The sequence below is a fragment of the Natrix helvetica genome (assembly GCF_964273705.1).
Source record: "Natrix helvetica genome assembly, chromosome: 1".
Taxonomy (NCBI): domain Eukaryota; kingdom Metazoa; phylum Chordata; class Lepidosauria; order Squamata; family Natricidae; genus Natrix; species Natrix helvetica.
Window position 1 is genome coordinate 73,383,331 of NC_138548.1, and position 232,218 is coordinate 73,615,548.

Consider the following 232,218-nt stretch of genomic DNA (forward strand, 5'->3'; position numbering starts at 1 on the left):
GTGCATGCCTCATCTTGTCTGACTTTAGGCGTTTTATGATCACTCGAGCAGAGTTAAGCAAGGGTTAAAAGCCTAAAAATTCCTGATGTAGGTGAGGCACGCAGTTCTCCTGCCTCATAGTAGAGGGCGCTCGTTTGGGTGGGGCTTCTTCAGAGGACCCGAGGCAACAGCAGAGTTGAAATCCTCTCTGAAACAGCTGGAAAAGGTACGTGTGGGTCAGAGGGAGGGGGAGGAATTCAAACTTCATCCTCCTGGTGCGGGGCTTTGGGCAAAGGCTGGAGGGAAGGACTCTGTCTCGCTTGTGCTCTCCCTGGGGTGCAGTTTGATTGCAGGCAGAGCCACGTTGCCTTTTCAAACCTGTAATCAGTGAAGCTGGGCTGGATCCTTCCGGCGCTGGGGGAAAGTGTGTGTGCTCCAATATGGCTCTTTGACTAGCTTGCTGCCTCCTCCTGTGGTCTCCTTGCTGGTGCTCTTCCCTCCAATCCAACTTTATGTGTGTGTGTGTGTGTTTGAGAGAGTGAGAGAGAGAGAGAGAGGGAAGGGGGTAGGAGAGATAGTCCAATCCAACTTGTGTGTGTGTGTGTGTGTGTTTGAGAGAGGGGAGAGGGAGGGAGAGAGGGAGGAAGGAGGGGAAGGAAGGAAGAAAAAGAAAAAGAAAGAAGGAAACTTCTTTCGCAAAGGAGAAAAACAAATGCTGTCGCTTTAAATCAGAACTGAGCATGCCTGGCTGTGGAATTCTGGGAGTTGAAGTCCACAAATCTAAAAATTTTTGAAACCCACCACTGTGTCAGTGCCACACCAGCCATAAACCTCACTGCACGTCACTGCTACAACTACAGTGTTATTCGATTTTCTACATATTAATAAAGGCAGAAGAAAACCAAATTAGAAATTGGTCAAATAAAACATAATTTGCTTGCAAACATTTGTTCAAGCAGCTAAAACTAATCTTGGTTTTATATTATATGCACATAATTTATATTTCTGTAGTAGTGGTAGAGTAATAATATTTTATCATTTGTTACTAAAGGCAAGGAAACACATTTTGACTGAATTTTTTCCCCAAAGAGATGGAAGAAAACCCCCAAAAGAACTTAGAAAAAAATTAGAGAGTCAAAAGATTTTACTAATCCTCAAAATGGGATACAGATACAAAGGATAAGTTCATTCCAGGCTTATGCAAATATTTCTTTTCTTAGTGGACACAAAATAGATCAGAAATGATTTTTATTTGGAAACAAGCACTATCTGTTTTCCAACGTTGCCCCCACTCATCATTGACACGAAAGCAGCTGTAAGAGGGGAAAAAATTGAAATAGTTCAAAAGCTGAAATACTTTACATTGGTGTTTTAATTTTAAATACAAACACTTTCTGAATTTACTTAAATGTACAAAATAACATTATTTTTCCTTCAATAATCAGCCCATGGTTTTAAAGACAGCCAGCTTAGGCTAGATGCCAGGAGACTCGGAGATCTATTCTTACCTTAGCCAGGAAAGCCAGCTGGATGACTTTGGACAAGTTGCTCATTCTCAACCCAACTCATCTCAAAAGTTGGCTATTGGAATATCACTGCCTTGAGTTGTTATAAAAATAATAAAGGCAGGCAATCTGTATTCAAACTGACAAGTTTGTTCATGGTGATAGAGGCAATTTGTTTTCAAAGCAACAAAACACTCGATTTAGCTAGGTAGGTAGTGTATGATATACCACAAATTCATTTCTATATACTGAATACTTCTAATGCACTAATGTACAAGTACTAGCACTAGCCTATTTTCACTGGACTTGAACAAACTGAGGAGGCTTGGATCTGGTTAATAAATAGATGGAAACCTATTTGGAAAGTGTAGGCTAGACTGGATAGTTTAAACCAGTGGTGAAATTCAATTTTTTTTACTACCGGTTCTGTGGCTTGGTGGGCGTGGCAAGGAAAGGATAATACAAAATCTCTATTCCCATCCCACTCCAGGGGAAGGATACGGCAAAATCTCTATTTCCACCCCACTCTGGGGCCAACCAGAGATGACATTTGCCAGTTCTCCGAACTACTCAAAATTTCTGCTACCGGTTCTCTGAACTATTCAAAATTTCCACTACCGGTTCTCCAGAACCTGCCGAATTTCACCCCTGGTTTAAACACATCCAATACGTAGACAATGAGAAATAAGTTCCATATTGTCCAGCTAACATGTATTTGTTATAATCAGAACTATACCATTAGCTTGATCTACAAATATCCATCTATGTAGGACCACACAAATAAGCATTCCTCTCCTTTGCAACCTAATAGTACTTCAGTATAATGAAAAAAAAAACCTTTAAATAAATGTTTCCATCAAAACTTGGTGTCAGTACAAGTTTTAAATCTTTGTGTTTTCTTTCATGTGGCTGCATGAGCAATTTCATCTCAAAGGCTAGCCCCAGGCAGATCCCCACTGATCCAGGCTGAAGCAAAGCAATAGCAATTGTGCCAGCTGATTCTGCATTCTCAACTCTTGTGCAATGGTTATATCATAATGATGCAAGCACTTGATTGCTCAGAATTATTTAGTAACTTCTAGCCAATATGTGGATTTTCAATTTTGGAATACGGGCAGTCCTCTACTTATGAACATATTGCATTCCAAGAAGCTATTTGTGAGTCCAAGTATAAAAAATATGGAATTTTTATTTTGCCCATTAAATAAATTGAAGAACACTGCAAACTAAACCACGAAATCAGTGAACAGACAGGACAGGGTAGGGTCCAAAATGGGTAAGTTTAGCCTCCCAATGTGTGATGGTGCTGCCAAGCGTGTATGTATGTATGTATGTATGTATGTATGTATACACGGGAAAAGACCCGAATACAACAAAACCAGCATACCTACACCCGTGAAAATCTACGAAAACATTATATATATATATATATATATATATATATGTGTGTGTGTGTGTGTGTGTGTGTGTGTGTGTGTGTGTTGTATTTGTGCTGATAAATAAATAAAGGGAGACTAGTATAGATCTATTTCAAGCTATTTAGCTCTCATCAGCTAGCCATACCCTTACTGGGATTCGAACCAGTACCTTACTGGGATTTGAATTTGGGCATACCAGGGGTTGTAACACAATACATACATACATACATACATACATACATAGCATGCAGTAAACTAGCCTTTCCCCACATCCTCCTGCTTTACTGGACCTTCTGGCTTGGAATTGCAGAAGCTTTGTTCGTATGGGCGAAAATTTGTAACTCAAATTTTTGTAAGCACTCTTTATACTCCCTCCTTCCATGAACATTTTTGGTTTTCCTCCTCTTGACATTCCTCAGGTTGTAGACTATATTGTAGACTATATCCTCTCCTCTCCACGTCGGGCTTTGCCTTTGGAAGAACTACAAATGTGCTATTTTTTTTGTCCAATAAAATTTTTCATTCTTCAATTAGCATTCTTTTTTCTTTGGAGGTATCTTCTTATATATATATTTTCTCAGTTTCTTGGCCTCTTTTCTCTCTCACATTTACATAGTTCCTCTAGTTTCTTCTCCCCTTTTCTTTCAGGCTTTCCAAATAGCCCCAAAACTGTGATAACTACAACAGTTCTCTCCGTTCCTTCAGGCCAAATGAAAGATAATTCTTTATCTTTAAAGGCCTTCAGAGCTGCGGCCTTGCATTCAGTATTCTTGTATCTCACCTCTGACCTCTCATGGTATTTAAGATCCTCTGATCAGCTCCAACTATTGTTTTTAATCTCATGACATGAGGTAAAACCAGTAGCTGTTGCAATTGCCCTGAGGCTCTCAAGTGATGGAAGCCAAGATTTTCTCCTTTCTGAAACTCCGTAATAATATATTTTATGTGGTCTTTAAATGCAGACTTGGTAGAATGTATTAAATCATTACAGGCAATCCTGGAATTGAGCTCAACATTTCTGTTGTTACGTCAAAAGTTACAACTTTTCTTGCCAGAGTTGAATCACTGAAATTGTTAATAATATTTTTGTTAAGTGAATCTGGCTTCCCCATTGACAGAAGGTGATCACATGACTCCAGGAAACTGTAACCGTCATAAATATGAACCAGTGGCCAAGCACCCAGATTTGATCACATGGCCACAGGGATGCTGTAATGATCTTAAGTGTAAAAAACAGTAGTCACATTTTTCAATCCCGTTGTAACTTTGAACAGTCAGTAAATGAACTGTTCTAAGTCAAGGACTACCTGTACTTTGTCTATTGGCTTACTTCTATTATATATTCTTTTGTATGTAAATTACGTTGATTAAGGGGAAAGGGTATTTTAAATATTTTAAAAGTATAAGTCTCACAAAAGAGAAATTCACAAATTGATAAAGAACCGAAAACCTTTGTCTACCAAATGTTTGATATAAAATCAGGAAATGAAATCCCTTACGTTAATTAATTTTTAGTTTGATTCTCAATTCTACCTATTGTTGTAAGAATTAGATTGCTCAGCCTTCCCCAACCTGGTGCGTTGCACATTGGATTTCAGCTTCCATTCCCCAATCAGCATGGCTGTTAAAATACTGTTTTCATCACAATGTATGCTAAAACAAATGATTGTTGCAGAAATTATGGATATAATTTTCCGGTTCACTTATATACAGACTACTGATATATAATAATAAAACATAATATCCTCCCTAGAAATTCTGTGATAAAGAGTTGGTTATTGATTCCTAGGTAGGCTGAATTTGCTGTGGAAAAATAAAATTAAGCCAGATGATTACTTGTAAATTCATAGTGCAAGAAGCATACAACAATTGCTTCTTTAAATTTTCAAAAATGCTCCAAGATAGTAAGACAATAGTTTTAAGAACTATTAGTTTTGTTGAATTTAGATTCAGCAAGATTTAACATTTAAACACATTCAGTTTAAATGTAAACACATTAATTAAGAAGTATATTTAGCATTCCTTAACTGTGAATGGCAATGGCATTCAGATTCGGGTCAATTTTGCTGTTTGAACCATAAATAAACCAGGGGACCTTCCTGTATCCATATATTTTAATTAAGGACATACAGTCAGAAGAAAGAAACCATCTCTTACCTCCAATGTTTTCTAAGCCTTCCACGACTGTCTCCTTGACCTGTTTTTTTTAAAAAAACAAAGTAGCATTAAAGGTTATTTTTCCTCCTTTTGATGCAATCTAGTATTTTTTTTCCCTTTCATTAAACACTGTTGAAAATTATCAAAACAAAACTTTTGTAATCTCAGTTCTTTGGATATTTAAAGTTTCTATACCTCCTTTCTTAATCACTGTTTACAATTTATATCCAATTTCCTTTTATCAAACCAGTACATATATATGCATTATTTTTAACTAAATTTGACTTAATTTTTTATTATAAGCTTTCATACATAACAGGATTTCTAAACTTCCTTTCGTAGTCAACATTTGCAATTTATATGAAAATTTCCTCATCAAACCAATACATATGTATACATTGTTATCATTATCAATTATTTATCTAACTATATCCATTATCACTTCATTTTTTTACATAATGCTCTAAATTTAACTATTTTTTTATTATAAGCTTTCATATATCAACCTGTGTCTTTCCAGTAATAGTGCAGTCTTATGTCTTTTGCCATTTGTGGGAATAATCTTCTGGTTGTTTCCTTAATAAGATTTGTATGGACTTCTCTTCGCAACTTGTTGCTTGTTGCATACCTTATATAAACTCGAAACCCTCCATCTGCTTCTAACTTTTGTAATCTCAGTTCTTCGGATATTTACACCTAATCAGATGATTTCTAAAAAGTGTCTCTATTCATTGTAGATACGGAGAAATGAGTTATTCATTCAGCTTCAGCAACCACAACAAATAAGAAAAGAAAATGTCAATGAAAGAAAATGATTGCTTGCGGCCCTGACCAATGTACCTATTGATTTTTATAATACCTTCAATTTTCCTTCTTTGATCCACTGACAAAGCTGCAGAGTACTAGCTGAATATTTCTCCATGTAGTTCAAAACCAGGAATCTTTCTCTGTGAAGAATGAAATTGACATCTCACAGCAGTTGAATATAAATGTTAAATATTAAATGTTTAATATTAAATGTTAAAAACATTCTGAAATGCCTTTCTGATTTCATTTTATGCGTAAAGGGGAACAGCTACCATTCTCATAGAAAACATTTAGGGCAATAATTAAATTTCCAATCTAATTGTAACCATCATTTACAGAAAAATATTTACAGTTGCATACATAATCATTCAATAGGTTATAGTCCAAAATAAACTCGAGGGGGATAGTTTTGTCAGCAGATCAAAAAACTCCCAATTTTAAGAATCATTACAGGAAAGAGTAGCTACAAAAGTCATCAAATATGTCATGGATGGAAACAAGCAGTATGTTCTGTCTTACTTGCAGCAGGTAGAAATGGCAACACAGTTCAGCAAACATAATTTAAAGGGTCAGGAAATGATCCAATTGGTCCAATATTTTAACAGTGTAAATGGCTCATCTGAAATTATATTTTAGCCTATTGGGAACCTTTACATCTGTGCCATTCCAAAGATGACACAATGTGAATTTAGTGCCCATCCTTTGCCTACTCCAAAAGACACATTTCCAAACAGAGGATAATTAACTTTCCGATGCAATAGAATAATTGAATAATCCCTGTTCTAATCTCACTGGGAACAATGGAGTATTCTAATACAATTCATATTAAAAACATCATTCTGGGAAAGGATAGACCAGCATACTGCTGCATCATTTTAAATTTCTGATCAAATAACTCTTAAATGTTCTCAGGTAACACGTGAAGCTTTGGAATGGTGCAAATAAAGCACAAAATTGTTTCATTCTCCAGTCAGTAAGACTTAAAAGGCATGATTTAAGAGACTGAGAGCAACTGGAAGCATGTCACATTTATCCACTGATGAAGTTTTATATTAGCTGTCTATTTGTTTAATTGTAGTTCCAACTCCAATTTCCCTCGGCATATATGAAAATCAGCCTGCCCATTTTCTTTTTCTATTAAAGAGCTTTCTCACTGATCATCCACTGACAGAGTTTTCTGTAAAGCTGCAAGTTCAACTCCAGTAATTATTTGAGTGATCTTGTTTCACAGATAGTTCATCAATCTAGAAAGGCAATTTTTAGAACTTAAAAAAAAAGAATTCACACATTTTGGCAGATTTTATTCAGTTTTTCATTTGGAGGAAGAAACCAATGAGGAATACCTAGTAATGTTCCGTGATTTCCTTATTTCTTCTACCTCTGGAGGTAAAGGAGGTGGGTACTGCATGTCCTTGTTATATTGGGAGATCTGACCACATAAAATAATATGGCTATTTGAATTCATCTGTTGGGAACAAAAAGACAATACAGTATTGCAGTTTGCATTTCTTAAGAGTATTTTTTAGAACTGTTATGGAAAGTTAGACATTCAGTCTATAACTAACAGATAAATGGTTCACAACAATAGAATTCTTTCATATTTATGATTCTTAAGACCTTATACACCAAAATCCAGCTTTTCTGTGTGTTACAGAAGATCCTGGAAAGCGTTCCAGGACTCACTTATAGAAAACAAAGCTGTGAGATTACATTCTTTTTTCACTTATTCTTTTAGATAACAATCCAAACTGCGCATTTGCCATCTCAATATATTCATTACTGTGTTTGTAAGGATTTAATTCACAAATATAAAATGTCAAAAAATAATAATAATCCAAGCATGGAATTGTCAAATAATAATCCAAGCATGGAATTGTCATATCCAAGCATGGAATTGTCAAAAATGTGAATGATCACTAGATAGCAGCAAAGAAACATAAATCTCTTAAGTCTTTGCACCACCTAGGTATCATTCAAATATATTAGTCCTGTTTATGTATCTCTTAGAAGATGTATCCTTTAGGTCAGTGGTCTAGACTGCAGCCTGTTGGAAACCCAAGTGGTGGGGAGCATGTGAAGCTGCATTTGCACAAGCAGTGTGTGCACAGGCAAAACTATGCCCTTTCGCCCTGCTGCTTCCACCGCTGGTCCACAGAGCCTAAAAGGCTTAGGACCGCTGCTTTAGGGAGAGAGGAATATGTCTAACTATCTAATGCTTGCACTAGTAACAAAGCCCTTACTGCCCACACTTCATTTCCAGTGACAGTGACAAGTAACACTACATCCTGCAGCTAGGAACTAGTAGAAAGTATGCTGGAACCACAGCTGCTGTAAGAAAATAGAGAAAAATGCATGGGATTATCAAAAGCCTTGGAGCAAGGAGGCAAAAAAGGCTATGATGGATGGAGTAGATTAGCTTTCTGCCAATTTTCAGTCAAAGTATATGTAAGAACTAAAGTCATAATGTGGCAAAGACATTGCTAAATCTTCCTGAGTGATCTTCCACTCTTCTCTGCAAGTTAGAGCATGAGTACTGTTCTGAGAATCGACAGCTAGGCTTTCCCAAAAGAGCGGACAGGCTATTATTTATACTGGCCTTTTCCTACAGTTCATCTTAGCAAAGTTCTGCTGGCCAAAGCACAATGGCTCTCCTGGAAGCACAGTCTGAAAACTGTGCGATAGAATTGCAATAGAACATTAAACAGCAAAGGGTTGACTAAGAGAGCCGTTAAAAGAACAGTGTGTTTTTATTACATTTTATTGTACTGAAAAAGAGCAGAAGAACATCCCATTTGTCTGGCCTACATTCTGTTGCAACAATCAGCAATATGTTTCATTTATTCGTCTACAGGAAAAATAAGAGTAAAGAAAAAAAGAGTCAAAATGCTATTCATCTCAGTTATTGTATACTGCATGCAGTGACGTGCAGTCAGGTGAGGCAAGTGAGGCAGAGCCTCACCGCTCTCATCATGAAAAGAAAAAAAAATTAAAAGGAAAAAGCTGAGCTAGTTGCTGCCTCACCGTGGATGACTCTGCTTAACTGTTAAAAAAAAGCCTCAAAAAAGCGCCCTCTACTATGAGGCAGGAGAACTGCATGCCTCCTCTAGTCTGACTTTAGACGTTTTATGATCACTCGAGCAGAGTTAAGCAAGGGTTCAAAGCCTAAAAATTCCTGACATAGGTGAGGCACGCAGTTCTCCTGACTCATAGTAGAAAGCACTTTTTTAGAGGCCTTTTTTAACAGTTAAGCAGAGTCATCCATGGAAGCCAGGCAAACAGCCATTGCTGTAGCACACACACTTTCCCCCAGCCTCTTTCTTTTGGAAGTCTCGGATTGGCTCCCCTCCGGCTTCTCTGCCTCTCCTCTCACCCCAGCCTGCCAGCAGGAAATGAGTGGGTGGGCTTTATTGCATTCCAGGCATTTCCCACCAGACAGCAGGCTGCATTTGCAATGGTGGAGAAGTTTGGGGAAGGCAGCAGGGGAATGGGGGGGATGGCAGAGGAGCTGCTTTCAAGCCACTGGAAAAGATAGCCAATCCAACTTTTGTGTGTGTGTTTGTTTGTTTGAGAGTGAGTGAGTGAGAGAAGGGGGTAGGAGAGATAGTCCAATCCAACTTGGGTGTGTGTGTGTGTGTGTGTGCGCGCGTGTTTGAGACAGGGGAGGAAGGGAGAGAGGGAGGAAGGAGGGAAGGGAGAAGAAAAAGAAAATGAAAAAAGGAAACTTATTTCGCAAAGGAGAAAAACAACGCTGTCATTTTAAATCGGAACTGAGCATGTCTGGCCGTGGAATTCTGGGAGTTGAAGTCCACCAGTCTAAAAATATTTGAAACCCACCACTGTGTCAGTGCCTCACCAGCCATAAACCTCACTGCACGTCACTGCTGCATGGGTATCCATGATATGGGGAAAAGGGACAAGTGATGACCCTTACATCATGATGGTTATTTTTGCATTGGATATCATCATGCAAATGTGTAATTGCAACATCTATACTATGTAATGATATAATCAGATGTGTCACTTTTATGTTATCATGGTTTGTTATGGATGGGACTATCGTTTCTTATGGATGTGACTATACAGTGTAAGTGTTGTGCAACAGCATATTTACTATGATTAACTTAAATACAGTTTATTAAATGAATCCAATTGTTCTGGTATCACTAGATTGGCTTCATGCTACACATTAGTCTGTGTATAATGTGTCATGCAAACATAGTCATGAATGTCACATTATCACTTTGGCCAGAATTTTAAGCATGCTTCAGATACCAAATACGATGTGATGAAAATAAGATCACTTGCACAACTTAATTTGGATGAGAATAGAAGTGAATTTTATAAAAGAAAGAAAAAAGAAAAAGGGTTTCAGTCAAACAAAAGTTAAACAAAATGCAGAGAAGACACATACTGCAATTTTATAAAAAAGATCTTTGCATTCATTGGTTGACGCTACATCAGTGGAAATCAGTGTGGACAAGAACCATAAAATTAAAAATATGTAGGTAATAAGCATCTTGTCTCAAGTTTATTGATTAACAGAACCCCGGAAAAGTGTAAGAACAATATAAAAGACACAGCTCAGTTTTTAGGAACATATATTCCAACAAATATTAGATCCTGTACTACTTCACAATTTAGAAAAAGAAATGGTGTTATCTCAGATTATCTGCACATATTTACCTGCCAAATTTTAGGTAAACAATTATATTAGAAAGTGTCTTAAGAGTAAAAACCATTTCGGCTTTCCTGAATTGAAAATTGATTCTATCTTACGCAAGTGTGGTTCAGATAGATTTAGTGAGAAGTTATATCCTGGTGTAGAAAAGTTGGTGATTTGATTATCTGAATGCTTTGCCAACCTAATTTTGGTTTATGCATCCATGACTTCTCACATTATTGCATCCTGGACCAGCACAAGGACTCATGGGGAGCTCAAAATGAGGAAAGAAAAGAAAAACATATATTCCTGTCCTTTTCCCAATTTCCAGCTATTTGGGTCCCTGCAATATTTGGGGCCTAGATCCTGTGGATCACCTTAAAGCCAAAACAAATTTAATGTAGGGGAGCAGGAGTGGGACTGAACATGGTATTTGTTTTGTCCGCATCTTGCTTCTCCCTGCATTCACATAAATGCCTAAACAAAGTCAAAAGTAGATGCGGCACACTCACTTGTCTTATTACTGTATCACTGATGTCGCCACCAACATTGTCAAAATAGATATCCACTCCATCTGGGCAAAATTTGTGCAGCTGCTGTGTCACATTCTCTTTCTTATAGTTGATTGCAGCATCAAAACCCATTTCAGAGACCAAAACTTTGCATTTTTCATCTGTGCCACAAATGCCGACTACTTTAGAACAGCCCTCCAGGAGACCTATCTTTGAAAGCAGAAAACCATTACAAAAAGTCAGCTTTTTGCAATCACTGGTCTTGCACCACAAGGATTTTTTTTTTAAAAAAAGATGAATCTATATTTTCTGTCAGTTACAAAATAATCATTGTATGCATCTTTTCTCTCAAGGAACCAGCAGAGAGAGAGAGAAAACCAAACTGGACAGTAATCATGGAATGATTAAAAATATATTTTAACCCATTGCCCTTCTTCAGATCCCTCACATTCTGGACATAAATTGTTTCAACTTCTACTCTCAAAAGGGCATTACACACCAGAACAACTAGACACAAGGACAGTTTTCCCCTGAATGCCATCACTCTGCTAAACAACTAATTCCCACAACACTGTCAAATTACCAACTAAGACTGTATTACTATTATTCTCCTCTTCCTTCCTAGTATCTGTCTCTTTCCACTTATGACTATGACCATGTTGCTTGTATCTTTAAAATTTATATTGTTTTATTTATTTCCTAGTATGATTTGATTGCTTATTAGTAACCTATGACTCTCAGTAAGTGTTGTATCTTGATTCTTGATGAATGTATTCTATTTTATTTTTCTTTATGTACACTGAGAGCATATGTACCAAAGACAAATTTCTTGTGTGTCCAATCACACTTGGCCAACAAAGAATTCTGTTCTGATCTGTTCTGTTCTATTCTATTCTTTGTCATAGTCTCAAATGAAAGCAGCGATCCTCACATCTATCAGCAAAAAAAAAAGAGACTGTTGGCTCTAATAGAAGATGTCTTCCTATTCCACATAGCATGTGAGGTGAACTTAAAAAAGGATAAAATAAAGGCTCCTAAGGACCACAGGGGAGGTGACTAGTGAGTCATGAACTTATAGAAAGGATGGGCCAAAATCTTTAGACCTTTTTCTTTGGTTTGGAGAGTTTTGAAACAGTGTTTAAGACTTGCACCCATGCTCCCAAGTCTTCTAAAAATTGGGAATATTGGCTTGATTGGAGCTGGAGATGATTTCAAGTTAAAATAGGCACCTTTACCTCTGCAAAGCTTAGAATACTCTTGTAGCTTTGAACTATGTCTCCGGGCTTTCCCCCAAATACGTCAAACCCATTTCAGGGGCAGGGGGTACTAGATGCAGCATATATATATATCCCGTGATAAAGTCTGCCTATTTCTGAGGTATAGGAAAAAAGTATAATGGCCTCCGTAGGGCCAAATAAAAAGAATTTTGAGATTCGTAGGCAGAATAATCTAATTCCTAACAACAACCCTTAAGACTGAGTTAATAGTATCTTACCTGCCCAGCCACAGAGCCACAAGCACCAGCAGCTCCACTGACAACCATGGTTTGATTAGAGCCTGGAGATACATGTCCTTTCTCTCTGATTCCCAGCAAAGATGTCAGCCCAGTCAAGCCAGCTGCACCCAGGAAATAGGAAAGGTGTCCATCTACCAGGTGTGGATCGATCTGAAGGAAAAAAGGGTTTCAAAGATGGAATTAATTAAGCATTATCATTCTAGTCAAGATTCATTCTGTTTTTTTGGCTGGATTCTTTTGGAAATGTTCAAAGTTAGTTGATATTTTTTTGGGGGGGGGAGGATGTTTTGGGGTCCTATCTGAAGTCAGTTTAGTGCAGTGGTTAAGGCATCAGGCTAGAAACCAAGAGACTATGAGTTCTAACCTTGCCTTAGATATGAAGCTTCATATCTAAGGCAAGGTTAGAACTCATAGTCTCTTGGTAGTTGGACCAGTCATTATTTACTTGCTCCTCTGAGTCATTACATGTCTCCATTCAACTCCCTCCCCATGGATATCCATAGTCTTTAACCTCATATTGCTAGAGATCAGGACACATTTGTCTATATTTTTTTTCTCCAAAGGAAATGGAAAGAAGTGACAAAATGTTACCTTGTTCAGTTGCTTTCCTTCTAAAATGGCTTTGGTCTGCCAGGGCCAGTTAAAAGATGTCACAAAGTCTCCTGGAGTGAAACACACATCTTTGCTTTCTTCCACACAACCAATCCCACCTCCATCAATAACTTCAGACAATTTCCAAGCCTGGAGGTAGTCAGACCCAGCATCTTCATTCATACGACACCGCTAAAAGACAATTATTTGTAGCAAGAGAATCTTTTAAAACTCAATCTTTTTGTTCTCTCTTTCCCAAGAGATACATAGCTGGCCAACACATACAATACAATAAACCCTTTAAAAGCCTAAGAAGGAAGAATAAAGGTCATATTTTTATTAATGATAGACTAAGAAGTTGGTTGATGTCCAAAGTATCTTTTTTTCCTTATTCTGGTTTATATGGTACATCTTAGAAAAAAATCATAATTCAAATTATGCAACACACCCTTCTGATGTAATCCTCTGGAAAATGAATGTAATTAGGTTATTATACAAAGAACTCTAAGTTTACTTCACAGTAATTGAAGTAAATTCCAGTGCTGATTTTTAAAATTACCATATAGCAAAAACAATAGCCCTTAGACTTATATACTGCTTTACAGTGCTTTACAGTCCTCTATAAGCAGTTTACAGAGTCAGCCTATTGTTCCCAACAATCTGGGTCCTCATTTTATCAACCTTGGAAGGATGGAAGACTGAGTCAACCTTGAGGCTGGTGAGATTTAAACTGCCAAATTGTAGGCAGCTAGTAGTCAGCAGAAATAGCCTGCAGTACTGCATTCTAACCACTCCGCCACCGCGGCTCATGTTTGTACACTTTTTCGGGACAAAATTAATGTATGGCATAGGATTACATATATTCAGAGATCATCTTATGATTCTTTCTCCCAGTTACATTGGCTTCAATTGTAGAAGCTACAATACTTTCCATATTGAGATTAGCAATCTTCTTGGAAGGAGGAAACCAAAAGCTCAGGTATTTGCCAAACACCTTGCACAGTATGTGTGTTACGTGTGCTATAATTGTGGTCATGGGCATTTATGCAAAGCAAAATATTCCCCTCTACTAAAGTCATACATCACTATTTAAAGTGATTCATGACTGGTAGATCACATGAAGAATCAACTGGCCAAATATTCTTCATATATTCGGATATTTTTATTAAACCCACTTACCATGTAGGGATCCACAGACAAATAAAGTGTACGGACTTTAACTTGACCTTCATCAATTTTGTCTGACAGGGTGGCTTCTTCCATACAGAAGTTTTCTGCAACTGGCACTCCATTGATGCCTAGAACGAGTCAGATCACAAGTTTAACAGCTTGGTTTCTTCTTCCTCTTGAGATTATGGGAGTTAAATTAGCATTTCTGAACAATCACATCTGACTTTAGAGAACTCACGTTCCTTACAAAAGCATGTGTTTCTTCATTGAAGTTGGGTCAGTCACCATTTTGATATTTACAAAATTCTATTTGTATTTCTCCTCCCTAGACTTTCTTCCTTTGGGCCATGCTGATTTTCAACATGATGCATGCATCTAAAAATCCTCATTCCTAACCAAGTAGTTTGTGACACACAGCAATTTTAAAGTAAAGAAAACTGGAAAGATACACCACCAGTTTTAGTGCAAGAATGGCCAGCTGCTTTATAAATCTCGTGAAATATAAATTAACAAGGGGCCAGAAGGAAAAGCACAAATACAATAACCTTCAAAGTTAAGAATACACTATTCACAGTAAATATTGCTTATAGCTATTGTTAGAAATCATGAATACACAAAACATACAAAATTGTTTACAGGACTCTCCACACTTTATACTTCAAAAACAGCAGTAATCTTACTTAGGCTATTTCTTTATACATTTTTGCTCTTACATAAACTCATCTGTAATTAGAAAATGTCTGCTAAGAATGTCTTGTTGAAGACTTGCATAACAAGCTTTGGATGTGTATATCAGAAATTGCCCTCTTGGATTTTTTTTCTCTTCCCATTTACAATGTTCTACAAAGACACAAAACTCAAATATGTTCTCCAACAAGTAGAAACATACCAGGGCGTGAATGCAATACCACTCTTTGAATGATCATCACCCCTCCAGCAAATATCTGGCACAGTTGAAAATCAGATTCTCTGTAAAAAAAAATGGACCATGTTTAACACTACCTAGAAGGCAATTGCCACTAAGCAGTTTAAAAATCTAACAAATGATTAAACAAAAGGATATGGTTTTGGTTTTACGCTAGACCTGTACAACTAAGAGCCCTGTGCATTTTCTGAAGTCTTTGGATATGGCACCAGAGCCATTCCAAAACTGCTCAACCAATTCTATACATACCTGGAAGGAAAATCAATAAATTTGGGGAATGGAAACAATAATATCAATTTAAATATAAATCAAATCCAATGTAAATTTTGCCACATATTTATTCTCCTTGTTCTCCTTGCATTCTACTTTGGGGAGGGATGTTTCCAGCAAATGTATTCCTTGGCTTATGAAAAGCTATGTTTAGGGTAATAATGAGGTGAAATTAAGAGGAATGTGTGTATGAGGAAGGCAGATTGAGTTATTAGTTATACACCACCCATCTATAAAAATACAAACAATAAAGCATGGCTTGGAGCATTTGTCAGGAAATAGCGCCGAAGAGTGTGTTTCTTCACAGTCTTTGTTGAAAGGAAACAAGTTCACAGATACAGAAGGTAGAGAACAGATTGGTAAAGCACAGAATATAGAAGGGAGAAATAGCTAGAAGTGCTAAAATGGCTCACCAAGAACTAGACAAGCAAAAGTTCATGCTAAAAACACAGTCTATATTACCGGTAGTTTTCTGCCAAATTGTCCCGGAGATTGTTTTTGCAATGGAAGCAAAAACTGCCTCAGTTTTTAAAAGCATTTTAACCTGGATAACTCGGTATGGAAATAAATTTAGCTGACATTGTCATTATCAGACTTCCATAAGCTGATCATTTCATCAAGCAGAAATGAAAACTCCCACATACGGGTAAGAAGAATAAAAGGTACAGGATGTGGGGAACATATTGGATAACAGCATGCAGGCAATTTCTAATGGTGTTTTCTTTTTAATAAATAAGATAGTAAGTCTTATTATGCAGTAAGTTCTATCATACTGAGAACTTCATGACAATCCTGGATAACAATCTGAGTTTTTGATATGATAAGGAGCAAGCAGTTTCAGCAAATAATGTTTACATCATTTATCATACAAAATGAATTCTTAAGTATCCACAGTTCTTTTTAGTTCATTTTTGAGAATTGAACTTCAGTTTTCAATTCAGATAGATTGGTCAGTTTCAGAGTGTGATTGAAAACATATAATGCATGGTGGGTTTTCTCATTGATTACCAAGTGAGATGATAAATTTTGCTGATTTTTTTCCCTCTGCAGCCTGACCTAATCTGGTCTAGCTTTAAAACTGAGATATCTTCCACCAGCTTACACCAACTATTGTCCCATTCTGTTCAATTTTCTATCCTACTAATCGACAATGGAGTTCTGAGTTCCTTTACACAATTTATTTTCAACATTCCTTTGTTGATCAAGAAAGGGTTTAAGCAGTGACGTGCGGTGAGGGTTATGGCTGGTGAGGCTGGTGACGTCATCAGGAAGGCGGGGAATGGGACCACGTGTGCAGGAGGCTGAGGCAGCCTCAGCCTCCAGCACACGTGGTCCCATTCCCCGCCTTCCTGAGTGAACATTAAGGGGACCGTGGAGTGCACTGATCCGCGTAGCGTTGCTTCCTCCACCGGCGCCAGTCCCTTTCCCCCCCCACTCCTTCAAGGTCTCCCACCAACCCAAAGCCCGATCCCCAGCTCCCTCGGGCCTTCTGCATCTCCCTAATTCCTCCTGCACGGCTTTTCTTCAGCGTCGTCACCTCAGCGAAGCCCTGCCTTGGCAGCCAGCAAAAGACCCGCCGGCTCCCGGGAATGGCCCCACATCAAACGAGAGACTCACCTACAGGGCGGGCCTTTCCTGAGCCACCGACTCCAAGAAAAAAATCGGGGTGAGGGAGGGAGATGCACAAAATGGGGGAAGGAGCTTCCCAGGGGTGTGGGAGAGGAGGAAGAAGAAGAAGAGCCCATCCAAGGCTTGCAGCCGCTGGCACCCACAAACACGGGCCCGTGGTGGTGGGTTGCTTTGCGTTTGCTTCCTAAAGACCCGAGAGGCAGCGGGCCGGCTGTGTGGTTGTCAAGCGGCTTCACCAATCGCTGCCCAGGAAAAGCGGCTTCACGGGGCCCGGCGGCAAGGCTTGAGGGGGGTGAATGGGAAAGCAACAAAAGGGGATGCGCTTTCACTACGCTCAAGCCTTGCCGCCTGCAGCCACCGCCCGCCCTCGCTGCCCCTTTCGTTGCTTTCCCATTCAGGCGGCTGCGCTTCCCATTCCCATTTCCCATTCAGGCGGCTTCCCATGCAGGCGGCAAGGCTTGAGCGGGGTGACAGCACAGCTACCTGAATGGGAAAGCAACGAAAGGGGCAGCAAGGGCGGGCGGTGGCTGCATAGAGGAGCTCCGAGGAGCTGTGTTTCCCAGGCGTTGGTTGGTGGTAGCTGGACCGGAGCCCAAGTCAACATGAAGGGGACCTTTTCCCCCCATTTTTTTTCTTTTTATGATGAGAGTGGTGAGGCTCTGCCTCCCCTGACCGCACGTCACTGGTTTTAACAACAAAAATTATATCACTCAACATAAACCTAAAATCTGATGCATTTTATGTTAAAAGCCAATGGTGGGTACTATCATAAATATGCATATGATTGCAATTTCCCTAATATTTTGTGGTAGAGATCAGGTAAAAGGCTGATTAGTGTCTTCAGAAAACACACCACACAATATCAAACCCACCAAAAACATCCATACTTTTTTTTTGAATAGAACACATTCCCGTTTGGAGCAGTTATTTTTAGAATGGTTAGCAGTTCGAATGGACTATGTACTTTTTTTTTAAGGAGAAAAGGACATCAAAATGTTAAATCTGCTTAGGTTTGTTTATAGTAGAAAATCAGGAGCTTTTTATGCATTTTAAATAGGTTTTTGCCTATAGGTAAATGTTGAGAGGCGGAAAGTCTAGTTTTTATATTTAATGTTAATATTTTAGGGCTCTGTTTGGACTTTTGCTGACAATTGGATAAAGAGAATATGTTACTTATTTGATTTGTTAATTACTAAGAGATGGGTTATGGGATGAAAAGTTTTATATTTGTTAACTAAGAGGAGTGAAGAGATTAGGAAATTGTCCGAAAGGTGCTTTTTTTCAAAAGGCAACTGGACTTTCTTCTTTCTCTGTCCATATGTGTCAAAATTGAACATCCCTCTCTCAACAGAGGGGGAGGGATACGACATCATCTATCTCCAGTCTACAAGAAGTCCCTTCAGCAGTTCCAAGAAGACTCCACAATCATTTGCACTACTCAGGTGACTGAGGACACCTCCAAGTGGCCTCAACGACTCTCTAACAGAACACAAATGACCAGCTGTCTGCAAGGAATATAAATCCTTCCATTCCCCACCAGCCAGTTGGAGCTGAAGAAGCTTCTTGGATGAAAAGCAAAATGTCTTCAAAGATAAACAAGAAAGTCCCGTTGCCTGTTGAAAAAAGAACCTTTGGGATAACCACGACCTGGATGACTGAGAATCTCCATAGATAGATTGTAAAATTGTTGATCCTTGTGACGAGGGTGGGAAGTTACTGTGTTTCCCCGAAAATAAGACAGGGTCTTATTTTCTTTTGACCCCCCCCCCAAATAAGCACTTGGCCTTATTTTCGAGGAGGTCTTATTATTTTTGAGGGGCAGGAGGCGACGACATGGTCACCTCATGGCTGCTGCTGTGTTGCAATATTTTCAGGGGAGGCCTTATTTTAGGAAATGCGCTCAAAAGCCGGATTGGCCTTATTATCTGGGGAGGTGTTTTTGTTTTTTCCCAAGGAAACAGGGTACTTTCTTAAAGGGGAATTTTATTTGCTTTTTATTTTATTTTATTTCATTTTTCTGTCTTGTACTCTCTTTTATTATTGTTTTTAAAAATCTTAATTAAAAACAAAAACATCCATGTTTGTGGATGTCATTGTCTCTTTATTCTAAATCAACATGAAAAACTACATCATCAAACACCTTTCTATACAGACTTAAGATAACACAGTTACAAATATTTTACAGATCACAACTCTTTAATACTGAAAGCAAGCAAGGGAAAAAAAAGTGCCCTCGAGTTTAAAAAATCCCAGAAAAACAAATGGTCTTTATTTTCTGGTGAAAACTTTCCACTTAAGTTCTGGAGAGTTGGAGGATAGTGCTGGGATGAGATGGGTATGTTACTGAATCCTGGGAAGGACAGATGCTATTCAGAAACTTTATACATAGTTTCGGCATATAATTCCTATACACAATTTTCTGAATTCAGTATTTCAATACAGGAGCCGCATCCTATCTCCAACATTACAAAGTTTCCTCTTTTTTAAAAAGCTCAATAGGTAACTCCCTACCCATTCCTACAAATTTTTGTTTTATGCAGGCTTTCTCCTTACGGGGCTGCAAGTTCCTGAAAGATGGAAGTCTTCACAAGACAATTCTTTGCCTCGTTTCAATTTAAGTCTAGTAGTTTCTCTTCTTTTGAGAACTTCATGATAGGAGAAAACATGGGCATTTTTCTCGTCATTATACAGCAAGTGATTGGGCAGAGTGGGCATACTATTCATACCTATTAGACAGTTATGGGATTCTGGGGTGAATGGGGAGTATCATTATCCAGTTCACATTAGCGCAAAGTAAATTTTATTTAAGTGCATAATCCATTAGCAATCAATGCACTGTGAAATATAAAAGTTCACTGAACTATTAAGAAGTCTGTGCTCTGAAGCAGATTCGAAGGGTTTCTCTCCATACCTCACTTTTTCATCTGAACGAAACCTAGATTTACTCACCTGAGATCTGAGTCTCCAACCACCTTTGATTCTGGATCAGATAAAAAGTCACAAGAGCAAAAAAAAAAAAAAAAAAAAGCTCAAAGTGCCTCTGTTTGGCCGAGCCTCCTCTTAAAAGGGCAATGGAAGATTACTCAAAGCCACTTAAAAGGGCAATGGAAAAGGGGCATTTTTAACTTAGTTTTACAGTTAGTAGTTCCTTTAGTGACTGTTCCAAGTTACAACGGCATTGAAAAAAGGGAGTTATGGCTGTTTTTCACACTTATGGCTGTTTTTCACATTGCAGCATCTCCACAGTAATGTGATGAAACTTTGGATTCTTGGCAACTGACTCATATTTATGACGGTTGCAATGTTCCGGGGTCACGTGATCACCTTTTGCAATCTTCTGACAGGTAAGGAATCCAAATTGTGTTATAACAACTGCATGATTCACTTAACAATTGTGGCAAGAAGGGTTGTAAAATGGGGCAAAGTTTACTTAACATCTCTCTTGCTTAGCAGCAGAAATGTTGGGTTCCATTGTGGTCGTAAATCTAGGACTACCTGTATGCATATTTATTAGAAAGAAAGGGTCCTGGATATATAACTCCAAAACTTTAGTCTCCTGCTGTAGTTCAGGGTTACTTTTTATTACTGAAGCTTTTTAGAAATGAAATCTTATGACATGCAAATGCAATTAAGCCCCACTAAATTAGATCAGATCTAGATTCCCCTGCTGGTTGGGAAATTCTGGAAGCTTAAAGCCATGCATGTTTAAGTTGCCAAGGATGAAGAACACTGATTTACTGGGATTCAGCATCCAAAAGAATTGGCCACTGCTGTGTGGGGAAAAAAATAGGGGCACATCCAACTATGTGCTCTTTAACTTGAAATTCTTGCTGATTTTAAAATGTTCTGTGGGGTAGAAAAGTATAATGATATATTATTATGCATCAAGTTAAACGAGCATTTGAATATGGTCAAATTCTTTATTATTCAGACATGCTATGTAAGTTGTGCTGGCCAGAAGGGGGAAAAATCCAGTGTTCAGTTTACAGAAGTGCCATAATTATTAGGCAGACTCAAAAATAAAATAATAAAATAAAATGCAAGCTTTCAAAATCTGTCATTTGGTGCCACAAAATCAACCTTTTTAAATGAGTCAGTATGCTTATTTGACTGTAGTATGACTGTGTGTATTTAAGCTGTCTTGCATGTTAATGTTGACCTGAAATACAGGATTTAAATGAAAACTATTCCATGTAAATATACTAGCTCTAAACAAATATTCACTTTCTTCACTGGTTAACACTTCAGTCAGATTTAATGTAACCTATAAAGCAGTCAATCACATTTTATTCTATGTGTTTTAGGCCAACCAAATCTGTGCAATTAATTTACAGGTGAATGTCTCACATGAATTTAGGAACAGAAAAAAGCATAGTTCAGTTAATCACTGTAAGTGGGCCTGTGAACAAGGCAGTGTAATGGGTAGTAGGGATGACTTTGAGGAAGAAAACAGCTGCATCCAAGGTACTGATTTGATAAAAGAAATTTGAGCCTGAGGCAGAAATGTAATTCGAGAAGAGTGTCTCAAACCTGACCCCTTTCTAGTTCTCATAAAAATAAAGAGAAAGGAGAAAGCATCTTTAGATTTTCAAATTTCTCTTATTGTAACTTTACAATAAAACTGATATTAGCATTCATAACTTTGGTTTCCTAGTCTGGTTTACTTTGAAGGTCTGACAAGCAGCAATATGGCACATTGGCAATATGGCACATTGTAGATAAGAGTGCTGCTGACTTACTTTGCCCATATCCAGCTAAGTTAAGTCTGATTGTACAGACATAATTTGTGCAATTTTCTTGAAAACAGTGTTGCTTGCCATTGCCTTTTTCAGGGATCTTTGGATCTGTTTTCAGCAGTCTTACTTTCCTTGTGATCTCCCATAAAATATTAATTACTGTATTTTTTCAGAGTATAAGATGCACCCAGATTTTCACCCTCTTTTGGGGGGTAAAAAGGTGCGTCTTATACTCTGAAAATTACGTTAAATCCAACAGGTCTTAGCTTACAGGTATTTTAATTTTCATTCCAAATTATCACAAAAGCATGTAGATTCTTCTTTAATGGTCATACTTTGGATGTGAAGACCTAATTCTCTGGAGAATTTCGTAACGCTGGAAAAGAGAACAGGATAACCAACCTCAAGGCAGACTGACTCAATTACAACACTGCTGGAAACTCTGAAGGGCCAAGTTGGGGAATGATGCTCCTGGAGAAAATCTATCTACATATTGGGTAAGAACCGACACTAACTTGATGGTACCTATCAATCAATCAATCAATCAATCAATATTTTCTTTTTAGATATGAGTAGCTATAATTTAGGATAATTTCCCCCTATTATAGACATTGTAGGAGAACAACTGTGTTAGTCGAGTAGCCTTAAATCAGAAGGAGTCTGGTAATACAATTTCCAACACATTAAGGTATAAAATGTTGTGAGGATAACTTTCATTTTTTAATACAATGCATTGGCTGGAAAGGTGCCACCAAACTCATCCTGATTCCTGCCCCTCATAAAAAGGGTAAACTCCTACAGCCAAATATTAGGTCCCGGAAACTATTCCTTATTATTAAACTGTTCTATTTAGAAACTGGAGAGAGGAGACTGCAAGGGGAATGAATGGTATTACTGTTCATCAGAGACAACTATGATCCAGCAAATGCAGAAGTCTTGCAAATCATAGCAACAGTATAGACAGCATAGCAACAACAGCTGCAGCAATGAAGGAAGAAAGCCCCCAATATGGGTTGTGAGAAGAACAAACGGAAGGAATGAAAAACCAACAGCTAAAGAGCTTTGCAAGAGTCCATGTCGCTAACATAATTGATAGTAAGTAACCAAACCTTCTCTTGTCTGTTCTTATACTTAAATAAATATCAACATTTTAGTGTGTATATGTGTCTGCTTATTAATCTATGTGTGGTGTGTTTTCCTCATGGCCAAGCAGTAATTATTTTCACAAAGTTCTTCATATAGATGCTGATGCTATTTTTAAGGAACTAGGATTTTCAGAGTTTGTTCAAGCTAGATTTTTATTAGCGTTTGTTACACTTTCAAACTTCTGATCCAAACACGTCATAAATAACTCCTAATGTCTTGCCCAGTGAAGCCTACACGGATATCAGTATTGCTTGTGACTTAAGAACTTGACAGAGCTGCTCTTCACACGCTGTTCATGATAGAGGCAAAGAGGCATTACGCTAGAGACAGTATGATTCCCATTACAGAAGGCTTACCCCAAAATAAGTATGATTAGGGTCAACATTTTAAAAAGGTATGCATGCATTTTAAACCTTGCCTGCTGAAATTGTATTAGTCTGACATACACTGTTCCACCATCAATGGAATGGAAGTTATCACAGCTGAATACTACTGATCTATTTATCCTGCCAAACACAAAAACAATTCCCAGGAATTTGTATCTTGAAAACGTGAAATGTTTTCAAACTAAGACAAACATTGACACAATATATTAGGCACAATTCATTCCCTTCTAGAACAGCTAAAGAAGGTTTCAGAAAACCAACCATGAAAAATACAACACAAACACAATAAGTTTTTCTTTAAGGCAATGATCCTTCATATTAATTTAGGGATAAAATCTAGTGAGGATAGCCTCTAATTCAACATGGAGAGAATTTCATTGCAGACTCATGAATTCTGTTCAGAATACTTGATTACTATGATGAACATAAAGGCAATAATTCCACTTGTAGTCTTTTGCTATGCAGTTTTGGCTGCAGGCAAGCTATTTTGTTATTTGTGACAATTTATCTTCATTGTCTGACACTAAGATCAAGTAATATAGAGCAATTTTTCTCAACCCTGGAGACTTTATGGACTTCAACTTCCAGGATTCCCAAGCCAGTCCACATATCTTAAAGTTGCCACAGTTGAGAAACACCAATCAGATTACCATGTTGGAAAAAAAAGTTTTACAATGTATTTTTATAAGTTTCTGTTCTTCCAAGCTAGCGTGATATCCAACTATTTGTTACTCTATCTTCCTTTTTAATTGACTTTTTCCATGTGTAAAATATACCAGAACAATGCATTTTAGCAAAGTAAAGCATCTAGTCATTTTTGTAGCTGCTTTTGCAGAAGAATATATTCCTATTTTTGATTAGAAAGGGACTCTATACTCCAATGACATCTCTGGGGGCTGGGAAAAAGTTTTGCTCTTGCTATGTAGATGGAACAGCTGTCACCTGTTATATCCACTGAGACTAACCCAGTCCAGAAAATGGCACTAAACAGAGACAAAGAAGCCAACTATGCCAACACATAAGCTCTATTGGGAAACAGCTAATGGACACAGTTCAATTACGACATGTTCCAGCATTCTCCTACACACAAAATGATAGCACGCTGCACAAAGTAATAGCATAAACTCTCAATATGCTATTATTGTATCCTAATCCTTTGGGCTTAGTACTATAGACAGCAATTGCCCTATTCCTGACCCTTCCTATGGATAAGGAGTTATTTCCTCCTCTGCTATTCACATCCATTACTTTGGAAAGAGAGGTTGGTTCACACAAGGCAGCAGGCAAATAGATGCCCAAGCAGGAAGACAATATTCTAGATCTGCTCAGTGAAGGGAAAACTCAACTGTCAAGGTGCTAAAGAAATTGCCCAGGACACACATTAACCACAACTATGTGTGTCATATTAGTTATGGCAAAAGGATTGGTTGCATCTGAAGATTTAATGAACCTAATCAATTGTTAATAATTAAACCAGTTATACAACTATACGATGTGGTACGTGAAGCCATTGTTAATTCTAGAAGCAATTTTTCAATAAGTAAGGGTTGTTGTAAGAACATAGCCAGAGAAAGGAGAAAAGTACAGGTCAGGTTACCCATAGTCATTCTGGCTCCCTCATTTTGAAAATTGGGAGGAAAGATACAGAAGAGCAGGCAGTATTCTGTAGTAGTGGATATATTCACACCACACACTTATGATCAACTCATCCAAATGTTCTTGGATCACACAACAAACCAACCAACCATAAATTAACCTTATATGGCTGATATGCACAGTACATTAGGCTAATATGTGCACTTTATCTATAGTTTATCTCTTTGCCTGCAAGAATACAGGATCCTATCAAAAACACACAGCACAAAAACAAATTAAAATATAGGAAATCTCATTTACAGAAGTAACATCAAGTGGGGTGTAATATTAGGCCAAACTTCCCCAACCTGGGACCTTCCAGATGTTGGATCCAGAACTCCCCTAAATGTCTGGCTATGATACCTCCAACACTCCTAGAAAGCTATCAGGTTGCGGAAGAACGCATTAGGCAGCAGGCAGCCTGATTTGAATTGCAGAAAGGCAGCAATCTTTTTAAATTAATTATCTTGATCAAAACTGAAAGGAAGGAGGGCAGCGCTTGTAGGACTGTCTGTCTCAAGAGCCAAGGAACCCGGCTCGTCTGGGGCGCTTGCCAGCATCAAGTTATAACAGGACTGGCGCAAAGCTGGACTCGTTGTTCAAGACTAAAAAGCGCTTCAGGTATGCCGAGCTATCAATACGAAGACGTCCTTCCTTTTCCCCGATAATCACCGCCCACCATCCTAATAAGTCCTGCACCTTCTCACGCGACCGGTCGGGACAGAGGAACCGGGCACCGCGAGGAGGTGGCACCGACTTACAAAAAGCTGCTTTCGGAATCTACCACTTCTAGGAAGTGACGCCTTCCCAGAATCCTACCGCAAGAGGCGAAGTTGGCGCTGGCTCGGTTTGGCTGGTTGACGACAACGGCGGCGTCTTTGCCACCCGTCTGGGCTGCTGTGGTGAGCTCGTCCTTCCGCGCTTGGATTTGGGTTGTGCGTGCCCGCTCTTCGGTGCCGTGGACTCCTGCAGCAGGTAGCTTACTCCGGACTTCTCCTTTTGCTCCTTTCTGGTTGCTCCTGCTCCCCTCCAAGCAGAGCAAGTTGCAGGAGAAAGTTTACGAGGAGAGAGAGAGAGAGAGGGTTGGTTTGCGTTGACTATGCAAATATAGAACAGGCGCCGACTGAGTGACAGCAGAGCGGCTCGGAGTTGTTTTGCAAAAGCGGACCGGCCGCTGCGGCCGAATGAACCCTCGGCGTGGGGAGGGGTGTGTGTGAGTGTGTGTGTGCAAAGTTAAGAAAGCTCTTGTCACGAGTTGGCGGTGTTGGTTGTCCTTTTTTTAAAACTAGCTCAGGTTTCGGGCCACTCCTCTTTGGAGCTCCCCAAGAGCTGCTTCGCCCTAGAAAAGAGGCCGCGCGATTAATTTTGCCTCGGATTCCACGCGCCACAAATGAAACAAACACTGGAGCCACACGGGTGGCGATGAGTTGTTGTGATCTTCGGCATGGAAGGGGATCTTCGGGCCTTTATTCGCTGAACAAAGCTTTCCTGCGAGTGACCTCCGTGTTGCTGCCGTTAATGGAGGTGGGGGTGGGAGAGCGGGAAGCTTAGGTAGCGAAGCGGCCCTTCCAGATATGGGACGCAGCTGCAAGCGCCAACCAGAAACAGCCCTTCCTGCTTTGCAGCGTAGTACGAAAATGTCCTCCCCCCACCCTTCTCCCAGGGCGAGGATCAGGCGTCATCCTTGGAATACGGGCAGGTTTTCCCCGGGTCTCGCCGCGGACGGAGAGCGAGAAGCCCTCTGGGGGCTCAGGCTTGCAACATACCGGTAGTATCGGATAAATTTGAGACTGTCCTGTTCCGTGTTTTATTCGTACTAGAGAGGAGGGGATTATTTGGCAGGGAGCTCTCCCAACACCCACTGACATGTGGCAGTGCCTTACATAATACTGGCAAGCCTTCTGGTAAGGCTGATGAAGGCTTATTTTGGAGAGATTGCAACCTTTGCAGGGTGTACGGAGCAGAGCGCTTGTACTGAAATGTTGCAGTGAGTCCTTGCCCTTCTTCCTTCTTTGTAAAATCTGTAACTGGTTTAAAGAAAACCTGCCGTTTGACATGCAAAACAAAATGTGGTAAAGATGGGCATTTTCCCCACATGCACCTTATGTAGCATGAATAATATTATGGAAGCCTCTTTTCTTTGGGCAACTCGGCATGTCGTTCTCTTAATCTCAACCCCAAACTTTACTTAAAGGAGTTTAAAGTCACTCTTAGTTTTTAGAGTGATGCTTTCACTTTTAAAGAGGCAACAAGTAGCGTTGGTTGCATCATGAGTATAATCTCACATGCTTCACTAGACATCTTGTCAGGGTCATAGGTGACATCTAAGGTGGTCATTTACATAAGTATGGATATTTGACATTTGCTAAGAGGGGAAGACAACAAAGCCGGGCAAACCTCCCATCTGTGTCCTTAATGCATCCTGTGCGCTGTCAGTATGGACAGCACCATTTGCTGGCATCATATCGGTGACAGGACAAGGACAGATTTATTATGTGAAACAGTATTACAAGCAAAACCCACACTGTACATACTTGAAGCTTTAATTAGTTCCATGTGGCAGCTGCCTCACTGTGCCAAGCTTTTAATATAAGGAACTGCTCAATATGCAGAGAAGCCTGCTTTTATCATGCTACTACTAAACCACAAGACAGAGTATTTGTAATAGTAGATAATATCCTTGGCTTCTGTTTAGTCCAGCATATTTCACTAGGCAAGGCAAGGGTTGTATTTGCACAAACTGCTAGTCCACATTTAACTGAAAAATCTTTTTTCTTCCTAACATTATTCCAGTGCCATGGTAGGGTCCGCTTGTCGGCAAAACCATCTCCATTTGGCTCAACCCAGGGTGTCTAATTAACTGAACAATATGTTAACCATATTGACTGGGTTTATATGACATACTGAGCTACCAATTGGCCAGCTGCATTTTTAACATAGTACTTCTGTTAGCCAATTAACATTGGCCTGTGCAATGGATCTATTAAATTATTGAAATGTTCCAACCCAACAACTTTGCAACCCCCTGAAATCATAAATGAATTTTCTGTAACCCAAATGAAAAAAAAATCCATTGGGCTTCAGTTCAGACAAGAAAGAAGCATAACACTTCTAAGAATTAAATATTAATCTATATCAAAAGACTTCTCAGGCTTTGCAGTGTCATTAGTGGCCACTGGGGCTTATGCAGGCAAAGTAAGGAGCAAAGAGGAACCAGTTTGAAATAATGCCCCATTCTGCCTGGGGAAAGCTGATCATTTTTTTTAAAGGAAGAGACACACACACAATGCAGTTGCTAATAACCACACTGGGAAGTCTCAACCCACAGTTTGAGAGCTTCTGTCCTAGCCCAATTTTCTGCTTCTTTAATAGAAAGAAATAAGCAAAGGTTTTAAGGACGGGGGTTAAAAGCAGTCTCCCATCATTCTCAGCCTGGCACATGCATAATTCATTTTAATGGCTCTTTCTAGCCACCTCATATAAGATTGTGAGGTTGCCTAAACATAAGCCTTTTTAAAAATAAAATACAGGCGGTACTCTACTTACAACAGTTCCTTTAGTGACATATAAAGTCACAATGGCATTGAAAAAAAGTGACTTATGACCGTTTTTCACACTTACAACTGTCGCAGCATCCCCATGATCATGTGATCGAATTTCAGACTCATGGCAACTGACCCATATTTATGACAGTTGCAGTGTCCCAGGGTCATGTGATTTCCCTTTATGCGACTTCCTCCCAAACAGAGTCAATGGGAAATGCAGAGTCACTTAACAACCGTGCTACGTACCTAACAACTGTACTGATTCACTTAACATCTGTGACAAAAAAGGTCATAAAATGGGGCACTTAACAAATGTTTCACTTAGCAACAGAAATTTTAGGCTCAATTGTGGTCGTAAGTCGAGGACTATTTGTTTGTTACAGCCACATTTCTGTGCTCAGCCTTTGCACTGAACTCTAAAATATGAGATTTTCTTTGCTGGTTAAAGTATCAATTACTGTATAACAGAGAGTTCCTATACTATGTCTTAAGAAGCAAATAACAGCTACAGTTCTTGTATGCTTCGTATATTTGTGAATTTATATGCATTCTGCATGTTTTCAGTATTTTATCTGATTTGCATGAAGACTTTTTAAAAAAAGAATAGGAGTTTTTGACTCATTAGTAAACTGAACCAACAAATGTTTGGCTATTTATGTGTTTACTTTAGATTTCCAGTTGAAAATAAATAAAACTTAACTGTCATCGAATTAAAGGAAAATTGGAAGTAATATAGCTTTATATACACATATGTGATATCAACCTTATGAACAACTTCGAGTGCCTTTTAGTGCAATAATTATATACACAAGGTTTGATTGTAACAGATACAAACCAAAGGATTCTAGGGTAAAATGTTGTTTTGACTTTAACTCTAGCAATAATTTACTCAATACAATATTGCATTCTTACAAAGTATAAGAGTGCAAAAATCAGATTTTTGGTAGTAACTTTTGGGAGTATTTTGCCCTTAGATCCTGTCTTATAAAAGAACAAATGCATCACGGCCAAAAGAAAATAATATATTCTGAAATGCATTTTAGAGTTTAGTAATCTGTAACAGAAAACTTCAGCCACACCTTTTTGCAGAATGTGTGTTTTGGGTCATTGGCAGGACTTTCTTTTTTGCAAGGCATTGATCAAGAAAAATTCTGGCATGTTGCTCTGAGGCAGAGCACAGGCAATGGGTGTGGTTTTTCCTCACCATTTGCTCCTATCAGCTTGTTCTAAGTTACAAACAGATGGGCTGCCTTGCCTTTGGGAAAGAAAACATTTCAATGCATTATAGAAAATCAGATGGTTTGCATGAAAGAAGAGGTACTTGAGTTCAAAGGATGCCTTGACCCTCAGGATAAGGTTTAGTGGCCATGTTTCCCTTTGCCAGGTTATCCAAAGTTTTTAAAAATATATATTGATTTTTTATATCAAAAATTATGAGTTGCAAACAAAAGAGCTAAACTGCACTTCATTTAAACTATAACAAAATGTAAATAAACTGAAAGCATAAAAAGGGAGAGAAAATTACGTTTCTATGATTTCCCAAAAAGTAATACACTACAGTGTTCCATTTTTGAATAATACTGTAAATTAAACCTAAACCCAAATTTTGATTTCTTTCCCAGTAAGATCTATTATGTTGTGCTGGAAAGGTTTGGTGTAGTGGTTAAGGCAGCATGCTAGAAAGCAGGAGACTGTGAGTTCGAGTCCTGCTTTAACCATAAAAGCCAGCAGCCGGGTGGCTGGACCAGTCATTCTTCAGACCAACCCGCCTTACAGGGTTGTTGTTATAGGGAAAATATGAAGGTGTGGTGGATATGTTCGTTGCCATGAGTTGTTTGTAAAAACAATAAAGGTGGGATAATAGATAGATAGATTCTTATTATAGTTAGAATCAAGTCCTTATCAGAATTTTAAAGGTATTACATAATAACACTCAAATTGAGCTCACAAAGAAATATATTCAGTGTTATCTTCAGGTTACTTTCTTCCATTCCGTGCACAGCCAGTTATATCCCGATTAGTCATCCAATGGCATGTTTACAGTCCTCCCAGCTATTTCAAAACGGGCTGGGAGGCCTGCACTTCGCTTCCTACTCTTGAGAGGATTTACCTACCTATCTAGCTATCTTTGAGAAAAAGAGAAAAAAAAAGCGCACAAACTGGTTGGCACTTCCAGAATTGGAAGGCATTGCCATTTCTTAGCCACTTTTGCCACTTTTCACTCCTTTTGTGGCTCCAAAGTGGGCACAGAGACAGAATGACTAGAAACTTTCAGTTTTTCTTTCTAGATTTTTGTCAATATAGCAGAGGAGTCAAATAAGCTCCTACCCAATTCAGCTGTTTGGCGAATGATTGACTTCTGCTAAAGGAGGGTCAAAGTAACCTTCTTATGGTTTCTTGACAGATTTTGCATATTCACAAAATGGCTGCCCTAAGGGGCATTGGAGAGTTGCCATTTTTTTAGATGGCACACTGGCATGGCTGCTATCCCCAACCTCTCAGAAAACTATTCCATACAGCTTTGACTTCCTTTCCTAGTTATGTGGGCATCCTTGTAAATGAGCCATTCAGTTACAATTTCTCAACATATTTATTTTCTAAAGATACCTAAAGTATTCTAAGCAGCTGAAAGCATTATGGTAAATAAAGATAATACTCAAAGGTAACACAAGTTGTGAATTCTTTCAACTTTAGAAAACAGCATTTGGCAAAAGGAACTCGGTAGGGGGCATCGTTGAAAATGGCCTGTTTTGCTTAGAGATGTCAGTAGGATATCAAAAGATTTTATTTTTCTACTTATTTATTTTTGCCCTTAGACCAAAGAAAAACACCTTTCCTTGGACATTAATAGTTGTAGGCTAGCTAAGTGATTGTATCCAGCAAGACAAGTTTGGTCCCATGAGCTGCTGAACTGAAAGTGCTTTATAGGTATAAAAATACAACTTTATATGTCATCGTATGTCCCAAGGCAAGAAAGAACCTCATCAGAAATGGTTTCTGTTGGAAAAGAATAGTTAATCAAGGGAAGTTTTGGGTCAGGACATTATTTCCATTCAGTCTGTAAATTATGAAGTGATAGGTTTTGTTGTTCAGAGGAAGTTTTGGGATTGCTGTGCTGTACATTGATGCCTGTGTGTGAACAACGTCACCAAGCAGGTGTGGTTGTAACTGAGGGCAAAGATCCAACTGTCTAGTAACATGGGTACATAGTGACCCAATTACACTTGCCGATAAAGGGCAACTGTGTTGTGATGTCGTTTAAAATATCAATTCTAAGGTAAGAAGAGGCTGTGCTTCCTGAGAATGCTAAGGAAGATAAATCTATCTCAGCATCTACTTCGGTCCTATTATCGCAGCACCATTGAGAGAGTCCTGACATACGGCATTCTTGCATGGTATGGGAACAGCTCTGCAGCAGACAAAAAAGCTCTACAGAAAATTATTAAAACTGCCCAGAACATCATCGGATTCCAGCTACCAGTCCTGGATGACATCTTCACATCTCGCTGTTTGAGGAAGTTGCATAACATCCTCAAAGACTCTTCCCATCCTGCTCACAATCTTTTTAGACTGTTCCCTTTTGGCAGAAGATACAGAACAATTCAAACTAGGACCACACATCTTCTGAATAGTTTTTATCCCAGAGCTGTAATTGCACTTAACAATGAACTAAAGGGTCACTATCAGTGAGCTATTGGACAGCACTACTTGGTCTGTTATGTGGATGTTTGGGTGGTTCAGGGGTTGAGTTTTTTGGGTGGGTGGATGGGTGGGTGGGTGTTTTGGGGATTGTTATGGGTATTGCGACTGGTCTCTAGGTGTTACGTGAATTTAGTTGTATGTGTAAATGTACAATGACAAATAAAGTACGTACACGTACGTACGTACACACACACACACACGCACACACACACAATATTTAGCCCTATGCTGAAATGCAGAGTTGGAGTTCTAAAAAATGACAAAGGTGAACTTATACAGGTTTTATTTGCTTTATGCTAAGTTTAGGTTTAAGCCTGGCATAAAACAAATTTGCATGAATTGAGATGAATGGAAAAAAGGGTATGGCATCAAATTTTTATAGCCCAAATTCATATGACAAATGTTCTTATACATTTTCAGAGCTTTATTTTTAAGCAATCCATTACTCGAACAGATATTCTCCCTTGTCTTATGTTCAATGTATTGTGAAAGTCTTTCTTGCATTTTGTCTGCAGCTGGATTTCTAATGTATGTCATTACCATGGCAGATAAAGAGGTAGAAGGCATCACATGTATTTTATGTTACATTTAGCATAGTAAATTCACTCAGTTTTAAAGCTTGTTCTAGGGCTGAGGAACCTTCACCAGCTTCAGCAGACCATATTATGTCCAACTTTGTTTCTAGTGTTAGAGAATCCTTTTCATTTGAGGTAAGGAGATTGCATAAGTTAAGGATGGCCGCTTTGATGCCATAGTAACAGTAATAGCTATTGTAGGTACGGAAGTATGTGGGAGACAGGATGCATAACTAGAACAACTGTACAGTATGATGCTAACTGTGTGAGTGAAGCAGAAAGGGATTTTGTTGGAAAATATTTAATCAGTTTTGATGGGAAGAAGTCCAGACCTTTGGTGTAAATAATGTTTCCAGACCTTTGGTGTAAATTGAATATGCTGTCTTGGCACAACAGTGATTTCTTTCTCCTGTATGAAGCAAAGGCTTGGATCTGAATTTGGAATCTAAAATATAGGGATCGGCACTAAAATCATCCTTCTGTCTGCTGTACTAAGGGAATCAGAAGGTTACTATAGCTTCAGAATTTTGGAGATTATTGGACACATCACTCCAAATGTCAGAAGAAATAGACTATGAATTCTGTTAGTTTGCATCTTAATCTTGGAATTTTTTTGCATAATAGAGATAATAGAACTGTTAGAATGAATGGAGGCGTTTTGTAATCAGCTTTGTCACAATCACACATACAGAAAAACATTTTTTACATTTAAGGATGTAACATTACCAGGTGTGACTATATAAATTTAGATCTTAGATTTCATTACAGTTTCTTACACTTCACCCACTGCTGTTATATGGCCATATGTCTTGTTTGGGGATCAGTACTACTGTGTTGCATTACAGAATAATACATTTTAAAATTAAAGTAATAAAATAAGCATCAGTAATTATGCGTATGGCAAGCTTATTGTTGGTTACAGAATTTGGCTTTAAATAAATTGAAGACAACAACATGGATACCAGTAGATCACAATTGGACCTGTTCACTGTCAACATACTTTGCCTTTCTTGAAACATTCCTTTAAAGATCCCATGGTTTAGTAGTTTATAAGAATATGTTTGGAAAATATGAGGCACAATTATTTTCTTTCCAATTAACATTGGAAGAGTAAGATTCTACATTTAGGCAACAAAAATGAAATGCACAGGTACAGTATAGGTGGTACTTTGCTCAACAGTAGAAACTGTGAGAGGGATCTTGGAGTCCTAGTGTGCAACCATTTAAATATGAGCCAGCAGTGTGCAGCAGCTGCCAAAAAAGCCAACACAGTTCTAGGCTGCATCAACAGAGGGATAGAATCAGGATCACGTGAAGTGTTAATACCACTTTATAATGCCTTGGTAAGGCCACACTTGGAATACTGCATTCAGTTTTGGTCGCCACAATGTAGAAAAGATGTGGAGACTCTAGAAAGAGTGCAGAGAAGAGCAACAAAGAGGATTAGTGGACTGGAGACTAAAACCTATGAAGAACAGTTGCAGGAAGTGGGTATGTCTAATTTAATGAAAAGAAGGACTAGGGGAGACATGATATCAGTGTTCCAATATCTCAGGGGTTGCCACAAAGAAGAGGGAGTCAAACTATTTTCCAAGGCACCTGAGGGTAGAACAAGAAGCAATGGGTGGAAACTAATCAAGGAGAGAAGCAACTTAGAACTGAGGAGAAATTTCCTGACAGTTAGAACAATTAATCAGTGGAACAGCTTGCCTCCAGAAGTTGTGAATGCCCCAACACTGGAAGTCTTTAAGAAGATGTTGGATAGCCATTTGTCTGAAACGCTATAGGGTTTCCTGCCTAGGCAGGGGGTTGGACTAGAAGACCTCCAAGGTCCCTTCCAACTCTGCTATTGTATTATTGTATTGTATTGTAAACATGCTGCTAGAAAGAAGAAAGGTGCGGTAGAATTTAGATATGATAAAACCAGCATATCGTTTAACTTATTTTGGTGGCAGGACAAGGTGCCAGACACAGAAGTCCTCTCCAGAGCAGGCCTGCCATAGGGTTCACACCCTGTTGATGAAAGCCCAGACACGCTGGAATGCCATGTTGCAGGATGCCAGACCATCGCATCCCCAAACAGCTCCTCTATGGTGAGTTGTCTCAAAGAAAGCAATCACACAGGGGACAAAGGAAGCAATACAAAGACACGTTCTCCTTCAAGTCCTTGGAAATTGATGCCATCTCTTGGGAAACCCTGGCACAAGGTCGATCAACATGGTGCACACTGATCCACCAAGGCTGCCAGACATCTGAGGACAGAAGAACAACCATAACACAAAAGAAGGAAGGAAGCCAGAGCTGCAAATGCTACACATTTAATGCCCGTATAGGCCTTACCAGCCAACTGCGGACACATCGTGGACAGCCCCACAACCTGTTAGATGTCAAGGTCCTCTTCGAATACGATGGACAAACATCAGCATCATTTTTAATGTTTAGCATTTTAGGCTGAACGTAATGGCATAGAAACCATGAATGTAATGGCATAGAAGGCACCAGTAGTTTACTATTATCCTTTTAGGATAATTAAAAGGATGTAACATTTGAAGTATTTATTCTTGTCTCCAAGATAGAAACCACCAGTTGGGTGGGAGAAAAAATACAAGTATCAAGGCCTGGTAGTTGTTTCTTAATTGAAAAGCAGCCTTGGTAGATGTGCGAGTAGACCTTTTGTATAATGGAACAAAAGTGGGAGTTGAGATCATGCGGATTTTACTGCACTAATTGTTGCCAATTATAAGGGGAGCTGCTAATCTATGTTTCAAGACCATTGAGCCAGCATTATCCAAAGACATTTCCATGGTCATATGGGCAGCATGGCATCACGGAGCGCTGTTACCTTCCCACCAAAGTGGTACCTATTTATCTACTTGCAATTTGTATGTTTTTGAACTGGTTGGCTGGCAGGAGCTGGGGCAAGGATGGCAGCTCACCCCATAATGTGGAGTTTAGGTCTCGAACCTGGGCTGCTGGCTTTCCAGCTGACAAGCCCAGAATCTTAAACGCTCAGCCAACAGTGGACATTTATGCATATGTAATTTAAAACATCTTGCATCTTTCCATGTCATGGAATCAATAATCTGGCATTATACCCAGTAATGAAGTCAGACTTTATAGCACCACAGCATGGACTGATGGATAAGATGCTAAAAATGTGAAAAGAGCCATGGTGATGCAGTGGTTAGAATGCAGTATTGCAGGCTAATTCTGCTGACTGCTGATTGACAACAGTTCAGTAGTTCGATTCTCACAGGCTCAAGGTTGTCTCAGCTGTCCAAGGTTGGTAAAATGAGGATCCAAATTTTTTTTGGGGGGGTAATATGCTGACTCTGTACACCATTTAGACAAGGCTGTAAAGCACTGTGAAGCAGTATATAAGCCTAAGTGGTATTGGTATTGTTAAAATGAAAAGAAAGCAGATAATACGGTTATGTAAGCCATCTCTGAAGGATGCAGTGTATATATTTAAAGATTGCTTTTTTGAAATGTGATGTGCCTCATCAGTATTTTTCTGGATCATTTCTGCATTGTTTGTCCTGGATTCCCATGTAATTTTAAAAACCAACATGCAATTTACCCACTGTTTGACTCAAGCTATGTAACAGATTGTTTAGCATTTACAGTGCAACAATGTGTAAGTGAAGTTCAGGGATTAAGCAGTAGAAGAACAGCTAGATTGATCAATTGTTTTGATTCCTGAATTTTAAATTAAGAAATTAAATGCCTTTTGCTACATCAATTTCTCAAACACAGTATCTCTATCCTCATTTCTGTTGGAGATGTGGTTCAGTAGCATTGACACGTAAGAATCTCATGAGCTGTTGACCACAGAGGGACAGCAGGGCAACAGGGGATATATAAAGAATTTGGGATTTTACTTTATATCCCATCTTCATCTATCATTCTGATAATCTAAGAGATTGTTAAGTGGAATTCAATTCTGCCTTTCTTCCCAGTCAGTTTCATGGTCCAACTTAAGTAGTGAGGACAAGTACTGAGTGTTTGGCAACCAGGGTGCAGCAACTGTGTGTCTGTCTGTCTGTCTGTCTGCAGGTCTTTCTGAGGAGCTGAAGTCAAGCACAAGCTGGGTCTGAGGTTATCTGTAATAACGTCCATGGAAAGGCTCTTCCAGTGAAATTTGGGTGCTGGTAGAAGTTGCAGGAGGCTGGCAGTTTACTCATAACATCTTTAACTTGGTGACAGACAGCATGGCTAGTTACAATGTACCAGCACATCTCAACCTTAATTTGTGGCCATCAGAAATCTCACTTGATCAGATCCAAGCTAAAATGTCCAGCCATGTGCAGCACCTCTTTTTGCAACTCCTCCAGGGGCACATTAAAGTAGCTATGATGACATAAAACTGCATTGTGCACTTCAAATGGAAATGTTTTAGACATCTGGGTTGGATTGGAGTTTACCTGGGCAAACTACCCTGCCATTGTGGTTGGCCCCAAGATGGCTGCAAAGTTTTCAGATCACTACCCTGCCCTGCTGTGTGGTGGGTGTATTAGTTAGAGAGGCTCTATGTAGAGGAGGGGCCTTACAGCATCACATTGGATAAGCAGAGAACACTTCAGCTCCTGACTGGCATATCTCCAAGCTTGCTGATTGAGTTGGGAAAACACACAGACAAAACACATTTTCTTTGACATCAGCCATAGACAAGTTGGAAGGATCAGAATTCTCCTTCTAACCATTCAAGAGGGGGGGGATACTGTTGAAGTCTAAAAGAATCATCTTTGAATTGACAAAGCAAAAATTTCAGAAGCAGGGAAAAGTCGAGAAACCTGGGATGTTGAAAGTGAGAAAGCAGTTGGGTGAATGCTGGATGAGAAATAGCCATCTACTGTGCTTTTAGCAGATATAGATTAAGTCCAAGATGTTTGGGGGATGTTTTAGACAGACATTAAGAAAAATGATTGACAGTATGCAAAGTGCATGTTTCAGTTAATTAAGCAGGCAAGTTTTTCTGAAGGAGGGGGGAATCTAAATTAAAAAAGATATAGCAATTCAGAATGAAAGGGAAAAAAAGATGCTTACAAAGTAAAAACTGTTTTCATTTTAAATTCATTGCCTGGAATAGATAGAAGTTATTAGGCTGAGGTAACATACAATAAGAATGGAAGAAGAAATGAATACTAATTTCATAATAAAACATCTGCATGACTGTAATCTGCATAACTCAAGGGAGAATGTCATCGGTTTACTTACAAAGCTTGGGAAAAAAAGAAAGAAAATGCTTTATTTGCAGTGGCTGGGGTCATAGCAAACCAGTTTACTCTAGGAAAGGGAGAACAAGAAATACCTGTTAGACTATATTCCAAGGTAAAGACTCACCTCACCCCAATGGGGGAAAAAGGCCAAAAAGGAGAGAGGACAATGATATAACAATATACATGGGCCGGCAGATAACATCTGTTTTCATTCTACTGGCATTTCTAACTTCATATTTAAAAATAGGGCTAATTAGATTGTATGAACATCAATTTACTATTTACTTGGTCAATGAACAAATGATCACCTTGGCTAGGAGAGGTGCTTTAAAATTTTGTTGTATATGAAGCAAAAGGAGAGGCGCTCAATTTATCAACTAAAATGTCTTACTTGTCGAACTGTTATGTACCATATTTTTAGAGTATGACGCACCTTTTTTTCCTCAAAAAAGAGGCTGAAAATCTGGGTGTGTCTCATACATCAAATACAGCATTTTTGCCTCCTGAAGCCCTGCCCCTTCACCAAAATGGCCGTGCATACCCTTATGAAGGCTTTCAGAGAATTCCTGGGGGCTGAGGAGGGCAGAAACAAGCAAAAAATGGGCCGCTTTTTGCCCCCCCCCCAGCCCCCAGCAGCACTCTATAAGCCTCCATAAGGCTATGCATGCAATTTCTTTTGACAAAAGAAATTTGTCAGGAGCACTCTGCAAGCCCCCCAAAGGCTATTCATGCCTTTTATTTGAAAAAAACGGGCCCACTTTCACGGAAAACGAACCGTTTTTGGGAGGTTTGCAGAGTGCAAAAACTTGTTTTTTCCCTTTTGGGAAGCTCTTTAACTGATGAGAATTACATTGATCAAGTGCTGTGCCAGCAGAAACAAAGTCTTAAGGTTTATCAGCGATTTCCTTCTCCAGCACATGGATAAATACACCTGGAAACATCTACCTACCTACTGTATTTCTCTCTCTCTCTATCCCTCTACCTACCTACCTACCTCCCTCCCTCCCTACCTCCCTACCTTCTCTCTCTCTTTCCCTACCTATCTAGTTTATTTCTCTCTTTCTATTTCTCTCTCTCTCTATCCCTCTCCCTACCTACCTGCACACTCTCTCCCAACCTACCTACCTACTGTATTTCTCTCCCTCTACCTACCAACCTAGCTACTCTCTCTCCCTACCTATCTGCTGTATTTTTCTCTCTCTCTTTCTATTTCTCTCTATCCCTCTACCTACCTACATGCACACTCTTTCTCCCTATCTACCTACTGTATTTCTCTCTCTCTCTCTATCCCTTTATCTACCTACCTACCTAACTACTCTCTCTCTCTCTCTCTCTCTACCTACCTATCTACTGTATTTCTCTTTCCTTCTCTCCCCCTCTATCCCTCTATCTACCTCCCATGAGAGGTCCTCCTTCAGGGACTAAGTGACCGGCAACGGTCCCCTCTCATTGGGGGCCGTCTACAGTTGTATGTCAACCAATGGGAGGAGACAACGACGGATGCTTGGGTGCTGAACACGGTCCGTTATGGGCTAACCTTAGAGTTTCTTTTGATACCTTCACGAGGGTCCCTCCATTGTCCCCTTCCCAAATCGCCCCACAAACGTCAGATGATGCAGGCAGAGATCAGGCATTTGCTAGACATAGCAGCCATAGAGCAGGACAGGAAGGAAGAGGGTTTTACTCAATCCTCTTCCTGGTTCCCAAGGCATGGGGGGGGGGGCAATATTGGACCTCAAAAAGCTCAACATCTATGTAGCGTACAAGCACTTCAAGATGCAATTGCTACAGACCATCTTGGGTTGCATCAGGCAGGGCGATCTCATGACATCAATCAACCTGAAGGAGGTATACCTGCACGTCCCCATTCACCCAGCGCACCGCCAGTTCTTGAGGTTCCAGTATGCAGACCATCATTACCAGTACAAGGCCCTTCCCTTTGGCCTCTCATCAGTACCAAGGACATTCACAAAGCTCCTGGCCGCGGTCGCAGCGCATCTCCGGTCTCGTCCTGTTTGTCTCATTTGTTACCTGGACGACATCCTCCTATTGTCATCATCTGTTCCACAGGCACGTCGGGACCTCAGCCTCACCATACGCACCCTTGAGCAGCAAGGCTTCTCCTTGAATCTGGAGAAAAGTCACCTGACTCCGACCTCCAGAATTCAGCAACTGGGCACAGTGATCAACTCCATCATTTGCAAGGTTTTCCTCACACAACAGCGAGCGGACAGCATAACCTCCCTTGGGCGACGCATCAAGACGTCCAGGTCAGTTTCCATCGTGACCCTATCCCAGTTGCTAGGGAAATTAGTCTCGTGCATAGGGGTAGTTCCCTGGGCTCGAATGCACGCATGACAGCTCCAGTGGTTCTTACTCCCGGTTCAGCGGCACAAGGCCAGCAACTCCAAGAGGATGGTCAATGTTCCTCCAAGAGTCATCCGATCGCTCAGATGGTGGCAGTCGCTGGCTCTGCCTCAAGGTCTTCTTTTCAAGGATCCAGAGCACCTGGTTGTGACAACGGATGCCAGCCTGTACGACTGGGGCGCCCACTTTCAGACTCAGGTGACGCAGGGCAGATGGTCGCCAGCAGAGCTCGCCCACAATATAAATTGGCTGGAGCTCAGAGCGGCCAGGCTGGCACTTCGACATTTCCGCCAGTAGTTAGCTGGCGCACATGTCCTAATAATGACGGACAACATTGCCACCAAGGCATACATAAACCATCAGGGCGGCACTCGATCGAAGACCATGATGCTGGAGGCAGAGGCTATCAGGCGTTGGGCTGAACACTACCTGGGGTCATTGAGGGCGGATCACATCTCGGGGGAGGAGAACACAACGGCAGACTGGCTGAGCAGAACGACGATCAGCAACTTGGAATGGCGACTCCATCTTTCTTTCACCAACTGTCTTGAGAGATTCAGTCTTCCGATGATAGACCTGTTCGCCAGTCCATTGAACACACAACTCCCTTGGTTCCTCTCGCGCTACCAGTGCCCCAGAGTGGAGGGGACGGACGCCCTGCGATGTCGCTGGCCTCCAGGTCTCCTTTATGCTTTCCCCCCTCTCAAACTCATTCTTCAGGTGATCAAGAAGATCCTGTGAGAGGGGGGCGAGGTGCTGCTGGTCGCGCCCCATTGGCCGAGAAGATCCTGGTTCGCCGACCTCGTCAAGCTGTCGGTGACCAAGTGCTGGCGCATTCCTCAGGAGCAGATCTCCCTCCGCCAGGGGGTCACCCAACACCCGGATCCTCAATGGCTCCAGTTGGCCGTCTGGCACTTGAGGGGGAACTCCTGAGGTGTGACAGTTTCTCAGACAAGGTCATCCACACCATTCAGGCGTCCAGACGTCCCTCCATGGTGCGCATCTATGACGCTACTTGGGCTGCCTTTTCAGCCTGGTGTCTACCGCGTCAAATTGTCGCCAGGACAGCAACTATACCACAAATCCTTGAATTCCTTCTCGACGGATTGGACAAAGATCTGACTCCTAACACCCTTCGGAGGCAGACTGCCACCTTGGCAACCATCTTATCCAGAGATGACTCTACACTGCTTAGCAGACACCCCATGGTTCGCAGCTTCCTGAAGAGAGCTGCCAACTTACGTCCCCCGACAGTCCACCGATAGCCGACTTGGGACCTGGCAGTTGTTCTGCAGACATTGACTTCTGCTCCATTCGAACCACTTCGTTCTGTCTCTTTATGCCACTTATCATTTAAGACTGCATTTCTCATTGCGATCACTTCGGCTCGCAGAATCTCTGAATTGGCGGCCCTGTTGATCAGGGAGGACCTCTGTGTTGTGCATATGGACAGGGTCATTCTTCGGCTTGACCCCTCCTTCATTCCAAAAGTCAACACCTTGTTCCACCGGTCACAGGAGGTGATTCTCCCTGATTTCTGTCCGCATCCCAGACATCCCAGAGAGCGAGTCTGGCACAAACTTGACGTACGACGAGCAATACGCATATACAAGAAGAAGACAGCCTCCTTTCGCAAGTCCGAATCCTTTATTTCCTTCCAGCCCACCTCAATGGGCAGGAAGGTTTCTTCTTCGACTATTGGGTGTTTGCTGCGTGCCTGCATCAAGCTGGCCTACAAACATCAGGCCCAGCCAGTTTCCCCTCGCATCATTGCTCATTCCATGAGGAGCGCCGCGGCCTCGGCCGCATGGGCAACCCAGGTGCCCATCGAAGAGATATGCAGGGCAGCAACTTGGACCTCGCCATCTCCATTTGTTCGTAACTATAAATTGAACTCCTTTGCAGCAGTGGAGGCCTCTTTTGGAAGGAGGGTCCTGCAGCGAGTCTTAGTGGCTCCGGAACAACGGAATGTTTCTGTTTCCCACCCTGGGACTATATAGCTTGGGTATGTCCCATGCTTGGACACTCCAAGCAGTACCTAGGAGAATGACCATTGGCTTACCTGAATGGTCGTTCTCTAGGCGCCGTGGGAGTGTCCAACCCCGCCCTGGGGTAATCTGGAGCAGCCGAATCACTTCTCCTGAAGAAATAGTTCGCCTTCTTTGACATCCTTCTGGACTTCACCTCCTTGTTTTTCAAACTGACCTCCAAAGGGAGCAGGAGGCGTGGCTACACTAAAGATTTAAACTCAGTCCTTAGGCAGCAAGCTGAAGTAATACATGCTTGGACACTCCCACAGTGCCTAGAGAACGACCATTCAGGTAAGCCAACAGTCATTTCAGATAATTCTAGGATTAAATAGTTTTAACCCAGCCATTTTTAGGTAGTCCTTTCTTAGCGACTCCCAGTTGGGGCTGGCAACTCAGCTACTAAGCAATGCTGACACTAAGGGGGAAATCATGTGATTTTAACTAGGCTTACAACCTTACTTCCCCTTTGGTCAGTAATCACTAAGCAAAAAATGGACATGATACATAATTTTACCTCCACCTTCTGTCATTGTTGCAAGCGAAAATGTGTGCTGGTTGCAAATTACAGAAATTGTGAGCATGTGACTGAGGGATGTTGTCATGGTCATAACTGCATGCTGGTTGCAAAGTCTGCAAACGGCGATCACGTGACTGGGACATTGTTGCAGTTGTAGAAGTGAGGGTTGGTCACAAAGTTACTTTTATAACACTATATTGACTTAAAAGCAGTTGGTAGGCAAGGGCTATCTGTACTTAACCAAAGAAGCTCCCAGTGAAACCCATAAATGGAATGTATACAAGCCATGGCACAGAGGAAAGCCAAGCCCAGGGCATATGAAATTGTTTTATTGTAATGTATATATGTATATGGGCCAAAAGAACAGAGAACCTAGTTGAACTGCATATGTGATGGTTGGATAATTAAAGTATGCATTATTGCCTGTCTTGATGAATAGGAAAAGAAAGTAATCATGAGAAGTCACGTTTTGTTCACCACATTCAGGCTAAAGAGAGACCACAAACTTTGAAGGGCAACCTCATCACGTGTCCAGAAGTTAACTCTATAGCAAAGCCAAAGGAGGATATTGAAACACCACATCTAGAAGCTCTGAGAGGCCCAACATAAGAGTTCTACTACAAAGGCTACCCTGCAATGCCAAGAGGAAGCAAGTGGGGGGGGGGAAACCCACATAAAAGGGGATAAAAAGGATGTTAGTCAGTCAAGAGAAAAAATGGAGAAAGACTGTAGAAGAGAAGGTTAAAGCACTGCATAAGAATGACAAAGTGAGATGCAGATGAGTTTTCAGGATCACGTAGGATGCAGAATAGGGTGTCTAGCCTAATAAAATAAGCCTGATAGACCAAGAAATGTGATGAAGATTGCACTAGTTTTAGCATGAGAAATATTGTGAGAGTACAGCGCAACATAACAGCAAGACATATGTACAAGTAGATTACTTTGATACGAAGACTGATTTGCATGAATAAATAAAAAGGACACCTATAGGCCACTTGAATTTGAGGAAACAGGAAATCTAGTGTGCAAATTTCAAGAGAACATATGACTGAAACAAGCAGCTAGAGAATGATAGCCAAGAAAATAGAAGAGAAAGCAATCAAAGCTTATAGACACCAAATACCTCTGTGGGCAGAGCACAATGTTCAAGAAGAGACTTACCAAACTGAAATATTGCCCACCAGAAGAAATGCTGACAGATGCAATCACTAAGTCTAAGCGCTTCCCCAGAGATCAACACACAAACTTCAAGAGTTGTGGATTGCTGCAAGACTCATAAGAAAGGATGTTATCCGTGTGGATCCAATGGCACTGATTCTCAAGATCCTTGCAACCTACTGAATATAACGGAGCAATAGATACTATAGAGAGTTAAGCATTTACTCTATGCCCCCTGTTTGTTTATGACTCTGCCTGCTTTTTGTTTAAGAGATGGCTAATCTGAGGTCACCTCCTTTTGCCTTTCTTCCCAGACACACATAAATAAAGCAAGTGCTCTTTGACTCTTTGACTCTTTGATTCATTCATTCATTCATTTCAGAAAATGTATACGACCACCCAACTCACTCATGATGGCTCTGAGCGGCATACACAAGTAAAACCCCTAATACAAAACCAATACTCCTGAAGACCACAATCAAACAAATCACTTGAAAGGCTCTGTATCATTCTGGGATCCGTAAGACTGCTCACAAAACCATGTATCTGGGGCCTTTCAAAAGACTATCAAGATAGGGGTCAATCTCCTTGGAGATGATGTTGTACAGCACAGGTGTCAAAGTCGTGGTGTCATGTTGCTGTGATATGATGTTCCACAATGTTTTCCCCCTTTGCGGAGCTGGTGTGGGCGTGGCCCGTGTATGATGCATCTCGCCCATGGGCTGCCAGTTTGGCATCCCTGTTCTACAGGGAAGGAGCCACTATGGACAAGGCCCTTCTATTACCGTAGATGGAATCTCTTAATAGAGGGGACAACTACCCCTCTTGGTAGATTGTATTAAGTATGTGTTAGGTCAGCGATAGCGAACCTTTTTTGGCTCGCGTGCCATAAGTGGAGGAGCGCAGGAGGTTCCCTGAAGCCTTCGGAACGCTTAAAATGACCCTCCGAGCAAACTGGAAGTGACTCTTTTCGCCCTCCCCAGGCTCCTATAAAGCCACTCGAGCCTGGGGAGGGCGAAAAAATGGCTTTTAAAAACGGTGAACTCAGTTGGCGAGCGTGTGCATGCGCTGGCCAGCTGACAGGGCAGCGCCTCGCGTGCCCTGACAAATGGCTCCATATGCCACCTGTGGCACGCGTGCCATAGGTTCGCCATCACTGTGTTAGGCTTTGTCTCTCTTTGTAAAAAATATCATTTCTGTTACTATTATTTAACCCATTTCACTAATCTTAATCTGATTCTTAGTTTTAGGAATACTTTCATATGCACGTGAAACATGTAATGGTTTAACCTCCAACCATTTCTACTGCTTGGCTTCTTACATTTGCAGAATGAAATCGTGTAGATAGCCTAAAGCTTTTTTGTCGATGAATTCTACTTGTGCAACAAGTTGGACTTCTGATACTGTGGCCTCAGATTGTATGAATGTTAGTAACCTAAATCAGGGAGGAAATGAGCTGAACAATTGCTTATAAAGAGGGTGCAGATCTTATACATAATGAATTGTTACCTTTGTTTTGATTATCTTTGCTTTGATAAAATAACACATTTAAATATTAAAGTTCAAAGATAACGACAGAATGATGATAGAATTGATTTTTCTTTCCTAATATTTGTCATCCTCTTTTTGATCCTGTGTTTTATTTTGTTTATATGCAGTACATTCTGCTTCCCTGGCTCTCAAAATGGTTTATATAAATTACTTTAAATATAACTATATAGAGGCTGTTGTTCATCTAAGAAGAAAACTTGCAGACTGGTTTGGAATTCTGGGAGATGAAGAGTTAATGGCAAAGTTGCAATGTGGTGAGGGTTTTATTCATAACCAGGTAATTACTGGGGGCTTTAGCTCAGTATTTTCCTTCAAAGATGCCCCTATGTTACCTAAGGGAAAAAGTATATTGGAAAATAATGGTATAATAGCATTATAATTAATACCAGCAAAAACTGAATTTTCGTATTTAGGAACAAGTGGTTTCAGAAAAGTTGCATATAGCAGAGTCTCCATATTGTAATTAAATAAATCATGGTATATAAAGTTAAAACTCTGCATGATAATTGTGTATTTCCTAAGAGTTTTGCAAGCATATTACCTGTATATTAGGATTCAAACTACACACATACCCTCTTGTTATTTTATACAAGTGCCTTGGTGGCAGCAGTCCCAAATTGGATTTTAAACTCACAAGCAAGCAATTACAAATTACTCCTAAAATATGCAAAAATTACCCCTTGGAGGTAATTACCCCAGTTTAAGAACTATTGGCTTTTATTATCTCTTTCTCTGCTGCCTAATCTTAATTAACAATATTGTTGGAAAAAATCTCTGATAGGCAGGTTGAAAAGGGTTTTTTATACAGATTTTTATGAGCAGCAGCCTTTTAAGATATTGCCCCTGTAAAAAAATGGCAAAAGGACCTAAGCAATATAGAGAAATATATGTAAGGAAGTCCGAGTGTTATTAGAAGAAAAAAAAATCAGCTAAGGCCGTGATGGTGAACCTATGGCACGCATGCCACAGGTGGCACATGGAGCCCTCTGCGGGCACGCGAGCCGTTGCCCCAGTTCAGCTCCACTGCGCATGAACGCATGCCTCCCGCCAGTCAGATGATTTTCAGGTCTCTGCTACGTATGCGTGGGGGGGGCACATGTGGGAGACACACATGCATACACGGGGGGAGCGCAGAGGAGGTACGGTGCGCCCACATGCATTCCATTTTTGGCCCCAGGAAGCTTCAGGAGGCCTGCTAGGCCCAAAACAGGGGGCGTGGGGGTTACACCTGCATGTGCGGAAGTGGGGGTTGCATATGCATACGCAGGACAGGGCACACATGCATTGCATTATGAGTGTGGGCATGCGACGACAAAAAGGTTAGCCATTACTGAGCTAAGGGATTTCAGACTGAAGAAACAGCTGAAACCGAATCCATAACATGGAATTGAAAACTTTGCATGTTAAAATAGTGTATCCACAGCCTCAGAGATTTTTGTGGAAGCCTTTGGATGTAGGATAATATAAGTTTCTTAGTAATGCAACATCTCTTGGGAGTAGAACACTTTGCAGGTAGTCCTCAACTTACAACTGATCATTTAGAGACCATTTGTAATTACAATGGCACTGAAAAAAGTAATTTATGACCATTTTCCAGACTTTTTTCTAGTAATCAGGTGCTCGAAATTCAGATACTTGGTAATTGTCTTATTTGTGATGGTTGAGGAGACTTGAGGGGTTATGTGATCATTTTTTGTAACCTTTTGACAAGCAAAGTCAATGGGGAAGCCAGCTTCACTTAACAAGCCTATTGCTAACAACTGCAATGATTCACTTAACAACTATGGCAAGAAAGGTTGTAAAATGGGGCAGAATTCACTCAACAAATGTCTCATTTAGCACAACCTTTTTTGTGGCAGTTATTAAGGAAATGTGATGGTTGTAAGGTGAACATTGAGATCATTAAGTGAACCCATTATTTTTTTTGCTATGGGGCCTTTTTTTTTGCCAGAAAACATACCATAAGTAAATGCCGGTTTCTGGAGGAAAAAAAACATCATAAATTGTAGTCATGTGACTTCACGAAGCTTCAAATGGTGTAAATGCAGGTCTGCTGCAGTGTCCAAAATGCAGTCACGTGACTATGGTGGGGCCCTAGATGTCAGAACTTCAAATCCAGGTCATAACTCCCCTTTTTAGTGTGTGTTGTAACTTTGAACAACAATCGCTAAATGACTAGTCATGAGGACTACTTGTACCAATGTAGTAGTTGCAACACATTCCAAAAAGTATGTTAAACAATATAAAATTCTTGCATCAGAAGGCTGGATAATATGTATGTCATTAAACTTTGAAAACATCTTTAGAAAGTGTATTTTTTGAAAACCTTGTTGTCACATTAAATATATATATATATTTGTTTTCGCAGATTTTCACGGGTATAGCTATGCAGGTCTTGGCGTATTCGGGTCTTTTCCCGTGTAAGATTGACAGTATCTTGGTGACGTTTCGACGAGGTCACACTTGTCATCTTCAGGCTGGTGCCTTTGGCTTCGTGCTTGTGCGAGCAAAGCGTGATCGGAGCTGCCAAGTATGACCTCAGCGAAACGTCGCCAAGATACTGTCAATCTTACATGGGAAAAGACCCGAATACACCAAGACCTGCAATATATATATAATTTGTTTTCGTAGATTTTCACGGGTATAGGTATGCTGGTTTAGTTGTATTCGGGTCTTTTCCCGTGTAAGGTTGAGATTGTATTTGCAACGTTTCGGCAGGATCTCACCTGCCATCTTCAAGCTGTGGGCTTAAAATGTGATCAGAGCTGCCGTCTTTCTGGTTTTCGTAGATTTTCACGGGTGTAGGTATGCTGGTTTTGTTGTATTCGGGTCTTTTCCCGTGTAAGGTTGAGATTGTCTTTGCAACGTTTCGGCAGGATCTCACCTGCCATCTTCAAGCTGTGGGCTTAAAATGTGATCGGAGCTGCCGTCTTTCTGTCACAAATATTTATATTTATATTTGTGTGTGTGTGTGTGTGTGTGTGTGTTTTGTGTTACAACCCCTGGTATGCCCAAATATGGGAGGAAGCTCACTACTCCCTCCTTCTGTCCTTCGGCTCATCACAGAAAACCATCCAGGCAGAAAACCATATTTTTATTTTTAATGTTGCCTTTTTTGTATTTTTGTTGTATTTGTGCTGATAAATAAATAAAGGGAGACTAGTATAGATCCATTTCGAGCTATTTAGCTCTCATCAGCTAGCCATACCCTTACTGGGATTTGAACCTGGGCTGTATTACATATTAGGTATTTGTATTTGGGCATATTAGGTATTTGTATTTGGGCATACCAGGGGTTGTAACACAAAACACATACTTATTTCCCTGGCTCAGCTGATAAAGGAGGAGAGCCTGTGGCATAGTGGCTAAGACTCCTGCCTAATATGTAATACAGCCCAGGTTCAAATCCCAGTAAGGGTATGGCTAGCTGATGAGAGCTAAATAGCTCGAAATGGATCTATACTAGTCTCCCTTTATTTATTTATCAGCACAAATACAACACACACACACACACACACAATGTATGTATGTATGTATGTATGTATGTATGTATGTATGTATGCATAAATAAATAAATAAATAAATTTAAAAAATTTATTTACATTTTCTTTTAAGAGCTACATTCAAGTAGTGAATAAGGCTTGAGCCAAAGAGAATAGGCCTGGATTTCTCTGTCATTTTTACTGTTTCATCTCCTTCATTTCTTTACACCACAAGGAATCCAGCCTTAGTTTTCCCAGGAATCTTAACTGATCATTTGCAGAGAACGCTTAAATTTAGGCTGAAGGACACACAAAAGTAAGTCAATGACAAAAGGTTGCCTGCTTCTGTTTTAGCAGAGGACTTAAGTACTCTTCTGCAGATTTGAAAATAACAGTTGCAAAACCTTGCAAAATTGCTTCCTGTCTTTGCTCTTCCCCTTCTAGTGACCTCTACAGTCGTAGGATTGCTTTAGAGAATTATTGTTACTTTAATGGAAAGTGTTGAAAAAAAGAGGGGGGGGGGAATAGAATAAAAATGATTTACATTTTTAATTTGTCATTTCTTTAAAAATTAAGTCAACTGTCTTTCGTCTAAAATGAGTTACTCTTACTGCAAGTAGTCCTTGACTTAAAATCACAATTGAGTCCAAAATTTCCATTGTTAAGTGAATTTTGCCCCATTTTACAATGTTTCTTTCCACAGTTGTTAAGTGAATCACCACAGATGTTTAGTTAGTAACATGGCTGTTAAGTGAATCTGGCTTCACCATTGATTTTGCTTGTCAGGTTGCAAAAGGTGATCACATAACTTTGGGACTAATGCTTACCTGGATTTTCTAACTAATCTTTTAAAAATTCCAAAGTGGATTTTGTGTTTAGGATAGTAACTGCTACATTTCACTCTCAAATATTGTTCAATTATAAAACACTCAGATTCCTTTCCTTAAGAGAAGTAATAAAACTTCATGAGGGAGAGTGGTAAAGCCTTACTGTAGTACATTAATTTTTACTTGTTTAAAACCTCCTTATGGCTTCAGTTAATCCTTCTAACTAAGCCTTTCTTGAGGGTTTTGAGTGCATGGGCTACCTTCTCACAACTCCCTGGAGCAATGAAGAATGCATTTCTTTAGGGAATACAGTAAATGCCAAGGATTGGTGATATCATTCAAAAGGTAGATCATACATCTAACCACTCATTACACTACAAGTAGTAAGGGAGGGAGATGAGGCCAAAGCTTTTAGGATAACAATAATATTTGAGTAAGTTCATCAAAAAAGCCTAGATTGCCCTTTGCTGTATAGAATGTGGAATATTAAGGTGCATTTATATGGAACAAATAATATAACAAAATATCCCATACATTTAGAGAAAAAAATGTCAACTCATGCTTTATAAAAAGCTGTTGTTCCTTTTTATTTTTGCACTGAAAAAACTAACCAAGAGTCCTACTTCTTTAAAAAAAATCTGCAGTTCTTGTTTCCGTAAAGTTCCAACTTGATTGCTTTGTAAGAATGAAAGGAAGGAAATATTTTTTTTCTGATGCCAACAGCTGATATTGTAAATTATAATGGATCTGGAAATATACAGATGCTTGTGGTTGCCTGTAAGTAAATAATTCTTAAATGATTGCTATTTTCACTAAACGTAAACCAGTTTTCACACTACTTTTCACATTTTTCTACCGTCAGTGGACAAAGTATTATTTCAGTGGGCTTGGGTTGCCTCATTCATTTCACTTACTAGGATGGTGTTAGCAGTGGCTTTGATCCAACAAAAGCTTGTTTTCAAATACTAATTCTAGTGTCTAAAAGATTTTCCATGTTCATTTCACTCATACTGTGAACATGTAAGTTTTTGTATACTTTAATAGTATGGAAATCTTTTATACAGTTGTTCATATTTCTTGAATTGTGGATTTTTTCATGCCTAAAAACAGCAATACTTGGTTAGGCAGGCTTCAGGAGGATTGCTTACTATCAGTTGCTTTTTTAATGTGCAGTCTTCTGAAGTTTGAATAACTCAGAACTTCTACATAACTACCGTATGTCATAATTAATTTGGGTTAATTAATGATTCTACTCTATCGCTTAATAACTTCTGGAATGATAGTCATATAAGAACAAAAGGAAGACTTTATAAAGATGAACTTTTTTGCTTATTAAGCTTTTAGGTATTTTCTGTACTCTCAATTGATTTCCAAGTGGGCCATTCCATATCAGCTACTTCTAATTCCCTCAAACTGACCTCAACTGTTTGCATGGCAAGGTACCCCTTCTTTTGGCATAGAGGTAGTCCTCGATTTATGATTTTGGTCATTAAGTCTTGCAATCATAACTCAACGGACTATGTCTGTTTTTATGACTATTGTAAAGTGAGTCACTGAGGTTTAAGTGAACCATGTAGCTGTTTAACAAATACATTCTTCCAAATGAGCATTTTTTAAAACAAATTTGCAATCATGACCACAGAACACTGCAACTGGTTGTAAATGCAAGCCAGTTGCCAAGCACCCAAAAAGCAATCATGTGACTGCAGTGAGACAGTTGTAACTTTTGAGGATGGATCGTAAGTAGTTTTTTTGAGGGCTATTGTAATTTTGAATGGTTGTTAAATGACCAGTCATAAATCGAGGACTACCTGTGATCCACAGATCCCTAACCTCTAAGCTTCGCAGAATGCCTTGAGAACCTGGTTTTTCTAACAAGTGTTGGGAGAGTAAGGTTGGAACCCATTAATGTTTGTTGATATGTGAGATATGTATTGGTTTGGGGGATGTCAGGAATTTTTGTGAAGGTTTTAATTTTTGGTAATTTTTAATGTTTGTAAGCCACTCAAAATTATGTTCCATTATTTGCTATAATAGCAAAACTATACAAATATTTTGTTATTGAGAGAATCTGTAGTCACTAGGAATCAAAAACAGTTGATGACACATATCGAATTAGTCCAGGTATTAGCCAATGTACCAGAAACTGATCAATGATTCACTGGTAATAAAAATTATCTAGTGCCCTTCAGATTTGTGGAACTACACTCCTTGTTTTTCAACAGATATGTCCAGTATTAGATAGTGGCTGCCAGGTTGTTTAGTGTTCCCCAATCTGGTGCCTTTCAGATGGGTTGGAATTGCAATTTGGCTTAATGCTTAAGGCACCAGGCTAGAAACTGGGAGTTCTAGTTCTGCCTTGGGCATGAAAACCAGCTGGGTAATTTTGAGCCAGTTATTCTCTCAGCCCAACTCACGTCACAAGATTGTTGTGGGGGAAAATAAAAGGAGCAAGAAGCAATATACAATACAATACAATAGTAGAGTTGGAAGGGACCTTGGAGGTCTTCTAGTCCAACCCCCTGCCTAGGCAGGAAACCCTATACCGTTTCAGACAAATAGCTATACAAATAGCTATCAGACAAATAGCTTCAGACAAATAGCTATCAGACAAATAGCTATACAAATAGCTTCAGACAAATAGCTATAATATGCATGTTTACTGCTTCAGGTTACTTCTAAAATAATAAAGGTGGGATAAAAATCAAGTTCAACCAACCTCACAGAGTTGTTGTGGGGAAAAGAGGTGGAAGGTATTTGGAGTTATTTGTAAAAAAAAATAAAGGTGGGATGTAAATAAATGAAAATATCCAGATTTTTCCATTCAAAATACTATAAATTGTGGTCTCAAGGCATTGGGAGGGTATCTGGCTCAGAGATGATGGTCTCAAAATGGTAAATTCAAATTCAGCGTGGCTCTGATTTCTTCTAAATCGCAGTTTATTGGAGTTGCATAATTTGAATCTCCAATGCTTAATTTATTTGAAAGAGATTTCTTTAGTGCAGGAAGCCATGTGCTTGGCACACATATTTGGTTGTTGTTTTTCCAAGCAGAGGAATGTGAGAAACGCAAATGTAAGATAGTATACGATAGTACTTTCTCCCCATCTTTTGAGCTGCGTTGTTTTTCTAGCCAAAACCAGCACTGTTTTGTTCTGAAAGTTCCACTTGCTGCAGCGCCGATCTTCTGCTTCTTCCCTTACACAGTGTTTGTTCTTTCCTTGCACTGGGCTGCTGCAGCAGCAATCTCGCCGCGACCTGTGCACGATGCAAACAGAAGTTTCAGGGTGGGGGAAGAGAGAGAAAATGCAAGATTGGAGGTACCGGGCCAAAGGTATTAACCACTTAAGACATGGCAGATATGAATAGCTTTCTTTTACACGTCTCCTAAAAACACTGAAGCTGTTGCACAAGAATAGTCAATGACTCACAGCCTGATGCTCGAATTTAACACTCAAAAATTTCACTCAAAATTACGGCCCGTTCCATTCCTTGCATATTTTTTGTCTCCACTCCTCCCTCCGTTTGCATTTTCCTAGGTCGGTATGTCTTTACAAATTGTTTTCCCGGAGAAGCCAGTTGATAGAAAAGGTGGCATTTCCGAGAAGCAGCTGGTTCCCTATAAGCTGGGTGCGAAATCTCTACCGTTTCTTTTGAGATCGATCAACCGAGCTCTCCCGTTGCATCTGCCTCTGCAACTAAGTCACGCTGCGCGACAAGACGGCCCTGCGCCTCCGCCTCCCACTTTTGGGCGGGGGGGGGGAACTGGAGCTCCGTCGCACGTGTTTCCTGGGGGGGGGAATGAAACTGCGCCTTGCCAGAATGCAATCCACACTTTTTCACGCGGCTAACCCGAAAGGAGTTTGCTGGCTTCCTGTTCTTTCTGCACTCTCGCTCTCTGACCCCCCCCTCCTCCACCACCCCCGCCCGAGTTTTCAACTTTTGATAGTTGCTCTGATTTGTTTCCTTGCCTACGGCGCCCTTCCGAGTGCGCACGATTTCCCGGCAAAGCGTTTATGGGTGGCCCGAGAAGAAATCGGGAGTAAAAGTATCTTCCAGCAGAGAGAAAGTCAGCGCTCTTCCTGGCAAGGCAGCGTTTCCAGTAACGTGATCAAGCTCTTCCCGCTGACCTTGTTACTCGGTTGGAGATGCGAATGCGCGCCAGAGCCACTGGATCCTCCTGCCAGCCAAAGGAATGGGGCAAGCGCGCTCTCGCAGCTGCACGCGAACTCTAGAGTTACTGGGTGCCTATTAAAACGGGGGGGAAAAAACAACTTTCTTCGCCTAATATGGTAACAGGAAATGGGCGTGATTTCGGCCTGCTATAGGGTGGGGAAGCCTGAACAGCAGGCAGTTGTGCTGATGAAGTAGAAGAGCTGGTTTTACTTCGATTGCAGAGCCGAAGTGCGTTTCTCTCTCTCTCTCTCCCCTCCTTCGGCAGGCGGCTGCTCCAGTTTCCTGACTTGAGAATTGTGCAACCTCTTGCTATCAGAAGAGAAGGGGAGGGAGGGGAGAGGGAAAAAAAAAGACCCAGCTTCCTCTGCTGTTGCTGCAGTTGTTTGCCGCCTTCGTCGCTACAGTTCTCCACCTCGCTCAATTCCCCCCCCCCCCTTCTGGCTCCCCAAGCTGTGATCTCAAATCTGTGACTCAGAGACTTGCAATCCTGACACCGCAAAGTGCGGTTGGCGGAGAAGGCGACTAACACCGGGTTTTTCCCCCCCCCGCTTGGAGCAGGTACACTGCAGGACTCTGCGCAGGAAGCAAATTGAGCGCGCGGGAGAGAGAGGCGAGCCACTGCAAGCGATACTCGCCGACGCCAGTCTCCCCCCCCCCTTCCCCAAAACTTTCTGGTTTCTTTTCAAGTAGCCTCTTGGCGTTTGGTTGATTGCCTGGCATTTTTTCTTCTTCTTCTTTTTGGCCGGGGGTATTAGGACCTGCGAGAGGATTAAAGGAAAGAAGACATGGGGGAACTAACCTTTTAATCTGCTTCAGGAAAACACAAGGTAAGTGGAGCTTTTTGCTTCTCTATTCCTATTCCCCCACCCACAGGGAAATCGCATCTCGCGTGGGGTCGGTGCCTTTGCAGCCCTGATCGATTTTACAAAGGGGCAGTTGTGGTGGCGGCGGCATTGGGAAGGGGTCGAGAGCTTGGGAGAACTTTATGTTGGCTTTCCGGCGTCTCTTCAATCGCCTGCACGAATGCGTGGCGTGGCTGTTGTTTGTGCAGCGAAGCGTTTCGGCCGGGCGAGCAGGCAATCGCGGAACGGAGGGCTCTTCCTTTCCGAACCAGGAAATGAGAGACATGCCTGCGGGGTTCTACTTAAAAAGGCGCCTGGCGAGGAGTTGCGGGGGAGAAAAGACCCTTTGCATTGCCTCGGGTTCCGATCGCCGCATACTTCCTGTTGAAGGGCGTTCGCAATTCCAATCGCTGCTACTTTGCGTGCGCCCCTCACATTTCATTTTAATTCTGTGGGTTTTTAAAAAATCTGATTAAGGCGGATAACAGGGGAAGGAATAGTTAAGATACGTTTCGTGTCTGTAGTAAACCGGGTATAACATTTCCACCTTCAAATCCTCCTTCAAATCCCCTCGGGTTTTGTCGGGTATTCCGCCCCCCCCCCCTTACCGATTGACACTTTTGCAGAGAATGAGATCCAGTACGCTTCTCCTCAGCCCATCCCTGTGGGACTCTTACTTGTCGATCTGATTTGTGATGCGATCAATTAGAAGACTCCTTATGGTTCCTTGTGGGTCTGCCTCGGGATGGTAGATGCTTGCCACATGCGAGAAAGAGCTCGTGGAAAGAGGCGCCCCCCCCCTTTATGTCTTGAGTGCATAAACTATATAGTACATGAATGCTTAGGCCAGAGATAAATGTGAGCGCAGATCACGTTGTTATCTATCCACCCCTTTCAGTGTGCATAAATTTGTGCCCAGAAATGTGAAGGGGTGAAAAAGGAATGTGTGTGCAAAGCCCAGGAGGGATGTGTGTAAGAAGCTCAATTGATTTCTGGAACCCTGATCTCATCTTGCTTTAGAGGCTGAGGGGTTGTAGCACTGGCAGTAATGTTGAAAGGTATGTGTAATCAAAGTCACAGTGACTTCCCAGGGCGTGTGGTTGGAGTTGTAACTGATGACATCATCCAAGCTGTTCTAGTTCCTGTGGAAATCAATGAGAGCTTTGCTATTAAGTAGAGGAGAGTAATTGGCCCCTGCACTTGGAGCATGACATCCTAGAAGTACACCTACCTTTTAGCTTGGAGCAGGGCATCATCAATCTCTTTCCTGGTGACCTGAGAGTCAAGGTGAATTCATAGGCTATTATTGTACAGACATTAACTTCTTCACCTAAAGAGGGATGTGTTGTGTCACAGGATGTTCCAAGTTTGTTCATGTGGGACTGTCACTCTCACAGCACCTGAACTGACTGCAGTTCTCTATATGCATAGCTTATGAGGGTTTATGTTTCTGCTTGTTACTAGTTTCATTTTAATCACTTTGGTAATAAAGCCATGAGAGGCAGAGAGATACAAAAGCTTCTTGTAAGGTTCCCCCCCCCCTTCCATTACTTTGTGGAATTGGTAAATGTGGATGTAATTACTTTAATTCAGTTCAGTTTGGTTGTTGACCAAAAGCTGGAATTTTTAAACATGATGTCACACTTACATGGCTTTTTAAGGTTTCGTGAAGCTATGAATGTGAATGCCTGAATGTGATGGCAGAGAGGCTAGCTGGCTGGCTCACTACCTCCTGTCTTAGAAATTAGGTTTTTAAGACATGTTTATTATGCTAAGTTGAATCAGTTGTCAACTGTCTGAGGGCCTGCTTATATTACTTTAACACTTATCAAAGTGTGTGACTCTGTTTGGTTTTGTTTGCTTGTTTGTTTATCACATGTACAGAGAGTGCTTCTGTATCAGAAACAAATCCCTCCTGTGTTTAAGTGTCCTCCACTGTCCCAAAAGAAAGAGAGACCATCTTGTAACCCAAATAGAACACTGGAGAAATATTGTAGGTTCTTCTTATGGTGCATCTAGTTTTTTTAAACTGCAGAATAGTGTTTCCTGTGATCTAATGGTTTAGATTTGACCAGTCATATCTCAGCACCATACAGTAATGTAGTATAATATCTGCAAGTTGCAGTAGAAATAGAGCTCCATTTCATCCCTTTAACATTTGAGTGCCATATATATTGCTTTAGTGCCATGAAATAAAACATTCTCAATTTGTCTGTTTCCAATTCATTATTTTCAGATCTGTTAGACTTCAACTCTGAGCAAGATCTATTTAAAGGATTCTAAACCAGCACATTGAGAGTCTGCTGTAACAATTTTTAGGAAGTTTTCAAATTGGTTACAAAATGAATCCTAATGACATTTTGCACAGTTCTTCTAAACAGGTATAAATATGAAGAAAAACTAGTATTATTTTAAGAAATTTTGATGAGTCTAGCACTTTACAGAAATGAGGGTAGAATTGAGTCTTGAAGCCACTAACTGTAAAGCCATATTTATTTTAAGCACAACAGTGCTGAAGTACCATGGCTAATTCATCTGGCATATGGCATTGTGAAAAAAAGATAATAGGAAAGTTTTATTTTAATTTCATAGTGTATATTGGTTTTAATAGGGAAAACATTTTAAAACACTGAACATTTAAAAACAGAAAGGCAGCTACTGTTTTCCTCTGAAATAATCAGAAATGCAAGGTTCAATAACCTATGCATGCAAATCTCTTCCTGGATAAAGTATTATTTTAGCATGCCAAATAAGAGTACGACAGTTGAAGTGTGTGCAGGCACAGACTTGGCAGTAGCTTGCATCACTAATGAGACTTACCTGGAGAATTACGTCTGATTTGTACTAAATAGCTTTATTCAGGGTGAGTCTTGACTTACAAAGTTGTAAGGATGCTGTTGCCTAAGACATGGAGAGAGCAATTAATGCTATTAGGTAAAAATAACAGATTTGAATTTTAATGAATCAGCTTCCAACAAAGGAATTCATATCAGAGTGTACTCATAGAACCTTAAATACAGAAATGTAATATTTTGATGTTTATGGTGTTGGAAGACTGGATTTCAGGGGGAAATTGTTTCTTGATTGATGGCTTGTTGAGTCAATCTGATAGAATGTGCAGTTCTTGTCAGATGATGGTACTTGGTTGTTGGCACCACACTTAATTGGAATACAGAAGGACAGATTTATACTACTGTGTAGGATAAAATGTTAATTTTGTGTTTAATTTCACAGCTTGTTAGCAGTTTATAAAATCTTAATGTGAAAAAGATGAAAAATATAACTAGCTAGACAGAATTCGATGCATGACTTGTTTTTACCCTTATTGTTCATGTGAGTAATGTACATCCAGAACTATGTAACCTATTTCTAATGTTGCTACTACATTGTGTAATTTTGGTTCCATCCCCCCACTTTTATTTAATAAAAAAAGTAATTTGCATTTTTGAAGCATATAGAGCCTGAGATAACTACAGGTAGTTCTTGACTTGCAACCAGAATTGAGGCCAAAATTTCTGTTGTTAAGTGAGACATTTGTTAAGTGAGTTTTGTCCCATTTTACAACATTTGCCAAAGTAAAGTGAATCACTGCAGTTGATAAGTTAGTAACCTGGTTGTTAAGTGAATCTGGCTTCCTCATCGACTAGACTTGTCAAAAGGTTGCAAAACGGGATCATATGGCCTTGGGACACTGCAAGGGTCATAAGTATGAACCAGTTGGTAAGCATCTGAATTTTGATTACATGATCATGGGGATGCTGCAAAGGAGGTAACTGAAAAATGGTCATGTCACTTTTTTCAGTGCCGTTGTAACTTTGGTCACTAAATGAACTGTTGTAAGTCGAGGACTACCTGTAATGATCTTTTGCTTGTATGATGCAAACTTTGGCTATTCATGTACATGTAATTCTCACTTTAATTCCATCAATTCTATCGGTAAAGGACACAGTTGTTAAGTGAAAAATCAAGTGACTACACCCTAGTTATGAAGGCAGTTTGTAAATTTTGACTGCAGTGTAGTCATTAAGTAAATCACCTGTGATTGTTACACACAATGCCACATGACTGTGACTTGCAACCTCCTACCAGTTTCCCCATTACCTTTACTTGTCAGAAGCCAGCTATGACTGTAACCATCACAAGTGCACATTGGTTGCCAAGTGCTCAAATTGCAATCGCATGACTGCAGGGATGTTGTGATGGCAGCAACTTCGAGAATCATCTTATCCAGCGCCATTGCAATGGCAAATGGTTGCTGAATGAATGTCTGGTAAGGGAGAACTGCCTGTAATAATTGTCCTAATAATAGCTCTGTTACTCTTTGCAGTAAATTCATATGTTGGCTTTAAAAGCAACAACTTTAAAAGGCATAATTTTTAAGAACAATGGCTTAATTTGATTTGATTTACAACAAATTGTCCTATGCTATCAATAATGTCTTCTAAAGGATTTAAGGAAACATATTAACGGGTGTGAAATGGAAACAAAACTTCAAAAATGCGGAATGAGGAAATTCTGGAAACTTTTATGTTGAAAAAGTGTATCACAGAGTTGGTCCATAAATTAAGATGCCTATTTTGTTTAGCATATCAGAACAAAATAAAAGAAGAGTGTTGTGGTATCTTAAAGATTAACATTTATTGTCACTTCAGTGTTTATTTACTACAGTCCAATTGGTAATGGAAGAATTTTTTTATTAAGATATCAAAATACCTTTCTGTTTCTGCAGTAGCAAAGTAAAACAACATATTAACTCTTGGTGGTATATATGCCAATAATAATTGAGGTGGAAACCTATTGTACTATATTGTCTTTGTCTCAGCTGACTAATTTTTTAAAATGCCATAAATGTAGAGTTGTATATTCCCCTAAATCAATTGCTGTTAACTGCTTGCATACAAATGAACTAATTAGCCTTAACTAAAAGACAGGAGCATTTCACTATCCCAGCTGGCAATTCTGGGTGTTGTAACTTATCATATCTGAAAGACACCAGATTAGGAAAGAGTAGACTATAGAAGTATATGAAAAGTTTTCTACAAAGACTGAACATGCGTCTGGAGGTTTGATGATTAATAATGCAGTGTGTCATATCTACTTTGCACTCTTTAAATCTAATGCTATTACATTAATGTACAGTCTTTCAGAATTCAAAATAGGTCAGAAAGTTTCAACTTAATTTCTGAAACTCCAATATCATTGTGCCGTACCAAAATTTAAAAGCAAAATGCCAATATTCATCAGTTCAATGTTTGCTTAACTCCCATCATGTTGAAACCACTACAGACCTCTCCACTTCACGGTGTGACAGTTGGGCTCAAAATTTCAGCTCTGTGCATTCCAGTGACACTTGTCATTACAGTAGCCCACTCAACTTAGGCTCGTCAAAAGTGCAAAAACAAATTTATGGATATGTTTTTTAAAAGCCCCTTTAACATTTTGATGCTAGGAGAGGGATGCTGGTGCTGAATCAGCTTTGCCTTCAAATTCAAATCTAATTTACAGTGCACAAGCTTGAACTTGCCTTGTTTGTTTCTCACCTTTGGCCGAGATAAAAGATTTGCATGGCAGTGGAAAGTCCAAGAGGAGCAGAGTACCTTTTAAGTGCAAATATTCCACTGCATTTTTGTACAGACTGATTTCATCATGCAAAACCCCAACACACTTTCAGGCCTCTCCGGCTTTCAGAGTTTGGCTTGTTATGCCAGTTCTTTCATTTTTGCAAGCAGCAGCAGCAGCAAAAGGGCTGTGGGAATATGAATCTGAGGAGAACTTTTGGCTAGCTTCATGTTATTCCAACCGCAGTTCCTGCATGGCTGGCATATAAACAAAGCTTTCTGTTGCTAGCAACTCCCTTCTTGTCAGCTGCAAAAGAGGAGCTGAAAATAACCTAGTTAACAACTCTGTTAATTGTTAGCAACTAACTTCCTTTCAAAAGAAAATAATGTGTACATTTGTGTCAGAATGTGTGTAGGTTACTTCTTCTGGGCCTACTTGCCATATACTGGACAGCTCAAATTACAGACTTTCTCTTAATGCTCAATCAAACATTAGTATATCATTTGTGAGTTCTAAAGCAGTAGGCAGCTAGAACAAATGCATGCTATAAACCTATTTCTGCCCAAATTTGTTGCAGTGCTTCCCTTTATTTACAATGCTCCTGACTAAGTGTCTGCAATATATTACTCATATGTAACAGAACGCCAGATTTATTACCACCAAGCAAGTGTGCTGTTAGGCGCTACTCTGTTACTCCAATTTAGCTTTGCTCTTCACAACAACTGCACAAATCTAGAACTCTGCAGTGGTTTGTTTGCTTTTTGCATGTTAGTCAGGACCCTGTTTACTTTCCTGAGAAGACAACATTAAAAGTCAGGATTTGTTCTTAGCCTCTGACTGGCTGTTTATCTCCTGGTTGTTAGACTTCCTGATTTTAGTTTGATGTTTCTGAAGGTAAGTTAAGCAACTGAGCTGCGTGTCTTCAAATGTCTGCTTCGTAGCCTCAAGCTAGGCCAGTATTTTAAACCAAATACTTTATATAGAAAACTGTTTGCAGCACAGTTCTCATTTTCTTTATTTACATGCCTCATTAAAATTTTAAGTTATTGAGAATAATGGTACAGTGTAGTGCAGGGGTGTCAAGCTAAATTTCATTGAGGGCCACATCAGAGTTGTGTTTAATTGGGGGGGGGGGGCATGGCCAGCTTGATGTCACTCGTGTCAGGTGGGGGCTGTGGTGGCCCGAGTGTTCTGCCAGTGAAAACCGGCTGCCAAGTTCTGTTTTCGGTTGTGACCGCCTCCTGCAACCTTCTGCCAGTGAAAATGGAGCTCAGTGGCCCTCCCGAACTCCATTTTCGCTAGCAGAGGCACCGCGGGCCAGTCCTTTGCTGTTTCCAGGGCGGCCCCACAGGCTGGATCTAAGCACCCCAAGGGCCGGACCCTAACCCTTGAGTTTGACACCCCTGGTATGGTGTATTCAGTCTTTTTTATTCATGATTATGTGCCTTAACTTCCCCCAAATGTCATTTTATCAGTTGTTTGTGTTAAGCACTTTGAGAGTTCTGCTCACTTTTAAGACTGCTGTGGATTTTTCTTCCTGCAAGAATGCCTTTTAAGCATCCTGCTGTGTTTTTTTCTTCTCGGCTATTGCTTTTAAGATTATCTTCAGCCTCCCTTACTCTTTTTGAATACTTAAAGCAGAACAGTATCCACCTCATGGATGAATACTTCTTTCAACAGACAGTAGCAGGGAGCTAAAATCCATTTAAAAATCCTAAGTGACAATTACTGTACGTTATGAATAAACAGTGATTATAAGAAGAGACTAGAGGAAAAGGAGACAATAGGTTTCACTGACCTATCATTTTACAAATACAGAGTCCTTTTGGGTGTGTAGCTTTCCCCAACTTCCTGTCTTCCAACTCCCATAATTCTCCACCAGTATGGGAATTTGAGTCCCACATTTTGAGAAGAAATGAGGCTGACAAAGGCTGGGATTTCTTACTATGCTGAATTACATTTACTGTTATTTGCACCTCTAGTTCTGCCCTTATGGTGGCACAGTGGTTAGGGTGCAGTACTGCAGTCTATTTCTGCTGCCTGCTTGCAATTTGGCATTTCAAATCTCACCAGGCTCAAGTTTGACTCAGCCTTCCATCCTTCCGAGGTGGGTAAAATGAGGACCCAAATTATTGGGGGCAATAGGCTGACGCTGTAAACTGCTTAGAGAGGGCTGTGAAGCACTGTAGAGAGGTATATAAATCTAAGTGCTATTGCTATTATATCTTCCCGGTATTGTATGCCAGTTGCCAGAACATTTTGAAGGGTAGAAAAGGGTGACGGCATTGGTCAGAGTAACTGCAGATTATGGGGCTCTTTCTCTTCTTTTAAAAATAGGCTGTGGGGTTGAGCTGTCTTTTATAATAGTAAAATACTATTCTCCCATTTGTCCAGAAATGGATATTGTAATGGCAGGTCGCCTTCCTCCAAGATGTTTATTTATTTTTTCCTTTTGTAGACTAAATTACACTCTTGTCATTTTGTGGTGTTCTTCTAACCAAGTACTAATGAGGATCCAACTCTGCTTTGTTTTCTATGATTAGCCAAGATCTATTGGGTGTGTCCTATGCTGTGGTAAGTCTGCACTGATTCTTCATCCAGATGCTTAATAAATCTTTAAGGAGTAACTTACATTGTGTTAGTCACTAAGTATTTAACTTGAGTTTCAAGTTATCTGTGTTTATATTACTGTTAAGGTTTAGCATCCCTCAAAAGAGCAGTAAATCAGCTGGCTTATCTATAGTAAAGTCTGTTTCTTTCTCCTGTCATGGAGAACGGAAAAACCAAACTCAACAAAGGCTGCCAGGCATTGTAGATATGCATTGGCCATGCCAGTCTTCCCAACAAGTGCCTTATAGATAGATGTTTTGGATTTAAATTCTAATTGCCCCTATTATAAGTGTTAGATACTTGTTCTAACTACAGTGGTTTCCACCAAGGTCCTCTGTTCCGGCGGGAACAGAGGTTTAATCCTATTGGTCGAAGGGTCTGACAGCTCCCTATAAAAGGGCTGCTGTCAGACTCAACCTTCGCTGGATTGTTCTCACTTGTTGTATTGAATAAAGAGCCTGTCCATTACCCAATCTAACAATAAGGAATTATAAAACTTAAACAATACATCTGAAGGAGGTAGCTCCAAGAAGGGTTGTCTTCATTGTATTAGTGCAATCTTTTTTAAAAATCTAAATTTAAACTAATGGCATTTCTGTTGTTTGCAATATTTCTCAGTTGTCCTTGAATCAAGGGAATTCTAGTTCAGTGCACAACAGATACTTTAAAAAACCTATTCACACTATACATCCATTCTTTTTCAAAACTATAAGCTGAGCGCTCTCAAAGAGTAATACACATTATGGAAACTACTCTCTAAAATACCAATGCCAGTAAAAAATGTGTTAACCTCTTCTGTAAAAATGCTTAATGCAGGTTTTGTTCCACTTTTGAGAGAACATTTCTGAGCCAGGGTACCCTTCAAGAAAAGACCCAGTCCTTCAGGCAATATGTTCAAGGCTCAAATTTACTCTGCCATTAATAGAAAAATTCAATTTCTATGAAGCCACCTTGAGCGACAAAAATGGATCAAGGAATAATCACAATAAGCATCTGTTCTTTTAAAAGGGGCTGCATAAATTAGACAATACCCTTCTGAGCCCCCAAATCACAAGGTCTTTTTCCAATCAGGATTTAGTTTTTTGGCCATAATTTATTCTTCTACTGAATCTGAAACCTGGCATTGCTTTAGCAAACCCTACCATGAGAGGACACTGCTCAAGATCCAGCTTAATTGTGATTTAATTGACAAGACGCACACATTTTTTTCCTCTTCTTTTTCATGGGCTGGGCATTATGCCCCCCCCCCAGCCAGCCAGTTGTTTCTTTTGTTATAAAATGCAGCAACAAAGGCTGAATGGTGGAGATACCTCTATGTGCAGAGAGGTTTCATTTCCTCAGTCAAACCTCCAGGGTATAGGAATGCTGCTGTCACTCCACTTCAGGCAGCAGTAGGTGGTGAGTGGGAGGAGAAAGGCTGGTTGCCATCTGCAAGAATTTTAATCATGCTTAGTATTCACATAGCTTGAATTGGTTGAATTTCATTAATTGGATTGATAGGAATTTGCATGTGGAAGCATACTTTCAAACCACAGGAGATGTGGGGACTTCTGGCAAATTTTGACCCATATATTCAAGCACACACTTGCCTGTCACTTATTCCCTTCATTTGGAGCAGTGTCTGTCAGTTTTGATGGCTCCATATGACAAGAAAAAGACATTTTGCTAAGGCTACTTTGTCAATGTCATAGATCAGATCTAGACGTCCTATAGAATATTCTCTGCTAGAAACCTAATAATGTTTGGGGCACTGATGAAATTGATTTTTATCTTTAATTGATTTGTATCCCATCTTACTTCCCTGAAAGAGAATATAAGGCAGAAAACAAGTATGAAAAAAGAGCAATAAAAACTGAAAGCATCCAATATTTAACCATAAAAGCTACATTGCATTCAAAGTGTGCTTTTAACCTAATCTCTGATTTACAACTCTTGAATATAGTAGCTTGAATACATTAATAAATTCATATAACAATGTTGGAGTATGCTTCCTTTCTTCAACATGCATAAACATTAGTTGCTGAAGTTTACAGAATATGGCTAAAACAAAGCAAAAATGCAACCTTTCTGTTACTTATTTTTAAGTCGATATATATTTTACTGATAACGAAAATGAAAATGGATTTAGGGTCTAGTTTCCCTGTTGTATAATGAAGAACAGTTCATTAAAAAAAACACAGTAATGTGAAAAATTGCTTACTCTCAGTTACAGTGGAACATAATGAGGGAATGCTATTGTATTTATGTCTTGTTTATGGATATTCTTTCTAAAAGAATCTGGGTTATGGTGGCAGCAAAATCCTAATTAAATGGGTCCTGTGGTATAATCCAACAGTTCTCAATTGCAGATTCTCTGTGGCAGCAATTCTCAAATTTTCTGCACTTCTGATCATTAAATATTTGGAAAATGCAATGGAAAATGCCCAATAAACAAATATCTCCTTTATTTTCAGCCATGAAAATGCATGTTTTTAAATTAATAATATAATTGTTGTGGGAAAAATAATGAAGATATTAGGTTAGGTAGGTAGGTAGAATTCTTTATTGGCCAAATGTGATTGGACACACAAGGAATTTGTCTTTGGTGCATTGCATATTTGGTGCAAATAGCTATAAAGGTGCATATGCATATTTGGTGCAAATAGCTGTGTTTTCCCAGTCTGTCCAGTTTTAAAAGTTTTTTATTTCTGTGTTGTATCTCCAAATTTAATGCAGAATTAAATATTACTCTAGGATTAATTTATGTACCCCGTATCATAATTGTCATCTAGTAGTAACATCTGTTAGCATAAACTTGCTGGACAGGAATGTTCTTTAGTAGAACTTTCCTAAGTAATAAGTCTTTTCTATCAGGGAAAGAGATCTTCACAGAGAAGGAACACTTGATTATATGATGACATCATGGAAGAACTGTGTAACATCAGAGGAGTGACAGGTAGGGAATTTGGGGAGGTAGGAACCAGTGGTGAGCTAGTTGACTGGAGGAGATCATCTGGAAGATCTCTTGGATCATTAATATCCAAGGCCCAGTTATTTAAGAATTTCTGTTGATTTGGGACAAATTTATATAGTAGAGTTTCTCAGTATATGATAGGAAAGGAGAAAGCATATAAGCCTGGGTATCCCTGTAGCATTTTTTTTATTGTATTAAAAGGGATAATGCTTCAAGCAAAAGTCTTAATTCGTGGAGTTATTTGATCTAGCAAATAGCAGAGTTTGAATCTTGGATCTTTTTACATGTGGACTATGTGTTTTAGTACTGACCTCTTCCATATTAATCTATTATGTGATCTTTTTATATCACTTGACCATGATAGTCCATACATATGTTTATATTCTAACCCATCTAACCTTGAAGTTAAAAAGGAATATAAACTAAGACTAAGCGACTTCAACTAGAATAAGTTTTAGTTCCATCAAATTATTTGGAATTTAATATTATAGTAGAACCAAGTGAAATAATATAGTGTTGTCAGTAAGTCATAAAAGTGCTTAGCTTAGGGACATTGTTTTATCAATCTGCTTTAACCGCACAATCTTTATATAAGCTTTTTGGAGCTTATTGTTTACTTGTGAATGTTTCAGTGCCTGGGGTGTGACTCTTACTTTGACACAAGTGATCACTTAAGTAGTAATTAACAAGGTTCTTTGGTTATCTAACATATTAGTTTCTTTGCTAAGGTGAAGGAGGAAGTCAAATGGTACAAAAAAACCTATGTGCTTATTTGTCCCAATCCTTGAAGACTAGATTGATACATTCTGCCTTGCCCTAGATTGGTTTGATTTTTCTTATTTAGTCAAACCTAAATTATTATGACATAGAAAACCATGGATTAGTACGATGTGTGAACTAGAACAATATTTTATTTATGTTAGACATGTTAAAACATCATAAGGTAGTTTTATTACTTACGTTTCTGTACAGTTAGCCCTTGACTTATGACCACAACTGAGCCTAAAATTTCTGTTCCTAAGCAAGACAGTTGTTAAAGTGAGTTTTGCCCCATCTTACAACCTTTCTTGCCACAGTTGTTAAATGAATCACTGCAGTTGATAAGTTATTAACACGCTTGTTAAGTGAATCTGGCTTCCCCATTTACTTTGCTTGTCAGAAGGTCGCAAAAGATGATCACATGACCCTGGAACACTGCAACCGTCATAAATAGGAACCCAGTTGCCAAGCATCTGAATTTTATTCACGTGATCATGGGGATTCTTTGAGAGTCGTAAGCGTGAAAAATGATCATAACTCATTTTTTCCAGTGTTGTTGTAACTTCAAACGCTCACTAAATAAATTGTTATAAGTCAGGGATTACCTGTATACATACAATACAGCTTTTGAAGGAAGAAATCTTGGTTTTTAAAGGGCTTGTACAAAAAGGGACGTGGTGGCTCAGTGGCTAAGATGCTGAGCTTGTCGATCAGAAAGGTCGGCAATTTGGCGGTTCGAATCCCTAGTGCCACGTAACGTAGTGAGTTTCCATTACTTGTCCCAACTTCTGTCAACCTAGCAGTTCGAAAGTATGTAAAAATTCAAGTAGAAATATAGGAACCACCTTTGGTGGGAAGATAACAGCATTCCGTGCATCTTCAGTGTTTAATTATATGAGCCACATGGCCAGGGATACGTCTTCGGACAGCGCTGGCTCTTCGGCTTTGAAACTGAGATGAGCACCGCCCCCTAGAGTCGCAAACGACTAGCACATATGTGCGAGGGGAAGCTTTACCATTACAGAAATCAACTTGAGATTCAGTTCTCTCCATACTTATTTGGGATTTCACTTCAAGGCATGGGGTGGGGTTATATGAGAGACTGTTTTTTCTTGATTTCTTTTTCTGCTTCCCCCCATCAGCTCTGGCAGAGAAGACATGCTGCGGGTCCCATCTGCCAGGGCATTACATCTGACAGGTCCCAGGAGGGAAGGTCTTCTCTGCCACAATGACGGCCACGTAGAATCTCCCCCCCCCCCAGTACAATTAACTCTGTCCCTCTCCATATTCCGTAGTCCCTCAAGACATGGTTCTGGTATCAGACCTGAGGAGTCCCAGGAATGAGGAGATTTTACAGTGACTCTTACTGTGGTTAATACCACCCTTTCCTTTTTTGGGGCCTTTTTAATAGTTCTTTTTAAAGTGCAGTTATTTTTATGCATTTTTTATTCTTTTAATTAAGTGCTGTGCGCATAGCTGGAGCTACTCCTGAGTAAACATATATAGGATTGCATTGCAAGGGTATATATAAGGCTGCTTATGACTATCAACATAACTAGCAATAACTGGAATAGCAGTTGAAACTGAGAAGGAAGATTGTGGGAGGCTCTTTGGCAGATGGGCAGCAAATGAAGCATAATGTTGTTAGAGGTGGGGTCATGTACCTCACAATTGAAATAAAAGCTCTGTGGAGATTAAACAGAATATAATATTTAAGAGCAGGATTCATTTTTCAGAATTGTTTTTCAAAACTGAGGGAATAACTTGTAGAACTCTAGGAGAGTGAATGTGAAGGGATGCTGCTTAAATTGTGTAATTTTGGCAAATATTTTAACTCCCAACATGACCTACTTCTCGTTTATATGCCAGGTTTTTATACCATGGTAGTTTACACATCAAGCTAAAGCATCTGCAATCAAAACAATGCTGAATAAAATCAATATCTAGCTGCAGAAGGGAAGCATACCCAATAATATTGCAACACAGCAGGAAAAGTAAACAGGATATCTGGAGGTCTTTGCTAAATAAGAACAAACAAAAAATGAAAGTTTTTGGGTCCATATTTGGGGATACATCACTGCAACAGTTCATTTTATATGATAGGAACATTCTGGAACAATTCTCTCTTCAGAGATCATGATAATCCTTACCCTAAGGTCATGAAGACCTGGTTGGTTATGGGCCTGGTGCCCTGACTATGTTAAGGCCCTCATTTCTTGACTGTATTAACATCTATGGCAATGGTTTGCTTGGTGACCATATATATTTATTCTGTATTGTTTTATATTTTTATGATGTATGCAACCTAGAGTCATTTGTTGAGGTCTGCAGAAATCAGATAAATAAAAACAAATTTAAATATTCACAATGAATTCTGCAGATCCATAGAAAAGAAAAGTCTATATTTAGGCAACACTTTTTTAAAAAAAGAATTTTATTGATTTTTAAAAATATGGGAAAGGGTAAGTGGATATCCAAATTTTTTTGGCAACTCCATTGTGCTAGAGGTAGAAATCTCTCCAATTCTCACAACTTTTACAGAAAAGAAAAAGCAAAAGATAAAAGATAAGCAGAAACAGCATCTTATTATACATTGTATCAACCATGTGTTCAATCATCTCTTGCCACTTTCTAATGTATCAACAATTACAATAATATTTCAAATACATTTATTTTTGTGACCTGAGTCTTTCCAATATGGTTCCCTCCCCCCTGTCCCCAGGCGGAGCAGCGGCCCCTCCCTCCTTCATGTCTTGTATATTGTCACCTTTTTCACTACCTCTTATATTTTCGTTCTCTAGGAGGGCACTATACTTTTTAATGAAGGCCTCTGCCTCCACAACTGTATTAATTCTAATTTTGTTTCCCTCCCAGAAGAGCAACATTCCTTCTGGCAATAACCATCTAAACCAAACTCCATTATTATATAATTTCTTTGATAAGGAGGAATACTTCCTCTTATCTCTTATTTTTTTCAGATTTTGCTTAGGAATGGTAATTTCTTTGTCTTTATATTTTAGTGGTCCTCCCCTTTGGGCCCCTAGCACCTCATCCCTCGTGGTCTTCCTAAGAAATTTAACATGTACTTCCCTTGAAACGTGTTCTGGCATATGCTGAGATAATCCTGTAAACCATATCCATATCCCACCACAACTGTTCTTTATCTCTCTTAATATATTCTGCTAAGATTGTACTCATGATATCCTTAAGATCTTCATCTTCTGTCTGGTAGGTTCTGGAATATGAGAAAGATGGACATTCTTTCAAGTTCTATCTTTGCCATAAATTTTTCCAATTCTATATTCTTCTTCTGGACTGCCTTAACCTCCTCCCCCAGCCCGGCCGCACCCTCCTCCAGCACACCAATTCTTTGTTTATTTTCTATTGTTTGCTGCAGTACAGCTTTGAGCTGTTCTCTAAAATCTGCCACCTCTCTTTTCCTGTACACTGCTTGGAGAGTCCAAGCAATGGGTTAATTCAGTCTGCTTGCCCTTAGGACTGAGGAACTATTTTTCCTTTAGCCACACCTCCTCCTGGTGTGATCAATCCCCCAGAATTCTTCCTCAGTCAGCCCGTTTGGACGTAATTAGCTAGAGCTCTGAGCTGAATTAATCCTTTTTTGGCTTGGACTCTCTATTTGCGTTTTATTTCTATTTCCTAACATTTCCCCAACTTTGTGAGACGTTTCTATCCTCATCGCTGCGTTTTTCTCCAGCAGAATTTGCATTTGAAGGCCAGGAGGTAAGCTGGAAGGTGGTGGGGGGTGCCCCTCAGCCGATCCTTATGGGACGGCTTCGGAGGCCTGCCGCTTGTCGTTTAAAACGGCGCGGCTGCAGCGGCGAGGTCCCTACGTTCCCAGGCCCCTCGTTTGTTATTTTAGACGAAGTTTTTTTCGTTCCCCGGCCTGCTAGAGGACCTCTGCCGCAGGGAGGAGTGAGCAATCGTCGCCATTCGAGGCGCGTTCGCTCCTCGCTCTCCCTTAGCCCCACGCTGTTGCGGCGGCCATTTTAGGCGTGAAAAAAAGCGCGCCCTGTCATGGCAGCCATTTTGCATCAGCCTCGTTATCAGGAGACCGCTGGAGGTGGCAGGGCCTAGCAAGGGTTTCTCAGGCTGGGATCGCCACCTTCGTCTTTTTGCCTATTTTTGCGAGCGGTGCTGGTTCCTGGGCCATACCAACGGTCATTATACCAGCTCAGGGAGGAGGCCTAAGTAAGCGCAGGCCAAAGCATTTTTCTAGTCATTCTCCTCCCTGCTTCTCCTGCGGAGCCTTGCGCCTCGGTGCAGGCCCCAATCCTACCCCTGGGCCTCTGACTGGTATTAAGCATGGGATACTTTCATATGTATTGACTCAATTACTGTGCATATGGCAATTTTGACAAATCTTTTTGTTTTGTTCCCCTTGCAGCAACCAGTCTCTCTCTCTAACTTCTGCCTTGTCATAGCCTTGCTCCATCTTGTGTGGTCATTGACTATGGACCTGCCCAGTCCCCCTGATTCCCAAGATACTAGGCTGAGCCTCTCTCAGGCCCCTAGCAAGGGTTCCTCCTCATCGGGGAGTGGGGGTGCGGGCAAGAGTGGTGGGGGTAGCTCTGGGAAACAGCATTCCAGAACCCCTTCTGTGGCTGAGGCCAAGGATGCTGAAAGGCGCCAGCGGGCCCTTGACAAGCAGTTTGAGAAGGCCAGACGCCAGGCAGACAGGGAGCAGTCCCTCTCAGGAATCCCTCCCTCCCGGGAAGATCTCCAAATGGTCCTTGCCGAGGAGGTGGAGTCCCAGGACCTATCCCCAAACAGGTCATTTGCAGAGCCGGCTTCCCCGGCACCCTCTTGGGCCTGTGAGCAGGCCCCTCCCCCTGGGGATGCTAGTATAGATGATATGCAGGGTGAGGCTTCACCCCCCCTAGAGGAGGGCTTGGATCCTGATTCTGACTCAGAGGAGTTATCTCCCCGCATGCAGGAACTAATGGCCCGTGCCATTGCCAAGGGCATCACGGAGGCCATGAAATTTAAGAATCCCACTGCAGTGGCCCCTAGGGGTCCCAAACCCGATCAGGCAGCTCCCCCTCCAAGCAAGCATGCTCGCCATCCTTCCCTGGAATCCTCGGTGGTCAGCGAGGCCTCTGCCATTGAGGACCCTGACCCGGAGGTGCTAGGTCTCTCGGACGACGAGGACCTCCCCCCTGAAGCGCCCGCCTTTGCGGGTCTGTTCAAGCCCAGCCTTTTCAAATCTGTCCTTCACAAGGTCAAGGCTGCCACCAGGGTGGGGATCAAGCCCAAACCGGCCATGCCGGCGGCGGATGCCACTCCGGCTAATCCCAATGCGGTCATGTTTGATGTCCCAGCACCCCAACAAGAGCTGGTTCCGGTCCCGGGGCTGTTTCTCGACCTAATCCAGCGCCAGTGGGCTCAACCAGCCACGCGGTCCTCTCCCAGTGGGGTAGATAGGAAGCTTTATACTATGGAGCCAGTGCTGGAGGACCTTCTGGCCCTTCCCACTGTCGACCCGCCCATCGCTGCACTCACTTCTAACTCCTCCCTACCGGCCGACCTTCTGGAAGGCCTTAAGGCGGAGGATAAGAAGGTGGAAAAGGCGTGCCACAAGACCCACCTGGCGGCTGCCTGGGCCATTAGGGCCTCTTCATCCGCCTCCTTTTTCAATAGGGCTTCTGTGATCTGGCTGCGCGAGCTCCTGACCAAGCTCCCGGCGGGAGACGTCCGCCTCCACCAGGACATGTCTAAAATAATCGCGGCTTCCCAATACGCCGCTGACGCTTCCCTTAACGCTACTAAATTCGCCTCCAGGGCACTCGGCTCTAATATCACTTCTCGCCGGCTGATCTGGCTCCGCCATTGGCAAGCGGACCAGAAAAACAAGTGGAAACTGGCTTCCGCCCCCTTTAAGGGGTCCAAATTATTTGGCGAGTCCCTGGATCCTCTCCTCATCGAGTCCAAGGACAAGAGGAAGATCCTCCCTTCTCTAAACAAGAAGCAGGAACGTAAGACCGCTCCCTATTCTAGGAGGCAGTCCTTTCGTGCCTCCGAGCCTTCCACCTCTGCCTCTTCCTTCTCTCCCTCCAATAGGTCCTTCGGTCAGCAGGGCGACAGGTCCCAGGACAGAGCGCCCTTTCGGGACAGAGGCAGGCAGCAGTTCGGCTTCCGCAAGTATAACCGCGGTGGGGCCTCCAACAGGCCGTTCCGTAAGTCAAAGTGACTGCCCGGGCTCGGCGCCCATCGGGGGTCGCTTCCAGCTGTTTGCCTCCCATTGGGCCCAGACAACCAAGGACGCTTGGGTTCTACAGATAGTCAGGGAAGGCCTCTCCCTGGAGTTCCTGTCCCTCCCGCACCGGATGAATATTGTCCTGATTACACATCAAGTGACTAGCCTGAAGTTGAAAGCATTGAGCCAATAGCAAGCTTTGGTTTTACATTCAAATTGAGCCTTATAGCTCTAAAGCAAGGCAGGGTTTATGCATTGATCCTGTTTATTCAGTTGGGCTCATCTGAAATAAAGCATGTTATAGCTCGGTGATGTTTATTCATCTGTATAATAAGTAACCGTTTCTTTTTTACTGTATACTCTAAAAGTTTTTTGCAGCAAGATTTTGTTGTTATGACTTGCCTGCTAGGTTCTTTTCTTCCTTGGCACAGCATTGCAGATACAACGTAATCCCAGCCCCCAAGGAGAAAGAAATATTTTTCCTTCCAAAATATTACATTTCTCTTTCATATACAATGATTTTATTAGCCTAAAGGGGAGCCAAATCTAGGTTGTTTTTTTGTGTGTCATAGTTACTTAACCATAGTTTGTATTGAAAGAAAATATTCACCTATGTATTTTTATTTTAAACATTTTAAACATTAGGTTTTCATTCAGTATAATATAATCAAGCCTGAACTGATGAATTGGGTAAGGTTTAGAAAAGAGCATCAAAAATTATATTAGCTTATAAATTAAAGAAAGCCATATGCAATCTTTTGAGAAGAAATCATTTATTTCTAAGCCTAGATTACTATGAAAATCACTTTATGATTTTTTTCCTTCCTTGGAAATGAATTTATAAATTGGAAAGCACTAGCTTTAGAACAAAAATTGGAGGGGAGCAGAATCCAGTGCTGAAGGGATATTTATAACTATCTGTAATTTATTTAAACGTTCATATTTCTCCATAAATACATAAGTATGTTAGTATAAAAGTATGTTAGTACAGGGACGTGGTGGCTCTGTGGCTAAGACACTGAGCTTGTTGATCAGAAAGGTGGCAGTTCAGGGGTTCGAATCCCTAGCACCACGTAATGGAGTGAGCTCCCATTACTTGTTCCAGCTTCTGCCAATCTAGCAATTTGAAAGCTTGTAAAAATGCAAGTAGAAAAATGACCATTGGCTTACCTGAAGGGTCCTTTACTGTGCGCTGCGGGAGAGTCCAAGCATGGGTTAAATTCTGTCCTGCCCAATGGACTGGATTGAAATTTCTGGCCATGCCTCCTGGTCTCCTCTAATATTCAGTTTTCAGTGAAGGCATAGTCCCGTGTAAGACAAGTCTATGGTAACGTCTATCAAGGTCAAAGTAGGAGAAATCCGTTCCGATGGAAAAGGTACCCCAGGGTGGGGTTGGACTGACCCGCAGCACACAGAAAAGGACCCTTCAGGTAAGCCAATGGTCATTTTCCTGTGTGCTGCTTGGAGAATCCAAGCATGGGACACACCCAAGCAAAATATGTCCAAGGGCGGGAAATATAAACAACCCAACCCTATTGAGGTGTAGAAACAATGGTCTACAACACTCTTCTGCCGAAGGCAGCGTCTGTGGATGCAAATTTGTCCAATTTGTAGTGTCTGACAAACAATGATGGGGACACCCAAGTCGCCACTGCGCAGATCTCCTCAACCGACGCTTGAGTGGCCCATGCCACCATGGTGACTGCACTGCATGTTGAGTGCGCCATCACATGAGAAGTCTGCCCTGCTGTTCATAGGTGAGGAAGATGTACGCTTTGATCCATCTCACGATGGTAGACGAGGTGACCCTGCGGCCCATGGATGCCAGTTGAAATGTGACAAACAGGGCCTCAGAATGACAAAAAGAGGGTGTACATTTGATGTACCCCTTGATTGCTCTGTGAACATCGAGGGAGTGCCAAAGACGCTCCCTGCGATGACTCGGGTGTGGACAAAAGTCCGGAAGAACAACTTCCTGAGCTCGGTGAAATTGATCTTTGGTAAAAAGAATGGGTTGAGAGAGAGAATGACCCTGTCTGAATGTATGGTGCACAAATCGTCCCGGACCAACAGGGCCGCAATCTCTGAGATTTTGCCGGCTGACGTAATAGCTACAAGGAAGGCAGTTTTAAGAGTCAGATGTCGCAAGGAAGAATGGTGGATCGGTTCAAAGGGAGCATTGATAAGCACCCTAAGTACTGTGGCCAGATCCCAGGACAGATATCGAAGCACAATCTGAGGACTGAGATTAGAAGCCCCGGAGAGGAAGCTATGTACCTCCGGGTGTCTGCTAAGCGGCTAGCCAGTGCTGGTTGAGAGCACGGTGGATAGAGCAGCTACTTGGCGCTGTAAGGTGTTAGGGGCCAGACCTTATCAAGGCCCTCTTGGAGGAATTCCAAGGTTTGACGAAGTGAAGAGATGGCCAGCTGAATATGACGTTCCACGCACCAGCGAGCAAAGGTGGGCCAGGTGGCGTCATAGATCCTTGTGATAGAGGGACTTCTGGAGCCCTGAATGGTGCTGATGACTTTGTTGGAATACTTAGCTCTCATCAGGAGGTCCCTCTCAAGTGCCAGACGGCTAGCTTGAGCCACTGGGGTTCCAGATGGGCAACCACCCCCTGCCTGAGAGAGGCCGACTCCTGAGGAATCCTCGAGGGGCATGTGATGGAGAGGCAAACCATGTCTGTCTGGGCCAATATGGTGCTACCACAGGGACCTCCACCCATGCCTCCAGTATCTTCCTGGTCACCCTGGGCATGAGTGCCAATGGGGGGAACACATAAAGCAGGGGCCAGGGGCAGCAGAGAGGGTGCCCCGGGGCACTGGTACCTGGTGAAGAAACGAGGGAGCTGTGCATTCTTCGGAGTGGCAAATAGGTCTACCAGGGAACGACCAAACTTCTGTGATAGTTGTTGGAAAAGTCGCGGGTGTAGATGCCACTTTGAATGGTCCAGGGTAGTCCGGCTCAGCTAATCCGCCTGGACATTGTTCACTCCAGAGATGTGCTCCGCTCGTATGGACTGCAGGTGTCGTTCTGCCCATCGTCTGATCGCCTCCGCCTCCGTCATGAGGGATCTTGATCTGCTGCCTCCTTGTCGGTTTATGTGTGCCTTTGTCGCTATGTTGTCGGTAAGTATGAGCACATGACGACCCTGGATGTGCTGTTGGAACTTCCGAAGCGCAAGCCTGATTGCCTTCAGCTCTAACCAATTGATGTTGTGCGAGAGAACGTGAGCTGACCACTGTCCCTGAGCCACTGGTTGTGAAGGTGGGCACCCCAGCCAAAGAGACTGGCATCTGTTGTGATGGTCAGCCTGGAGGTTCTTTGAAGCAAGTCCCCTGTGTCAGAGACGGGGACCGCCGCCACCGGAAGGATCGAAGGACTTTGGGAGGAAGTCGTACCTTGACTGGCGAATTGCTGGCCCTCTGCATTGGGAGTAGAAACCACTGCAGGTCTCTCGTGTGAAGTCACGCCCAAGGAACTATGGAGAGACATGAGATCATCTTCCCCAGCAACTGCGACAAGGTGATGATGCGAGTGCTGGGGGAGAGACGAACCCGCTGGACCAACTCTTGGAGGCTTGTGATGCGGTCTGGTGAGAGGAAGACTTGGCAAGATGAAGTGTCTATCATGGTCCCCAGGTGTAAGACGCTGGTGACCGGGGTCAGGTGGCTCTTCTCGAGGTTGTTGGTAAATCTGTAACTGCAGTCTCCGCATGGTGATGCAAAGGTCGCTCACCGACTGAGCTGGCGACAACGACTGGATCAATGTGTCATCGAGGTAGCATTGTAGGCAGATTGGCAGTGCCACGACTGCTGATAGAATCTTTGTAAATGTCCTTGGGGCCGACGACAGGCCAAACGGGAGGGCCCTGTACTGAAAATGGGACCCGGTGAAGAAGAACCTCAGGTAGCATCTGTGCGCACGTCTGATGGGGACATGAAGATACGCCTCTTTCAGGTCGATCGATGTTAGGAAGTCCCCTTCTCGAATGCAGCCCAGGATGGATTGGAGGGACTTCATTTTGAACTAGTATCACTCTCCATCCAAGCTTTTGGGAACCAGAAATAAAATGTAATAGAACCCCCTGCCCTCTTGCCCAGAGGGAACTAGTTCGATGGCCATGATCTCCCTGAGGTGCCGAATCTCAGCTTCCATGAGGCCCCTCTTGATGGGACACTTGGGGATTGAGCAACAAATAAAGTGGCGGGGAGGGTGGGAGAGAAATTCCAAGGTGAGGCCCAAATGGACTGTTTGGATCACCCACGCATCCGAGATGATCTCCAATTGGGCGGCAAAGAGTTGTGTCCTATGGGAGGGTTGGGATGGTGGTCACTTGTTTCGACAGAAAGGTCTGTTTCCAGACCCTCCTCGAAAGGGCCGATGGGAAAAGGATGGTGATGGGCCCTGTCCCAAAATAGCTGCCTGTCCTGGGTGTGATCCGTCCACTGAGCGTAAGAACGTTGAAAGGAGAACGTGCTAGGCTGAGGATTGGACTGGCGGGGAGTCTGCCTGCGGAAGTATGAAGAGGACCTGTGGTCCTGCTTTCGGGAAACAGAAGGCATCATCTTCCGCTTGTCTTTATTCTCAATTAACACTGAGTCTAGAGCATCCCCAAAGAGATTCCATTTGGATCTCATGTCCGCATTCCAATGGCGGAGCCGTAGGAGCTGACGAGAAGTGACGTTGGATGCCATGGCACGCGAAGCAAACGTTGCCGCATTGAGGCATCCGCCGAATATTTCACTGTGGCCACAATCTTATTTACATCATGGCGCAGCCTGGAATCCCCTGAAGGCAATCTAGTGAGCAACTGGCGAAGCCAGGCAATCGTGGCCCTGTTAAAGAATGAGGTGGAGGTGGCTGCCTTAATGATCCATGCTGCGGCTTGATGAGTCTTATGGCAAGCCCGTTCAGCCCTCTTGTCCTCCGCCTTAAGCCCCTCCAGCGAGTCTGGTGGGAGCACTGAGGATGAAGTAAGAGCCGCCACTGGAGGATCAACAGAAGGGTGTTTTAAGAATTTTCTCCATGGTGGGATCAACAGAGTAAAGTTTGTCATTACCCCCAGGGTTGGCCAGGGTTCCTGGTTGCACCCACTGGCACTGGACCATGTCTTTAAAAAGTTTGGGTGAAGGAACAATCTCCTGTGCTGGAATCCTCTCATCAAACAACCCTTTACTAGTATACACTATACTTCAGGTGAGAATCTCAAACTTAAAAGTATGTCCGAATGGTCTGGACTGAGTTGAAAACTGGATATTAGAGGAGACCAGGTGGCGTGGCCGGAAATTTCAATCCAGTCCATTGGGCAGAAGGACAGAATTTAACCCATGCTTGGATTCTCCAAACAGCGCACAGGAAAATAGGGACCATCTTTGGTGGAAAGATAACAGCATTCTGTGTGCCTTCAGCATTTAGTCATGTCTGCCACATAACTACGGAGACGTCTTCACACAGCGCTGGCTCTTTGGCTTTGAAACGGAGATGAGCACTGCCCCCTAGAGTCGGGAAGAACTAGCACATGTGCAAGGGAAAAGATGTTTACCTTTGTGATAGTATTTGAGATGGTATGCATGCAAAAATAGGAGAATGTGCAGTCAGCTGTTATTCTGGCTTGTGTATGATTAATTCCTGAATGTAACCACACACAGAATTGAGCTGTCAACTCTGTTTTCTCCCCACATGGTGCAAACAAAATGACTCTGACTGATATCAACATTTCTTGGGGAAAGGTAGGTTTTGCAGGCCCTGATGATATTTGTATATTTTTAAAAAAATTGTGAGATTGGTTGTCCCATTGGTTGTCAATTACTGGCTCAAAGTCATACCATGAACCTTTGTGCCTGTTTTGACCTGGGCTTCCCAAGAGCATGAAGCAGACTCTTTCTCCCGACAAAAATCCCTTTTATTAATTTACTGTGAATTCTGCTCATTCACATCCAGCAAAGTCTTTCAAGGGATGATTTACAGTCACAGACCTTATCTGGTTTGGAGAGCTGACAGGCTGATATCTGCAAAACTTGCCAAGGAGTCTCGGAGAGTCAGGAACCAATTAAGCGAACTAATTGTCTCCTGCAAACTCCACTCCCCTTTCGCTCCTCTTTTATTTCCTCTGGGAGGGGCCATTCATCGTCCACCTGTGGCCTTACCCCCAAGTCGACCCCTGTTCTTTAGCTGTTCCCTTCATCTGGCAACTCTGCGCATGCGCACACTGGGAACAGGCTCCAGCTGTTTGTCTGCCTCACTGATGTCTGACTCTGAGGGCAGCTGATAGCTGGCATACGGCTCTGACCCCCTCTCTGCCTCCAACACAAAGCTCTCAGCCGAGCCTTTCCCAGACTCCAGGACTGGCCCATGTTCCTCCCCAACCTCCTCGCTGTCTGAATCTGCTGCCAGCTCTACTGGCTGCTGGGGGGCCACAACAGTGCCTAAGGGAGGACTTGAACCTGGATCTCCCTTTCCTAGGCTAACATCTTCAACAGTTCACCAACTAAAACCAGTAATGAAGGACAGTGTGGCTGGGATGATGATTTCAAGAGAAGTTCCAACTTCGGGGAAAATATCCCACAAAACTCAGGAACAGAAACTAGGAAACATTAATTCCCAGGAGTATTTGATTAACTGTTATAGAGATGTTCTGACAAAATGAAGGCCTTCCTTGGCTCCCAAGTGCTGCTAATCCTTCAGGAACTGCGGGACGGTTGTTCATTTTAATTGCAAATGTGCTGGTTTGGGCAAAGCTGTCAGCCTTTAGAAACCACATTTTGTCGTTGTAAAACGAAAAGAAAATGAAAGTGTTCCATGTGAGTTAGAAAGGGTTAGCAGCATTGAAGACGTTTGTGCTGCTTGGTAGAGAAATCAAACCAAAGCAGAGGAAGGAGGTATTTTGGTATTCATCTCCCAAGTGACAGGGTGACCCAAGGGCAGAATTAGCATGCTATCCTGGGGTGGGGGATGGGGAGGAGAAATGGTTTAAGGGAAAGTCTTGGTTTATGCCTTTTACGGTTACTGTTTAGGGGCATTGTTTTTCTATCATCTGACACAACTTACTTTCTGAGAAAAAGTTGTAGCCTCACATCCTGTCAAAACTTATGTGGGGCTTGGTAAAATTTCTGAACAGGCAATATACAAAGATAACTTTTTACTTTTGCCTAATTGAGGTCCTTTTATAGTCTAGAGCAGTGTTTCTCAAACTTGGTGACTTTAAGTCCTGTGGACTTCAACTCCCAGAATTCCCCAGCCAGCATAGCTGGCTGGAGAATTCTGGGAGTTGAAGTCCACAGGACTTAAAGTCACCAAGTTTGAGAAACACTGGTCTAGAGTGCCTGCTGTGACATTTTCTTGAGCTAGTAGACCAAATGCAAGTACACTTATCAGTTTCATTTGAAGCAGATTTTTTCCACCTCAAGAGGGTGTGTGGGCTTGTGTGTGTTTGCACATACATGTGTGTCAGAGATATTTTTGAACTCCCAAGCAGAGAGCTTTTCAGCCTTGCTGAAGGAACGCCCTTGCTTGCTAATGCTGGGTTGCAGGGCTCCACTGCTTGCAACCACTGTGGAGGAGGGAGGGTTCACCAAGGGTAAGCGGAGGAGGAAGTGAGTCAATGACACGGTAAGCCTGTTGTCTATGTGCAAGGAAGTAGAGACGGCCTGGCCCTGGGAAGTAGACGTTGCAGAAGGCTTCCTGCACTGGTTTCATTCTCCTTTTGCTTCAGGTGCATGCTTTGGCTGCCAAAATTTTGAGAAGAACTGCTAAGAGCAGTCGAAGGAGATAAATTGTTATTCTTAGGAGTTGATGTGAAAGTGAAATGACATGTGTGTGTGTGTGTGTGTGTGTGTGTATATATATATATATGTTGTATTTGTACTGATAAATAAATAAAGGGAGACTAGTATAGATCCATTTCGAGCTATTTAGCTCTCATCAGCTAGCCATACCCTTACTGGGATTCGAACCTGGGCTGTATTATACACTAGGCAAGAGTTTTAGCCACTATGCCACAGGCTTCTCCTCCTTTATCAGCTGAGCCAGGGAAATAAGTATGTGTTTGTGTTTGTGTAGGTCATACCAGGGGTTGTAACACAAACACACATATATGTATGTATGTATGTATGTATGTATGTATGTATGTATGTATGTATATATATATACATACATACATACATACATATATATATGTATATATATATATATATATATATATATATATATATATATATATATATATATATATATATATATATATATATATATATATACATACATACATACATACATACATACATACATACATACATACATATATGTGTGTTTGTGTTACAACCCCTGGTATGACCTACACAAACACAAACACATACTTATTTCCCTGGCTCAGCTGATAAAGGAGGAGAAGCCTGTGGCATAGTGGCTAAAACTCTTGCCTAGTATATATATATATCAGGGGTTCCCAACCCCCGGTCTGCAGCCCACTATTGGTCTGTGGCCAGTTCGAAACCAGGCTGTGGGACAAATGGACAAGCCATGCGCATGTGAAGCTCCACTCATGTGAGTGGAGGGCGCTTGCACTGGCATACGAAACTCCACTTGCACTAGCGGAGGGTGCTTGTGCCCATGTGCAAAGCTCCACTTGTCTGAGTAAAGCTTTACGCCTGAGAGGCTTTGCGCACAAGTGCAAGCATCTACCACTCATACAAATGGAGATGTGTGCCCTCGCATGCGTCTGCCACTAACATGCCCCACCCCTGTCCTGGCCCTCGTCACCAAGCTGGAAAGGTTGGGGACCACTGATAAAGGTAAATCCATCAGATGCCTGTTTGAATGCGGAATCTACTATGCAAGCCCAATATTCTGTATAGACAACAGCATATACTTCAATATCATGCATTGTACAAGTATTCCTCGAATTCCTCTACAATTGAGCCCAAAACTTATGTTGCGAAATGAGATGTTGCTAAGTAAATTTTGCTCCATTGTACGATTTCTCTTGCTACAGTTGTTAAGTGAATCACTGCAGTTGTTAAGTTAGTAACACAAGTGTTAAGTGAATCTGGCTTCCTCATATATTTTGCTTGTCAGTAGGTCACAAAAGGGAAATCACATGAACCCGGGACACAGCAACTTTCATAACTTACGAGTCAGTTGCCAAACAGTTGAATTTTGATCACATGACCAGGGGGATGCTGCAACAGTTGTAAGTGTGAAAAATGGTCATAAGTCACTTTTTTCAGTGCCGCTGTAACTTTGAACAGTCACTAAATGAATTATTGTATGTCAAGGACTACCTGTAGTTGCATTTTTTCAGTTGTGTTCTCTAATTTTTCTTCATCTCTAATTCTTCCAGATGTATTAGATTATTTATTTTAGAAACATTGATTTATGTGTTTATCAATGCTGGAGGTAAGCTGAATCAGCATTGCGGTCCAAGATGACCCCAAAGATTATGTTAAAGTAGGCTTTTCAAATTCCTTCTGTTTCTCTTCACACAATTCATCCATTCTTTCTTTTGTTGTGGTTATTTGCCTTTGTAAAGGGAAAGCTTGTAGACAGCCTTAGTTTGTATAGAAGCTGAGAGACAGTTGCATTACAATCAGTTTCCTTGTGTGGTCTTGTGCACCTTGAAAAGAGGCCAGATCCAAGTTGTCTTATCAAGTCATTCTTATGGTTGGTATTATGTTTAATTAGCCTTAATATATGTGTGCAGCATTTAGCTAAGTGTTGGTGATTATCTGGGAGTGGCAACAATTTAGAAGGAAGAAAGAACCCATTGGCACTCTTTACATTATGAAGTTGGGGAAAATTAAATGGACTTCCCGTAATGCCTTCAGCTCAATAGTTGAGTTGAAGATCAACTTATCCAGTGTTTATCTTTCCTGCTTTTTACACATGGGGACCCTCTATGAAGGTGTCTAGACCGGGGCTTCATTGTTAGTTGTATTATTCTTGCTTGGTATTGATAAACTCTACACTTGAAAAGTATTCTACTTCTGAGAAAATGGAAACTGCTTACACTGGAAAGACACTAGAGCAGTGGTTCTCAATTAATACAGTTCCTCATGTTGTGGTGACCCCCAACCATAAAATTGGAGTTTTGGTTCCTAAGACCATTGAAAATATGTGTTTTCCGATGGTCTTAGGTGACCCCTGTGAAAGGGTCGTTCGACCCCCCTAAAGGGATCCCGACCCACAGGTTGAGAACCACTGCACTAGAGAATATGTAGAGCTAGAAACCTCTATTGAAGGGGTGTCAAACCCCGTCATATCGCTGGCCCTGTGGGTATGTTTTTCGTCCTTGCAGAGCATCCGGCCCACTTGCTGTCATTTCACAGGCTTGCTCTATTGTATTGATCATCCTCAGAACAGAAGTTCCAGAAAACAGGATCTGAGCTACTCTCTTTTCACACTGGTTTTCCTAATATATATAATACACAACTTTGTGAATCTGTCTAATGAATACTTAGCCTTCGCAGCTCAAAGTGTATCATCTAAGTCCATGATGGCGAACCTATGGCCTCTGTGGGCACGCAAGCCATCGCCCCAGCTCAGCTCCACTATGCATGTGCACGCACCTCGTACCAGCCAGCTGATTTTTGAGTCTCTGCCGCAAATGCACGAGAGGCGGGGCGCAAGCGGGAGACATGCGCACATGGGGTGGGTCGCGCACACATGGGCAGGGGACCGTGTGTGTGTGTGCAGTTTGTGGTCCCAGGAGGCTGCAGGGAGGCCTGCTAGGCCCAAAACAGGGCGTGGGGGGAGGGGGACCTTGGAGGGGTCATGCGTGCATGTGCAGGGGGGTGGGGCACGTGGGTGTGTGCTGTTGTGTGTGCACATTTTTGGCCCACAAGGATAAAAAAGGTTAGCCACCACTGATCTAAGTTGTCTTTTAGCATTGTGTATCATGCAACAGATTAAATTTTTTTTTGAAGAATCTTAATATTTGGGTGTGTAGAACTAATATTGCTTCCTTATGCTAAGTCTCGCCTGTGGATTTTAAGATGCCTAATTTTGTTGCTTTTCTGTTAAAAAGAGATCTAGTGAAAAATGCTATCTGTTATCTGTGATTTGTCACTGAACTGTGCAATCTTAAGGATTCTAAAGTTGTAGAAATGAATCTGGGAATTGCATGAAGCTTGTGATTTGACTCCCTTGGGTTAGTGCTTTATGTTCAGGTGTGTGTGTGTGTATGTGTATGTATATGTATGTATATGTATGTATGTATGTGTATGTATGTATGTGTATGTATGTATGTGTATGTATATATGTGTGTGTGTGTGTGTGTTGTATTTGTACTGATACAATAAAGGGAGACTAGTATAGATCTATTTCGAGCTAATTAGCTCTCATCAGCTAGCCATACCCTTACTGGGATTTGAACCTGGGCTGTATTATATATTAGGCAGGAGTCTTAGCCACTATGCCACAGGCTCGCCTCCTTATCAGTTGAGCCAGGAAAATATTTAGGCATACCAGGGGTTGTAACACAAAAGACCCGTGTAAGGTCTTTATATATATGTACACACACACACACATATACACAGACATATGCATACACACACACACACACACACACACACACACACACACACACACACACACACATACACAGTCGAATTCTGTCCAAGTGCTCTAAACTTTAAGAAGCCATGATTTAAAACATCTCATGCCTTAGTGTAGTAAACAAATCCATTTTTACCCTCTTTGAAGGCAGTACAGGTGGTCCTCATTTAGCAACTGCCTTGTTACAGTGACTGTTTGCAGTTACAGTGATGAAAAAGTAATGCTTCAACTAGTCCTGGCATATATGGCATCTGCAGGTTTGTAAAGCAAAAGAAATCTGAAGTAAAACCTTAAAGACAGTCACAATTTTACTTAGGGACATCTACAGTTAATGACCACGTGGAGTTGCTAAACCAGGACTACCTGTATTTTGGTCTGCTTTAAATAGAAGGATCCAGAAAATTTAAGGATTTTGGTTAGACAGCTAGTCCTTGACTTATGACCATAATTGCGCCTAAAATTTATGTTGATAAGTGAGACACTTGGTATATGAGTTGTGCCCCATTTTATGATTTTTCTTGCCACAGTTGTTAAGTGAATCACTGCAGTTGTTAAGTTAGTAACATGGTTGTTAAGTGAATCTGGCTTCTCCACTGACTTTGCTTTGTCAGAAAATTGCAATTGCATGATCCCAGGGCGTTGCAACCGTCATAAACATGAGTCAGTTGCCACCAAGCATCTGAATTTTGATTGCATGGGTATCATGGGGATGCTGCAACAGTCATGAGTGTGAAAAAGGTCATAAGTCCCTTTTTCCAGTGCCGTTGTAATTTTGAACAGTCATTAAACGAACTGTTGTAAGTCAAGGACTATGTGTATCTTACTCTTAAAGCAGTTGCCTAAGTTAAGAAAGCTGAATACATCAGATCTCCCTTGCTGTTTTGGCTATTAACCGTGCTTATTTCTGTTTCAGGGAGTGAAACGGTTGGACCTTGGCATCCTTTTAAACTTATAAATTGGGACCCACCACCCCTTCCAACTCCGCATGGATTAGCTGATGCAAGAGGAGAGCCTTCTGCTGGCTTCCTACGTTCTACCTCCCATTCTGCTCTTGCGTTTGCGATGGGTTGGTTGCTGATCTGACTTTAAGAGGCGCCGAATCATGAGTCTTCAGGCTCAGCCAAAGTCTTCAAACAAAAGAACTGGAAAGCGGGTTGCATTTTTTAATGAGCAAGATGCTCTCCTGAAAGAAGCTCACCAGCAGCAGCAGCAGCAGCAGCAGCAGCAGCAGCAGCTAAAAGAAGGACAGTATTACGGCCACGGAGGGAATGTGCCTCCCACCCAGCCCATGGAGCTGACCAAGGCTGGGGTTTTCAGCAGTATTCCCAGCAATGCTGCATTGCTAAATTCAATGTATCAGGACAGAGGGGAGGGACAACTGGCTGCTGTCAAGTGGCAGAGTTCCCTAATGGGAAACCGGCTGCCTGAGCGAAGTGAGGCAAATTGGCAGCCTCAGCCCGGAGGGTGGAACCATGGCATAGTTTATGGTGGCAACCAGAAAGGAGGACATCCTAATGCCAGCATTACAGATTACTATGGCCACCCAGATGCCCTGAAAAGAAACAGGGAGAAAGGAGGAGTGGTATCACAGCTGAACCTGTATGGGGATGCTGTCCAGCAGATGCTATCCCAAAAGGCCCAGTTGCAACAGCAAGCGTTGGCAAGGCAGCAAGCCCAGATGAACTCTTTCCAGCAAATGCAGCAGCAGCAACAGCAGCAGCAGCAGCAGCAGCAACAAAATCAAAGCCTCTCTCTGCAACCTTTTCAGCTGGCTTTTGGACAGCAGGGCCAGAAGCAGGGTCTTCCTGAGTTATTGCATGTTCTTCAACAGGCTCCCACATCTTCCAGCCAGGCTTTTACTGCCCAGCAGAAACAGCAAGCTCTTCCACAGTTGCAGCTGTTTGAAAACTATTATTCCCAACAGCAGCAGCACCATCACCACCACCAACAACAGGCAGGAGTGCAGACTTTTGGCCTTCAGCCATCGGCTTCTGTGCCACAGCCACATCTGGGAGCACCTCCTCAGTCTGTTCAGCATCATATGGTTTCCCATCAGTTCCACCCAGTTTCTGAGAGGAATCAGGAGTTGCTGAAGGCTCTGACAGAGCAGAACCCCCAGGCGGTTCTACCACAGGCACAAATCAATCTCCCAAGGAGATCACGCAGGCTCTCCAAGGAAGGTGTCCCACCAGTACCTTCTGGAGAAGGAACGCTGGTCTCCAAGGCAGTTGAGGACTACCCTGGGAACATCGTGCCAACCCACCCCTGGCCATCACAGCAACACCCGGAAGTCCAGTTCCAACCTCAGTCTGAAATGTTCAGTCACAAAGAAAGTTATTCGCAACTAACTAGGGCAGAACTAGAGCGTGGGGATATGCCATCGGGGAGTCAACCGAGCCAGCCTGACATGGAGATGATGGGCATGTATGAGAATGCCCAAGAAGCAGGAAAGCAGGTAGCTGCCACTGATGGCATTGGTCCGAGAACAAACGACTTTGGTGCAGTTAGAGGAGGAGTCATCCAGAGTACCCGGAGGAGACGGCGTATTTCTCAAGAGGCCAACCTCTTAACCCTGGCTCAGAAAGCTGTCGAGTTGGCTTCTCTTCAGAATATCAGGGTAAGTGATATATCTTGACTTGTTCTGTGACTGTTACTCTTCTTCATTTCCTGAAGTGTTGGAAGTATTTGTTTTCTTCAGAGATGTGTCTTCACAAACTTTTATCTCATTTTCAGAGGTTTGTTTTTTGTTTTCCTCACATACCATATTTCTAGCAATTGATGGAGAAGAGAAATACATGCATGCAATACTCAAATTGACAGGGATAGTTGGTGAATCCCAGTGGTTTTCATGCTTGATATCGTTAAGATGTGTAGACTTTTCAACTCTCAGAATTCTGAGAGGTTGAAGGCCACGCATCTTCAAAGTACCAAGTTTGAAAAACACTGGTCTATCCCTTTCTGCGAATTTGTATTCTGCGGAATACAAATGGACAGTCAACTCAAAAATTGCTGCCTGAGAAAAGCATCTTTGTGTTCTCTTTCTCAAATCAGTTACACCATTTATATATATAAATAGAAGGAAAGCACATTTGAAAAGTAGAAATGAAAATCTACAATCCAGCTAATGGATTTAGACTGAGCACTTATCAGTCAGATGGCAGCAAATGGACTTCAGTGGTCCATAATTTCTGCCGTGCTAAGAATCTTTGCATATTAGTCCACAGACAAATAAGGGACTTGGAGGCCCAGAATCATTAAGTAAGGAAGGGCCACTTAAGCCAAGAAGTCCAGTTGCCTGCTTGTTCCCAACAATAAGTTGGCCAACAATAAAAAGAGAACGTTGGTCCTTACCTGAACATTTGTTTTAAGTAGAATTGAGGGAAGGGTCACTGCTGGGATATCACCAAAGCCTGATTGGTCCAGAGACTGAGGGAAATTTCTTTTATGCTTCGTCATTCCTTGTTGGTTCCCAGTTTCCTCGAAGTCACAGTACGAATCTGCAAAAAAACAAACAGACCACAGACCACACGACCCTCCACCTGACTAGCTGACTAAGTCTTACTCGGGAGGGATGTGACCCCTCCCTCAATTCTACTTAAAACGAACGTTCAGGTAAGGACCAACGTTCTTTTACCAGTAAAAGTGAGGGAGGGGTCACTGCTGGGATGTACTCAAGCTCAGTCCTAGGGAGGGACTAAGACCCAGGGGGAGGGGCGGTTATTACCTGCTGAAGAGCTCTGCCCCCAAAGGATGCGTCAGCAGATGCGAAGGAATGTCGTATAAAGGGAGTCGGGTACGACTAGGCGGCCGCCCGACAAATGTCCTTGAAGGGGCACTAGTGGCCCACTCCGCAGTAGTAGTGGCACTCGGCATGGAGTGGGCCGTGATCCCCGCAGGAGGAGACTGGCCTGATGACTGATAGGCAGTGGAGATTGCTTGGCGTAACCACCTGCCAATAGTGGCAGACGAAAACCTAGCTCTCAGAGAATCGGGCTGAAAAGAAATGAAGAGGGCCTCAGACCTGTGAAAGGTCGCTGTACGCCGGAGATAAATGCGCAGAGCCTGGCGGACATCCAAACGATGCCAAAGGTGTTCTCTCTCGTGGGAAGGAGCAGGACAGAAGTTGGGAAGGATGACCTCTTGGGCCCGATGGAAAGGGGAATTGACCTTTGGGAGGAAAGTAGAGTCCAGGCACAGGACCACTCTATTGTGGTGAAACTGACATAGATTGTCTTTGGACGAGAGGGCCCCCAACTCAGAAATGCGACGAGCAGAAGTCACCACAACTTGGAAAGCTACCTTGAGAGATAAGAAACGGAGGTGGATCGTCAGTAACGGTTCAAAGGGATCCCCAGTTAGAGCCCGCAAAACCAGGGGCAGGTCCCGCGTGGGGAACCTATGGATCGGAGGGGGCCTAAGGTTGGCTGCACCCTTTAGAACTTCTTTATCAAAGGAAGATGGGAAAGGGGGGGAAGTTCATCTCTGGCGAGGACCAGTGACAGAGCAGCCACCTGACGTCTCAGGGTATTATGGGAGAGACCCCCATCTAGACCTTTCTGCAAGAAGTCTAGGACCTGCGCAACCGAAGCCTCAGTCGGGCAGATACCCAGAGGGAACACCATTTGGTGAACGTTGACCATGTCGAATTGTAGATTCGCGTGGTGGACAGTCACCTGGAGGCCTCAATGGTTGCTATGATTCGGGAGGAAAGGTTAGTGTTCCTCAAGAGGCACCGCTCAAGTGCCAGGCGGTCAAGTGGAGCTACTGGGAGTCCGGGTGGATCAGGAACCCCTGGCACAGGGCAACTTCCTCTTGAGGAATCCTCCAAGGAGGTGAGACGGAGAGCTGGAATAGGTCCGCAAACTAAGGCCGTCTGGGCCAATCTGATGCAACGAGGATGATGGTTGCCCTCTCTACCACTACCTTCCTCAGGGTCTCCGGGATGAGAGGGAAGGAGGAAAGGCATATAGCAGGCCGGCCGGCCATCTGCTCCTGAGAGCGTCTGTCCCTTCCGCATTCCGAGCGGAAAACGTGTGAAGAATCTCGGCAGTTGGGTGTTCATCGATGTTGTGAACAAGTCCATCAGTGGTGTGCCGAACTGCCGAGAGATCTTGAGAAAGTTTGCACTGGAGTTGCCACTCGCCATGGTCGATGGTCTTGCGGCTCATCCAGTCAGCCTGATGATTGGCAATGCCCGAGATGTGCTCTGACACAACCGACTTCAAGTGTCTCTCCGCCCAGGAACTGAGTCTCAATGCCTCCTGCCACAGGCTCCTGGAGTGCGTGCCTCCCTGACAGTTCACGTGAGCTTTCATTGCCACACTGACCGTTAAAAGGAAACACCATTCCTACAAGGGGAATTCCAATTGCGACGGTCGTAGGGAGGGGCGGGCGCGAGGACACTAGAAGAACATACAGTCGGTTGGGAGACCGGGGCCGCTGGATACGCTCGGTCGCTTGTACCAACCCCCGCAGGCTAGGTGGACAGGATCGGCAGAGCCTGGGCCTTAGGCTGATGTTATGTAATGCGAGGTCCGTGATTAATAAGGCCCCCCTCATCAGTGACTTGATCACAGAGGGGGAGCCGGACCTCGCAGGAATAACGGAAACCTGGCTGAGCCCGGAGGGGGGGTTGCCCCTCAGGGAAATGTGCCCTCCAGGTTACCGTGTATTCCACCAGCCACGGGCCCAAGGTAGGGGTGGTGGGGTAGCGATAATCATCCGGGAAGATTTGGCACCGAGAGAATTCACTGTGTTGCAGATATCTGGTTGTGAGTCTCTGGGCGTGAAATGGGGCCCAGGGAGTCAGCTGGGCCTGTTGATAGTATACCTGGCTCCCCGCCATACATCAACAGCCCTGCCCGGGCTCCTCGAGCGGATCGCGGAGATGGCGGTTGAAACCCCCAAGCTATTAGTGATGGGGGATTTCAACCTGCCATCGACGGGAGAGGCATCCGGGGCAGCCTGGGAATTCATGGCTTCCATGACAGCCATGGATCTGACTCAAGTAGTTCAGGACCCCACGCACGAGGGAGGCCACATACTGGATCTTGTGTTTGTCTCCGACCAGTGGACGAGTGATCTGGGAAGAGGGAATTTAGTCATCACGCCCCTGTCATGGTCAGATCACTCACTTCTCCAGCTGGACTTCCCTGGCGCTGCTCCCCACCGCGGGGAGGCGGAACCAGACTATCCCAGATGGTTCCGCCCCAGGCGTCTGATGGAACCAGATAGGTTCCAGGCGGAGCTTGGGCCACCTCCTGCAGACCTGCCCCGCCCCCGGGCAGAGGACCTGGTAGCCGCGTGGAATAATGCGGCCGCCGGTGCCTTGGACCGGGTGGCGCCTTTGCGGCCTCTCCGACGGCCACGATCGACCCGGGCCCCCTGGTTTAACGGGGAGCTAAGGGCGATGAAACGCCTTAGGAGACGCCTAGAGAGCAAGTGGAGGTCCTCCCGCTCCGAATCCGACCGAGCACAGGTAAGAGCCTACGTAAGGACTTACCTTGTGGCAATAAGAGTGGCCAAACGTCAGTATTGTGCCACCCTTATAGCGTCCGCAGAGAACCGCCCTGCCGCCCTGTTTCGGGTGACCCGCTCCCTTTTGTCACAGGGGCAGCGGGACCCCCCATTGCTGGGCCGGGCAGAGGAATTTGGAGAGTTCCTGCAGGATAAAATCGATCAGATCCGAAGGGGATGGACCCACCTCAGTGCTCCAGTGGGGACGTCCGAGGCTAGTCTTGAGAGACCATGCTGGGAGGAGTTTGACCCTGTTGTCACCGAAGATTTGGACAGGTTGCGCGGGCGACTGCGAGCCACCACATGTTTATTGGACCCATGTCCCTCCTGGTTGGTACTGGCCTCCTGGGAGGGCTCACGAGGCTGGCTACTGGGGCTGGTGAACGCTTCACTGGGTGAGGGCCTTTTACCAACCGCCTTGAAAGAGGCGGTGGTGAGGCCCGTGCTCAAGAAGCTTCTCTGGACCCAACGGAGCTAGCAAATTACCGTCCTGTCTCCAACCTTCCTTTCTTAGCGAAGGTTGTTGAGAGTGTGGTGGCTCAGCAGTTTCCGCGCCACCTGGAGGAAGCTGATTATCTAGACCCGCGCCAGTCCGGCTTCCGACCCGGTCACAGCACGGAGACAGCCTTGGTCGCGTTGGTGGATGATCTCTGGAGGGCAAAGGATGGGGGTTGTTCCTCCATCCTTGTCCTATTAGACCTCTCGGCGGCCTTCGATACCATCGACCATGGTATCCTATTGCGCCGTCTGGAGGGGTTGGGGGTCGGGGGCACCGTATTACGGTGGTTCCGCTCCTACCTCTCTGGCCGGATGCAATGTGTGTTGGCAGGAGAGGAGAGGTCGACCGCGAGGCCCCTTATCTGTGGGGTCCCACAGGGGTCGATCCTCTCGCCTCTCCTGTTCAACATATATATGAAGCCGCTGGGCGAGATCATCCGTGGTTTTGGGGTGAGATACCATCTGTACGCTGATGACACTCAGCTGTACATTTCCACCCCAAACCACCCCAATGAGGCTGTTGAAGTGATGTCCCGGTGTCTGGAAGCCGTACGGGTCTGGATGGATGACAACAGGCTCAGGCTCAACCCCTCCAAGACAGAGTGGCTGTGGCTTCCGGCTTCCCGGTTCAACCAGCATATGCCATCGCTGGCCATCGGGGACGACCAATTAGCCCCGGTGGAAGGGGTGCGCAATTTGGGCGTCCTCCTTGATGCCCGGCTGTCTATGGAAGATCACGTGGCAGCCGTGGCAAGGGGGGCGTTCCACCAGGTTCGCCTGGTGCGCCAATTGCGGCCCCTTTTGGACCGGGAGGCCTTGCGCACAGTCACTCACGCGCTGGTGACGTCTCTCCTGGACTACTGTAACGCTCTCTACATGGGGCTCCCCTTGAGGTGCACCCGGAGACTGCAGTTGGTCCAGAATGCAGCCGCGCGGGTAATTATGGGGAGATCGAGGTTCTCCCATATAACACCCATCCTGCGCGAGCTGCACTGGCTTCCTGTGGCCTACCGGGTGCGCTTCAAGGTGCTGGTTACCACCTTCAAAGCGCTCCATGGCACAGGGCCTAGTTACCTGCGGGATCGCGTCCTGCCCCATACATCCCTGCGACCCGTCCGCTCACACAGAGAGGGACTACTCCGGGTGCCGTCCTCCAGAGAGTGCCAGAGGGCGGCGCCCAGGAGTAGGCCCTTCTCTGTAGTGGGCCCCACCCTTTGGAATGACCTCCCCCCAGACATCAGGGCAACAACCGACCTTCGCTCCTTCCGTATGAAGCTGAAAACCTACCTGTTTCGACTAGCTGACCTGGCATAATACTACAACCTCTCCAGCCCAGGGCATTTTTAATTGGTAATTTTAGTTTTAAGGGTTAATTTCACTGGGGTTTTAACTTTTTTAGGTATTGTAACTTATTTATTTATTTTTACCTCCTCTGTTCGCTATATAATACTTTTGTACGTTGCCCCGAGTCCCTGTGGGGAGAGGGGGCGACTAATAAGTTCAAGTAATAAATAAATAAAAAATAATAAATAAATAAAAAATAAATAAATAAATAAATAAATAAATAAATAAATTAATAAATTAATAAATTAATAAATTAATAAATTAATAAATAATAAATAAATAAAATGAGCATGTGGCGGCCCGCTATCAAGTCTTTGAAGTGCTGGAGGGCCAGGCAGGCTGCCTTCAGTTCTAACCAATTTATATTGTGGTGCAGAAGTTGTCCATCGACCCTGCACCACTCGGGAGTCCATCAGAGCCCCCCAGCCAAAGAAGCTTGCGTCTGTCATGATTGTCACTCTGTTCGGTTCCCAGAACTCGGATCCGCGTCGCAAAGCCAGAGACAGCGACCATCTCAAGGACAGACGGACCTCTGGGTTGAGATGAATTGTCATTAAGGAGTTGCTCATTCGCTTGCATTGGTACGGAATGAGAGTCCACTGGAGCGGCCTGGAATGAAGACGGGAACGATCCCTATACAGGATACCATCTTGCCTAGAAGGCGTGCTAAGGTCAGGATGGAAACGGACCGACTCCCGTGTACTTGACACACTAGGGACTGAAAGCTAGAGAGGCGCTCTGGACAGAGCCAAACAAGACCCGTCAGGGAATCTATCACCGCCCCCAGATGAAGGATTCTGGTTGTGGGAGATAGATGACTTTTGGGGAAGTTAATGGAAAATCCCAGGGATTGTAGAGTCTGAATGGTAAATTGCAGGTCGAGGATCGCCTGTGAGCATGTCTGGGCCTGAAGGAGCACGTCATCCAGGTAGCATTGGAGTCTCACCGGGTTGGAGTGTAGGTGAGCCGCCAACGCCGCCAGGACCTCCGTGAAGGTGTGAGGGGCCGAGGTGAGGCCGAAGGGAAGGGTGCGTTATTGATAATGTAGCCCTTTGTGAGAGAATCTCCGGTACCTGCGATGGAAGGGCAGGATTGAGATGTGGAGATAGGCCTCTGTTAAGTCCACTGATGTTAGGTAATCTCCTTGCCTGATCCCTTGGAGAATGGACCTGAGAGACGACATTTTGAACTGCCTGTTGACCAGGTGACGGTTGAATCGCTTGAGGTCCAGGATCGCCCTCCATCCCCCCGAGGCCTTCGGAAACCCAAACAGGTTGGAGTAATGATCCAACCTGCGCTTGGCCTCCGGAACCTCCTCCACCACCCGAATGTCCAGCACATGTTGAATGGCTAGGGACATGAGGCGGCAGTGGACCAGGTCCCAAGACGGGGAAAAGGTCCTGAAGAACGTTGGGGGCAGGGAGAGAAACTCTAGGCATAGGCTGAACCTGATGGTCGACCTAACCCAGGTGTCCAATGTTATCTGATCCCATCTGTCCGCGAAGTGTTCCAGGCAGCCGCCTATGGGAAGACTCGGGTTAGAGTCATTTCCCTTTGCAGAAGGGGCATGCCCCCCCCCTGAAAGGGCCGCCTGGACTGGGCCTGGAACCTATTCCTGTCCTGGTAATAAGGTCGCTGGGTTTGTCTATCAGATCTGTAGGGGGAGAACCTACGTTGATGGAAATCAGACTCAGGAGCTTTATAAGAAGCCTTATGGTAGTGGGAAGAGCGAGAGTCTTCTTTGATTTGGTAGGCAGGACCTTTTTCTTGTCTTTATTCTCTATGAGAATTGGGTTCAGACACTCGCCAAAAAGGTTAGTGCCAGTATATGAGGTCGCTGCCATGTTCTATTTGGACCTATTGTCCATTTGCCAACTGCGGAGCCAGAGGAGCCATCTGGAAGTCAACGAGGTAGCTAACGCTCGGGATGCATATTTGATGGAATTCAGTCCGCTGAGAACTGCGTGGCAGCTATGATCTTCGTGAGATCTTGTATCAGACGCTCATCCTGAGACGAGATGCAGTCCTGCAGTTGACATAGCTATATGACAGTGGTGCGGTTTAAATGGGAGGCCACTGTGGCAGATCTAATTGCCCAAGCCGAAGCAGTGAAATTCTTATGCAAGGTAAGTTCCGCACGTTTGTCCTCTGGTTTTAACTTGTCAGCTACGTCACCTGACATTACTGTGGGGGCCATGGCTAAGGCAGCCACTGGGGTGTCTACAGTTGGCAACTGCAGGGCCTGGGAGAAGGCCTGCTCCATGTTGTAGAAGTGGCGGTCATTACTCCCAGTGTTGGGAAGAGTAGAGGGACGCGCCCATTGGTTTTTGACTACCTCCAAGAATAGAGGAGGGGCTGGGACCTCCTCCTTGTTGGTGGCAGTGAGAGAAAACATGGCCAGGTTGGGATCTCTTGGTTGGGGAACGACAGGGTCCCTGTGCCTATTTTAGTGGTCCTTCTTGCCTTATGTAATAAGGTTTTAAACATAGAAGGAGAGAAGAGACCAGGAATGCCTTGAGGGTCATGGGGAACGGTGTCCTCTTCCTCTGAAAATCCCATATCTTGATGGGCCTCCTCCCCCAAGATAGACCCTTCACTCACTACAGAAGGAGAAAGGGGCCTAGGATTCTCCCGCCTGCGGGTAGAAGAGGGATGTCTAACATCAGAACAAGGCCTGACCTCAGTTTGAGAAGAGGTGGCTCTTTGAGCTAGGCCAGTGGCAATGCCTTTAGTGATGGCAGAAGATATAAGGCATTTAATACTCTTGGGAAGGAGTTCCAAATCATCAAGATCATCCTCTGAGGGCCTTGGAAGGGGGTGTCTGGGGACCAAGGATGGCAGCTGGAAGGAAGTCACGAGACAAACCCTCTAATGGATCCCTTTGGTCTTCCTCAATCACCCTCGGAGATGCAGGTGGGGAAGGGGAAATCTCCTGTCCGATTTGCCTACATAGCGTAGGAGGAGAGATAGAAGGGGAGAATGGACTGAAACCCCTGGAGGGGAGGCCGATTGATGGGAGCCTGGTCTAATTGGTGACATGGATCTGGCAGGAGAGGAGGGCCTCGCTGCCTGAGCCTGCTTCTCTGCCCTTGCTACTCTCTTTTTGAGGGCACGTTGGTGCCTGAGTTCATCCCAGACTGTCGCTCAGGAAGGGCTCTGGGTGGCAGGTTTAGAGGCCGCCGCCCGTGTCCTGGGCCTATCTAAATCCCCTGCTCAGGCGTGATCCAGGGGCTCCCTTGGGGCTAGGGCTCTGTCGGGCCTGGGATCACCCATATCACTCACATGGCCTTGTTGATGAGAAGGTTATGGCCGACTAAGATGCCTGGCGGAATTGTGGCCTCGCGGGAGCTGCAGGGGCTGCAAGATGATCGATGCTGCCTGCCGGCCTCGATTTATGGCTACGATGCAGGCCCGGGCCTCAAAATGGCTGCCTCCACGTGCGTGCCTTAAAATGGTCACCGGAGGTCTCGAGCATCTTGCTGAAGCTTCGTTTAATGGCGCCACGATTTGCCTAGCCTCCCTGGTGTGCCTTGCAACAGCTTGGCTCCTTTCTTCAAGCAACGGCTTAGCTGAGAAGCCGCGGCTTGCCTTTGAAGCTGCGGCGCCGAGGGAAGCTTGCGCGCCAATTTCCAAGCCGTTAGAGCTGTTGTGGCTTATTTCTTCAGGCGTGGCTTGCCGAATGGAAGGGCGGCCGCGCCACGCTGGATCACTCTTTGCAGCCCTCCCGCGGAGCTTCAAGGACAGAGCCTGTCATCCCCACTGTCCCAGGGACCGGACAGTGCTCCCAAGCCCTGGGCAGGATAGAGAAATCCAGACAGATCTTCTCTAGCATGCAGGCAAGCCGGAAACCCGGTCTCGTAGGGCAGCAGCTCAATTTGTAATTTAGTTGAATTTAATAAGTCAATTAGCCAAATTAATCCAGAACTGAGAAATCTTGAATAAATATCTCCTCAAGGGAACCAAAACCCGTGTTTGGACCAAAGACTGAGGGGAAATTGGAACCAACAGGGAATGACGAAGCATAAAAGAAATTTCCCTCAGTCTCTGGACCAATCAGGCTTTGGTGATATCCCATCAGTCACCCCTCCCTCATTTCTACTGGTAAACAAGACATTTCTACAGATCATTGGTTCCACCACTGAACTTTTTTATCGTAAGGACTTTTCTTAATACTCAGATAGAATCTACTTTCCTATAACTAAGGGCTCTTTCTCTGTCCTCCAAATTCCTTTTGAATAACTCCTGCAAAATATGAAAAATATCTACCTCACATCCTGGATGTAAATTGTTTCATCTTCTACCCTCAAAATAATGCTATAGGGCACTGCACACCAGAACCACAAGACACAAGGACAGTTTTTCCCTGAATGCCATCACTCTACTAAACAATTAATTTCCACAACGCTGTCAAATTATTTTGACTAAGCCTGTATTACTATTCTTCTCATCCTTCCCAGTACCTATCTCTTCCCACTTATGACAATAACTATGTTGTTTGTATCTTTATAATTTATATTGCATTATTTGTTTCCTAGTATGATTTGATTGCTTATTAGTAACCTATGACTATCACTAAATGTTGTATTTTATGATTCTTGATGAATGTATTCTATTCTATTTTTCTTTATGTAGATTAAGAGCATATGCACCAAAGACAGATTCCTTGTGTGTCCAATTACACTTGGCCAATAGAGAATTCTGTTCTGTTCTAAAAATCCAAAATCCTGCAATTCCCTTCAAATTACAGATTGATGTGATGGTTGCACAAATCACATGTTCTAGTGCCTAAATAGCATTTAAGAACAAGTTAAAGTCTTTCTTCTCACCCTCTCTAAACCTGCATTGATACTGCTGAAGCCTAGCATCACTTTTGCCTCTGTATCTTTTGAACCTTAGCTCTTTTTTTTTAATATAGACCAATACCTACCTACAATAGCACCTACAAAAGTACAATACCTATCTACACAGCCACCTACAATAGTGCCATATCTGCAAATAACTTTATTTCCAGATATGGCCTTGTTGTAGATGGCTTTGTTATTGCATTTTCTCTTTGTCATGAGGCAAAATATTTGTGTTTTTCATCTAAAAATGGAAAAATATTTGATTTAACCAGTGCACCGAATTAACCAGTGCACAGCGTATTTAAAAAAAAAGAATACCACATTTTTCGGAGTATAGGATGCACCTTTTTCCCTCAAAAAAGAGAGTGAAAATCTGGGTGCGTCTTATACACTGAATACAGCATGTTTGGCCTCCTGAAACCCCACTCCCTTTGCAAAAATGGCAGTGCATACCCTTTAGGAGGCTTCCAGAGTGCTCCTGGGGGCTGGCGAGGGCAAAAATGAGTGACACTGGGCCATTTTTGCTCATTTTTGCCCTAGCCCCCAGGAGCACTCTATAAGCCTCCTACAGGCTATGCATACCCTTTTTCTGACAAAAAACGATCCCGTTTTTGCTTGTTTTTGCCTCCCCCCAGCCTCCAGGAGCACTCTACATGTCTCCTAAAGGTTATGCATGCTCTTTTTTTGACAAAAAACAGGCCCATTTTCACGCAAAATGTGCCCTTTTTGGGAGGTCTGCAGAGTGCAAAACCTTTTTTTTCTTAATTTGCCTCTTCAAAATCTTGGCACGTCTTATACTCCAAAACATGGTAACTATTAACTTTTTCTATTTCTTTAATATCTAGAAAGCAAAGAAAGAGGGTAGAAAAAAAATCTCAGGAAGTGCGTATGAACTTGTATATTAATTAAAGAAATGTTTTTTGATGGATGGATAGATTGATTGATGAGAGTAGAGTAGAATAGAATAGAATAGAATAGAATAGGGATGAATAAGGAGAGGAGAGGATAGGATAGGATGCCCCTGTGTATAAATATTAGCATGTAAATAAGTTTTCTTAGCAGTAGGAATAATGAGAATTTAGGCGGTTGCATGTTCTCCAAATTTCTAACTAGTCCTCCAGTGATGACTTCCATTAATAAAATGTAGAAGTAAATTGCCATTATATAATCAACAATGTCCCAACTTTGTGGGTCTTAAAATTTTATGATAATAAAAACACATGACACCTATTTATATTTTCCCCTTTGAGAGCCAGTTTGGCACAGTGGTTAAGTACCAGGCTAGAAACGAGACAGTAAATTCTACTTCTACCTTAGGCACAAAGCCACTGTTTCTCCGTCCCAGGAACTGGGCAGTGGCAAACTATTTCTGAAAAATCTTGCCAAGAGAACTGCAGGGACCAGTCCAGCTTCCTCGAAGCCTCCCCTCCCCTAAAAAAAATCTCATACTTTGAAATCTTGGGTTCTCTGTTTAGTTGTAGCCAGAGTACTAATTGCATTCCCTATTCCATTTATTTTTGGGTATTTTAAACAAACTGTTTGATGAAAGATTGAAACTTTACACAATCTTTTGCCATATTGAGGTAGTCACAAAACATCTTTTTAAAAACAATTATTTTCTTTCTAACCTTTTCTTCGTTTTTGTTTTTTTAGTGTCTATCTTGCTCCCATTTTTTAAAATTAAAATTAAAATTGGGGAACAAGTCCCAAACAGTTTGGAGAAAAATTTTAGTTGGATTTCTCAGGAATACGAGCTAACTTTTTTTTTCATTTTAGTTGAAATTAGAAAGGCTTCTAAATCTCCATTTTTGTGCACTCATTTTTTAAAGTTTAAATAGTTTTGCTAAGGATAGCGAACTGCCAAAACAGAGTACCACATGCCAATATTCCATTGATTTCAGAAGTACGCAGTTTCCCTGAAAATAAGACCTCCCCTAATAATAAACTCAAGGGGGCTTTTAAGCGCATGCACTAAAATAAGCCCTCCCCTGAAAATAAGCCCTCCCCGAAAGTATTGCAGAACAGCCGCAGCCATGAGGTGACCACACTCACCACCACCTGCACCTCACAAATAATAAATCTCCCCGAAAATAAGGCCAAGTGCTTATTTCGGGGTTCAAAAGAAAATACGATCCTGTCTCATTTTCGGGGAAACATGGGTAAGGCCCCTTTTCTTTAACAATACACTAGTAACTTGAATGGTTTCAATACTTTGGTTTAAAGAGCAGGTCTTTGGAATCATGATAATTGAATTTCTCTTCCCTACTGCTCAAAGATTTGTTAGCATTTTCTTTAATAGAACACAAACTTTCAGATAGCTGCCATATTTATGGTTATGTTTCATCTTGTCTCTAGCATGATCTCCAAGCACATAGGATGATATATGCCTAATAAAAAAAGAAAAAAAAACACGCAACTCAGGCTGTGCATAATATATAACTTATCTGTGATGCTGTTTTGGGGGTTGATTGCTTATACTATACTTGTCATTCCCCAAAAATCTTGGCTGTGCTAGTAGGAAATTGTGAGAGTCTTATTTCAGAAATGCTGCAATACAACAAATTGGGAAAGATGTCATAGACAAGTGTAGAAGATTTCATGGGATGTTTGGATGCAATAAGAGGAATACCTAGATATTCCAATGTGTGTAACACAAGTGCATTACATAATAGTATATCCTATTCTTTGGTCTGCATTGCATTGCATTGCATATAAATAATTCCAATATAGTGTTCCAAACCTTGCTACATGTTCACCCACTTACGCATAAAATGCTATGATTTTTGTTTCCATGGTGAAATTATTTCTTTCCTAGAAGAGTAATTTCAGAGTAGTAGCGCTCTCCTGCATACCAGCATTGGCCAGATTCACTCAACAAATGTTGTTGGAAGTTTCTGGCCATCTCCTTTTGTTGCTGCATAAGCTTGAGGCTTGCAGTTGCTTGGGTGCATACTCGTAAAATGGATTACTTTGCTTGACAAATTAAGCCCAGCTTTAAGATAATTTCAAACTAGATGCTAAAGGAGAAAGCATTTTTATTTTAGGCATGTTGTGTGGAAGGGTGCAAAATTTTGGAAGCTGCATTGAAAGTTATTTATAATGTGGTTCAAGCCAGATCAAAGCTTGGGTCATCCTGATGTTGGATGTTTTTCATTACACACAAAGGGGTGCTTATGCATTAATTTTCATATGAAAAGCACCAGATATTACTCATTATGTACTATTGACATTTGCCTGTGCCACTCTCCACTAAAATGATACAATCTAAAAGAGTATTCCCAAAATACTCAATGAGTCTGATAAAGACATCTGGAGAACATCTAGGGAAGGAGAATCTAAATGTACACCCAAGCTTTTTTATGCCTTCCAGAATGCCATCTACTGCCAGCAGCCCTAGGAGAAATATTTCACAAGGGGAAAATAGGAATGTAGATCATTTTGGAAAGTCCATCCAGGTTTCCCCTCTTCATGAAAAATCTGTCTCTCACCAATGAATTTTAATTTTTTATTTACAGGATTCAAACAGCCTCCTTTCTATTTAGGTAAAAGTAAAGTTCCCCTTGCACATATGTGCTAGTCATTCCCGACTCTAGGGGTCGGTGCTCATCTCTGTTTCAAAGCCAAAGAGCCAGCGCTGTCTGAAGACGTCTCCGTGGTCAAGTGGCCGGCATGACTAAACTACTTGCATTTTTACATGCTTTCGAACTGCTAGATTGGCAGAAGCTGGGACAAGTTACGGGGCCCTAGGGATCCGAACCGCCAAACTGCTGACCTTTCTGATCAACAAGCATAGCGTCTTAGCCCCTGAGCCTATACTCCTTTCTATTACAGAAGTGCAAAACAAAACAAAATATGAATTAATTGGAAATTGATTTGGTTCTTCTGCAGTTAGATACTGTATGCCAGTATTGTTTGTTTGTGATTTTAGTTGGTAAATTTTTGTAAGCTGTTTAAAAATGTTATCAAGCCATGGTATATAAACAAGAAATAGTATAAGTGGTAAGACCTCTTGGCCTGAAAGAAAAGGATTGAGGATTGAGTGTGTGTATTTTACATTATGAATGGTTGTATTCAACATTTTATCTTTGCAATGTTTAACTCTGTATGGTTCTGAACAGTCATTTCTTTTTCACTTAGTTCTGTTGTTTGAAGGCCAGTGTCCCCATCGCTTAACTCCTGTCTGCATTGACACAATGTAATTTGTTTTTGGCTTAGCTTGATATGTTTATAGCACACAGTTTATTACTTAACTATAAGTGAAGAACAATTGTTCTTTCAGCAAATCGTGCTTAAAATAAACGATGGCTTGGTACAGTGTGAGATGTTATCTGTTGAAAGGAAGGCCAATTTACTTCCCTCGCTCACTGGAAGGAGACAATATCAGTTTTCAATGTGTCACTTTCAAAGACCAAATACCTTAACGTGCACATGCTTTTTTTAAAAATTTCAGGAACCTGAAATGTCAGAAGAAAAAAACAAAAGTGAGGCAACAGCTGCTGCACCAAGGAGTGTTGTAGAATTTGCCAGCTCTTCCCCAGCCCCAAAGAGAATCCGGGAGGATAACAGCCATGTGCCTCTCATCATTCCTGTGTCTGTGCCAGTGAAGAAGCTGGATGCTCAGGATATCACCAGGGAAAAGGGCGAGGATGGGAAGCAGCAGCAGTTCCTGGTTAATGATCATGGGATTGCAGACAGCAAGCCTTCTGTGATTGTCACTCGGAGGAGGTCCAATCGTAATTTGAATATGGACTCATCAGCTCAGGTAGATTTGGGGGCTAGAGATGTTAATCTTCCTGCATACATTTCCCTTTATGTCCAACAGTCAGCCTTCCCAAGGCAATTCTCTCTTAGTCTGAGAAAACAGGATGGGTGCTTTAACAGCAGAGCCATTGACTAACGAGGTTGGTGGGCTGCTCTTCGCTGAATGTGTACAGGTGGCAACTGAACATCTGGCTGCCATAGACAGTTTGCTTTGGTTTCATATGGGACTCGAAGAGGTTGGGCTCACTAGCCTAAATTCTTCTTTTTAGCTCTATATTTCCATGAACATGGAGCCTACTAGCAACTTACTCAGAGAGTCTCAGGCTGTAGACAATTATTTTGACCTGGTTCAGAAATTGCAATAGATTTTTATTGCTGTGCAATATTTAATATCCAAAGATGGTTGACTCAGTGACCGATTTGTTCCTCCAGTTCTTTCCTTAAGGGGGAAAAGGGGAAACAAGGAAGGACTAAAGGGTGTTCTCTTTGAGGACCAAAGCTGTATGTATTGGATAGTTTGCATTGAAATAATAAGTGGTAAAAGGTTTCCCTGTCCAGTCATGCCTGACTCTAGGGGGCAGTGTTTCTCTCTGATTCTTAGCTGAGGCAGCCAGCATTGTCCAAATACGCTTCCGTGATCTTGTGGCTAGCATGACTATAAGCCGAAGCACACAGAATGCTGTTACTTTCTCACCAAAGTACCTATTTATCTACTCGCATTTGCATGTTTTTGGACTGCTTAAGTGGGCAGGAGCTGGGGCAAGAATGGAAGGTTACCTTATTGCACAGAGCTCGGGTCTCAAACCCAGGCTGTCAGCTTTCCAGTCAACAAGCCCAGCATCTTTAACCGCTGAGCCCTCATCCCCCCCAGTTCGGATAGGAACAACAAACAAAATGCCAGCATATTTTGGCTACTTGGTTTTACATCCCCCTGTGCTTGAAATATGGTCTTTCATACACAGCCCTCATAGTCCATGTCCAATAATGGCTTATTTTTATTATTTTATTTTTATTTAATTTATTTTTATGCCACCTTAACTAAGCAGGGCAGAGGAAAGAGAGAATCCTCTCCCTTTCCCTTTGCCGTCCATAATCAATTGCACAGAGGAACATGAGGACAGTTCATTGTTTCAGAGATGCAGGGAAGGTTTTGAGACATAAAATATTTTCCTTTATAAGAAACGAAGTGTATTTCTTTTTTTATATATATCTTCACATAGCACGAAGGCGCTCCAAAAGAAGTGGATGGTTTTGCACGGAAGCCAAAGCAACGACCAAGACCAGAGCCTCTTTTCATACCCCCCAAAGCCGGCACTTTCATTGCTCCACCAGTCTATTCCAATATCACACCATACCAGAGCCACTTGCGTTCACCTGTCCGTCTAGCTGATCATCCTTCTGATAGGAACTTTGAGCTACCTCCTTATACTCCCCCGCCCATTCTCAGCCCAGTGCGAGAGGGCTCAGGACTATACTTCCATGCTTTCCTTTCTGCTACTGGCAGTGCAGTTCCACCTCCAATGACTCCAAAAGCTGCACACAGGACCCTACTGAGATCTAGTAAGTTTCTGGACAACGTTCTTGGTGGGTTGGGATGGGAGGATTTCCAGGAATTGATAACAGCTGACAGTTATAGATAATACTCATAAATTGGGAAGTTTGTTTGGCCGAAGTATCTTGGGTTCTGCTGAGGTAGGGTCTCATAACGACATTCTCCAGTTACAATAACAATTCCCAGGATGATTGCCTGGGAATTGTGGGCATTGCCCATGAATCTGGAGGGTGCCAGGTTGGAGAAGATTTGTTTATGCCATGGTAATTATGTGCAGTCTATAATCAAAGCTTGACCTCAATAAATAATGTCTTTAAGTTGCTATCTTGTCTTATGTATTGAGATCACAATTTTATATATAACTTAGTACATCATCATCATCAGTCTTTTAGATAGATTGGAATATATATTTAATTAAATGATATATATTTTTTGTAGACAGTACAGAAGCCACCCCTCCTGTCCTCTCAGTAATGGGAGAGTGCACTCCTGTCAGCATTGAACCGTAAGTATTCAATTGAAAAAATATAGAGCACCATTATTCAGTGACAGAGTTGTCTTCTTGGTCATATGAGAAGTCTTTCCCCTAACTTAATCCCTGAAAACTTTAGCTTCTGTTAGCCCAGGAAGGAAGGAATATGTTCTATTCAGATAGTCTTACCAGCTCAGGTGAAGAGTGAAGAGGGAAGGAAGGATGAACACTGCTTAATTGCAACTTTCAATAGTTTCAGGCAATGTAGCCCATGTTGAGGATGCTGAAAGTTCCAGTATATCAGGTGGAAAATCACTTACTCCCTACTCATAATGTAAATTTATGTATACATGTGCGCATGAAGGGACCAGGATTGTATGGCAAGAATGACTCTTCCTGGTGTACTGCTTCCCAGACTGTACCTTCCTACCCAAGGCAATTTGATCCTTAGGCCAAAATTGGTTCTTTTTTTTTTAAAGAATTTTATTGGTTTTTAAACATTTATAGGGAAAGGTAAAAAGGGTACAAAGAAAATTTTGGCAGTTCCCATGCTAGTGGTAGAAATCCCCCCAAATCTCACAATTTTTACAATGTTAAAAACAACGTATAAAAGATAAGCATAAACAGAATCTTGTTTTACATTATATCAACCATGTGTTCAATCATCTCTTTCTTTGTCACTTTCTAGTATATCAACAATTATCGTAGTATTTCAAATACATTTATTTTTGTGACCTGAGCCTGTTTTTTAATGAAGGCTTCAGCCTCCTCCACTGTATTAATTCTAATTCCCTCCCCAAAAATCAACATTCCCTCTGGCAATAACCATCTAAACCAAACTCCTTTATTGTATAATTTCTTTGATAAGGAGGAATACTTCCTCCTTTTTTCCCTTATTTTTTTCGGAATTTGCTTAAGAATGGTAATTTCTTTGTCTTTATATTTTAGTGGTCCTCCCCTTTGGGCCCCTAGTACCTAATCCCTCATGGTCTTCCTAAGAAATTTAACATGTACTTCCCTTGAAACATTATGTGTTCTGGCATATGCTGAGTTAATCCTGTAAACCATATCCATATCCCACCACAACTGTTCTTTATTTCTCTTAATATATTCTGCTAAAATTGTACTCATAATATCCTTAAGATCTTCATTTTCTGTCTCTGGTAGGTTCTGGAATCTGAGAAAAAAGGACATTCTTTCAAGTTCTATTTTTGCCATAAGGTTATCCAGGTCTAAATTTCCCTTCCGGACTGCCTTAACCTCCTCCCCCAATCCAGCTGCCCCCTCCTCCAACACCCCAATTCTTTGTTTGTTTTCTGATATATGTTGTTGTACAGCTCTGAGTTCACCTTTAAGATCTGTCACCTCTTTTTTCAACTCATTTTGACCCCTCATAATTTTCTGAAACATTTGGTTAACAGATAGTTCTTTTGAGCTCTCTCCAGTCCCTTCTTGTTGTAACAATGAAGTAATCTTCGCCTGCTGCATGTTTGGACTGGAGGTGGCAGAAGCAGGAGCCGAGAATGACTTGCCCGTTGTAGGTTTTTTGGGCCCCATTTATCTGTGTTCAGGGATGATAAGTCTTTTACAAAGAGAATGGCGTCAGTGGAGCGCGCAGCTGTGCCGGTCCAAGGCGACAGGCAAATCCAAAAATAAAAAGTTAGTTCTCCTTCACAGTTCCAAGGCACGGAGGTACACCAGAAAGAGGAAAAGTCAAATAGTCAAAATTAATCAGGAAGACCACGTAACACGAGATGTCCAGAGCACCTTCAGAGGGGGTATTAAGACAATTACCAGAGATTTATTTTTTCCAAAGGTAGTTTCAAAAGGCAGGCTTCATTTATAAGTACAAAAACAAAGACGGAGGAGCGCCATCTTGGCTCCTCCTTTCGCAGGGAGAAGAACAAGGAGTTCCATGAAGTTTTTTTTCCTTTTAAGAAAACAGCTCAGCAGTCACCTCTTGCAGATGTGATATCAATCTTTCTCAGATAGTTAGTACAAGTGGCAAGTCAGCCTTTATTCTCTCTCCATTCCGATATAGAGAGAGATAGTTCAAATGCCTCTTTGTCCGAGTGGGGGGGTAAAGAGAAAGAAACACCCCCCTCTAATCCTCCAGTTTCAAATGGATTGAACAAAAATTTACAATAGTCTGCTGCTTATCTGTTAATGATGATTAAGGAGATTAGGGCGGATCTCTCCCCACTGGCATTTCAGCCACTCTTCTTTCGCTTAACTCTTTCCTCCTGGAGCCCATTCGGCAAAAGGGCAGACAGTCCGCAGCTGTTTCATGCCCCCCCTCCGCTCCCGGGCTCCTGGGGCGAGGCTGGAAACACTCCTGCCGGCTGCCGGCGAGTCTGGGGGATTCCAGCAAGCCGCCCTGCGGCAGGAGACCCCTTCAGGGCCCCCTGTGCTCCTGAACAGAGCCCACCGCGGAGACGAGCAGCGGACAACACGTCCGTCACCTACAGGAACCGGAAGTGATCCCAGGCCAAAAATGGTTCTTCCTTCACTATTGTATCTTGAGACAGGTTTTATTAAAGACCTTCATTTGTGGAACTATTAATATTCATCAGAAAAGAGAAGCAGGCAAAATAAAAATCACTGTTTCCTGCTAGTTCATAACACCATTTCAATGTAGAGACACTTCCAAATATATGTGGCATAAGTCCCAAAGGTGCTTTTTTGAAAAGCAAGTGGACTTTGTTTTTCCTTGAAGACATTTTGCTTCTCATTCAAGAATCTTTTTCGGTTCTGAAGCCATAACTGAAGAAGCTTCTTTAATGAGAAGGGAAACATCTTCAACGGAAAAACAAAGTCCACTTGCTTTTTGAAAAGTAGCTTTGGGACAACCATGACCTGGGTGACTGAGAATCTCCATAGACATATGTGGATAAGAATTGCTACCTTGAAGATTTTCTTTTTAAAAAGACATTATATTTGGTGTTCTTAATTAAGCATATAATTATATATCTGTTAAAATGTCTTACCTTTGACCTGATGCAAAGGGCTTTGAGTAGAGGGAATGACTGAGCCCAATATTTTTTCTCTTCTGATTTCCTACAGAAATGGATAAGTGATTGAGCAACAATGTAGAATGAATGAAGACTTTATTAGGAACATAGGCATCTATGACAGGGTGAGAATAGGGAGTGACACAAGATGTCATGATACAAACCCCACAACATGCATTATTTCTATCTGAAGTTGGGATGTGTGTTCATGTTGTCATCTTGACATAATTGCAGTTTGTTGCAGGAGCCTATGATTAGGAGCCTTACTTCTGGTCCAACAACAGTAACTGTAGATAGAAACTGTACTTAAACACCACAGCTGATCTTCCTTAGAGTCTTGGAAAAGAAATCCAAACCCTTTCAAGGCTTAAAAGAATCACTTACATAAGTGAAACACACCCTGAATAATTCCAGGGTAATGTTAATATTTGTAACTAAGCCAGTTTCCAGACTAATAGATTTATACACTACTTCTTCAAAATAACCCAGGGATGCATTATGTTCAGTTGTGATATCATTTAGCCACAATTGTTTGTAGATGGCAGATTGCAATCCTGCTACAAATGAATTTTGAATATACATCTATAGCATAAGCAAACACACTCATACATTCATTTTTATATCTGTTGAGGAAATTGTTTAAATGTGCATGTGTTGCTTATTCCTCTTGTTCTAGCAAGGGGTTGCTCTCTTGACTTTTACTCTGAAATAGGTTATGGTGATATCAGGTCCACGAAATAAATGGAACAGTTTAGCAATGATTTAAACTTCAGGCACTATAGTTGAATTTAAGTCTGATATGAAGATTTAACAAGCAGCCCTGTCTTGGACTGGTCCCTTGATTTTTCCATAATTATCACTTAGCATTTTAATAACATATTTAGCAATTATCACATAGTTGTATAGAATTATAAAAGCATATGTGAGGGAAATTAGCCATATTTGGGTGTTCTTATATGTAAGTAAACAGATTACAGCTGTTTTCTTTATTGAAAGCTTCTGATTTTTTTCCCTATTTTTAAACCCTTTCTCCTAATTAGCATATGTTGGCTTGCTAAGAGCATAAAAGAAGAATCTTTTATTTTGAGGCAGTAGAAACGGTTGAAGTAGATCTGGGAACAGATTATTATTATCTATTTCACATCACGGTCACCCATGAAACTGTCCTTTGTTTGAGATAAGCAGGCTGTGCTCTGGTGTATCACTTTGTTGATGTTCTTTTATTGTTCAAGGCGGATCAATGTGGGGTCTCGATTTCAAGCAGAAATCCCACTGCTTCGAGATCGATCTCTGGCAGCATCCGATGTGGCCAAGGAGCAGTTGGTGTGGCAGCCATGGGAGGAACTGGAAAATAATCCAGGAATCCAGGAGAATGGTAAAAAAAGTATATCTGAATGGCCATGAAAACAAGGAGGGAGGTGATAGAATTTCTAAAAGTCACTGGACAGTCAACCAGATTGATGGCCTTTGATTCACTGCAGAGGTAGTCCTCAATTTAGGACCACAATTGAGCCCAAAATTTGTGCTGTTAAGTAAGAAATTTGTTAACTGAGTTTTGCCCCATTTTATGACTTTTCTTGCCATGCTTGTTAAGTGAATCACGGCAGTTATTAAATTAACAACATGGTGGTTAAGTGAATCTGGTTTCCCCATTAATTTTGCTTGTCAGAAGGTCACAAAAGGCAATTTAATGACTCCTGGACACTGCAACCATCATAAATGTGAGTCAGTTGTCAAGCATCTGAATGACCATGGGGATCCTACAACAGTTGTAAGTGTGAAAAATGGTCATAAATCACTTTTTTTCAGTGATGATGTAATTTTGAACAGTCACTAAATAAACTGTTGCAAGTTGAGGGCTACCTGTATTCAGTAAAGCTTGCACAGAGCAAGGAACTCTAAATGGAAAATCGTTAAAATCGGAAACTTGAGAGTAATTGTAATAATTGAAAATTATTATTCTTTGACATTTTGTCCCACATTTTAAAAAACATTTAAATTTATCAGAAACACACAAAATCATCAATCTGACTAGATTCTTTTTAAAAAATTGAGGTCTTCCACTGACAGCTTCTCTTCCTATAGTTCACCTCTCTCCTCAAAATCTTCTCCAATGTTGAAAGATTTTAATCTAGATGTCTTTTGTATAAAAATGGTGAACTTGTGATTATGGTTTTGATGATTAGATGGTATGGATTTTAGAAATAAAGAATATTATAACATAACTTTAAACAGATGTTAAAATATACCTGCTGTGAAGAATATTAGAAGCCACTTTCTTTTCTATTTTTCTTTAACTTCTTTCTTTTCTTGCACTTTTGAACTTGCACTTGCTTTCTTTTTTCTCTTTTTTTCCTATGTTACATTTGTGTTTGTTTTTATCCTCTCTTTAAAGATCTTTGGTAAAAATTAGACAGAGACGGGCAGAATGTTAAATGAGAAAAAAATCATGCAGTGTCAGATGCTGTCCAAAATGCTAGTAGACAAGTAAAATATTAGCTAAGTTAAACCACAGAAAAGCCATTGGATCATAAAGATAACATTAAGTACTAAATTCAACATAATGTGATTGGTTTACTTAAAGAGGGGCTGTCTAAAAAAAGGCCATGCTTTGTTGTTTTTTTGCACCCTCTTCTCTTTGGTTGTCCCATTTCTGTCGCACATCTTCGCAAATCTTAGAAGTAGTACTTATCTCCTGCATCCCAACATTCTAAAGCAAAATAGAAGCTAATTGGATATTTTCTTCTTTATTTCCACTGCTTATCCAGTAAGGGATGAAAATGAGCTGCAGGCATACTTTTTTCATAAAGTGGAAGTATTCTTCTTCCCCTGAATGGAATGGAATGGGATGGATATGACGATATTATAGTAAAAAGCAGAGGACATCAAGATTAATCCCTGTTACTGGAAAACATGAGGGTGGCTATTAACTATTTTGGTCCTCTATGGAACATTGGTATCCATCAACCTAAGCCAGCCTGGCCAGTGGTCAGAAGTGATGTAGAAACTAGGATGCAACCACACTGTGAAGACAGTAGGTTCCCAGTTAATAGTTGGTGAGAACCATTAATCACAAAATGATGGGAAGCTTGTTTGTGTACATCAGCCAAATTGTACATATATTTGCTGGTGTTCTTTTTAAATGGATGTTGTTTATTTCATCTATCTATTTCATAACACTGTGGAACTTTCTTTTAAATATGACAGTGGACAACCTGGTAACAGCTGCATGTTCAAGCATATTTCCTGGAGGTGGTACCAATCAAGAGCTGGCATTTCACTGTTTACATGAAGCAAAAGGAAACATTGTGGTAAGACTCCAGCAACTTCTGATTGGAGTGCAAGGTTTGCTGATAAATATAAAATTCTGATGTCTAGCAAGGACTTAACATTATTATATAGCCCAGCTAATTACTTTGCAAACTTTCGTAAGCAGTTTTACTACTCTGTTGTTAATACATTGATGATAATGCATTCTATCTTTTATCTGTATCTGGGTCAAATCAAGAGCTGTTGGCTGCTCTTCTTGGTAGCCTCTTCCATTTTCCTTCTGTTGTTTATGATGCATTTGCCTGTAGCCGATCATAGACTTGCTATTGGTGATCCCAAAGGTGCTTTTTCAAAAGGCAACTGGACTTTGTTTTTCCCTGAAGATATTTCGCTTCTCATCCAAGAAGCTTCTTCAGTTTGAAGACTTTCAGCTCTATAAACATTTGCTCTTGGTAGGTCAGCTTTCCCAACTTGGCACTCTCTAGTATTCCTAGCCAGCACATGTAACATGTTGGGGAAAGTTGTTTTAAGCTAACATTGCAGGGGATATTACCAAAGCTACACTTTGCTTGACACTTTTTTAAAAAAATAAATGATAATTGGTTGGGTTTATTTAACATGCGAAGCCAAAAAGAGCTGTGATGATTCAGTGGTTACAGTGCAGTACTGCAGGCTGCTTCTGCTGATTGCTGACTGCCTGCAATTTGGCAGTTCGAATCTCACCAGGCTCAAGGTTGACCTATCCTTCCGAGGTTGGTAAAATAAGGACCTAGATTGTTGGGGGCAATATGCTGACTTGTAAACAGCTTAGAGAGGGCTGTAAAACACTATGAAGTGGTATATAAGTCTAAGTGCTATTGCTATTAGCTATGTTTTATTAACTGCAGTGACTGGATTCATAGTATAAGCAGAACTGGATAAATGACATTATGGCTTAGCTGTCTTACCCATCCCCTGCTAGAGCAGATACTTATGTTCAGAATGTCTCCCGTTCACTACTACTACCTCCATTATAGGACTGGAAAGCCTTGCATCTGAAACCCTGAGGAGCTGCAATCGGTCAGCATAGACAAAATTCAGGTTATCTGTTAGCTTCTAAGGTCTGACTGTCTAATACTGGCGTGGGATTGGTGTCATCTTGGAGAAACTGAACTATACATTCCGTCTGTGTAATACAACTGTTTAACTCGAAATAATTATGGTGGCATACACAGCTTTTGATAATGTTCTCAGAGAGAAAAACAGATGTTGGAAATCTGTGGCTACATTGTGCTTGACTCTGTTGATTTCCTGGAAGGCCTAGAATAATTTTGGCATTTATTTATGTTCCTGCTGTGAAATACTATTTACTTGGGCATGATTAAACATGGGCGTTAACTGACTGCAAAGAACGAGGATTTAAGGACTCTTCAGAATTCTTGGTTTGTTTGTTTATTAATTGTTATTGTTAGGCACAAGTTAGCAGGCATCATTATCAAATGAGGTACATAGTTTAGCAATAGACATTTAATTCTTTTTTACATGCAGGATTAAACCAAACCTCAAGAGGAATAAAAGGGAGTAAATGAAATCCTATACATAAGACTTATTATATGAATGCATTTGGATGACACTAAGGCATAGTTTTCTTGGAACATCATTATATTTAGCAATCATTACTTCAACCCAAAAGTTACCAAGGAGATTACAAGTGGTAATGACCAATTATTCAGTAGCCGTTCAGTCTTGTAATGGTGCTGAATGAGGGGCACAAACCCTCGTACTTGTGGTTATCGCAACACACCCGTGGTTGTTTCATTGCAACCGAGCTGTTCGATGTCTGGTTCACAATTATAACATTGTGATTATGACATCACACGATCCCAATTTCTAACAGCTTCTCACATGCAGAATCAATGAAATTGGAAGTGGCAGTCACATGGAATCATCACGTAATGAATGTATGATCCTCATGGAACATGAGCAACCGGGACCACCAGAACTGCTATCACTAAGCAATGAATTGTTGTGATGTTGCGCTTTTTGACTCCGTCAATTAGCAATGGCAATTATGGTTTCATTTGCCATTGTAACCCAAAAACTATCAGTAAAATCGTTCAATTCTTGAGTTTAACCACAATTGAGCCCATTATTCCAACTGGCTAGAGCAGGGGTCGGCAACCTTAAATACTCAAAGAGCCACAAAAGTTGTAACCGGAAGCCCCCTGTTCAATTCTGGAGCTGACCGGAAGTCCTGTCTCCCCCCCTCCCCCCCCCCGAGTCTCCTAGTGCAGCGTCCGTTTTCCTCTACCTGTTCTAACCAAAAGCCCTATCATTTGAGCCAACTGGCGACAAGGAGCCGCAGCAGAGGGATGAAAGAGCCACATGTGGCTCCAGAACCGCAGATTGCAGACCCCTGGGCTACAGCATTTTTATTGTGGGCATTTTTTGTTTTGGATGGATTAAATGGATTAGTTTTTTTTTAAAAAAAACATGCTTTAAATCTGTTTCAAAAAAAGCATAATGTTAAATTTAGTACGGATGGTCCTTGACTTATGACCACAATTGAGGCCAGAATTTCTATTGCTAACAAGATGATTGTTAAGTGAGCCGTACTCAATTTTGCTACCTTTTTTTGCCACAGTTGTTAAGCAAATCCCTTCAGTTGCAAGTGACTCACATATGTAGCTGTTGATTGAATCTGGATTCTTCTGCTGATTTTGCTTGTCGGAATATGACTGGGAAGGTCGCAAATTATAATCACATGACACTAGGATGCTACAACCATTATAAATATGAGCTGCTTGCCAAGCACCCACATTTTGATTGAGTGATCATCGGGTTGCTGCGATGGTCCTAAGTGTGATGACTGATCAAAAGACATTTTTTTCACCATTCAAGTTTGAATGGTGGCTGAATGAGTGATTGTAAATTGAGGGCTATCTGTAAATCAACAGTGGATTGCAATAGCAGTAGAAGAGAGGAAGGGAAACAGGTAAGCCCTGGAGGCTTAGTCTGTTCCTCTCCCAATAAACCAAGATGTATTGCCCAAATGTCTTGATAGTTTATATCTGGGAGGATTATGAATAAAAATTTGAATGGGAACCATTCATGGCCCAAAAGCTTTTCAGTGGCTTATGCAAGTTTGGCCCAATAAAGCCATGATGGGTTTGTTAGCCTTTAAGGTGCTGTGATTCCTTGTTCCTGTTAGACAGGCTGGGGCTGTGTGTCACTTAACTTATTTCAAAGGCTAGTTGCAAGGATAAATTAGCCAACGGTATTCACTCTGAATCTTACTAATCAGGTGGGCCCTAAACCCTAAATATACACAGCAATTAAGCAGCAATGATCAAAGATGTTTAGCAAATAGTGGCCTTGTTCAGGTTTTATTATTTGGGCTGAAACTGGTTTTGTTTTCCCTTCAGGCTGCTTTGACCAAAATGCTGCTGAAGAAATCGGTGCATTCTCCGAGCCACCCGCTGGTAGATTACCACTACACTGGTATGTTGCAATAAATAATAGCTGTAGTTCCTTTTTTCCTTCCCAATTTTAAGCATAAGGAACTTTTAGAATTGCCACTCTGATAAATTGGAGGAACATTTTTACATGCAGGAGATAATTTCTTCATCTAAGGATACTGTTATTCTCCAATTTAAGCTATGGCTGGCTTTAACACAGTTTACTTTTAGAAATAAAAGTAAAGTTGGAAAAACCTTGTGTGGTCTAGTATGCATGTGTGCAGGCATAGGGAATGTGGAAAAGATGAATCAGGCTATTAATAAATGGCAATTTTATGTTGAAAGACTCTTAAGTATAATTGAAATAAATTTGTGCATAAAACTCCCCAACCTGTTGCCTCTTAAGTAGCTTGGACTGCAACTCCCAGAATTAGTAGTCACATGATTAGGGATTCTAGAACTTTTAGGCCAACATTTCTAGAGGATAGCAAGATTTAGAACATTAAACATTAGTGGCATTGGCTATTTCCCTAATCTCAGCCTGTTTTACCACATAGGGGGGTGGGGGAACCCATTCCTACTGATGGTTTTATTCCTGCTAAAGAAAAAAATGGACACAAACTTTGTGATTTTGAACAGTTCTCTGTTCAAATAAGCAAATAAATTTCGAGGTCACCCTGTGATACTCCGTGGGTATCTTTGAGAACTTTTGAGGATAAGCAAAACCTTTGTCAGCAATCCTTCTGATATCTGTAAAATCTTAATTCATTTAAACAAGGGCAAAGGCTGTGTTTACTTTTTCCGTGACAGAAGAAGAGCAAGGGAAGAAAATATATTATGGACAGTTGCTGCAGATTGCTCCTAGAACAACTAACCTGAATGTACATCATGTACCTTATGTGTCTATCAGTTCACAGGCTGTAATATTTGACAGAAACAAATCTAAACCTCTCTTTACTTTATAGAAATAATATTTCAAACACTTCTGGTTTTGCTTACTGCGCAATATTTTATTATTTATTTATGTGAATTACATACTGGACAGAACCCATGAGATGTGACTTTCTATCTGCAGTTAATTTAAATGCCAAGGAATTAGAGGTGATGATTGGCACAGACTTGGATTGTGACAAATATAGGAGCATGCCATTATACAGTGTTGGAATTTACTCCAAATACTAACCTCCTTGTCTCACCTCTCATGATAGCGCTGGCTAATCTGCTCTGATGTTACATAAGAAGATAGTTGGGAGATGTGCACAATCTTTGTGAACTCTTTACTTAGCACTGATCTGAGGTCACTAAATTTTTGGCAGGGCAGGAAAATGCTCAATGGCATGTGTGACCCTATAGAACAGTGATGGCTAACCTTTTTCTAAAGGTGTGCCAAAATTGTGTTTGTGTGAGCGTGTTAATCACCTGCACACCCACCTGCGCATGCACACATGACACCCACCCTGTGTATGCACGCTTCCCTGCCCCATGTGTGGAAGGGGGAGTTTTCACCCTTCAGGCTCTGGAGGCTTTCCTAAAGCCTGGGGTGGGCGAAAAAAAGGCCCAACAGGCCAACCGGAGGTTCGTTCCCAAACTTCTGGTTGGGCCATTGGGCTGTTTTTCACCCTTCCCAGGCTCCAGAGGCTTTCCTGAAGCTTGGGGAGGGCAAATGCGGCCTCCACCTCACCTCCGGAAGGTCAAAAATCAGCTGACCGATGCACTGGATATGAGGGCTGCCGTGCCGCAAATATGGCTGTGTGTGCCACAGGTTCGCCATCGTGGCTATAGAACGTAGAACAATGCTGCCCAACCACATGACTTCAAGAGCCTTTTGTTCGCGTAGGGGTAAAACTAGCTGACCTCAGAATCCATTGCCCTAAACAGATACTTGTCTTGATTCACGTTGAAAAGCAAAACTAAACTTTCCCTTGAACTGAGCTCATCATTTGGACAAATCTATGTAACATGGCAGTGTTGCTAACAGAATGCCAAAGTAGTTTGCTATGACTTCTTTCTGGGGTGTTTTTTTCTTTCTTTCTTATTTGTAAAACTCGACCCATCAAAGTGTTTTGGATTAGGTGTATAAGATAACCTTGTTTCTATATGTTGTCAGTTTGTGAGACTTCAGTATTTTGGGTATTCAGGGATATTTAAATTTCATTTAAAATTAATTATCAGATTCCAGTGAAAAGGCTTAATTTAAAAAACCATCTGGCAAGGCTTCTGATTTAATCCAAGAATAATATCTTTAAATTAATTGAAGCAGGATAGCTGAAATGTTCATATAAGATATGCCTTGACAAGAAAAAAACTTGTGTTGGAAAATAAGTAATGGAATGGAATTTATATGCCACTTTTTTTCTTTTTCCAGGGTCAGACAGGTGGAGTGTGGCTGAGAAGAAACACTTCAATAAGGGAATTGCTATCTATAAGAAAGACTTCTTCCTTGTCCAGAAACTTGTGAGTCTTTTTTCAGGTCCCTAACTCATGGCAAAAAAAAAAAAAATGACCGCACCTCTAGGATACATAAATATGTCTCTGGCTGATTAATTTTGCAGACCTTCCAGTGCAATTTTGGGAAGTGAATGGGACCAAACTCTGGAGCCTTCTGCTGTGTGTATGGAAATCCAATGGTGTGGCGATAGAATAGAATAGAATAGAATAGAATAGAATAATCTTTAATATTACCTTTATTCTGGAGCCCAGTGTTGAATTGCTGGACTCCAGAATAAAGGTAATATTAAAGATTAGGTATTAAAATACTTCTTGGGGCAGTGATACTGAAGTGCTGATAATTTCAATGATTGGAGCCCCGACATAATCTCTTTGTCTTTTCATAAGAGGAGTGAACAAACCAGCAGACTTATTCTAAAACAGTTAAGCATTGTTTCTTCCTCAGAATGAAGCTGCTAGAGTCAGTTGAAGAATATGCTACTTCATGTGAAAGAAGGAGTGAAGGAACTCTTTAAGCATAGCCAAAAAAATCAGTTCCTTTTTTGCTTTTTGAGCCAAACTGTGAAAAGCCATATGTAAAATCTATGTGCCACCACAAGCATTTCACGGATGCCCTCAGATTATCTAGCCTAATATATTGCAAAACAGAGATGAACAACTACCATTGCTTCAGTGGTTGCATCAGATTTCTTTTTTTAGCATTTAGGTTTTCATAATCAAAGCCCTTTTGATCCAGCAAAGCATTCAGCTGCCACCACAGTCTGAAAACCCCCACTGCAGTTTGCACAAAATTGAATCTCTTATTTCATATGTAGCAACTCCACGATTCCTCAGTTTTCATCTGACAAGTGGCCTTTGAAACCCAGAGATCAATTTCCACAGTATTTAGTCTCAGAAATTTGTCGCACATATGCCAATCTTCAGGACAATGGGTCTGGATAGCAGCCAGGGGCTTTGAAGCTCATGGATTTGCCCAGGGAATTTGTAGGCAATATAATTGCTTTTTGTGTTGAAATTCGACCCGTTTGATTGGTAAACAACTTAGTAATACCCTAATAGAGTAGATTATTATTCCAATTCCTGTAATTACGTTGGCTGGTTTTCTCCTATAGGATTCCAGCCTACTCAAGGACCTGTGAGTCATAAGATTGGCATCTAATTTATACACGAGATACCCAGTTGCAACAGAGAAATTCAGACAGGAATATATATGAAGTAATATAGAATAATAGGTTTATTATTAAGAAAATGGATTATTTGAAATTTAAGGTATAAAAGAAAGAAGGTATTTCTCGATTGGCTAATAACTTCCACTTGGTCCCGTGATGGTTTTAAGTTACGCTCAGGATTCTATCCCCAGACTGATCAACTGAAAATTTTTCAACCATCACAATAGAGTGTGTAGTCCATGGGTGTTTGTGATCTCAGACCATGCATCCCATTGTGGAATCAAATGAATGGTCTCCTGTTTTATCTCGGAACAATCCAAACTGGTCTTTTCTGTTTTTATTTTGATGATGTTTGTGTATAATGCTGGGTTTTAGACCGTAAAATGCATTTCTTGTATTTCCTTTTTAATGTACCATAGGTAGTTCTTGATTTACGACCACAATTGAGCCCAACATTTCTGTTACTAAGTGAGACATTTGTTAAGGGAGTTTTGCCCCATTTTACGACCTTTCTTGCTACAGTTGTTGAGTGAATCACTGTACTTGTTAAATTAGCAATACCATTGTTAAGTGCATTTGCTTTCCCATTGACTTTGCTTGTCAGAAGGTCGTAAAAGGGGATCATGTGACAACGACATGGCAACTGTCATAAGTATGAGTTGGTTGCCAAGCATCTGAATTTTGGTCACATGTCCATGGGGATGATGTTACGGTTGTAAGTGTGAAAAATGATCATAAGCCACTTTTTTGAGTGCTGTTGTAACTTCTAATGGCCACTAAATGAGCTGTTGTAAGTAGACGACTAACTCTATTCTTAAACTGCTGCCGTATCGTGCTGTGGTCTGATTTTCCAACAGTTTGTTTTCAAAAATTTTGATGGAATACTTTAGATCAGTGTTTTTCAACCTTGGCAACTTGAAGATGTCCGGACTTCAACTCCCAGAATTCCCCAGCCAGCGAATGCTGGCTGGGGAATTCTGGGAGTTGAAGTCCGGACATCTTCAAGTTGCCAAGGTTGAAAAACACTGCTTTAGATTTCCAGTTTTCTAGTCTCGTGTCAAGCTATTGTTTTTTTATAGTCAAGTTTAGATTCTATTCCTGCCAGTGCTCCCTTTTTTTCTGAGATACTTTCAGTAAAAAAGAATAATTATTAGCATCAAGCCTTGTGATCGTTTGGAATTCTCTGATTCCTTTCCTTGTATCTTCCTTTCTTTCTCCATCCCACAATACTGCAGATAAAAACCAAGACTGTGGCTCAGTGTGTGGAATTCTACTATACTTACAAAAAACAGGTTAAAATAGGCCGGAATGGGACTCTCATCTTTGGGGATGTTGACACTACCCTCGAAAGAGCTGTTAAAGATGAAGCTGAAGTAGATATAAAGGTAACAGATCCCAAGCAGGAGCTTCGATGCTAAAAATTATCCTAGACCTCATAGTTTGCAGGCCAATGGAACTTGAAACGGGCGTTTTCTGTCGCTGTGAATTACTGCGCATGTATAGAAAGAAATTCCCAGAGAAAATGGGAAAATTGCAAGAGTTCTACTATAATCTCATTGGCAGGAGCTATTACAGTGGTTCCCAACATGGGGCCCAGGCCCCACAAGAGGGACGGGGCAATTTGATTTTTAATGGGGGCAATTTGAACCTGGTTTAAACCAAGTTAATGGCCTTTTAGGCTTCCTCCACGTGAGTAGAGTTCACTTTTTGAGTAAAGTAAGAATATGTCACAGGGGGGGCATCAGGATTTTAGAGGTGCTTATGTGGGGCATGGCCAAAAAATGGTTGGGAAACACTGAGCTATTAGAATGGTAATGAATGTGTGTCAGTCTTACTGGGTAGACCAGACAGGAAACGTGATCAAATAAGCTTATTTTATTGTCAAGCTACATTAACAGAATTTTAAAGTCTGAAACTACAATTCTTCAACTCTTACAGCTGAAGAACATGAAGAGGGACCCTTCTGGTTTTCTTGCTTACTTGTTATGCAGTTGCAGGCTTTGCTCTCGGCTCTCTTTTTAGCTGACCAAGCCAGGGGTCCCTAACCCTCGGTCCGTGGACTAGCACGAGGCCGTGGCATCAGTGGTGGGATTCAAATTTTTTTACTACCGGTTCTATAGGCGTGGCTTGGTGGGTGTGGTATGGCTTGGTGAGTGTGGTAGTGGAAGGATACTGCAAAATCTCCATTTCCTGTCACTCAGCTGGGACTCGGGAGGCAGAGAATAGATGGGGACCAGTCAAAGGTGGTATTTACCAGTTCTCCAAACTACTCAAAATTTCCGCTACCAGTTCTCCATAACTGGTCAGAACCTGCTGATTACCACCTCTGTGCGGCATGCCAGAAACTGATCTGCGCAAACAAGCAAAGGCCCATTCGTGAGATACAGGCAGCACACAAAACCACGTCCTCTCTGGTCCACGGAAAGACCTCTCTCCATGGAACCAGTCCCTGGTGCCCAAAAGATTGGGGGGCTACTTCCTTAGCCATGCCCTGCCTTCCAAGCTCATTTCTACATACCATTGCAGAATGAGCCCTATTGGATTCATATATATTCCTAATCTGTGCTGAAGTGATTGTTTTTAACCTGTATTTCTTTTTGTACTCTTTTGAAGAGTTCCCACAGGCTTACCCGTACTCTTCCTCCCAGAACATACAATGAAGACTATGAAAACACAGAAGATGAAGATCTTGAAGAAGTTGAGGAAGTCATGCCAATTAAAGAGGAAGCTGTGGAAGGGGATGAGTTGTATGGCAAAAGCAACAATTTCACACCTTCCAGATCGACTCCTCTTCGAGATGTTGAGGAACAAGTAAGTGTTGAATGAACCACAGTCAACAATTTCTGCCTGGAGCATTTCTTATAAAACATCTGACCGGTTGTAGCGGAATCAATGTAATTTCTGTCCTTAGTTAACAACACTAGTGACATAAATTATTCATGGTATGAATAATTGTCTGGCAGCTGCCTGAAGCTTTCAGTCAAGAAAGATGACATTAGAAGTGTAGATACAGGTAGTAGTCCTCTGATTACAACCCTTTGTTCAAAGTTATGATGGTGCTGAACAAGGGAAATTTAGGACAACTCCCCTTAGTCATGGGACCATGGGATTTGGATGCTCTGCTTCTGGCTTGTGATTACAATGTCGTAGCAAGCTGTGGTCACTTAATCACAATTTTCAATGTTCCTTAGCTGCCTTCCCACAAGCAAAGTCAATGGGGAAGCTGGCAGGAAGTTGGAAATTGTGATCACATGCACAATTGCATGGTCCTTGCTAACAATGGCTACCTGAAAGCTACTGAAAGTGCTGCTGCTACATAATACATTCACATGACATTGTAAGTTTATGATGGTGTCACTTAATGATAAAAGAGTTTCCAGCCTCACTTGCCATTGGAAGGAGAAGATTACCTGTGCAATACTTTTAATCAGCAAAGTAGTTGCAACACCTCCCCACCCCACCTCCGCAATAATCTTAAAACACAGTTTGGATCTTTTTATGGATTTTTCAAAGTGTACTGAACTTGAATTTGCAGTCGTGTACTTGAAAACTTTCAAAACATTTATTTTGCCTTCTGGTGGTCTTAATAATACTTGTGTAATATTCATTTTACTTTTGCATACCTTTTCTCAAGGGAGCTTGTAAGCAGAAAACTTTTGGCTTTGAAATGTTTCTTTTAATATAATGTGATGTGTATACAAGAGACGGTAGACTCCTTGTTACTTCATAGGTCAACAGTGCTTTCATAATTTGTACTTAAAATAGACTGGGGAATCAGTATGCTGCTATAGTATGTTTCCTCACACGATTGGCAAAAACAAAACTTAACTTAACTTTATTCAATTTCTAGACCGCCCCTCTCTCAGAAGAGACTCGGGACGGTGTACAGTCATATTAAAACAATTGAACAATAAATATACATAGTATAAATATAGGATAAATAAAATAAATATAGGACTGGAGGAGGTAGCAATGGTTCACTGTACAGATTTAGTTTAAGTTAGATTAAAATTTTAATTTTAAAAATTTAAAAACATTAACCCTAAAAACTATCCCAAATAAAATATCCGCCAGGAGGTAAGAGTGGAACTATAGATGGGCCAGGCCGGCTAATTGAAACAGGTGAGTCTTAAGTTTTTGTCGGAAGGAGCGGAAGTCGGTAGTAGTTCTAATATCGGGGGGGAGGTCATTCCAGAGGGTTGGGCCCATCACAGAGAAGGCTCTACTCCTAGGCGCCGACCCAAAACCATTGTTTAATGTTTTAACAGCCCTCAAGAAAAACTCCAAGAGGAACTCAAAATATTCATAGCTTATTTAAGACATGATTAAGAAAGAAGCACCCGCTTTGTAATGTGTTGAATGCATGACGTCTGAGTTTTAGCCTCATAAAAGTAACATCATCATATCAATACTTTAATCACACCAAACTGTTTTCTGACCATTGTCAAGTTTGTTAAACTTTGTTAAACCAGTTGGGTGACTTTGGGCTAGTTACTCTCTCAACCCAATTCACCTCACAGAGTTGTTGTGGGGAAAATAGGAGGAAAGACAAGCTCATGAGAATAGAATAGAGCTGGAAGGGACCTTGGAGGTCTTTTAGTCCAGCCCCCTGCTCAAGAGTTGTTAGGTATGTTTGGCACCTTGATTTATTTTCAAAAAAATAATAAAGGTGGGATATAAATGAAATAAAGGAATAAATCGATTCCATAGGAATACTTATAGCTACATCTTGTAATAATGGTGTCTTATTCTGAAGGCTGGTAATCTCCATATGGAAAAACACCTGGAATCTGGTACCCCAGGAAGAGCAGAGGTCAGAGGCAGAACTTCAAGAAGGACGAAGGAGACACCCATTAAATATCGGAAGACTTCGCCACCAGTGCAAAAGAGAAGGAGAAAACCGAAACCCAAACAAGAAATGGTCAACAAACCCCAGAATCAAGAGGAGGAATTTCCATGTAAAAAATGTGGCAGGTAAACTTGGGAAAGATTTGGAGATGAAGAGCATTTCTGACATACTTTCTTCTGTCCAACAGGAAAAATGAATATGGAATTGAAGAACATTTGCTAATCTAAATCTAAGATAGTATTCCTCAATATTTGCAACTTTAAGATCTGTGGACTTCAGCTCCAGCATGGTGGCTGGGGATTTCTGTAATTGAAATCCACACATTTTAAAGTTGCTAAAGTTGAGAACCATTGGTCTTAAGGTAACTGCTGTGCTGCAGGCATTTTGGAATAAAAAATTCTACGTTTCCTTGCTGACTGGGACTGATGAGAATTAAAGTCCACAGTATTTAGAAGCCATCAAGTTGCCTAACTTGGATGTGTGTGAGGTAAAAGGGTTTTGCTTTTTTTAAAATTGCTCACACAATTACATTTTTCCTCTTATAAATTGTTAGGATATTATTTAATTTCTGTGCAATCCCCCTGCAAAAATGCTATCTCCTACTTCGGATGGCTTTCACATCTGAACAGAATGATGTAGAGATGGGAAAATGCTCTAGGGATGTCTTGAGGGAATATTTTAACAGCCTCCTAGATAATTATTATCCTTTTTTACTGTACAATGGCAGGCACCAATTCAAGACTGAGCAAGATTAAACATCAGCTGGCCTTGAGCTTGCACATATCTGTTTCAATTTGTATGTCTCTCTGTTAACTGGAGCTAGACTAAAGAAGAACATGTTTGATGACTGGAAGCATCATTTGACTGGAAAGTTAACTTCTTGTCTAGACTGCATAGACCCAGTGAATTATGAACTGTATCAAGCATTTAATGGTGAAATGAATGAAACATATCCAATTTCTAATTTGTGCTAGGGAAAAATATTTGATCCTCATGGACTATAGATTTGCACGCAAAAAATATGGGCTTTGTAGGGTTTTTCCTTTCAGAAGAAATGTAGGTAGAAAGATCAACCACTTGTTCCAATTTGCATGTAGGTAGATCTGGTAATCTCTTGGATATTCAAAAGTCTTGTACAAAATACTTCACAAAAGGTTTCTGTGGCAATCATAATAATCACGTGAAACGTAAAACACACAAAGCCCACGAAATGCTTGGGTACCAAATAACCAGATGCAAATGATGTCAATTTATGTTGAATTTGATCTATAAAGAACTTCGAAGATTTTCAAAAGTTGTGATTGCAAGAAGATTTTTCACATAGAAAAATGATCAATTGCAATTTGTATCTTCACACATATAGGACTTGTGTGCACTTCAAGTGTGTCAATTTGTTAGCAGATATTTTTTTTATCAGTTGCTGCTCTCAGCATGAAAAATACTGGGTGATGCCTCAGAATTAATACAAAACGTGAATTTAAGGCTTCTGCCTGTCCAAATCAGATGTTGGGTTCATGTTCTATACATGGAATTATGTTGCAGAAAAATGACAATAGAGGATTTTGGGTAGTCTCCTCAATAGAATCTAAGGTCCAGCCAGTACTGCTTAATAGAAAACTTAAATCAGTGGTTCTCAACCTTCCCAATGCCGTGACCCTTTAATACAGTTCCTCATGTTGTGGTGACCCCCAACCATAAAATTGGTGTCTCAGTTCCTAAGACCATCGAAAATATGTGTCCCGACCCACAGGTTGAGAACCACTGACTTAAATCATATTTTATTATTTCAGAGTCCATTCTAGTCAGTGTTAGCCACTTTTCACATTTTCCTTTATTTGGATCTCTCTTGTGTTTTTTATTATTTTTATTTCCATTTTTAAATGCAGGAAATGATCTTTCAAAGTTCTTCATATCATATAGAGTCATTTTGAATTGGTGTGGGAAATAAATAAATAGAAAGTAGGTACAGGTAGCATCCCAACATGAATTGCACTTGGGTGGATTCCACTCTGCACTGCTTAAAAGAATCAACCTTAGAAATTCCAGGTCTTGACTTTGGTCCAGGAATAATCCCTGCAAACTTTCTTAATTTGGCACCTTCCAGATCTATGGCAACTAAATGACCCAAATTCCTAGCTGTTCTGGTCAAACTAGTTGAGAATTTTGAGAGTTGTAATGCCAATATATCTAAAGAGTGCTAGGATGGGAGGGAAAAACTGCCAGTCCCTATGCATCCATTTTAGGTAGAATTTGCTTCCAAATGTAAAACATTTTTTCTTCTAATATAATCATTCCTCCACACTTTAAAAGTCAAAAGTTGGCTAGTCATGGATGATATCATACACCGGAACCAGGTGTCCAAAATTATTTGCATCTTAGTTGAAAAAACAGGAAGATAAATACATGTTGGTTGAGATCAGGAATGACTTAAGGTGGTGTGTTCATGTATCTTGGCCAAGCCTAGTATGATAATTTATACCCAGACAATTCGTGACCTGTTGGGAAATTTCAGAGATATTTCCTTACAAGATTCCTTAATGCCTTCAACAGTGGCAGAGCTGCTAATGTACTGCCTTCACTGGGAAAGTTGAAGTATGATCAGAGATGTCTCTGCTTTGAAAGTAGCCCATGCAGAGAACTGTATAGCAGAGTCAAACATCAGCCCAGGAAATGTTTTAGGACATTTTGTATCATAGACTGCTTTGTGATAGTGCTTGTGTCATCACATGCTTTTTTAAAAATTTCAATTCCATTGGAAGTGATGGGTCCCGGATTTTAGGTGTACTCTGTAAGTTAGCCCATTTGAGGTATCTTCCTTGAAAAATGATTGCCCTATGATAAACTGTTTCACCCAATTAAAGTTTATAAACTTTAAAACTTGGAATCAAAGTTTTAGTAGTAGGTAGATAATAGCTGTCCAGGACTATGATATAAAGTTGGGTCGGCCATCATATTAAAACTAGAGTGCTGTTTCTTTGCTTTTGGGCTAGTGTGTGTGTGTGTGTGTGTGTGTGTGCACATGCGCAATGTGATTTCCTGGTTGATTTTTGTGCACTAGCCAAGTTTTGAATCTTGATCAAAGCAACCTGTAGCATTACAAGCATTTCTCAGCTGCAGCTTCCAGCCTCCACTAACATGACCAAGCTTCCTAAAGATGCTGGGAATTGCAGTTCAGCAACATCGAGAGGGCTTACTGGTCGTCTCCTCTTGTTCAGGCTGCTTTAAAAGCATGCAAGGCAAAAGCAGATAACAGGAATTTCCTGTTTAGCTTAACAATCTTCAAGATTGACTTTGCGTGATTAGTAAGTCGGTGTTTAAACAAAGGAGGGTGGAAGGTGATATAAAAACCCAGGATTTTAACTACTGTGCTGTGGATATGTGTGCCCTGCAGAATCTTCTACAAGGTGAAAAGTCGGAGCGCTCACATGAAAAGCCATGCTGAGCAGGAGAAAAAGGCTGCGGCTCTGAAATTGCGGGAGGCGGAGGCGGAGGCGGCAGCAGCGGCGGCGGCAGCAGCAGAAGCAGCAGCAGCACAAGCACACAGTAGGACTCAGCAGGAAGAAAGCAGTAACAGTGGGAGCAGTCCTGGGAGCAACAGCAGCAGTTCAGATGAAGACGGCGATGTTTAGCCCAGGACCCCCAGAGGTTGAGAGCCTGGTTCGGACTGCTCCAGCCTTGCTTCTCCTTCCTTTCCTTCTTGCTTGAACAGTACCGGTAGATTTTTTTTAAAGGAAAAAATATATATAGTGACCACAAAAATCTCTATTTTTAAAAGAAAAACATTTTATGGATTATTTTATTTATAAATAACTTTCTGTATCAACTTAATGAATGGAAGTCTGTTTTCCTTCAGCTCCTGAACTTGCCAGGAATCGTGGCATAAGCCTTAAATATCATACCTTCTGCTAGGAGAGAAATTTGTCAAATCATCTGGATAATAACTGTATTACTTTGGGTGTAAATTCAAGGAGCTACATAGTGTTCTTCAAATACTTCTTTCTTTCATCTCCAAGTTTGCTTTCTGGCTTGGAGCTATTCACATTTCCTTTTGTCTCCTTCATACAAGAGTTTTTTTGCTTCTCCAGCTGGTAGATAAACCAGAATCTGTGAGTAACCTCTCTAGGGTGAGTGAAGAGACTATTGGTTTTAACATATAGCTCTTTAAGAGTGGAAATATTATACTACATATTTGTTTGGAACTACCCCTATTACGTTGAGTCATATAAAGTTGATCACATATGTCTCCAGAGTTGTCCAAAAGAATTAGTGATGAGTTCTGGGATAATTGCGCCTCTGTAGTTCTGTGGTGGGACAAACAACTTTGCTTGCACAAGAACCCGTGTATGATTTTGGGTTAATGAGATTGAGGTAGATTTCTGCCCAAATTATTAAAGAGCCACATTTATGAGAAGATGACCTTTTATCCATGGCGTTATTCTGCTGGGAGATAGCATTCCTTCATCAGAGTCCATTTGCAATAACCATTCTTATTCCAAATCTGAGCATGTAGATCAGGGGTGTCAAACTCGCGTCGTAACGTGACATATCATGACTTTCTACCCCTTCGCTAAACCGGGTGTGGGCGTGGCTAGTGGGTGATGCCTGTGGCCGTGAGTTTGACAGCTACTGGAAATCTAGTATGAGCGAAAACAGCTGTTGTGATACTGTAGCCTGATGGATTAGATAACTAATGGTCCACCATGAAAGTGCATTGTTTTTACCTGACTAGACTTGAGTGCAATTTTGTTTAATTGAACATTTGAATACTTCAACTAGCTTAACAAAAAATAGCTGCTATTTTTTTAAAAAAGTTACGATATTTATTCCCCCCCCCTTTTTTTAAAAAAAGCATGGTTTGCAAAGGTAGACTGAGTATACTCAAGATAATAGAAATAAAGGATCATGTTGCATTGATTCATATATATTTGTACCCTCAGGACAACTCTTCGGTTGAGGTCTTTGCCATCTAAATGACAGTGTCATTTAGATCAATGATGGCGAAACTTTTCGGCACCAAGTGCTGAAAAGGGAGCCCGTGCGCACTCGTCTGGGCCATGACCTGGAAGAGGACATGCGTGCACGACAATTAGCTGGCCAGCATGCATGCTCGTGCCGGAAAACAGAAGACCAGCTCTTCATTCCGGCACTGTCATTTGCACGAAGGCCAAATATCCAGAAGAGGAACAGGCAACGCTGTGCTTGCCAGGCAACATGTACCACGTTGGGCACGTGTGCCATAGGTTCACCATCACAGATTTAGATGTTCTGCACTGTACCTAGATCCAAATATCTGGGGTCAAGAATACCAAATGTGTGGGGGAAAAAGAAAAGTATTTAGAAATGGTGCACTGAGCCAAATTTATCTAAGAACTTTGTCCTTCTGCACCAAGCAGCAAGTATTTGGAATTATCTTAACACATATGGACAGTTATCTTCACATTGCTACAGTAAAGAGCAACTTTCTGTCTGGCAGTACAAAGAAAAAGAGAGTGCAGCAGGAGAGAGAAAAAGAATGCTTAGCAGATAAAGATGGGGTACCTAAACTGCTTGCTTATAACTTTCACATTCTCATGTCCGCAGAAAACACAGTGTTTATTCAGCTGTAAATGGAAAAGTCCTGAAAAATAAGTCTTCTACAGCCACAGGGGCCTTGAAAGCAAAGAATTGCATTAATAATCTGCAGAAGAACCTTTGTTGAATAAACCATGCTGGGATTTGTCTCCAGAAGGTGTTTTTTTCCTATAACCGGTTCAAGAGTCACATTTCTAGACATTTACTTAGAAATGTATTGAAAAGCTAGAACTTTTAAATTTGATTCCCAGCCACAGAAGAAAATTGAAAGTCTCTTGGAGAAAGGGCAACTCAGAGTGATTGCAGCAAGCCATAGTTGGATTGCCCCAACAACTAGATAGCAATTAATCCTACCAGCTGCTTGATATATTCTGACTGCTGAGCTACATGATCAGCAGAATATTTTATGGAGCAACTTTTACTATATAAGATTACTAGTACCAGCTACAAGATATTACATATTTCAAATTCTTTTATTTCACAGCACATAAAACAAAGCCACTATTAGAACATGCAAAGAATTTGCATTTTGAATGTTGAAAATAGGTTTCAGCCTTCTTTCTTAACATGCTAAGCTAGTTGCGTTTCATGTGGAGGAATGCTGAAATTGACTATCCTTTACTTGCAGTCTGAGGCAGAAACAATCCCAGGAACCGATCAGGTGAACCTGTTCTTTGAAGAACAGAGCAGGTACTTTGCATGCAGGAAGTCTCTGTTTGAGTTCAAGATTAGCCAAGAATAGAGCTAGGAAGGCAGTCTGCTGAGCGTTAGAGGGGATGCTCTCAAGCCATTGTTAAACTGAGCTAAGTAGGCAGTGTAATGCAGGGGTGTCAAACTCGATCTCATTGAGGGCCACATCAGGGTTGTGTTTGACCTTGGGTGGGCGTGGCCGGGGTAGGTGTGGCCAGCTTGATGTCACTTGTGTCAGGGACGACTATGGTGGCCCGATTGCTCTGCTAGCGAAAACAGGCTCCCGAGCTGTTTTCAGCTGTGATGGTCCTCTGCCAGTAAAAACGGAGCTCGGGGGACCGAGCTCCGTTTTGCTGGCAGAGATACATGGGGCTGGTCCTTCGCTGTTTCTAGGATGGCACGGCAGGCCCCCCGGGCCTTGAATTTGTACCCCTGGTGTAATGGATTGTACGGGAATTTTTTTTGAAAGGTTCAGAGTCTCATTATGCAGAATATTTGCCTTTAAACCTTTTTCTCCCCGCAACATAGGGACAATGCCAATCTGCCTCTAAAGTGAGTTCTTCCAGTGTGTTTTAAAAACAGCCTTCAATTAAAGGGAATTGCTTTCTTTTTAACCTGCTTCAGAACTACAATTAGAGCTTCAAAAACGTCTCTATTTACACTATTTTTGCATTGGGTCAATGATTCTCCTTCCAGATCACAATTTTGCACAAATTGTAGCTTTTTATACACAATATAATGAAGTGAAAGCAATGCAACCAGGATTTTGACCACATTTTCAAAAACGCCTGGTCTCAATCATGTTTTCCTTTGCACTTAGACTCTGTGAATTCCAGCCCAAACAGGAAAATGATCTTGTTCAAATAATTCACCCGAGATGGTGAGAAAGGCAACATTTGCTTTCCCAACCGTTGAGGAAAGAGAAGAGCATTGCTGCCTTGAATGTCAGCATTCAATTTAATCAGTGTCATATGTTAGGAGAGAATATGTATTTTGGGGGGAATGAACAAAGTATCCAAATGGTATTTTTTAGAAAGAAAAAAGGGATGTATATGGAACAAATTACAAAAGTATTTTGTTCCTGGGTGGAACATGTTCTTCCCAAATATAATTGCTACAATCCAGCACAGATGCACTTTGCAATTCATTGCGTGGCATTTTGCAGCTATTAAAGACTTATAAATAGGATTCCTTAAAATTGTATTTATATCTTATCAGTAATAATGCATCAGTAAACTACCCATCAACTAATTTTTGCAATGGATAATATTCATGGCAAATACATATGGGAATAACTTTGGATGCACTTTGAAAAGCACAATCCAGTAGTTTGTCACAACTATCCAGTTCACATAAATGGGAATTAATTAATTCTTCTTAACTATCTCATAAGATGAAAAAACTGATTAATTTGTTTCTTTAGGCCACAGTGAACCTGACCTGCCTATACTGCTGTCCCCCCCCCCCCCCCCCCCCCGCATCCCCATATAGAGCATATACCTGGACAGGGAAAGAATGCAGTCTTTGCATATGAAGAACGGTTGCAGGAACTGGGTATGTTTAGCTTAAGAGAAAGAAGGACTAGGAGAGACATGATAGCAGTGTTCCAATATCTCAGGGGTTGCCACAAAGAAGAGGGAGTCAAATTATTCTCCAAGGCACCTGAGGGTAGAACAAGAAGCAATGGGTGGAAACTAACCAAGAAGAGAAGCAACTTAAAACTGAGGAGAAATTTCCTGACAGTTAGAACAATTAATCAGTGGAACAGCTTGCCTCCAGAAGTTGTGAATGCCCCAACACTGGAAGTCTTTAAGAAGAGGTTGGATAGCCATCTGTCTGAAACAGTATAGGGTTTCCTGCCTAGGCAGGGGGTTGGACTAGAAGACCTCCAAGGTCCCTTCCAACTCTACTATTGTATTGTATTGTATCTATGCAAATATAAGCAAGCAGTCTGGTGGGGAGTTAAGTGATAAAAGCCAGGAAATGCTGCTTGTTTCTCCTTGTTTCTGAAGCTGGGCAGCAGCAGCAATGGTAGTCTAGATATAATATGTTCTAGAATCAGTCTACAGCTGATGGGCTGGAAGGTCATGTCTGACCTGAGATTTATTTCAGTGGTCATGTCCCTATGCTGAAGATTTGTATATATGTATGTTAAACACATCTGTGATTTTGAGGTGCGTGCTTACACTAAAGGTATGTCTGAATTGAAGTCTCGTTATAGAACCAGCTTGTTTCAACAGTGGACAGAGAGTCACCAGTGACACTCTAATTGATCTCCTAATAATCAGTCCAGATATTGGAGCTTCTTCCTGATTACCTTTGTAGCCCAAATGTATTTTCCACTTTCTACTAAAGTACACTCTTACTAATCTGGAATATCTAATTTCTGATTATTAACCAGTACATAAAGCTCTTTAGTTTTCTTATACCAAGGTAACTTTAAGTGAGAGAGCCTTTATAAATCCACAGATTTTTATTTTGCACAACTGTCCATTCTTCCTCAGATATTTTCATAATAATAAACTTCCCTGTTATGCAAAGTTCTTTTTCTCACTAAAGATGGTAGATAGATTCACACACTGAATTAAATTCACAGTTGCTTTGGTTAGGGAGTTGAGTGGCATATATAATTAATAAAATGAATGTTTATTTTGTTTAAACACAAGTTAAAATTAGTCTTGTAAATGAGCAAAGTTATGGCTTAATCATCTAATCCTTGATTTTTTTCTTCTTCATTTTATTGTTTTCTTGCCCTATAACTTCATGAAATGCTTAAAAGTATACACAAATTAATCAAGGGCGTGTCAGGAAATCACACATAAACCATGCATGATTATTTATGCATCACAGTTCCTAGGTTGCTACTTGTAAGTAAACAATTATATCATAGTTTTAGTGCGACGTGTGAGGTCAGCAGCTATATGCAAACCTATATTAGATTCTTACGATAAATGTACATGAATAAACATGGCTTGATTTTTTCCCCTTCCTGTTCATAATGTAAAATGTATGGCACGTAAGATGCTGAATACTCTACTACTCAGCTGCAGCTGATAGACCCATTATAAAATAACTTTATATTGCAGGTGTAATCAACATAATGGAAGAATACTTCATTTTGAAACACTTTAATACTATGGTTGATGCTGTAGTTTCTCAATACATTGCAATTACTTTACATCAGGCACAACTATATTAAAGGTTCTGATAGCGTGATTGGTAATGCTGCAAAAACGGAGTTGGAAGCCCTTAATATGTACATTTATTTTCTATGATTGCTACATTTGCAAATGAGTATTTGTTAGTAATACACAGCTGGATCATCTCATTTAGAAGCTGTGGGCTTAAATTCAGTGGACTTCTAGTGATCTAATCCATGCAGTTTTCTTGGCAGAAATACCAAAGTGATTTTCCATTCCCGTCTTCTGGAATGCTAGTTCCACATTCCAATCTAGTCTACAACTCCAGTATTAACTACCATCGACCTTACTTAGATTTGGAGATAACAAAGATTAGCTAGGGGTGAGGTTCTTCTGCTGTCATTGAGACTTCTGAGTGGACATGCATTGCCCATCCATTGAGCATAAGATAGTTGAAGATGCCAATTAAAGTTCCTTTCATCATCAGTCATCTTTAAACTAGTTTTAATTAGGCTGTCCCTCCCTTTGCATAATCACTATATCTCTGATGTAGTTGGAGAACTGCAATTCAACATTTTGCTTGCTTTACTCATATTCTGACCCGTTTTCCCATTTTTTGATTGCTTTATGCTCACAAGAAAAGTGTGGAATACTGTACCACTCTAGTATGTCTGGAAAATGTTGCTGTTTCCTCCCTCTGCCCAATTTATAAATGTTTTCATCCCAATACTTCCCAGTGTGGCTCTACTCTCTTTTCAGATATATGGTCTCCTGCTGAGACTCACTGGCTCAATTTTTTTCAGAAGAAATGGAAGCTGCACAGATGCTTCTCACCCCTTCTTCTCCCCAATCAATTATCATTTTAATGCCACATGTGTTACCGTGCTGAATTCTTTCGGAGGCAAGTTTGGTGTTCATTTCAGGGAACTATTCAGAATTTCCTGCCCAAATTGTATAGAAATGAGTGAAGTTTGAGACAGGTTGTGGCCCTAATCTCCAGCTGCTTACACTTCTTTTTTTGTGTCTCTCCTTTTTGGAACGTGAGATTTTATATCAACAGCTGAAGCTATAAAAATCCCCCACCTGCTTGTATTCAGATAAATTTGTGCAAGACTGTATATATGTATGTATGTATGTATGTAAAATAACAATGTGCTTTCAATATGCTTTGTTGAAAGAAAATCTAGTTGCATATTTACGTTTCATGTTCTTCTGCTGTTCAAATTTAGTATGTTTTTAGTCTGTGTTTAATGCTGAAGTTTTCTTGATGTATAGTACAGAAACTATCCTGTAATTATTGTATAAATGCTTTTAACATAGAGCTTTTATTTTAACAAATGAGCAGAAATTGCCTTTTGTGTATTTGCTGCACCTTTTAAAAAGACTGTTACATATTAAAATATTGTACATATGAAAGTGTTATATACCTCTTGTGTATAAATGTGATAGATCAGACAATTTATTTTTGTGTTTTTTTTACAAACTATTAATACACTAAAAGTCTTGCTGATGTGATTTAATGTACTTGTAACTTATTTACTTCTGGAGGTTCCATTATATCTTTTTAAACCTTTTTTAATTAAATAAGGCTTAAAAGCAGCTTTTGTAATAAGTTTTTTTTTAATTTAATTTTTTTGAAATAAGGTTTTTTTTTTCTTTCTTGACTACCATGGTGCGTTTCTGCCTGGTGTAATTAAACAAGATATGTGTGCTGCAAAAGTTGTGTGCTGTTTTTCTGCTAGCTGATCTTTGTATATGAGCCTGTGCATCTATTCTACAGTGAACTAGCAAAGAATGGAAACGTTCCTGCATCGGACACAGTAAAACCTTTGAGTTTAGGCTGTTAGGCCAATGCAGGATTTATTTTTTGCAGAGGCAGCTGTAAATGCCCTTTGTGACATCACATGCTTCATGATATCAGGCAAATTTTTCATTAATAATTGTCACTTGTGACTGGTGCAATTTATGTAATTTGTGTTATTCGAATGATGACACATCTGACATCATTTGGAAACCACCCCCATTCCTGCCTGCAGTTATTTGAATACGTGTGTGATTCCTGGGGCCTTGAACAGGAGTTTGAAGCACTGTCACAGAGAGGCACACTCAGTGTAGTTCAGGAAAAATAAGGCAGTGGATTTAAATTGCAAAAAAGCATATTTCAAATAGACATCAGGATAATTCCCAACAGTTGAAACATGCTCATATTGTAACAGACAGCCTAGACTTTGTTGGCAGCTTTAAGATATGTGAATTTCTCTGGAATTCTCACTGGCTAGGGAATTCTGGGAATTGAAGTTCACACATCTTAAAGTTGCTGAGGCTGAGAAACAGGGATCTAGACAGTTGGTAGATTTTTCTTCACTGGATGTATTTAAAGAGAAGATGGCTAGCCACCAGCTGTGGATGCTGTAGTATCATCCTGCACAGAATTTTGCTTTATCATTCTTCCGATCTAACTCAGAATCATATTTTCATTGTGTCACATTAAGGTGGCTTTCCTAGTTGAACCTCACTAAAACCATTACTTTTAAGCAAAGCAAAGGTTTGTTTATAGATTAGCTTAGTATGTACAGTAAATCCTTTCCCTTAAGTCATGTATGGCTCTAATAATGCTTTAAGGGTCCCCCTATAGCAGGGGTGTCAAAGTCACATCACATGATGTATTGGGACACTCCCCCCTTCGCTAAATTGGGTATGGGTGTGGCCTGCGTGAGACGCATCCTGCCCGCGGGCCGGGGGTTTGACAGCCCTACCTAAGCAAAAACTTATATTGCCATCTTGACTTGTAATTGGGCTGTAATTGAATAATTCACATACGACAGCAATGTCCTTTGTATAAAACATTTATTACTACTATGAGCAAGTTTCACAAAATGACTTAAAACAGATCTAAATAACTTCATAATAATGTCAGACAATATGATGGTGCTACAAAATTATATTCTACTTTTAAAAAGGAGTTATAATGCTACAGTAATTGCTTGAAAATTGCTCTCCAACTTGGAGTTTGTTTTAGAAGCCTAAATTTCTACCAAAACCTAAGAGATCCACAAATGAGAGCTGCCTGCTTTAAATGTCCTTCGACATCATTGCATAAATAATGTAGTGTCTGTTTGCAGCAGAGAGACTGAAATACAAGTTGACACCTCTCAATTTATTAGTATGCATTAAATTTATTAAAATGCCATTAAATAAGGTTAACATAAGCCACCCTATTTCCAGTGTGGAGAGCAGGATTCAACACTGCTGTCACGTTTTTACATGGATATTTATTTCACTCACAATCCATATATTAGACTAAATAATTTCCAGGGAGGTGGCAAACCATAACAGCTCCTCAGAGCAATTACAAGGAAGTCCTTTTTATTTGTTGCTCTGCCAAGAAGCTTTCTCTGCATAACCCACATATCACAACACAGCTATTTGCATTACTTTCCATCAGCATCCAGTGCATAATTTTAAAGTGCATTTTTGTAAAAAAAAAGAAACACTCCTTATTTTAGCAATTGGATTTCTGTTTTGCACTACAAACTCTAATCCATTTCAACAAAAGTCAGGACTACATTATTTGGAACAATTTTACTGTAATGCCATATCAACCCAATGCTCGCCTCATGTCCATTCCATCTTCTAACATTACTTGGTAGATAAAAATTTCATTATCCCAATTGCTTTTTGCAAGAAAAAATGTTGCTTTGTTATTAAAAAAGAAAGTCATCTATATGCAATTTGGAAAGGACACTCCAGGTCAGGGTGAGCCATCTATCCATCATTTAGCGAAATAAAGATAATGTGCTATAGAAGCATCTTTCCCTGCAAGATGAAAGTGTTCAAGAAGACTAAAATGGAAAGATGTGTGGCAAAGACTGCAGTTACTAACCCTATTTTTACATAGGCTCTTAGGAGCTCCTTTGGGTAACCTGTGCCACCTAGGTTGTGGAAGAAATGGTACTGAAATGGTTTGGTAGTAGATTTCATTGTAATTTATATCTTTAAAGATAAATCACTCCATTTCAAATTCCAACTCTTAAGCCTCACTTTCCTTCTGATAATATAGCTTCTGAAAGAAGCTATATTATCATTGATTAAAACTTGTATTATTCTTGTACATATTATCATGGTGAAAGCCTTCTAGTTATACAGTTCCTTGGAAATTTAGGTACTGTTAAAAGGTTTTTCCACAAGCATCACTACTTTTTATTTATTTATCCAGTGCAGCACTGTACAATCTGTTGTACATTGAATATATATAAATGGAATATACATCTATTTCATCAAGCTCTTGCCAGCCGTACAATTTTGAAAATCCAAAAAATATTCCCTTTGCTTCTCCTTTTCCCTACCGCAGCAAACCCATGAGTTTGTTTATGGGTCTGAAGACACCAGTGCAATTCAATGTTCTTAAAAAATATAAAATTGAGCTAACTTCTATACAAGCAAGCATTACAATTAGTACTGGCTGAATGAAACAGGAAATTGAGCTAATCACTAAAGCAACACTTGTCACAGAATCACATTTTTCTATAAGCATACCAAAAATAAACTTATAAATATATCTGAATTCTTTATTTAATATGAAAAGGCCTGTTAATTCTTTTAAAAAATTATGCATGCTGATCATCCATGATCATTCTGCAAGAGACAGAACAGTTCAATTGTCAAACACCTCATTTTCCTCCATTTAAATTTTTATTTTGCGTTTTCTCTAAATGTTATAGTAAATGATATTAGGATTATGTCAGCAATCCAACTGACACAAAGGGCACAAGAAGTATAGTTGGAAGCCAAGCAACAACAACAACAATAATAATAATGCTGGATATAGTAAAGGATTTCCATCTAACTCCTAAAAAAGACACCAGTGCCAATAATAGCTTATCAATAGGTTTAAGAAAGGCACTAATTATTTACTAAGATACTATTTGCTAAAGAAAGATGTGCTGTCATATTACTATTACCCACTTTATCCCATCACACTTTAAAAAGTATTATAAAGTGGTTGTAAAAAAAAAACCTATAACAATTTTGTTTCTCATAACATAAACAGAGAAAATTATAGATTAATTCCTAGTTACTGGCCTTGTTCATTTTAGATATTTCCTTGCCAGGAAATGTGTTTTATCTTACTTCCCGGATACAATTACACACAACTGACAGTATACGTGAGGGATCCCAAATGGCAAGAAGTAAGTGAAATGACAGAACTCTCTGAAAAACTGTTTTCAAGAGGGAAAAAATTAACATAAAAGTATCAAGATTTCTATTATTAAGATTATGACATTACTTGCATGGTCAATATACTAGCTATACCATCAGCATCAGAGAACGCTAAGCTGAATTCAAACCAAATTCCACAAAAATTGCTAGTCAAAACGTTTTGCTGACTTTCCCCTTCAAACGCATTGACTATTTGAGGGACACCAAGAACCAATTCAACATCTAGAGCTGCCTGCCTACCAGATCCCCTGCAGGTGACTGGACATTTGACTCATTAGCAAGAACCCTGACTTTATCTTAATTCCAAGCACTAAATGCTTCAAGAGCAAGTCCTTGCAGAGAACCAGCCTCTTAAACCCATACCATAATAACCAATCCATAGGCAACCCATGGCCTGTGGTTGTCATCCTTTCAGAGAAATTTCCTTACCAGATTTCTCAATGTCTTCAACAGTGACAGAGCTTCTAATGCACTGCCTTCACTGGAAAAGCTGGGATACATTCAGAGATGTTTCTGCCTTAAAAACAGCCCATGTTGAACTGTATAGCACAGTCAAACATCAGGACCAGAAATGTTTTATGACATTTTGCATTACGCCATAAGGTGCTTTAGGATAATGTTTGGGTCATAAAACGTTTTATAAAACTTGTCAAATGTCCATTCCACAAGAGTTATGGGTCCCAGATTTGGGATGAATTTCTTAAATTATCCCACTTGAAGTACTTTTGAGTTTTGCTTTATGGCACTGTTTTTGCCCAGTTAAAGGTTACCCAGGCTGCAAAACTCTGGACGTCCAGTAGATGGCAGGAAAGAAATACACAATAAGCCGTGACTGCTTATTGTCATCCAGCAACTGTCCCAATGTTTGCAGCTCCATTTTTTGTACCCCAGATATGATAACTCTTCATTAATTTACCAGTTTCTCCTGCCTCACAGGTACCAAGAGAAAAATCAATTGCTAAGATGCAAAGATGATGATTAACATAAATGACAATCATGACTGGTCTGGGAACATAATGCCTTATACAGACAGTGCCTTAATTTAAACTGTTAAAAAGAAAAAGTTCTACATCAAGAACCACCATCTTGTATCTGTTCATAAGCTTCCTCAGCTGCGAGCAGTGTAATTCTATGCATGTTTACTCAGAAGTAACTTCTACTGCATCCAAACAGACTTACTGCCTTATTGCAATCTCTAAGGACATTGTGAAATCTGGCCCTTTTTTATAGCTCTAAAGTTTCTTAAAGCTTTTCATGATTGCTGAAAACTGATAGCACCATTTCCCATTTGTTGAAATAAGAAAAGATGACACCTGTACAGTAGCATGAGCCCTAAAACATCTGTTTATTCAGTTCATAGCTGCCTTTCAAATCTAGTACTCTATTCTGTAACCCTGAACATAATTCTGCTCACTTATGTAAAATATTCCATTCATTTTGCAGCCTTTTCCCCAGTATCAGCTGGGCTCCTGGCCAATAAAAGATTACCTACACCTGGCCCAATGTGAAGACAACAAGAAAGATACTAATCAGAACATATGAGGAAAAACAATGCCAAGCACTAAACCTAACATATAAACATCTTTGTTAAAAATGATGCATCTACATGGATTGATTCACAGAAACAACTAAGATTAAATATAAATAGAATGAAAGTAAAAATCAAATTATCTGAAAGTTCTTTTTTTAAAAAAAATATCCAATCTGTGGATGTGCAAGAACAATTCCACTGAACCTCAAATGAAACTTTGTGAAATATCTTAATTGCTCTTTGCAGTAACCAAGCCTAAAATATTAAGGAACTCTCCTCTTGAAAAAAAAACTGAGCCACAAAATTCTTTCAGAGTAATAACGGTCTTAATGCCTCATAAACACAGATTTGAGACAGTAGAATCACGGGTAATCAAATTAACCAACTGCCACATTTAAATGATTAGGATAAATCCAAAGGCTAAAGAATAAGTATTCCTGGGCAAAGGCTCAGCATTTGTGTAAAATGGTGTTTATTCCCATATAACTATGCAGAGTGTTTCAGTTCCATCCCTTTTTTGAATGCCTGTCATCTGTTAACTGAGAAATGGATTGTCAGAGCCAATACTTTTAAGTAGACAAAAAAAAAAACAGAGCAGAGCAGAGAAAAACTGCTGCAAGCCTTATAAAATTAAATTTTACCTTCAGCAAAATAGTAACACCTTACTTTATTTCTCTCCTTTCCATCTTTAGGAATGACTAAAATATTCAGTCATGTCAGTGAAAAAATTTAGGGATGGAGAAGGCTTTCACAAAGTGAGAAGGCTTATAAACTTCTTTACAAAAAAAAACTGCATTGGAACATGTGTCCTATATATCCTACAGCATTATTGCTTTTCTCTTCTTTCTTTCCGTCATTTCTTCAGCTGTCATTTATCAGTTATTAAAATGTCTTAGTTTTGAATAACTTGCTATGTTTCAGCTTCTTTTGACAGCTGCTTTCTCTTCTCAGATTACTCAGATTCCAAAATAATAAAGGACTTCAGCCATTCTGCAACATATAATCAGTACAAAACCTTTGCTTAAGAGTTTCATGTTCCTTAAAACAAAGTAGGAAAATTCAGTCAGCATATTAAACCAAAGGAGGAGAGAAATATTTCACTTAGAACAAAGAAACTGCCTTCACTCTTTCATCTAATACTGGGTATTAATTCGGGAGAAAAAAACAAGACACTTGATAAATGTCAAAGCATACCATTATTTGAATCCTTTCTATAAAAGAAAGATTTTTTTTAAAAAGCCATACCATATAGAACCCCTCTGCCATTTCTCAAATGATTAGAGAAAACTATTTAACAAGTGCTTTATAGAAATCTGCTCTTTAAAAAAACATATACTTGCAAAAAAAAACCTCCAGGTATTAAATAAAAAGTAAACATTCATAATAAAAAAGTAAGAATTCTTTGGGTGAGAAGAACATGGAGATGAATCAGTTAAAATGTTGCCTAAATTTTTCTTTAAAGACATATTTATACAAAAGCATCACATCCTATATAGTGCTGGAGATACATCAATAATTTAATGTGAAAGAAAAGGTGCTAGTTTTCTCCTTCTTCCGGTTCTTCCTGTTTTATAACTGGGATACCTAAAATAAATAAATAGATACATAAATCACAACAATCATTATTGCATTTTCTTTCATTTCCCCCCCTATCACTTCCAGTTCCTTGGCCCTGTGCTGTGTGTGAAGACTCATAACAATATATCATTTTGGTAAAGATTGTTAACCAGAATTTAAAGGAATTTTTAGCTAGATTCTGATTTTCTCAAAATTATTACTGAAAAACTAAATTAAAAATTAGCATTAAAATAGTAAAACAAATGACTGCCCAACCCACTTCTTCAATGGATTTATTAATACATCCACCAATTCTCCCATGAAGTTATTTATATCAGCACATATGTTCAGATCAAGACTTAAGGATACAAGGGGGGAATTATTCCAAATCCTAAGAGAAACCCAGTTTTTTAACATCAGTGTCTATTGGGAGGTAGTCTTTATTTCCAACATGCTTAATTTAGCTTCTCTCTCTTCTAACACTGATGACATGTGGCTACAGCAGCTTTTTGTAATGTTTTAAATAGCAATAATCCATTAAATTACAGTATTTTTATTTTGAAAACAATTATCTGGCAGAAATAAAAATCTACAGATTTTCATTTATCTCTACTATGGGTCTTCGCTGAATAATTTGGTTGAAACCAAAAGGGGCAGTAAAAATGTTTTATCATAATTTGACTTTTCAAAATACCCAAAATGAATGCTCAACACTGAACTGATCTTTCCAGAGCTCAACTTTTCGTATGAACTTTTGGCTCCGTTATTAATGCTATGCTATTCTTCCACAGTTCTCACCATCGAGTTTCTTCAGTTTGGGCACTCGCTTGGCTGCCTCCTCAACCCAGGCACTCTGTGAATCAGCAGAGTATTTCTCTTCCAGTGGATTGCCTACAAACACCAGGTCCTCCAGGAGTGGCAACTCTGCCAACCTCACAAACTCTGCTGCATCCATAGAGAGACATAATCAGGAAAAACAATTATTATGAAAGGGAAAAAATTCCCTACTTCAAAACCAAAAGGCATGGGAGCCTGCAGGGAGAGGGAATCATCACATCATCATTGGAATTACAGAGCTTATTTTATCTGCATGATAGTATCTTGATGTGTGGCTTAACATGGCTTATACCAAATGCCCATGTCAGAAGGGCAGGGAGATGTTAAAGAGAATAATTCACTTATTGTGCAATATTTCACTACCTCGGATATGAACTTTCCAGGTTTCTAGTTGTGGTTCTCAAACAACTGTGCCATTCAACAGAATACAGAAATTATTTTTTTTATAAAATGAAGATGCGTGTTCATCAATGAGGTAGATAAAGTGCTAATAAACAATGTTCTACTTCAGTAAAGATCTCTGGGTGGCTCCTCACACATCACCTGTTAACAACTCCTTAAAGCAGCTGTGACTTTCCTCAAGATTACCTGGCTACTCTCTACAGCTGGAAAAGACGTTTGGCGCTGTTGACAGAGACCACTTGCACATCTATGGTTGCTCTAACACACATACAACACATACACACACCCATTTCAAAGCAAGCATGGAAATGCAAGCAGTACTCTTGAAATTCAAAGCAGTGTACCATCCTAAAAGTTACTATCTGCCCATGAAAATGTTTGTCCACCTCATCAGAATCGCAGTTCCCAGGTAAAATGATCAGAGGTTGCTAGATCAGCTGCATTTATAACACAAATACATCTCATTATCTAGAATATGGTGTTCCAGGTGCAATCCTGCTAATGTAGATAATGTGGTGTAGATTTTTCTTTTCTAATAATTATCAGGTGAAATGGCATATGGGGAGCTGGCTTTGAAGATTGTAGAACACACAACTTTCACTTAACAACAAATGGAAGTCCACAGCTGCACTTAAATGTTAATAGATATGTGTATGGAACACATTGTGCTGCTGATACAATTTAATCTTTTTACTCTGAAGTTTATTTATTAAGTAATTTATTAATCAAATTTATATAAGCAGTCCATCTCATGAGAAATGACTCTGGGTAGTGTACAATAATCAATAGTCAAGTTACGTTATAAGATAACTGCAACACACAATGAGCCAGTTTAGTGTAGTAGCCAAAAACACCAAGGGAGAAGCTGGGAGACTGAGTTCCTACCTTAGGTACAAAACCAGCTGGGTGACCCTCGGGCCTGTTGCTCTGGTTCAGACCTAGGAAGAAGGGAAGGGCAAACCACTTCTAAAAATGCTACCAAGAAAATTGCAGGGCCTAGTCCAGGCAGTTGCCAGCAGTCAAGACTGATTCAAAGGCACAAACAAAACAGACTATAAAAATAGTGGGTGAATCCATTTTCTGGATAGACGGGTTTCTCTAAATATTAGTTGGAACTAATGAATACGTTTTTAAACCTATGTAAAACTTGAAGCCGTTTGATTGACCTCAGAGAATTTCAAATTGTACTTGGACTGCCAGGGATTGATACTGTTGCTTATATATATATATATTGTTACTCTTAAACACAACCACAATCACTCCACGCAGAAACATATGACTAGTTTTTTCTTTTTCTTCCTTTTTCTTCTTTCTTTTCCCCTAATTACTTGCATTGGGATTATTCCTTATACTATTTATGTTGTTTGTATTTGTTGTCATGGATTGCACCAGTGAGGCTAAAACCAATTTCGTTGTATTTATTTTGTACAATGACAATAAAGGCTATACTATATGTTTCTGCACTTGAAGTTTTGCATTTGTTAGAGATTTTGGAAGAATCCATTGAGGCGTCTAACAACATACTTTTGTAAAAAGTTAAAGAAATTTGATGAAAATTATATTGAAACAAAATGAAATAATGAGTTGCTGTTTTTGAAAATCAAAAAAATTAGTCTCTATTTAAGGATAAACAAAAAAAAAGTCAGCCTATACTGAGTACTTCAGAGAATGCCAGAAGCAGGTTGGCTGCAACGGCTTTCTTGTTAGAGATGTAATTCAGAAACTAGAATATTCGAATACATTGTTCAGCTAGGTTTGTCCTATTATTTCCATATTTCTGGCTAATATCCAAGCCAGTTAGCAATTTTAGCCCAACCTTTATGTGACAAATACGTCTTGGCTATATTCCCAGTATATTAAATTAATTAAGATATTAAAAAATATGGAATTTTCACAAGTGGGACAAGGACAAAAATTATTATACAGTACTGAAAAAATAAATATGAACTTGGTACACATTGTTAATCAAATAACCCCTCCCCCCTCCGGTGTACTTTGAGTCAATGTTAATTCCTGGCAACTGTCTGGACTAATCCCTAGTGTTTTCTTGTCAAGGTTTTCGAACTGGTTTGCTCTTGCCTTCTTCCTAGAGCTGAGATTGTGTAACCCAGCCCATAGTCACCTGGCTGGATTCATGCCTAAGGTAGAAGTAGAACTCACAGTCTCCTGGTTTAAAGTCTAGTGCAGTGATGGCGAACCTGTGGCACGCGGAGCCATTTGTCGGGGCAGTGCCTCAGCTGGCCAGCGCGCATGTGCGCGCTGGCCAGCTGAGTTCACCCTTTTTTAAAGCCATTTTTCACCTTCCCCAGGCTCCAGAGCCTTTATAGGAGCCTGGGGAGGGCGAAAAGAGCCTCCCCCTCCCCCCCGGAGGCACTCTGGAAGCTTCATGAGCTTCCCTGAAGCCTCCGGAGCACAAAAAATCAGCCCTACGGGCAAACCGGAAATTCGGGAATGGACTTCCAGTTTGCTCGGAGGGTTGTTTTGACTGCTCTGGAGGCTTCACGGAAATGTCCTGAAGGTCCCTCAAGCCTTTGAGCCAAGAGGGCTCAAAACGACCCTCTGAGCAAACCAGAAGTCATTTCCGGTTTGCTCGGAGGTTCGTTTGGACTGCTCTGGAGGCTTCAGGGAAGTGTCCTGAAGGTCCCTCAAGCCTCTGGAGGACTTCCGGGGGGGCGGGGGAGGCTGTTTTCGCCCTCCCCAGGCTCCTATAAAGCCTCTGGAGCCTGGGGAGGGCAAAAAAAGCATGCAAAAAATGGGGGGGTCACGCCTGTAGTGCGCGCATGCGCACTGGGGGGGGTCGTGCATTGCATTATGGTGCGGCACGCCCGCACACTACCCCCCTGCACTACCCCCACTTATGGCACGCGAGCCAAAAAAGGTTCGCCATCGCTGATCTAGTGCCTTAACCATTATGCCAAGTTTGCTCTCAAACTTCAAATTAGTCTCATTTGAATAAAGGAACAAGGTAAAGGATTGCCAAGCAATTTGATCATTTTTTAAAGGTTTCAGTTTATAAATCTCATTATTTTCCTTCACATTAATGATATATCATATAGTTAGCTCAGTTGTATGTATACAATTTTCTGTTAATCTATTTTATATAGTGACATTAAAAAAATAAAATCAGAACACAGCTATGTTATTAATCGGAACTAGAAAACACACAATGCCAGGTTATAAATAGGTCATCATCATTTAAGCCATTGTCTGTCCACTGCAGGATGAAGGCCTCTTCCACATGTTTCCAACCTATATGGGCCTGAGCTTTCTTTTGCCAATTGAGCCACAAATACTTGCTGATGTCATCAACAATCTTATTTTAGGTATATTTATATATTTAGCTATATTTATAAATAGGTATACTATACTTTCTAAGCATGGAATACATAATCATAAGCAAAGAGCTAACTAGGTAAGCATAAAAATTCATCAATAGCAAAGCATAAATATCCATGAGTACTGAGCAAATGACAGCAAATAATTTCTATATATCCTCCTTTGGTTTGGCCCAATATTGCACTTAATTTTATTGCACATTATCTGTGGATTATGACCTTTCAAAATGAAAATATGGTTGTTGTGCAGAAGCGGAATTGTAAGAATCCTTGCATCAGAACATAAATTATTGAATATAACCCCAGTAAAATGATCAATATGTTTCAAAGTAGAAATGATGACATGGCCTTACCCCAATCTTTCACCAGATTATTGGACATGTAGAGAATTTTCAGCTTCTTCATCACATGGAGACCTTTCAACTTCTCAATCAAGTTGTATGAGATCCATAACTCCTCTAATGTATCCCCAACTGCTTCCTGAAAGACAATAATGTTCTGGGGAAAATGTTCTATTACCATCAGAAGCTTTTAAGTTTAAAAAAGCCCAAAAAAAAAAGTACGATCTTTTACTTCTATAGCACCAGACCATAAATTAAGGTAAATCTCAAATACAAAAATTATGGAGTAGAGTAGAAAAATCAAATCCTCATTCTATATATTCCCAAATTGGGATGGGGATCATAAGAGGGATCCACAGATTTCAAAGCCTTTTGGATTACACTAGTCAGGCAAGAGTCATGTCAGGCAGCTTCATTGGGATTTTAGCCTATTCTTAGACTGGCATATTTGAAGAGTTCTGATCTAGTAAGATATTCATTTGTTGCAAGAAATAACACAACTTTTATGAGACAGAAGGTATTCTAAACTAAAATTCAGCAGAGTGGTAGACTGGCAAGAACAATAAACAATCCAGATACATAATGGTGCTTCAGAGAAGTTGTACTTTCCTAAAAATCAGTTCCTATTGTAAGTGCTCTTGATTTCATTATTTTGGTGCAGGCATACATATTTATCATGCACCATTTAACAATTTAGCAGATATACTAACTGTGACCTTGCGTTGATAGATTGCTGCTGCTGCTGCTTTCTGGCAACATGTGGTTGAATTATTGCAATGCAAGGAATAAAGTATGAAATTTCCCATATGGCAGCAATGTTAAATGGAACTAGCTGATCAAATGATTATGTAAACTGTTTGTTATCTTCACTAGCTGCCAGTCGGAACTGGACCTTAAGGTATCGTTTGAAACCCTTCTCGTGCACTTCCATTAAGTGAATATGGCTACTTAATGAGGTGTTATCAATGACCAGCTGTGAAAAACCTTATATATCCTTTTGACATCTTATGTCAAAAGAGATCTTATAATTCTTTAAGAATCTATGGTTCTTCAAGATTTTTTTAAACTTACACAGTATTGTTGGTTTATTCAATATTTGTCCCAATCAACTGATATTCATTACATGCACTGATGTTCTTATTGTTATTATGAGAAACAACTATCTCATCAAGGTTACATACCAGCCCATTCAGATTTTTTATGTTGTTCCTTCCCAGTGACAATATCCGCAAGTTTTCTGTAACAGAAACACACTTATTTTTCTACATTATTAGTTAAGAAATACTATAACCATTCAGAGGTTTTGAGAATTGGGCAATATATACTTTTAAAAAATAAATAAAAGCCCAGCACATACCACCTAAGAATAATGCATATCAGTCCAGTTGGTCAAAAAATGTGTGTATTAATTCCTGTTGACTACTATCCCTGCAGTTTTCTTGGCAAGATTTTCAGAAGGGGTTTGCCATTGCCTCCTTCCTAGGGCTGAGAAAAAATAACTGGTCCAAAGTCACCCAGATGCCTTTATGTCTAAGGTGGGACTGCAATCTCTCAGTTTCTAGACTGCTGTCTTACCCACTACACCTAACTGTAAAAGGAAAAAGGATTTGAATAAAAAAAACAGAATAGAAATAGATATTCAGTACTGAACATTTAGGAATGACTTCTGGTTGCTTTAAACACACAATTAGGCTTTTGGTAACTGATTCAATGAAAACCAAGATTTTCAGGCTACTTTAACAATATTTACTAAAAGGATTAAGGGGAAAGGTTACAGAAATTTATAGTACTTAAACTTCAGAGCCCAATTATCTTATATTTCATTAAGAGAGAGTCTTTTTCACTTTCGTGTTAATGGCTTCACTGTGAAGCAGGGAGCTGGCTGTTCCTTTTTTCAAATAACAGAGGAATTAGCAGGTAGTTGAGTTTTCTGAAACACTTCTTGAATCTTTCTCATGCTCTGAACAGATATTCAGAGAGCCATAAGCTCAACTCATGTAATGAGCCAAAATAATCAACTTCCTCATTAGCACACTGAATTATGCATTTGTGGATTCATGACATGGCTAGAGGCTACAGGTGACAAGCTTTCCAAGAGGTTAAAACAATAGAGGGGAATATTTCTAAAAAACAATCCATTCATTTTAAGTGGGAAAAAATTATATTAAATATCTTGAAAAATACTCAAACTTTTTTTCAACAATGCTTCAAGCCTACTATTTCAAATGATGCAAAAGGTTATCAATGCAAAAGGCTATACTCTAATCAGTACTCAAATAACCCAATCAACATAATACTCTACTGCTTATATTGTTTTCAAATAAAGCTTGATTTTATAATTAATTTTGTATTTTGCTGCACAGTACGACAGATTAATAAGAATAGTTAGTTATAACTATAATCAATCCACAGCAGGAGAAAAATCTGTTCATTGAGGATTATGGGAACAATATTTTTTAAAATTTATTTATCCAATTTATATCCCAACTTTCTATTCAACTGAATATTTAAGTGAGCTATAAACATACTTACATAGTATACTAGAAAGGAGACATTCCTATTTTTGCAGTATGAAATACATACAATCGTTATTTTCTATAGAATAAGGAACAAAACTGATAAAGTGGCATAAGCAAGCATGATATATATAAGCTCCATTTCTAGAATAGTGGTTTACAGAAGTTTGAGAAAGGATGCAATATGTTCATTATTACTTACTTAGCCCATTTAAGTTGGCAATTTTTTCAATGCAGTTTGTAGATAAAGACAGTTTTCTTGAAACAAAGAAAAAAGAGGATTTTATATTAATTGTAATTCTGCAAAGATTGAAGATTTGTAAACACTTTGTGCTAATTATTATTTGGGAGAGGCTAGGAACTGAAGAGGCACTGTGGCACTGATTCTGAAAGCTAATTGCTCAATATAGACTAAAGGGCAAATAGCTCAAAATTTCTATATTTCAAAACTGAAAACTGCTCAGTTTTTAATATGATTAGTTCAAATCATGATGTGGCATTATATCAATTAAGCCTTGTGAACATTATAAAGTTGTTCAAGAGAGTATAATGTTCAAAAAAGTGTTGAATGTTGAAATTGAAAAATTGGAGGGGGTAACAAGGGATGATAGCCATCATGTGGCAAAATATAACTGTGGAAACCTCTCTACTGTAGGGAGGGAAGGGAATCAACTATTTCTCACAGCAATCTCTCCCGTATCAGACTAGTTCCTCCCCTATTGAAGAATGAAGAAATTGAAGAGAAAAGGATTCCAAGAGAGTAAGAAGGGTCAGAGTGAGGAATTCCCTAGGTCAGCGATGGCGAACCTTTTTTGGCTCGCGTGCCATAAGTGGGGGGAGCGCAGGGGGGTCATGTGCCGGCGTGCCGCACCCATAATGCAATGCGCGACCCCCCAGTGCACATGTGCACACTACACGCATGACCCCCCCCCCATTTTTTGCATGCTTTTTTCGTCCTCCCCAGGCTCCAGAGGCTTTATAGGCGAAAACAGCCTCCCCCACCCCCCCAGAGGCTTCAGGAACCTTCAGGACGCTTCCCTGAAGCCTCCACAGCAGTCAAAATGACCCTCCGAGCAAACCGGAAGTCCGTTCCTGAACTTCCGGTTTGCCCGTAGGGCTAGGTTTTTACGCTCCGGAGGCTTCAGGGAAGCTCATGAAGCCTCCGGAGGGCCTCCAGGGGGAGTGGGGGAGGCTCTTTTTGCCCTCCCCAGGCTCCTATAAAGCCTCTGGAGCCTGGGGAGGGTGAAAAATGGCTTTAAAAAAGGGTGAACTCAGCTGGCCAGCGCGCAAATGCGCGCTGGCCAGCTGAGGCACTGCCCTGACAAATGGCTCCGTGTGCCACCTGTGGCACGTGTGCCATAGGTTTGCCATCACTGCCCTAGGTGTTCTGTATGCTGCAGTTGCAGTTGCCAACATCAGTGCATTAAATTTATTTGCTGCCTAAAGTAACCCCATGATGAGGTAAGTGGCAAATAAATTTAACAAATAAAATAATAAAACTGCTTTCAATGTATACTTCCCATTGTGTGCTTGCTTACTCTCTTGTAATCCCTTCCTCTCCAATTAATGTAAATACAAACATTAGTCTTGCAGTTTCAAGCTGAACATGGAGCACTGCCCAGTGAGCTGGAAAAGCAAAGCACAATCCCAGTCATGTGATTTCCCACATAGTGACTGATAGAGTTGCTTAATGATGGAGTTGCCGGTTTCAATTGTCAATAAGGGCAACCTGTACTGCTGAAAGCACAAACAATCCAGGATACATTTATTTTAGTATTCAGGACCTACTCGCAGTTAACAAGAGTGGAAAGAGAAGCATCCATCTTTTCTATAGGGGGAACCTGAGCATAGAGTTTCACTTCCTTGGCCTCCGATGGCTTCTGAGTAGTTTTTTCTTCCTGGAGTAAAAAAGAATGACAAACGACAGCTTCCTCAAAATTTAAAGAATATTCATTCTAATCTACTCAGAGAAAAGAAATGAACTTTTTTTAAACAGATATGCTATCACACTTCTCAATCTAAGCACTGAGTGTGATTCTTAGGGTTTTTTTGCCCTAGGCTGGACTGAACTTTGATATGGAATGATAACTGTAGAGTAGCTCAGGCCAGCATTAAACTGCTGTTAGTAAAAGATTTAAGGGAGAAGGACTAGAACTTGCAACTAGACTGATTTAAATACTAGCACTGCTACTACTGAAGCTAGTGAGCACATGTCTACCTCTGAGGCAGCCTCTACACAACCCCATCCCCTTTTAGATTTCCTTTTGAGTTTTGGCATCTGTTTCAAAGCAACATAAGGAGAAAAAGGATTCTCCTCAACCCCCTTTCACATTTGAAAGAGACTTTTCTTTCCCCGTCACACACAAAAAATCTCTATATGTGTTTATGGAATTAATTCTTCCAATCAGAAATTACCTGCACAGAGATAGTGATGCCCCAGCTATACTGCTTCTTAGATGCAATCTCAAACTTTATAAAGACTTTTTTTCTTTTTTAAACCTTGAAAACCTCCCCTCTACTTGCCTCAATTTCCATCCATTTAATCTCCTCCATAAAGAATGACTCTCCTAAACAACTATGAGAAAAGGACAAGAGCTTTTGGAAGGAGGATAACAGTCAGAGAGAGGGCCAAATAAGGCTTCACTACTCAAGGAATAGGGAGGGTGACAGCAGTAAGGAAATTGGTTATTAATGGTATGACAGCTCTTCCTATGGAATTGTGTGCTATTACGTATTAAAAGGCTGAAGCTGAATTCACAGCTCAAAATAGGAATAAAGCTCTTTCCTCACACAAGCTGAAGTAATAGTGGACTGAATTTGTACCCACTTAATCCACTTTCACCTAGGGGTTGAGGATAAAAAGGAAGAAGGTGTTTGTGAAGGTGATAGAAAGGAACAAGTGGAGTGATGGATTCAGTGAGCATACGGGATCCCAGGGCAGGCTGGCATGGCAGTCTTCCAACCTGAACTTGAAGAGTCAGGCTATTATTTTCCACACCATTATAAACCACAGATAAATATGGAAGAAGTCACCAATTGTCTTTTAAGCTTTGGAATGCTGTAGCACCTGACCTGACCAGAACATTGGAGTTTTGTCCTGAACAGAATATACAACATCAAATTGTTTTAAGTTTTCATCTGCTCATATGCCACCAATATGGAATATTTCAATAGATTTGTTGCGGGGAGTGAGAGGAGGCTGTTTTATTCTTAGCTGAATACAAAATTCAAATTCTCATTCTATATATTCCCATTTTTGAACATTCTGTCTGAGCAATTAACTAAATCACATTTACTTAGGTTGCTCTATACAACTTACGAAGGTTCTCTGTGCCTTATTCTGAGATATGTAGCCCAATAATCAAACCACTTTATACTTACTGCTTCTCTTCCCAGTTTCTTAATAAAGCCTTCCCAAACATGTCTACCATTAGCTGTTTATCCACTATATTTGTTCCCTTTGCTATGTATTAACAAATATTGATTTCTATGACTTCTTGACATGGCTTTTAATATATACTCCTCATACAATGATTATGGAATGTCTACAAGAGGCATTTTTCAGCTCATAGACAGTATTATAAAAATATTAATTAATTTTCACAGAAGTACATTTGCAGTTCAAATACTAAATAAGCTAAAAGTTTGACTACATAGCTTTTCTGGGCTCCTTGCAAACAACTGTTTTGCATCTACTAAAAATAAAAAAGCACAATGAAAATCACTTTTCTTGATAAAGAAAAACCATATAATTAAGAACACACAATTTATTTCCTACTTACCCATTTGGCTAGAGCTTCCTTGATAGTTGTTGCTTTTGCCTAACAAAAAAACCCCAACAACATATAAATAAAATATAATGGATTTATATAACCCTCTTAGATAATTCTATGGTCTTATCATTGTTTCTTTGCCTGTTAAGATTTATATCCTGCTTTTCCTTCAGGAGCTCACGAAGTCATACAAAACATTCCCTACTCCATTCCCCCCCCCCACACACACAAAACAACCCTATGAATGAACTAAGTTGGGCTGAAAGTGACTGGCTAAAGTCAGCCAATGAGCTCTGTGGCAGAGGATGGACCTGAACCTTGGTCTCTTCAGTCTCGGTCCAATGCCTTCACTAGTATATCACACTGACATTAATTAATTAAATTGCCTTGATCAAGGAGGGAATCAGTTTAATGAGTATTTACAATTTTATTCTGGTCCCAGGTTAAAAGCCCTATGAGCTTCATCCATACAAGTCTGAAATCAATGGAAAATTTTTAAAAGAAGAAAAACCTGTTCATTTTAGCTTATGTGAGTTATGGGGATCAGAACTGGTAGATGATTTTCTACTTTACTCTTCAACCTCACACCATCTGATGAATATGGGGCCTTTTTGAGCTGTTGTTGCTCTTTTCAAACAATTCAAGAGAGGCACATATAGAAAAGAGCAGGGCCTGAGGAAAAGTGGGTAGAGACTGGGAAGAACTGAACTAGTAATTGTTGTTGGTATTATTTATAGTGATATTCTTCATCATTCTACTCTGATTAACAATTTCACTCAGCCTCACATCACTTTATTGTTTGTATGAATGCACCTATTAAAATAAAATCTGTCAAAGGCTAATGTTATTCACTTAACAAACTCAGCTGTTGCTTCTTAATCCCCCCACCTTCTTGGCAGCAAAAACTGCCTGTGAACTTTTGCTATAATAGACAGCACCATGGGCTATAATCAAAAAGGCCACTGCTAGAGGTCCATGTGATACAAGAAAAAGCAGCTGCAGTAAACTATAAGCTAATGGATGTTGGCAGAACATCCATGACACAAAAAAGTAATCATAACATACAAAGAGCCTGTTAAGTATGATACCTTAGCTTGGGAATCTAAATGAATATACATCTACAACAGAAGACTCTCTAATTATTTTTTTGAACATAATCAAGAAGAGGAAGCTGATTACTGCTTTGGTAATTGAGTACCTTGGTAATTGAGATATTTGAAATTTTATTATAGCCCCTCTCAAACTCTTCTTTTTTCAAGGTTAAAGGAACCCAGCTCCTTTAATCTCTCATGTGATTTCGTTTCTAATTCTGCGATAATCTCTATTGCCCTTCTGTTAATATTCCAGGTCTCTGCAACCTTTTAACTATGGTGCCCAGTATAGGTACATTCCCTAATGTTGCTGCATCTATTAAGTCATATCGGTATTATGAGCTCAAACTCCCTGAGTTTCTCACTCCCTGAGCAGTTCTGTAGAAATAATGAAAGATATGAATTATATGATCCAATGTGTTTTCTGATTTTTCATTGGATGGTATCAGAAAACCTATTAGAGTGACTGTTTAGCAATTTGGTTTCTTTCTACACTTCTACTTCTGTGAAAGGGAAAAAATGGAATAATTCTGCATAAAAGCTGTGGTAGCACAATATATATATTTACTTCATTTGTCAAGAGTTTATCAGTAGCTGTGCAAAAAGTAAAAGGAATAGAAGTCAGAAGATATAAATGATTTGTAATACAAAACATTTAGCACCTTTATATCCTGTTAAGATACTTTTCTCTACTCAGCCAATTCTTAACAGCTAATGAAACAACTTCATTTTATGTAGTGTCACTCATTTATAACAGATAAGCTGTGCTTTAAAAGAGCTTACTGAGGTTTTTTTAAAAGCGTAAGATGGAAGGGCTTCTCTAGCTCAGTCTAGTTTTACATGTAGCTTTAAGTATTTATACTCTTGCAATCAAAACCTATGTTAATCACTCTTAAGAAGAAATAGTAATATATATATGAGAAGAATATCTGGTCAATCTATGTATGAAATATTGAATACACCCTAATCATAAGCCAGAAAAACACTATCTAAATTTATCATGTAGATACATAAGTACGGTTTGGAAAATTTCAGGCAAACTCTTTAATGCAAATTCTCTGTCATGAATGTAAAGTATTTATTTACCATTCTATTGAAGGTGACTTCCGATATTCAGACAATTCTTAGATTATGATTAATTTGCATTAATTATGCAGATCACTCTTCAAATGAGCACCCCGCCTATGGGAATAAATTAAGATTATATCAGGTTTCGACCAACACAAAAGTAAAAAAAACCTGTTGCTTTTTAAGATTCTTGAAACTCTTTTCTATCTTTTCAATCGAACTCAAAAATTAATTACCCACTACTTTGTGCAAAAGATGAACATTTCCAATTAAAAAATTCTGAGCCCAGAATTTTTTTCAAACAGAAATGAAACGCAAAGCCTTTCCACATAGCAATTTATTCCTAATGCTCAAAATCCCTTCTTTACAGCTATATTATGAGGAGGATTTTTTTGCTTAACAAGCAGTAGGTCAAAATCCTTGCTGCAGATGTCCGTGGGTAAATCAAAGGTGCCTTCTGCCTATCACTGTCCTATTACACTTATTGTAACATACTAGCTGGGATTCCATAAAAGCAGCCTTATTTGGATTTTTGGTCTAGAATTCCTAGAGTCAGCACACCACTTGAATAGAGGAAGTGGTGCAGGAGGCTGAAATGGGAGATATAAATGAGCAAATCTTCTCCTACTTTCCATCAGCAGTGGGTTCTAAGGGGAATTTGTTGTTGCTGTTGGAACAATTGCACAACTCTTGAGGCACCTGGCCTTTTTTTTTTTTAACTAATTTCCCTTTTGAAAAGGTACAGTTCCCTTCTGTTTGTTTGCAATTTTCAGTTCTCACAAGGTTATTGTTGTTGTTTCCTCTTTGAGGGCTATCTGAGGAAGTTGGGTATCCTATCTAATGAAGCATTAGGCCCCAATGTATATTTAGGAGTCTCTGATACACCGCCTGTCTCTCTTTATAATCCCTCACACAATTCTCCAAAGGAAATAATTATACTTGTTAAGATGTAGAGGGGGAAGATTGCATGGACAAAGGGAGATGTTTGAGACTTCAACTCACATGACTGATGGCGGTCATTTGCTCCTCTACTGTACCCTTGTGTGGGACTATATCCCTGCTGGGACTTCTTCCCTCTAAAACATTGAAAAACACTCACAACTCTTCAGTGGGTCCAGTACCACCCACTCCACAAGCTGGTTTCTCATAGGCCTCTTTGGTCTCTCATTTCCCCCAAGGAACCTCCTCTCTCCAGCAATGTCCGAAACCTGTTGCTCCAGCCACTGACACTTTCCTTCTTCCTTCCTTCTTCCTTCCTTCGTTTATGCCTTCCCTCCTTCTTTATTCCTTCCTTTCTTCTTTCCTTTATTCCTTCCTTCCTTCTTCCTTCTTTATTCCTTCCTTCCTTCCTCCAAAGCTCCTCTTCTCTTGCCAGAACATTCCCGTTGCTGTTGTTCCCTTCTATCCATCAGCCATCGACATTATCTAAAAAGCTGTTGCCACTACTACCAGTACTTACCGCCAGCCAGCCAAGCAACGCGGGGCCCCCAACTCCCCTTCCCAAAGGAGAAACCCCTCCCTCCGCCTCATCTTCCCCCGGGCGTCTCTTCCCTTACTCCCCTCCCGGTACCCCTCGAAGGAACTCACCATTGTTAGGATTCCAGTTGCTACCGTCTCCAGCCCTGGTTGCTATGGCAAGCGAAACCCGCGCGCATGCTCACCTGAAAGCTGGAGGAGGAGGAGGAGGAGGAGGAGGGGAGCAGACACGTGAGCAAAAAGCAAAGTCAACAACCGGATCATAGAGATCCCTCTGAAAACAGAAGGACTTTTCATTCAGGCTGCCTCCCTCTAGAGGCGGAGGGAGGAAACGTCCTATAGCTAAAGGCGCGTTGTTTTTTTTCAGCGGGAGGAGGAGGGGACGCTGTGCATCTTACACAAGCGGAATTTCGAGGCATTGAAGCGCGCTGGCTGTAGCAGTTCGGTTTAGCTTTTTATTTTTTATTTTAAATGAGACGTATTGCATGAGGGTATCTGTGCGCGTGCGTGGGTTGGTGGGTGGCAGCCCTAAATAAGCCACAGCATAATGTGACTGTTGTTATCAAGGGAAGAAAGGTCATGATTGGGATTTAAACATCCGGAGGAGTTCTCTGATGCTACGATCGTCCAGATTTGTATAGTGCAGATATGATCCCCTTAATTCATTGAATATTTATTTGTTTTCAGATTGGGTTTCCATTTTCATCAGAGTGGTCAGGGTAACATGTTTAAATCCCAATCATGACATGTTTTGATGTTTACAGAGGAGTGAAATTCAGTGTCTTTTAGTGATCCTATGCTGCCACATACCGGTATTTCCCCAAAAGTAAAAGCAAAGATCTTTTTTTTTCAACGATCAAGCCTTTGAATATAAATAGTGCCCCACTTGATTTGCAAAAATGCTGAAGAAATATTTGCTGACTAAAATTACATTCCAGAGCAGAAATTATATTAGACTGTTCCAGCTGCAAGGAAAAACAGTACTCTACTGTATTGGCATATTAACACATTTATGACAAAACTTTTCCGAACCACTTTCCAATTACCAGATGTATTTATCAGAATCAGATACATCATATACATTAAATAACACTGAAGGCCCTTAAACAGATCTTTTGGGAGGTCCTAGGCCACAAAGATTTATCATCCTGTTAACTGATGTTGGGATTTTTTAGTTATTGCTTTTTCTTCATACAGTAAGAAATACTTGTAATACTTTTTTCTACTTTTTTCATTATTTTAATATGCAATGCAGCACATAGATGACTGAGGTAGCTTTTTAAGTTGAACAAATAAATACTACTGAATTTAAATACACCAGTTTTGTTGAATTTCCAGAGCCCTAAACTGGAATAAAACATTGTGTCTGCTTGTTTGAACTCACCAATACCAATTTCTTTGCCATCATTAAGTACCGTGTGAATGGTTTTATTTTCTGAGCTTGGGTATGAGTTGCGGATAAGACATATTGTTACATATAATTTGTTCCTGGTGACACTTATTGTACCCACTTCAATTCGGAAGAATTGCTGGTTTAATTTTAGATGATGTGTTTTTTTCCCAGTAGAAAAAAAAGTATGTTTGTGCATCACGTTATTGAACTTAGGTGTAATTTTACAAAGTACTAGACAAGCTGTGAACCATCAGATCATTATTTCAGTGATATTTCCTTACCCGATACCTTCAACAATGGCAGAGTTTCTCATGTATTGCCTTCAATGGAAAAAATCTTAAAAATTCCGGGAGATATTCAGAGATGCATCTTCCTTGAAAGTAGCTCATGTTGAACAGCATAGCACAGTCAAACATCAGGATTTGACCACTTGAAATGTTTTATGATATTTTGTATTAAGACATAAAATATTTTATAGAATTTGTCAAATTTTGGATGCATTCTGCAAGTTAGCTAATTTGAGGTTCAAAATGTTAGTTAAAAAACGGTTGCCCTACAATGCAGTTTCATCCAGGTAATGGATACACACAAACAAGAGTGTTTTAGTAATATATAGACAGTGCTTGAGAAATTGCAATAAAATATACTTTAAAGAATATAGTTTCAGTAATGCTTCATACTAAACATTACATGTTTGACCATTTATTCTCAGAACCATTATAAATGTCAATTTAGGTGGTACCAATATGCAGAGCAGATAAAATATCTAGTTTTTGTCACTATAGTGATTGGTGATAGAACTCTCCTACAATAAACAAGCCATACAAAATGAGACGCTCTAAACATTTTAATGGGATAGTTCTTATATTGTGGAACTACATTTTAGTTAAAACTAAAAATTCCAGTGTTAGTAAAATTTGAAACTGTACTATGCTTTGTATTATTTTGTAGTTTAAAAAAAATTAATTCCAACTAAAGATTTTGGCACTTTTGGCAAGATTGATTTTTGTTGGATTTACACATAAGCTATAATGTGTCTTGCGTGTCTGACGAAGAGGTATCTGTGTTGTAAAAGCCAGTATAATGTGATTAGCAGCTGAAGAAAACCAGTCCTCTTTCATATTAAATTGGCTAATGACTTTGCAGGCAACTTCATTTATTATTGTAAATTATAATATCGACCTCTCATGTGTGTTCTCTATTCAAGTAACAATACGGTACTTGCTATGTGTGCTGAAGTTATAGTCCAAAAACACAAAATTGCCAGAAGGCAGGAAATAGTTATATTTTGGATATATGATTTCAAAATGGCAGAAGCTACACTTGGTGCTGCTGGCTATGTATGATTTGTTGGCAGTGTTTTAGGAGTTAACTGACATTTGTAACACTATAAACAAAATCATTCTTCACTGTAGCACTCTAAATTACATTTCTAGAAAATATACTTTTGGCCATGCCATCTGAACTAACCTTATTTTGTTATATGTTCATAATATAACCCAAGGCATATATTTTTTGTTATTTCTCCCCATCCTTCTTGCTCAGTTCCTGACTATTTCTTCATCTTCTTTGGAACTTTTTTCTCTCAATGTATTCCTGTTGTTCAACTATCCGCCTGCTCGTCTCATTTCAAGTGCAAATTCAGGAACTCAAGAATCTTTCCCCAGGAATGTTCCTGCGCATGGGCGTGAGCTTTGTACTCCCCACCACTCAAAATGGGCACTCCTAGAACACGGTCTAAAGCTACCAGGCAAACAGGAGAAAAAGATGGATTAATTCGATGGCCTGCTCCAGGGTAACTCAAGAGATTAAAATTGGCCTTCTTATGCTGGTGTAGGCATGTGGTAGCTATTTCAGCATACAAAGAGCTCTTCCAATTGTGATCATCTTCTCCGACCACAAAAAGGAAATGGCCTTCGGCCTTTTCAATGGGGATCCGGGAGTGTGAATTGGCTGGATCCCTTGGGTCATCCAAAGCTTCGTAAATATCAAATATTCCATTGTCCAAAATCTTAATCCTGCTCATATTAAAGCAAAGCCCAGGCAGACTCTGTTTTCCATAATGAAGCGCAGTGGCGGTGATGGAACTGCAGCCAGAAATGCAGACAGCAGCCACTACTTCTGGTAGGAAGGTCATCATTGACAAAGCCAGTTCTCCTCCTTTCCCAGTTCCAATAACACCAATTCCAGATTTTTTAACCTTCATGAATGAAATCGCATGGGTTAAATTATTGAACAGAAGTAAAAATAACATAAATGTTTTATTAACTCTTTTCAAAAAGACATTCTATAACATGTTATTAATAAAGGCCTAAGCATCTCAGGCTAATTTGTTAAAAACTAATAACTAATAAAGAAACCTCAATGAGTAAAAGCTTAGTATGTTTATAATAGGACTGTATAATGTATCTCTTTTTCAAAATAATAAAAAAATATAATCTATCTATTCCCTCAAAAGTTGCTTTTCTATTTTGTACTGCTTTCAGAATGGTAGAGAGATTCCTATATATTAAATTATTGTTAAGGCTAACCTAAACAAATTATCTTCACAATGTTCTGAATGAAAACTATGAGCAAAATATAAGGAGAGTAGGGTTGTTCTTCTCTGCCCTATCCCTGTTTTAGGTGTGGGATAGGGGAGAATAACCCTACTTTGATCAGAAAATGGGTATCTTTGTGTGTGATTAAATCTTTGTAATACGCTGTGATTATTAAGTATGTTTCCATGGTTTTCTTGGAAACAATCCAGATTTTGACAAAAACTTCATAAAGAAAAATGTTTAAAATATTTTAAATGAATGTATGTCTTTTGTCATGGAAAGCACTATCACTGAGAACCAAATCAGTATAAAGTCCTATTTTAAACTGACGTACCTATTTGTTTAGTACCATAATTATGCATACTTTGATACACAAAACCTCAATGCAGTAGATTTTAGAAACAAGGTTTCTTATAAACCTAAATAAGTTTACATCCAAAGTTAATCAGTAATTTTATGACCTCTGACTTTTTCCACCTCCTGTAAAGTTTTCTCACACATTCTTTTTATGCCAGAAAAATGCCTGGCTATACAAGTACTGTCCAGTTCAAAAGCATGCAAATGCAAGTAGATAAATAGGTACCAGTTTGGCGGAAAGGTAAATAGCATTCCATGTGCCTCAGCCTGTAATCATGCTGGCCATATAACCACAGAAATGGCTTCAGACAACACAGGATCCTTCATCTATGAAATGGAGATGAGCACTGCTTCCTAGAATCGGACATGACTGGATAGGGGAAACCTTACCTTTTTACCTTTATACAAGCTCTAATCATTTTATCAGTATCAATATGTGGGAGGTTAATTATAACACCTAACAGTGTTGTATATTTTCTGGCAAAACAACTTAAGTTTTCCTTACAGTTTCCTCATAATTTTTTATTCAGAATCCATCAGAGGGGAAAACTTATCTTGGTGTAAATTGTATTATAGACAGAGAAGTTTTTTTTCACATCACTCACCTTCGGATGGCGCAACAAAAACCTGGCTGCCTCTTCAAAATATTCAAGACGGAAATCATCCATGACTTTTGGGAGATCCTCAAAATTAAAATATGGCAAGGAAAGAGCTGCAAAGCCATGGGTTGCCAGAAGGCTGGATCGGAATTCGATTAACCCACCTTCGTCACCAAACATGTCTATCACAGCTGGAAACGGGCCGTTCCCTAATAGGAGTAGATATTGATCAAATGTGTCGGGTCTCGACATTATTAACAAGATTTTTTAAATTGCTTTTTTTATACTGAAATGCCTTTAACAAGCTCATTTTAAAAGTATGTTGGTACAACTGCCATGGGTTAGAGTTAACCACATGCATAATCCCCTATATTATGGAAAGGATCATATTATTTCTGCTTGGGATTTATCCAAGATACCTGACTTTGCCCATCAACCCTATCTTTATTTATTTATTTTGGTATCTTGCCACAAATGTCCCACTGCTTATTCCCGTTTGGTTGCCTCGACCAAGACTGGAAATGTCCAGAATCAGTTGTCAGGATGGCATGACAACTGATGGAGGAAATGGGAGCCTGAACCACCACCACCACCATCATCATCATAAGGTTCTCCCCCTCTACTCACCTGGCGGAAGGAATAAGCTGCCTCTGACCGCACCTTCCTTCAACCTAATCCTTCTCACGTCAGGAAGAGTGAACCACCTTTCCACGCTCGTTTGAGCAAGCACCTGTCCGGGGATGGCCCCGGGCTGACTATATTCCTGATGCACCGTGATCTGCACTTTCACGGGGCTCTCCACGTCCTCGGGCTCCAGCCTTTGGTAAGGCTTCTCTATGGTAGCGGGGGTCAGGCTCCAAAACAGCCCCATGGGCTCCACTCCCACATAATCCCCTCCCCTAGAAACATCTCTGGACAGGTCTATTCCCCCCTGCTGGTCCGCTTGGTAATGCGCGCAGGCGTCGAAGAGGCTGCCCTGCTCGTTCACTACTAGCGCCCGGAGCGTCACTCCCTGCAAAGGCGCCAGTCCTTCGATCGTCACTTTCGCGGGCTGATCTGCCAAGCCTACAGCGGGAGTGACCGAGATGGTTATTAGTCCTCTTCGGTCGTAGCTTTTCCGAAAGGTCTTCCCCAAAGGGTGGCCCGGCCCGCGCAAGAACACCAGGCGGAAGTCCCACGCTCTGCCCATGACTTTTTGCCACATGATGGGATCCCCGGGGATGTCCGGGCACCTTGCACGAGCCGCTGAACGTCGGGACCAGAAGCAAAGCTGGGTGCCCTTCTCTTCAGTCAGACCCTCCAGGTTAAGACGCGAGAGACTGTAGCAATCGATCGCAGAGATCTGGCGATCCGAAACGGGGAGTTTCAAGGTCGGATTTGGAGGCATCAAACCAGGAGTCAAAACTTTGTGACATGAAGGCATGCAGTACTTGAGACGTCTTACCAAGTGTTAGCCATTTATTTCACTTGAAACCTTTCACCCAACAGTGCAAAAAACCAAAATGTTATCCGAGGATATAGCACGCATATTTGAATATGCAAATACTGCTTTAGAATTTCTTGGAACTTCTAAACTCATTTTAACTTAGCAGCGATAGACATGTTAACTTGCTAATTTTAACAAGTGCAATGAAAAGTTGATAAGAATACAAATAAGAACAATTAAAAAGCAAGGTAAGAAAAATTTAGAGCAAAGTTGAAAAATAGGAGTGTTTCTAAATTGGACTGCCGCCAGAAATTAACAGCTTGCTCCAGTCACATAACACAGTGCTGGGGAGTTTGCTTTTTCTGCATAAAAGAGTTGTATAATTTAGGATGAATTAATTTATACTGTCAGTCCTTTGTTTACTATCTAAAAGATGATGAAATGATTTGATCTTTTCTCCAGTTGGCCCTTGACAGAAGCAGCAAATACATTCAGAACATTATCTTCTGAAGTGCAATGTCATTATTTTTGCAGATAAATATTATACAGCAAACTCTTCAGTCATATAAGGTTATTCTCCTTTCTTGTGCTAAAAACAACTTGGAGAAAAGAAGGCACATTCCTATTTCACCATATTCACTTCATTTGTTAAAAGTTAATTTTCTTTGCCAGTAATATTCTAGGTTGTTTTGTACCAATTCAAAGTAACTGCTGTCATTAAAAGTTAGTCAAATTGCCAAGTTGTTAACCTGCACATCCATTTGTTTAAAGAAATTGAACCTACAAATATTTTTTTCTTCCTAATTTGGAAGAGTAAAATTAATATCTGTCAAAAACAAGCCAAGGTGAAGTCCATGACCCTGTGACTGACCCTCCCACAACGTATGTAAAAGGTAGGTGATTGGGAAAATGAGGAGGGGACCCTCAGGCTGGTGGAGAGGTTAGCATGTTATTGGGGAGAGGTTCAGGGGGTCGAGGGTGCGCAGGAAGATTACAGGCAATCCTCCACTTATAACCATCTGTTTAGTGACTGAACTTGCAATGGCACTGCAAAATGTGACGACAGGATTTTCACACTTATGACACTCACAGCTATCCTATGGTCATGTGATCCACATTTGGATGCTTGGCAACTTGCATGCATTTATGACGATTGCCATGTCTCAGGGTCATGCGATCACATTTTGCAACCTTCTAACAATGGAGAAGTCAGATTTACTTATCCAGCATGTTATTCACTGCAGTGATTCACTTAATTGTGGCATGTAAAGTAATAAAATGGGGCAAACTCACTTAGCAACGGTGTTGCAACAGAAATGTTGGTCTCAATTGTGGTCATAAGTTGAAGACTACCTGTAACGCATTGACAAGTGCAGGCAGGCACGGAGTCCAAGGGCAGGTCACTCTCAGAGAATGAGGGATCAGTGCTTGATGCTGTTCCTCATTCAAGCCCAGTTGGACTCCAAACAAATCAATAAATCAAGATCACACTGTCGTGGCCACCATCTGGTGCTCTTGCCTGGATGTAGATCCTAGTCTTCAGGATTTTAATATGGAATGCAGAAATATTTGAAAACTAGATAAAGAGTGTTCAAACGGGATTTATCACCTATGAGTTTCCTTCTTCTTGCCCCCATTTCATATCCATTCCCAGCATTATTCTCACATCCCCAGTATTTAGCTTAGCAAACATACATGCTGAAACCCAGCTCATAACAAATTCATTCACAATTTGTTTTTGCCGCTATGGAGGATTTGATGAAAGAAGTCTTGAATCTGCTTCCAAGCATCCACCTGCGCTGCTGCATGTGCTCTGGGTTGCCCTCCCCAGATCACTGTTTTGCCCACCAAAAAGTGGACCGAAGCAGGGCACAGTGGTGTATAAGGAGGTTCAATGTAATGACCTGCTTCAGGATAGCAGATGATTCCAGGTTTGTCTTTTCCATGAGCTTGTAAACGATTGGCAGCTTCGTTGGCAAAAAATTCACTCTTCCAATTATGATCATCCATGCCCACAATAAAAAGAAAGTGTCCCTCAGCTTTCTCCAATGGAATTAAGCTTTGGCGGTCAGCGCCCTCAAGTGGGTTGTTCAGGACATCAATAATGTCATAGATCCCATTCTGATCAATTTTGACTCGATTTACATTAATGCCGAGAGGTGGAATGGTGATGTCCTTGTAGCGTACTGCTACAGCTACATTGGCTATAGAACCATTAACGGTGACTATTGCCTTGATGCCTTTTAAAAATGAGGCCATGGAGATGCAGATGTCACCCCCTTTGGAGTGTCCCAAAACGCCAATTCCTGGACCTTTAACCTAAACAGACGGAAAGAAAGAGAAGGAAAATCAGATTCACACTGCTAACAATGTTTCTACTGCATGGGATCCTATGGCTATGTTCATACAGCTATCCTAAATGAATAACCAGATGAATCTTCTTAAGCACGGCATATTATGGTTTAATCAGTCAGCCACCCCTTAAGCAAACCAAAAGGATGTGTTATGCAGACACAGCCTGTAAGAAAACTATCCATGCTATTTCACTTTCTGTTACAGTAATTGCCTAAAGCAGGGGTGTCAAACTCAAGGCCTGCGGGCCGAATCTGGCCGCAAGGTGCTTAGATCTGGCCCGCGGGACTGCCCTGGAAACATTGAAGGACCAGCCTGCAGTGCCTCTGCCAGTGAAAACAGAGCAAAGGCCGACCCAGCCGAAAATGGAGCTCGGGAGTCCATTTTTACTGGCAGAGTGATTGGGCCATCACACACGCCCCCTGACACAAGTGATGTCAAGCTGGCCACACCCACCTCAGCCTCCTGAGGTCAAACACAACCCTTATGCGAATCTCAATGAAATCAAGTTTGACAACCCTGGCCTAAAGCTTTCATGCTTCAGTTACTCTTGCATCCCTTTGGCTGCCCCAAATGGAAAGAAATGAGTTGTTAAGATCCTTAAACTTTCCATGATCTATTTCAGGAACATAGCACAAAATGTTCAGCACGCTCAAACAATACAGCAACCAAGTTGAATTTAGTTAATTTCCCAGAATTAACCATAGTTCCAGCTTTACAAAATACAGGAAACCTTTAATTGATAACACTAGTTGAAGTAATTTACATGTTAAGCAACATGCTGAGCTAATATGTGGATAGATATTGCTGCCAATCATGATTTTTCTTTTCAACTGATTACAGATAGTTTTGATGCAAAATGATTGCTAAGTGAAACTGCAGTTGTCTTATGATCTTACTTCAGTTTTCCTTTGCTTTATAGAACTGCAAAGGTCATAAATGCCAGGAATTAATTACTTTTCCATTATAGTAATTGCAAATGGTTGCTAAATGTATCAGTCTCTATTTACTGGTTGAATTATCTAGGACAGAACAGGTATTTTTACAGCCCAGCCATCCTTTTATTGTTCCAATTGGTGATGGGGGCGGGGGGAGGATGGCAGGTGGGGGGGATATGTGGGTGGTGGTCCTCCACAACACTCCCAATTTCTCATTGTGGCCCCTTGAGAAAATTAATTGCCCACCTCTGATCTAGGATAACATAGCAGTATACACAGTACACTCCCCTCCAATTTTCTCTTTGATAATCATCTTGTCTGGAAAACTGAGCTGAGTCTGACCCCAACTGACTGAATACATTTCTGTGGCTAAAAAACCCGAGATCTCAGCTAAACCTCTTTACAAAGGCCATGAATAGAGCAACCTACCACTGGGTGTTTTAGCATATAATTGACAGCTTCTTCAAAGTACTCCAGATTCAATTCCGTCATGTCCTTAGGAAGATCTTCATACCCATAATAGGCCAAAGCTAATACTGCAAAGCCATGATTGGCCATCAGACATGCTGAACTTTCTGGAATCCCTCCTCCAGTTCCAGGTATCTGAATGATACCTGGAAAAGGGCCTTTACCTGCAAGAAATATAAAGTAGAGCGGTTGTTTTTAGTTACCATAGATTTCTTAAGAACTTAGCATACTTTAAACAAAGTCCTGCATCAAAGATAAAGCACAAAAGGGCACATGGCTTGATTCAAACAACTGGCCAAGCGGCAGCATAGTTTCATTGTTTAGCTTATTCTGTCACATAAAGGTAGCCACTGTAGTTTGAAAATCAGAATTTATGGTTTAGCATGTTACAAAAAGGCAGTCAGTAGTGGTTTATTAAACCACTACTCTATTAAACCACCCATTATTTAATACAATATGTGAACATAAAGACTGGCTATGCACAATGCGTTGGCTATTTCTAAATTGCAGATCCCAGAGCTAAGGATGTATTGTATTCCATTGATTTTAATATCAGAAATTATAAAGCCAATTTGGTGTAGAGTACAGAGGGACTCTATTTTCTAAGCTTGGGTACACAGCCTTTTGGCCAGTCACTCTCTTAACCCCCGGAAGCCAAATTTCCAGAAATGGTGTCCAGGCATTAGTCCAGGCAGTCACTTGGAGCCAAGACTGGTTTGAAAGCACACGAAAAAAAGGAATTACGCCTTATTCAATCTTATTTCCCGAGTTCATATAACATACTAGGTTAAAATATGGTCGCATCACAGGTTGTGATTCAACCTCTAATGCTGGGTAAACGTTGGGTAAAAATATGTAAACGTCAACTCCAACCAAACAACGCACTGAATCGAAACAGCCTCAACCGGTCTGATTATAGTACCGTAGCTCAATTCAGCGTGACCGTGAGAATCCAAAAAGTGGATTAATTAAATCGCTCTTGGCTGATCCTCCGGGACATGAACGTATATTAATAGAGTAATTTCTGTTTACCGGGAGGTTGGAAAAGAATGGCCCGGATGCTCCCTTCCCGCACCGGGAGTCTCTTCACCCCGTCGCCCAGGAATCTCCGCTCGTGGGAGCCCTTGGCCAGGACGCGACCAGTCAAAGTCTCTCCCAGCCTTTCTAACACCTCCACCTCCAGGGGAAAGGGGCGCTCGACGTCGCGCTTCACCAGGCGCCTGAGGGGTTTTAGCGGCTGCAGCGACCACAGCAGCCCCATCGGCTCCAAACCCGAGAAGGTCCCGCCTTCGAGCGCCGGCGAGCGCTGCAGATCCAGGCGCCCTTCGCCGTCTGCTCGGTAGAAGGCGTGCGATTCGAAGCGCTCCCCTTTCTCATCTTCCAGCGACGCGCGGAGCGCGATCTCCTGCTCGGGCCGGAGCCCTTTCACCGAGATGGCCAGCGGCTGATCGAAGAAGCTGTAGGCGGGGGGAGAAAAGCTGAGGCGAGGCTCCATGGCACAAGCAGAGGCGGAAAAGCGCACACGCCGGCTCCGCCAACTCCCAAAGCTCACAATGGAAGTCCTTCGCCAGCAGTGACTCAAGCAGACCCGTAACATTTTGCTCGCAAGCGACGCCACGCCTGTTGGCATCGCGACTGCCAGGCTAAATTAATTCGCGCCTCGCCACTTCTTGGAACAAGGCAGGCCGCACTGGTGGAACTGCCGATCGAGTGCTCGCAGCCCTCTTTTTGCGATGAGTCTGGTCTTCGTTCTTCCGCGTTGGAGTAACTCCTCCTATCGCGTTTTGGGGGTTAATAATTTAGTCAGAATGAACAAATGGGTGGCGTGTTATTTCTTTCGGCCTTAAGATAAATTTAGTTGCAGCTAAATTCCACTGGATTTCCTGGACTTCGCTGCTATATAGACATGCAATAGTATTGTTCTCAGATAAGTGCGTTTAGAATAGAACAGCCCTATTTTTAAAATGTTAAGAACCTGCAACACAACTCGGCAACTGATCTAAGCCAGTGCTTCACAACCCTAGAAACTTTTAAAATTGAGGGGACTTCAATTTCCAGAATTCCTCAGCCAGTATCTATGTACCGTAAATACAAATGGACAAGGCTTAGGGGTTAATGGAAAGTTTTTTTCCTTGCCTTAAGTCAGGGGTGTCCAAACGTGGGAACTTTAAGACTTGTGGAGTTCACCTCCCAGAATTCCCTAGCCAGCATGACTGACGGGAATTCTGGGAGTTGAACTCCACAAATCTCAAAGTTCCCAAGTTTGGCCACCCCTGCCTTAAGTATTTGTGCTTGTGGCCTAGATTGATATTAAATGAAGCAGACATATTGGCAAAGAATAAATTGCATTCTGGACAATGTTACTGTCTTAAGCATTCTCTAAGGCTCGAAAATAAGTGAATAAATTTTCACTAAGTTTTAAGCACTTGTTATGGATTTTTTTTTCTTCAAAAAATGTACTTTTGTGTCTTGTTGCTTTTAGGATTTTTTTTCTGTTATTTTAAAAACAAAAATAATTTTTAAAAAACCACCTCTAGGATGTTCCTCATTTGACTCTAACCATGGTAGAAAGATGTCTTCATTCTTGCTTTTTTAGGGCACATCCTCATGGCATTATATTTGTCTGCCACAAATCAAGACTTCATCAAAATGATGACATGCACAATCATGTGATTAAAGTCCACCGGACATTTGATGCATTTTCAACTCACACAAATCCTCAGCCAGTTTGACTGGCTGGGAAATTCTGAGAATTGAAGACCACACATCTTTAAGTTGTTTAGATTGAAAAACACTGGCTTAAAGCATTCACCCAGTTTCTTAATGCCTTCATTGGTGCAAACTGAAAACCGGAATGATAGAGATGAAAGGCAATATTCCATCTTGGACTTCTTCCAGATCTGGTGTTTCTTTGGGAGGTTTCCTTTCTTCTTCCTTTTCATTCCCCAGGAGCTCCAAAGATAAGTGGCCCTTTGGACAGAAAATTATAATGCTTGAAGCAGGTTCTGAATGGCTAGACATTTCCCAGAAATTAACAATGAATGATGACCAAGATTTTTATACTATATTAATATACATTCACACACTGTACCTGATACATATTTAAGGTCTGGTTTTTTTTTTAAAGGTGTTACATACTGACAGCCAAATGGTAGGCTCCACCAAGGTCCTCCAATCCCGTGGGAAAATACTCCAAGCCGATTGGTCTAGCCATCTGACAGCTCCCTATAAAAGGGCTAGCTGTCAGACAGACCGGTGCTGTCTGATAAAACCTGTTGTTTGTCATTGAAGCCTCAGTCTGTCTCATCCATTCACCCAACCTAACAAAAGGGTTTTATTACGTATTATAAGTCATAGCTTATATTATTGCTATAGAGTCGTATCTCTGCAGTATTGACTAGAGGTTCTTAACACTCTAATGGTTATAAGTATTATGTCATTGTTAGCTATTGTTCGAAATGCTAATGTTAATAAATATTATTTAGATTTTTCTCATGCAAAGCTGAATATAACAATAATAAACAACTGCAAATTATATCAAACGTTTGTTGTACAATAAAGTTTTCTGTTCTAAGCTAAACATTTAATAGTGTCTCCACTATTGTTACTTATTATTATTTGTGTTTGTTGATAAAAAGAGACAACAGATAAAGGAAAATAAGCAACAACAAAAGAAAAAAAAGGAAAAGAAAAATGTTTGGTTTCTAACTTCTTTCTATGCTTCTGCTAATTTATGATGTTTATAAAGATTTAGGCCCCCTCGGAAGCCCAAATGTTTCTATCATTTTTGCCATGATGTGTGAATATTTAATACCTAACATCTAATAATATGCTTGATGTACTCAGGTTTAAATTGCAGGGAAATAACATTTAAGTTGAATTTTGGAGGCTTGATTATCTGTAGTAAAATGATTTGAGAGCTAGTTCTCATTTGTACAGAAGTAAACAATCTGGTGGCTCAGTGGCTAAGACGCTGAGCTTGTCGATCAAAAGGTCGGCAGTTTGGTGGTTCGAATCCTTAGCGCCACGTAACAGAATCAGCTCCCATTACTTGTCACAGCTTCTCCCCACCTAGCAGTTCGAAAGCATGTAAAAATGCTAGAAAAATAGGGACCACCTTTGGTGGGAAGGTAACAGCGTTCCATGCACCTTTGGCATTTAGTCATGCCGGCCACATAACCACGGAGATGTCTTCACATAGTGCTGGCTCTTTGGCTTTGAAACGGAGATGAACACTGCCCCCTAGAGTCAGGAACGACCACATATGTGTGAGGGGAACCTTTACATTTAAACAACCTGGTATTATACCAAGCCTTTACAAAATATTGCAAAGGAACTTTAATCCCCAGGAGAGCAAAATCTTTCTGTAAGTGTATGAAAGAAAGAGACTCAAGACATTTGAAAACTATTTATTTTAAGTGCAGTTTACCTTTGATACACAGCAGTGACTGGAATTCTCTTCTAATGATCATAATAAAACTCCTTAGCTGAAATTTTGTATCCCTGGAAATATATTCTCCAGTGTCTTTCCTTGCTAACCAAGAGAGCCAGTCAGGGTTTTGCTGACTATTTTTAACTTTTAAGAGAAATTGTCTAATGAAATATTTGATACCAAATGGCCAGAACTGGAGAGAGCTATATTTAAAATCAACAAATCAAAATGGTCAGTATGCAAATGCATCTTTGTAACTAGGCAACCACTGTAAACAGTCAGATCCAAAGTCTTTTGAAAACTTGTGATGGCTCTGCAAATTGGAGTTTTGAAATAATTAACCTGTAAGGTAAATACAAAGCTTTGCTACCTATACAGTAGTTAGGTGGAATTATCTAAATGATTATTTTAACAGAGTGGATATTCTGAATTTGTTGAATTTGGGTGTAGCACCTAGAAACAGTTTCTTTTTTGATTCTCATCAAAACATAAACAGAGTGGCCTGTATTAATTTAATATAGGGACTAGCAAATATTCATTGTGGTAATGAATAGAGTATCCTATTTAAAATAGCATTGTGTGCATTCTAAACAGGAAATGAGAAGGAAAAAATAGTGTAAATGAAGAATATACTGTGTTGTTGACACCACAAAGATAATATTAAGTGTGACTGAGGGAATCCTAATAAAATTTAAGAGAAAGTTAAAATGGATTTTTCAAATAACTGGAGTAGAATTTGTGAGTGAGGATCAAAAGGGACAACCTATAGCTAGGTTATAACGCAGTCTATAACATTTTACAAAATGTAATAACATCTAAAATTACAAAAGTGTGGTAGTATCTAAAATTTAAGTAAAATGTGAAAATATAAGACCATATGACATTTGTCAATGGGAACTTGGCCCATCGAGGTCCAGCAGCTGTTCGTGCTGCCGCGCAAAAGCTAGTCAGCCACTCACACTGGTGGGGACAGGGCGGCAGGCATTTCACGCGAGGGCCCTGCGGCAGGCCCAATCCCAGGGACTGCTCCTGATGGAGTTGCATTGCACCGCTGGGTTCAGAGGTTTCTTCTAGCTGCCAGCTATTTGTGTGGAACAATATAGAGATGCAGATCAGTTTCTTTGGCAAGCTGGACAGTTTTGTTTGATCGGCTCTCAGTAAGTTTTGCAAAATATTCTTTTAGAGAATTTGCTTTGTTTTTAATTGTGGTTGTCAAGTCAAGGATTTAAAGAATGGTTTGTGCTTCAGTAGACTATTCCTAGCTATAAAATGTAATCTATTTACTGGTTTCAGCCCATAAGTCCGTCTCAAGAGGTTCATACTTATTGGATAAATGAAGTGAGATGATGTTACTTACAGAAGAGGCTTGTTTGCTTCTGTTGTATCTATAACTTTTTGTTGTTTCAGAGGCATTGATGAAGTCTCTTTATATGAGCTGTGATGGGGCAGTGGTTAAAATGCAGTATTGCAGGCAACTTCTGCTGACTGCCAGTTGCCAGCAATTTGGCAGTTTGAATCACACCGGCTCAAGGTTGACTCAGCCTTCCATCCTTCCAAGGTTGGTAAAATGAGGACGCAAATTGTTGAGGGCAATATGCTGACTCTGTAAACCGCTTAGAGAGGGCTGTGAAGCACTGTGAAGCAGTATCTAAGTGCTATTGCTACCTGCTGTTTCTTCTTCTTTTTCCACATGACAGTAGTGCAAATGTTCCTTCTACAAAAACACTTGACCCAATAATTGCAATAATAAAAAGACACTAAGAGTACAAGATGGGGCTAAGGGGGAAAATGATCTGAAAATAAATAGTAAACTAAAATGCAGATAGAATAAAAAAGGCTTTTAAGAGGAGTTAATTATAAGGATTACAACCAGGGGTAGGCTGCTACGGGTTAGCCTGGGTTCAGGAGAACCCCTAGCTAATATTATGGCTGGTTCGGAGAACCTCCAAATCCCACACCTAGCTGGCACTTTCCCTCCCCACCTCGCCCCTCCCAGGAGTCTCCATGTGCCCCATTTTGGATGCGAGGTAACTGCAGGGCCCAAATGGAGGCTTAGGAAGGGGGAAAAAACAGGCCTTCCATAAGTTCCGGAAGTCTAGAGATGGGCCCATTTCCGGCCTCTGGAGCCTGGGGGAGGCAGTTTTCGCCCTCCCGGAGTCTCAAGGAAAGCCTCAGGAGCCGGCAGAAGGCTAAAATGCCCCACCCCCGGCCTTGGTGCAAGAGGCTGATTAGGCCACACCTACCATGGCCACGCCCACCCAGCAACTGGGCAGAGAACCCACTTCTGAAATTTTTGAAGCCCACCCCTGGTTACAACCATGTTTCTTTCACCCTCCCCCTGGTAAGCATGTGGTAAAATTGCAAATTCAGAAGAATAATGTTCCTAACTCAGGCTAAGTAACTTTTGCAACAGAGAAACATCGTGTAAGAAAGCAATGGCAAAGAAACTGGATGCCCTCATCAATTATGGTTTCTCAATGCTGTTTTTCTTTGATGAATATCCAGAGGCAAAATACAATAGTTAAGCACCACCCATATATCCTGACATTTTATTTGGCCATGTCCTATTCCATATAGATTGGCTATAGATGAATAGATCACCATGTGGATTCCAACTCTCCGTCCCACCTGAAACAGGTTTTTATTACCAGATAACATAAATATTCTGTGATGGCAACAGCTGGTTGGACTAACCTCAAATTTATCTGGGTTTTACTTACCCTGTTTGTAATCTGAAATGTGTTATTGTTAACATTAAGGCATATTTATCTTCCTTTTGTGGCACAGGAAAACCTGGACTGTCTCAGCAGAAGAGTGGAATGGGGCAATTTGATTTTTTTTTTGAAATGTTTGATTTAAAAAAACTATCTCGACACTAGTCAAAAATCTTACCAGTCTTGATAAAATGGAGGTATCTAATGTTTTCAACAGTCAAAACGTCTTTCCTTCTGAGTCCACTTTAAAAGTCAAAGTCGACAGGAAGAACTTGCCATCATACCAAGCTATGTTGTCTGCGATGAAGGCAAAAATGCCTTTTATGTATCAGCAAGGTGTTAGCCATGATGAGCGGCATTATGCGCATTATCAGAAACAATGTCTTAAGAATATATCCAAGAGCATTCATTTTTCCAAAGAAGCTATTAAGCCATCAGCTTTATCTTATAAAGATTATGACCCTAAAGGTCTATATGATATTTCCACTGTTATTCGTCAATGTAGAGATGAAAATATTATCCCTAAAAAGCTAAGGAAACCAAGAAAAGTGAATTACTTGAGAAGATTGCCTCATTTGAGGCTACCAGAAATGGCTCATGTTCAAGAAACCACTGGTAATCTCCCTCTGTTCTTAGAAGACTTTATCTGGGAAGCCAAAGTAGAGAGTACCCAAGCAGAGCCCACCTTGCTGGTACCCATTCCCCCTCCCCCTCTTTCTCCTCCTCCTTCTGACCTTCCAAATAGCCAGGCATTCCTAACCAAACCCCTTGAGAAGGTAGAAGACTCAAGTAAGATAAGACAGCCCAAATTCACAATCGGGGATGAACCCGAACAAGAAAAACTGGGGTGGGAAGAAACACTGTTAACCAAGATAAGCAAAACAACAGCTCAATGGATTGTGAACAATCAAACCTCTTGGGGAGGTTGGGTTCAGGGTAAGCTAAAGCATTTCAAGAAACAAAAGTACGACTGGAACAGCATCAGATATGTACTCCCTTGTGAAAATGATGTGGACTTACTGGATGGAATTCTAGCTGAAGAAACAGGGGAGGGAGGTCCTATTCACAGAGATGAACAAAAGAAGCTAGAGACTCCTCTCTCTGCTTACTATAGGTAGGGCACAGTAGTTATTATTACAATAGAAGAAAATATGTAACTTGGGATTGAGTTTTGGAGTCCTTGGTGCTCTCTAAGTTTGGTTGTTTGCTTACAGATGCTTCATTACCCAACTATATACCATCATCATTGTTAGTGAGTGTGGAGTTTGCTCCCTGTTAATATGCAGTTGTTTGCCTTGCCTGTCTTGGTGGGGTGTGGTTTTCTCCTTGGCAGTTACTTGATCAGTCATCAATAGACACATGGAGATAAACCATATTGACACACCATTCAAAAGAGACAATAAAAAGTTAAGTCCCAGATAACCAATACCCAAATAAGCATGATACCAAACAAACAATAAAAAAGACAAGAAAAACTTAACCAAGGAACTTCCAAGGAGATAAACCATACCTTCACCAACTCTGGCAGGTAGCAACTCAGTTTGGCCAAGCTGTGGTATATAAACAGGGAGCAAATCCAGCACTCACTAGCACTTGATGATGTTACCTAGTTGGGTAATGAAACATCTGCAAACAAACAACCAAGCTCAGAGGGCACCAAAGACTCCATGGATATTATTACATTTCCTCCTGATATAAATCTTTCAATAAGGTGTGAATCTCAACAAGTTCTATAGAATTTACTTCCAATTAAAGATGCATGGAATCAGTGACGTGCGGTGAGGTTTACGGCTGATGAGGCTGGTGACGTCATCAGGAAGGCAGGGAATGGGACCACGTGTGCTGGAGCCTGAGGCTGCCTCAGCCTCAAGCACACGTGACCCCATTACCCTGCCTTCCTGAGCGCGCTTCGCCGGTTCGCGTTCTGCGATCCCCAACAGCAGCTGCTTTTCTGTGCACCTGGCGTTTAGGACATCCGGCTATCTATCTAAACGCCAGACGCACAGAAAAGGATCGCGGAGTGCTTCGCCGGCGAAGCGCTCCGCGATCCCCAACAGCAGCTGCTTTTCTGTGCGCCTGGCGTTTAAAACATCCAGCTATCTATCTAAACGCCAGACACACAGAAAAGGATCGCGGAGTGCTTCGCCGGCAAAGCGCTCCGCGATCCCCAACAGCAGCTGCTTTTTTGTGCGCCTGGCGTTTAAAACATCTGGCTATCTATCTAAACGCCAGACGCACAGAAAAGGATCACGGAGCGCTACTCAGCGGGGTGTGGGTGAGAGGAGGAGAGAATGGGTGAATATTCTGTCCTCTCCCCGGACACCCGACTAAAACGCTTTCTTTCGCCCATGGAAGAGCTCAGACAGGCGAAAGAAAGCGCTTTACTCAGCGGGGTGTGGGCGAGAGAAGGAGAGAATGGCTGAATATTCTCTCCTCTCCCTGGACACCCGACTAAAACGCTTTCTTTCGCCCGTGGAAGAGCTCAGACGGGCGAAAGGAAGCGCTTTACTCAGCGGGGTGTGGGCGAGAGGAGGAGAGAATGGCTGAATATTCTCTCCTCTCCCCGGACAACCGACTAAAATGGTTTCTTTCGCCCGCGGAAGGGCTCATGCGGGCGAAAGGAAGCGCTTTACTCAGCGGGGTGTGGGCGAGAAAAGGAGAGAATGGCTAAATATTCTCTCCTCTCCCCTGACACCCCACTGACTAAAGCACTTTCTTTCCCTCGCGGCAGAGCTCAGAGCTTTAGAGGCTTTTTTAAACAGGCAGTCATTCACGGTGAGCTAGGTAACCTCACTTCAGCACTCGCCTTTTCCCGTTTACATTTTTTTTCTTTTTCATGATTGACAGTGGTGAGGCTCTGCCTCCCCTGCCTCCCCTGACTGCACGCCACTGCATGGAATATACCGTGTTTCCCCGAAAATACGCCAGGGTCTTATATTTTTTTGACCCACGAAATATGGCCTTGGGCTTATTAAAGGGGAGGGCTTATTATTTTTGGGTTGCCGGGCGGCTGCTCCCTTGTGACTGGGTTCCCGAAGAGCCGGGCACAGCCTCAGGGTCGAATGGCTGTGTTGCGCTGTCGCAGCAGCAACGCAGCAGCCATGAGGTGACCAAGCTTATGAGCAGCCACCCGGCAACTCCCCTTTCCAGCCGTGTATAGTGCCGCTGACCGACCTAGCAGTACCCGGAAGGCACCAAGCAACACGAGCGCCTGTTCGCCGCCGTCCGCCTCCCGCGGCTCGGTGCCTTCGGAATGCCCCTAGGTGAGTGAATGGGGCTCTGCATGGCTGGAGAGGGGAGTTGCACAGCGGCTTTTCCGCTCGCGTGAAGGGCATCTGCGCTGCTGGCGCCGTCCGCCGCTTGGTTTTTTTTTTCAAAGCACGGAGGATGGATGCCGCTATGGAAGTACGCTCTATGGTTGTGGGCTGCAGATTGTACAACCATAGAGCGTACTTCCAGAGCGGCATCCATCCTCCGTGCTTTGAAAAAAAAACCCAAGCGGCGGACGGCGCCAGCAGCGCAGATGCCCTTCGCGCGAGCGGGGAGCGGAAAAGCCGCTGCGCAACTCCCCTCTCCATCCATGCAGAGCCCCATTCACTCACCTAGGGGCATTCCGAAGGCACCGAGCCGCGGGAGGCGGAGGGCGACGAACAGGTGCTCGCGTTGCTTGGTGCCTTCCGGGTACTGCTAGGTCGGTCAGCAGCACTATACACGGCTGGAAAGGGGGGTTGCCGGGCGGCTGCTCATAAGCTTGGTCACCTCATGGCTGCTGCGTTGCTGCTGCAACAGCGCAACACAGCCATTCGACCCTGAGGCTGTGCCCGGCTCTTCGGGAGCCTGCTCGCAAGAGAGCAGCTGCCCAGCAAACCCCCCCCTCTTCAGCTGGGCACAGCGCCGCTGACTGACCTAGCGGTACCCCGAAAGCACCAAGCAACGCAAGCGCCTTTGCCCCCACCTCATTCCCGTGGCTTGGTGCCTTCGGGATACCGCTAGGTCGGCGAGCGGTGCTCTGCCTGGTCGGGGGGGGGGATTGTCCAGAGGGTTTATTTTCGAGGGTGGGCTTATATTTTTGTGCATGCGAAAAATGTCGCAAGGGTTTAGTTTCAGGACAGGTTGTATTTTCAGGGAAACACGGTACTATACTGGTAGTCCTCGAGTGAGCCCCAAATTTATGTTGCCAAGTGAAAAAATTGTTGTGAGTTTGCCCCATTTTACAAATTTTCTTGCCACAGTTGTTAAGTGAGTCATTGCATTCATTATGTTAGTAACATGGTTGTTAAATGAATCTGGATTCTCCATTGACTTTGCTGTCAGAGGATCGCAAAGCTGATCACATAACCCCAGGACACTGCAACCATCATAAATATGAACCACTTACCAAGCACCACTTTTTGATCATGTGAACATGGGGACACTGCAACGCAACGGTCGTAAGTGTGAAAAATGGTCATGTCACTTTTTTCAGTGCTGTTATAACTTTGAATGGTCACTAAATGAACTGTTGTAAATTGAGGATTGCCTATACTGCTTTTATGATTAAATGGGTTGTTTCTCTGGCCCATTCTTTATATTTGAAAAATGAAGAGACAACATTAAGGCAGTTTTATGAAAAATAATGGGGGTAGTAAAAAAGGCAAAGGCAATATTAGTATGATGGTGAATCTGTAGCAAAACAAAAACCGGGCAAAAGATTTTGAAAATAACAAGTCCGGTTTCTTTTATTAAACTTTATCAAACAATCAAAACAGTGACGTGCGGTGAGGTTTATGGCTGGTGAGGCACTGACACAGTGGTGGGTTTCAAATATTTTTAGACTTGTGGACTTCAACTCCCAGAATTCCACAGCCAGGCATGCTCAGTTCCGATTTAAAACGACAGCATTTGTTTTTCTCCTTTGCGAAATAAATTTCTTTTTTTTCATTTTCTTTTTTTCTCCCTTTCCCTCCTTCCTCCCTCTCTCCCTTCCTCCCCCTCTCTCAAACACACACACACACACACACACACAAAAGTTGGATTGGACTATCTCTCCTACCCCCTTCCCTCTCTCACTCACTCTCAAACAAACACACACACACACACACACACACACACACACAAAAGTTGGATTGGATATCTTTTCCAGTGGCTTGAAAGCAACTCCTCTGCCATCCCCCCCCATTCCCCTGCTGCCTTCCCCAAACACCTCCACCATTGCAAATGCAGCCTGCTGTCTGGGTGGGAAATGCCTGGAACGCAATAAAGCCCACCCACTCACCTCCTGCTGGCAGGCTGGGGTGAGAGGAGAGGCAGAGAAGCCGGAGGGGAGCCAATCCGAGCCTTCCAAAAGAAAGAGGCTGGGGGAAAGTGTGTGTGGTGCAGCATGGCTCTTTGCCTGGCTTCCGTGGATGACTCTGCTTAACTGTTAAAAAAGCCTCTTAAAAAGCACCCTCTACTATGAGGCAGGAGAACTGCGTGCCTCACCTACGTCAAGAATTTTTAGGCTTTTAACCCTTGCTTAACTCTGGAGTGATCAACACCTAAAGTCAGACTAGATGAGGCATGCACTTCTTCTGCCTCATAGTAGAGGGTGCTTTTTTAGAGGCTTTTTTAAACAGTTAAGCAGAGTCATCCATGTTGAGGCAGCAACTAGCTCAGCTTTTTCCTTTTACATTTTTTTTCTTTTCATGATGAGAGTGGTGAGGCTATGCCTCACTTGCCTCACCTGACTGCACGTCACTGAATCAAAATATCACCTCCCCACACACACCCCTCCCCATGACTGAACTGGTCCTTTTATCTGCCCTACTACTCCTTCCATCCACATCAGACTGAAGAATTGACAGGAGGAGGCTCCTTCTCCTATCTCTAGGAATGCCGAGAGAACTGACACAGTAAAAGCTCACTTCCCCCCATCCTCCTCTCCCACCCTGCGTCTTTTACCACTTATGGGTTTGCAAGAAAAGTGGGAAAGATTTTTGGCAATGGAAAGCTTGAGTCTTCCACTGCTAATAGACAAGTGGCCTTGAAAACCAGCAGCTGGGGATTTGTGGGGAGAATGTACACACAATGGTTTTAGATAGCCAACAGAAGCACAGCAGGACAGGCCCCTACCTTTATGCTTACCCCAGAAATAATTGTTACTCGTGTGCCCCAGCTTGTGTTGCAGAGATAGGAAAAAGATCCTTTTGCAATGGAGCAAGGAACTATAGGTAAAGGTTATCTTGGTGACAGTTGAGGAGAACATGGGAAGGAAAAACAAGGGGGAAATCTCTCAAAAGTAAATATCTCCCATGTACAGAGCAAAAATAACTATCTTTATCTAGGTCTATAGCTTCATGTTCTATGATACAATTAAATTTTAACCAATATATCAGATCAATCAACACAATGAAACAAACAGGAAAGCAGAGCTACGTGTACCTACAAATCATGGAAAAACCACCAAAAATATCCAGCTCTACCTGTAATCTATGGTTCTTCTTAAGTAGGATTTTTTTGGGTATGAATTTGGCTACCACTAAATGAATGACTGTTTAAAGGGTTGCCACCTCTCTCTTTCCTCCTGACACTACATTTTCCAAATTTTTTCTTAGTAGCTGTTTTTCCTTGTTCAGTTTTTTTCACTGCTGGTCCTCCTATCACCTCACCTGTTGTTATGATAGCATCTGTCAGAACATCTCTGCGAGTGTGTAGATCTGAAGACAGAAGCCACTGAATGAACTGAGATTCTAATCTAGTCTATCTATTGTAGAAGTTTTAATATAAATTCTTGCACAGACTAAGTTGTTTCTGGCTTCAGTTCTAGTTCTAATCTGAACTATAAAAACTATTCAAATGTTTTGATTTATTACTTTATTTTATTTATGAATCTGCTTAATCATGAGTGATTCAAGGCACTGTATGAAGAGGAATGAAAGCATAATAAGAGTATTCCATGAGCAGAAAACCCTACTATAGTAAAAAAACTCCATTTGGGATTGATGGATCCCATTTGTTTGGATAAATCACAAGTTGCATTATTTTCTCCAATTTCTTCTATCCAGCTAACCAGCTTGGCCAACTGTTTACACTTATTGATTTATTTCCATATAAACCATGTTAACTTTCTTCCCATAAAAATCTTGTTCACTGAAAATTTCCAGGTTACCATCTTTTCATGCAGCAGTGATAGGCGAGGATGATCAACTCTTTCGCAATGAAACAGCAGAAAAAATATCAATGAAACATCTCAAACCAGCGACTCCTGTTAAACGTCGTGAACGGCTGCACCCCAGGACTGGGAAACATACATATATGACTCAGAATGCCTTTGAACAAGAGCTTTATTTTGGTAAGAATCAGGGAATGACTAAAGAGCTTTAACTTTATGGAATGAAAGTCTGCTTCCGAAATTGGTTCCACTATAAGTTTGCAGAAAATTCTATTCTGCCAAATGAAATCTTGTGTTCCGAAAGACATTACAAATATTACTCGAACAATAGATGTTAAAACAATGATGTCTTTATTTTGAGAGTTGTGTAACAGTCTGTCCCATCTGGAACTTTTTAATATTGCAGGTAACAGTGGTGACAGAAGACTGAGGAGCCCTGGTGGTACAGTGGTTAGAATGCAGTATTGCAGGCTAACTCTGCCCACAGCCAGGAGTTCAATCCTGGCAGGGCTCAGTGTTGATTTAGCCTACTATCTTTCTGAGGTTGGTAAAATGAGGAGCAGATTTTTGGGAGCAAGATGCTGACATTTTAAATCATACAGAGAGTGCTGTAAAGCACCACGGAGTGGTATATAAAGCTAAGTGCTATTGCTATTTTCCTAACCCATATTTGTGAGTTTCTCCAATGCATCTGGTTGGCCATTGAATGATATAAAACGCTAGACCAGATTAACCTTTGGTCTCATTCATTTGTCAGATTGCCAGATTCTCATTTTCCTCAAAGGACTCCAGAAATGTTATAGACTCAGAGATGTTCAACCAATAAAATTAGTGCCTAAACTTTGATTTGCACATAGGATCTCGTCTAAACACTACAAGCTACTGTACCATGCTTATGGGATACAGAAAAGCGTTCAGCATTTAGAAATAATGTTGCTAAATTCCAATGCTTTTCTTCCTCTGTATACTTTTAGGGTCAGCCAAGATTATCCATCAAAAAACCAAGAAGGATCGTATCATTCTGGATAATCATGATCAATATAACAAACATCTAGAACAATGCTACCCAAGACCTCCAGAAAACTGGAGCTTCAAATCACCCAAAGGGACAAGTAAGAGTGGAGCACTGTGCTGATTTCCCCCCATATTTTATTCACCATTCTCATTTGAGAGAGAAAAAATGCTTTCAAAATTATGTTAATATATCAAAATAATTTGATGAAAATTATTATCACTTTTTTAAAAAAATGAAATTAAGAGGATAGATTTTCATACTTTCACATTTTTTTTTGTGGAGGATTACTCTTGTTTCTAACATGATTTCTCATAGAAATCAGGAAAGTGAAGAAATACCGACTTCACTGTAAATCCTACATGAAAAAGATCCCTTAACTGGAACTATGTAGGTTTGTAATGTTTTTAATCACTTGCGTCTTTATATTTAAAACATTTTTTTTATTTAAATTTGGTTTTTTAGGATTGCTGTGATTGTCTAAGTTCTATTATTTCTCTTTCACATAATTTCCTAATCATATTCTAACATAGCTTCTTGAAATAATAAGTAATCTTTGGTTAATGGCCTGGATTCAAAGTTCTGATGTCTTTGCCCCCCGTGGTCAAATAAACTGTTTTGGGCATGTGAGATTTAAAACATCTCAGTTGAATCATCAGGAGACAATGAACAATTAAAAAAAACTTTAATGAACTTTTTGCAAAAGGGCTTCCCTCCTGTGCTCATGTTGAGCCACAGAGGAGAAAAAAGGATACATATGAATATCGAATGGCCCAACACCCACAAGCATATCACATGGTCCAATCAGTCATTGCCATGAAGGAAGATTCCTCCCATCCACATCTGTTCAGGTGCAGGGACAAGGCGACCTTGACTTTCTGAGAAGCAATGTTATTATGGCTACATATCACCCATACTCTGTATAATCCCCCGTCTCATTTTCCCACAGTAGAAAATGTGGCAGGCCTGAAATCCAAAAGGTAAAAGATGGCTTCCAGGTCTGACAATAAGGTCTCCTGCTCAAGCAGTGATTGGACTAGAAGACTACCAAGGTCTCTTCCAATCCTGTTTTCTATATTCTAATGACTGTGGCATTCACTTAACAACCATGGTGTTTGCTTAATGACTGCCACAAAGGAGTCCTAAAACAGAAGTCCTTCTTTCTTCTATTAAATCAAATGCAATCCTGGGATGACCCTCTTTACAACTGTCATGACTTACGACTGAAAGTATGGGCTCAGTTACAGTCATAAGTCTATCTATATCCAGGGAAAGATGTAGGTATAGCTGTTCTCCTTTAATCAAAGAAAATATCCTGATACAGATTAACTGTTCCCCATAGGAGAAAGCGGGATCAAAAAAGCCAAGATGGCTGCAGCTATTCCATTGAAGCCCCACCCCTTTTTTTTACTGGTGCCATGTGGTCTTACAGTCAGGGTGGGGCAATGATCACATGATTTCCTCTAGGTGCAATGCTGCTTGCCTCATGTTCTGGAACATGCTAATGGATAAAAATCTTCAGCCCACAAATTGTGACGTAGCCTGCCCTGTCACCAACAGGGATTGGTTTTGCATGGGGAAAAACTAGTTTCTCACAAAAACTGAGTGGGTTTTTTTGCCCGTTCCATAGGTCAGGATGGGAAAGAAGAAAAACTGCTATTTAATTATGTAAATATTTGAATTAATAATAAATTAAATAATAATTTAATTATACAATACAGTACAATTGCAGAGTTGGAAGGGACCTTGGAGGTCTTCTAGTCCAACCCCCTGCCTAGGCAGGAAACCCTATACCAGCGATGGCGAACCTTTTTTGGCTCACGTGCCACAAGTGGGGGGAGAGCAGGGGGGTCGTTTGCGGGCGTGCCGCACCCATAATGCAACGCGCGACCCTCCAGTGCGCATGCGTGCACAATGCGCGACACAAACACACCCCATTTTTACATGCTTTTTTCACCCTCCCCAGGCTCCAGAGGCTTTATAGGAGCCTGGGGAGGGCGAAAAGAGCCTCCCTCACCCCCCCGGAGGCCCTCCGGAGGCTTCAGAGACCATCCGGAGGCCTCCCTGAAGCCTTTGGAACACTTAAAACCACCCTCCGAGCAAACCTGAAGCCACTTCTGGGTTGCTCGGAGGGTCGTTTTAAGCGCTCCGAAGGCATCAGAGAAGCCTCTGGACGGTCCCTGATGCCTCCGGAGGGCCTCCGGGGGGGCGGGGGAGGCTCTTTTCGCCCTCCCCAGGCTCCTATAAAGCTTATAAAGCTTTTAAAAAGGTTAACTCAGCTGGCCAGCGCGCGCATGCGCGCTGGCCAGCTGACAGGGCAGCGCCTCGCGTGCCCTGACAAATGGCTCCGCGTGCCACTTGTGGCACGCGTGTCATAGGTTCGCCATCACTGCCCTATACCGTTCCAGACAAATGGCTATCCAACATCTTCTTAAAGACTTCCAGTGTTGGGGCATTTACAACTTCTGGAAACAAGCTGTTCCACTGATTAATTATTCTAACTGTCAGGAAATTTCTCCTCAGTTCTAAGTTGCTTCTCTCCTTGATTAGTTTCCACCCATTGCTTCTTGTTCTACCCACAGGTGCCTTGGAGAATAGTTTGACTCCCTCTTCTTTTTATGTAAACTCTTTCCTGGATTTTCAAAATGATTTTTCTGTGTTACTCCATCTGTTTGCCTGATTTGATCTATCAGTTTCATTATTTATTTATTATTATGTAATTCAGTTTCATCGTTTGAACACTGACACATGTTTAAAATAATTCTCCATTTTTCCTTCTCTCTTTAATGCGTCTGCTCCAGCATTCAAAGCTAAAACAGATTGCTTTGTGTTCCATATTACTTGACAACCTATATTCACTGAATTCCAATGTGTAAATAACATTTCTATCCAGATATTACCTATTTATTCTGAATAATACAAAAGCCATTGTTATAATTTAAAATTTTGCCGTAATCATTCACTGTATAAAGCGAGCCAGGGAAAGTTAAATTTGCTGTTTAGACATTAACCTTTGTTTTTGTTCATCACTTTTGCAAACAAGAACTAATATGAATGAATTACTAACTAGCTTTCATTAAAATTGTTCTGGATCAGCTAAAAAAATACAGAAGGGAATGATCCACTGGAAGTCACTTCCCACTCTCATTGAAGATTTTTCCCAAGTGGAAGAAATACAGTCACCTGACCCAACTGGAAAAGAAAGAATTATGTGCACTAAACAGAAAGAAAACGTATCTGAATCTGTTCGTATCCGTAAGACCATGTTGGAACAATGGAAAGCTGCCTGGAAATTTGGTAAATACATACTTTTCTTCTAGTTCTGGCTTTAATTTGTTATAGCCCATTTAAGTTAATGACTATTTTTCTGTTTTGACTGCTGCCATTAATAATTGTCAAATCACCTCTAACCTGTTATGGGTGGGTCACTTGAAATAACAACAACAACAACAACAACAACAACAACAACAATAAAGAAACAGAAACAAAGGCAGAATAAAAGGAAAAACAGCTGGATGACAGACTTTGCAACAACAAAGTCGAAACTGTTTCACATTTAATATGTAAATGCAGCATAATTGCACAAACTAATTACAAAGCTAGACAAAACCGAGTTGCTAAATTAATCCACTGTGCATTATGTAAAAAGTACAACTTGCCTGTATCCAAAAAATCATGGGAGCACAAAGTGGAAAAAGTTACCGAAAATGAGAAGGTGAAGATCTTGTGGGACTTTCGAATACAGACGGATTGTCATTTGGAACACAACACGCCAGATATCACGGTTGTAGAGGGCCAAAGCATACAGTTTATTGATATCGCTGTTCCAGGAAATGCCAGAGTTGAAGAAAAAGAACTAGAGAAAATCATGAAATATCATGACCTGGCCATCAAAATTACACGGCTATGGATGAAACATGTAACAGTGATATCCATTGTCATCGGGGCACTTGGTACCATGTCCAATAATTTTACAAAACATATAAAGAAATTGCAGCTTACTGCAATAACACCACCAGAACTGCAAAAAACTGTGCTTCTCGGAACATCATATATTTTAAGAAAATAATTGGTTGATATCTAGGACGCTGGCAGGAACCCATATCCACCATCAGCACCAGTCAATGGTATTTGTGACACATTTTTAAATGTTCACTTGACTGAGTTTCATGTTTAATGAATAAAGTATATACCGTATTTTTCGGAGTATAAGACGCACCTTTTTCTGTCAAAAAAGAGGCTGAAAATCTGGGTGCATCTTATACACTGAATACAGCATTTTTTGCCTCCCGAAACCCCGCCCCCTTCACCAGAATGGCCATGCAAAGCCTGTAGGAGGCTTTCAGAGAGCTCCCTGGGGCTGGGGAGGGCAGAAATGAGTGAAAAACGGGCTGCTTTTTGCTCAATTTTTGCCCCCCCCCCAGCCCCCTGGACTACTCTATAAGCTTCCTAAAGGCTATGCATGCAATTTTTTTGACAAAATGCGCCCATTTTAACCAAAAATGGGCCTTTTTTGCTCATTTTTGGGGCCCCACCCTTCAGGAGCACTCTACAAGCCTCCAAAAGGCTATTCATGTTTTTTTTTTTAAAGGCCCATTTTCACAAAAAACAGGCTGTTTTGGGGATGTCTGCAGAGTGCAAAAATGTTTTTTTAAAAAAATTGCCTCTTCAAAACCTTGATGAGTCTTATACTCTGGTGCGTCTTATACTCCCAAAAATATGGTAATCAGCATTATCACTGTGCTACTCAGAACAACATACATTTTAAGAAGATACTTGGTTGATACTTAGGATGCTGGCAGCAACCCATATCAACCATCAGTGCCAGTCAGTGATATTTGTGATACATTTTTAAATGTTCAGTTGACTGGGTTCCATGTTTAATGAATAAAGTATATAATAATTCTCTCTACTGTTCTTCTTATGGTATTTTTGTACTTAACTTTCAGATCCTCATTGGCAGTCAGCAACTATAGAAGGGATAATTGTAGACCTTACTGATGTGCATGTTCAAAATAGGATCAATGGTCTACTTGTCTGTGCCTCTGCTGTGCTTGAGCGCCCCTGTAAAGTCCAAACTGCAAGTCAGACATCAGGTACATGGGTCGGGTTCAAATTTCTATCATTTCACTTATATTTCTTGAGAATTAATAGATGCTACAGCTGCTGGGATATAAACAGTACCTAATTCAAGTACTCTGATGTCTTCCTAGGTGAGTTAGCTTGCAGTTCCATCCATTTAAACATAAGAGAAATGTTAACTGACTCTATTGCAGGGGTGGGTTTCAGTCGGTTTGCACCGGTACACTAGAACCCGTTTGTGAAATTTAACGTACCTTTTGGAACCTGTTCATCTGGTGGCACGGTACCAGAATGCTCTATCCTGCCTGCCCCCCCTCATTAGCTCCCCGCCGCCCGTCCAGTCGCCACTCACTTGCTCGCTCACCCCGCCCATCCGCACCATGGTTTCCCTGCCCACTGCTCATTGATTGGCTGGCAGCGGGGGGGGGGGGGGCTTTCTCACATGCCTTCTTTTTTTCTCCGAAGGCGTGCGAGAAATCCCCCCCCATTGCCAGGCAGGGAAGCGAGCCCCGGGCCTCATCTCTGCCTCCTTCCTCGAGAGCCTCTCCCGTCACTGCCCTTCACTCGCCTTCCACCTGGAGGCTCTGCTGGTGGGGTGCCTCCCATTTCGCCTCCTGAGAGAAGCTCGGGAGAGATGCGCAAACGGCCACAACTCAAGGCTCCCGAGGTGGACGCTGGACACCGGGGGTGGCAGTGGTACCTGCCGCTTCTGCTGCTCCCAGTAACACAGGCTTCTCAGAGAGCATTAAGTTGCAGGTGCACCAATTCCAGCAGCTGCGTTTTGCCTTGAAATTTGCTGTCCCGGCAACCTGAAGGAGACATTCTCCCAGCGGCGTCTCAGGCACTCCCACCCTTAGCCCGGAGGGAATGAAGACAGCTAGATGCAGTTTGGCGCCTCCTGACTCCCCTCAGATCATCAGGGGGGTGGGGGAGGCTGGAGCAGAAGGTTTGGTGGCAAGAGAGAAAGTTGCCTGAGATGCAGTTACGTTTTGCCTTGAAACTTGCTGTTCCGGCAACCCGAAGGCGACATTGTTAGATACTCCCCCTTTCTAGTTGTTGACAAGGACAATCGCAGTCTCCACTCAGGTCCTCTCCTTTCAGGCAGAACAGAGAGACCCTGATTGGCTGAAGAGCTGGGCAGCTTCCCCTTAAAAAGGGGAGCTGCCAGACCCTAGTCAGTGGATGCCTGTACTTGACCTAATAAAGAGCTGTTGTCATCACTTGCCTTTTGTGCCTTCATTACCCTATCTAACACTGGCGACGAAGGTGGGATTGGAAGGCAATTAGGCTGACAAAAGAGCGAAACTCACTACAAAGAGCTTGGTCACAAGACAGGGATTCCGCCTGGAGCACAGGGAGGCATACTAGCCATTTGTGAACCCAGAGAGAGAGTCAGAATGGCCACCTATGCCCAACCACCTCCATTCAACCCAGCCACAGACGACTGGGACACCTATATGCTGTGGTTCGACGTTTTCTTGGAGGCGAACGATCTTGGCGGCGCCTCGGATCTCCGGAAGAAGAATCTGTTCCTGGGATACTGTGGCCCCACAGTTCTCGATACCGCCAAGAACTCTCGGAACCGACGCTGCTACCAGTCGTCTCGTGGTCCGCCTTACAGCAGGCATTGAAGACTCACTACGCCCCGAAACCGTCCAAGTACGTACGGCGCTATCATTTTCACCAGAAGAACCAGTTGGAGGGCGAGTCCATAAACGAGTACATCGCCGAACTCCGGAAAGCCGCAACTCATTGCGAGTTCTGGGATCTGGATCCGCTTTTGGACCGGATCATAATGGGGGTCCGAGACCGGGGTCTGCAGGCAAGACTGCTGGCGAGGAGCAACCTCTCCCTCCAGATCGCCCTCGACGAGGCACGGGCGACCGAGTCCGCGCAGAAGTCCGTTGAAACTCTCCAACGCCTCTCCGCACCCTCCGAGGCCCCCAGGAGCACCCGCGTCCACCGCGAAACCGTAGAACAAGAGAGCTCCAAGAGGGACGAGGAGGTCAGCCACCGCATGCGCAGTAGCCACGCAGTGCCGGCGCGAAAACTCAAATCGCCCGGCCTGCCCTGTGCCAGCTGTGGAGGCGATCACGCAAGAGCAACCTGCCGGTTCCGGGACGCGACATGCCAGCGATGCGAACGGAAGGGGCATATAGCCAGAGTATGCCGCAGCGAACTCCCTGCAGCCAGCGGTCGGGTCGAGAGAACGGAGAGAGGGCCGAATCGGAGGCAGCGACCCAGCCAGAGGCAGCTCCGCAGGGCAGAGGTTGACGACCACGTGGCCAACCTCACCACATCCGACCAGAAACACCAGGGGCATCACTCGATTCCAAGCGTCACGGTCCCTGTTCGGCACATGCGGATCAGCCGCCCAAGGAAGCTCAAGGTCACCGTTTTCATCGAGGGCGCCCCCTGCGAGATGGAGATCGACACCGGGTCAGCTCTCACCATCATTTCATGGACAGTGCTGAAACGGACGGTCCCCATGATGCGAAAGGGGGACCTCAGGAGCCCCGACGTCCGTCTCTGCGACTATCAAGGAAACCTGGTTCCCCTCGTGGGACAAGGCACGTTCACGGTACGCTACAAATGGATCACGAAGAAACTTCAGGCGATCGTGGTGCGGGACAACCTCCAGAGCCTTTTCGGACTGGACTGGTTCCAGGCTCTGGGAATGGTCGTGGCCGAAGTCAACGCCCTAGAAGAAGCAGATCAAGCAACCACTGCCGCCACGGGGAGCGCCGCGGAAACTATATTTAAGGAGTTCCAGGATGTTTTTGCCTCCGGCCTGGGTGAGTACAAGGGGGACCCCATATCGTTTAGCCTAGACCCGAACGTGGCCCCAATTCGGCTCAAACCCAGGAGAGTGCCCTTTGAGCTCCGACCTAAAATCGATAAAGAAATAGATAAACTGGTGAGCCAGGGGATTCTCGAACCCGTCGATCACGCCCGGTGGGAAACGCCAATAGTGACTCCGGTCAAGCCTGACGGGTCACCATCGGAGACCATCGGAGACCCAGTCTATGCCCACAATTACACAGGGGGAACCCTGTGGATGCCCGCGACCGTCGTCGGGATATCGGGCCCAAGATCCTACTCCGTCAGGCTCGAGGACGGACGACACTGGAGGCGGCACATCGACCAACTCCGGGGACGGGTAGGAAACTCCCAGAGCTGGCAAACGTCACCGACACCAGCGCAGGTCGAGCCGCACCCCCCACAGACTGCGGCGGAAGGACTCGGGGACTTAGCCGACGCCGACGGGGCACGGGCAAGTCCTCGAACAACGGTACCAGCCGAGACCTCCGAAAGGTTCCAGGAGTCCCCGTCCGACGAGTCCGGAGAAGGAGCGGGTCCGACCGTCCAGCGTGAGGACACACAACCATCTGAACTGCGCAGGTCCAGCAGGTCGACCTAGAGGCCGCCTACCTGCGCGACTATGTCACTCACTAGGATGTCCCATCCTAGGGGGGAGGGGTGTTAGATACTCCCCCTTTCTAGTTGTTGACAAGGACAATCGCAGTCTCCACTCAGGTCCTCTCCTTTCAGGCAGAACAGAGAGACCCTGATTGGCTGAAGAGCTGGGCAGCTTCCCCTTAAAAAGGGGAGCTGCCAGACCCTAGTCAGTGGATGCCTGTACTTGACCTAATAAAGAGCTGTTGTCATCACTTGCCTTTTGTGCCTTCATTACCCTATCTAACAGACATTCTCCCAGCAGCGTCTCAGGCAACTTTCTCTCTTGCCGCGTAAGGAAGTGAAGCCAAATTTGTTTATTTAACCTTCTGCTCCAGCTTCCCCCGCAAGGGACCCGGCTACCCCGCTGCCTCTGGTTCCCTCCGAGAATCTCCGCTCTCTGGGGCTGTAATTGTGCAGACTGTGTGCACATGCCTATGTTTTCCAGGAGCCCATCCGCGACTCCGGAGTGACTCCGGAGCCCATCCACGACCCCCTGTGGAAAACATAGGCGCTCACTCACAGCCTGCACAATTACAGCCCCAGAGAGCAGAGACTCTCGGAGGGAAGCCAGAGGCAGTGGGGCAGCTGGATCCCTCGCCCTCAGAGGGCCAGTTGGGAGAGGGGCTTTAGTCCTGCTGCCTCTGGGGGACGGAGCTTTACTGTCCTGCAGCGAAGTTTCCGTCCCTCATCCCAAAGCCTTCATAACTTGTTCTCACTTGCCTGGGCTTGTGCAGAGGCTTCACTCTCCAGGCCTGTAATTGTGCGGGGCATGCACGGGTCTATCTTTTCCACGGCGTGGGGCCATGGCTGGAAGATGAACACAAGGGGGCCAGCGAGGCCTCGTCCTTCTGAAGAGGACCTGTCCCCAAAGAGGGCCGATGTGGTGGCATCGGTCTTAGGATCTTCTGCCTAGCCCCCCAGGGAAAACTGCTGCTACCAGGTACTTTTAACCATATATTTTGGTCCTATGACTGCAGAATGCTGCAAAAAACCATAAATACAGGCCAGTTGTTGAGTGTTTCAAATGTGATTGGAACACTCAACAAGGTGACCACAGTGTGTGTGTGTGTGTGTGTGTGTGCGCGCGTGCGTGCGTGCGTGACAGGCAGACAGAGACAGTCAGACAGACAGAGAGAGGCACAGAGAGAGGGAATGAGAGACAGACAGACAGACACACACACACACAGAGGGAGGGAGGAGAGAGATACAGAGAGAGAGAGACAGACAGACAGACAGACAGACAGACACACAGAGAGAATGACAGAGAGAGACATAGAGGGAGGGAGGCAGAGAGAGACAAAGAGCCACAGAGAGAGACAGACAGACACAGACACATAAAGAGAGAGACAGAAATAGAGAAAGAGAAAGAAAGGAAGAAAGAAAGAAAAAAAGAAAAAAGAGAAAAAGAAAGTGGAAGAGAGAGATGAAAGAAAGAAAGAAAAAGGGAGAGAGAGACAGAAGGAGGGAAGGAAAGAGAGAGAGAAAGAAAGAAAGAAAGAAAGAAAGAAAGAAAGAACTTATTACCACAATTGAGCCCAAAATTTTGGTTGCTAAGCAAGAGCATTGTTAAGTGAGTTTCACCACATTTTCCAAGTTGGCCATGCCTACCTGGTCACATGATCGCAGAGCCACTCCCACAAAACAGGCCACACCTACAGAATAGGTGATCTATTGGATGATACCATTGACTAGTAATTCAAGCAATCATACAGAATGCATATGAAAACAATTAGGTTTCTGTGTGCATTTGATACTACAGGTAGTCCTCACCTTACAACAATTTGTTTAGCGACCATTGAAAGTTACAATGGCACTGAATGGCAAAAAAGTGACTTTAAAAAGTTTTTCACACTTACAACCGTTGTAGCATCCCCATAGTCATGTGATCAAAATCCAGACACTTAGCAACTCATATTTATGACGGTTGCAGTGTCCCGAGTTGACATGATTCCCTTTTGCGACCTTCTGGCAAGCAAAGTCAATGGAGAAGTCAGATTCACTTAACAGCTGTGTTACTATCTTAACAATTGCAGTGATTCACTTAAAGCTGTGGCAAGAAAGGTTGAAAAATGGGGCACAACTCACTTAACAACTGTTTTGCTTAGCAGCAGAAATTTGGGGCTCAATTGTGGCCATAAGTCAAGGACTAACTGTACTTTTATATCAGGACAATAAAAGGAAATGACTTTTATAGCCCTAGTTCATATTTAATCTTAACCCTGAGATGGATCTGTAAATTAAATCAAAATTAACCTGTTTTAAAATCTTGCAAAACTACCTAACTTTGCAAAATTTCAGCAAGTTCCTGTAAGATCTCCCAGATGATGTTATGAGATTTTGCAAAAAAGAGGCAACATTTTACAAAATGTCATGTAAGAATGCTGAAATGTTATGTGAGTTCTTATAAAAATATTTTCTTGCATTAGCTTTTATGAAATGTTAGGAGAGATTTACAGTCTTGCAAAATGATGTAATATCACAGGAGCTTATATTTCCAGAATATAAAGAATACTGAATTTTATATAGAGCTATAATGTACTTAATTGTTTTTGTGAATGCGAATTAGCCTGTTATACCTTGCTGATTATAGTTTAAAAATCTTGAACTATTGTTATAAGCAAGTACAACCATTAAGTCACATCAATAGGTTGTCTGGGTCCAGAAGTTCCAGTATATAAAATTTGGGATTTAAAACAAATATGCTAGCAACTGACTTTGTATTTCTAACATTTTTAAATATATATTTTATTATTGAACTATGAGAGTCAGCTTCTAGAGAAAATGGGCATTATAGAAATTTAATAAATAATAATAATAATGATGACTTGGCTCTGTCAATTAGCATGGGGATTCAATAGTGGTATGCAACAACTGAAGTGGTTGGTTGCTAGAGGGCGCTCCATCCACCTTTTTAACTTGCCTTTTTAACTTCTTTGCATGGATTTTATGGGTTTTATTTGTAAACTACTCAGAGTCTCTTAGATGGTCAGGTGGGCCCTACTTACATTTGATAAATAAATAAATAATGATGCTATCCTCTTGCCCCACTGCAATTAATGCACAATAATGCCTTGGCAAGGCCACAGTTGGAATACTGCATCGAGTTTTGGTCTCTACAATGTAAAAAAGATGTTGAGACTCTAGAAAGAGAGCAGAGAAGAGCAACAAAGATGATTAGGAGACCGGAGGCTAAAATCTATAAAGAACAGTTGCTGGAATTGGGTATATCTAATGAAAAGAAGGACTCGGGGTGACATGATAGCTGTGTTTTAATATCTCAGGGGTTGGCACGAAGAAGAGGGAATCAAGCTATTCTCCAAAGTAGGAGCCTCCAGAGTTGTGAATGCTCCAACTCTACTCTACTCTACTCTACTCTACTCTACTCTACTCTACTCTACTCTACTCTACTCTAATTTGGGATACACATTCCAAAGCTTAGCTAAGAAATACTCTAATGATCTTTAACGCACAATGACTTACTTCATTTTATTTTTTAATTCTCTCCATTATCTCCGAAGAGAATCATGCCATTTGTAATGCACATTTCAAAACCTTTCTGAAACCATTAGGAGGCAAAAATCTTTTAAAAGCTACAAAACTTTTGCAGCAATGTATTTATAATGCTAATTATTAATTTTTAACATACCATAAATATATTTTTAGAATACGGCAGTGTTTCATCATGCATTTGTGCTGATTTCCACAGTAATAGGACTAGATGCTTTCACAAAGGACATAGAAATTAAGGATATACCGAAAAAAATAAAGCCCTTACTGCGCAAAACTCTGTTTGACCCGGATGCACATGTACGAATGGCAGCTGCAGTATGCTTCTATGCCATGTGGAAACCAAATCCAGAGGCGCAGTCTATCATGAAGAAAGCTCTGGTACATGGTTAGTATACATCTCCCCCCCCCCCCCCGTATGAATGTCACTAATCCATAAAGACATGATAATTGAGGGGTCCTTGGTGCTCTCTGAATTTGGTTGTTTTCTTGCAGACATTTCATTAACCAAACTTGATAATATCATTAGTCTGATGAAGTTCAGGACTAGCACTGATGATGATACCTAGTTTGGGTAATGAAACATCTGCAAAAAAACAACCAAGCTCAGAGAGCACCAAGGACCCCTCATGTCAAGCCTGAGCTACAAATATTCTCTTTTATTGGCCATGCTAATTTGTTTCTCCAGCAAACAATATTTGGATATATGCTAAGCTAGGAAGAGTGTCAAGAAAGTGACCCCAACAGAGACAGGCAGGAACCATTACCTATTTCTTAAGTCCCAAACAAAGAGATTACAGTTAGATGCAACTCATGTATATGCCTCACTGACATATAAGAAACAGAAGGAGGCACTGCTCAATCGAATTTGCAAGATTGATGTCAGGCCTACTGGGCAGACCAGACCAGGAAATCAATTCCATGGGAAAGCTAACACATTTTTTACTGACATTAGCTATGATACCTGAATCTTACAGTTTTGACTTTGAGTGTACTTTCTTCTCCTTCTTATACACCAATGAATCGGAGAAGAGTCCGCCTGAGCTGCTTCTGAATGTTATCCCACTGTTCCAGATTTTAAAAAAATATTGGCCCCTTTTGCTTAACTAATGGTCCCTGCATCCCTCTAATAAGGGCATCTGCTTTATGTTCTATAGCCATGATGGCGAACCTATGGCATGCATGCCATAGGTGGCACGCGAAGCTATTTGTTAGGGCACGCAAGACTTTGCCCTGTTAGCTCCAGTGCACATAGGTGCATTGGCCAGCTAACTTTGGCTTTCATTTTCTGCCATTTTTCGCCCTTCGGAGGCTTCCCTGAAGCCTCCAGAGGGCAAAGAACAACCCAACGTGGAAGCCAGAAGTTTGTTTTTCTCCCTCTGGAGGCTTCAGGGAAGCCTCCTGAAGCCTTCAGGGAAGCCTCCTGAAGCCTTCGGAGGGCCTCCGGGGGTGGGTGGGGCGTTTTCGCCCTCCCCAGGTTCCTAGAAAGCCTCTGGAGCCTGGGGAGGGCGAAAAAAGGGTCCATCGCGTGTCAAAAGCTAAGGGAGAGTGGGGGTCGCATGTGCATGTGCGGGGGATCAGGCACATAACCCCCTGCGCTCCCCCCGCTTTTGGCACGCGATGGGAAAAAGGTTAGTCATGACTGTTCTATAGACTAGGGCCCTCATCCAGCTAAAGCAGAAATGGGGACATGAATCACCTCCAAACACCCTGTGCCTTTCCTGTACAACATCATTAAGCTCCATTCAAAAGCAACAGGATTGGTTAATTACATTGCTGTCTTTAGAAGTAGATCAAATGACGTACAGGTAGTCCTTACAACAGTACATTTAGTGACCGTTTGAAATTACAATGGCACTGAAACAAGTGACTTATGACAGTTTTTCACATTGCAGTGTCCCCAAGGTCACATGATCACATTTCAGATACTTGGCAATTTGACTCTCATTTATGATGGTTGCAGTGTCCCGGGGTCATGTGATCACCTTTTGCGACTTTCTGACAAGCAAAGTTAATGGGGAAGGCAGATTCACTTAACAATTAGTGTTGCTAATTTAACAATTTAATTGACAACGGTTAAGGTCATAAAAGGGGGCAAAATTCACTTAACAACTGTCTCGCTTAGCAACAGAAATTTTGTGCTTAATTGTGGTCGTGACTACTGTATTTTTATCCTATCATCCATCTATCTATCATCTATCTATCTAGCCATCCATCATCTATCATCTATCATCTATCTATCTATCTATCTATCTATCTATCTATCTATCTATCTATCTATCTATCTATCTATCTATCATCTATCTATCTATGCTGTCACTGAGTAGAATCTTTTGGGGATTCTGCCTTTATTCTCATTTTCTTGTTAGGTAATTCTGCAGACAGCTGGGCAGCAGCTCAAGCTCTAGCACTGGAAGGCGTTACCAGTTTCGAGGTAGTGAAAAGGATTCTGTCTCAGATTTTTGATCAAACCAATGATACTTCAGAAGAACAGGCATGCCTTTTGTTAGCTCGGCTCAGCAAACACACGGTTAGTATCAACACTCAGGAAAAAGAATGTGGTGGAAGGACAGGATCGGTATGGCCACTGAGGATTTCTGAATCAATTTGCCCATCATTATTGGATGCACATATTGTGCACGAGTGTCTCAGCCGGGGCCGTACCTCATCTTTCTTGTTGAGCTCACAAGCAAAATAGAATTGGCCTGTGTGGGAGGCCACCAGGGAATATCAGCTTCAAGATTTTACCAATGTTTAGGCACTTGGCACATGCATGTTGCAGAAAGATCACTATGGCCAATTTCTTCAAAAGGTTAAAAAATGGTTGTCATCAGGGGTGGGCTTCAAAATTTTTAGCAAAGAGTCCTCTGCCAGGTTGCTGGGTGGGCGTGGCCATGGAGGGTGAAAACAGCCTCCCCAGGCTCCATAAGGAGCCCAAAACAAGACCGAACTTCTGGTAGGCCTGTTTTTTGCCCTCCCCGAGCCTCCGTGCGTGGCCTGCACTTACCTGCATCCAAAACAGACCACGTGGGGACTCCTGGGAGGGGCAGGGTGAGGTGGGCGGGGCCAGCTAGGAGTGGGATTTGGGGGTCCTACAAACTGCACAGAATCTTAGCTAGAGGTTTTCCCGAACCCCTGCGAACCCCCAGCAGCCCACCCCTGGTTGTCATCCAAAAAGCCTACCTTTGGGACCTCACCAATCAGGAAGCTCCAAAAAATTGTGGAATGTCATCATACTGTTCTTGTATTATATTTTCTTTTCATAATATGGACAGTGGAGTGCTCATTTGAAAAATATCATTCTTAGCTTCCAGTTCTGAGCCAGGCTACCGTAATGTCGCGGTTCTTATTTTCATTTATTAGTGTGTCTAATGTGCCTTCCTTTTGTTTTCTCCTTCCTCTTCCCTTTGCTTTCAGGTTAAACTACCATGTTTTCCTGAAAATAAGACAGAGTCTTTTCTTTTCACCCCCGAAATAAGCGCTTGGCCTTATTTTCTGGGAGGTCTTATTATTTTTGGGGTGCACAGGAGGCAGCGAGCGTGGTCACCTCATGGCTGCTGCTGTGTTGCAATATTTTCAGGGGGGGTGTATTTTTCAGGGAGGGCTTATTTTAGCACATGCACTCAAAAGCTGGGTTGGACTTATTATCCAGGGAGGGCTTATTTTCAGGGAAACAGGGTAGTTTTGGGTGAGGCAAGTGAGACAGCAAACGTAGTACAGTAAGGAAGATATTTTGCTTTAAACCAGTGGAATAAATTTTAAATCAGTGTATCAGCCTAGAATTCAACAGCGTTGCCATTTATCTTCAATTAAGTTAGCTTAGCTCAGCCATTCAATTAATAGAAAATGATCAGATCCTAACATAACATCTACCTTTCTTAATTTTTTATTTTTTCCCCTCTTTCTTTTTACATCTGTGCATTTGTGTGTGTTTATGCATATAAAGCAGAGGTGGGTTTCGGCCGGTTCACCCCGGATCAAGCAAGGCCCCCGCCCACCCACCCAGATGCTTCTGCACATGCACAGAAGCGTCGCACAAGTGTGCAAGCGCATGTGCATGCACAAGCAAACAGGTAGTAAAATTAATTTAAACCCACAGTTGATATAATGGATTGGCAAAATTAAAAAAAAATTCTTTTGGTTTTTCACTTATGACTCTTTAAGGGTAATCGATTTTACACACAATGAATATGAGTTTAAAAATAACTGCAAAACTCCTTTCAAATTCTTCTCAAATAACAGATTGCAACAACAACTTAATTATTTTAAAATGAACCTGTCATTTGGGGAAATCATGATTTTTCCTTACATGTAAGAAAAAAAAGTAATTTTTGAGTTTACATATGAATACGCACACACGCCTACATACTAAATGCTTTGCTATTTTCCTTTTCCTTTTTTCATTGCTCAACTAATGTGAAGAGTCAACAGAAATAACTATGGCATTAATGCACATTGTTAGCAAGTTAATCTTCAACAGCAAAACTGAACTTGCACACTAAATGTACATAAATGTTATAAATATACTCTTTGATACCAATATACTATAGAAATCATAAAAGTGCTTTTTTAAAAAGATATGTTAATTTAAAAATACCCTTTATACCCTTTTGAGCAATGAATTATAAATCCCCCTTTCTCCCTGTCTATGTATAGAACCGTGATGGCAAACCTATGGCACATGTGTCAGAGGTGGCACTCAGAGGCCTCTCTGTGGGCACGTGCACCATCACCAGCTTCTCTTCTGGTTTTCAGCATGCATATGCATGCCAGCCAGCTGATCTTCCAGGGTGCCGTTTTCCAGGCTGCTTTTGAGGCTGTTTTCCGGGCCATTTTCAGGCTGTTTTTTATTTTATTTTTGTCCGCCAAAATGGGTGAAAAATGCCCCCAAAATCATCTAAAAACAGCCTGAAAAGGAGCCTGAAAACAGCCCACAAATGGCCCAGAAAATAGCCAAAAAACTGGCATGCCGTATTGGCCAGCTGATCTTCAGGTTTCCGGTCTTTCGGTACGCGCAAAGACCAGCTGGCCAGCACGCATGCATTGCCAGAAACCGGAAGACCAGCTGGCTGGTGCATGCATGTGCACCGGCCAGCTGGTGTTTGGGTTTCTGGCGCTCCGGCATGCGCCAATGCATATGCATGCACGCACATTCTGGTTTGGGCACTCGATGCCAAAAAGGTTCGCCATCACTGGTATAGAATGTCATATAAACACATTATGAAGTATTTTTAGGTTCCTTATTAATTGAATGCTTTCAGGGTTTGGTTCATTGTTTACTGGCATCAGAATTGAACAGCTATCAATGGATGCATCGGGCTTTGGCATGTAAAACATTGTCTCGTATTCCAGGGAGCGTCACCCAGGTATGTTTCATTCCGTGAACTGGAAATGCAAAAAATATTGCTGATGCTATTTTTTTGATAGCTTATTGCAGATTCCATTTTACCTGAGCAAAAGGAAAATACCTTTCGTAAAAATATAATTCACACAAGGCTTATAAACTGAACTATTATTGTTGGTAGATATTGGCAAGAGGCTTATCAAAAACATTTCCTTCTCTTATTTCCTATGCAAAGACAAAAAGCAGTCTTTGGACTTCTTACATTTTCTGCTTGAGGGAAGCACTCGGTCTTTATATATGGTTATCTCTGAAAGTGTTTCCCACAGAGCTACTAAAATCAGAAATGACACATTATTCTTTTTTAAAAAAGGTGGGTTTAAAAAAAACTGTTACGTGTGTTATATCAAGTCACTTTCTGACTTATATAAAGTCTTCTAAATAGGACCTCAAGAACAAAATTGTCCAACTAATGTGGACAGATTGGAAAATTGAGGTACGCCAGGCAGCTGCCAAGGTTTTGGGACATTTGAAACTTGGAAAACAAGTCCATGACCAGCTGAGGTGAGCATCAAACATCACCTGTGGTATCTGTACTTTTACCCAGCAAAATATATGTGGTAGGATATCACATTGGATACAAACTGCTTCCATATTATGGAGTCCATAATATCCTAACACGAGAAATGATATCTTACATTGATATACTGTATTTTTATGCAAACTGCCATTGATATTATGATAAGGCCAATGGTGGAATTCAGCCAGTTAGCAGCACTTCGGGAGAATCGGTTGTTAACTTTCTGAGCAGTTGGTGAACTAGTTGTTGGAAGAAATCATTAGGGCAGAAAGCCGGTTGTGAAATTATTTGAATCCCACCACTGGATACGGCCTGTTCTTTGTGATAATAAAAAGAAAAAGATATTCATGTTTTGTGCAAAGGTTTTTCATGCAGAAAGGCCTGAATTTCTGTTACCTGCAAGGAAAGATAGCTTTCTTGCATTCCTGTAGCCTTGTACCTCATGAAAATGTTTCCCCAAAATGGAGAAATACACTAGAAGAGAACAATAGATGGCAGAAAGAAAATGTGACAACAAAAAATAATTGTCATATACTGTATGTCAGATATGGAAGGCCCTTACCCTTTGTTTGCACATATGTCTTCCAATGTTTTTTAAAAGGATTCCTAAAACATTTTAGGATCCCTAAAATTTGATTGGTATATAATTATTTATACTAAACATAGCAACTAATAGCATGAGGACAAATACGTTTACTGATTCAACTTGCATTGAAGTTGTTGTGTATTATTACTTAGCTTTCAAAGCTAAGTAATATATTTTCTTTTATTTTGTCCTGGATGCATAAATCAAGTGATCTTATCATAATAGCATCCTTATCCTCTCAGAGAGAATCTAAAAAGGGGAGACTGCCGGAAGAAAGTGGAAGCTCTTTCGTTGATTGGTTGGCTGAAATTCATGACAGCCAGGCTGCTCCCTGGCTTTCTTCAATGTTTCTCTGATGACTTTGTAGCTGTCCGAAAAGAAGCTTGCTGGGCAGCTGGAGCACTTCAGATTAAAGAAGAGACAGTGAGTGTTCACTAAAATGTTTGATAAAGGATTTGTATGCAAAAGTATAAATACATTCCATTCTTGAATGCAAGATTCTCAGAGTTACATTACTCTGGTCTAAGAATAGAACAATCAAACTTGCTTGTGAATGAAAAAATATTCTAGTTTAGTAAAGAAAATATGCGAGCAGAACCAGTCTTCTGCATATAATAGAATAGAATAACAGAGTTGGAAGGGACCTTGGCGGTCTTCTAGTCCAAACCCCTGCCTAGGCAGGAAACCCTATACCATTTCAGACAAATGCTTGACAATCTCTTCTTAAAAACTTCCAATATTGTAGCATTTGCAACTTCTGGAGGAAAGTTGTTCTGCTGGTTAATTGTTCTGTCAGGAAATTTATCCTTAGATCTAGGTTGCTTCTCTCCTTGATTAGTTTCTATCCATTAGCTTCTTGCCCTGCATTCGGGTGCTTTGGAGAATAGCTTAACTCTCTCTTCTTTGTGGATAGCCCCTGATATATAACTTGTCGGATTATATAACAGGATATGCAATTCTATATCTACACTGGATATTTATTTAGAATGAATGTGCCTTTTGATGTATCCCCATCAAGTCAGCACTAATTATGTACGTTGTGCTCTGGATTTGTGCTTTATTTACACATACAAGAAAGGGCATATTACTAAGTGGGGGCACTTATCTTTTAAACCATATCATTTATTTGCTGAAGGCCTAAATGCATTAAAGATAGTACTCAATTTATGACCATAATTGATCCTGGAATTATAATCATAAGTCATGCCAGTCGTTAAGGCGGTCATCATATGACTGCAGGTAATTTGATTATCTTTTTTTTTGCAGGGGTCGTTAAATGCATGTCATGGTCATTAAGTGAATCCATTATCTTCATATAAAAAAGCAATTTTCTTTTAGCAAGAAGGATGAGTCAGGGATTTATCAGTATCTAGCAAGTCATAATACATAATTATTTGTGTTTACCTTCATAAGCTTTTGTTGTGTATGCCTATAATTGATACTGTAGTCTTGGTTCTGTAGTTCCTGCTTTTAATTTGGGATAAATTATGTATGTTATTTAATATGAATAACCCTATTTTTTTTTTAAAAAAAAGATCTATGAATAAGGCTCTGCATCAGTCAACAGATTTTGTTGTCGTTGTTGTTGAACAGGTACTAAGATGCCTTTTTAAGATCATGCAAACTGATCCTTTATGGAAAATCAAAGCTCTTGCTATCAGAGGTATTGTACTATTAAACTGTTGAGAATTCTTATTACGGGTTGAACCTATCTGTAAATTGTTTTTGCAACTGTAATTTTGGATGTTATCTTATTTGTCAAAATCTTATCTAGTCTGTCAGTAAAAGAACAGGAAGCTGATCTTCTTATATCCTGTATAAGACTTTTAGGAAGTATGTATTGCATTGCATCCATGGAATGTGTGTGTGTGTGTGTGTACGTGTGTGTGTGTGTGTGTATGTACACAAGTGAGTGGCATGGACTCAGGATAACCATGCTTGGCCTAGGCCCACTTGGAATAATGGGATTTAAATGTGCTGTGATTACCAAGTCTAATCAAACAACTGTATCCTTATGGCTCCCAACGTGTGATCTATAGAGATACAGCAAGTGATCCATACTGGGCAGTAAATTGAATTCTCATGAGGTAATTAAAATGGACCACCTGCATGTAGATGTGAACTTTATTATTTGAAATGGCTGGCTTAGAAGGTAGTTTACAAAACATTTGATTTCAGTGAAGTCAGAGGTGGGTTGCTCCCAGTTTGACTGAACTGGTAGTGGTACTTTGGCTTGGGTCACAGAACCAGCAGCGATCTAGGCTGGCCAGGAGAGCAACCCACCTCTGATCAATATATTATCACTTCTTTATTTCCAGTGAAGGTTCTCTTCAGTAACATTCTTTGGCTTCTGTTAAGAGTAGTGTTTCATTTCAGAATACATGTAATCCTCAACTTACAACAGTTCGTTTAGTGACTATTTGAAGTTACAACGGCACTGAAAAAAGTGATTTATGACCATTTTTCACAATCATTGCAGTATTCTCATGATCATGTGATTTACATTCAGATGCTTGAAAACTGGTTCATATTTATGATGGTTGCAGTTTCCTGGGGTCATGTGATCCCCTTTTGCAACTTTCTGACAAGTAAAGTCAGTGGGGAAGCGAGATTTACTTAACAACCATGTTACTAACTTAACAACTGCAGCGGTTGACTTAACTGTGGCAAGAAAAACCGTAAAACCGGGCAAAACTTACTCAACAAATTTCTCACTTAGCAGCATAAATTTTGGGCTCAATTGTGGTCATAAGTTGAGGACTACCTGTATATAGGTCTATTCAGATAACTGGCAAATACTGGATCAGAGACCAAAAGCTCATCTTCTTGACATAAAACGTCAAAGCAACTATATCATTTTCTTTTCTGACAGCTTTGGGTCAGATAGGTGAGGCAAGTCCCTACCTAAAAGACCTTCTTCTCTGGGCCCTTCATTATGAAGAAGATCCTGGAGTACGGAGGGAAGCCTGCCGGAGTATCATCACTCTCAAAATGCAGGATGAAACTGTTCGGGCTACTTTACTGATGAGAATGATACTGGAACCAAATGAGAAAGTAAAAGAGTAAGTTACTTTTTAAAAAAAATAGATGATTCATGTGTTTAGAAGTTCCTTCTCCGAGAACATTCTATAGGGGCTATGTTTCTTCATCGTGGCAATTGTAAGATATGTGGCATTTTCAACTTCTAGCATTCCTCAACCAGCATGTTTTATTACACCTTTGAAAAAAATACCCCCTTATTCTTCAAATGTAAGGGTCCCTTGCCACTGCACTGATTTATTCCTATAGTAATGGGAAGTGAGGATAGGACAGTAATGGCCTGTATTGCCAACTGTGATTTTTAAACCATGGTTTGTGACTCACAAATCCTACTAATTATAGTTTATAAAGCAAGACAAGACTTGATGAAATGTTTGAATCCTGCCCGTAACATGTTATTATTTGAGAGCAGTTTAGTCAATTATAGCTAGTCTTCTATTTATGACAGGTTGCCTAGTGATTGTTTGAAGTTATGATGGACCTCCCTGGAACTTCTTATGAATTCGTTCTGAAGTTCCCACAGTTGCTCACTCACCCCCAGGAGTGCATGTTGGTTGCTCGCATCTATGGCCACTTGCAGCCTCCTGTAGTCACAGGATCATGCATTTACTTCTGGTTACTACAAAACTAGATCATAGTGAAACACTGGTGGGATTAACAACCTTGGTATTTGCTTAACAACCATACTGGTCATTTTATGAATGCAGCATTCATTTAACAATCACCACAAAAAAAGGTCATAACATCAGATTGGTTGTGTGGGTGACTCATTTTACAGTTGTTACAACTTATGACCATGATGGACCAGGCTCCATTAAGGTTGTTAAGTCAAGGACTATCATACAGGCTCCTTTTCAACAGTAATGGATCTTCAGTAAATACCATTCATAGACTTTAGTTAAGTGATGATAGGCATTACGGTATTAATTAAAATACTTCCAATGTATGCATTGTGCAATTCTGTCAATGTCTACTGTTATTGGAGCCAATGAAATGTATTGCCAACTAACTTGTGCACAGGATTGTAGCACTGAGTTAAGCTATGAGATTCCAGAAGATCTACCCTTGTGACTAGCAAGAATTATCTCATCTAAGTTTACAGAGATATCTAAAAAAGAAAATAATTGGAATTTTTCTGATGTCCAAGGGTTTTCAGTGATAACAGGCTCTATTAACTTGGAGGGATGGAAACTTAGCCCCACACACCTGAAAGATGTGTGGGCCTAATAATGGAATTGTTTTCTCTGGGATTAACCTTTTTCTAAATTTGGGGAAGGATTGAACATTTAATTGCAAATGTAGCAAGACGTTTCTGTAGTATTGCACTAGCCTCAGATTTACAGAAAAAGTGTATCAGAAGCTGTGTTCAGCAAAGTTAAAAATAAATGCTCCTGAGAGGAGGGATGACATAAACATAAATTCTAAATAAATAAAATGAAAATGTAGATGACTGTTTCTTTGAACAGAGAAGTGAGTCGTGCTGTGACAAATTTCAATTTTGAACAAGAGGAAGAGCAAGAAATGATCCAAAAAATCAAGAATGAGGTAAAAAAATGACAATCTAAAAAGTTCTGGTGCTTTACTTTTTTTAGAAGCCAACATTACATAGCTCTTTCCACACTTCAAGAAACTTCTCCTTTCCCCATTCACATTTCTAAAGACTGGTAACTTCTGAAAATTTAAAGCAATATGAAATTGTAATACATAAAAGTGTGCTAATTGCTACATATTGGGCTTTGGAATCATACAGGAGCAATCAGATAGTCAGCATGAATTTCACATGGCCATATTCCAAAGTTCTGAAGCAACTGTTGGCTTATATGCAGAGATAGACTGTAGGAGACCACAAGGAAATGATAAGCAAGAGACTTCTGCATATCTTAATTGCATTCATATAGAACAATGATGGCTAACCTTTTTGCCATCGCGTGCCAAAAGTGGGGGGAGCGCAGGGGGTTGTGTGTCTATAATTCTATGCATGCAATACCCCCAGCCCATGTGCGTGTGACCCCCACCCTCCCTCCACTTTTTGCGCGCGATGAACCCGTTTTTTGCCCTCCCCAAGCTCTAGAGGCTTTCTAGGAGCATGGGGAGGATGACACAACCTCCTCCCCTGAGGCCCTCCAGAGGGCGAAAAATGGCCCTATGGACAACCCGGAAGTCCATTTCCGAACTTCCGGGTTGCCCGTAGGGCCATTTCTCGTCCTCCAGAAGCTTCAGGGAAGCCTCCGAAGGGCAAAAAATGGCCGAAAATGAAAGCCAAAGCCAGCTGCACATGCGTGTTGGAACTGACAGGGCAACGCCTTGCGTGCCTTAACAAATGGCTTCATTTGTGGCCATGCGTGCCATAGGTTCGCCATCACGGATATAGAAGTTCAAGTATGCAGATTCTCCAAAAGATACTATACCACAATGAGGATAATCCCTGCTGAATGCATCACCTCGTCAATATGCCTCCAGATGTAAGAAGCTAATAATCAGGGAATTGACTCAATTGATTCAAACAAGATGTATTTTGTGTTCATAAAAATTTACTAAAAAAAGATACATGTGCATTTGGAAAATGACAAAATATGTCACAAGGTATGAGGTATAGACTGCACAGCATCCAAAACTGAGATCTGTAGCTACAAGAATAAGACCTACTAGTTGTCAATATCCTTTATGTCATACTACACTTGGAGAACTAAAAAAATAGGAATCTTAAGTGAAAAACTAACATTTGCTGTATGCAAAGTTCAACAGGGGTTAAAAAAAACATAACTTGAATTGTCCATGCTATTTCAATACAATACAATACTCATTTCAACTCATATAGCCTCTGATTTTTCACCTAATTACCTTAATAAGTGGCAAATGGGCAAAGCTTCAAGTAGCTCAACAAGTATCTGAAAAAAATTAGCAGCACAATCTTAACACTTACTTTCTCATATAAATTAAAAGCTATTAACTGTTTTAGTTTAGCAGCTCACTTTTTAACCATATTTCCCTTATTCTACTTTCATATTTTAAGAAAGAGCAAAGCTCTTAAGTATTATGATGCAAGAATTGTGAATGGAGTAAAAGTATATTGGTAAATGGTGCAAAAAACGAACAATTTGTGTTGCAGATTTCCAGATTAAGCCACATACCCTTAGTGATAGAGAAAGTACTAAAACTTCAAGAAGTAATAGAAAAGATGTGGCATCAAGCCCACTGCATTTATCGGGAAAAAGGAGACATCTTTGCATATAGAGATATTCGTGACATCTTCCTTGATGTTGTTAAAACTGCTTTCACTGGTAATGTAGAATGTAATGAAAAGGTTTGATGGAGCACTAGTTATTTTTTACCCAATTTTTTTTCTCCCCAGCATCCTTTCTAGATAGCTTGAAAGCTATTACTCTTTCACATAATGCACAAAGAACCTATGAAATAGAAAGAGCCTCTGAAATTGTGTTTTTATTTGTGAGCATAAATGAATTCTGCCAAATATGTTTTGCTTGGTTTGTAAAGTCTGTAGGATCAATGTAAAGAGTTGCTCAAGTTAATAACAGATCCGCTACATACCTGAAATAGTGCTGGATTGGCTTTCTCTGCTCTGTGGCTAATGAACTATATTACATATAGATCTGGTGCTTGTTTTTATTTCTAATCACATAACCCTGCGGGCTTAAACAAACAATGTTTACATTTTTTCAAGTGAAAAAGCTTTAGGTCTAACATTTAAGTTTATTGCAATCTTTTTACTAGAATTTATTTTTTAATCTACCCACAATTCAAAAGATAAAAAACTGATTTTCAAAATTAAGAATAAATACTATGCTATAAACATATATATGCTGGTCTTGTTGTATTCGGGTCTTTTCCCATGTAAGATAATCTTACATGGGAAAAGACCCGAATACAAAAAGACCAGCATACCTACACCCGTGAAAATCTATGATATATATAAATCTATCTATATATATATATAAAATATGATAAACACATACACACACATATATATTTCTTTATTTCTGCAGATCAAACAGAAACTCCAAGCAGGAAGTTCTCAAAGCTTTGGATTACTATCTTAAATATATTAGTAAGTACAAGAAAAATAACATCTTACAATTCATTTATTTTTATGTTGCCAGATGAAAGAGGTTTTTTAGTAATCAGCAACCCCTTCTCAAACAAAAAAGTTGCCAAGGCAATCTTATCGTTCAAAGAACCACAAGGAAGGGTGCCCACAGGGATGTAATTTGGATAAGAGGAGACCAAAAATTCAATTCCATCTATGTAATCAGACTCTATTTCACAATACTTAGGCTCCTCCTTGTGGTACACTCTTGAGTTTTCTGTGGTATAATACAGCAAAGTAGCATCTCCTTCATTGCACAACCTGACAATGCCATATCGAAGTAGACATATTTGTGTAGTTTTCTCAAGCTGGATGTCAACATTTTGCACATTTCCATTCTCCCACCGTGCTGGATGCCTGAGAACACTCAATGCTTTTTCAGTCTCAGTCAGCACTGGAGGAAGACAGTCATGAAAAAAAGACTTGACTTTCTGATCCACTGCAGCATCAACTGGTGCATAATCCATTAGTTTTGTGATTAAAGTCCTGATCTTCTGCAAAAAAAAGGTCCGGCGTGGATCTTCAGCATCGGTGTTTATGACACCCATGTATTCCAGATAGTCTGCAGGGAGGCCTTGACGATATTCAATGTCCTCTTCAATGGCCATCTGCAATGCTGCAGGGAGAAGTTTTTCCAGCAAGTCTCCCCAGGAGTTTTGCTGATAGGAGGAAACTGTTATGTGGAGAGAATGAGCCTCTGGGAGGCAATCCCCTTGATGTATAAACCCACGGGGGAAGTAGAGCAGGTCTCCAGCTTCTAAGACAGTCTCCAGAATCGGTTCACCAATCTCCATCTGGCTAAAATTGCTACTTGAAAAGCGAGGCAACATCTCAGCCGGCTGCCTAGGGGCGTAAACCCGCCAGTGCTTCTTTCCTTCCAGCTGGATCACAAACGCCTCAATGTCGTCATAATGTGGGGCAAAGCCCTGAGCTCCAGCAGGAGTCAGGTAAGTGTTGGCACCAACCATAGTGCTAAACTTCTCCTGTAGGATAGACAGGACGTGCCAGACAGTAACCGAAAAGGCCTGAGGGTTCAGCATCCTGAGGGAGCAGCCGTTCCTATAGAAATCCCAGACCACGGCTGGCACTGCCCTGCCCACAGGATTATGGGTCTCCCTCTTCCCATCCTCGTAACTGGTCACATCCAAGTTGACACCAAACTGGACACTGTGGTTGCGCAGGATGTTATCAAACTCAGCAGTCGAAAAGAGATCCTGATAATAACTTGGGTTGTGCCTGTGGATCAGAAGCGGTGACTTCTCCCAGTACTGATGAAAGAATTCCTGCGAGGAAACAGGAGCGATGAGCCACTGGAACAGTTGGGCAGCTCGCTCCCGGCTATCCCGGACCTTTTCTAGGTCTTGGAGGAGAGGCAGGAGAGAGCAGCTTGAAGACAATTCCCGGGAGTAAAAGGGTCCCCCTTCTCCCTGGGGCAGGGAAGCAGATGCTGCGGGTGGTTCAGGACCCTTTTGGTCTCCCCGTCTGCGCTCCGCCTTCCTCCGCAACGCTTTCTGCCGGCTCTGCAAGGCAGCCAAGTATTTGCAAGTCGACCTATTGTTCCGTTTCGGTTTTCGCTTCTCCTTGGCGCCCGAAAGCCGGAACGCATCTCTAGGCTGCTCCTCGCCGGCCGCTTCGGATGCGACAGAGCAATCCCTGCCTGCCGAGCCCTTCAGCTGCTGCCGCTTCTTGGCCCCTCGGCGCTTCAGGGAGACCGAAACGCCACGAGGGCCGGAGTTTTGTTTCGCCTGGTCCCGTTCGCCGAGCGGGAAGAAAGAATGATAGGCGGCCCGGGCAGATACACGTGGGCTCAGCAGCGCCATGCCGGACAAGAACAGGCCGCCTCGGGGAATAGCGCGACGAAGGGTTTCCGGCCAAGGCGCGCTTTTCCCCTTCTGCTCTTCCTGTTCAGGCCTTAGCTCCGCCCTTCCATTCTGACGTCAAAGAAGAAGGTGGGGGTGGGTGGGTTCCAGCGTGGAGCGCCGCCAATGCGAGCTTCTCTTCGTTATCCCCGGAGTCCTTAGCCTAGTTTATAGGCGTCCCCAAACTTGGCAATTTTAAGACTTGTTGGACTTCAATTCCCAGCAGGCTGAAGAATTCTGGGAGTTGAAGTCCACATGTCTTAAAATTGCCAAGTTTGAAGACCTCTAGTATAATATAAAATTCCGTCCCTGCCCTTCCCGCCTAACTACGATAGAAACCTGCCGCGGTGCCGAGTCTGCAATCTTACGAGATTTAAAAGATTGGACAATCATTTGTCTGGGATGGTAGTCCTCAATTTACAACAGTTAATTTAGTTTTTTTAAATATTTTTTTTAAAAAATACAAATAATACAAACATAGTAAATACAAAAAAAGAAAGCCTAAATATTTTAGTAGAGTAGAATGGATACTGCATTCCCTGAAGTTTACTTCTAACAAAATGAGCAAAACATTTGCTTTCTGTACATCCAACTCTAGGTATTTATGGAGACTCTGATTGTGTCCACAGGACACACTCAGTGGTAGATTGTTGGAGGGTGGAAAAGGGTGTAAGACAATACCCTAGAACATTAAATTGGAAAGACTGCATGCCGTCTTGCCAACTTAAAGTTTAATATTAATGCATGTGAATTCCGTTTAATGCAAAACTCCTAATTAAAGGATTGCCTAAAGATGACTGTCTGACATTCACTTGAAACCATGGGGTGAAAGTGAAATCAAGTCACTAAGTAATCCTCACCACTGTCAACTATTCTTGCTGTTAACAAGTTTTTTCCTAGTAATCAGAAATTTCCTAATAATCAGAATATAAACTATAACCTGTAGGATATCTCTTTTTCAAAAGTAGTTTTATTAAAATATTTTGCACATATAACAAGAAATACAAAGAAAAAAATAGTAAATGTGAAAAAGGAAATAGGAAAAAGAAAATGACAGAACAGATTAAAAAAATATACAGAAGTGTTGCTAAACAAGTGGTCCGAACTCCAGGACATTCTGTACTCAATGCGCATCATATAATACTGCTCCACAAACTGCTATTTCTGTTAGTCTTATTTTTTTTATGTTCCAGTATTGCACCAATCATATGTTTATAATTAGTTGCTTTTCACGTTTCATCAAATTCCAAGTCACCTAGAATCCTCTTCTGAATTGGATGACTATATAAATAAATAAATAAATAAAATTCCCACCATTTTACTCTGTGTGTGTGTATACACATAAATGTACAGTATATGGTCCCTCGGAAAAGACCATAATTTTATGCTATTTTATTTCATTTTGTAATTAACAACCAAATAATCGTCCATATTATAGGACACAGCTTATCTTAATGCTTTTGTCATTAAGGTTGAAACTGAAATAATGGCTTGATCATCTGCATTTAAAAGTTATGCAGTTATGCCGTAAGCCTATGCATCACTTAATTTTCTGGTTTTGTGAGTTTTTCTACCTTGTCCATTGGTACAAAAATTAAAAGCAAAGGGGTGGGTAATCAAATGCTTTCTCTTTCCTCTCATTTCAAGGTATTAAAGCTAATATCTCACATAGTCAATTCTGACAGATTTCAGACTGGTACTTTTAATATGATTTTCCCAATCTGTCAATTGAACCCAAGAATTTGCAAACAGAGCAAATCCAAACTCATTTTCACACAACATAGCCCTCCTCACATTCCTAGCTTATAACCAAGTCAATTAACTTCATTCTTTCCTGATCTGATATGGAAGTAGCATTTTCTATCTTTTCCTGATACAAATCTTCCCATATATGTGTTTTGTGTTTCTTTAGTGGCAACCACAATCTTGGCTGCAATCTGTTCTCTTTAGTTATTGGCAACTTCCCTCCAAGATCATTTGGCTGAAGCAATTGGCCTGATGTAGCATCAACATTGGAGCAGCAGCACCAACATTGCCACGAAGAAAGCAGAAGACCCATACTTTTATTCTAAAAGGACCTGGAAGTCAAGGCATTTGTTTTTCTATAAAGGCATATCAGACAGGTTGCAGCAAGTTCACTACAGTGAGGCTTGTTCCGCAACTGTTCAAAGTCACAATAGTCCTTAACAAGGAGACATTTGACTAATCTTTATAGTTGCAGCCATTTCATGTTACGATTCAGGGATGTGGCAGCCATCTTGCAATTACAATGGTTCAGTGCCCCACAGTCCCGTGATCTCCATTTTGGATCTTCTGACTATAACACCTAGCTATTAGCCAGCCAATATGCCTTTTGAAACTGATGGCCATTGTAGTGCAAGCCATCTGTAGTGCAAGCCATCCCCATGCAGAAGAATTTACTTTAGGCAAGGCTTTCCATATGATTTCAGTTGAAGAATCTGGACGATGCCTGTGAAGTAATATGCAGTTTGATTATAATAGTTAGATAATAGTTAATAGCCATATTCGCAAACAGCATGCCGGCTTAAATGATTTGTAGGTTGCAATGTTAATGTTAAGCAAATATCTATATGGGAGGATATATGGGTCTATGTGTTTTGACTTCTGTCTGTTGATATTTTGCTTTACTACTTGTATTTTAGCCTTGGTTAGGAATCCCTCCAAATCCCTGGACACGAAGAGCCTTTTATGAGGCACTAAAAAGACACAAGGAAGAAAGGGAAAAACATTTCAAGAAAACAAAAACAACTACAGAAATGCCTAAAGAATCCAAGGACATCAAAAAGGGCAAAGGAAAAACATTTGCTGTCCATTTTGACACATAACAGGTTGGCCCTTTCACTGCAAAAGGTACAAATATTCTGGCTGGGCTTCTGTGGTTATGTACAGATTATAGCCTCTCAGTTTGGAGAAAGAATGTTAACTAAATGCAATTATTCATTGCCCTTACAGTAGCTAATTTTTGGATCCTCCATTAGATTGCATTGGAATTTGAATTACTGAGTTTCAAAATATATTCTGGGAACACGTTTGTTTGTTTGTCCTATATGTTGCCCATCTCACACAGAGACAATGTTAATATGAATCATTAAAACAATAAATAATAACACTAAAATTGGTTTAAAATTGGCAAAGATTGGAAGGAAGGAAGGAAGACGCACATGAGAAGGAGGTAGGATCTTCTCTTAACCCATTAACCATCTCCAGAATGACATACACCCCTTGGGGCCCCCAGGTCAGTTGTCACAATCAAGTGTTTAGGCCCTTTCGGGAAGGTCAAAAGGTGGGTGTGATTCACGCCTGGTGGGGGCACGATGTTCCACAGGACAGGAGTCACAGCAAAAAAGGTTCTTCTCCTGGACACTGCCAGCCCGAATTCCTTGACAAACAGGGTCTGCAGGGTACTGCAGGGTAGAGTAGGCCAATCGCACTCTTGATGGTGAGACACTTTCTCAGGTATAACCTGCATTTAGAACTATATCCAATATTTTTCAAATTATGTGCAGAATATTACAGTACAACAACTATTGCAAAATTGCTGGGGACACTTCTGCAAGTATGCCACATTTATGCATATTATATTACTGGATAGAGGTCAGAGACAATGTTTTATTTCATTTTGTTGGAAGTAACTCATGGCTCCATACAAGCAAAGCTTCCTGCTGAATCAAAGTTATTGGGCTTGCTTCATATGTCATGCTTAGTTATAATTTCTTAACAATGGATTTTGTTCAATAAACCCCAGTTAAGCCATAGATATGTTAACATACCATGGATTTAGAGCAGTGTTTCTCAAACTTGGCGACTTGAAGTCCTGTGGACTTCAACTCCCAGAATCCCCCAGCCAGCATAGCTGGCTGGGGAATTCTGGGAGTTGAAGTCCACAGGACTTCAAGTCGCCAAGTTTGAGAAACACTGATTTAGAGAATATTCTAAGCAAATACCAAACAGTCCACATTATGGATTAATACAGCACATGAATACAGGTTTTAATTACAAGTGCTAAGAAAGAAATTTCACTGAACTTACTAAGGCTTCCATTGTAAACATAGATTTGTTGTTGTTGTTAGTTGCGAAGTTGTGTCTGACCCATTGTGACCCCATGGACAGTGTTCCTCCAGGCCTTCCTGTTCTCTACCATTCCCTGGAGACCATTTAAGCTCACGCCAATTGCTTCAGTCATTCTCTGTCGTCCCCTTCTTCTTTTGTCCTCAATCATTCCCAGTATTAGGCTCTTCTCCAGTGAGTCCTTCCTTCTCATTAGGTGGCCAAAGTATTTGAGTTTCATCTTCAGGATCTGGCCTTCTAAAGAGCAATACAATACAATACAATACAATAGTAGAGTTGGAAGGGACCTTGGAGGTCTTCTAGTCCAACCCCCTGCCTAGGCAGGAAACCCTATACCGTTTCAGACAAATAGCTATCCAACATCTTCTTAAAGACTTCCAGTGTTGGGGCATTCACAACTTCTGGAGGCAAGCTGTTCCACTGATTAATTGTTCTCACTGTCAGGAAATTTCTCCTCAGTTCTAAGTTGCTTCTCTCCTTGATTAGTTTCCACCCATTGCTTCTTGTTCTACCCTCAGGTGCTTTGGAGAATAGTTTGACTCCCTCTTCTTTGTGGCAACCTCTGAGATATTGGAATAATGCTATCATGTCTCCCCTAGTCCTTCTTTCTCTTAAGCTAAACATACCCAGTTCCTGCAACCGTTCTTCATATGTTTTAGTCTCCAGTCCCCTAATCATCTTTGTTGCTCTTCTCTGCACTTTTTCTAGAGTCTCCACATCTTTTTTACATCGTGGCGACCAGAACTGAATGCAGTATTCCAAGGCATTATAAAGTGGTATTAACACTTCACGTGATCTTGATTCTATCCCTCTGTTGATGCAGCCTAGAACTGTGTTGGCTTTTTTGGCAGCTGCTGCACACTGCTGGCTCATATTTAAATGGTTGTCCACTAGGACTCCAAGATCCCTTTCACAGTTACTACTACTGAGTAAGGTATCACCTATACTGTACCTGTGCATTCCGTTTTTGTTGCCTAAATGTAGAACCTTACTCTTTTCACCATTGAATTTCATTTTATTAGATAGTGCCCAATGTTCAAGTTTGTCAAGATCCTTCTGTATCTTAAGCCTATCTTCTGGAGTGTTGGCTATTCCTGCCAGCTTGGTATCATCTGCAAATTTGATGAGTTCCCCATTTATTCCCTCATCCAAATCATTGATGAAGATGTTGAAGAGTACTGGGCCTAAAACAGAGCCTTGGGGTACTCCACTGCATACTTCCCTCCATGTAGATGCATTTCCATTGAGAACTACACGTTGAGTGCGGTTGGTCAGCCAGTTACCAATCCATCTGGTGGTGATGCTGTCTAACCCACATTCTTCTACTTTATCTAGTAGTAGGTTATGGTCTACCTTATCAAAAGCCTTACTGAAGTCCAAGTAAACTATATCAACGGCATTCCTCTGGTCCACAGTCAGGGTTGATCTCCTCTAGGACTGACCGGTTTGATCGCCTCGCAGTCCTAGAGGCTCGCGGGAGTCTTCTCCAGCACCATAGTTCAAAGGCCTCAATTCTTTGGCGCTCAGCCTTATAAAATGCTGTCTCTGTATAAAGTCCTATAGCAATTAATCATAGTTAAATATCCTTTCAGTTTGATGTTTTAAAACGAATATGGTCACCCAGACATGGGAGAGTTCATGGGTTCACAATATGCTATATGAATATTTTGTTTCTATAGACAGTGATTCATTGTGGCATGACCAGGACATAACAACTTGGTTCACAGATGACACTATTCTACATTAGGCTTTCTATGTTTTCTTTCTCTTCTTTCAAATATGATCAGTAACTATTGCATATTTTCTGTTTGTATTGATTTGCTGCTACACTCAGAGGAGTCCTACGTGACCATGATTAGTTTCTTTTTCTTCTCCCTTTGTACAGTTACATACATGCTATTAGTTTTAATTTCACCTTTTTTTGTAGTGGAATGTTTATATATGCATAAAATATACAATACAATACAATAGCAGAGTTGGAAGGGACCTTGGAGGTCTTCTAGTGCAACCCCCTGCCTAGGCAGGAAACCCTATACCGTTTCAGGCAGATGGCTATCCAACCTCTTCTTAAAGACTTCCAGTGTTGGGGCATTCACAACTTCTGGAGGCAAGCTGTTCCACTGATTAATTGTTCTAACTGTCAGGAAATTTCTCCTCAGTTCTAAGTTGCTTCTCTCCTTGATTAGTTTCCACCCATTGCTTCTTGTTCTACCCTCAGGTGCCTTGGAGAATAGTTTGACTCCCTCTTCTTTGTGGCAACCCCTGAGATATTGGAACACTGCTATCATGTCTCCCCTAGTCCTTCTTTCTCTTAAGCTAAACATACCCAGTTCCTGAAACCGTTCTTCATATGTTTTAGTCTCCAGTCCCCTAATCATCTTTGTTGCTCTTCTCTGCACTCTTTCTAGAGTCTCCACATCTTTTTTACATCGTGGCGACCAGAACTGAATGCAGTATTCCAAGTGTGGCCTTACCAAGGCATTATAAAGTGGTATTAACACTTCACATGATCTTGATTCTATCCCTCTGTTGATGCAGCCTAGGACTGTGTTGGCTTTTTTGGCAGCTGCTGCACACTGCTGGCTCATATTTAAATGGTTGTCCACTAGGACTCCAAGATCCCTTTCACAGTTACTACTACTGAGCAAGGTATCGCCTATACTGTACCTGTGCATTCCATTTTTGTTGCCTAAATGTAGAACCTTACTCTTTTCACCACTGAATTTCATTTTATTAGATAGTGCCCAATGTTCAAGTTTGTCAAGATCCTTCTGTATCTTAAGCCTATCTTCTGGAGTGTTGGCTATTCCTGCCAGCTTGGTATATCTGCAAATTTGATGAGTTCCTCATTTATTCCCTCATCCAAATCATTGATGAAGATGATAAATATGTTTATACTTCTTTCTTTCTGTATGCCTGCCCACTAATACAATCTTCTAACTAATCTTCCTAGACTCACAGTTTCAAAATTTTTCAGTGAAGCCATCAGAACAATATTTTCTAAAGTAGATTTTATATCACTACTGCACCTGGTGATTCAATAATCAGTTGCGCAAGCTTGTTTTCTAAATTATTTTAGCTTGAAAATCTATAAAACTTTAAATGGTTGGACTTGCAATCAGAATAATGTTTCATGGGTATCATCTCATTTTCTAAAACATAGGCATACAACAACAACTGAGCCCAAAATTTATGTGGCTAAGTGAGACATATGTTAAGTGAGTTTTGCCCTATTTCACAACTTTTCTTGCCACGGTTAAGTGAATCACTGAGTAATTAAGTTAGTAACATGGTTGTTAAGTGAATCTGGCTTCCCCATTGATTTTGCTTGTTAGAAGGTTGCAAAAGGAGATCATGTGACCCTGGGATATGGCAACTGTCATAAATATAAGACAGTTGCCAAACGTCCATATTTTGATCACATGACCATGTGGATGCTGCAACAATCTTAAGTGTAAAAAAGAGTCATAACTCACATTTTTCAGTGCCATTGTAACTTTGAATGGTCCCTAAATGAACTGCTGTAAGTTAAGGACTACCTGTTGAACCATGAATATAGTTCAGAAAGATGGCAAAGAAATCTGAAAAGCTAATGTGGCTAGAATCTACAGAACTATCTTTCCTTGCAATAAACTGTTTTTTTGTTTGATTATTTGTGGTTTGGTTTGCAAAGATTGCCCAATGAAATTAAACAAGGGGATTAGCATGCCTAAAAAACTTTTAGCATGGAACCAATACTGATATTTTCAAATCAATTTCTAACTAATAGTAAACTGAATATAAGAGAGCATCAGGAGTGATCTGCTGTTGGCATTGCTTAAGAAGTACAGCTGTCACTGCTGCCTTGATTAGGAGGCTATTGGTTTGCAATTATTTAGTGCCATCAAGCATCTTTGGTCCAAGTATTGAAAGACTCCTGAAAATGTTTACAACTTTGTTCATGGCATGATAAAATTGTCACTGTTTTTATTTTGCTTGCAGATGCAGCAGAATACAGTGATGGGACTTTGCTATGCTGAAAAATTCAATCTGATGGAATTCTGCAAGCTCAGTTTCTTACAGTTTGCAAAAGTGTATTAAGTGCTGGAGAATGTTAGATGAGTTTAGAGCAGTTGTGTTCTGTATTTGTAAATGCAGATTTTCTCTTAATTTTATATTTGTACTCATTCACTAAAGTTACCTTCCTGTACAATTTCAATAAAACCAAGAGGAAAAGATTAAAATCATAACAAAGAATCTTGCATTTCTATCCTTGCGTATCTTGGTGCAATTATGCAATTCCTTCATTTTCTATTAAAATATTTAACGTAATGAGACCATTTTCCAATGGTTTCGTTAGAACCTAAGGTGTACAGAGCAGTTCAGTTAAGTGATTTCTTTTTTAAATCAACTTTTTACATGACTTATATTTTATATGCCAATTTGGTCTAGTGGTTAAAGCACCAGGCTAGAAAGCAGGAGATTGTGAGTTCAAGTCCTGCTTTAGCGATGAAAACTGGCTGGTAATTTTGGGCCAGTTACTGTCTCTCAAGTCCAACCCACCTCACAGGATGGTTTTTGTGGGGAAAATAGGAGGAAGATACGTTGGGTATAACACACCTCACCTTGAGTTATTTGTAAAAATAATAAAGATGGGATAAAAATAAATATACAACTCATTCTGTGTAAATAATTGTGCTTCACATCATTAATTAATCAGAAGATTCAGAGATCATTCCATAGGAATAGTATAATAATCTGATAAAAAGAGAATAATGTGAAATGTGGAATCCTTGGTGTTCTCTGAGCTTGGCTATTTGTTTGCAGACCCTTCGTCAGGGGTGGGCTTCAAAAATTTTAGCAAGGGGCTCTCTGCCTGGTTGCTGGGTGGGTGTGGCCATGGTGGGCATGGCCTAGTTGGCCTCTTGCATCACGGAGGGGAGGGCACTTTTGCCCTCCCCAGGTTCCGGAGGCTTTTCTCGAGCCTCCAGAAGGGTGAAAATGGCCTCCCAAGGCTCCAGAGGACCTCTGAAGGAGAGAAACAGGCCAGTTTCCGGCATTCCCAAACATCTAGTAGGCCCATCTTTCACCCTCCCTGAACCTCCTCGCGAGCCCTGCACTTGCCTGCAGCCAAAACTGGCCACGTGGGGACTCTTGGGAGGGGTGGGGTGAGTGAGGTGGGGCCAGCCAGGAGTGGGATTTGGGAGTTGTCTGAACTGCACAGAATCTTAGCTAGAGGTTCTCCTGAACCTCTGCGAACCCCCAGAAGCCCACCCCTGATTATGTCATCTAGTCAGGTAGTCCAACACTGGAAGTCTTTAAGAAGATGTTGGATAGCCATTTGCCTGAAACGGTATAGGGTTTCCTGCCTAGGCAGGGGGTTGGACTAGAAGGCCTCCAAGGTCCCTTCCAACTCTACTATTGTATTGTATTGTATTGTATTGTATTGTTTTGCCAAAACGTAATTTCTTCAGATCAAGAAGCGTCCATAGTTAAATTCCTTTTCGCAAACTGTATAGGGAAAAATGTTTGACTTTAAATCAATTCAAGACACACAATTCAATCTCATGCAGAACTAGGAGTGCCTGAACCTTTTTATTTTAATCAGCTTCCATGTATCTAACTCTTACATGCTGCAAAATAATGGTTTGATCAACTCTTGGTTATTTCATAGATAAGTGATGTAATTTTCTTGACAATAATATAGGATTGCTTGACGTTGCATTTTTTTTAACCTTCCAGTCAAGAGGTGGTATTTAGCAGGTTCTGACTAGTTCTGGAGAACCGGTAGCAGAAATTTTGAGTAGTTCAGAAAACTGGTAAATACTACCTCTGATTGGCCCTGTCCCCATCTATTCTCTGCTTCCCAAGTCCAAGCTGATTGGGAGGAAATGGGGATTTTGCAGTGACCTTCCCTTGGAGTGGGGAGGGAATGGAGATTTTACAGAATCCTTCCCCTGGAGTGGGGTGGCAATGGAGATTTTACAATATTCTTCCCCTGCATCCCACCAAGCCATGCCACACCCACCAAGCCATGCCCACAGAACCAGTAGTAAAATAATTTGAATCCCGCCACTGCTTCAATTTCCTGGGGGCTTAGATGAACTTTAAGTACCCAACCTTATATTAATTTCTTGGAGTCATTATTGTCATACTACTATCTGGGGATAACTAAACTAATCCAGAAATTCTATGCACAGTCTGTGGTATAAAAGAGTTGTAAAATATAAGCAGTGAGGGACTAGGTGGCTAAGCCATTTCCTTGCTCAGTACTGTATAACACTATAAAAGACTTCACTACATAGAAATAGCTCTCCACTAGGTGGTAGTATTACATACAAGAATGTAATGTTGCTTTAATTTCTCAAAAACGGCAATACTATAATTAATAGAGAATTACATATTTTATCTGCACCCATGAAATCAAAAACATCTGTTGATGAAAAGAATATAGTTTATCTGATAAATGTAAGCACTCTATTAGCATGGTGGTTACAAAGCTGATGAATCCCATGTACAGTATGTCCCAGAGGAGGCAAAGGCACAATGGAAAGTTACTGCAAATGTTTTAAGACATATTTTCAATATATGACAATATAAGATTCAGCCTCTGAAGGACATGTGTCACTTCTAGCTAGAGGAAAGCTTTTCAGTAAGTTAATATAAATTTGATACCCTAGTAGGAATATTGCAAACCAGCCCAATAAGTAAATTAGATAGCCAAACAGGAAATACCATTAAGCAGAACTACAGAGAAGATGCACATTTTATATAACCATCAATGCATTGGTACCTCCATTCTCACAGCAGAAAATAACACAACAATCTTCTGGGTTAGAATAAATATGTTCTTTGAAAACTGATAAGTTTAAATGGGTGCAGCAGACTTGGATCTACAGTAGATTGTATTTACTGTTTGTATAGTGGTGTTTGGTGACTACAACATCATCTGCATTCTTCAGCTTATGTATACTTGCTTCTTTATTTCAGCACAAGGACCAGTTATTAATTTGGGTGGAGCCTTTGGGATTAGTCCTGTTATCCTTGCCCCATCTGTATTTGGCAGGATACCTGTGTACTCTGGCAGCCATTCTCACATTGCAGGAGTAAATCTGCCCAGGCACAATTATTATGTTCTACTTCCTGGTAGAACTCTCCTTGTCAAATAGTTTCTCAGTTTGATGGGAGAAGAGCATCATTACTCTTATAAACTTCAACCAGTCACCAAGGGAATTAAATTTAGCAAGACCATGTTGCAGTGCTGAAATTCTGCATGGCCCTTATGACATACCCAGCAGTGTCAAACAAGGAGGCTTTTCTCTTTTTGTGGATACTAGCTTCAACTTGCTAACAGGAAAAGGAAATATTAAACAGGTTTTCATCTAGGTTCAGGACACCGTGCTATCTCGGTGCTATTCCCAAATGAGATCCTTGTCTAGGGAAGGGTTTTTCCTCACAGCTGAATTTAAGTAGTTTACACCCATCCTTGAGTCAGCAGGAAACTATATCAGTATGTACAGTACTTTGCTACCTCTTTTGTAAAACCATTGGTTGTCTCTCTGCATTTGTTTAAAAAATAATTGCCATTCATCTGACTTCCTCCCAAGGTAATGGGTTACATGTAGTGGTGGGATTCAGCCAATTTGGCATAACCGTACCTAATTTTTTGTTGAGTTTGGCGATCCGGTTAGACGTGTTCCAGAAATTAATTCAACTTCCTTCCACATGGAGAAAAAAAACCCTACCCAAAAGTCAGTGGTAGGGTGGGGCCTGCACATAAGCTGGCAGCCTAGGGCCAAAGTGCCAGTGGATCACCAGAGGTCGGGGAGGTTGATGAAGCGAGTGGGCATCCTGCCTACAGCACTTATGCCGGTTGCCCCTTCCTGGCCAGAGCTGGAATGCCACTGCCTTTAAGTGTCAGTAGATGGCAGTCTTCCTTTTGGCGGGTCTGGGCAGCTGCTGGAGAGAGATTGGCCTGTTTCAGCACCTGGCACCCAAATGCCCTTACTTCCCCCAAGCATTTCTTTGCTAACCTGATTTCCAGCTCTGTCGTGTTTCTCTGTCGCGTTTCTCACCATCGTGTGTAAGGAAACAAAAGTTAGTGGGACTAAAAAAAAATTCAATCAATCAATTCCAACTTTTGTGGGGGAAAAAGATCTCCCGAAGAAGGGAAGCGAGGGCATCTGGGTGGGTGAAACAAGATTCATGGTATGGCGCTGGAATGGAGAAACAGGAAACAGAGTTGCTGGCACAAGGGAAGGAAGAGGAGCAGGGAGAAGAAAGAGGAAAAGTCCTTCACGCTGGCCACTCCATTTCCTGTTTCTCCATTGCAGCACAACATCCTGGATCCACTTTAACAGCTGGGTTTTTTAAGGGAATGGTCAATCCAGCTTGTCCAGGGTCAGGTTGATTGTCGCGGGAGGCTTGTCCTGCATGTACAGTGAAGCTGGAGGATGGGGATGAGCCACACCTCCCACAACAGCCACCCTGACCCTGGGAGAACTGGTTGTTAAATTATTTGAATCCCACCACTTGGTTAACTGGCTTGTGACTGCTATTGGACAGTGTGAGAGAAAACACTACTTTAATACCAGCACACACAGCTACCCATGGCTTAAGAGTGATTCATGGTGATGAGATGAGGGTAACTTCATGAGGCCTTGAAAAGATGTTGCAGGGTTATATTTACTTCAAATGGGTGTTAGCCCAAAGACTTTTCATCTGAAAAATATGGACTCCTACTTTGTTAGCCATCGAGGTGTTCTTATATGTGAAGCTAATTGTCATAAAGTTAGGGAGTCTTTTCTTTTTATTTTCAGGGAATTCAGCTATCAGAGGAAATATTTCTGCAGTTTGGAGGTTCTCAGGCCTTGGTCTAGCTAGGATATCTCCAGAAGATGAAACTCTTCAAAGTACGGTGGGAGCAAGAAGATAAGTCTTTAATAATTCACAAACACTGTTTGTTACCTGATCCATCCCACAGCATGTCCTAAGGCACACTTAGCTTCTTTCAAACATTTATTTATGATGTCTAAACTAATCATTGGGGCCACATTCTGTGATGGAATAGTTCAGGGTAAAGAACTCAATGTTATTTTCACAGGCAATAATTTAAATAAATCTACATTTTTATTACTAGCATAAAATCTTATTAATAAAAATACCGACTTTTATGTTTTCATGAACATTATTTCCTGATGCCTGTTACAAAACAAACACCCACAAAAAAAATTGAAAACTATAATAACAGTCCCCATTTATCTCAGCAATTCTTGTCAAAGCTGAATTCCAAAAATTCCCCATTTGTGGCTAATTCAATTAAGAACATACAGAAGAAGAATTTCAGTTAAGATACAGATGGTATCCACCCAACAATCTAAGACAAGTTGTGGCTTGTTGCAGTTCAGAAAGTTGTGTATCTGCAATATGAGGTGATATGAAAATAATGGTTTGTGCATTAATGTAAACACAAACACTGTGATTTAATTATTCAGGGTTAAATGATTGCTTAGCGTGTTTTGTACATACACTAGACTAGATGGCTCAGAGAAACAGAAGACAATTTCGGCACTCAAGATTAGCCATTTGCTAAGTCAGCTGAAGGGGACGTGGTGGCTCAGTGGCTAAGACCTGAGCTTGTCAATCAGAAAGGTTGGCAGTTTGGCGATTCAAATCCCTGGTGCCGCGTAACGGAGTGAGCTCCCGTTACTTGTCCCAGCTTCTGCCAACTAGGAGTCTGAAAGCATGTAAAAATGCAAGTAGAAAAATAGGAACCACCTTTGGTGGGAAGATAACAGCGTTCCATGCGCCTTTGGCATTTAGTCATTCCAGCCACATGACCACGGATATTTCTTCCGATAGTGCTGGTTCTTCGGCTTTGAAACGGAGATGAGCATTGCCTCTAGAGTCAGGAATGACTAGCACATATGTGCGAGGGGAACCTTTACCTTGCCTTTACCTTTAAGTCAGGTGAAGCTAGCAATTATTGTGGAATATAAAGCAGAAAATCCACAAACATCTTTCCTATCCTTGGCAATAAAAATATAACAAAACATTAAGTACCGGTATTTGCTTGTCCTCTTATTATATCAGCAGCTATGTTGTTTTGTTTTAGGGCTTAAGCTATTATTCAAGTCCCCTTTTAGTGCCAATATCTCTGTATTTACAGTATATGCTTCCACAATGTAAGAGTCAAAAGGTGTTCATCCTTGTCTGAACTGGGACCTATTCAGACATATTTTTAATTCCAGAAAAGTAGTTTCAGGAATTCATTGTATTTGTATTTCTATACTGAATCTTAATAATGAAAAACTTTAACTATTTTCTGGAGCAGAGTTTTTGTGTCCATCCAAGAGTATCTCTATTCCAAAGATAACAAAATAACTTTCTCTTCTATGAGTCCTAATGTGTACCAGATATCCAGTCCTGTGTTCTAGTTTTTTTCTAATTAGAATTTGTCACTGTGGCCTTCTTGATACTTCTGGAAACTTGTTAGAGTAAGGTTCTAGAAAAGCTCTTCTACTTAAATGGAATTTGTTTTCTAGCTAATGTGCATAGATTCTAGGGCAGCTACAATCACATATCACACTAATGTTGTTTGGTTGGTTTGGCTGAGGCTTAAGTATTAAGCCACACTGTATTTTGTAAGCCTCTTTGTAGGTCAACATTGATATAAATTAGGCCACTAAGGTTTTTCAATAAACCAGAACTTAAAGGTAATATCTGACCAAGCCCAGTATAGACTGCCTAAAAACTCCCAAAGTGATACAGAGATGTATTTCCATCTTCTCTTAAAACAGACTACAACAAGAAACTATAGACTCCTTTCAAATGAAAGGTTGATTGTGCAATTTCCTTGCTTTATTTCCAGGGTTAAATAGGGTTTCAAATGCTGTTTTAATCTTTGCAATCTTCATTTTGCTCTATCATTACTTCCATTAAAAACAAAATCATGTTTAAATTAAGGAGGACAGACGGAGTTTGTACAACATCTTTCTTGGCAAGGCTAAGACCATGAAGGTAACCATGGTGAAGAGGTGCAGATTGGGGAATCAATTATGTCCTGCAAACAATTAGAGAGTTGAGGTAGGTAATCTCTTACACCACCTCTCTGGTACCTTCATTGTGGCTGCCAGAACCACCTCTGACCCAAATTGGTAGCATAGTTGTTCATAATTTCGAGGTAGGAGGCAGCAGAAAATTACAGTGCAATTATATAATAGATTTCCCATAGTTTAAAAACAGAGGAATTCCATACAAATTGTGAGGAAAAAGACAGCTTTCTTTAGTTTCTATCATTTTCCCACCTGCGACCCTCAGACTCTTAAAAGATGTCAAGTCCAACGTACTTCTCAACGTGCGCTCCCTTACCTTTAAGCACCACTGAATACAGTTATACTAGCTGTGTATGACTTTTATAGAGATTACATTGATATTAATGTACAGAAATGCATTGGGCTGACATTGGATTGAATTTACATTAAGCGTTAGGAAGTCTGGGTAGAAATTTAACCTTGTTACAGAATCTGCAAGAATTAAAATACCTTATTGATTTTTTTAAAATTCTCACTAGCTACTTATGAAGAGATTCTGCTTATAAAGCCAAATGCTTACAGAGAACTTTGACGGAAAAATGGTGATTACTGTGTAAATATTCAAACTGTGAACAACCAGGCTCAAATTATCTTGCTTTGGACAAATTATGCAAACCTCTGACACTCTAGAGAATGCCAGAATGCAGGGGAAACATAGAAGGAAAGAGAAGGAGAAGATGACCGGCAATAAGGTGGATAGACTCTGTTACAGTAGTTATGACTGCAACATTGGAAGACCTAAAAAAACCAAGTTAGTTAGTTAGCTCCTCATGGAGAAAATCTAAATGGTCACCAAGAGCTGATAAAAATCAATAGCACATAATCAACTACTAACCAACCAGTCAAATTTTAATTACAGTTGAAAATAATGTTATTTGGGTCTTATCATCCTGTACGACACATTTTAGGAAGGAAGGAAATAATTTTTCAAATGACAGATAAATTATGTTTCAGAAACTAGTTTATGTTTTTGGTGTATGTTTTAGTTCCTCATCTCAAAGGGTGAGGTTGAACTACCGTAACACAATAAAAACGTATTTTAAAACTTCTGCCTCTTCAGCTATCTCATGTTAAGTTCACAATCTATACTTCATAGCTTGTAAAATAGATATACATAATGAGGAAAATTACAATGGCTTCCATATATACTTCATTGCAATACTATATTACTTATTATAGAACAAACTATGAACTGTTAAGGAGAAATACGTTACAATGTCATATTTGAACAATGCAAATATACCATAATAATAATAATTAAAAGCAAAACTCTTCCACAGAGGATAAAACAGATAATTGGTAAATGTGAAAATTAATTATTAAAATGGGAGCAGAACAGCCTCAAAAATAAAGAAGCAGAAAAAAAAAATCTCAAAATGAAAATAGCTGAGTGGACTTCCCCATAGTATTTTTGAGCACTAGTTTCATAATAGAAAAAACACTTGTTATTAATGTGGCCACATCTTACTATACAGATAAATGCCCTCTGTTTAAAAGGCTATTCCTTTGTTTGAAGAGCTGTCCAGTCAAAGTCCATCTTAAAGATAAAAGTCAGAAGTAGGAGGAACCGAAGCCATGAAACTGTTCACCAATAGCACTTGGTCAAGAAAATGAACAGGCAAAAAGTTTCACCTGATCACAATTTTCTTAACCACGAGGTGAGGCATTATATCTCTATTTTAAGTATATCAATTATTTCTAAATATATACATTAACATACACATAGACAGCATGCATATTATAATTATAAGGTTAAAAGTAAAGATTATTATAATTAACTTTATTTTTAATTCATTTTCATTTCTTGGGGTGATTCTTAAGTGTCTATTGACTGCCATGATTCAAATAACAAAAGAGTCCATTAAAAAACCTTCAAATGAATAAGAAGATATTCTTTCAGGTGACTATAGAGTTTTAGTGATTTAGAGCTCTAAAAGCAACTTATTCAAAGTGAGAGTCAGTGTGTTCATGAAAGAAAGCAGCAAGCAAGCCGTAATTCTATCAGAAATTGCTTTTATATGGATTTTTTGGGGTCAGAAAAATAGGGAGAGGAATTTTGCTTTTGAAATCCTTCAGGTACTTTCAAAACCTATCTCAGAAAGTTTAACTTTCCTGACTAGCATGGGAGAAAAGTTTTTTATTTTATTTTTATTTATTTGTTTTGTCAAGTGTGTATAGGACAGGGGTGTCCAAACTTGGGAACTTTAAGACTTGTGGACTTCAACTCCCAGAATTCCCCAGCCAGGCTGGCTGGGGAATTCTGGGAGTTGAAGTCCACAAGTCTTAAAGTTCCCAAGTTTGGACACCCCTGGTATAGGATAATAGATGTAAGTTTATACAAGATGATGAGTACATGAAATGGATATGAATAAATGGGGTTGTTAGGACAGGGACGGTAGGGACGAAGTTGCGCTTATGCACGCCCCTTATGCACGCAGACCTCTTAGGAATGGGGTGAGGTCAATAGTAAGACAGTCTGAGGTTAACCTTGTTGACTAGAAAGTCCCTTTTTAAAATATCTCATAGATAAGATCCTAAAGGATCTATAAGTTCCTTTAATAAAACAAATAAAGCTTCCATTGATATCTTTGCTTCTTGCTCATCATTTTCTTGTATGTTGTTAATAACATTTATGCACCTATAGGACAGACATTCCTGCTTGTTTAGAGCTGACCCGATGTAATCCTGATTTATCACTTCTTTTAAGCCTTGTTTTTCCCCACTTTATTAGCAGCTTGGATTTATCTTGTCGCTTTTGCCGAGCTGCCAAAAGCAACAGCCTATTATGGGAGAAGAACATTTCCAAGCATGTTCTTGTACATTTCCCAAAAAAAGAAGGCTTTGACAAACCTCTCCATTCATCTCAGTGGCATCCAAATAGATCAACATAGTAAAGGCACTGGACAGAACTGTAAAATCTGTGCCCCATTGTCATTACTATGACATCCATGGCTAGATAGCAAGACTGAGTGCTTGTTCAAAAGACTGTTTCTCAAGAGCTTTCTGCTACCCTTCACCCTCCCTTCCTCTTAACACTCTGAATGCACTAGTTCACTTAATGAAGCATCTCTTATCTAAGATTTTGGCTTACCTCCAATGGCAGCTCATGTTCCCTCTCTCTCCAGGATTCTCCCATTCTGTTTCTTTGTGATCCTTAATCCTAATTATCTTGCACACAGAGTTCCACTGAGAAAATGAGCTTCATCTAAATTTGGCTAGTTTAACTCAAATAGCTTTATAACTAAAAGTACATTTAAAAAAGTAAAATTAGTCACTATGAGATATATTTAAATGGAAAGATAAAAGATACGTGGAAAAGTCTCAGTTGTTTTCTTGCTAAGAAATGTAAAGCTAGGACAACATCCACATTTATAATTAAATGGATAATACATATATACATACACACTCATGTGCAAGAGTGCATGAACTGTCTAACCAGGACCCATTTTATTTGTGGCATACTTCATGTCTTCTTTTCTTCTTCCTTTGGAAGAGTTAGATTTATTAAGGTTCACTTGATATTCACAAAACATGACATCTACGAATTGTTCAGTTGGTAATAATGGGGGGCGGGGGGAGAGAGACTCTGCCTGTGATTTCTCAACAGCCAATGACTAAAACACAAAGCTTTAGACTTCAAGACTCCAAGTGTCTTATTTTTAAAGGGAGTGATGTGAAGGGAAGTATGAACAAGGATAGAAACTGAAAAAATTACGGCACTGAGAAATGCTGTATGCAGAGATGATGTACACAGTTAAAATGCTTGCTTGCACTCATCCTATATTGAGAGCAAAGTTCATGACAACAGAATGTACTAAGTAATTTTATTGCCAGAAGAAAAGGTCCAGTGGGGTGTTTCTGTGCTTCTAATTACTTCGTTATACATAAAGTAAGTCAGCAGATATAATTTCTCTACTCATTATACAATCTCTTCTTCCAAAATACTTTGATCTCTAAAGAATACAGGCTACTTGTCCATACTGAGAGGCCTTATAAGGAGATAGAGCAACAGCCTGCCTTGTTCAGCACTGTGTTCTTATAGCAGCTCCCAAGGCAGACTCTGTCAGTTTACAAGAAATGTCACCCAAAGAGGATTCAGGGGGGTATATAGTCATTCAAAGCTATCAACAATACCTAGCAGAAATTATTTATGTGTAGGCAGCTATTTAGGTTTCTTGTTAACATAAACTGGCTAGATTAGTGCAGTATAAAAAAACAGCCTTTTAAAAAGCATATTGAGATAAACAAACAAAATCAAATAAGTTGACAACAATGTCAATAGGAAAAATGAAAACATCAAGACAGGAACAGCCTAGCAGGGATCTTATGCAGGGCAAATGAAGCTGAGTGAAGATCTTAGTTTATAGGCAAGCACAGATGGCAACAAGTGGGAACCCTTCAGAAAGACTACACTTAAGAGTTTTGAAGACTTAGTGATTTAAACTGAATTAATTCGGAAGCCAATTTTAGCAAAATGGAGGTGATCATTTATTGCTGAGTTCCAGTTCATAATGTCACAGGTAATATTTGCAGTTTTCAAAAATCTTGATATGGAAATCAGAAGAATATGATCTCTGAAGCCAGATAATTTCTGCTTTCCCCCTCATGGTGCCCTTCAGAATACTTTTTGCTCCTAATTCCCATGATTCCTAGGCAGTATAATTGTGCAGACTGGGAAATCTGGGAATTATAATCCTATCCCACTGGAGAGCATCAAAAGGGGAGGGATGAGTTAGACTCATAGATGCATGAGTCTAAATCAGTAGACGACTTTCATATTGCAGAATGAAATGTATATGTACTTGAGGACTGGAAGTGCAGAAAAACCAGTAGCACCAAAGAACTCTCATTTAATATACTAGTCATAGAGGCATTATTTTCTTGCTACCATCATTATGATCAAGCACTGTACATTCAAAACTGAATGCTCACTTGAACTGCCTAATTCAAATGAGTACAAATAAGAGAGCAGGGTAGCTAGGTCTTATGCCACATAGGTTTTATGGGGAATAATCAATAAATTGAATTGCACTTGACAGCTAACTGATTATCAGGAAGCTTGTATAGCAGAGCATAGTACTAAACCAGAGATATGGTTGGCGTACAAGTTTAATAAATAGATAGATGGATAGATTAGATAGATTAGACAGACACAGACATTGGCAGAGCAGGACTTGCCAACACTTCCTGTGCTGCTGCATTCTGTATTCTGCTGTAGCTTCTGAGTGATTTCCAAGGTAGCCCCATGTACAGCACATTGCAATAAACCCTCCATAAGGAAATCAAGGCATGAAAAATAACAAGAGGGTCTCCTGATCCAGGAATGGGTTCACTTGGCACACAAACTGCATCTTTGCAAAGGTCTTCCTGGCCACTGATGCCAGCTGCTCTCTGATTATGAGCTGAAAGTCCAGGAAGACTCCTGATTATGCATCAGTTTTGAGTGAGGTAGTGCCACACTGTTCAGGATCAAAGATGGAAGTTCTCAACACCAGGATGATCAATTATCTAAAGCCAGTCAGACTTGCTAGAGCTGATCCTGAACTATTTCTCTCCTTCCAGATCCCAATTGCTTCCAGGTATGGAGAAGATCTTGACAGCATTGCTTGGTTGGCCAAGCATCAAGATGTAAGCTGAATAATATTGTAATAGTTGAAGAACCACAGGCTAGAGAATGGTCAGACGTGACACCTGAACCTACAGAAGTACATGGGATGCTCCCTAGTTTTTTGGCCTGTAAAGGAAAGGAGGGAAGGATATACTGTATATACTTTCTGACTTGGAATGTACTGTTAATGTAACCTTAGGAATATTTAGAAGTAGTATTTCTGGAGTTGCTTCTTATCTGGTACTGATGCTAGCTGATCCCAAAGTGACCAACCACCTCCTCAAACAGCCTCAGGTAGACATTGAACAGGATAGGAGAGAGTGTTACACTTAGAACAATCTACAGATTAGGAGTTTCAGGTTCAACCTCTCTCTCCAAGTAACACTGATCGGAATCAGCCATAGAGAAAAGAGGAGAAGCACTATAAAATGTACTACTACCTGTAGCCAATCCAAAATAAAGGTTGATGATTTTGAAAGTCATTATGGTAGCAACCCAACTCAACTTCACTATAGGTCATTGACCAATGCAACCAAAGCCATCTCAATACTATGTTTGAAAAGGGTCCAGATAATGAATTTCCCCAGGCTCCTCTGTAATTGCAATCTGACTAGCTCCTTAACATTTGTTTGAAAATGAAGGTTGGAGCCTGGATGAAAATATTCCAGGATAGTTAGGTCCTATGATGGCTTCTTGAATAGGGGGCATATTCAGCAGTGGGTTTCACATTTTGTTACCACTGGTTCACCGCATGGTGAACCTGGCTTTCCATGCATGTGTTTTGCTCACACGCACAACTTCCACGCATGCACCTGGCCTCAAAAACGTGCCTAAATAGGATGGCATAGAGCTGGGGTGAGTGGACGGGCCCACCTGAAATTTCTGCTACCGGTCGGAACCAGCTGAATATCACCTCTGGGCATATTATTACCTCCTTCAAGGCTGGTGGAAATACATCCTTTCTCAAAGAGGCCAGCAGCTACCCAATTGCATGTCAAACAGCCCAAACAGCCTTTACAAGTCAGAAGGGATAAGAATGTAACAAAGAAGTGGCTGAGTTAGCAATTCTTCAGGAGTTACAGGGTTAAATTTTCCCAGACTCCTAACCAAGCATGACCATGATTGGACCAAACCAGTTGGAGCCCAACTCAACAAGAAAACTGAGTTACTTGTAAAAACAAAACTAAAGCTAGACTGCTTTCCATTTTTAGTATTTGAAAGATAATATTGTGTTTATAGCCCTAGTGGTGAAAACTATGTGTCTTTTTGCCCTTCTCTTTGTTTACCTTATTAATTGCTCTTTCTACATTAATTTTCTCTATTTTTTTAAAGGCGAGAACATTGGTTTAAACACATGTTTACCCTATATCTCTGTCATTTTAGAAAGCAAAGATGTGCATTATATTTAGACACTCTAACATGAGCACAAAAATAATAATAATAATAATAATAATAATAATAATAATAATAATAATAATAATAATAATAATTTTATTTGATTAGCCGCAACCCTCTCCCGAAGGACTTGGGGCGGCGTACAATCAAAACAGATAAAATACAGATAAAGACAAACATATATACATAAAGAACAAAGACATATACATGTGCATGGAGGAGGTAGACTCATAAGTGAAAGACAATTAAAAAACACAATTTAAAATCCCATTAAATAAAATTACTGAATTAAAAAACCCATCAGGAGCGTTATGAAGTTATGATTGAGCCAGGCCGGCTATTTGGAATAGGTGGGTCTTGAGCTTTATACGGAAGAAGCGGAGGTCAGTAGTGGTCCTAATATCCGGGGGAAGGTCATTCCACAGGGCTGGGCCCGCCAAAGAGAAGGCTCTGCTCCTAGGCGCCGCCCCATGGCACTGTCTGGTGGACGGCACCTGGAGAAGTCCCTCTCTGTGCGAGCGGATGGGTCGTAGGGATGTATGGGGCAGAATACGATCCCGCAGGTAACTAGGTCCTGAGCCATGGAGCGCTTTAAAGATCGTAATCAAGACCTTGAAACGCACCCGATAGACCACAGGAAGCCAGTGCAGCTCGCGCAGGAGAGGTGTCACATGGGAGTACTTAGTACTCCCCATAATCACCCGCGCGGCCGCATTCTGGACCAACTGCAGTCTCCGAGTGCATTTCAAGGGAAGCCCCATGTAGAGAGCGTTACAGTAGTCCAGGCGAGACGTCACCAGCGCATGGGTGACTGTGCGTAGGGCGTCCCGGTCCAATAGGGGGCGCAATTGGCGCACCAGGCGAACCTGGTGGAACGCCCCCCTGGCCACGGCTGTCACATGGTCATCCATGGACAGCCTGGCATCCAGGAGGATGCCCAAATTGCGCGCCCGCTCCACGGGGGCGAGTTGAATGCCCCCAATGGCCAGAGATGGAATTAACTGGTTGAACCGGGGGGCCGGAACCCACAGCCACTCCGTCTTGGAAGGGTTGAGCTTGAGTCGGTTGTCATCCATCCAGACCCGTACGGCTTCCACACACCGGGACATCACTTCGACGGCCTCGTTGGGGTGGTTCGGGGTGGAAAAGTACAGCTGAGTATCATCAGCGTACAGATGATATCCCACCCCGAAACCACAGATGATCTCACCCAGCGGCTTCATGTATGTGTTGAACAGGAGTGGCGAGAGGACCGACCCCTGTGGCACCCCACAAGTAAGGGGGCTTAGGGTCGACCTCTGCTCCCCTGCCAACACACGTTGCGTCCAGCCAGAGAGGTAGGAGCCGAACCACCGCAAAACGGTGCCCCGGACCCCCAACCCCTCCAGTTGGTGCAATAGGATACCATGGTCGATGGTATCAAAAGCCGCCGAGAGGTCTAATAGGACCAGGATAGAGGAACAACCCCTATCTCTGGCCCTCCAGAGATCATCCACCAACGCGACCAAGGCCGTCTCTGTACTGTGCCCGGGGCGAAAGCCGGACTGGCGCGGGTCTAGATAATCATTCTCCTCCAGATGTCGTGGGAACTGAGAAGCCACCACACTCTCTACAACCTTCGCCAAAAATGACAATCATTTTGAACATTTGAGGCTTAGTCGTATTAAGCATTCCACACCAACAAATAGTGCTAAAACTGGTTACAATGAGTTACAATATCAGAAGTGATTGTT

At 41.2% G+C, this 232,218-nt stretch overlaps 6 protein-coding genes across 9 annotated transcripts; 2 read left to right on the top strand and 4 right to left on the bottom strand.

Annotated features, from left to right (window-relative positions):
• Positions 1-1,105: 1,105 nt before the first annotated feature.
• On the bottom strand, positions 1,106-25,995 carry PTGR2 (prostaglandin reductase 2). 2 transcript variants are annotated; one of them, XM_081942911.1, is made up of 10 exons: positions 25,862-25,995; positions 15,205-15,284; positions 14,325-14,443; positions 13,146-13,337; positions 12,534-12,704; positions 11,039-11,248; positions 7,210-7,331; positions 5,919-6,006; positions 5,060-5,099; positions 1,106-1,292 (listed from the first exon to the last, which is right to left on the bottom strand). In XM_081942911.1, the coding sequence occupies exons 2-10, from the start codon at positions 15,239-15,241 to the stop codon at positions 1,228-1,230; spliced, it is 1,044 nt and encodes a 347-aa protein (XP_081799037.1). In that variant the 5' UTR covers positions 15,242-15,284; positions 25,862-25,995; the 3' UTR covers positions 1,106-1,227. The 2 variants fall into 2 exon arrangements, with proteins under 2 accessions (XP_081799037.1, XP_081799036.1); XM_081942910.1 differs by lacking the exon at positions 25,862-25,995 and adding an exon at positions 20,089-20,154.
• MIDEAS (mitotic deacetylase associated SANT domain protein) lies at positions 25,514-133,975 on the top strand. 2 transcript variants are annotated; one of them, XM_081942878.1, is made up of 13 exons: positions 25,514-25,944; positions 85,598-87,301; positions 102,337-102,648; positions 103,868-104,207; positions 104,638-104,704; positions 108,915-109,057; positions 110,890-110,993; positions 114,357-114,432; positions 116,755-116,843; positions 119,242-119,391; positions 120,620-120,817; positions 122,763-122,980; positions 126,247-133,975. In XM_081942878.1, the coding sequence occupies exons 2-13, from the start codon at positions 85,787-85,789 to the stop codon at positions 126,482-126,484; spliced, it is 3,450 nt and encodes a 1,149-aa protein (XP_081799004.1). In that variant the 5' UTR covers positions 25,514-25,944; positions 85,598-85,786; the 3' UTR covers positions 126,485-133,975. The 2 variants fall into 2 exon arrangements, with proteins under 2 accessions (XP_081799004.1, XP_081799003.1); XM_081942877.1 differs by having other exon boundaries at positions 25,882-26,017.
• A 1,761-nt stretch (positions 133,976-135,736) lies between these two features.
• On the bottom strand, positions 135,737-161,715 carry DNAL1 (dynein axonemal light chain 1; the record flags this gene model as incomplete). 2 transcript variants are annotated; one of them, XM_081934102.1, is made up of 10 exons in its annotated part: positions 135,737-140,591; positions 141,363-141,509; positions 145,492-145,618; positions 146,661-146,716; positions 148,198-148,253; positions 149,784-149,893; positions 151,778-151,816; positions 158,544-158,996; positions 160,299-160,501; positions 160,920-161,715. In XM_081934102.1, 10 exons carry the CDS (start codon positions 161,713-161,715, stop codon positions 140,545-140,547), a joined length of 2,034 nt encoding a protein of 677 aa, XP_081790228.1. In that variant the 3' UTR covers positions 135,737-140,544. The 2 variants fall into 2 exon arrangements, with proteins under 2 accessions (XP_081790228.1, XP_081790227.1); XM_081934101.1 differs by lacking the exons at positions 158,544-158,996; positions 160,299-160,501; positions 160,920-161,715 and adding exons at positions 153,946-154,041; positions 155,515-155,613.
• Positions 161,716-161,732: 17 nt separating this feature from the next.
• Positions 161,733-169,045, bottom strand: LOC309382510 (acyl-coenzyme A thioesterase 1-like). The gene is made up of 4 exons (XM_081934100.1): positions 167,754-169,045; positions 166,509-167,612; positions 165,438-165,640; positions 161,733-164,037 (listed from the first exon to the last, which is right to left on the bottom strand). The coding sequence occupies exons 2-4, from the start codon at positions 167,104-167,106 to the stop codon at positions 163,444-163,446; spliced, it is 1,395 nt and encodes a 464-aa protein (XP_081790226.1). The 5' UTR covers positions 167,107-167,612; positions 167,754-169,045; the 3' UTR covers positions 161,733-163,443.
• Positions 169,046-173,212: 4,167 nt separating this feature from the next.
• On the top strand, positions 173,213-216,612 carry HEATR4 (HEAT repeat containing 4; the record flags this gene model as incomplete). Its single annotated transcript, XM_081943724.1, has 17 exons — positions 173,213-173,736; positions 179,744-179,931; positions 180,726-180,863; positions 183,860-184,060; positions 185,713-185,859; positions 193,011-193,199; positions 195,181-195,341; positions 198,073-198,177; positions 198,598-198,716; positions 199,561-199,741; positions 200,912-200,981; positions 202,191-202,380; positions 203,824-203,902; positions 205,467-205,638; positions 206,362-206,423; positions 210,985-211,192; positions 216,392-216,612. 16 exons carry the CDS (start codon positions 173,213-173,215, stop codon positions 211,165-211,167), a joined length of 2,709 nt encoding a protein of 902 aa, XP_081799850.1. The 3' UTR covers positions 211,168-211,192; positions 216,392-216,612.
• RIOX1 (ribosomal oxygenase 1) lies at positions 206,335-208,368 on the bottom strand. The gene has a single exon (XM_081942900.1). The coding sequence runs from the start codon at positions 208,280-208,282 to the stop codon at positions 206,447-206,449; it is 1,836 nt and encodes a 611-aa protein (XP_081799026.1). The 5' UTR covers positions 208,283-208,368; the 3' UTR covers positions 206,335-206,446.
• Positions 216,613-232,218: the final 15,606 nt, after the last annotated feature.

Coding starts and splice junctions, on each gene's coding strand:
- PTGR2 (XM_081942911.1), bottom strand. CDS start 15,241: ATGATCATTCAAAGAGTGGTATTGCATTCACGCCCTG. Junction 12,705..13,145: donor AAGGAAAGCAACTGAACAAG/GTAACATTTTGT, acceptor TTTTTCCTTCAG/ATCGATCCACACCTGGTAGA. Junction 1,293..5,059: donor AGGCTTAGAAAACATTGGAG/GTAAGAGATGGT, acceptor CCCCTCTTACAG/CTGCTTTCGTGTCAATGATG.
- MIDEAS (XM_081942878.1), top strand. CDS start 85,787: ATGAGTCTTCAGGCTCAGCCAAAGTCTTCAAACAAAAGAACTGGAAAG. Junction 110,994..114,356: donor AAGCAAAAGGAAACATTGTG/GTAAGACTCCAG, acceptor TTTTCCCTTCAG/GCTGCTTTGACCAAAATGCT. Junction 120,818..122,762: donor TTCGAGATGTTGAGGAACAA/GTAAGTGTTGAA, acceptor CTTATTCTGAAG/GCTGGTAATCTCCATATGGA.
- LOC309382510 (XM_081934100.1), bottom strand. CDS start 167,106: ATGCCAACAGGCGTGGCGTCGCTTGCGAGCAAAATGTTACGGGTCTGC. Junction 165,641..166,508: donor CATTCTTTTCCAACCTCCCG/GTAAACAGAAAT, acceptor TATTTCTTGCAG/GTAAAGGCCCTTTTCCAGGT. Junction 164,038..165,437: donor ATATGCTAAAACACCCAGTG/GTAGGTTGCTCT, acceptor CCGTCTGTTTAG/GTTAAAGGTCCAGGAATTGG.
- RIOX1 (XM_081942900.1), bottom strand. CDS start 208,282: ATGGCGCTGCTGAGCCCACGTGTATCTGCCCGGGCCGCCTATCATTCT.